At 40.8% G+C, this 286,618-nt stretch overlaps 16 protein-coding genes and 1 long non-coding RNA gene across 26 annotated transcripts; 7 read left to right on the top strand and 10 right to left on the bottom strand.

Annotated features, from left to right (window-relative positions):
• Positions 1–60,787: 60,787 nt before the first annotated feature.
• Positions 60,788–106,943, top strand: rapgef1b (Rap guanine nucleotide exchange factor (GEF) 1b). 8 transcript variants are annotated; one of them, XM_086152176.1, is made up of 27 exons: positions 60,788–61,091; positions 84,616–84,761; positions 85,434–85,612; positions 86,906–87,062; positions 87,142–87,230; positions 87,312–87,467; positions 88,603–88,653; positions 89,170–89,284; positions 89,424–89,610; positions 89,873–90,397; positions 91,834–92,036; positions 94,180–94,341; positions 97,520–97,666; positions 98,183–98,275; positions 99,191–99,276; positions 99,548–99,653; positions 100,335–100,410; positions 100,721–100,809; positions 102,027–102,115; positions 103,528–103,713; positions 104,166–104,250; positions 104,343–104,437; positions 104,540–104,618; positions 104,713–104,814; positions 104,890–104,987; positions 105,561–105,689; positions 105,914–106,943. In XM_086152176.1, the coding sequence occupies exons 1-27, from the start codon at positions 61,064–61,066 to the stop codon at positions 106,062–106,064; spliced, it is 3,609 nt and encodes a 1,202-aa protein (XP_086008302.1). In that variant the 5' UTR covers positions 60,788–61,063; the 3' UTR covers positions 106,065–106,943. The 8 variants fall into 8 exon arrangements, with proteins under 8 accessions (XP_086008302.1, XP_086008300.1, XP_086008299.1 ...); XM_086152174.1 differs by lacking the exon at positions 60,788–61,091 and adding an exon at positions 67,413–67,533 and having other exon boundaries at positions 89,427–89,610; XM_086152173.1 differs by lacking the exon at positions 60,788–61,091 and adding an exon at positions 67,413–67,533.
• A 312-nt stretch (positions 106,944–107,255) lies between these two features.
• On the bottom strand, positions 107,256–111,295 carry uck1 (uridine-cytidine kinase 1). The gene is made up of 7 exons (XM_086152181.1): positions 111,102–111,295; positions 110,537–110,696; positions 109,185–109,281; positions 108,950–109,092; positions 108,784–108,878; positions 108,640–108,688; positions 107,256–107,939 (listed from the first exon to the last, which is right to left on the bottom strand). The coding sequence occupies exons 1-7, from the start codon at positions 111,267–111,269 to the stop codon at positions 107,746–107,748; spliced, it is 906 nt and encodes a 301-aa protein (XP_086008307.1). The 5' UTR covers positions 111,270–111,295; the 3' UTR covers positions 107,256–107,745.
• A 239-nt stretch (positions 111,296–111,534) lies between these two features.
• dnlz (DNL-type zinc finger) lies at positions 111,535–113,626 on the bottom strand. Its single transcript, XM_086152182.1, has 3 exons — positions 112,705–113,626; positions 112,487–112,626; positions 111,535–111,748 (listed from the first exon to the last, which is right to left on the bottom strand). Exons 1-3 carry the CDS (start codon positions 113,125–113,127, stop codon positions 111,592–111,594), a joined length of 720 nt encoding a protein of 239 aa, XP_086008308.1. The 5' UTR covers positions 113,128–113,626; the 3' UTR covers positions 111,535–111,591.
• A 1,528-nt stretch (positions 113,627–115,154) lies between these two features.
• On the top strand, positions 115,155–121,153 carry bspry (B-box and SPRY domain containing). Its single transcript, XM_086153063.1, has 6 exons — positions 115,155–115,561; positions 116,027–116,125; positions 118,725–118,955; positions 119,043–119,068; positions 119,170–119,294; positions 119,547–121,153. Exons 1-6 carry the CDS (start codon positions 115,193–115,195, stop codon positions 120,080–120,082), a joined length of 1,386 nt encoding a protein of 461 aa, XP_086009189.1. The 5' UTR covers positions 115,155–115,192; the 3' UTR covers positions 120,083–121,153.
• A 374-nt stretch (positions 121,154–121,527) lies between these two features.
• Positions 121,528–135,199, bottom strand: coq4 (coenzyme Q4 homolog (S. cerevisiae)). 2 transcript variants are annotated; one of them, XM_086152172.1, is made up of 8 exons: positions 135,156–135,199; positions 130,060–130,324; positions 127,407–127,562; positions 124,980–125,076; positions 124,792–124,894; positions 124,577–124,706; positions 124,143–124,236; positions 121,528–122,590 (listed from the first exon to the last, which is right to left on the bottom strand). In XM_086152172.1, exons 2-8 carry the CDS (start codon positions 130,148–130,150, stop codon positions 122,422–122,424), a joined length of 840 nt encoding a protein of 279 aa, XP_086008298.1. In that variant the 5' UTR covers positions 130,151–130,324; positions 135,156–135,199; the 3' UTR covers positions 121,528–122,421. The 2 variants fall into 2 exon arrangements, with proteins under 2 accessions (XP_086008298.1, XP_086008297.1); XM_086152171.1 differs by lacking the exons at positions 130,060–130,324; positions 135,156–135,199 and adding an exon at positions 128,172–128,502 and having other exon boundaries at positions 121,535–122,590.
• On the top strand, positions 128,617–141,513 carry traf2b (Tnf receptor-associated factor 2b). The gene is made up of 11 exons (XM_086152169.1): positions 128,617–128,750; positions 132,170–132,372; positions 134,039–134,117; positions 134,289–134,387; positions 135,926–136,087; positions 136,175–136,249; positions 136,428–136,502; positions 138,477–138,701; positions 138,782–139,085; positions 139,313–139,461; positions 139,548–141,513. The coding sequence occupies exons 2-11, from the start codon at positions 132,197–132,199 to the stop codon at positions 139,764–139,766; spliced, it is 1,563 nt and encodes a 520-aa protein (XP_086008295.1). The 5' UTR covers positions 128,617–128,750; positions 132,170–132,196; the 3' UTR covers positions 139,767–141,513.
• Positions 141,514–143,301: 1,788 nt separating this feature from the next.
• eif5b (eukaryotic translation initiation factor 5B) lies at positions 143,302–155,004 on the top strand. Of its 2 annotated transcripts, none has more exons than XM_086152168.1 (26): positions 143,302–143,456; positions 144,867–144,977; positions 145,061–145,124; positions 145,545–145,670; positions 145,853–146,327; positions 146,508–146,650; positions 146,729–146,806; positions 146,877–147,027; positions 147,472–147,564; positions 147,746–147,829; positions 148,050–148,109; positions 148,183–148,469; positions 148,551–148,658; positions 148,731–148,841; positions 148,921–148,988; positions 149,077–149,218; positions 149,331–149,462; positions 149,533–149,715; positions 149,837–149,998; positions 151,088–151,219; positions 151,336–151,467; positions 151,556–151,632; positions 151,935–152,099; positions 152,672–152,810; positions 152,893–153,054; positions 154,161–155,004. In XM_086152168.1, exons 1-26 carry the CDS (start codon positions 143,422–143,424, stop codon positions 154,266–154,268), a joined length of 3,528 nt encoding a protein of 1,175 aa, XP_086008294.1. In that variant the 5' UTR covers positions 143,302–143,421; the 3' UTR covers positions 154,269–155,004. The 2 variants fall into 2 exon arrangements, with proteins under 2 accessions (XP_086008294.1, XP_086008293.1); XM_086152167.1 differs by having other exon boundaries at positions 148,047–148,109.
• A 1,976-nt stretch (positions 155,005–156,980) lies between these two features.
• Positions 156,981–167,236, top strand: LOC147231064 (melanophilin-like). The gene is made up of 16 exons (XM_086152166.1): positions 156,981–157,020; positions 157,353–157,425; positions 157,521–157,663; positions 159,024–159,245; positions 159,326–159,438; positions 159,719–159,763; positions 159,833–159,891; positions 159,999–160,088; positions 161,207–161,303; positions 161,392–161,585; positions 161,722–161,802; positions 161,953–162,153; positions 164,273–164,413; positions 164,850–164,906; positions 165,581–165,617; positions 165,758–167,236. Exons 3-16 carry the CDS (start codon positions 157,554–157,556, stop codon positions 165,796–165,798), a joined length of 1,488 nt encoding a protein of 495 aa, XP_086008292.1. The 5' UTR covers positions 156,981–157,020; positions 157,353–157,425; positions 157,521–157,553; the 3' UTR covers positions 165,799–167,236.
• Positions 167,237–167,360: 124 nt separating this feature from the next.
• On the bottom strand, positions 167,361–175,138 carry fbxw5 (F-box and WD repeat domain containing 5). The gene is made up of 10 exons (XM_086152165.1): positions 175,030–175,138; positions 171,859–172,054; positions 171,620–171,777; positions 171,111–171,294; positions 170,775–170,923; positions 170,202–170,534; positions 169,934–170,114; positions 169,698–169,845; positions 169,211–169,423; positions 167,361–168,529 (listed from the first exon to the last, which is right to left on the bottom strand). Exons 2-10 carry the CDS (start codon positions 172,043–172,045, stop codon positions 168,244–168,246), a joined length of 1,839 nt encoding a protein of 612 aa, XP_086008291.1. The 5' UTR covers positions 172,046–172,054; positions 175,030–175,138; the 3' UTR covers positions 167,361–168,243.
• Positions 175,139–175,836: 698 nt separating this feature from the next.
• Positions 175,837–176,959, top strand: LOC147231062 (uncharacterized). The gene is made up of 3 exons (XR_015106639.1): positions 175,837–175,930; positions 176,179–176,265; positions 176,343–176,959. It is a non-coding gene; the product is annotated as an uncharacterized LOC147231062 (long non-coding RNA).
• A 2,031-nt stretch (positions 176,960–178,990) lies between these two features.
• prdm12a (PR domain containing 12a) lies at positions 178,991–182,492 on the bottom strand. The gene is made up of 5 exons (XM_086153062.1): positions 182,104–182,492; positions 180,733–180,923; positions 180,499–180,654; positions 180,260–180,374; positions 178,991–180,164 (listed from the first exon to the last, which is right to left on the bottom strand). Exons 1-5 carry the CDS (start codon positions 182,375–182,377, stop codon positions 179,716–179,718), a joined length of 1,185 nt encoding a protein of 394 aa, XP_086009188.1. The 5' UTR covers positions 182,378–182,492; the 3' UTR covers positions 178,991–179,715.
• A 3,734-nt stretch (positions 182,493–186,226) lies between these two features.
• Positions 186,227–211,838, bottom strand: fubp3 (far upstream element (FUSE) binding protein 3). The gene is made up of 19 exons (XM_086152161.1): positions 211,711–211,838; positions 204,688–204,796; positions 202,552–202,582; positions 202,132–202,181; positions 201,932–202,003; positions 201,419–201,476; positions 201,015–201,177; positions 199,316–199,414; positions 199,021–199,125; positions 198,714–198,816; positions 198,189–198,289; positions 197,623–197,752; positions 191,017–191,177; positions 190,656–190,729; positions 190,474–190,550; positions 190,009–190,065; positions 189,776–189,826; positions 189,555–189,682; positions 186,227–188,150 (listed from the first exon to the last, which is right to left on the bottom strand). Exons 1-19 carry the CDS (start codon positions 211,804–211,806, stop codon positions 188,142–188,144), a joined length of 1,674 nt encoding a protein of 557 aa, XP_086008287.1. The 5' UTR covers positions 211,807–211,838; the 3' UTR covers positions 186,227–188,141.
• An 11,890-nt stretch (positions 211,839–223,728) lies between these two features.
• On the bottom strand, positions 223,729–251,498 carry ass1 (argininosuccinate synthase 1). The gene is made up of 15 exons (XM_086152164.1): positions 251,324–251,498; positions 247,957–248,093; positions 247,077–247,145; positions 245,990–246,178; positions 244,075–244,131; positions 243,919–243,993; positions 243,025–243,095; positions 242,895–242,925; positions 237,864–237,954; positions 233,254–233,338; positions 233,029–233,093; positions 230,285–230,416; positions 227,655–227,811; positions 224,226–224,291; positions 223,729–224,116 (listed from the first exon to the last, which is right to left on the bottom strand). The coding sequence occupies exons 2-15, from the start codon at positions 248,056–248,058 to the stop codon at positions 224,068–224,070; spliced, it is 1,239 nt and encodes a 412-aa protein (XP_086008290.1). The 5' UTR covers positions 248,059–248,093; positions 251,324–251,498; the 3' UTR covers positions 223,729–224,067.
• A 2,136-nt stretch (positions 251,499–253,634) lies between these two features.
• On the bottom strand, positions 253,635–262,559 carry surf4 (surfeit 4). The gene is made up of 6 exons (XM_086152163.1): positions 262,319–262,559; positions 259,768–259,954; positions 257,677–257,753; positions 257,541–257,584; positions 256,650–256,836; positions 253,635–256,175 (listed from the first exon to the last, which is right to left on the bottom strand). The coding sequence occupies exons 1-6, from the start codon at positions 262,364–262,366 to the stop codon at positions 255,909–255,911; spliced, it is 810 nt and encodes a 269-aa protein (XP_086008289.1). The 5' UTR covers positions 262,367–262,559; the 3' UTR covers positions 253,635–255,908.
• A 3,024-nt stretch (positions 262,560–265,583) lies between these two features.
• Positions 265,584–268,578, bottom strand: surf2 (surfeit 2). The gene is made up of 6 exons (XM_086153061.1): positions 268,398–268,578; positions 268,041–268,192; positions 267,853–267,956; positions 266,284–266,469; positions 266,073–266,197; positions 265,584–265,989 (listed from the first exon to the last, which is right to left on the bottom strand). Exons 1-6 carry the CDS (start codon positions 268,470–268,472, stop codon positions 265,906–265,908), a joined length of 726 nt encoding a protein of 241 aa, XP_086009187.1. The 5' UTR covers positions 268,473–268,578; the 3' UTR covers positions 265,584–265,905.
• A 1,279-nt stretch (positions 268,579–269,857) lies between these two features.
• On the top strand, positions 269,858–271,002 carry bbln (bublin coiled coil protein). Its single transcript, XM_086152160.1, has 2 exons — positions 269,858–270,080; positions 270,598–271,002. The coding sequence occupies exons 1-2, from the start codon at positions 270,002–270,004 to the stop codon at positions 270,855–270,857; spliced, it is 339 nt and encodes a 112-aa protein (XP_086008286.1). The 5' UTR covers positions 269,858–270,001; the 3' UTR covers positions 270,858–271,002.
• Positions 271,003–275,021: 4,019 nt separating this feature from the next.
• Positions 275,022–284,912, bottom strand: ciz1a (cdkn1a interacting zinc finger protein 1a). Its single transcript, XM_086152159.1, has 16 exons — positions 284,778–284,912; positions 284,079–284,335; positions 282,889–283,016; positions 282,547–282,773; positions 281,660–281,777; positions 281,351–281,438; positions 280,854–280,954; positions 280,456–280,523; positions 279,195–279,386; positions 278,713–278,843; positions 278,511–278,604; positions 277,236–277,349; positions 276,995–277,141; positions 276,386–276,464; positions 276,156–276,277; positions 275,022–276,013 (listed from the first exon to the last, which is right to left on the bottom strand). Exons 2-16 carry the CDS (start codon positions 284,243–284,245, stop codon positions 275,420–275,422), a joined length of 2,370 nt encoding a protein of 789 aa, XP_086008285.1. The 5' UTR covers positions 284,246–284,335; positions 284,778–284,912; the 3' UTR covers positions 275,022–275,419.
• Between the last annotated feature and the right edge of the window lie 1,706 nt (positions 284,913–286,618).

Below are 286,618 nucleotides of genomic sequence, written 5' to 3'. Positions count from 1 at the left end.
ATTGGTGAATGCACAACCCATTAATAATAAGGTTTTACACATGCAGACACACATTAACATACAGATAATCAGAAGCACGAATGAAAGGGGCTTTAGCAGATTAGTATTGCTTACATAGAGGGTCCGCTCATGTAGTTTCACATTGATGTACTCATGTCTTCTCCTTTTTTCGGCTTCTTTTTTGATTAGGGGTCGCTGCGGTGGATCGTCTGTTGCCTTACCATTTTCTATTTCTCGTACTCAAACAGGATTAATATATTGAACCGTCAGCTTCTATTGTATATCAATTCAAAATCAGATATCAATTTTAAAGGGCCAGATGTGAGGTTCATCCGCCAATCACCGGGACGTTCATTCAATTTGGTTAAGCATGCTGCAAGCTTCTTCTCACTCACATTGGTGAGATTAGTTTTTAAGTGAAGAGGTCGAGTTGCTTCTGTTCTTCGAAGTTCAATATCCATCCCTCGGACAGACCGGGTGTAAAATCATATTTTAAAACATCAGGCAGTTTGATTCTGTTTTTCCCAGGATCTCTCCTCTCCTCTCCTCTCCTCTCCTCTCCTCTCCTCTCCTCTCCTCTCCTCTCCTGACACACCTTTTGTCTCAGGTCAACTACCTTTGCAGCTGCAGCAGTAAACCCTTAATCAGAGTTTTTTTTTTTCGATACTATTGAACTCAGAAATCCCCTTGCGTCCAGTGGCGTTTGTTTTGATGCATTGATGCACTATTGATGGAAACAGGGCGGCCAACAGTGACAAATTAAAATGTCAGTTGTAGCAAAGGTGAGCCTTACCTCCCCTCGTAATGTCTTTAAGGCCGGGTGACAGGCCATCGACTGAATGATTCCTGATAAAATGCTGACACTTCGCTCAGACACACACACACACACCCACACACACACACACACACACACAACAAGGGCAATTGGTGGTGAGATGAAGATGAAGACAGAATTGGACAAAATATCTTACCAACATCATTCTGTTTTGTGATTATTTTGTCCATGATTTGGGAGGTTGTTTCCAAATTAACAAGACCTGGATGAAGGTGTCATTTTTTTTTGTTTCTCCAATCATTGATCATAATCACTATAATCATATTTACTGCATCTGCTGATATAAATTTGTTGAGATGAATTCAATTCTACTTTTTTACAGAGATTAGGTTAGATGGAGGAGGTTTATTCGCTGTGGCAACCCCTCAAGGGAGCAGCCATAAGAAAAGGAAGAAAGAAATTAAATTTGTCTAATTGGTTAAAAAAAAAAAGCAAAGAAATTACATTTTGCGTCACCAAAATGATCAATTCATTCATTGATAGTGAGATATATTTCCTGCTGCTTTAGTATAGAACAGTATTGTCATAGTTGAGGTCAAAAACAGTTTCATCATAAATTTCAGTCCAAGACTGCTTTTTACATTTCCACATAATTTGATTATCAAGTCCTGATGAGCAATTTAATTATATAAAAAGAGAAAATTTTCGAGGAATCAATCTATTAAGCGGCTATCTGCAATCCATGTGTAGGCTTCATGCATATATATTTCATAAAGTGTGTACGGAGGAGTGAGATGAAATGAAGACAGAGTGAGGGAGGACACCAGTGCTCGGCGTCTTGACAACATTTAGATATCATCAAGCTTGAGCGTGCGCACCCACCCGTCTGCCCACACATGACACAGAGTATATAACTATGATTTTTTTTTTTTTAAATGATCAGGCTTTGCAAGTCACCTCATCTCTCTCCTGAGTCTCTTTTGACTGTTTTGACAGTTGATCTGGATGCGATTGTACTTATAAATGTACCCCCTTGCACGTTAATCTGTCAATGTCATTCTCCTGATGTTCCAGCTGTTCCCTGGTTCTAATGTTCCTGCATTGTTGATGAGCGCATCTCTGACAGCCAACTGTCCAAGCAGGCCATGATGGCGGTGGTAGCCTGGCCTCAAGAGAACCCTCATCAGCCAACCGGGGTCAAGGACTGCCACTGATAGACAGCTCAGTTTATATTCGATCTGCATTAAGTCATTGTGTTACACCACACGTTTAGGGACATTTAGTTGCATGCATGAGTGCCTCAACCAGTAGAGTTTCTGGTTTCCTTGACCCAGTACCCCACTCCTTCAGTCTTTGTGCTCAGTCTCTGTTGCTGTATTAAACCTGCTAGCGAGCCATCCTCAAGTGACCTGCAGCAACTGCTTCTGCGAAATGAACGGACCAAGTCCTTGTCTCCTCGGCTCGGATTCAAATGAGCTGTGTTTTAATTTATGCATCAGCATGCAATTTAAAGACCCACCATTAGCATAGCATCTGTCGGCACAGTCCCATAAATCATGAGAAAAATTGCATCACTGTACATAAATTATAAATTTTTATCAGCCCCGCTGCAATTTAAGGATGAAATCAACATTGTATGAAAATGCTTTAAAAATGGTATTGTGGTGTGATCATATGTTGGTCAGCGATTCTGACCCCCCACAAGAGCGCACCACTTCTCCAAATGAATTACCGCATGGGGGCTGCACTTGACACGTATTGTGTCAATATAGTTCATGTAGGTCAAAAAATAATTTGATTTTGCACTGGAAGGTGATGTGGAAAGACTTACATCATGGCGATAGCAATACAAAAGGATACTACAAACGCATCCAAAGCCTCAGGGAGAAACCTGGAGAAGCCACTCCCACTCAAACTTCAAATCAGACATCATGACCATTTTTGACATCATTTTTCTTTTATGCTTCTCACTTGGACCTGATAGAGCCTTTGAAAAACATCAAAAGCTCTTCTCGCTTTATCTCCGCATTTTGTGATGTCTTTGCAAGCGACACAAACGCAATTGTTAGAGACACAAATTGAGAATATATATCACATTTACAGACGACCGTTTTGCTGGTTTGGAACCAAAATGCATTTGTTAAAAATGTTTTTTCCAGAAAAGAATCAGGGTGGGAAAAATACCATCTGCCTTTCACATGTAAAGCATTATTTGGCTGGAATCCAGCGGCTGCTTTTATATTTCATATCCACTTTCATATTAATTTCCCACCTGGCTAACATCAGCATGATGTTCGATTTTCTTTCTTTCACAGAGTTGAGGAAGACTAGCTGGAAGATAATATGTGAAGAGGACTGATGGAAACAGAAGGCAAGGTTAAGGTATGATTTCAGAGTTTGTCAATCTACTATTTAAGCAGTGCTATTGGAAAGTCATACATACATAAAGTATTCACTCCCCGTGGCACTGTAAATAATAATTTTCATTGACAGTTTCCTGAAATTCTTTGTTTGTACAGCTTTCATTGTTACAGTGAACTGTCACCATGGTCAACATACATAAATAACCCCACACACACACACACACACACACTTTACCTATTATAAAATGTAACCTTATGCTATTATATAATGTTATGTACTGGCGTTCGAGCTGATAATGTCACCTGGTTTTCGTTCAAAAAACCTGATCCCCTCAGTCTTAATTGCCCGCTAACGCTGAAAATGGATGGCTGTAGGCTCCTTTGTTCGCTGTGTTTCCTTTTTACATTACTTTTTACCAATTATAAAATGAAACCATATGCTATTAAATAATGTTATATACTGGTATTCAATCAGATGTCACCTGGTTTTGATTAAAAAAAATAGATCACCTCAGGCTTTATTGTTTGCTGTCATTGCAAATGAGTGTTTCTAGGCATCCCTGGTTTGCATAGAATTATTTAGTTAAATGCAGACCAAGACTTAATCTTGTAGCTGTAGTTCTTTACTGTGCAATTCTGCTTTTAAAACCTATTTTCAAATCATCTCAGTATATGAAACAAAACAAGTGTCATTGTTAGATAAACTTTCTTTCATGAGATTTCTTATTTCTCTGTCCAGTTCTGGATAGTAATCTGGGAATACTAAAATGTGATACTGGCCATATTCAGATGGAAGTAGAACAGCCGGACCAAAAAAAGCTAAGCTTTAACAAGGGATGTTCATGTATTCTTGTTCCTGAGGCCTGAATCTCATGCGTTGGTATTTTGTGGTATCTGGCACGAAACACTGCCTGTTAGTGAAGCACAAATTGCAGTTGTGTCCTCGGGCACCAAGGTTTATCAAAGGGTCGGACTGATTTAAACAGAATACCCCAATCGACGACGCTCCATCTGGGTCCCCTGTGTTTGGGATGTTTGCCCACTTAGGAATAATTTTGATATCATTAAAAACATTCCTGCAGAAATTCCTCTTTAGCAGAAGCAACACACTGATAGCAGTTGTTTCTTTTAAGAGAGGAATGAGATGGCAGCATGGGCACATAAAAAGTACTGAAACAATCATATCAATTGGTTACAGCTCCCTAAAAGGCTGTATAGGCAGTATCCCAGTGGAATATCCGTTCTGTTGTGGTTCCATAATGTACAGAAATGATTCACTTCTTGGCGTTCCATGAGTTTCATGCACGTGTTAATCTGGATGATGACAATCTGCAAAGTCTAGTGGTGCCGCCATATAGTGCAGAACATTTGTTTATGTCTGTTTCAACTGTGAAACATCTCTAAAGGCAAACACAAAGCACATTTAGACCGACATATTCAGTAGAACACCTGCCATTTCGAGCTGAGAAAAATCAATTGTTGGACACGGTCTCTAAGCCTTCCTTTGTGAATGTAGCCTGAAAGAATTACCGTTCCCCTGAGCCTTTCTGCTGTTGTAATAGATAGTGTCGAAATTGAATGAATCAGAGTATAATAAAATAGAAATTAAAAAAAAAAAAGCTTCATTTCGGTTGTTGGAAACAAAATTCTGCTCAGTAGTTGTTGCATTTAGATAAAATACAGTCATGCTCATTGAGAATTTAAAAGTAATGACGGAAGGATTGTTGCCCAACAAATCTAAATTTTTATATAAGCGAGTGTTGATGATTCAACCTGGAGATTTCACAGCCAAACCAGGCCGTGGGAGAGCTCCAATTCTGAATCACATAACACTGTCTATGAGAAAAAAAAAAAAATAGATTTTTGCCTCTCTTTATAGCTATATTTGCCAAAACAAAAGACCCAGCATTATTCTTCAAATGAAGGTACCACCGCACATTTAACAGTGTCTTTTACCTTTTATTTGTGGAAGTCGTAGCTTTGTCAGGAACATGGGTCACTTCTATTTCCTCTTCTGTTTGCCAGAGTCTGACCCTCCTCTGTCAGACAAATGGGTGCCAGCGTTTCCCAAAGATTGATTTACATTATGTCTCTTCTGGTTGGGATGTTTTTGTATCAGTATGAAATTTTCATAATTTCCAGCGTATTATTTTTTGTCACGTCTCTGTCCGCCAATCACTCTTTTTCACATACAAACACACACGCAGGCACACACACACACTCATTCTCATATTTTTTTTAATGAAATTAAATAGAGCTATAGATGGTGCAGGAACTTGAAAAAGTCACTGACTCGAAAAACTGCAGCGCACAGTGAGAGACGGTCTAAGATTATTGGATTATTTGCATTGTCTCCCATCAGCAGAATGACTTCATCACACATACATCAAAAAAGCAAAAAGATAATCTCTGTTCCCTCTCATCCAGCTCTGTCTTTCACAGCTGGTGCCCTCTGCGGGGCGCTGCGTTTCCCAGCCAGCCAAAACATCCCATTATTCAACAGGTTTTTTTTTTCTAATCTGCATCACCTCCCTCCAACCAACACAAAGGCCCCTAAATCTACAGTACACTTGTATAGTCAACTCAAATAATTTTATTTATACGTCTCATGACACTTTCAGTGTAGAGCAGGTCTGAATCATACTCTTTAAAATGATTTACAGAAACCCAACAATGGAGACAGGGATGGTGTAAGGGCTATGAAACAGGCACAAATGATTTTATTAAGTAGTGCAAAGAGTTACTTGGTAATCGCTGACCTAATACAATAATAGCTTTAATATTAATACAATGAATAATGGTGGCCCTCCGGCCAAAGATCAAGCCACACCTCTGGGAACCTGCAAAATTAGAGAGCCCAGGAAGATATATAATGCCATTTCGTCTCATTTTTACCAAATCCATGTAGTCAGTTCAGTAGAGTCTCTCCAGGATCCGTGTCAAAGGTAAAAGGTCCTAAACACAGTCAAAGACTATATTCTGCACATATACTGCTCCGTATATTTCACATTAATCTATGAATAGCTCAACTCGGGCGTGACGACTAATGAAAAATCTTGAGGCCAAAGCCTATTTTGGGAAACATTAGCCACATCTAAAGTGTTAACTGCAGGATAATGAATGATTCCAGTGCAGACCAGCCGAATGAATAAATAAAAATCCTGAAGGGGATGCTCAGTAACTCATGCAGCAGGCACATTTTCATCCATCCATCCATCCATCCATCCATCCATCCATCCATCCATCCATCCATTCCATCCATCATCTGCTGCTTTTCCTGCAGTCAGGGTTGTGGGAGATGCTGGAGCCTATCCCAGCTGTCATCCGACGAGAGGCGGGGTACACCCTGAACTGGTCGCCAGTCAACTGAAGGGCTTCATGTACTGACGCACAACCATTCACTCACTCATTCGAGGAAATTTTCCCAACCTTTTATAATTAACCTGCTTTTTTTGAGAAATTGGGACACTGGGGAGATCATGCAAACTCCTCACAGGAAGGTCCCGTTGTCAGAATCGAACCTGGGTTCTTGCCTATGAGGCCGAAACGCTAACCACTGTGCTACTGTGCTGCCCCAGCAACCTTTTCATACAGAAATAATGTTGTTTTCACATAAAGTTTAAACCTAAACTGAAGACAGGCCCACATTGGTACATCAGTTGGCTGTAAACTGAATGCATGCATTATTTTGGCTTCTGCAGAACTGTTATTACCATCTACACTGAGCTTTGTCTGTAGAGGATCCCGGGAAAGGGATTGATATTCAGTACTTTAAAATTGACTCAACAGACTTCAATATGAACTGCAAAGTAATCTTGTTGAAATGATGAAATAGCACTGCTAACATGATTACACGTCGGTGGGACATAATGTGTTAAAAAGCCCCGGTTCAACAACGTGTGATGGACGATGATCAGTGATGCTTCACAGCTTCGTTTGCTGAATTCGGGAGGCAGATCACAGTGAAGTCTGCTCTCTCTGGAACAGAAAATTATGAAAATGCACCCAATAAAAACTGAAAAACTCATTCTAGAAAATCTGGTGCCTCAAAATAATCACAGACTTGTCAGAGGGTATTTCATGAAAGACTATGTTCTGTTGGATGAACCATATCCATAACCTTCTCAGTGCACAGGAAGTGTAAAGAGAAGAGAAGGAGACAAACAGTTGTTATTTCCACTGTATGTTTTGTGTGTGGCAGAGATCTCCCATGTTTGGAAACCTGAGCTAAAAATAACTAGGTAGTCAAACAGCACTATGGGTAACTGGAAAAATGTGGTTTTATGAATTTGAGTTTCACTTTCCTTTAATGTGTAATCATTCTCACACACAAAAACAACTAAATCTTAAGGTTAGAAAATCATTTTGGTATGCAGGTTCAATTCCAGCAGGCGGCCTTTCTGTGTGTTCTCCCTGTGTTTGCATTACTTTTCCTCCCAGAGTCAAAAACATACAGGAAGTTTATTGTACCTTAATTGCCCAAAAGAAGGACTTGGTTGTATCTCTCTATGTATGGCATGGATCGACTCGATCCAGGGTGCACCGTGTCTCTCGCTCAATGATAGTCGTGGATTGCCACAACCATGAGTGCTGGATAAGTGGTAAAGAAAAGAATGAAAGAATGCATGAATGAATGAAACACTCTGGGAAGGATAACTAGCAGCAAGAGGCGCATTGTAACTTTATTGCAATGACATGAAGCGCAGTTTGCTGAAGTGGCTCAAACAATGCTGGTGGATCCCGGCCACGGATAGCTTCAATATAGATATAAAATTCTTTTATGTCTGGAGTCAATATTATTGTCTAATAATTTATTGATGTTAGGAAAGATAAGGAGTTTTACTGGAAAATTGATCAATTGATTTGGATGCATTGAAGCCTTGCTCTGGCAATATATTTATTATACACTACAAACCTAAACAGGTTGGATGCTTCAGGGATACTGGCTCCATTATTGTTACAGCCCTAAGTTATAGAGGTGTAAACAGTAAGCTATGTAGAACTACTCTCACAGACATTCACAGTAAATAATTTGCAGCCAAGCTGTCAGTCAGTGCTTAGTCAACGACCGGCTCCTCTCTGCCACCTCCCCATCTTATCACTGAAAGTTGTTCCTCTCTTATTTCCCTTCATCTCCATCATTTCTCTTCCGTTACCATCTTTCTGTCTCACTTTCCTGTCTGCCTCATCTTCATTATACTCCACTCTCCTCCCTGGCAGTGTCATCCGCTTCTTTTCGCTCTTATCCCGTTGTTACGTTACTATTGGCGGAGCGGCAGCCCATACCTCGTGGTCGTGGGGTTCCAGATGGTCTTGCTGGCAGCGGATTCAGAACTGACCCCCCCGGGCTGCTGATCCTGTCCCACCTCAAACCCCGGGGGTCCTGGAGGGACCAAGCATCGCAGGCACAATGAGGAGCAGAGGACAGGAAAGGGATCTGGAGATTTCGACCTCGAACAGTCCGAGGCTTTGAGACGGCCTGGACTTCTGAGTTGTTTGAAAGATAAACACACACACTTTGCTATCAAGAGCAAAAAAAATGAAGTGTAGGTTGGGGAAAAACAGACAGATCATAACGCAGACAGAAGTATGAAAGAGAATTCAAGACAATGAGGGAGGGCGAGTCAAAAAGGAAGGCTCAGTGAGGCATGGATGACAGCTTGTGATGCCACATTAGTCACTGTGCAAGAAGACAGAGGTGTCTACAAGGCCTCTTTAGAGCTGTCTCAAATAATGGCTGTGTGTATGTGTGTGTGTGTGTGTGCGTGTGCGTGTGTGTGTGTTCGAGGAGGTGCGCCATCCATAGCCTATGGCGTGTCCTGCCTGTGTTTAGACAGCAGCTACAGCAGTGTTGATAGAAACACACTGGGGAGGGAGGGAGGGAGAGCAGGGCAGTGCTAATTGGGACAGAAGATCGGGGTCAGGAAGAAAGAAGGAGAGGGAAGAGGAGCAGAGGAGAGACGGGGAGTCCTCGAGCCCTCCGGTGGCTCGCTCTGCTTAATGATGCGTCTCTCTCGTAATTAGCAGACAGTAATTAACGCTTGGATCACCTGGGTCTCCCTGGGTCACGTTCTCTCTCCTCGCCACTCCACATTCACGGCTCCCCGCAAAAACTCGCCAGCCCAATCCCAGCGGGCTGGGCTCCGCAGACCTCTCGACAGCCCCCGCGGACGAGACTTAGCTGATAAAAGCATTCCTTCCATATGGGACGCACATTTTACGGATTTATCCGTCGCACCGTCTGAACCCGTGTTATGTTTATTTTCACGTCTATGTCCATTTGTCATTGCTTTGTCGCGACGATTGATTGTGACCATGTGGGTATCTGCATGCAAAGTGAGTAAATGTGGGAGGCAGCCAGTGTTTTGTACACATGGTCTGTTGAGCTGTGCTGGAGAGGGGCTTCACCTCCAGGCTGGTTTAATTATTAAATCGTAGCGGTGGCTCAACATGCATATTTTAATGCAGCCCTTTTGTGGAAGCAAAAAGTGGCACATTACAAGTTACTCGTGACGGCAGAAACTTTCCGTTTTCGACTATATCCGGTAAAATGAAAAGGAACAAGTCAGATTACAATCACTCACCTGGTATAAATGAGCCAAAACACAATGTGCTCGACAGAAATAGACACTCACACACATTTGGTCGCACGCAAACACATGCAAGGAAAAATACACACAGATGGTGGCCCAAGACACAATATGCTTTTGCTGGCTTGCTCCACGACCGTTAATAAAACATGGAGCTGGTGAGACATTCATTTTAGACAAACCCGTTTTGGGAGCAAGGCTTTGTGGTTAATAATACAGATTTATTTTATCCATATCTCCTCCTTAATCTATTGCTTTGCTTTTGTGCCCTGGGATTGTGTCAAGTTGGGTTTTCCCCCCCGGGGGTTGGCGTGGCAACCACTATTGCAATGTTCACTTTCTTATTAATTGAATTTCAAAGTGACCTTGCATTGATATTGATCTGCATTTGATGAAACACACACCTACACCCATGCACACTCACACACACACACACATACACACGCACACGCACACATGCACATCCATCCTGCCATACGCATCCTTCACATGCTCAAGGTTAGCACAGTAGCAAAGTAAGCAGCAAGTCAGAGCGCTTCGTCGGGTAGAATATTTGTCAGAGTTCTGTGATGGCTGAAGTTTGGGAGTTGTGCTGAGCAGAGCAATAAAGGCGAGAGGAGAGACAAGCGGAGAAGAGGGCGGGGGAGGGTTGGGTGGGGAGTGCATGAAGGGGATGGGAGCAACAGTGATGGTGCGGCGGAGGTAAAGAGGATAAAGAGGGAAAAAAGAAAGCAAAGGGTGTTATTGTGTTACTAGATTCAAAGTAAAGAGGAAGCAAGCACAGGGTACTGCCAGGTGTGAGGGAGAGAAAGACTTCTCTGACCTATTTTACAGAGTTTTGATGTTCCTCAGGCCCACTTTAACCAGCGGCAGCTCCCTCTTCTGGCATAAAACCAGTAACACAACCGTCAAATAGCTATATTAAGTGTTTTCATTCCTCATTAAATGCAATGAAAGTCAGCTTTTTACAGATCGCGCCGTTCTAAACGCAGTCGTCCATCACATTCCCCCATTAACAACTGCTTTCGGACTGAATTTAAGTTCCCAGCACCACAACACATGAAAGCATTTGATTGCGGTAATGGCAGGAAATGGTCCAGAAATGCCCGATGTGGAAAATCAGGGGCCCAAGATCTTGATTTGATAGTTTATCGAGGAATAAAAATACTGATTTTATCATCTTCGGCATCTCAGTGATGTTTAATTTCATGCGAAAACATATGGGGGTGAGTGTGTTGCATGTTGCTTTCTCACACCCCCAAGTGTGAGAATGATCCAGCAATTATGTGTGTCCGTGTGTGGGGGTGTTTCCTTATTTGGGAGTGTGAGGGTGAGAAGAAACTAAAGAGACTTTGGAAACTGCAGTATTCAAAGGAATTTGGCTCATTTTCTTCTTTTTTTCCTTTTCTCAACCATTGATTTTTAGTCTCATATTTCCACTTGCTCTCAGTCCAACACTTATTTTTGTGTAAATCTGTCAGACTAATGTGTGAATATTTTACAAGTATATGAAGGAATACTCAGTAGCCTCTTTTTTTCATTTTTCTTTTTTTTTTTTTATTTCGCTTCAGGTTCAACTTGACAATCATCATAGCTATCAACCAGGTTGCAAGGGAGTCAGGGTAAACTCAGCGAATCGCAAATCTGAACTCTCCTCTCAATGTCATGTGACGAAACAGACGCATGTCAAAAAGTTCCCCTCTAACTTTTGACATTTGTCATACGTACTGACGCTGATTGTCTACTTAACTTGTACATGCAGGGGTTAATAGCAATTGATTGGTTGGTGTTAATCACCATGGTTTGTGATTACCTGGCAGGGTCATATTGATTACTCATTGATCCCTGCGTCGCCGCCACTTCGACCACTGTGTCTGTGAGCTCACTGTCATTTAGCGCTTTGCTGGTGCAATACTGTCGTTATGACACCCCAGGTGGTGGCGTAGCTCAACGACTCCCTTGTGGCAAATGTGGGCTGCATTACAGAAGCGTCAGCTAGTCAGCCAAAGTTTGATTTACTTGGAGGAAATTGGGGAAACAAAAAGACGGACGCAATATATATAGGCTACATCTTTTCCTGTGACCTTCTGACTGCCCTCTGCCGCTTTGCAGACGTCAAATTATTCTTTTGTCTAATTTTTCAGATTTATCAAGCCTGTTAGGCTAAGGAGAGGGCGGCATTGTTTAAATACAGAAGAGAGCTACGTTCATGTTTATTGTTATTTTTAAGAGTACATCACTTGTAATGTTGAGGTCTATGAATATTTAAAGATTTTTTTTTCTTTTTCCTCGTGGCCATATTATGTTGCTTATGACCAAAGTCATCCCTAAAAGCAAGCATTCATGTCCAATATTTTTGCTAGAAATGTTCACATTATTAAATATATCAATTTTGGAAAAGCTTTCAAGTTAATCCCATTATAACCATTATTATCGCAGATAGACAGTTTTTCATGGTGTAGTATTATCCTTTTAAATTATCATCATTACATTATGTGCTTAAACTAAAGACTTAATTGTAAGAATCTGTAATTTTCTCATGTAAATATCCATGAAAACTGTCTGCTCCTGATGTGATAACAATTGCCATTTAGTAATGAATTGAAACATGGAAAAATCCTTGCTTTTCATTTTAAAATGCCTTACTGATAAATTTTTTAAAAGTTGGTCTCAATGTTAGGAGAACTTATGTAGATTTGTCAGTCAGCTATCCCACATGTCCTCTTGTCCCCCTCAAAAACTTGAAAAATAAATGATTCAAAGCCCAGGAAGTCATAAACTTCACATTTTGGAATAAAGACTTTCTCCTGACGACCTTGTTTTTCTAATGGACTTCACCTTGTTCATGTCCGTACTTGTGTGTGTTTAACAAAAGCCATCCGTTAAAACCTTTGTCTGAAGTGTCTACTGTCTGCAGTGTAATAGAAAGCAAGCCTGTGTGTGTGTGTGCAAGTGCGTGCGTGCGCACGTCTGTATGAGTGTAACAGTACTACTGTATGGTTACTACTAATGGTTATGCATTGACAACTATGTATAGGTAATAGTTTTATTGGCCAAAGCTTATGAAATACGAATGACCATTTCTACGTCCTCCTCAGCGGGGCTTGATACTGTCCCAATTTCCCTGCTCTGCTCTGCTCTGATCAGGATATTCAGACCCATCCAGTGCTGGCACAGAGAGATTCTGCTGTAAATAGAAATCTTTTGGAAATATGTCCATTCACGTTTTTTTTTTGTTTTCTTTTTTTCTGTTATCGTATTTTCCAGACTTTAACACACCTGAATATAAGCTGTACCGGCTAAAGATAAACAAATAAATATATGTGTACATATTGTACTGTCCGCATGGACGTTCTCAACAATGAAGATTTGGTGGTTAACAAACTTTATCTTTATGAGCACAGTTAAACAACTGCGGCTTCACTTATCTCCCATCTACACGCTATTCCCATCCACCATGCCCCCTTGCCTCCTCGCAACCCCAAAACACCTTCACAGCCAGTAGGAAAACACAGAACTGAGAACGCACACAAAACCCCTCACAGGGGTCACAGAAAAAGTTCTTTAAATGAGTGGGAGGCTTTCTCCGTCTGGGAGGCTTTTTGACTGAGCGAGAGTGGCTTCACCTGCGGTCTCGGAACTGCCTGCTGATGAACAGTGGGTGAGTTTTGGGATGGAGAAGGCGGGGGAATGGAAGGGGGAACAGTCCCTGGGCCTGGGGGTTTGGCTGCTTTACTTCTCCGGGTAGGTGTTGAAGGTCCAGTGTTCCGATGTGGATGAGCGTCACCTCTGTACGGGTGTAATATAGTCCATAGCGACCAGAACATAATAGTTACCATTGTCTGAGCAAGGAAATGGACCCATGACATCCAGCACCACATTCTCCATGTTCTCCTGGACGCGCGACTGCTCTGGGGGACCTTCGTGTGATGTGCAGAGGTCACAGTGGTAGCAGAAGACTTCAGTATCTCAGCTGAGCAGACCCCAGTAGAAACTTTGCCAGATGTCACGCAGGATTTTTTGCAACCCCAAAGTATCCTGTCCCCATGGTTCCATTGGCTGCCCTTGACACTGTCCCTTTCAGTGCTCAGGGAACCCCCACCTGCCACCTCTCTTCCCCTGTAGCTGGCTCTTTCCAGGCCCTCTGGGGTATGTTTTACCCAGAGAGCCTCAAACTTTGTGAGTAGGCCTTTAGTTGCCGGTAAACATCCAGCAACCTGATTCCACTGTGGCCTCTGCCCTGACTCCACCCACTGTAGCACTGGTCTCAGGTCAGTATCCTGTCCCTGCTGTGCTCTCCAGTCTGGAGGCTCCAACTGCATCCCTGCAAGAACCACGTCAGGCCCTCTTGCTGTGGAGCCGGTGTCGACAAGGGCTGTGCATGGAGCCCCTGTCGGGTTGATGGGAGTATGGCAAAAATCCCCTACATGAGTCCAGGCCATCACCCTTGCAGACTCGGCTGCGTCATTCGCTTTTTGGGGGAATGGAGTTCCCAGAGCCTCCTGTAGAGTCCAGGGATGCGCAGCTCCCTGGGAGTTACGGGCTGGCAGAGCCGGTCTCGGGGCAGCTCATCCTGTACCTCAGCAGGCATGTTGGCATACGCTCTCCTCGCCAGGGTTTCAATGTCATAAGTCACACTCGGTGAGCCAAAACCAGCATCAGCAGCTAGCTTCTTTACCTCTTGTCTCAGGTGAGTATAATGCTCTGCAGCATGGTCAGATTTTACCTCACGCCCCGACGTACCCGCACAAACGTTATCCATCGCCTCCTCTTTGACTGACAGACGAGCATCGGTCTTTTTTCACTGCGCGGCCATACCGCCAGCTGAAGAAGAGTTAGCCGGTGCGGGTTCACTCTGGTAACCTGGTTTTACGTTTACATGGACGTGCTCAACAATGATGATTTGGGGGTTGGCAAACTTTATCTTTATTTGCACAATTAAACAACAGTGGCTTCACTTATCTTCCGTCTCTGCGCTCTCCCCATCCACCTAGTCCCCTTCCTCCTTCTCGACCTCAAAACACCTTCACTGCCAGCAGGAAAACACAGATCTCAGAACTTCCACTAATAGTACCGCAGTGGGCCGGTCGTTACAGTACATTGTCCACACTTGTATATAGGCCAGAGGTGTCCACGTTGTAACATGAGATATTTACACTGAAACATTTTTTTAACTTTTGATGAATGCATCTAGGAAACATCCACAAATATATACTGGAAATGTTTTTTTTTCCTATCAGTTCCTGTAACACGGCTGATGACAAAGATTGATAATAGGGAAAAGTCCATACATCCATCTATTTTCTAGCCCCACATTGTACTTCTCTAGCTGATTGCTATCTTCCTCTTCCTCCTGCGCACTGAAATAATTAAAGTCGTCTTCAATTTCAGTTGTTCAATTTCATGGTAATTTCATGGTAATTTCATTGGTCTGATTTGACATGGCTAATTGTTTTGGAAGCTTGTTGGCCCATAAAAATCCATGAATTAGCCACACCCTTGTTTAAGCTATAGTATTTGAAGTGTGTTAAAAAAGTACTGGCTTATAGTCTGGAAATTCAGGTATATTTTTCTTAAAGCAATGATTGTCTCATTAGAGAAATGTAATTCGAAAGCGAATATTACCGGTTTGATTCCTGGCTCCTCTTGGCGTGTCGAAGTGTTGTTGAGCAAGACACTGAAGCCCTAACTGCTCCCCTGGCGCTGGTGGACGGCAGCCTACTGCTCATGGTTCATCCATGATGGGTTAATTGCAGAGAATGAATTTCCCCACGAGGGATTAATAAAGGATAAATTATAATTATAGACATTTTAACCCATTCAGTCCAGGGTGTGTGAGAAGTCGGGCATATGTACTAAGTCACTTCAAAATAACTCCTATTGTAATAATATCTGGAGACGGTACCTCCGGGGGTCTCAGCTGTTATACCTGTGATGCATTATAGCTTGCTGGACACATTTTTTTATGTTATTTATTAGATTGAGCATAACTTCATCAACAGATTGTGTCTAAGGATGGAAATGAAATACTGAGAATAACGAAACATTGACAAAATTAATTATATTGTTTTTTTATGGCAGGTACAGAAATGTTAAGGGGCAAAAAAAATCAAAAGACTCAAGAAAAAGTATCATCTGGAAACAACAGCAGTTAAATGAAATTTCTCATTTAGTGTGTTCTGATTGACACTGATGAATTAAGCAAACAATGGTGATAAATACCCCTAACGTTTATGAAAGAATTTTGCTCAAAACCAGTTTAGGTTGAAGCCTAAAGGAAACATTTCAGGTTGGGGGCGGTCTGGCACAGGAGGTAGAGAAATTGTCTTTGGAACTGAACATTCCTGGTTTGATTCTCGGCTCCTCCTAGCGTGTTGAAGGGTTGTTGAGCAAGACACTAAACCCCTAACTGCTCCCCTGGCGCTGACAGACAGCAGCCTACTGCTCATGGTTCATCCATTATAGGTTAATTGCAGAGAACGAATTTCCCACAAGGAATTAACAAAGGATAAATTATTAAAAAAAGTATTGGACCAAATGGGTAGAACATCAACATCATCAACCTTTTTGTGAAAAAAATCAGTTACTCAGTTTCCATCTTCTTCATTTTTTTTTTTAGATATTCAATAATGTTTTGATTATTTACTATTGACAATGGTGACAATGATAATTTAGCACAAAAGACAAAATAGATCAGAATCTCCTGGCTTCAAAAGCTTACAGAAGTTGTGACATTAGCACAAAAGGATTATGTTTTGCTTTGCAAAACTGGAACATATTCTGAGAATCACAATCCGCTTTATTGACCAAGTATGTTCACATAAACTTGGACTTTGGCTCCGGTTGACGGATACATCTCATATGTACATGAAGATAAACTATATTATAAACAATACAAAATACAAAGTGCGGAAATAAGGTGTTGATCCAAAGGAGCAATGTAATCAAGTCACAAAGATGAGGTAATTAGATGAATAAAATAAAATAAAAATAATATATATATGTATGTGTGTGTGTATAATATATTTGTTTAATTGTTTTTTAAGTCTATTTTGTGCTTAATTGGTTTTGTTAGTTTGACACAGTAACACATGGCACATCTGCTTTTTAGAATTGAACAAGTGCTCTAACTGTTTTAAACACTATTTCCCCATAGGTGAGAAAAAGGCAAACAAGGTCATCAGACAATTAAGTTTCTTTGTTTTCTCCCTTTATTTTACGACTTCTAATGAATATTAATTCCACCCCCACAACCATAAGATTAGATTCCTTTCGTCCCAACAGAGAGGTCTCCCCTCCCTATCTAGTCTGTAACGCTAAGGGTGATGAAATCCGAAAGAAAGGCGTAAAGAAATAGAAGCCAGCCCATGAGAGACGTCTTACATGGAGTGATTCTCCATAGTGTTCAGTTTAACCCCCCCCATCCCTCTTCTTCAAGCCCTAATTACACAGTCACCCCCACACACATACACACACACACACAGGCATCATGCAACTCCCATAGTAGCAAAGTACCTGCTTCAAGCCTGATGGGCTCAATAGGATGAAACTGATGGGTCATAGGCACATACAACAGCTCTCATTAGCAGTCTCACACCGATAATGTGGAGATGAAAAGACGGTGCACCCCTGTGTGCGCTGCCCTGTTTTCTATGAGCTTACAATATGTATTACTGATCTACCCAAGCCAGGAGAGACACATGGCAGCACTTACACCATTGTTCTCAACTTGCTTTGTGGAGGCGAGAGAGGATTTTCCGTTCTACCAAGGGAGAATACTTTTGTTTTCTTCAGGCCTGTATGACTGATAAAAAGGATCGGTTGATGAATTATTCAATGTAAGCGATGACGAAATTTTTTTTTCCTCCAACCAATTTACATGTTTTTTCATGTTATCTTTTTATTCGACCTTTTCATCCGAATTGACCAGAATCACCAATTATGCTTGAGTCCTTTTGATTCTTTGCCGAAGACTCCGGTTTTAGATTAAATCAATATTAATTCCAGATTTAAGTTTTATTTTATGTAGTGAAGACTTTTAAGGTATATTTTGTGCAATTTGATTTATTTTATTTATACCATTATATTAATATATCAAGATATAACTCAAGACTTAAAACAAAAATATTTTTACTTCGCATTAGAATAGAATTGAATAGAAAAACTACAATTTAAGATACGAAATGTCCATCCATCATCTGCCACTTATCCTGCACTCAGGGTCAAGGGAGCCTATCTGAGGTGTCATAGGGCAGAAAGTGGGGTAACCGTGGACCACACATATATGGACAGATGGCAATTTTTCCAGATTAACCTGCAGAAATGTGCAGCAGAAAACCTGGAAACCAGATGCAGAAACTCCACACAGAAAGGTCCCCTTGTCGGAATCAAACCAGTGTCCTTGGTGCTGTGAGGCAGAAGCACTAACCTCCGCCACCCTGAAGTGTTTGTTCAGTAGGCCAATTCATAAAATGTATCAACTATATGAGATTTGTCATCCATCTGATCTGTTGGTCTTTTTTAAGGGATTTTTAAGGTGCGAAAGGCCATAATCGCGATACATGAAGTTACAATAACTTTTTACTTTGACTTTCAAATTCCAATCAGTTTATATCCAGGAGTCCAGGAGGAGATTTGAAGGAAAATACGTGTTGTGGCATTGTTTCGACTACATTTTTCACAAACAGAATGGCAAATTGCTCTTTGTTCATTCCATCTGAAAATGTATACAAATTATGATGGGATCCCCATCAGGTCCTGCAGGGACATTGCACTTCCAAGAAAAAAACTTTGGCTTTTAAACAAAAAACAATGTGATATTCCTGTCAGTGGTGCAGATGCCTGATAAAAGCTGTGGAGCTGAAATGAGCAATTATCCGTAATTACCTTTTAATCGCTTTGCCCATGAGTGGTAGAAGTTAAACACCGTTGTGGCACAGTTAAATGCCACTAATGCTTTTAGCATACAACACAAGATAATCTGCCCCATGTCTATCAACCAGAAAGAACAAAGAATGGGTCATACATGTAACTCTGAAAGCAAAAGAAATTTCTAGTGGAATAGTTCCAAGCAACAGGCAGGCTGAGCTCATCCATAATAAGATTTTTTTCTGGTGTCAGAGGCACGGCATTTGCAAATTTGAAAAAAAAAACTACTTTTATGATATAATGCAAATTTTTTAAATTATGTTAACTAATCTGAGTATTTGATTGGTTTGCTTAATTTTGAAATGGAACCTTTATTTGCAGAAGCACATGTGTTAAGTGGTGGATAATCATTGGCAATAGTGGATGGTATGCACCTTCCCGCCTGCTGGGAAGTGTTCTAAAGCAGTCTAAAAATAGTGAGAACAGCTGTTAATGGGCCCATTAATGGACTTACACCAGCTGAAAAAGTCGTGGCTGCAGACTGGATAACATCAAAAATGGATCTGCATTCCAGCAAAGGAGCTACAGGTGGTCATCTCCCCCTGTTCTAATGTCAGGCTAAAACATAAAAAAAAAAAAAAAATCTGCTTTTTTCTCCTATCTCAATTTTTCCCATTTTATATAATATTGCATTGACTGTATCAAAAAAAAAGCTTTTTAATCCTCTAATTAGGTCTAAATCTCAAAGCTAAATCTAAATTCTTTTTTATTCTCACTATTTACTGTTCTCATGCCATAAAGGCCACTCCAGTGCAAATATAGTTAATGAAGTTGTTATTGACACCTCCAAGCCTGATCCATGAAGAAATTGTTTTTTTTTGGTTTGCTTTTTTTTTCCTTTTGTTTGTTTGCTTGCCTTTATTTTTTCTTGAATGTCAGATGCCGGGTGATCCTAGGGCAGGACTAACGGCTCCACTTTGTGCTCATGCAGACATCCTACCCAGCAATATAAAGTCTCCCATGTACTCTTGACCACCTTTCTGTCATTCCTCATTTTTTTCTTCAGTTTGCTTTCTTTCCCACTGAGATTTTGCTGGGAAGTGCTAAAAGCCACTGTGGTGTTAGTAAGCTGCACATCCACTGTAGTACGGATTAACTTATCACACACTTCAGCTGGTACATATTGTGGTTGATTTGTTAAGAATATACATCAGAGAGAAAAACAAAAAACAAAAATAGTTGTCTTTTCAAATAATTTCAAGTCCTTTTGCAGTGCTTAACTAACTGGCACATATATAAAGCTGATCATGAACCACAGAGCGTCCGTCCCCTGATCTACCAACCGAGCCATAATAGCCCCAAGTAAGTAAGGATTAAAGAAAGTAGTGTCAGAACAAAGCAGCAAAAAAATTATGTGTGATTTTTTTTTTTTAATATAATAAAAACATTAATAAAAATTAAATTTATAGAATTATGTGTGTGTTTAAATCACTTTTTATCTAATATCATGTCCACTCAAGCCCTGATTCAAGTCTTGAGTCAAGTCTCAAGGAAATCAGAAAGTAAATAGCAAATCTGCTCACTTCCCATTTATGAGCTTTACCATTTCAATAATAACTTAAAAATAATGAAATTCTTTTTTTTCTCATTTTGGACATATTGAAAGCATAAAGGCTTTAAAGCCATAAAAATCAATTACCGGTATGTGTTAAAGTCTGGATAACTTTCTGAGGTGATCCTGATGTTGCCCCATCTCGTTTCATTCATGAAGAGTTGCGACCATTTGTTTTGTGTCAACATGTAGCTGCAGGTGTGATCATCAGAGTATGTCTGTCGAGACATAAATCCTTGACACATCAATTTCATATAGAATACTGCTTTTCAGCATCCCCTCCTATTACACACGAGAATCATCTGGTATCATTTAAATGTAAAAAACACAGATGGGCTTTGAGTTTGAAATACTAATATTTTGAACGCTTTAGTTCAGGTGTGTTAATACAATATTTCAAAGCTTTTGGTGAATAGGGGTAGAAGGCACTTGATCTTCCATTGTTCATATTAAATTTGTCAGATTCCAGCCCCCACCTTAAAACCTACTCTAACATTTACACAGGGGCTTATTGGATTTGAATATAAGCCCATGTGTAGCTATCCTTTCAGCTCAGGCCAGTCAGTTTGAGTCCTTTTGAACAGGCAGTAACACGAGGCAGCTATGACAGGCAGGACGACCCTTGATCACTGTTAATTATCTAAGTGGACGTGAGGCTCCCAAACCGGCAAAACCGTGCAGCTCGGGAGGGTGCATGCATATGTGCTTTCAAACCGGCGTCAGACACGTTGCGTGGGTGCACTGGTGTGTTTTTTCGTGTGTCTGTGTTCTGATCATCTTCTCTATTCGACATATTGCCCTTCAAGTGTATGTCATGCTCGCAGGAACACAACCGTGTTCTTCAGTGTCATCAGAAATCAAAGAAGCATTTGTCAAACTCGTCAAACACAAAAGAGCTCTTAAAAAACTCTTGAGTAACTCTGCTTTAATGAAGCCGAGGCCATATAAGATTTATGAGAGTTTTACAACCCAGCTACAATGGACTGTCATTACACTTGAATTTAAAATGGTTGCATCATCTCTTAGGAAATGATCTGTACTATCCGGAAAAAATGCACTGAACTCCCTTGTGATTAAAAATAAAGAACAAGAAGAGTGGGGTATCAGTTTTATATGTGCTCAGAACTATTACTACAACGTTAGATCTTGTGACATGAAAGCAAAAGAGCAAAAAAAGGAAATGTGACAGTTTTGCCAAAGTTATTTGTGTCAAATTTAAAAGTGTCTTCAAGCTATTTCCCATTTGCATAATGATTCAGTCTTGTCTGTCACTGCATAATGACAGTTCAGTCCACTGCCCACTAAAAGCCAGAGATTACATCATAAATGGTCAACATGTCCTTGGAAGTATTTAGTGGATTTATATACATCACTGATAGACACCAGATCTAATCTGACTGTCTCTCATGGGAAAAGTTCGGTTAATCACAAGAAGAGAGTTATAATCCCCTGCTTTTCACATAAAACCAGTAACCTGTGGGCGTCTTCATTTGTACTATAAAAATGCTGCCTTCTTTGTGCACAACTTTTCTTGATGTCTTCAATCAATGCCTTCATATTTGGTTACCTCAGCTGTTGCTTTATGTTTTCTGTGTCATATGACATTTGTTCTGCTGAGGAAACAATGCCAAGTTTTTATGTATGTAGGTCCCTGGTTTTAGTCCGACAGATGGCCTTTCTGTGTGAAGTTTGAAGGTTTCTAGGAGTCTTTTAGGTTTCCGATAGGGGGTTCGCCATGTTTTTTACATAGTCCAAAAACAGTCCAAAAAACATGCAGTCGGTCAGTTGCAGACCTTAACTTTACATGTTATCCTGCACTCAAGGGTTTACAGCTGGGGTAGGCTCCAACACCCCTGCAACCCAGAGGAAAAGTGCAATAGATAATAAATTGTGGGTGACTATAATTGTTGTTTTAATGAGCAAGCTAAATACTGTTGATTTAGTGAGTAAAAAATCTGAAATTCAAGACAAAAAAATACTGACGTGTCTCATATTTCCATATTGCATATTGCAATTTACTCACCATAAATGACCTTTTGGGCAGCCCAATATTGGAAAGCTGCTGATACAGAGGCAAAAGTCTCACATTTACATCAATGGCACCAAATTCCTCTGACAGTTATTCACCAAAGGACAAGTTAGATACTGGTGCCATAGTATTAGAGATTTGTATTTCCAAGATTCTACTTTCTTCCCTATTACAAGTACTTTGCTGTAACACCACATTATAAAACTCCACTCATCAGTCTTCAGATGCCGTCTTGACCAGTAATGAAGTGTTCACAGACGAGGCGAGGTATGCCCAAATAAAAATGGTCCAGCTGACCACCTCCACAACTGTTTTGTTGATGAGAAGAAAAGTGCGGCTGGGTTGGTTTAGGTTGTTGTCTTTGCACCAGCCCACCAGCTGCTGCTCTACCTTCTGTCTCTCTGTAGGCAAAATTGTTGTCATCCCTGATGAGGCCCATTACTGTTGTGTCATCTGCAAATTTCATAATCTGATCATTGGCAGTGGAAGTGGGAATAGGATGCAGCCATGTGTCATCGGGTTGAACAGCAGTGGACTCAGGATCAGCCCTGGGGGGGCTGGAGAGGCTAGGCGAAAAGCGATGACTAGAGGTATTTTGTCCCAACCACAATGACTGTGGTCTATGAGAAACTGCTCCCTCTATCTTTTCCTTATGCTGTATCTCCCTATACTCCTGTTTGTTCTCTTCAGTCCCCTCAGTGTCCAGCTTCCTCTTTGCAAACCGCTTTCTCTGTATGTACTCCTGCACTTCCTCATTCCACCAACAAGTCTCCTTATCTACTTTCCTTTGCAGACACCACACCTACTCTCCTACCTGTCTCCCTAATCACATTAGCTGTAGTTGTCCAGTCATCTGGACACTCCCTGATCACCCTGAACCTTTCTCAACTCCTCCCTGAAAACCAAACAACACTTCTCCCTTTTCAGCTTCCACCACTTTGTCCTCTGCTCTGTCTTTGTCCTCTTGATCTTCCTTGTCACCAGAGTCATCCTACAAACCACCATCCTATGCTGTCTGGCTACACTCTCACCTACAGGGGATACTCTGCAGCACTTCATCAAACTCATTCCAGAACTTCTCCTTCTCCCCTAACTCAATCCCACTTGCGTGCCATAGCCACTAACAATATTGAGCATCACAACTTCAGTTTCCAGTTTCAGACTCATAAGTCTATCTAACCTTCTTTTCACCCTTCAGAACATTCTGAACAAATTCTTCCTTCAAGATATCTCCTACTCCATTTCTCTTCCTGTCTGTACCATGATAGTAAAGTCTGCACCCAAGCTTCTGGCCTTACTACCTTTCCAACTGGTCTCCTGGACACACAGTATATCCACCTTCCTTCTCTGTATCATGTCGACCAACTTTCTACCTTTTCCTGTCATCGTCCCAATATTCAAAGTCCCTACTCTCTGTACCAGACTTTTGCCTTTTCTCTTCTCTCAATGGTTACGAACACACCCTCCTCCTCTCTTTCTTTGACCCACAGTAGCCTAATTTCCTCTGGTACCCTGTAGGTCATTGGTACCGATGGTGGACGTTGTTAACCCACGCCTCGACCAATCCTGTATGAGATTGTTAGGTTTGATGTTTAGTTTTGACAAGTTTTATGTCTGATGCTCTTCCTGATGCAACCATCTGCATTTATCTGGGCTTGGGCCCACACTGGCCCGTGTTGTCCTGAGGCTGCATTGTTATTCGCTAAAACTGAGTCTGCTTATTTTGTGAACCTGAAAATGAAGACGTGTTCACGATGTCAGAAGTGTCAGCACCTGCTCCATTTCATGCGCGGGAGTGGCCCGAGTGGCCAGGGTTCAGACTCTGCCTTGATTTTTCTTGTCTGTTTATGGATCCATTCTTGCAGACATATTCATGTTATTGAGACATACGTTCAATATTACAACTTTGTGAGGTAAATCTGTTTCTGTCCTCGTACCATTTATAGTGTAGCCCAGCTCATGCTTTTCCCACTTATCATTGACCATGCTGCTCAAGTGAAGGAAAAAGTGTTTAACAGCCTCCAAGTCTGTGTGCATTACTAAAATACAAGTTTCCAATTGAAATTCTAGATTGATGCATTTTTTATCAAATTACATGGATTGTTTTTAAGAATGTGGGCATACAAGTCTACTGCCAAGGGATCAACATTGTTTAACTCTTCACAACTGTGCCAGAAAAAACTCAAAAATGTCAAAATATTCCCAAGACACACGTCTGCACAGTTTTAGCCGAATCTGTGTCAGCTGTTTAATGCAAAAGACGTTAAAAAAAAGTGTTATTTGTCAGAAAATGAGATGTCTTGTAGATGGTGTCTTAAAATAACAGAGACCAAACAAGGTTTTCACAGAATAGAATAGAATATTCTAACGGCTAAATTAAAAAAAATATATCTTTCTTTTCAATGTTTTACAATATTATCTACTTGTCTTTGTTCAGAAAAATATATGATTTTCCAGCCTGTAATCAAATAGCAGCCTTTCAAAACTAGCAGTTTATTTGATCTGTGTCCAAAGCAAATGCGTCCATTAGCCACCAAGCTGTGCAATTAAGGTGGATCATATCTGAGGACCTTTGCATTTGTTTCTCTCAGACGCACTGAGAGGAACAGAGTAAACAAAGATACTCCGAGACAAATTACATTTCCACCAACGATGCCGAACGAGGTTCTGAATAAACTTTGGAAAAATAAAATTAAAGATGAACTCTCATTCAGTGTCCCTCCAACAGAAGAGTCATAACATTTGTTTATTTTCTGTAGAACAAAAAAAAAAACAAATCTGCGGGGAATTGTCCACCATGTTATTGTAAAATTCAATGATAAAACGGGACAGAAACGCATTTCACTTTCCGGTTCTGCCCCGGCTTGTCCACTCTCTCTGGGCAATGGCTGTTGCTTTTATCAAAAACAAAATGTCATAGTATGAGTATGTAATCTTACTACAGTGCGGATAATTGTTTGCGGGCTACATTGTGTATGGGAAGAAGGACAGCGCAAGTGAGAGATAGAAGGAAAGAGATGCAGGGGTAGCACAGAAAACAACACTATCAAAGGAGGGCTTCAAAGACTATCATCTACGTCTCCTGGGTAATTTGCGATCCTGCATTCTTTCGACTTCAAAGAGCCGCTGTGTGTTGGAATACTGCAAGTGGGAGAGTGGGGTGGGGAGAGTGGGGTGGGATGAGGATGGAGGAGGGGGCGAATCTGATTTCTCTAATAAATGCTGACACCAGGCCTGTTTGATATTAGATTCAGGGAACAGTTTGATTTGTTATCACCTTTGAAACTCTTCGGATGTCCTTCAGAGAAGCGGGCTGGCTACAACCACACCCCCAAGAGCCGGTAGAAAAGAGCAGAGACCGCTAGACTGGACAGACAATTGTCCAGCTATAAAGATGACCATTAAGGCGCTATTGATTAGGAGTCTCTCTGTCTGAGACTCTGTTTCTCTGTTGAGACCCATATACTATAAACAATTGAATGTAGTTGACAAAAGCATTTGAAGCAGCCAATTACTCATTTTAAGTCCGAATTAGTGTGGCTTGATACAGCAAGACTCTTTGTCACTTTAGTCATGGATGAAGACGTGGCTACAGACATACAGGAGGCGAGATCGGTGCACCTCAGTAGGTGTAAGACGCGACAATTTCTCAATAAACACATTGTGTGATATCATGCAAACAATCCAAAGGGATTTTGTAAGAAATCTCACAAATATGAAGTGTCATGTCATGTCAGATTTTAGCAGCAGTGGTCAGATTGAGTCACAAATGAGTGGAGCAAAGCTGAGGGGGATGGGTAGGGGTAGTAAGAGGAAACAAAATTTTAGAAATATCCCTTTTAGCAGATGTTAACCTGTGCCAAAGGTCACATGATGAGAGGTTTCAATTCCTGGAGTTGCATATCCATCTTCATGCATTAGCTTTAGTTTTTTTGTCATGCAAACTGTGCAGACAAGCTGTCAACTAATGATTTTCAAAACTTAGTTTTATCACTTACATTACATTACATTACATTACAGAGGCAGTACGTGAGTTCCCATTTTTTCTCACGAATTATATTGCTTGATGTTGTAATTTTGATTTTTGTCTGCCAATTCTTGTACTCTTTCACTTCAATCATAAATCTCCTCTACGGCCTGTCTCTCGGCCTCCTGAGCTGCAAGTCCAACCCCGGCATCTTTCTACCAATACATCCAATATCCGCCCTCTCTACATGTCGAACCTTCTGAGTTTGTCCTTTATGACTTTCTGATTAGCGCATTTTGAGGATAACTAGAAACTGAACTTCAACTTAAAACCCAAATTAGCTAATTTAAGACATTTTTTGAAATTTATAGATAGAGGGAGAAGTCATCTAAATTAGTTGCTTTTCATGTTCCCATGCCCTGAGGCATGCCCAGGCAGCTCAAACAAATAGATGTGAGTTTGAGAGCAGCTGGGCATCTTGTAGAAAATAGATTGAAAACGTTTTCACTCTTGGATTGGATTGCGAGGCAAACCTCCTGGATTCGCAAGATTATATGAGAATCATGACTCATTAGGTGAAGTGTGCGAAAATTCATGGTTTCCCCCACTGTCTCACATTGTGCACTCAATTACCTGGACGGACTGGGCTCTCCAGAAAAGTAAGGGTGAGCAATCAAGGAAGTGACACACAGCTCTGCCCATTTGCGACAAAAAGCCTTGCTGAGCAATGCGATTATTCCTGGACATATGATCATTTCCCCTGACCAGGGCTTTTTTTCTTTTTTTTTTTTTTTTAAATTTTATATCATTTGGCATGAAACTCCCTTAAAAACTTAATCCATTCATGGAAAAGAGAGGGTCACAGCCAAAGTATTTCAAAATGTAGATTACATTAGATTTGGTGATGTTGTCTGACAATTATGTTGTTACAGAGATCCCTTATTCACACGTTCTTTTTGTGAGAGTCATTGCAGAGCATCCTTGACTTCTCCACCCGAAAAGTCCGTCTATTTAAATCTAACGTCAAAGTACAGCCTGTGTCCCTACTGGGGAAGAGAGAGGGGGCTTTAACGTGGGCTGCTCCATCTGTCTGGAGTGCATGTGAAAACATTTTTTTTTACAAAAACGTCATTGGCATTTCTGGTATTGAAATAGGGAAAAGACAAATATAACTAAACATACATTTTTGTGGTATTGAGCATTTCCATAAACATGGATCCATTGGTTTGTGATTTGTGCCTGCGTTAGAGACATTTTTTTTTTGAGACAAAGTCATGTTGACAGAATGTTGTAGATTCTGTGTCACAACAACCTTACATGTCCCAAGGAGATCATGTACTTAATTCCCCATTAATGAAAGGTACAACTGAAAAGACAGCTATATAGGTTGGGATTGATTCACTATTTAAGACTGCATCAAGTGGCCAGTCTTTGATTTTTTTCATTCTTCTATCATTCTTCTTTCATTCTATTCTATTTTTTCAGTTATTAAAGTTCTTAAAACCTGTCCTGACACTGACAAGATGAAACATCACAAAAGACTTTTTTCCTGAGATGGGTTCACAAAAGAATGCTGTATTGGTTTATTTTTGGTGATCCTGTGGTTCAAACACTCTATATGCATGCAGCTGCTAATTGTATTGATCAAAACATTGAAAATTCCTTCACTCTTTCTCCCTCCTAATCACCGCCACACAACCAGCCGCACCTCGGTTCCAAACCAAACTGATTGAAAGAGAGCTGAGGTTTAAACCTGGCCCAACCTCGGATAATCATGGACATAGTCTATTCCAAGGCAAATTATAGCCATGGTGTTTTTCCTCAAATGAAAAAAAACACTGTTATGCGCCTCACAGCAATTTAACTATATCTCAAAGTTCTTTTAATCAAAACAGAAAAAGGAAAAAGAACTTACAAGAATAAATCACATAGATCAAGCATATGATACATCCAAAATAAATCAACTTCGTAGAGTTCATCTTTTCTTTTTACATTTATCATGTTTTCTTCCTGTATTTCTACACTTACATTTATATCTCTGCGTTCTTGCACAAAAAAATGCAGTGGAACATCAGAGTGTTGACAGATAACACCTGCAGGGTCACCTCCTTGCCCCACATCCACAGGACTGAATGACCCAAGGGAGACGGATTTGGGTATTTGATTATTATGCGAGGTGATTGATGTATCACACACTGCGGCGGTTTGTGTGCATATGAAAGCATGCGGTGGCCACTGATGTATTCATGCATGGGATTATGCAATGAATATGCAAAACTCCGGATGCACGCCCGAGTCTAATTGGCTACTGATGATGTCATCTCTAAGTCACAGGTGTTTGGTTCTGGCTGTCCAGGCAGGACACTTGAGGCTTTGTAAATTAGATTTAATCAGTACATCAGTGCACAGCCGAGAAAAACCTCATCGCGCCACCCCCTAAATCTTTTACCCCTCCTTATGTCCCCTGCCAAAGTCCCTCCCCTGCTTTTCCATCTCTCTCTGTATCTGCTCATTAGTGCTGGGTTTGAAACAAAGAGCCATCTGGGCACGGCTACCTGCCAGCTCAGGTGGGCCTTTACGCATAAGCTTCTCTTCAACATCTGCCTGCCAGGATCAAAGACTTTTCTGTTTACCCCCTTAATCCACCTCACCACAGCCAGTCTCTCTTTTTCTGTCTTCCCCTCCTTTACCATCTTCCTTTTTCCACTTTTGCTGCCAAAACTTCCCCTTCATTAGAAAAGAATCAGACTCTCCCATCATGTTTCTCTCCACCCCTTTGTCACATTGCTTGTTTTTGCCCTCGGGAAGTCATGTATTCTCCCAGACTGGTTTGTTTTCCGTTTTGAGCTCCTTTTTTTTTTTAGATAAGAGTTCCCCTGTATATTTAATGCAGGAGACATCATTTTAAAAATAAGTCCCTGCTTCGCATCTCAGCTGTCACAGGTTTGGTTACTTGGTGTAAATACTTACAGGAAATGCAAGTTCTTGTGAGTACTTACAGAAGAAGCTGCCCTTTTGCCACTAAAAAGTTGTACCGGCATCTTTTTTATGGATGTTTGCACCAGGTATCACAATGTTGAGTAGGATCAATAAACATACTGAACCACATGTGCTGTAAAAAAGGTGAGTCAGATTTACAGTTTGTAATCAGACACAGATGAGTCCCCAGTCCCTCAGTGAGGGCAGCTTATATCATCGTGAGTATTGATGTTTTTCACTGTGTGTGTGTGTGTGTGTGTGTGTGAGCGAGAAAGAGTTTCAGAGAAATGATGCTTTCGCTGCAGGTATCCCCTGCTGCAGTTATGAGACGGTGGATTCAGCTGGCCTGGACCTGTAGATACAGGGGATCAGGGAAACTTTTATCCTTTAAGCCAGGCGCTGCTGTTCAACACAGCTGACTGAAACATTTCCCCGAGATTTCCTGCACGCATTTCCACCCCTCTTCTCTCACAGCCTGAACGCGCGAGTGGAGAGGTCGCAAAGGCCTCATGTCTGAGCGGTCTGAGCATGTACAGTAAGATTTTTTTTTTTTTTTTTTTACGAGAAGAAACTTGGAAGCCACCTCAGGGGAATGCAGGTATTGCAGCCCTTTGCTCAGAACTAATAAAGATTGATTAGTCTTCCGTTCACGATCAATGTCGATGCTATTTTGGTTATTTTTGCCAGGATGTGTTGTGATCAATGACAAAGCTATTTTTCGTGTTGAGGGCAAAACCCACTCTACTTTCAGACTGGATCAAAGGCTTGGCTGATGGAGTGTTCAAGGCTGCGGAGGCATCGAGTCCTTGGATGAAATCTCTTCACTGGCTTCTCCTTGTCTGAGAATGATGATTGTCTGTTTGTTTTGGGAGACTTCGCTTCCATGCAAATCACCTGCAAGGACAATTACCTCACTTTCAAATTACACATTTCCACCATCCAATCTGCCACACGACGTGAGCATTTCCGGGATAACCGAACTGAAGTGTTACACGTTGCATCCTTTTGTCACTTTTTCTTTCTTTTCTCCCCTCTTCGTTGGCCATTTTCCTCAAGAATCATGTTCAGCCGGAGACAGCCAACTGGAGCGTAAAACAAGGCCGAGGTCTGCATGTAGCCACCGGCTGAGCTCACCTGCCGCTAAATTCACTCTGACAGGTGAGATCACAGCCTTGTGGCCAGGCACAGCGCCTGACAGCGAAGTGAGAGGCACGAGAGTGTAGCAGCGCTGCTCGGCGGGACCTACCACCGCACTGCAGCATGCTGAAACAAGGTGGTTATTAGTGAAGCATCTCAAGGGTTATTCTGAGCATTACTCGGAACTGAGAATGCTGCAAAGTTATGAGCCGCATGATCGCTGCAGTCACTTTTCAAAAGGCAATCATATTGTTTCGATAAAAGATAATGACTTTCATTTAAGTGAGCCGTCATAAAACAAGCGTGAACCATATACCGTAAAAAAGTCAATTAATATATTTGGCCATTCTGAGTGCGAATGTTTACCATTTATAGTGAAATTATTAAATAGACAAATTTACATTGTTGTTTCAACAGTTTTTCTAGAATTTGTAGATTAAAAACAAGCCATCACACATGAACTATGAGCTGTTTGGAGTGTTAAAATGATTTTGTCAGTTTAATTGGTACGGAAGAGGTGTTTAATCTTTCATGACCCAGGAGACACTGAGGCCTTCTGGCCTTAACAAGATAGGAATTAAGGATGCGCTAAAAATAGATTGGGTTTTCGGGTCACAGCCAACATTTGTTTGCCAGCAGGAGTGACCAAGTTTTTGGCACAAGCGTGGAGCGTGTTAGTGATTGTAAAACTGTGATAGTTTTATCATAAGGTAGAGTCCTCATATATGTTTTGTCCCGCTCTTCACAACCCCATTATGTACTTGTTCTACGTTTCAAACCCACCGCATGAAAAGAAAACACGCACGCCACCATGAGCATAAACGAACAAACCAAATAAAAAAAAAAACTCCTTTCCTAAACTCATCTCAGCATTGCTGTTGCAACTCAGCAAATGTAGTGGGCAGTTTTAATTTTCTGGCCCCCAGCCTCGGCCCAAGCCTCATGCATTTTTCATCACCACCATCCTGTTCCCACCCAGTGGCTGCGGCTGCACAATGCTATTGATTGGCGATTAAGCCATCAAACTGTTATAAAGGTTAATATTTTAAAGCTGTTACCGCCTTGTATGGTTTCAATGGGTTTTTAAGAGTTTCCGCTCCTATGCCAGGTCAGATTATGAATGTTTGATGTTGTGCAGACGGTTTCTTTCCTGTACAGCGTTCACTCCAGTTTTGAGTGCTTGAGTTCGATCAGCTGACTGGATAGAAGGTCGAGAGGGAACAGTGTCAGTCAGCATTGGATAGAGGGTGGGGTCATACTCTGCTAACCCACCATGTGGGATGTGTCTAGTTGTTGACCAATTTGCTTATGGTAATTGTAATAGATCTCTGGAGGCCACCGGGGCAATATTGAGGGTTCAGCATTAATTGTGACCACCGTCAAAAAAAATCTGCAGTCTCATCCTTTTCCACCGGTTGATAAGCACCTTGAATTATTTTTAGATGTTAATATGGAGGCAATTTCTGCTCCCTTTAGTTGAAGTCATTTAGAAAGACGTATTTGTTAATAATTCTGGTAAACCCACTAAAACACTTAAGCTTTTAAGATCATTGTTAGAAAAAAAAATGAATAAAATGTACCTCACTCAGACTACCCTGGTTTCTCCCTACTTAACAGACACTTACAATTTTATTCAACAAATAAATTACAGAACCCCATCCTTTTCATCCTTTGTCGATTGTTTATAAGAGGACTAAGCAATACATTGATATATAATAAACATTGTGCAACTCTAAAGTCATGAAGTTCTTTTAAAGATTGAGGGTTGTGATATAAAATTTTGCTGTTTGAATTGTCGATATATAGCAAATTGTATCTCAGACAGTTAAGATATCTTATACTATACTATACTATACTATATATATATATATATATATATATAGTAATTAATTTATTCATACATTCATTATCTATACGGCTTATGCTGCAGTCAGGGTTGAGGGTGAACTGAAGCCTGTGGAAAATATACACAAACATTAGATGAGTAGTTTTCTGGTACAGAGATGTTGACACCTATTACCAAAGGGAGGACTTTTAAAATGTAGAAAATTAATACACTGCACAAATGTGGTTAATTGTTTTTGCCACTCTCCTTCATTTTCATGATTGGTGAAATTAAGAATTTGGGGCAACTGTGTTTTAAACTTTATGCCAGCACATGTTATTTACAAGCAAACAACTTCTGGGTGTGTGACTGACCTAAGCGTCTCTAAGCGTCTAATTATTATTTATTTAGTTTTGAGAAGAATAACTGTAGGGATATACTGTATTAGGTCCGGAGTCTAAAAACTAAATTGTTTGTCCTTAGTTCCCTTATCCGGCCATTTTACATAAAATATAGATCAAACAATGACTCGATTTTTATTTTGTAACTTATTTGGGGTTTTTCTTCATTTAGTTCTGGGAGAAATAAATCCTATCTCACAGGAAGTTAACTGACAAAGCATGCAGAGCCAGTATGAACTAAAACAAGAGAAGATGTCTTTTTCTCCATATAATTGAATGGAAAAGGGGTCCGAAAAGTGGAATGTGTCAAAAGTTTTAGTCAAACTGGATTTGCACTTGTATGTGCCGGGATCGTGAGTTAAAAAATGTCAGGAAGCCACGGCCGTGGTCATTGATTAGGGTAAACGGCTGAACAGCTCTTCCATGTTGTGAAACCAAATTCCTTGGAAATTTATAAACATTGGTTTATATAAAGACAGTGAGCACTGCCTTCTGTTTTGACCCTGAGCCAAGGTTGTGCACTCAACAGCACAGATTTAATTTGTTACATGACTTGAACAAGTGCTTTCTGTCTGCGAGCCAAAATCTATGCTGTTGATATGCTCTTTCTCTACTTTTCAGTCATGGTCTTGTTCCGCTCGACAGTGCAGACAAGTGAGTCATATAATAAGAGTGATGCTTTCCATTAGTGCCACTCAGTTTGTACCGTTTAAGTCTTTATATTGCTCTCCTCCAGGGTAGAGCTGGATAACACGCCTGAGCGGCGTCCCAATCACTGTGATCACCTGTGACAAACCGCACCGAGGCCCAATCAATACACTACTCTCCCCAGGGCGGAGGAATTAATGTAACTCTAACGCCCAGCATCCCTGAGTGTGTTCTACCAACAGCATATCTTCAAATTAACACAATAAATGTTGAAAAAAAAAGTGCAAAAGACAAATTGTCTCTCTCTCCCAAGTTCTAATAAGTTGTGTGCGTGCATGTGCGTGCATGTGCGTGCGTGTGTGTGTGTGTATGTGTACATTAGACTACATAGATGTACATAGATTTCTTTCTCTCTGGTGGTTTAGGCATGTACAGAGGAGGGATAGTGCACACACTGGTAGAGGGATGCTGAGGCTGGAACTGCCAGGTAGGAGGCCTAGAGGAAGACAGTAGAGGAGATTTTTGGATGGAGTGATTGAGGGTCTGAAGTCAGATGGTGTGAGGGGAAGAGAGGGTTATGATGAAGGCAGATGATACACTGTGGCGACCCCTGAAGGGAACAGCTGGAAGGAGAAAAAGATACATATCTTTCTGTCTGTACCTAGATGGATGGACGGATGGATAGATAGATGGATGGATAGAAGTAGCGGGGGTTGGTAGTTAGAGAGGCTTTGCTTCTCATCCTCTAAATTAAAAACTCCTAACCGATACGAAGGAAAGATGTGAAGCCTGAAGAGGGTTTATCTGATATGTTCATCCCATTTAATGAGCGAGTTTACTCTTGTAAGTAAATTAGCAGATGGTACTATTGAATTTTAAAGAAAGGTTAGAGTTTTTCTTTCTTTCCTCTTTAGTAAAAGTAGGGTTTAGATGCACCGCCGCAAATACAGACACATTTATACAATATTCCCAAATGTCCAGCTGTTCAGTGTCTTCATTAATTTGTTTAAGGTGGTATTTTTCTTACTTTCTCTTTTTGTCTCAGGTCCTTTTTCTCTCCACCTTCTCTTCCTCAAACTCCCTCCTGCTTCATGCTAAACCTCCCGCTGCGGTCGCCTCAAAACATCATCCACCCACCTCAACTATCCCCATGTCTGCAAGAATCTGTCCCTCATTATCAGCCCTCACTGCACCCCAACCAACCTTCCCACCCAGCATGTCGCATAGCTTCAGTACAGTATTGTCTCATTATCTTCACAGACAGCAGAGAGGCAGGACGTTGTAAGACAACAGACACTCCCCTTTGGTTAGAGGGCTGGCAGCTTCTGACAGACTGACAGGTGACAGGCCAGAGGTTTTATCTCAATGCAGTTAAAGGCGATTCGAAATGCACATTTCTGCCTCTGCCATAATGCATGTGCATCATGGTTCAGAGGTGCTATGATCACCTTTGGTCAGCAACTTGTTGGTCGGATAGAAAAAGAAAAGCTTCTCGTTCTCTTGTTATTGTTCGTCATGAAGTATATGAAGCAGAAAAGTTAACCTATAGGTTAGAAAAGTAGGTTGTCATAAGACAGACGGTTGTGTCAATGCTCTTTGAAGAGCTTCATTAACCGCAGGTACAGAAATTTACAAAGTCATCTGTCCTTTCTTTTATTTATTTATCTATCTATGTTTTTTTAGTCATTCTAATTTCCTGGAGGCTCACTGATACTGAGGAACACTCCAGACGTCCAGGGGGAGTCAAGGTGTCAAATGCAGCCAGTGCATCACAAAAGACAGACAGACGGACAAGATTAAATGTGTTTGCTGATTTACTCATTTATATAATCAAGGAAGGGAATTATCTCTCTGTTTGTTTTGATGCATCCATGCATTCACAGATCATCACTGCTAAAAATTACTACTAATATCACCACTTTATCACCAAATACCTTATGAAGATATCCTCCACCATAGCCAGCTTAATAGTAATGAGGCTTTGCCTTCAAATAGATGTATCACTCAACATCGACACAAAGATAGTGGGTACGTGGCAAGTACTTTATGTGTGCAGTACCAGTTGTAAGTCATGTGATTGTTGTAAACAAGGAGTGACTGTTGTGCAATGTCTTTTTGGGGGGATTAAATAGTAATCACACACTGGCTGGACAATGATGGTCCTGTAGTGAACATTGATGACCTGAAGAAACTCTGTCATACTGTATGTTTCTTCTTTTCTGGAATATGATTAATTCAAAGCTGTTATATTGATGGAAACATTGCAAGGGTTATGGTTTATATATGTGTGTGTGTGTGTGTGTGTGTGTGTGTGTGTGTGTGTGTGTGTGTGTGTGTGTGTGTATACATATATACGTATACATACATATGTATGTGTGCATACATATATACATACATACAGTATATATGTGTGTGTGTGTGTGTATATATATGTCTATATATGAATAAATATATATATGTGTGTGTATGTGTGTGTGTGTGTGTGTGTGTATATATATGTATGTTTGTATCTTTGTTTTTGCATTGTGTTTAAGTGTAATTTTTTTGGGCTCTGACACAAAAGTTACAACAACACAACAGTTTGCCTTTATCGACAATATTTTCTTTGATTATATGATTTTAAAATCATTTGATGTTGGATTTTTTTTTAGTGAATCTACAGTTATCAGCATTCTCTTTTCTCAAGATGTGTTGTGTATTTGTATATTTTCATCTTCTCTCTGCCACTTGCAACCATTCCCCCAAGCAGTAATAAATGTTTTTAGTTATACAATAAATGGATAAATCAGTGTGTGGGTGCAGGTTCATGCACAACGTTTTGATACGCGTGGCTCTCTATTTCTTCCTCAACTCGTCTCTCCAAATTCTTATCTCTTCTCGTGGATCCTAAATGCGATATTTAAGGTGTAAGTGAATTTTGAGCCAGTATTTGTGTATTCAGATTGGAGGTAGATTGGCGGAGAAACAGGGCTGGCGAGGACGCAGCGCTGAGAAGAAGGAAGGAGGGGGTTGTCTGTCCTAGGAGACAGATGGCGCGGGGGGCTGGTCCATGATGGGCTGGTGCTGGAAGGGCTCCATGTGCTGTAGTGGATAACTGGGGCCCAGGGTGGAACGTAGGCGGCACTCTGATCCTCAGCGCCACAGTATTCCACAGGCACAGGAGTCCACTTCCCCCGCCCATCTGTTCCTTCCATCACAGCTATGGCAAGCTTTTCTGTACACACATGCACAAACACAAAAATATTCACAGGGGAACATACACACACGTCCACATACACACATACGTCAAAGACTGCCCCCTGGTAATCTGCAGCTTTGGGTTCAGTTACAGTGCATCGGCAGCTCTTCCCCCCCCCAACATTCCACCTCCCCATCTCACAAAATTAGCCTGCAGCTTTGACTGGTTCCCACCAGCTTCCGCTCCCATCTGACTGTATTTGTAACTGAAACGTTTAAGCTCTCATGCTTAACAGTTTGTATAATCCTACAGAACTCCCACATGTGCTTGTTAATGGGCACAACCTTCACGACAAAATAACCTTTGCATCAGGGACCCGAGTTCCTTATCACCTGAGAGAGGCGGGAGGGCAGGCTTGAGCAGGTAGACCTGCAGTTTGGGGAAAAACAAGCCGGGTGGAGGATGAACGTTTAGGTGCAAACAGCAGAGAAACACAAAACCATAAGGTCTGTAATATATGCCCAAGGACGATGTGTTTCTGTGACTGATGCATGTCACCAAAGCATTTTTTTTCTCAAATCATAAATGTTTTCATAATCAGTCTCATAATAAATGTGCTAACACATGTGTAGCACTTAGGGCGATAATGACTTCAATAGGTGACATCAGATTGACAGTCAAAATGAGTCAAGGTCAGATGGAGACTGATAACAAGCTGTTTCGCAACCTGTGATGATGTCGATGATCAAATGTTCCACAAAGTTTTTAAGCGTTTTTTTTTTTTTTTTGTATCATAGATGTCAAATGCCCCGTGATATTTTTAAGTAGAGCATAATCACGTCATCGTGCCCTTTTCCCTCATTGCGTATTGACCGGAGGGGGAAAACACACTGAGCAGGCTGTCGCAATATTGCAAAACACACAGATCGTGCTCAAGTTTACCATTTTAAAAGCGGGGAAGGGACAATGAAAGGAATCATGCACTAAAGCAGGAAAAGCAGATACATACCTGACGATGATACTTACTGGGAGTAAGAGACCTCTGTGGGCCTCCAAATCTCTACCTTCTTAGTCTATTTTTCCTTTCCTGTCTTTTAAATGAAAACACAAAATCTAAGTATCAAAATGAGTAGTTAACTATGACTTTATTTAGAAAAAAAAAGAAGCTTTCCACATATTTACTAAGAAATCTGACACCAGATCAAATATACAAATATTTTTTTTCTCTTGGAATGATTCCTGGTCATTCTTAGATAAACTGCTGACTTGTCAAACACCAGGTAACAATTTATATTTAATTTCTGTTTGAGATCATTTTTTGATTAAGTCATGGAAATTCCCATTAATTAACTGAATTTATCGATGGCATTTTAAAAAACATGCAATTTTTAAAAAAATCAAAATCAACAATAAATTAATTATCAATGGAAACAATATCACTCAAAACAACACACAAAATAAAATGTCATTATTTAACCTTATGCAGATATTTTACTCATCTGCTGTTTGCAAAGGACGCATTTCACATTGATTGGGCGTGAAAAAAATTCCCTTGAAATATTTCTTTATTTTCTTGGCAGACATTAAATTTTCTAAACTTCAGATGTGAACTGTGATACAGTCGACTTATTTTTTCTCACCAAAGTCTTTCTAACCTGACTTCCTTCGAGAAAGGTCACACTGAAACTCCAATTCTTTACATAATAGCAACAAAGTTTAACTCAAAAGCTTTAATTTCACCTTAGCCATAATTTTGTTATGTTTAGTGGTCTTGTACGCAACACATAGCAGGAAGTAATTAATTATTATACACATACTTAAATTAATGTTTCTGTCTTTTTACAAAAACATTTCCCAAAAAATTCCACTGAGTGCTGGCTTGACATGCTTTCACAACAGCCCTTCGCCAGCTGTCTAAATGCCAGTTAGGGAAACATTAGACCTTAAATATTAATGCCATAATATGGCATTGTTGGAATGCTTACTGAGCTGTGGGCTCCAGGCCTGCTGCGTTATTTGTCACACTCCAGAAAGCTCACAGCAGCCTGAAAAGAAACCTCAGTGAAAGGGCAACAGCTTACATGTTGTAAAGCAGTGCCTCTTTAGAAGAGAAAACGAACAAAAAAACATTACCTATGATGTAGAACACAACTGCTTTTTTATCTTTTATTAGAGTTTGAATAAACCTCTAATATTGTCTTTTGTCTTCTGCACAGTGTTTTCAGCATTATTTTACAAGCCATTTGTATTTTAAGCACTGTATTAAACTAAAACCCTAAATGTCATAATTCAGTCACATCAAACAGTTACATACTGCATTCAGCTCAAAAATAAAAACTACCCTCCCATCCACTCTCTTCAGTCTCTCTCTCTCTCCCTCTGTCAGAATCTTCCAGCAACAGATGGCCAATGGAGAAATCAACAACACATTTATTTTCTCTGTCCCTTATTTTAACAAAATTGTGTCATGATTGGACAGCTACCCGAACACACATATTTTAGTAGATATTAATACAGTTCAGGCAGAGATATTTTCACCTTACATTAATCCAATGAACTGAATTGTTGTGTTCCGTTGGGAGTGCAGGTTCTAGATTTAGGTTCTGTACAAACAAAAAACAAAATCTGCTGTGCTTAATCTCAAACAAAGCTACAGACACAGACAATACATTAGAGCGCTGCCAGGCTTTACACTGTGACCTCGGAGTCACCCTGCAAAGCTTAAGCTACAGGCTGGGGGTGACTTTTTAAACTTTGCAGGGAATGAGTGGATGAGAAAACAATTTAAAAAAAAAAGAAAATAGATCCAAGTGGAAAATCCAGCAAAATAATTACTTCGAGCAAGGGAGGATTTAAAAGCAATAAGGAATCTAAACAATGCAGATCTATCTATCTATCTATCTATCTATCTATCTATCTATCTATCTATCTATCTATCTATCTATCTATCTATCTATCTATCTATCTATCTATCTATCTATCTATCTATCTATCTATCTATCTATCTATCTATAAAGTATATAAATATGAATTTAAATGCTATTCAATATCATTGTGAGTTGATGTATTGTAGCTCTCTTAGTTATTTTCAAAGCTGTATCATATTTGACTCATGCCTTCTTTTCATTTTGCCTTTTTTCTTTAATTTTACTGCAGTATCCTGTGTTTTTGAGTAATGAGGGTTTTGTATGTAAAGAGTGTACATCTGAACCTCCCTTGATTTTATACAAACACCTTCCATAATGCAAGACTGCATAACCTTTTTATTTACAATAACATTTTTGACTTGGTTATTACAGCACATGCAAACTCAAGTGCACTGATATGGTGCAGGCCCAGTATCTCAAGAGCAAAAACTGGTTGTATGTGTGTAGTGTGGAAAGGTCAAGGAACCAGGGGGTAGGGAGGGGTTAGGAGAACCATGTGGTGAGAAGGGGTCAGTGATGTGTATTCCATTGATTTCAGGCTTCCTGACAAGTGTTCAGTGATTTCCTGTCCCCGGCAGAAATATTGTGCTTGTTAATCCATTTGAGTCTGAGCATCTAGGAAGCTCAGTAAAAGAGGGAGATTTTGTGTGATCGCCAGTGTGTGTATGTATGAATGAGTCAGTGTGGGTTTGCATCTGTATTTGTGAATCTGTGTGTGTGTGTGTGTGTGTGTGTGTATAATGCTTGGAAATAGTGAAGTGGAGGGGGGGGGGGGTCCAACGCAAACAGGATGCTAATGAGTCTGCAGCAATCAATGTGTGCTTAATCAGCTATTCAGCTCTCAGTGAACACGGGAAGTACAGAGGAGGGAGCAAGGAGAGAGTATTGGGAGGAGTTCATGAGAAAGTGCAGGCCCAACCTCTGACTCACTCCCTTTGTGGTGAATGATCCTCCTTGGTGAATACAGATATACCGTCCTTCAGACAGTAGGGCAGCCGGTATTTGGTTTAGCTTTTGAATGAGCAGACACGCAGAATCACACCCATATATTAAAGGAGTGGACCAGGCCTTTGGGGTGCTGAAGAGCTTAAATTGTGAAAGTCTTCTTGAGTCACCATGGGCAAATTCTTTGGTTGCAAGTCAACCTGTATAGACGACATTGTTTGGGCTTGGCTTTCCTATCATTCATGCATTTGTGTTATGTAATTTTTAATGTCTGTGTTTTCTTTTTTTTGGTATTTTCTGTGCGATAACTGACTTGCGATTACCGTTTCGATATGAGAGCCCCATGTAGATATTACAGACTTATTAGCTGTAACGTGTTACCATCGGCTGTTGTGAGTGTTTGGCCAAAACACTGAGTAGTTTTTGATATCCAGTTGTTTTTAAATAAAAATAGTGGATCCCAAAATACAACCCTCAAAATGAACTTAATCGTAAACCATTACCTATATTCAGATAACAAGTAGATTAAAATACAAAGCGGAGTAAAGTTGTGTAAAGGATGGTGGTGATATACATGAAATTATAAGTGATCACGTGTGATTTGTTCCCTAAATCTTGAAAAAAAAAGCAGGACAGATTTGGGATAAATCATGGCTTTCATTTAAATTACTGTGTATTGACCTCCATTTCTGGATATGCAAAGATATAATTGTATAGTGATTTCAGGGGAGGTGTTAGCTTTTTGCACCATTCAGCAGTTTTTCATATAAAGGGCTATGCTGTTCTGGCACTAACGCTTCAATGAATCTCTCTCAATGGATAAATAACATATAATTCTCTGGTTAACAAGTTTTCATCATTTAACCTCCTCCCATAGGGAATTTTCCAAGCTTTTTTCATTTATTTTTAACAACGTGTTGGTTTCAAGAGTTACACATTAATCCTGTTCTTTACCCACTCAGAAAAAGGCCACAACTCAATCAGTCTCCCGTCCTCAGGAACGGCGGCCCTTAAAAAATGACTCCATACCCTGAGTTGACAGCCCAAAGATGGGAAGAGGGGAATTAATCTCAGAAAAACGTAGAATAAAAAGTGGGTTGGGAAGGGTGCAGAAAAAGAAACTGTGTGTTCGGTGAATGCGGGGACCGCTGCGGGGCACACACAAATTGCACAAAAATTCTGCATCACACAGTATGTGTGTATGCACACATAAACACTGACACACTTCGGGTATGTGTGAAAATGAGGGGTGGGATGGAGAGGGAGCAGGGATCAATCCATATTACAGTGTAATCTGTATCGCCTTGGGCTGCTAGAGACGCATGGTTTTTCCGGACTTTATGAAGTGTTCTCAACATTCAGTCCAACTGGATGAGGCCCAGGAAAGTAAGGCCGCTATATTTAGTCTTTAATATTCCATAACAGGTGGGTCAGTGCTGTCATTTTGTCATCCCCGCCCCCGAACAGCACGGGTAAACTTGATAAAAGCAAGTAGTGGGTAATGAGACTGAAAGGGAAGAAGTTAAAAAAAAAAAAAAAAAACAAGTGTTCATTCCTGGCATCAGTCCAGCCTGTTTGTATTGGTTTTGCAAATTTTATTAGAGTTTGGAAGGAGTACAGCAACAGATAGAGAGACAGATTGGTGAGAGATAAAGCAAGAATTATAGATTGCAAGGCCCATGCCAGTATTTCAAGCCACAAGAGGATAGCATCTCTCTCTTCTTTTTTTTTTCGGGGGGGGGGGGGGGGGGGTAACAAATGACAAGTAAATCTAACAGATCACAGCATAGATTAAATAAAACATTAATTGCATTATTCAGGAGTGATTATAGACACTGCGTGTATGATCACTAAAAAATTGGCTGTCATTAGAACTAAACCTTAAATCAACCATAAGCAGATTATCTTCTATGGCGATACATCAGAATAGACCAAACAAGACTCGGTCAGACACCCAGAGCTGTATTGGATCAGACAATAAAAGGATCTTCTCCTTCTCCTCCTTCTTCTCCTTTCAGCTTTTCCCTTGAGGGGTTGCCACAACAAATCAACCTTCTCCATCCGACCCTATTCTCTGTAATGTTTCTCTCATACCAATTACCTTCATATCCTCTCTCACTACAGCCATACATCTTCTCTTTGGTCTTCTCTTTGACCAAACCATCTCAGTCTGGCTTCTATGACCTTCTCTCCAACACATCTAACATTGCGCTGTTCCTCTGATAGACTCATTCCTGATCCTATTCATCTTCATCACTCCCAAAAGGAACCTTAGCATCTTCAGCTCTGCCTCCTGTCTTTTCATCATTGTTACTGTTTGTAGGCCACACAGCATCGCTGGTATCACTACTGTCTTGTACCTGAAGTCCTTCAATTTCTTGATCTCCACTCGCTGTAGCCTCACCATTCCACCCAGGTTCCTCTCATTCACACAATATACTCTGTCTTGCTGCGACCAACCCTCATTCCTCACCCTTCCAGAGCATACCCCCACCTCTACAGATTTTTTTCAACCTGTTCTCTGCTCTCACTACAGATCACGATGTCATCTGCAAACATCATGGTTTTTGAAGATTCCTTTCTAACCTCATCTGTCAGCCTGCATCACCACCACAAACAAGAAGGGGCTCAGAGCTAATCCCTGAAGAAGTCCCACCTCCTCCTTGAACTTTCCCACCTCCCCCTTGAACTTCTCTGTTAACCCTACATCACACCTCTCCCAGCAAGCATACATGTCCTGCACCAGTCTAACATACTTCTCTGCTACTCCAGACTTCATCATACAATACCAAAGTTCCTCTCTTGGTACCCTGTCACATGCTTTTTCTAGGTCTACAAAATTCAATGCAGCTCCCTCTGGCCTTCTCTGTACTTCTCTGTAAGCATTCTCAAAGCAAATACTGCATCTCTAATACACGTTCTAGGCATGAAGTTATACTGCTATTCACAAATGCTGACTTCTGTTCTAAGTCTAGTTTCCACTACTTTTTCCCATAACTTCATTGTATGGCTCATCAAGTTTATCCCTCTATAGTTGCCACTGAATCTTCCTGAATAATCTACCCAGAAACTCCACCACTGCATCTCCTAAACATCTCCATACCTCCACAGGTATATCATCAGGACCAACTGCCTTTCCACTCTTCATCCTCTTCAGTGCTTTATTCACCTTACTTTTACTAATCTCGGCTACTTTGTGGTCTACAATAGTCACTTCTTCTATATCTTCACCTCTTGCCTCTCCTTCATTTTCCTCAATCATCAGCTCTTTAAAGCACTCTTTCCATCTTCCCATCACTCTTCTAGCATCTGTCAATACATTTCCCTCACTATCCTTAATCCCCCGGATCTGCTGCACATCCTTTCCATCTCCATCTCTCTGTTTCACCAACCTGTATAGATCATTCTCTCCCGCCTTACTTTCCAACCAAGCATACAAGTTATTATACGCCGTTTGTTGTACCTCATGTTGTATCTCCCTGTACTCCTGTCTGTTCTCTTCAGTCCTCTCAGTGTCCCACTTCCTCTTTGCTAAGCGCTTTCTCTGTATATACTCTTGCACTTCCTCATTCCACTGCCAAGTCTCCTTATCTGACATACAACACTCCTCCTTTTTCAGCTTCACCACTTTGCCCTCTGCTCTGCCTTTGTCCAGCTTCCTTGTCACCAGAGTTATCCTACAAACCACCATCTTGTGCTGTCCAACTCGACTCTCACCTACAACTACTACTACTACAACTGCAGTCACTACACTCTTTGGAGGTTACCTTATCTATACAAGATGTAGTCTACCTGCATGCTTCTACGGCCGCTCTTCTAAGTTACCCTATGTTCTGTTCTGGAGAAGTGTTCACTATAGCCATTTCCAACCTTTTCGCAATGTTAACCACCATCTGTCCCTCTCTGTTTCCATCCTGTATACCAAATCTGTCCATCACTCCATCATCCCCTCTATTGTCTGCACCAACATGTCCATTGAAGTCTGCACCAATTACCACTCCCTCCTCTCAGGGGATATTTTACATCACTTCATCTAACTCATTCCAGAACTTCTCCTTCTCCTCTAACTCACATCCCACTTGTGGGGGATAGCCACTAACAACATTGAGCATCACACCTTCAGTTTCCAGTTTCAGACTCATAAGTCTAACCTTCTTTTCACCTCCAGAACATTCCTAACAAACTCCTCCTTCAAGATAACTCCTACTCCATCTCTCTTCCTGTCAGTACCATTATAGTACAACTTAAAGTCTGCTCCCAAGCTTCTAGCCTTACTACCTTTCCACCTGGTCTCCTGGACACACAGTCCACCTCCCTTCTCTGCATCATGTCAAGGAACTTTCTACCTTTTCTTGTCATCACCCAAATTTCAAATCTCCTACTCTCAGTCCCAGACTCTTGCCTTTTCTCTTTTCTTTCTGTTTCCGAACTTGCCTTCTCTCCTCTCTCCTCTCCCGATTTCCACTGGTACCCGGTGGGTCATCGGGATCAATAGTGGTCGTTGTTAACCTGGGCCTCAACCGATCCGGTATGAGATCGATTTGGTTTGATTTGCATGTTTGGTCTTGGCAAAAGTTTTACGTTAGATGCCCTTCCTGACACAACCCTTTACATTTATCCGGGATTGGGACCGGCTCAAAGAGACACTGGCCTGTGCCATCCTGAGGCTGACTCAGGGAGACACCGGCCCGTGCTGCCCTGAGGCTGCATTAGATAATCGAAGGATAATCATATACTATGTTAGTTTAACCAGATATACAGAAGCTCTGGCTAACAGAGCCTCTCATGACAGCCTTGACAAACAAAGCTCCATGAAAGTGCTCAGACAGAAGATATTTACAATAATCGAGAAAATCGAGAAAAGATTGACCGCCATTTTACACCTTGCTGTTTCAAAATGCTTTACACTAGATTGCAGTCATGCACACTGGAACACACTGATGGTAGCAGAACTTGCATGCAAGGCACTAGCCAGGGTATTTGGAACAACTCGGGTTGTGTCTATTGTCCTAGGACACTTCGACATGCAGCCGAGCATTAAAAATTTTGGGCATTGAAAATTCCGACTGGGGGAGCCCCAGCTCAACAAACTGAGCCACCTTTCCAAAATATTTTTATCCGTTCCAATAAACCAAGCTGTGTTTGTCCAGTGCAGCAGCCACTGCTACTAAGTGATTAGTTGATATCACTGGCTAGCTCATGGTTAGGATAGCTCAGGTTAGCTCATGCAGTACAGGTCATATTAAACAAGGAATTGGATTTTTGACACACCAAGCAACCAATCTTGGTGGGCAAATAATATGGTTTTCGTAAATAAGAAATACACCATCACTAGCTCAAAAAACCAAATCAGTGATCTTACTGACAAGTTTACTGAACTAGGAGTATTCTTGCTGTGAGGGTGACAGTGCTAAACTTCCTCTCAATGTTAAGCCTAAAGGCGTGGGCGATCAGCATCTGATATCTGTGTCTGTTCCTCACAATGTGTGGGATGCTGGTTAGTTTTCCCTGCAGACTGTTACTCTGGCCATTGTTCTCAATGATCTTTCCTGTAGCAACATGTTATAACTTTTCCCTCCTCATGAGATAACCAGAGAGCCAGCACCCCCCTCTGTCCCGCTCTTCTCGGCACCTTTTCATTAGTTATTCTCTGAATTAAGAATATTCCTTGCATCTCACTGAGGTACCACATTTCTGCTACATCGATGGTATTTACTGCCGTCTTGCTCTCAGATCTCCAAGTCTAGATACATTTTGACAAATACAGGCTCATGTACATCCTCTCATAATCTACAGTCTTTACATGCTACATTTTCAAAGATAGAGGTCATCAGAACAGACCCTGAGTCTGTAACCAACTCTGTGATAGCAATAAAGTGCAGACTACTTTTCATATAAATGTATGGATACTTTACACAAATACAGTACAATACTGGTTAAAGTAAAGATCTAGTACGGTTACTGTCCTGTTTCATTGTGTCTCTTAATCTTTTGGGAAAAAAAAACATTGATGTGCCTGGCAGATATTATATCTGTGTCTGTAATTTGATTGGCTCAAATCTGATGTCCTGTCACTTGGCTTGTGCTGGAGAATATTTGATATCCTACATCATTACAAACCCCTCCATCTATCTATGTATCTATTCGGGTAAATGAGCAATGGCTCTCGTTTGAGCCGGAAAGCCGAGCTGTCATTAGTCTGTCTCCAAATACACCCACTAGCTCTAATGATGCAAAAACATGCCCGGCTATGCTTGAGCACGGACTGTTTGAAGACCATGAAAAAAATGTGTGCGTGTGTGTGTGGGGTTGAAGATAGATGGATGTAGCAATGTGCATGTCTGCAGGTGGAGGTTCCACCGCGTAGAGATGGGAAGGAAGATGGGATCTTTTTCGTGGGGTGGTGATCTCTCTCTCTCTCTGCCGCGCTTGCGTGTGCGTCTATGTTTCACTTTTATTTTCATTTTAAAGAGGAATAGGCTTTTAACATGCAACTCAGAATCTGTCTGTCTGTCAACCACTCTTTGATGTCCTGCTGCTTCTGTAGCCTTTGAGAGCGCTTGGGTATCATTAAGCACTTCCAATGAGTCCCACGTAGCAAGATGACTGGATGCCTAAAGTTTTTCATCATCAATAAAAAGAAGCTTGCCTCTCCCTTAACTGGAAACTTCAATCGGCTTTAATTTGTTTATTCGTCCATAAATAACCAGCCTGTGATTAGGCAAATAAAATTCGTTTAACATCATTAGAAAATCTATAACGGCTCTCTCCTTTTCCACAGCTGTGTCATCACAGCAACGCATTCAGGCCGTCATGATGCCCAGGTATCATCCATTGTGAGCGCTACGAGGCTAATATCTGGAGAATTAATATACGCCTGTCATTGGTGAAGGGGAGCACGGGCATTGCGGAGTACGCTGCTGAATTTGAACGAGGAAGAAGGCATTAAATATTCTTTTTGATTGCATATCCAACTGCATATTCTCACGGAGGGATCTTGCTTTTAACTGAATGTGCTGTACACAAGCACTTTGCAGTTTAACAAATATTTTTCCCCTGGCAATGTCTCAGCCCACCGGTGGTTTAGTACTTAATCCTTCCCAACAAATCCAACTACTAGATCCCACCCAGGGGTAGGCGGAGAGCTGCCATCTCTACAAAGGGAATTATTGACATTATTAAACTGTCTGTTTACTGTATAAAAAAGCATTTGGTGTCCTAAACAAATGTACGGTTTCAATTTCTATAGGCTCCCTGTAGGCTTTAACTTTGCGCATAATGATCAAAGTGACGCTGCTCGGGAGAGTTGGTGGGCAGGTTTTACTAATGTAACAGGGAATACTAAGGGGAATACTAATGTTAGTTGAGGCAACATCTTAGGCCTGCTTATAGCAATTTTACGACAGGTCTAGCCCTGAATGATGGGTCCTTTTGAAAAAGTCCATCTTCTTATCTCTGGCGCTGTTCTGGATGCTCATTAAGGCCAGAGATCAAAGAGTGGGGCATTCGGCCTGTGAGCTGGACACTGTGGGCTATTTCCATCTATTTATCACTCATACGGCTATTTCGACACCCACTGGAGAGGATCTGCATCTTGATTTCAGCACAGTTTTCATCGTGTCATTTTGGTGGCATCATCCCAAAAAATATATATATATTTTTGAAGGAACGAATTTCATCAGCTTTTTTTTTTTCAGCACAAACAACTGGAAATTGTATGCATTTGGATATTCATTCAAATGACACTTTCTTTTCCTTTTGTAGATGGATTTATTCAGCATTGTTCTATATGATATCCCCCAAGTGTCATGAACATTTCAGCTACTCGGTGAACTGAGAAATTGCCCCCAAAAAAGAAAAAGAAATTAACTTTAAAGTTTCAGTGTAAAACACTGTGCATCGATCTCACCAGGATGAAATACAAAAATTAAACAAAGTATATACCACTATTGATAGATAGTATCTCGCTTGATACTTGTACATGTAGAACAATAGAAATAGAAGATGAAGGTGAGGTGTGCATGCTAAAAGGTGTGCATGCTAAAATGTCAATACATCGTCAGTTTCTTAACTAAGCTTGTTGGAATTGGAGAATCTGCCTCTCACAGCTTTTTAGGAACGCCAAATATCTGTAGTTGTTATTTTCATTGTAACTCACTGACAGGAATATGAAATGTATAAAATCAGTTTCTTCAAAATTAAAAAAAAACTAAAATTACTTAAAGGTCCCCTGACCTTCAATAGTCCCGGTAGCATCCTTTTACTAGCCACTCAAAATTTTTCCCAGGCTTCTGAATTCCCCTTTTCGTGACAACTGTCCATTCTTTTTTTTTTTTGTTAAACTGTAATAGCTTTGTGGAACAATAGTTTCTAAAATGCCAAGTCAGGATTTGATCAGCAATCAGGATCACGATACACTTCATGAGTCAGACTGTTTTCATGTGTTTTTTTATCATCGTGAGACAAAACACACCTGTCAGCACGCCGCCTGTAACAGATATAAGGATTCATGCCAGTGAATGACCACAGAGAAGTTCATTTTTGTGGTGCACATACCGCACACCCAAATCAAACACTTCTTTAAAGACAAGTGAGGTGAAGATCTCTATCTATTAGTGCGACTGATTCTTTCCTGATGCAAAGACTCAAATGAAGATGCAGAATTTACAACTTGCTAAAAACACCTTAAAGCCCTCATTGCACTTAGCAATATTATATGAGACAGAATCAGAGAGATGTGAGACAAAGCACACAACATAAGTCCCAAGAAGGTCTGTCTGTCATGAATGAGCCATAAATGGCCATGTTTGACGGTGTCACTATGCAATGGCGTCTCTACACTTAACATATATTATACATGATGCACTTGCCCTCCACATGCATGTACAGCCTCACCACTCCAGCGGCGCCTTATTTACGCCATAAATTCACTGTCCATGTGCAGTGAACCGTCCCCTGTCCCCTGTTCCCATTCACAAGCTGTCTAAAAGCTTCCCTTTTCTGAAGGCCTGTCTTGCCCCTCTCGGCCTTCGCATTGTTCTCGGTCTTCAGTCCTGTCGACTCTGTGATGCATTTAAGAGACACATTTCGAGGGATTCTGGTGTATTTTGCCCATTAAGAGCCAAGATGTCTTTGGCCGGGTCAAGTTGATGGTCTGATTAGAATATTAAGATGAGGATTAAGTTTGAACTGAGAGTTTACTTATGAGTTTTTAATATATTTTTCTCTTCACACGGACTCATAATTATGACCGTCCTATCTTGAAAGTTAAATGCTTTTAGTCATGAAATGTTTCCCCTTTTGAGAAAGATTTCTATCAAAGTATTTGTAAATGAAAAATGTTCCTGTCTTGGCTCGTTACATAAATGCCTTCTAAAGAGTGAGAAACATATATATATAACTTCTTATATGGTGTTTCCTACTGGATATCTCTTTGCAGCAAATAAATAAAATATTATTTGCTGTTTAATTTAAGAAAGGAAACAAACTGTATACAGTACTGTCAAAGGTTTTTGACGTGGCTTAAGAGCCTTCAGAGGCGTGTGCTTGAAAATAAAATGACATGCCTCTCAGGCATTTTCAACGTGATGAAAATAAAACACTTTTGTGGTCAAAATGATTGTCACAACAACAAGCAATTAAGAAATTTTAACCTAAAAATGTAACTTGCCTCTGATGCGCTTTCCATAAATAGTATAAACAGGAATGCATAAAAAAACACATCTCTGACTTGCCTTTTAAGTGTTTTCATAGGTAATTAAAATGAAAATAGAAATGAACCTTGTAAAAATCTCACACCTTCCAGAGCTCCAGTAGATATAATTAATTGTATGGCACCATATTAATATATGTTTTTCTCCTAGTTGACACTTTGGTGTTCTACCACACCTTCGGCATGCCCAGACAATCACAGTCCAAAAGTCTAAATGAAAGTCTCTCGTTGAACTTATCATTAATATTATCTTGTTAGGGTCATGTATTTACCGTGTTTACCTGGTTTTAGAACCTCACCTTTTCAGTTCTGCCTCTGCATTGTATTTGGGCTCTTTTGGTAGAATCACTCTCAATCCCGCTTCTAATATGGGAGAGGGAGTGGGTGTTGAGAAAAAGAGAAGAGTGAAAGGATGAGGTGTGAGCATCTGAGCTTTCTTCAGAAGATCGAGATGTTTCAGTGCAGGATCTGTGGTTTTTTGTTGTTTTTTTTGCCAATTAAACATCCCTTAATATCCATCACAGTATTCACAGTTCAGGGGATCCAGGTCGCTCTCAGTGCGGTGCAGAAAAAAAAAACTGGGTTACTCTGTGTCCCTGGAAAAGTTAATAGCAACAATACCAAGCCCGTGGCTGCCGTTTGGAGCTCAACAGATGCAGCTTCCTTTGCAACGTAAGCTCCTGGAAAGGTGTCGGCACAGTTCTTTAAGGAAGAACTCCTGCTTCCTCTCTTCTCATCTGTCATCTTTTTTCATTTTTTCCTCAATATTTGGTTCTTGCTGAAACGTTAATGAGATGGGTTTTCTGTTTTCTGTTTTTTTTCTGATGACCACATCCTTCTTAAACACTGAATGCATCATTTATAGAGTTATTATGCAGTATGTTTGTGTAGCGAACCTGTGATTTTTGAATGTGTGCTTGCAAAATAAACACAGTATCTGCAAAACGGTAAAAAGAAAAAAATCACATTCTACTTTTTTTAGGAAGCCATTAAGACCTTACAATATTATATAAGCACAGTTTTGCTTATCCATCTTAATCTAATTAATCCAATTATTTTGAAAATATCAGACCTGAAAACTGGTCTTCATTTGTTGATGAAAACCAATGGATTTAAAAGACTTAAACATTTTCTCCTAAGTAGGAACATTGTTCCACCCCTAACTGCTTTCTTGTTGTCTTCAACTTCTCCACTGATGTATCTCTGATGACATAGAAATACTGCTCACATGAATCCGTGCTTGTTCACGCCATATAATAAATACTGAACGGCAACTTCTCTTAATTTGTAGTGCTCATGACAGGTATATCAACAACACTTGGTTCACGAGCCATTACTATTTTTTTCTTTGACAGCACTGCCTGCATGTTATTTTTGATATGTTACAGTTTATGTTGCACTTCATATACCATGTGGTTTGTTATCACTAGAATCCCTTATCAAACCATACAGCCCTGTTGGGGAATGCCAGATTGTCATCCTGTTACCTCTTCTTTCAACATTTCTGAAGTCTTTTTTCTTTATTTATTCTGTCATTCAGCCCACCAGTCCGCCCCACCCTACCACCATCTATATATGTGAACTTGTCGAGAGACAAAGAAGGGACGCAGACGATTTATTTTTTTCTCCTAACTTATAATTCCCTTTTGATCACAATAAGTCTTTCTCTAATGTTTGCAATGCATTAATGAATCATAGATACAGCATATAAATAGTTTTGTATTTGTATATTTTTCAATTAATGTAGGAGTGGTGTACTGGGCCTAGTAAATGAATATATCATTATAATCAATTAATTTTAAAAATAGTGTACATGACCTCTGTGAAATCGTTTCAAGTTCTGCAGCACTAACCTACGACTCCATATTCCATAGATGTTATCCATGTTTCTGCTGCTAAATGCTTTACTGTAGCCTGTATGCATTCTGCTGCTGTGTAGGTACTGTATACTGTGGGGTTGGGAGCAACAGCTGCCATTTATGATGATGGCAGTCATCGCAAGCCAAAACAGTAAAGTTGTGGGCCAAAAGCAACCATAAAAATGTCCATAAAATCCCCATTGAGCTGCAGAGAGATTTTGAATTGGGTAATAATTTTAGGAAGGTTTGTCCATACAATTACACTAATCCAGCACCACTTTAAGATCTACTCCAAATGATACAGAAATGACCAAGGCGGTCTCCCAGCATGTAGATATGATTCGGATATATCATACTGTTGACATACGTAAATGAGCTGTAATTGAGAATGAGAAAATATCAAGACTCAAGGTGCAGGACAGAAGAAAGTGACAAGGATACTCAGAAAAAAGGAATTGAAAAATAACAATATCAATAAGTGTGGCCACACAGCCGTCTTAGAATTACTACAAAGATGTTTTTGTCATGTGAGAAAAAAATTTAAAAAAGAATCACCACCACCACCACCACCCCTATTGTATCCACTTGGCAGTAATGGGTGACGGAGAGAAAGTGATGGAGCGCAGCTTCTGGAGCTGTAAATACAACGAGTTTGGCTCTTTAGCTTTGTGGTCAGAGCCTGTTTTTCACCCACTGGACCCTGGTCAGACACCCGCTGTGCTGCCTCCCTCCTTTCCTACATGTCAGATTACAAAGAAGAAATGGAGGTTAAACTGGATCAAGTGAGGTGAAACAAATGGCCAATACTTTCATCTCACAGCTGCAATGTCCTGGGTTTGATCCCCACTCCCATGTGTGGCTGTTTGTTTGCCCTCCGTTTATATGGGTTTCTTCTCGATAGCATATCCTCTTTCTACAGTCATACAGTCAGGTGGATTACACCTCCTAAATTTCCCTCAGGAACAAATGTGAGCGTGTGTGTGTGTTTATCTGTCAATCTGTGTTAGCTTTGTGATAGACTGGCAACATGTCCAAGGCTTTCCCTGCCTTCTGCAGTGTGTGGTGGTAAAGGATCCTTGCATCTCCATTATTACAATCCTGAACAGACATAAATGAGAAAAGACAGCGTTGCTTTGTCCAAAGAAATAATATTTGTCATTTGGTGAAATGTAAAAGGGTGTAGATTGCAATTGGTGATACAAGCAATAGGTAAGTGTGTATGTCTTGGTAAGTAGGGCAGGCAGTTCTACATTAATAATGGCCTGTCAAAATGTATTTTTTAGAGGCAGCGCAAGCGATTAGGCCTCACTGAAGCTGTGTCCCAATTGCAAGCTGTGTACCAATATAACATGTAAGGCCTTTCTCATCATTTCACATTTACTCAACCATTCATGAAATTAACACATATTTGCATAAGGAAATATGAATGAAATTAAACCTTTGCCAATTTCATAATGATAATATCATTACTCAATTGTTAATTTCAATTATACTGTGCATTATGTACCTTGAGAGCAGCTCAAATTAACTGGAAGAAAAAATAAAAAAGCACATACCAAGTAAGATAATTAGATATAAAAATGTTTTTATTAACATAAAGGTATATGTTCAGGCTTTATGCACACATCAAATGCTTGGTATTGAAATTGCTCAAATTTGACTTTTGTCATAATCATTGTCCATTTTCTCCTGTATGTAAACCACCTGCAAGAGCCATTGGACGTGTGAGTTCATTCTCTACAAGCTCATCGGCACTTTCACAGCAACAGTTTTTCCATTGCTGTGATATGAAAACTTGGGGAACATTTTGCATGAAAATTCCCCAGGAGAGGACATCCATGAGAGAAGGGTTGAACATTAGCATGAAGTTGGGATACAGCTGTCTCAGTGTGAAAGATTATGAAATATTCCTTCTTTCATGTTAATTTGAAATACAGTTCCCTGAAAATCATTCAGTAACACAAATCAAATTGCATATATACATATGCAATTTTATATATATATATGCATATATATATATATATATATATATGTTCATGCCCTTTTAAAGGCTATAGGTCCATCATTATTAATTGGTCAAAAATGTGAATCTGTAAAACAGAAACCCTCGTCCTTGTGTTATTAAATGCAAAACTCTGTTAGGCTGCTTCAGCTCCAGGCCTCACAACCCTAATTGAATTACTCACACCTTTTACTGCTGATCTGCTCAATGGCCCTTGTAATTTGAATCGTAGGAAAGCTGAGCCCTGTTGCTGGATGTCTTAGCCTAGCATTACAGTGAACTTGAACTACAATGAGCTTTGTTTCAACCACAGGGCAATCAGTCTCACTTGTTCTCATTTACTGTATGTATATTTTTTTATTCTTTTTTTTTTTTTTATCTTGACTACTTCTCATTCATTTAATACACATTTATTAACATCTTATATCGTAAAAAGCATTTAAGTGTACATTTACATTTCCAATATTTTTTCTAATATTCTTTTATTTTTTAATATGTAAGTAAGCAGAGGCGGCAGAGTGGTTCGAGCTTCTGCCTCACAGCGTGAAGGGCCCTGGTTGGTTCCCACAGGGGGCCTTTCTGTGTGGAGTTTGCATGTTCTCTCCTTGTCTGCGTTGGTTTTCTCTGGTTTCCTCCCACAGTCCAAAACTATGCAGAAGGTTAATTAGATAAAAATTGCCCATGGTTAAATGGTTGTTTGTCTCTATATGTGGCCTTGTGATTAACTGGCAGCCAGGGTGAACCCCGCCTCTCGTCCAATGACAGCTGGGATGGGCTCCAGCATCCCTGCAACCCAAAGTGCAGGATAAGCGGTAGTAAATGGATGGTTAGTAAGCACATTATCCTTGTTACCCCACAAAATCTTCAAATCTCTAAAGCAGATACATTTTTATATGATTTACAGGTAAATTAATAGATACCAGCTGTATGTTTGTAAAAACTCCTAAGGTGCAGATGCAGAATACAGTGGCGCAAAACAGTGTCTTAATTCAAAACTATTTCCCCTCGCCTACGTTTAAAAAAAATGCATCCTTACCAATATTAGGTCTAGCATTATCGGCCGTACATTTATTTCCCTTGTATTGTAAATGCTCAACTTTTCAATGTACGTCATATGTGTCAAAAGTGTACATACTTTACATACTTAATCATATTTTAACGAAAAGGTAAAAGTTCTGATTCCACTCCTTTCCCCAAGTAAAAGTAAAAATGTGCAGGTTTTGAATTATACTCACAGTGTAAAAGTTATTCCATCCATTTTACATAATAAGAATAGTCAAAAAAAAGTTCAAAAAAAAGTAATAAAGCCTCCCCCAATGCTTTTCAAAAATGCTAAATAGAGGACGTAAAATGTTTGAAGATCCCTTCAAAATCTTGAGAGTCATTACAATTCTTCTTACCTGCACGGCAGGAAAAAAGGGAATGATGAAAATTGACATTTTGCCCTCTAAGGTTGAGGATGCAAAGGAAGATGAAGCTTACACAGCCCAGGTTATCATCTGAAAGAAAGGTAAACAATTTTGTGTCGCAGCACTTCCGGGCTGGCCTATACTGTGTTTGCTCTTTCTGCTTTAACAGTCTCTGGCTGAGGGTGCCGGCAGGCTCAAGGGACTCTGGTATCTAATGGAGACTGAGGTGCAAGATGGGAGTGTACATCCTTGCTGTGCACCCCCTGTGGACAGCCTCATTTAACACTCTTCAGTCCCCTTTACTTTGACCGTATACTTAAATGTCAATCAAGAGCATTGGGAGGACTGGTACAGAGGAGTGGCAGCTCCCACAATTAGACTGGCTGACCTTGCCATTTGAAAGTGCCATGAAAGAAAAAAAACAACAATAGATTTACAGAGTGAGACCTTTACTGTCATGGTTTAAAGGATGGAAAGATTTTGAAAGGTTGCGCTTTCCGAAAGCCTGAGCCACTGCCCTGTAGTGCTGGAAAGAGCAGCCCAACAGTGCCTGTCTCAGCACATAAATAATTCCTATCAGTTAGAGTGTGTATGTATTTTCAAATGTGTGTAGTTGCATTATTTGTGCACTACATATACCCTGAACACGCTGGGTGCGTAGGGTGCGGACTTGTGTTGCATGTTCATCGGAAAGAGCGCGCGGCTCCCTTTGATTTTCAATGGTTTACTTCGACGACCTCCTGTCTAATTTTCCCGACCTTGTCAGCATGTGCCTTTTGTGATGGCAGTGACAGAGTGTTCTATTTTCATGGAGTATTGAGCAGGTTACGACCCAGACATCTTGCCCTCTTCGTCCATCAGCTCTCCTACTTCAATCTCTACTGACTCGCATTTACCCCCCCCCCACACACACACACACACACATTGATATCACTCGTTGTCCATTTCAATTGCAACATAAAAAAGCACAGTTGAAAAATCAGTCTTTTAACAAAGAGGCCAAAGATAAATGACCCTGGTTGTTGCGGAGGTATTTTTCTGTCCTTCTCACTGAAATGTATGCAGTCATTTAAGCCGTGCTGATCCCCTCAGTCTTTCCCCAACCCTCAGATGTGAGACAGACAGAAGGGCCCGACCGCTGCCCAAGGTTAACAGAGCCTTAAACTGTGTTTGAGCTCTGCATCACACGCCCACCACCACCGAGATCAAACACCGTTCGTCCGCCTGCTCTCACTGACAATTCTCAGCCAGCAAAACTGTCTCGCTTCCTCTCTCTTCAGCCTGTCTACTGTACTGAAACACACCCCGCCCACACTGGACCTGACCACCCTCTGGGTGCAATGTTGAAACTTCCTGCCGTGAAACACAATAAAACCCCCCACCTTCATCACCGGCCCGAATAATGAGCACCTAAGTTTGATGATCGACACTGTTTTACTGTTTCCATAATCTTTTCAATTAAGGAGAATCAGCATAATTTAGAGGCGAATGACTCTAAAACCATTAAGGCTCTTGGACACCCCGCCAACACCACAACCCCCCCACCCACCCTTAATGATGTCCTTTTGTCATATATCCCCTACGTTTAAAATTAAGTTTTAGGGATTCACAGTAAATCTCTTGGGGAAATATAGTGAAATGATTAACTGCCCCCCTTTTAATCATCCAAATTAGAAATAACCCAATAACACTCTTATTGAAATGTATTTAATAATAAAATGTCACAATTCTCGTAAAAATTACAACTTACTGGAAAGTGTCACAGAATGGAAGTGCAGGGGAATTGATATCCTCTAATACAGTTTTAGTTGTTTTATTTTTTCTGTTTATTTTATTTTACACATTTCCCACTAATGTTGAGTTACTTTGCTTTTAAAAGGTTTATGTGTTTTTCAAAAGATCATTTGGTTGACCTACTGCCCTTGTGTGTTATTTTGTATTTCTGGCTATGGCCACTAGGGGATTCAACATATCCTCGCAACAAATGCAAGCAAACTGTGTGTGTGTGTGTGTGTGTGTGTGTGTGTGTGTGTGTGTGTGTGTGTGTGTGTGTGTGTGTGTGTGTGTGTGTGTGTGTGTGTGTGTGTGAGCAACAGCATTGTTCATTCATGCTTGATATTGCAGAGAAAGCAGATGTCACTCATCCGCCAGTGTTAACCTGGGAAAGAGCCAATAAGATGTTTTCTTGAAATATTAATCTTAAATGATTCTGAAATTTGATCATTTATTGACAACTTAAAATATTAAGTAGCTCTTTTCTAATTTGAGACAGTCATTTGGGGAACTATTTAAGATGAATGGTTTTGACATCGTCTTTACAGAGTCCGACCAATTGCACTTTTTTAATGTTGTATCATTAGTTTGTACAGTGTGACAGAAACAGCATATATTTTCAAACATCAAATATAACTTTTTTTTACAAGTTATCATTTCCCAGACAATTTACACAGACCAATTTAAGGACCATCAACTTTATTCATATTTATCATTTTGAGCTCATTCAAATTGAAATTGGTTATTTCACTCTTGCAATTTTTTGTGCTGTATTGTGTCACTTCAATTATTTATTATTTCATTATGATAATGTTTCCTTTACATCGGAGAAGTCCTCTCATATTTCACCTCACCAGCAATCAGTCTTCCTGTTACCCTTTACTACCAACAATCCATTTCATGAGAACACTCGAAGCAGAAAAAGAATATGTAGTTCTTGAGCATCACCCTGTGGCAAAAAATGTAATAACAGCATTTTGTTTTAACCGGGGCTGATGGCACACAGATCAAAGAACACGCATGTTTTATACATGTGTTTTTCAGGAGACAAAAAATAACACAAATGATTTTGATTTGATTTTATGCATGTCATTTGATAAACTGAAATCAATCGGTAAATCTGTTCTGAGCATATTTCCGCTCTCTTCTCTTCTGGATATACAAGCCATTGTCTTTGATGACAAGAACTCGCATGCTTCCATGCAAGGCCAATACTCAGAAACCAAATTGAGTAAATGACCTTTACCTTAGACATTTGTTTGGCTGATTCAAGTAACACAACTGGCAGGCTGAATGTAGCCTGGCAAGAAATGCCAAGACACTCAGAGCAGACCTACTCTGATTCAGCCCAGAAGCCCATCCTGTCCTGACAAGTGTACCACTGCTCAGGAGATCATTGTCTTGCCCCTGTGACTTTATCATAGCCTCTGGGAAGGTATTCCACGCCTTCCTCTTTGCCACACAATCAGCATTGCAGCACACACACACAAAACACACACAAATACAATTCATACTTGTATGGGTGTGGTAGCTAGACTGCAAGCAAAAGCATAAGGCAGCAGGAAGAAAGACAGCCTGTGTAAATATAACCCCTTGAATCTCAAGGCCTTAGTTAGTTTGTTATCTGATTCAAAAGATGTTGAGGAGGAAAACAGCCGGCACAAGTGTAAATAAATGAATAAAACGTGTAATGAAACCAGTAAACCATGTGTATATTGTAGGAATGATTTGTTGTGTAAACAGTTAGAGGAAATTTGATTTGATTTCTTTAAATTCCAAAGATATGGCATTACTTTCCAGATTTGTCTTGATGAGGTCCTTATTGCTCTTCTAATAATGAGTAGAGAAGGTGGTAAAGTCACCAAAAATAGTGCTATTTACATTCAGTGGTCATATCATGCTGAAGTTATGTTCAACACATGTTATCAATACAATTGGAAATTAGCAGCTTCACAAAATATCAATAGAAAGCCCTTCATTAAACTACAGGAAGACACTGATATAATAGGATGAAGATGCTAAAATTATATTAGGAAGTCCTTGAACTAACTTTGTATACGTGTTCCATTTCGGACAGAAATGAACATCAAAATCTATATTTACCTGTCTATTTTTTGGTTTGTAAAGTATATAAAGTATATAAATTTGAAAAATGTCTTTTGTTGGTTGCCATTTTAATATCCATACAATCTATAAACTTCAAAACAATTTATAGATTTTGGTGTATTTCAGGATTCCTGCTGTGAATTAACATATCAAAACTATTCAGACCATCCTCATGTTATATATTAAAACATAAAGACTTTAACAGCCTGCATAAATTCTTATGCTTATAGATCTATGAATGCTGAATATAAGTCTATATAATCAACTGACAAAATATTGATATGATGACCAGTGGTTTCAGCTAAACACCTGCTGACATGTCTTAGCGTTTACTGGAGCGGTTGACTGACTTACTTAAAACCAATATAGAATTGAAAGAAACAAAGGGTATTTCAGACTTTAAGGGTCTGCCTGTCTGTGAGGTATTTCTTGATTAAACCTGCTTTATTCATCCAAACTCCAGTTCTAATCCCAGTTTATGGCAGGGAGGTCAATCGTTTCTGCTTCTGATGCCCAAAATAAAAGTGGCTTAACTTTTTGGACCTCAAATTCACTGGCAATGATTGAAGCAAATATGCACTGTACAAAGGGGCTTAAATATCAAAAAAAAACATTTTATTTAGATTTAGAATGAGCTCTTTTTCATATCATAATTATGTACCAATTGTCCAGGTTTCCTACTTGTTCAGAAGAGCCTTTCAAACTGTAAGAGATGTGTCCTACTTTCTCAAACTTTGATGAAGATTAATTTTTATTTTATTATAACATTTATTTAGTGGATACAACAATCAGTAACAGATTTGATTAAAAAAAAATAAAAAAATCATAAATAGTCAGACTAATAGCTCAATAGTTACTGACCTCTCGAAGTTTCAGAGAATTTCAGTGACCATCATTTATAAAAGCTACAATGCGTTGAAAAATTATGAAGAAAATGCTGGTAAATTATCTACAGAAGATAGGGATCGCGATATAGAAAAAGAGAATGTGTCCCATTTCAAAGCGATAATTTCATATTCAGTATTGGATGAGTTCAGTCGTTCAGAAGCTCATAGTTTATGGTGAGTCTTTGACTTCAACAATAAATGCTGGGGTTATTTGTTTATTTGTGTGTTATTATATATGACAATGATGATAAATGCAGGCTTTGTAACAGCCAAATAAAGTGAAATTAATTCATCAACTACTGCTAAGCTCAGACCCATTTGACTCAGTTCAGGAATCCTAATAAAGCTTTTGCCTTAATGAATAGCAGCGCATTGAAATTTAACAAATTTGACAAATCAAACTACCGTATCTGATGGGTTGAATACACAATATTATGATTCCACAAAGCAAAACATATAGTTAGAATACTTTAATCTATGTTCTGTGTACAATACTTGTACATTCACCACTTTAACAACTTGGATTTTGCACATATTTCTTCCAAAACAAATAACTTGTTCTTTACGGTATGATGCATTTATACATCTACTTGGATTCCACTAGAAGAGGGATTTCCTTTTTAATTCCATCTGCAGCCATTCTTCCACACGCACACGCACACGCTCATCTTGCCGTGGAAAAAGAAAAACAGCATGATTTATTGCAACTCTTAGGATTGAATCGAAACACGCCCATCCTCCTGGTGTAGTTAATTCCTACCGCCAGGGGGCGCCCTTGCACCGAAGAGGCCCTCTCTCTCTGTCCGAGACTAGTTCAACATATTAACGTGTGTACGGTGATCTAGGATCCAGTGAAAAAAAAAATCATCCAGCGACGGACCGAGAGATTCTGACCGTACCAATGTGTGTGGCCTATGAATATTTTAGATTAACCCTGCCGGAATCATCTCATGGACACAGCGGTTTATCAAAAATGAGGGGATAATCGGAAGAGACACGGCGAGGCTCGTCTGTAGCTAACGTTTTGTTGAACTGCGAGTGGGAGCACTGCTGCTGCTGCTGGCTGCGAAAATGTCGGGGAAAATAGAAAGCAAACAAGGTAAGTCTTGCCCGGCTAGACTCAACCACACTGCTCCACCTAGGGAAACTGTATAACGGTATTCCTCGTACGGGGCTCGGGTGGTTCAAATGTGGGTTCCGTGCAAAGACGGATATGCCGAGATGAGGCGTGAAAGACAGATAAATGTGGTGTGAGGCGCATTCGTTGTATATGATGGTTTAAACCGGGCCTAAAGGATTGTTCTTTTCAACCGCTTGCCCGGTTAAAATAAAGCGTCACCGCAATAGCTAGCGTTAGCTGGTACGCTAATATTAGTCTGCGGGGCAAATGTTTTTTCCCCTGCCGAATCAAGCTCAAGCCGACCTCAGATAAACGGGGGAATTTGTTTAACGTGACGTTTGGACATGTAGTGAGATGGATGTCGTAGACCGTTTCAGTTAGCTTTGAATAAGCCGCTTATTTAAATATGTATAAATATTTAATTCCAGAATCATGAACTTGAATTGTAACGCTTACGTTTCTTCGCCCCGGGTTTTCACTTTCTACACAGGCTGTCACGGCAGTAAATCTGTAATAGTGCGATTGTTTGAAAGCAAGCTTAAAAACAGACTTTCCATACGGGAATGCACACCACTAGACAGATAGGTATGCGCAGCTGTGATTTAACCTCGTTTGATGCCTTACAGATCGCTCGCTAACGTCGGAATAAGACTTAAACGGGTGCTAGCAGTCGCTAATCATTAGCAGGCTTTAGCTGTTTTAGCTAGTGAAAGCTAAGGAGGGGAACGCGTACGCCGGAGTTCCGCTGTGTTTACGCCCCGGGCTCGTGTCAAACGCCCGCGTGTTGATTCCAGTATTGTGCACGTGGCAAATTTGACCATAGGTGCGCGCGCGCGCATTTGTCTGTTTTCAACGTGCACGTCGTGCACGCATTTACAGGATACACAAAAGGAATGCAGCTACTTCGTCGAGTCTGCAAGGAAACCGGGGTGGTCTCGAGTATCGCTGCGCTTTTGGAAGGAAACTTTAAACCCAGCAGCCACTTTTGCATCTAACACCACCAGCTGTCTCCTTTGCCTTGTTGCACACAAAGTCCTGTTCTGTGGTGCCCTCAGTGGACACACACACACACACACACACACACACACATGCAGGACTCCCAGTTATAGGCGGGGAGGGAGTGTCATCAAACCCCAGCTCAGCCAATCTTAATAATTGTCTTGCAGAAAGATGGCTCTATGCAGTCAAGAGTTGAGTCGAAGCTGTTTGTATTTTTGCCAGAATCACTCACTCTGTTTCCATTCTATCATTCTTGCATCTGTTCTTGCATATGGACCTGCTTTGCTGGGCGTCATATTTGGTTTGAATTGGGTCACTTGTTTGGCCTCCCTTCCACACGTTCTCATCGATTGTGAACCGTCCCCAGCAGACATGCTGCTGGATGTCATTGAAATGTGATAGATTACGATAGATTTAGCCCTTTTTAATCAACGATTTGGGGGGAAGTTTCCACAGGATGGAGGAAGTAGGTTTTAAGTGGTCCGCTGTCAGTGTGAGTTTAGATTTTGTCAAGAGGGGACAGGGGTTAAGCCTTGACAGAAGGAGATTAATTCATTGATGCCACATGGAGTGGATAAAAAGTAGAAATAATTTGAGAGTGCAATAGTTCTCATGCCTGAAAATTTGTAATTGCTTGCAAGATGTACTGTACAAATTTTCACATAGTATGCAGACCTTTTGGGCATATCTGTGCATACATGCCAAAAAACACCAACAGCATTCTCACAAACAATGTTATCTTACTGTCCATGGTTGTACTATCTTGAGGAAGAGTTTCCTGAGCCCCTTGTCATGTGTAATTTTAGGCATTGCATCCTTGAGAATTACATTTTTCTGTTTGTTTCAACACTATCCCATGCTCTGTATGCACACCCACATGACTTCATCACTTAGGCAGCACAAGCTGCAATTCATAAACAGATCTGTGAGGAGGTTGCAAACTTCTCACTGCTTTCGTCCGAGGGAAGTAAGTGACTGTAGAAGACTGACAATGAATGTGTGTGATTGTCCATATACAAGTACAAAAATGGACAAAAGTAGTAAAAACCAGGTGAGCATTATTATTGAAAACTTGAAGAGTCTTTAAAAAGACTGTCCTTATTTGTTTTGCCTGACTACTCTTCTGTGGCTGAACATTTGAGAGAAACAGGGAAATTGGTGACCAATATATTTTTCTAAACATTTTGTTGTATATCTGGTTGTATCTAGTTTGATGTGTCTTTTTCAAGATGTGTAGTGTTCAGATTTTTTTTTAAATACAGTAGGCCTTTGCCATTGATGAGTTAGGCTGTTGATAAACCTAAATAGACATATATATATATATATATATATATATATATATATATATTAGTATTTGGTAGTGTCCTCAAAATTATACATTTTGATTTTTCCTTTAGGCCAGTACGTAGATATTCACATAACCAGATTTTTATTTCCAAATTTAATGGTACATCTGTCCAAAATCTTATTGGTTGAAATCAATCCCCAGAGCATATATTCAAATGAGCTCGTGCAATTCAAAAAACATACATGAATAGTGAAACCTTGACTTTCCATTTTGTCATTTGTGTATTTCATTTTTTTATGTCTTAATTGGCAAGAGCTCACATTGGTATAATAACTTTGGTGTTCTTTATTGTCTTCAGGTCTAACAATATCATGTACCTCAAATGAATCCAATGCTTAATTGACTTGTGTCCAAAGTATGATCAGAGGTGTTCCAATAATTGTAAATATTTCTCGACATAATTTTTCTTTTTCATTAAACCTTTGAATTGTTGCATTTTCAGTGACATTCGACTCAATCAAACTCAATAAATTACTTCCCTACATATTAATGATATTACATATTTCACATATGTCACATTGGAGAAATGAAAATTATAAGTGGTTTCACTTGAAAATATAAGTGTTAAGGGGTGCTTTGATGCAGACCTCCATGAATTAGACTGACACTAAGATAATTCAGTCAGCGCTTTGGCTAAACTTCTGATGGTCATCACATGAGGTATAATGTAGCCGGGCAGAATTGTGTGACAGTCTCACCATCAACATACATGCTTTCCTCAGTACCACACAGATGTCCTGGTAAAAATCTATTATTTTTGTTCCCCTGTCAATTTGAGGTCATGGCAAGCAGGCATGTCTGTCATAGCTCATCGTTTTGCCAACCATGGAAATGGTGTGAAGTGTCTACTAAACACATCGTGTTCAATAATTACACTTCTCAGTTGCATGATTTATATGACATTGCAATTCTTCAGTGGGCTTCTGAGTTTAAGCATTGGATTAAGTTCTCTGTTTTGCCTGTAGAAAATCAATAACCAGTTATTGGCTCAGTTATTGGGGTTCAATGTCTTGTAGCCACAAATATCTGTTCTGCCAGGGTGGTGCTGTAGTTGATTTTGTTTCATACAATGGTGCCTGTCATACCCTTACAATCCCTGTTCTAACTGCAGGACTGGGGACCCAAATTTGGAGCATTTTAACAAGATCACCATCACCATTACACTCTATTTTGGGAAAATGCAAAGTTTGATACATCAATATATGGCCATGAGTGGACTGCTCAAGGATGATTAAGACCAAATGTGTGTTAATTGCAGAGGCCCCAGTCAATGAAAACAATAGCTTATCAACTTGTGTTACTTTTAAAAACCATAGAATTTCTGCAGCCTTCAATTTGATTCAATTTCATTTCAAATAACAAATTTAAATTCCTGAGTCTTGTTTGAACCTCTGACATGTAGCTCCACCTCTGCTTCCTTTGACCCAGAAAAACCCTGTGTGGCTCAGTGAATAGACTTCATCATATTTCACAATGGCTTTCCCTCTGAGACATTAACTTGGAAAAGACTATACTTTGCTCAGAGACTAAGTGTGTATCCTTAATTAAATTATTAAAGTTTAATAATGTTTATTCTCGGATGAATGCTTACAATAATTCTGTCATGCCATCAAGTGATTCCATCCTTGTAATGTTCTAATAATCCTTTTGTGCAGTTATCTATGTCAAAACCTTAATCATAAGAAGTTGACATATTTTAGTAAAACTGTATTTGAGCAAGACATTTGTGTTGAATATCAAATTTGAGCTATATGTATTTTGAGTTTGGAAGCATCACCACATAGTCATTTTGTCTCTTTTTTTTTTCCAGTCTATAAAATCTATCTTTATCGGGGGGTAATGGAAGCTTTACCATGCTACTTAAATATTCTGCGCTGTTATTCTAAAACTAAAACCATGACCTGATGCATCTAGGCTGCCACACTGAATCTGGAGACTACATTTGGATGCCTTAAATTGCTCATTCATGAGTGGCAGTGGCTTAATTTAGCATCAGCACTGCTTAGTTTTATAATTTGATCTTATTATCACAAGACAGCCAACTTGGTAGTGAAAGACCTCATCAAAAGATGAGTTGTGACGATGCAAATTCTGGCAACTCAGTAGCGTTTATTCATGGAATCAGATCCCTATTCAATGGGAAATTTACAAGATCCAAGGTTTTTTTCAAGTTTTAAATTGCATTTTCATTATGTAAAATTTATGCCAAGTGCAGATGGCTTTTACAAAATCAGCCTTTTTGCATGCCCCTTAATTTCCAAATCTCTATAAGCAATAAGTAATGTGGGGTTTCCTCACTTGTTTACTTAGTTCAAATTCTATCAAAGGGAGTGAACATTTCATCATTTTAGTCAATGTTGTTATTTAAAGTAGTGTTTTTGTATTAAATATTCTTGTTTTCCTTGTAAACAAATATAGACTCAGTGACGTAGATGGAGATATTAAGGTCAAAAAGAAACGTAAGTTTTTATCATGTGTGACATCCAAAGGAAGAACATCTTATTTTTGAAGTCCTCCACCCCCTCCACGATAAAGTTTTTGAAGTTTATATCTTTCCAGATGGAGAATAGTAATATGAGAAAATACTTTTGGCATCCGTTCTGGAACCCAAGTGGTTAGAGCATCTCTGTATTTTATAATTAGAGTGTGGTCTGTTCTCTCACTGCGCTGTAATGTTAGTAGCCAAACAATGGGCTTTTTTTTAGCCCCCTGCACCTACCTGACATGTGAATAAATATGTTTGTTTTGTAAAATGGTTTGGCAGTAATGCAGAGTTTACTCTCAAGCAGTTCTAAAGTTAACATTGATGTGTAAATTATTTTGTTGACTCGGTTTTTGCTGAGTGCCAGGCTTCAGATGGAAATATCCTCTTGTGTTGTGCAGAAATAGCATGCATGCCATCGTCACCAAAAAGGTACGCCAAGTTAAAGTTGTTGTGTTTTCCAGAAGGGTTCCCTGGACAATTAGGAGTACACACATTTCTAATGTGTGTGATTTCACAAGGCAGGCTTTTAAACCTTGATGTGCTGCAATTTTGAGGTTTGATGGTAGCAAGCATTTCACCCTCCCTTTCCCACAGAATAAGAGACTTGCTGTTCACTTATAGATTTAGTTGTGTTGTAATTACTCCGTGTACGTGTGTGTGTGTATATGTGTGTGTGTCATTGTGTGCGCTGTGTATGGGAAACCAAAAAAGGAGGAGGGAATAGTGAAGAGGGAGAAAATAAGAGGGAGTAGAGAAGCACGGCATCGATTAGAATGAAGCTTCTACACTGAAAGAATCAAGCACAGAAATGGATGGATTGTTTTTTAAAGACTGGATCGAAATTATTGAAGACCAATGAATTGTTAAGTTTGAGAGGGCAATTAGGCCTTTGCTACATGAACATTTTCACGACTGAGTGGGAGCTATGGACGACAGTTGAAATTATTTTTGAAGTCTATCAGTTCTATGTGATATGATTCATTTTTTTCAAGCTGCATTATTACTTGTCTTTTCATTATGACACTTAATTTGATTTTGGAGCAGCTTGCTGACCTACCTTCTGTCGATCAAATAATTAATTGCCGCAGGTGCCCCGGTCAGTTATTCGCGATTGTTCAGAACAACTCGACTCCAGGGAACAATAGTTTGGACCTCCTCCAGGAACAATGATGGCAACGTGGACTGCTTCACTATGACTTTCTGCCCAGGATTATGTTTTTCAAGAAGTTTTAACAAGAAGAATAAACAATCACGTCGGGTAAAGCTGCAAGCACATTGCTTTTCAATTCCTCTTGCCTCTTCTCAGTGCTATTTGTGGGTCTTTCCTCTAAAGTTCTGTGTAACTTGGCTGAGTCAAGTGAGAATGATCATGAGGACAAGTTAGTTCATGACTAACTCTCAGCAGTGCTGTGACAATGCCAGGCTGACCCACAAGCCATCTGTATTGAAAAAGAATAACTACCAAAATCATCCCTGGACTGTAGCTGTGGGATCTCAGGCCTCTTGGATGGGCAATATAAGCTGGAGGAGTCAGGCCTCATCTGAGGACACAGATTCCTCACTCCCAGGGGATCTAGATGAGGATACAGGTAAAGACGATTATACAGTTCTAGACTTCAATATCAGTTTTACAGTTTGTTAAGAATGATTATAAAGTGTGTGGGCAGTGGACTTTAAAAAAAAAAAACATTTCTGCATTCTCTGTAATTCTGTGTAGTAAAAATGGCTTAAAATGAATATTTGATGAACTGTGAGGACCATGTTTGTTCTTAATTTTCATTTTTTAAACTAGTATAGCTTATTAAAGTTACCAGTTTCATCATCAGAACATTACTATATTGTTAAATACTTTTTTATTCGTGCTGCTTCTGAGAGTCAGATTTGAAGCTGTAATATAAAATAAGCTTGCTGGTACAATGAAATGCAGGGGACATTCCTTGCTGTTCTTTTTGTGTCGTGTGGCTTTATGGAAGGTGCTCATTTGGTCTGTTCCAATTTTGGGCGGACCCAGCTTCAGGAGGCTGCTCTGCAGGGCCACAGCCTTCTATCACAGCCTGCCTTTCTGCCTTTTCGAAGCTAAAGTCTCTAGAAAAAATTAAATCTAAATTTGACTTGTTGTATCCACTAGTGTGCCTACTTTCATTCAGGTTTATAAATAGAATAAATAGGTATTGGTGAAATCATGGACGCAAATTTTTTGTGTCTTGCTTTCGATCCTCATTATAGCTGATCCTCCTGGGTCCCTCCATGTTGCTGTAAGCTCAGTTTTAATACATTTAAGTAAGCCTCTACCTCTGGTGAGTGTGAGACCAGACCCACTCTGTTAAGTTGGTAGCACAGCGAGGCTCTATAATTGAGGCATTTTAGTCCATTCTTGTGTAATCACACATTAGAGGTGTTTTGTTTTCAAACACCGTCAGTGGTGCACACGGTCTAATATATCGCTGCCTTTAATTGCAAGAGGCAGCGTGTGGGTCTGTGTGTTTCCTCTGTCTGCTCTGACCAGTTGAGGTTCTTAAGCTTGGATGGAGAGCGCGAGTGAGCAATGTGCTTTAAAAAGAGACACCAACTAAATGATGGTTCAGATGACGAGGTCATAGATAATTCAAAGTGGGACTTGCTTGCAGACAAAGCTTTTAACCAAATAGTCTGTCGTTATCCTAATTGGTGTACTGTAGTGGGTTCGCTGTTTCCTATTTGTATAATTTATATATAAATCTAGTATGGAATGGACTCCAAACACCAGTCTGTAATGCAATTTTCTGCAATAAAACAGATGATTGATTATCCTTTTAAAATATGCAGATCCTCTAAGGATGCAGCTGTGTGCAGTAACTGTAATCTGTCAAGTCTGTCACCTCTGTGTTCTAAAACTAATATAGTAAAATGGTAAGTTGGTATTGAAGTGCTACTGGTTTTAATATGGCTTTGCCAGTTCTAAATCTTTCCTTTTGAATGGTTCGCTTTTGTTTTCAAGCTTTCACTCATTCATTTCACTCATTATTTTTTTCTGATCATTGGTGGATTTAAGGTAAGTATAATGTGTAATCTTTCATAGACAAAAGAAGTACCTCCACAACAAGCCTTAAGTAAGCTTCTCAAATACATCATTAAGTGTGTTGTTTACACACATAACCGATAAAAGTAGTGCATGTGGCTACAACTTGGGGTGGCGTGGTTCAGGTGGCTAGAGCCATTGTCTTGGAACCGAAATTTCCTGGTGTGATTCCCAGGCTCTTCGTAGCCTATCGAAGTGTTGCTTCACTGCCACATGGATCCTGCTCAGTGGCTGCCCGCTGCTCATGGTTCATCCACCAAGAGTTAAATACAGAGGACAAAACAATAATTTTTTGCTTTGTGTCTAATGGAATGTGACACAATTATGAATTTCTGTCCTGTCTTCTTCTGTCCAAAAATAAACAAATATCGTGGGCATTTGCATCTCTCAGAAGCAAATGCTATCTCAACATCAGAGAAAAATGCTGAAATACCATAGTACCGAGTACCATAAATTCCGGACGATAAGTCGCAACTTTTTTCACACGCTTTGAACACTACGGCTTAAACAACGATGCAGCTAATTTATGGATTTTTGGGGAGGGGGCGAACGAGCTTCACAACGCTAAAACATTTATCCTCATCACATTGGACCGATGTAATGACCGGGAAGTTCTGAGGCCGTTCAACTCCGACACCGAAGAGGACTTCGACGGTTTTAGTGCGCAGGAGGAAGCCCAAGATAGCGACCAACTAGCCAGTGCAGCTTATATTATGGTGCGCTCAATAGTCCGGAAATTACGGCAGTTTTAGTCACTGCAATCAACCATCCAAAAAAATACATTTAACTGTAACCTATGTGTTTTGTGAGAATCAAATAATCCAGACCTCAGAATGGCACGCAGGCTTCAGGGTGCTGGCAAGCAATGAAGGGGATGCCCCCCAGTTGCCGGCAGTCTAAATAAGAGTAGAAACTGTCTTTCATTTCTTGCGAAAAAGTCAATGTTGATTTCTAGTCAAATGTGGGCGTCCATCAGCAAGTATGTATGTCAGTACCTTGCTCTGACCTCATCATCATTTTATCATGCTCAAGTAAAATTTAACATTGTTTCCTGCAAACGCAGATTGTTTCTTAAAGTCATTCTGCCACACTGAATTGTGGATAAAACCACAAAACTCTTGTAGAGTGCCCTCAGCTTTAGAGGGCTGAAAATCCCATTCTGATGCTGTAACGAGGTATTGAAAATGAGGAGCATCCATATTTTTATTATTATTGTTGGGCTTTTTTGCAGCACTTATTCTGACTATTAAGCCCCCTGTCACGCTAAGTATTAAATAAGTATATTAAGTAGGTCACGTTAATCAAATGAATTGTTGAATAAAGGCCCACATTCTTCGCAACTATTGTATGAATAACTTTAATAGTTACTAAAATTGTGCTCTCAGCCTCAGGTTTGTTGACACCACCACCAAAAATAGTCTCAACGTAGATTTCCGAAAATAATGAATCAATCGGCCCTAAAGCAATTCAAGCAACCCCCACACCCCCATCTAAGAACAGTACTCATGTCCATCCCTACTCTGTAAAACAGCTCCTGTCTCTGTCCACTGCAGCAGTAGGTCCCGATGGGCTGCAAGCTTTTTGTGGGTACAAGTGATCTGCTCGTGACCCACATCGACAAAGTTACTTATCTGTTTCTTTCTGACCTGCTTAGTGGCTGAATCCTTACCTCGGGCATGTACAGCAGTTTTTATGATGCAGGAAACTACTGCCAACATCTCCTTTAAAAATTGTGCAATTGGAACTTTCATCTGACACACCCTGACTTCTAAGTGGTAGGTCACAAAAACAAATCCTTTAAGAGTCAACATGTATGTTTTCCATAGGTTTTTATTTATTTTGAGATTAAGTTGTTATACATGGGTACTTGATGATACTTTAATTCTGGCTTTACTGAAGTAATTTATAAAATATTCTGTTAGGTTAACTGTTAGTAGTTAGTGACTAAAGGCCATCTCTTGAGCAGGTTACAATTAGAGCTCCACTAGCCTCTGGCCATAAACAACTTCTGCTTTATTTGTGCTATTGCATACTTGAATCTATACACTGCATATCTTTTTAATAGTTGTGAATAGCTGTTACAGACAAACTACCTCCTGCAGCATTATTTGTGTCAGATAGCACATAATGATAAAGTATTTGTACACAGAATTCATTTGGGTCTTTTAATGGAAATAAATATTCTCATAAAACAATTTCTTTTAAGCAGGTATAAATGATCAAGTCTAAGATGAAGCCACAAAATATGCCTGCATGTTATTTCAGATGCCCCAGAAGTGTGATATACTGTGTAATATATAACATGAACTATCAAAATCATCTTACTATTTTGTTTTTTTAGATATCATTTGCATTGCTAGACCAGCCACAGCATCACTATGTGTGCAAAGCTGACTCTTGCTCTCTGTTATTGACACTTCCTGTGAAGTCATCTTCTAAAACTTGTACACTGTTGTTGACACTTCCTGTGAAGTCATCTTTTAAAAATTGTCCAAACATTTTAATGCAAAGCAAGTGGCTTCCCTCAATGCAGCTAAACTGCCAAAAGAGATGTTATTATAAAGCATCCGTCACTCAGTTTGTGTATGTGTGTGCTTGCAAGCGTGCATAATGTTGAGAGGATGACAAGTAGCTTGCTGTACAGACAAGATCAGCTTTGTGCTGCACTCGTAACGCGGAGAGTGGTACCACTCCTTCCTTCTTGAAGCCATTTACTCACAAGAGTGCTGTTGCTCATGCTTTGTGTGGCTGTATCTGTCTCTGGCTTGCACTCGGGCAACAAAGAGATTGGTTTTCTTGTCTGTATGTAGACTGATTCTCCTATCTCAAGTGTTTTATAGAGCCTTTTTTTGTCTCCCATGCCAAACAGCTGTTGTTCTGCGAGAAGTCCAAACTCATCTCAATGGATCACAGTGGTTTTTAACTGTGGCAGTTTGTGTTCCGGTGCTGCTTGATCTGAGAGATACTGACAAGCTGGATATTTATAGCACTTTCTGGTTCCTTTAGTCTCTTAGTTTCACCAAATGTTAAATGTGCCAGCCACTTGGCTCTCACTCTTCTGAAACATTCAGCTGAGTTATTGATCTTTATATAGAATAATGGAAAAAATCTGTGACTTGCAAGAGTTGGACGGCCACTTGGAAGGGCCATACTGCTTTAAGTACCGTAAGTCTTGTTTGGGTTGTGTGGAGCTACAAGCCTAATTTTCTTGTGCAAGTTTTTACTTTGGGAAGTAGGTGCACTGTGTTATTTGACCACGCCTGTCTAAGTGACCTGAGTTGTCGAGCTGCAGAAGCATATCCAAGTGTAGCTTCAATTGAGTTGTGAGGTTTGTCCAGAAAAGAGGGAGTGGCTCTCAGTGAGATAGACAAGCGACAGGAAGTGGTGCCAGTGGCCTTGGTGTCTGGGGGGGAAGGAACAGGAGGGGTACTCCGAATGATGTATTTGTGTTTCACGTGTTTGCCCTGTCTTTCGTAACAATGTGTCACTGCATAGCCGCATTCATTCTTCCTGTTAAACTGTCATGATGAAAATTATGGATTGTCCCCTATGTGGGTCCCTGTCAATAACCAAAAGTTGTTTTACAAATAATTGGACTACATAAATGAGTAAAGAATACAGCAGCAGTTCAGCTTCAGTCTCAAGCTGACGAAAGGATCGGTAAAAAAATCTCTATTCAGCTGAATTAATATTCAAAGTATATACACAAACTTAAGAAGAGAATGATTTTGCAAAGTACCACTCCATTTACTTCTGTGTTGATTCAATGTGCTGCTCATTTGTCTGCTCTTTGCTGGCCTGAGAAGATCATATCCAGTGAAAATATATCATTCACATGTCTTGTATTTTTGTGTTTTATGAATCTGCATATTTTTATGTATCATCAAGCCCTTTACAATTTTGAATATACTGCACATGTATGCACAGCTGTAATGCACTGGGGGTTTCAAAGTACATGCATACTCTTTTTGGATTTTACATCTTTATCATTAAATCATAAATATTCACTGTTGACACTTCCAGACTTCTGTTTTTAACTTAATCTTCGCATAACTGTGCCAAATGAAGATGTTGACTTGCTATTTCATAATCTGTTCATAAAAGAAACTGTTTCTTACAACCAATGTTCCAATTCTTGTCAATGCTGTTGAAAACCAGGCCCTCTGGCATCTTGTCTGTGCAGCTTTTGCTTGTGGTTGAATAGTTAGAGGAACTATTTGTGCACTCATTTTGGGAAGTGGCTGCTTTTGCATTGTGTGTTAGTGTGTTAGTTGCAGTAGGATAATTGAATGACCTAGACCTCAAGGCTCCCTCAATAGCTTTCAATATAGCTCCATTGACCTGCAATAGCGAGCAGTCCCTGCATCACCAAGCTCACTAGGTTAGGTTGTCTAGTAGCTACCATTAGACCTTTATCCATAATAACGACATCCCTGATGGCAGAGTGAGGATTACTTGAGTATTCATACGGTTGCAAAGTTCAGTGTTGAGTAATGACAAGCAGTTGTGAATTGAAAAAAAAAAAAAGAAAGCAATGTATTGCACCAAGTTTACTTGCAGTTTTCACACATACACAGTACACTTAAACAGAGGTGTGAAAGAGAAACACAGTGGGGCAGAGAGATAAAAGGTTATTGTACAAGTAGCTAAAGTCTGTGGGTTGGTGAAGTATTTCGCCCCCGCCACCCCAGTATTGCATTTAGATTAACGTTTATGAATCTTGCATGGTGCAAATTTAGATCAACAGCAAGGTCTTCACCATCATCACACACTAACTTGAAAAGCAGATGTGTGTAGGCAAACAGCCATAAATGCTATAAGTCAGACAGAATCACCCATAGTCAGGATGAAAGGGCAGAATATAGATGGGAGTAGACATGGGATCAACTCAGGAAAAAGTTGAGACTTGTGTTCATAAAACCACACAGTACACTAACCTGAAGATCTCACTCTCTTCTAAAACACTACATACCAACCTGTGACCTACATTACAATCTTACAAATAACCTGCTTCAACAGTTCAGGGAAAGAATCTTTTTTTGTTAAATGATGTAATATAATTTCTAATTACCTACTGAACAACAGTATGTGTGTTTGCCTGACCACTGCATGCAGCTGCTGATGTTTTTTCAGTCTGTGTTGTGCTCACCATTTTACTACTACATTTTACTAGTGCTAGAACACACCTCTTGGCCTTGAAATAACGCTGCTCTTAAAGAGAGGCAATATGAATGGATATCATTTATTAGGATCTGAAAACTTTGGAGGACACTTCACCTTGAGAAAATGTGCCAAAGCAGCATAGCAATTAAGAAGTCGAATGAGGCATGATGTTTGTAGAGCGGCATTGTATTCACGAAGTTTAAAATCATAGTTATCCATCTATTATCAATCCTGTGTGGGTGTGTGTGGGTGTGTGTGGGTATATGTGTGGGTGCATGTGCGTGTGCGTGTGTGTGTGGTATGGGGGGTGACAAAGTTGCCAAGGACACTTCTCTTTAACTGAGTGCAATTTCGTGACTCATCGGTGTAATGATGTCTACTTGAGAGAGCAGGATTTCCCCTGTATAGACAAGCTCTTACTCATCTTCCATGTAGTCAACTGTGACATTTCTGTTACATTTGAGCTCTGAGGGGGCAACAAGTCCAACAGAAATGGTAATTTTGTCTTTCAACTGTCCGTCCTTTCTCAGCCTGCTTTACTCAGACACTGAAGACCTATCAGACTGTACAGGTTTCGATCTAGTTTGCTGTTTGAAAATATGGATTTGTATTACATTTTTTTCCTGTGTTATGTAGCCTCTGTCTCTAAGCCATGATTGAACAAAGTGCTCTGTTCCTATGCAACGCAGCATGGAGAACACCACCGTCATCACATTGATATTTGGTCCTGACCTTTGATCCATGGGGTTCTGCTCTACAAATCAATTTTTCCCCTTACAAACAAAAAGGGCACGCAGCATTTTCTTGGTTATATATTGAACAGGCATTTTTGGAGAGCAAGTGTCTGGCTGAAAAACAGTTGGATATAAAAATTAGCAAGGCTTGAGCTGAGAATTATGTTGTCACTTCCGCAAAATATTGGTTTATTCCTACTCATTAATTTCACTGTCAGAAATTTCTGAAATTTGTCTGCAATCCCTATTGCAATTTACTAGACAATTTGGATTTTGTAATTTAAGAGAGTGATTTGTTGGCGAAATCTACCTTAATTTGGAATTGTCACATTAATATTAATTAATTCGTTGTTGGACTACATAGAACCCATCTTCTGTGACTCATTTACTATTTTTTTTTACAGAATACAATCAATTGGTCTGAGCACTACTACTCTACTGTAACACATTTGCTTAAATAATAAATATGATTAATCTTCTGTAGCTCATAGCTGAACTGCTTACTCAAACAGAACAGCTGGAAAACTGCAAAAAGACCGCACTGGTCTTCCTCCATTGCTTCTCAAATCAACCATTAACCAGGGCCAGATTTCATACGAGGGCATTCTTCGTTTCCTACCATATTTTGACTCTTGACTTACAACAAATCAAAAAGAGCTGCTTGTTGATAATCAGGGGCATAAGGAGGGTTCCTATTGAATACAGCTAGTATAGCTAGAAGTCAATCACTACAATAAAACAAATAAATGATTCACTAAGCACTTAACTATTTCCTATTGAATTTCTTTCTTTCCTTTACTGTTCCTCTGCTGTGCCTCAAACTTGCATTCCATGCTTGCTCTGCAGCCAGACTAGTCTGTGGAGGTATGATACTTGGCACTGTTTCTCTGTGGTTTCTGCTTTACAGTCCAGCACACAGTAATTCACTTCCTATGTGGTCCCATTTATAGACAAATAAGGTGTCATTGCATACAAAGGTTTTTTTTTTAATCAGTTCATGTTACAGTTTATCCAAAGTCGGATTTTCTTTTATTTTCAGAAATGTATTGACTGATATAGTTTTCCATGGTACTGTAAATTCAATAAAAAATATTTACAACAAAAGTTCGACTCTGATTTACGTACATATTAAATTAATTTTCATCTCTTTATAACAGGGCATGTATTAAATAAAATTGTTGATGTCTGAGATCAGTGTGTCAGTGTGCAGCCCAAATACTGACACATGTGTGACGTGTCTCAGTCCCCCTCTTTCAACCTGGCAGAACTTCTCAGCAATTGCAGGAAGAATGCAGACACATGCTCCAACGGGATTTATCCCATTAACTAATTTCCAAATGTTCACTGAATAAAATGCATTTGTATTTTAGTGAAGTATATTAACTTTATGCTGCTTTGGCCATGACCATCTCCGACTGTTCCTGGTGTCACAAGCAGGTCGGATTATTCTGAAGTATCTCTGAAATTGCAAGGGTGTTTTGTTTAGTTCAAAGCAAACAATGATTTCATCATTACGTGTCGAAGTCTCCTTGTCGTGGCAACTAGACTTGAATTTCTTCACTTGAAGACATTTCATCCCTCATCCTGTATGACGGAGAACCTCCACAGACATCATTACATGGTTGGCCAGGATATTGCATGAGCCAATTGTCGGCATGTCGTTAACATGTCATTGAGATAAATGCACTGTTATGTCTAATGCAGGCTCAGGGTAGAGTCACTTAATAGTGGTAAAGATAGCACTTACCGTTATTATGTTTAGTATTAATGATGGGATCACTCAATACGATCCCTTGATTATGTTAGCAAAATTATTATTAGTGTGTGTGTGTGTGGGGGGGGGGGGGGGTATACATTAATATGTAAATTAATTGTAAATAATCCAAGTTTCTTTTATCCAAGTTCATCCAAAAGGTTTTTTTGATAGTTCATCTTCTTTTTGCTTTCCCTTACAGTAAGTGTGATTTTCATGATGTCAGCAACTTCCTCAAGCTGTTGATGGTGTATGATATGGGCTGTCTGTCCATGACAGCCCTTGGAGCTCCTCCTAACTATAGACTTCTGCTGCTTGAGGCATTCCCACCATCATTCATTTTTCTCTCACATCAACTAACTTCATGTCCTCTTTGGTCTTCTTCTGAGCCTCCAGCCTGGCAGTTGTAACCTATGAATCCTTCTACTGATATGTTCGCTATCCCTCCTCTGTCCATGTCCAAACCATCTTAGTCTGTCCTCTCTGACTTTAGCTCCAAAACACCAAATATGTGCTGACCCTCTGATGGATACATTCCTGATCCTATCCATCCCTGTCACTCCCAAAGAGAACCTGGGACAAGCATAAGAAAAACAAGCTTGTGCCCCCTACGGACTACATTTTTACTGAGGTTTAGATGTCTGCCACTTTTTCCTTTGTTCTGTACAGTCCACACACTTTTTAGATGAGGTTTTTCTTGCATGCCATCCGTACTCCTCAACAGCTGGCAAACTGACCTCTGCGACTCTAGTTGCAGCCCCAACATGCCCATATAAGCACGGTGTTCTTGCATACACTTTCACTTCAGCCCAAAACTGGGAGAGTTGAACAGGAGGTGACAGCTGTGTGTGTAACCAAAAGGACAGCCGCCTGGAGCCATCTGCCCTGCTCTTATCCTCTTTTGAAGGTAGATAGTCAGTTAGGGGCCAGCCAACTGTCTTCTTTAGATCACACCTGTACAAGGAAGGAAGCAAATCAATATGTCAGCCTGTTTGATCTTGGTCAAGCTCATATGTTACCAGTTTTCAGTTTCATACAGAAATCACAACCAGGGATTGCATACTAAAAATATATGACAGTGTCTTAGGCTTTAAAAAACAGGCCTGAAATTAATTTGAAAGGCTCATTGGTCTTTTGTTATTTAATTAAATACCAAGATGTGTGGTTTTTGAGATACTTTATTGCTGGTTTTTCAAATATTGTGTAATTATATGCCGAATACATTTGAATCTTTACCATTGTCTGATAATTTTGTGTTGTTTTTGTTGTATGATTTTATGTAATATCTATTTTTAAAGATTTTTTTCCCCCATTCCAAGCTTCTTGGACCTGTTTCTTTACCTGTTTCAACACTCTTCGTTGCTCTGGACTGTTGACCCTAAGTATTTGAAATCCTCCAACTTCTTGATCTCCACTCTCTGTAGCACGCTTTCACCCGGGTTCCTCTTATTCACACGCATATATTCTCTCTTGCTGCCACTAACCTCCATTCTGCTCAAGATTTTCCTCAACCTGTTCCCTGCTCTCACTACAGATCACAATGTCATCTGCAAGCATTATGGTCCATGGAGATTCCTGTCTAACCTCATCTGTCAGCCTGTCCCATCACCACTGCAAACAAGAAGGGGTCAGAGCTGATCCCTGATGAAGTCCCACCTCCACCTTGATCTAACACCTACAGCACACATCACCACTATCTTGCAGCTAGCATACATGTCCTGCACCAATCTAACATACTTCTCTGCCACTCCAGACTTCCTCATACAATACCAGAGTTTCTCTCACCACTCTGTCATACTCTTTTTCTAGGTCTACAAAAACACAATGTGGCTCCGTCTAACCTTCTCTGTCTAACCTTCTCATCCATATTATGCTTTCTAGGCATGCAACCATACTACTACTCACAAGTGCTGACTTCTGCTCTGTCAAGTTTCCACCACTCTTTCCTATAACTTCATTATATGGCTCATCAACTTTATCCCTCTATATTGCTACCGCAATTCTGCACATCCCTCTTATCTTGAAAATGGGCACCATCACACTACTTCTACATTCCTCAGGCATCCCCTCACTCTCTAAGATCCTGTTTAATAATCTAGCCAGAAACTCTACCGATCCCTCTCTGAGGGACCTCCATATCTCGACAGGTATATCATGAGGACCAGTTGCCTTTCCACTCTTCATCCTCTTCAATGCCTTCCTCCCTTTACCATTGCTAATCTTTGCTACTTTTTGATCGACAATAGTCACCTCTTCTACCCTTGCCTCTCTTTCATTTTCCTCATTCATCAGCTCTTCAAAGTACTCTTTCCATCTTCCCACCATTCTTCTAGCATCTGTCAATACAATTCCCCCTTTATCCTTAATCACCCGGACCTGCTACACATCCTTTCCATCTCTATCTCCCTGTTTTGCAACCCTGTATAAATCATTCCCTCCCACTTTACTGTCCAACTGAGCATACAAGTCATTGTACTGCCTTTGTTTTGCCTTTGCTACCTCTATCTTTACCTTACGCTGTATCTCCCTGTACTTCCTCTTTGCTGACCGCTTTCTCTAAATATACTCCTGCATTTCCTCATTTCACCACCAAGTCTCCTTCAATACCTTCCTTCCACACGTCCCACCAAGTACTCTCGCACCCCTGATCAGTCATCTGAAAGCTCCCCCTGACCACCCAGAGCCTTTCTCAACTCCTCCCTGAAAACCATACAACACTCCTCCCTTTTCAGCTTCAACCACTGTGTCGTCTGCTGTCCCTTGTCACCAGGGTCATCTTACAAACCACCATCCTATGCTGTCTGGCTACATTCTCACCTACCAACACTTTGCAGTCACTGATCTCTTTCAGATTAGCTTGTCTATACAAGATGTAGTCTACCTGCATTCTCCTACCCCTGCTCTCATAAGTTACCCTATGTTCCTGTCTTTTCTGGAAAAAAGTGTTCACTACAGTCATTTCCATCCTTTTTGCCCATCACTTCTTCATCACCTCTATTGCCTGCACCAGCATATCCATTGAAGTTTCCATCAAGTACCACTTTCTCATCTCTGGGGATATTCTGCATCACCTCATCTAACTCATTCCAGAACGTCTCCCTCTCCTCTAACTCACATCCCACCTCCCGTGTGCCCTTCCTGACATAACCCTCTGCATTTATCCGGGCTTGGGACCGGCTCAGGGGGACACTGGCCTGTGCCCCCCCCAAAGCTGCATTCTTGTAGTATCCATTACAAAAAAAATGTCTTAAACCTGCCTCTGACATATTCATATTTGCTTTGATGCCAGACATGTTTGGCAAGCAGTGGCACTTGTCACATTCTTTGCATTCATCAACTTTAAGCCTAGTTGGTGTGGAAAGATGTTCAGGATATTGCTGGATTTTCCACCCTCACTTGAAACAAAACACCGCTGTCATCACACTTTTATTGTGACTCTTTGTTGACCATGGTATGGTCATTTATTTTGATGTCATTTTTCATGGTCCGCTGTCAGACGAACATGTCTACATCATCAGAAGGTGTGTCATTCAAATGCTTTGAACTATTGCGATTTAGTTGTTGAAGAAATTAAATGAACCTCATTTGCTTGACTTTTTTGAACTGATGAAGCATAACAGAAATACCTGTTGTGATTATGAACAGCCAAAATTTATGTGCTGTCATCAGCCTTGGCAGTGTATTATATTTTACAGTACAAATAAATCAAGTGAGTCACAGCTTCCTTCTTAATGAACTGTGACTTAAAAATCATTGTATATCCTTTACCAAATTACAAGCCTACAATTCAAGTGTATCTCTTTACTGTTGGAAAAACTCTATGTGATCCGCGTGGTTTGCTCTTTCACTTCTCTACTATCTCATCACCCAATTCTGTGTAAATCATGTCAAGAAATAGCTTTACCGTAAGATTGCCACATTCCGTGCATATCTGGTGTTTGTGCAGCCTATCAGATATATCATAGAATCACTCAGAATGGTTTTCACATGCCATCAGTATGTTGTATGACTTGGAAGATTTTTTGATACTTTCAGTTCTTTACAACATAATCAACTAATATCAGCAATAAAATATATTATGCTAATGGTAAACAATTATTTATCAAATTCTGCTGATTTCCTCCTAGATTTGTAAATTTAATACTACAAAGCAAACAACTACATAACAAGTTGTTCTCTGTCAAAATAAATCACTCCCCCTGTTAAGCATTTATATTTTCCCTCCATTTTCCATATCAGTACAGTTGTTACCTTCCACAATCTCACCTTAAAAAACTTTGCTGCATTCTCATGGTCAAAGTGGATTTGCAATAATATCACATAGCTGGCAGGTTTTCATATCTCTAAACAAACGTCATTTAAATATTTTCCGAGTGTTTCTCTGTTCTCTGCTTGCAGGCTTTAAATAAAATTCAAATACTGAATTAACATCGCCTTAGGGATTTTGATGGAAAATTTGTCAGGTGTGTTTTCCAGGAAGCAAGGAGGCACACAAGTTTTGAGACAAAAACACAGGCTCAACATTAGAATGGGGGGAGAAGTTTTAAGGCTCTGGTTTCTATCATTCTTTCTCAGTCTGTGACTTGTCAGACGCAGTCCAATAGACATTACCAACCAATGACCTCACCAAATCATAGCCAGGGACAGCAACAAGCAGCTGGAGCAAGAAGGAATGGCTGGACCGTCTTGAAGGAACAGTAGATGGTGGACACTTAAAGGCCAGCATGACTTTAACAGAACACTTAACAGTTTTCTCTCTCTCCCCCTGCTGGCTTGCTCGCCCTGCTCATTTCTCTCTCGATGATCTAATTTTCCTGCTTCCGCTCATCTTGAGCACATGGATGCAGTCAGGTTTGCTTCTGTAATAGAGGGAGTTATAAGCAAACTGCATGGTGAACTGTGAGGAGTGACAAGGTATTTTTGCATGATGAAGAGCTGAGTCATGAGCCTGAGATGATAATAATGATGATCATGTTCATGATGTCTGATGTCACTGTTTTCCAAAAGTGTGCTGTGTTGTAAATGAAACTGCACAAAGTAATTCTGGGCCTGTTCAAGCAGTGATTGAGAAAGAGGGTCCAGCAGATTGGGATGATAGCCAGTCTCTTTACTTAAACTTCTACCAAGCAGCCTCCAGGGTCAAACAGATGGGATTATCAAAGGCCCAATTTGGTTGCTATTGTACAATGAGAAGCACATGGTACACACTACACATCCCCATAACAAGGAGGCTTGTACTCTGCCCTGCAGCAATTCTGGCAAACAGGATATGTATAGCCTTAGGGCGTAAAATGCCGCTTACAATGTCAGTGCTGTTTACCCTGTGTTAAGGTGCATTGAAAGAGTGGTACATCAACCGTGGCTGCAAACCTTTGATGGTGCTGCTAAGATCATTGGTTGTCCATTTTCTGCAGTCTTCATTGTGTAGTTACTCATTCAAACTTTTGTCCACCATGTCTCCCAATTTACTAGCTTCCATACTTTAGCTTTTATCCATTGATGATGTGACTTGTACACCCAGAAAACCACCTACCAACCTCCACAAACAATAAGGAAAAAACAAGGACTTATTTGTCCGCAATACGGTCTCTGATCTTAAGTACTGTGGTTACTGCTGATTGTCGTGTTACTGATAGATTTGTCTTAAAATATTCAATGAAAATAATTTTACCCAACAGTTTGTCTGAATGTGAATTCTTTGGGCTGTTTGGATACTAGAAAGTCGGTCCAATGCAAATGGAGGTGGCACTCGTGGTGGGTGAGTGGGCCAGGAGTCATTTGACCAACTTGTAACAAGAATTATAATTCATAATAACTATCTTTACCGGTTTTAACATATAAGCTGGTTATAACTGAATCATACATAGTGCATTGTTGTGTTTTAAAGTTGCTGTGAAAATGGTATGAAAGTTAGTTTCAAATAGTCATAACCCAATAAGCAAAATGACCACTGCTTGAACTTTTTTTGTCAGCAAATATAACTGTAAATTGTGCAGCCACTAGGCAGCGGGCCACTGTCAACTATGGCCTTTTCTGAGCTACACAGTTGCAGAATTTCTTTGGTTCATATTTATTTATTTTGTTTTGTCCTTTGCAGATCTGTCACATTTTGCTGCATTGCATCATGCTGCAATGCTATTTATTTGACAAGACTTAGTTCAAATGAACAGGAGTGGAACATGTTTTTGCTGTAGTCCCCAAAGTAATTTTCTGCGCAAACAACCCCACAATGCAGTCTGGTTCTGCTACAGGACAGTTAATAAACAATAAGTGGGAAATGGTTCACAACTTACTGCAAAGAAAACAAAAAAAAATCAGATATGATTCAAAATTCTTATCAGAAAGGCTTAGAAGAAATTAAAGCCATTAGACATGAAACCGCTCTTGTCGTATACTTAAATATTTTATGACTTCGTCTGTATTATTCGTCTTACAAGCAGATCATAGGTCAAGTTAAGATAATCCTCAATATAAGATTATGAGATTGCCCACCCCTTTGTGAGATTACAGTCATGAGATGTTGTTTAATTCGCTATTTTTGCATGTCATATTTTTAAATTCCTGTGAAATGAAAATTGAGCCTTGGGGGCACGAGATGCATGCTTCATCACTCTAGGAAACCCCACTGGAAGCATTCTCATCAGCATTTTTAATGAGACATACAGTTGTCCTTGGATGCCACAGCAAACTTTGGCTTTTGCTTGTTGTAAAGGATGATGCGGATTAGGGATAGAGGGAAAGAACAGTAGGGTGGATATGTGCATGGCATGTGGACTGATGGTGCAAATGAAAGCGTGCCTGACCGGGAGTCTAGATGGAAGTGTTTTCCTGCTGTTGATTGCGATTCAGCATTCACTGATTTACGCTGATGGCCGTGGAATGCCTGCTGTCATTGAGCTAGGGGAGATTACAACAGACAGAGGTGTAATTTTGCTACTGATAAAACCCTTGCTTCCTGTTGGCTCACACTGCTCTATTAGGTTATCTCCTGATTCAGTTTGGTAAGAGGACAGGGAAAGGGAGACGCTGAATGAGCACTCACTTCTGGTATTTATGGAGAACTATTTGAATCATTTCTGGTAGTGATAGTTGATAGTTATCTGTTTATATTTCATTCAAATTTTTAGTGCTGGAAACACTTTGTTGTGGACATAAACGTACTTAGTTTACTCTTATTTTGATTTCAAGCCCTTGAATTTAATGTTGATGTGTATTTTGTCATGGCATGAGTTTTTGATTTTTATGAACATGGCAATGTCCAAGTAATCTGGAACAATCCAATATTGATTAAATTTGTGCCATACGAGATGCAGGACTCTGGATATTTTTTGCCATTTTCAAACAGATTTCAGCTCATCAGTTCAATAAGCAAAACATGTGATATACGTTTCTATTCTGAGGTAGTAAACATATTGTACCTGTTCCTAGATGCTGTCTCAATGGTCAGCCCAGGAAAATATGTTTTGTAATGCATATTCACTTAGAGAACAGATTCAACTTAAGTTTCACTTAAAACATTCCATGCCTTTGCGGATTATGTCGACTAATATAAACAGAAAATAGTAGAAATTAAGCTGATTGATTAAGCAACTGTTGAATTATTTCAAATGCCGATCCATGCTGATGGCATTTTGTTAATATTGTGTGTCCTTAGTTACCACAACTACTGTATTACATATATCCTTGTATTATTATGCATCTGGTGTAACATCAGAACTTTATAATATCCTCCATCCTTTCCTGTCTTTGTTTTTATGTGAGCACATCAGGACTACTTACGAGAGCTCCCTTGCCTACCTAGTACATTTGATACTGAGAACCAAAGTGAGGTGTTTTCTGTTCCTTAAGTATTAGTTTCGTTCTGATGCTTTGCTCACATATTTCATCGTAGTATGAATTGATATTTACCTTGTGATAATTGTCGTAGCTTGACACATTGTTCTTGTCTCACCCTTTTCCTTAGACTCGCAACGGTCCCACCTGTCCTCTTTCACCATGAAACTGATGGATAAGTTTCATTCTCCCAAGATAAAGAGAACACCATCCAAGAAGGGCAAGCAACTGCAGCCTGAGCCAGCAGCTAAGAGTACAGAGAAACCTGCAAACAAGGTAGGTGTGTGTGTGTGTGCGTGTGTGCGTGCGTGCGTGCATGCACGCAACTCCGTGCTGGACATCAAGGCCTTTGCTGGAAAAGGTGTATTTGTATTGTGGGAAACCATCCCTTTCCCATCTAATCCATGTGTTTGCTTGCCTATTTGTGACTCGATTGTTTTCCTGTCCGAAGTTTCATGTCGCCATATTCCATTGTGTCCGTGTATGTGTGTAAGTATTGCTTCTGGTTCCCACAGCTTCCCAGTCTCTGTGGCGGCTGGATGACTTTGGTACAACAGGTGTCTGAACCATAAAGAATTAATGGAACTAGGTTCTTTTCTTGAATGAATTCCTCACCCTCTTAGACTTTTGGTGGAAGGAGCACTTTCCCCAGCGGCCCTGCAGTAAAACACTACAGAAGCCAATAACTATTGCTGTTGTACCAAGATGACCTCAATTGATGGTTCTTTCAAAATCAAGCTGTTACAAACAGATCATGGAAAAAAAGACTATACACTATACTATTGAAATATAAATATTTAGTATCTTGTCATATTTCTTGATTCGGGGTTAATGGTGTCATTAACATGTTATATCAGTCATGATTACACGATCACGCCATGTGTCATAAAAATATATATTTTACCGTGCCTTGATTTTTTTATGTTTGTTTTTTTTTCTTTCTTTTAGAAGGTTAGTCGGCTGGAGGAGCATGAGAAGGAGGTCGTCAGTGCCCTTCGCTATTTCAAGACAATCGTGGACAAAATGGTTGTAGAGAAGAAAGTGCTAGAGATGCTTCCTGGCTCAGCCAGCAAGGTGCTTGAAGCAATTCTGCCTCTGGTTCAGGTAGAGGCCCGAATTCAGCACAGGTGAATAACTCTTTTGTCTTTTATCGCAAAAGCTTGCAGAAGTTGATAAGGACCATTCTAGGAAGAAATAAGTGTTTTGAAACTAGCACACCTCAAGGTGTGAACTGACAGCCAGTTTGAAAATCAATAGCCCCGTTTTAGTAATCTATAATTCCTTCATTAATGTAATTTTTGACATATTAGGCATACCATTCATGCAAGTAGTAGTACATGTAATGCGCAGTACCACTGGCTAAAAGGCTGGGTGGTCAAAAGTGTGTCATAGCAACCAACTTCCTTGACCCTCAGGCTACCTAAATGAGTTTGGCAAGAAAAAACAATCATTTTTTCATCAGAAATATTCTATATTCTATAACGAATACATATTTCACATACTGTGTGTATCACCAATCAAGACAATGCTTTTTGCGGAAGAAACCTTCCTCAAAGCTTTGTTTGAACTGTCAGGACATGTTAGTACCTCTCTCTGTCTTTGTTTGCCTTTCTCTATCAGTACAGATGAATGCATGGAGGTCAGAGGTGAAAGACTTTGTATTTCATCTTCCCATGTTTAGAAAAAAAAAATCATAGATGTTTGCTACTAGTTCTGACACAACTATTCCTAGTCATTTGAACTGAAGTGGATGTTCTCTCTAACCGCAGTATTTTCAGTCTGTATTGAAAGAATACCCAAAAATGGCAAGCTTCATTATTAAATACTTGTCCTACATAGCTTCATTGCAATACACAGGACGGTAGCTTACTTCATATCTTTTTTTCTGTCTTTCTTTTGTTTTGTTCTTTTTTGGGTCAAACCTCTTGAGTTATCAGCCATCCCTTAAAATTATTGCTTACACACCTGAATGCTGACACCCAATGGCTTTTACAGCACTGTGAATCAACTGCTGCATGTTGATACAGGCCTTTGCCACACCTTAGTTAAGAGCAAGCAGAGACAACCACCCACTTCCTAGAATGGTTATACATATCGTATGCTTACAAACACTGCCGCAGGCAAGTTTATTTCAAATCCCATATTTTTCGAGCTTTCCATTCCATAGTAAATGACCTGTAGTTGTGTCGTGCCTGAGACAACATAAATAGAAATCTCCCATTTTATTGTTTTATTACTATATATGACTTGGGTTTCCTTCTTTATGTGCTCATCCTGTTACTTTTTTTCCCCACACTTTTCCCCAAAATTTGTTTTAATCACTGTTTTCAGCTTACTCAGTCAGGCATACATCTTTTGTTATTTAGATTTTTTTATTTATTTTTCTATTTGCTCAACTATATCCTCACCCCTTTCAACAGCTCAGCACTGTCTTCCTGCCATAACCGTGTATACCAGAGTCTGGCCAACCTAATAAGATGGGCAGACCAGGTGATGTTGGATGGCATTGACTTGGATGACAAGGAAAACGTGGCATCTGTCACAAGTGTCATCAAAGCAGTCCTGGATGGAGTTAAGGTAATCTTTTTCTGACGGTGCATTTTATTCTGAGCAGAAGAGGTACTGAAACTGTTCATTTTTTTGTATTTATGAATAGGAGTTGGTGAAGCTAACCATCGAAAAACAGGAACAACCTTCACCCACCACCCCTAACAAACCAGCACCACCCGCTACCACTGCAGAAAGGTGAATATCTTTGCTCACTTGAATATAAACATGTTGTATCAGAGAGCTTCTTTCACTCAACATTTATTATCTGCGACACAGTGTGCCATCAGAGATTCCCCTAATTGATCGAGAGCCGGATCTCTTGAAGACAACCCCAGTGCCCAGTGCTCCTGCAGAGGCTGCCTCAGATATCCCAGATGAGGAAGTCGCCCCACCAAAACCCCCGCTTCCAGAAGCCAAGATGGCAGAGCTTAGGTGGGGAGACCGTTTATATTTCAATTAAAGCCCAATATTTTGGGGGGGATTCTCTGTATATATCCAGTGTTTTATTCCTCAATACAATTTAGACATTAAGGAGTTGGTATTATTAAAGACAGTTCAATGATGATTTGAAATATTGAATATCTGTTTTCATGAAGAAATGACTGGTCAGAAAGGAGAAGTTTTCCATTTGTTGATGGTGTCACTTTATTTTTAAAACATTCATTTTTTTCTTTTCAGTTTTTCACACAAGTAAATGATGAATTGCACAGTCCAACAAGAGATGGGAGGAAGTTTTGTATATACTTACTGCCAATCTGACTGGTTTCAGAAGCTGTTAATTTCCTGGAATTTAAGTGTGCAACCATCCCCGTCTTTTACAGTGAATGACCAAATCATTTTTTTTAAGTTATTTCATAACTAACTGTATTTATCAAGAGATGCTTAAAACATCTTTGACGCCACATCTAACCCCATCTAATAGCAAAATATCACACTTGGTGTCTCTGCTGTCTGAGAATATCATTATGGCTGCGGTGAAGTATTTGCCTAATTTGGATAATGGAAAGTTGGGAAAATAGTGTAAGATGTGTAACTGGGTGGTCAGATTTTGTCTCATCTTGGGCCTCTAGAACCTGTTCATCTCATTTTGATCACAAGTGTAAACATCTATTAGTGCCACTGCAACTTGTTATCCTGGTTCTTTTAAAAGGATAACAAACAATGGTAGGGTTTCCTTAACAAGATTGATTACCCGGAGTCAAATAGGCAATCCAACAGAATAGTGTCTGGAAGTTCTGAAACAGGTAAAAAATAAGTAAAAAAGAGAGAGTAAAAATGTTACCAATAAATATATCTACAGTGACTATGTGATCCTCAGACCAAAACCTCAGAATGTGTCTATTTAAAACAAATAAAAGGCAACAGTTGTTCCAGTGCTGTACATGTAAGGTGTACCTAGACAAGTGGTGAATGGGTTTCTTTCATTTTCATGGACTTTGTCTTTGCCCCACACACATCTTTAAAATAAGTGTGGGACATAATTTTCTATTCGTCTGTCTTTTTGGTACTCTTTTCTGTTTCTCACTATTTGTTTCATCCTTGATTTCCTTTTGGATTCTGGGTACAGAGCACAGTTGAGTGCTGACGCTGGCCAAAGGAGACCCTCTCAGAAGGAAAAGTATGTTAGACCATTGGACCATCTGTTCCCATTGTAACAGTCTACCCGAACGACCCCCTTCATTATGCTTCTTGATTGGATTGAATTTTTTTTTACTTGCATGATTTCTTTCCCTGGGCATTCCCTAAAGATTTGTTCATCCAATCAGAAGACCATCTAGTGCATGAGAGCGTCTGACTCACCTATGCAGTGTCTTTATTGCTGGTCTTCATATCATGGTGTTATGTTATGCACTTGTCGCCATTTAGACCCAGAATTAACTAATTGAGAGACATTTGGTTTGAAAAGCAGGAAAGCCTCATGTAATAGCTTAGAAAAAAGCTAACATGAAAAACCCTTGTATCTCATAACTCTCCCAGAGGGCTGGCAATGTATGTGTTTGCATATTCATACATGGTTCTGTGTGTGTTTGAAAGAGTATGTTTAGATTGATTGCCTGATGGTTTCTCTGACTTAGCTCTATTATCCCCCCAAAATAATGTGTGGTATCGTATTTCATTGTTTCTCTCTCATTAGCCCCCCACCTGCCCTCCCCCCTAAGAAGCGCCAATCAGCACCCTCCCCTACACGAGTAGCAGTAGTTGCTCCAATGAGCCGTGGCTCCAGCTTGCCATGCAGTGTTCACAGACAGGTACGTGCACCTCCTGTTTCCTACTCTTCCTATGTTATCATGGTATGATAACATAGATATGCCATTTCAACTTTATATGCAGTAAATGTTTGTTTAAAGCTTCTGGAAACAAAGTTCGAGTAAATCACCCTTTGTGTAGCAGCAGGACTACGAGCAGGAGTTCCTTCAGAGGCGTTTCTCGGGAGGCAGTCAGTCCTACGGGGGCGACTCTCCACGCCTGTCTCCTTGCAGCAGCATGGGGAAACTGAGCAAGTCTGATGAGCAGCTTTCCTCCATGGAACAAGACAGTGGTCAGTGCTCTCGTAACACCAGCTGCGAGACACTTGGTAAGAATACGAAACCGTACAGATTTGGTAATGCACGTGTTGATCCATGCAAGGCTGCGTCAAGTTAAAAAACAGATTACCTTGTGTATACTCACACTATATTGTTTTAATCCCATGCTCAAATACATCACCCTGCTACCCATTGTACAATCCATTCACAACAGTAAATGAACTATTTACGTTTCCACAAAGAGTACAAAATGTAATAATGGAGATATATATTTATATTTGTCATGAAATTCCATCTCTTTTGCATTTTCAGACAACACGGAGAACTATGACCCTGACTATGACTTTCTTCACCAAGACCTGTCTGTTGGGGACAACCTGCCACCAATACCAGTTGGGGGATGTCTGAGCCCCCTGCCCGAGTCTCACAGCGAGTCCTCCTCCCCAGTTCCTGGACAGCTACCCTCCCATCCCCGCTTCAGTGTACCCACTCCCCATCAGCCGCCAGAATATTGGACGCCGCAACCCAATCAAATGAACCCCTTACAATCCTGTCGCATCAGTGCTCCACCTGCGCTGCCCCAGAAGAAGCGACGGAGCACCCAGACGTCCCCGTTCCCCGATTGCGGGTCGAAAGTGTTGTACGAGCGCTATCCCTCCCAGTACGATAACCTGTCAGAAGAGGAACTGCATCCAACACCGCCATTCCCCCTTTTTACACCCATCTCACCTATGCCTCAGACAAACGGGGGGGTGTTTGTTAGCCAGTACATGGCCAGCGAACATGCAGATGTCCCTGCCAGCCCACCTCCACTGCCAGAAAAGAAAAGCAGACACAGTAAGTGAGAAGAAAAAAAAAGATGCATGGAGAAATACACTAGGAGAAAGATTGACTAGAACAAGGGCACAGAAGCAGGAAAGGGGACAAAGAGCCAAGTGAGGGGAAGAATCGAGGCAGGGAGAGGGTTCGTTAAGGAAGGGCAATGGGAGATTGGTTGCACGTCGTCACTGTTTCATAGAGGCATAGCTTATATCAAGGAAATATTCTACTGTGAATAGAGGCAGGAAGTGAATACCAGGATGTGCTACAATGGCTTCGACTCCAGGGGCACAGAGGGCAAGGATTGGTCATTTCCTGACACACCTACTACGTCACTTCCTCAGCATACTTCAATATTATGATGTCATTCTGTGCATCATTTTCCTCTCCGTTTGATTATCTGTATGAGTCATCCAGAATTAGCTACAAAACCTTTATAATGACAGGTGGAATTATTTTAAATGTGAAGTACCATCAACCAGGGCAGTTACTCGGAATCTATGGAATACATTATATTGTTGAACAGTCGGCTGCATCGGATCTTATGTTAAAATATCACACCGCGCCTCTAATAATGTACACATTTTCAAGAAACCGCACACTATCAACTTTTTATCTGGCATTCAACATCTTCACATTGGCCTTACATTGTACATTCAACCAAATATCAGCATTTACACAGCACAGCTGTCAATCAAGTTGCTTTTTGGAAATGAATGTACAAGAAACTAATCAGCTCACTGATAAACTGTATAAATTATTTAACAGCAAAACTGCCATATTTCACAATTGATATGTCAATACCAATATAGCTGTGAGAGGCCAACTGCTGTAGAAAGATCACCTGAGTGATATTAATTGTCCTGATTTTAATTTAAAAAGGAGAAGTTAATGTTTATATGGCTGAAATTGTAATCATTAACTTAGAGAGGATCCCAACACCTTTTGAGTTGTTGCTTTTTAATCCAATACATGATATAAATGAATTTTCAACAACTCAAAATAAGCTTCAAAGAGATTAGGCAATGTTTTGTTCTCAAATATATCATGCACAAAAGGATACCAAAACAGTTTTTGATCACACAGCTATATGTAATTTGTTCATGAAAAATTCTTCAGATTTTTTTTTGTTTCTTTGTTTTTTTATTTACGGTTTGTCTTTCCTCACTTCTCACTGTTCTTTAGCTTGTGTTATGTAAATGAGCACATCACCCTCAAATTATCGACATGCTCACTTGTTTGTCATGAATTCTCCAGGCAGCGCCCTACTTTATCATTGCTAATGCTATGTGCTTGGGAACTGATATCTAAATTCAATTCAAGTTCAGTTCAAATTATACAGCATTTATCTACACAACCAACTGGACTGTGGTTACACTTACGGTCAGACTACACGTGTGAAAACATCCCTGTTTTAGTAAACCTAATCCTTTTATTAATTTCTTCATTTACAGTTCTACAGTACATGCAGTTTGTGGAAGATTACTCAGAGCCACAGCCCTCTGTGTTCTACCAGATGCCACAGAGTGAGAGCATCTATGAGCAGCGCAACAAACGCTTTCAGGAGGTCTACGGTTTCAACGACTCGTTCAGCAGTACCGACTCTGTCCATGAGCCGGTGCAGCCCCCTGCTTTGCCTCCAAAGCAAAGACAACTGGTAAGAAATTCCTGCTTGTACGGAAGTACAAATACAAACTAACTATGCAATACTACGAGTATACGCTTGTTCTGAAGGACCCCTTCCCCATATTGACGGACACTAAATTGGGTCACATACGCACCATATCTGAATATTTCTGTCTTAGTCAATAAAACATTCTGCAGCATTTGAATTTTCTCACACTTGAATTCCCAAAGTAGAGCTACTGGACAAAGGATGTCTCATATTTTACTGTATAATTAATTTTCAGTGTTCATTCTCTGGAAGATTCATACTTTCACAAGAGTCATACTCTTGTGTCAGACAGATATTGGTTTTGCTTCCAAGCTATATGGACTGCAACAGGTCATCCTAAGTGGCCAGTCTCCTGGAATTAGATTTTGGGTGAATATAGAGAATGTTTTTTCAGAGAAATTTAATATAGACCCCTAATGATACACTCTTGCATGTTAGTTTTACTGTAAAAGTAAACATGTGGAGAAAAAATGGGGGAAAGAAACACATTAACTACTATGAACAATCCTGTCAAATATTAATAAAAGCCTGTTACAAGTGGGAGGGATTTGTAACTTAATTTATGTGGCCTATGGTTTCTATGTTTTGAATTTCTAATATTGTTTAGTTTATTGTACTCAAAGGCTAACGATATTTATATTTAACTCCTATGACAAAGGGTGTTGTGAGGACAACGTAACTGGCCACAGTTCTGTATCTCGTGACTAAAATCAACAACTTTCTATGGCGGACGAAGCTGTTCTTCCCAGATCTGCATTCTTTATGTAGGCTGAAAAGAAAATAGAAGGAAAGAATGCAGATTACATTCCAGTGGAAATCTTCATCCTTTCTCTCTTAAGCTTTTACTTATCTGGTTATCTGTCTCATCTACTCATTCCCTCCTCCTAAGGCTGCCTTTCTCACAATTTATTTAACCAAAGCAGACATCGGTGTGTACATGGAGGTGTTTTGTTATTAGTGCAAGATAACACTGGCCTTTATCAGCCCCATGCAGTGTATTTATCTTAATCTGAGCCTGGGCTAATTGAGATGACAGTTGGGGGAGTGGAAGGGGGTTTAGGTGAGTTGAAAGTTAATCAAATCATAATCCCTACCAGAGTTCACAAAATGGTTTATAACACAGAGAAAAAAAAATTCCCCTAATGTCTGCCGGACATGCTTGAAATTGACTGATTTATCTGTGGCTGACTATATTGAAGACATAACTATTGTGGGTGGTAAAACGATGACACACTTTTTCAGCGTGTAGCTAGATGTGTCAGGGTCAAGAAAGGAAAATGGACTTTGTGGTTCAGAAGCCAACCCGATTTGTCTTGGTCTGTATCCATTGCTATCTTCCTGCGACCTCAACAGGGTACTTGGAGCCCTTTGTACAGTCTTTCATTCTTTTACTCAAGCATATAGTCAAACTATATTCATCTCAGCTTCTACTACAACAACTAATCTGGCCTCATGTTCTGGACTTGATGCGCCTGTGGCCCAGTGGAATAAGCCTGTTTGCCTCCTCCATAAACCCATGTCCTAAGCTTATGCGCTTTAGCGAATTTACACAGCTTTGCAAAAAAAAGGGGAAAAGCAATTTCAGCTGCTATGTGGATATATAAATTTGTGGAAAAAAACAGAGCAGGTCATATTGGTCCTGTTTAGAAAGTGTAGTTGGCCTGGTTTTTCTAAATCCCTTAATGCTCACGGCATGAAAAGAAGGTTTACTGTGAGTGTCACGGTAGATGTGAATGTGAGTGACCTCTACAACTCACATGACTTTTCAGTAATTAGGGCTTTCTAGGAAGCCCTCTGAATTCATAATGATATTACTATACTTTTTTTTTATTTCACAAACTGAAACGATTATGTTCAGTCCGTTCTTGTGCATTTTTTGTCTGCGTCTAGGATGCTGGCGCTTCTTAGCTGAGCTACTAAAATCCTTCTTTAGCTGATTTTGTGACCCTGCTGCTCCACTTTGATTAAATCTGCTTTATTTCACTATTGCTTACTAGTTTAACCAACTGTCCCCTTTTTCTTCTTTCTCTCTCCTAACACCCTCTTACCGTTTCTGCCTTCCCTTAACCTCACCATTCTCCCTATCTTTCTTCTTCTATATGCTCTATCTTTCTGTCTATTTCAGGCGTCCCACTCTTCCTCCCCTTCTTCTTCCTCCTCCTCTTCTCTATCCTGCCACCTCCAGCCGTCTGTTGCGGCCATGGAGGAGGCAGGCTCTGGGCTGGGTCTCAGCATGTCCATCTCTAACTCCTACCTGATTGGGCAAGCATCCTTGACCACACCCACGGTGAGTCCCCACCCCACCCCTGATCCCATCCATCCATTTCGTGGGTGCTGTGTGGTCCTGGAGCAGGTCCCCAGGTGGCTCAACCTGTGTTATACCTATAAGTGGCAAAGTTTGTGGACCATTTGTGATGGGGTCATCCCTGGGGTTTGGTCATTCTGTCGCTGTTTGGTCTTTTTCATCAATTATGTTCTTTTCGTCATGATTATGTGCATGTTTTTTGTCTTTATTTATTCATCTGTTTATTTGTGATAAGTGAAAAGTAAGTCATAGTGTGTTGAATGTGGGCCTTCACAAAGTGTTGTGATTCTGTCCAGCGCTCTACCAGCCAAGATGTGTAATTGTGTGTTGAATAAGAGTATTTCTCTGCATGACAGATAATTCACTATTGTGGGAGGTACAGTATCTGTGTGTCTAGCACAAATTGATTTTATGATAAAAGTATCTGAACCAAATCTTACAAAAAAATGACAATCCTCTTGGATGAGTTTCTAAATGACGGAAGAGTACTTGTTGGTTTGTTTCCACACAATCTGGAAAATATATAAAAATGGTTACTAATATTGCTGTTATGCAAAACAGATTGAATGTGACAGAAAGTTGAAATATCCCCACAAATCTTATGTTGCCCTTGAAGGTATTTGCCTATTTACCTGTACTTATCAAATCTCACCCCAATGACTAACATCTGACAGGAAGAACTTTATGTTCCAATTCATATTAAAATTATAATTTTCATGGACAAGAACATTTTGAATAAGTTTGGAAAATTTAATTTTCTTCTCTGAAAAGGAAACCATGTACTTGCCTTTACACATGTTCTTTTTTGTACTTTTTCTGACAAATAATGTGAGAATATTTTAAAACTACTTTGACAGCAGGGTTAGGGTTAGTAGAATTCTCAAAATAAAATAGCGCCAGCAGAGATCAAATCTCTCAAAATATCCAGTAGTAGAAAAAGCAAACCGAAAATAAACGTGTTACGTGGAATGCTCCATAAATGTTTGGTTTAGGAATTGTAGCAGTGAAACAGTTGTGTATGGCTACACAGAGATGTAGTACCTGATCTGGTCCATTCAGTTTCGCAATAGTGATTAATTAGCACTCATCTGCAGATAAGCTACATTGCTCTGAGTGACAGTTACAAGAGGCAGCATGCAGCTGATAGCACTGAGCTCGAAGTGACTGGTTTGTGACAGTATTTTGGATGACGATACCTGTCTCAAGCTGGAGACAGCACAAAATTCGACAGTCTGCTTCTCCATAATTCATTATGCAGAAAAAACCCTGCCCATGATGACCCTGTGGCGTGTGAGGCATGCTGAAACATGGCGTTGATCTCCCTTAGGGTGTATCTCTATTGCGATTGGAATGCTGCTCCAGATGTACCTCATGGAAAACAAATTCCTTCTGCTTGCTACTCTTCCTTCCTCTCTTCTCCTTCATCCCCCAGCGTCACTCACTGTCTGCACTCTCTGCTTTCATCTACAAGTCCCTCTCTATGTCCTCCGTTGCTCAAATGCAGTACTCCCCAAATCTCAAATTAGTCTGTTTCACTGCAATGTTTGCATTCCTCTACTCCTTAGAGCATGGTGGCTTGGGAGGATCTCATGGGGGAGGGTGTAAGAAGTACCAGGAAAGCTGTTTTGCATATGTTGAGTGGACAGAGAAGATCAATTTAGTGGCTTATTTTAATGCCAGGGATTGCCTAATTTCATCTCAAGTTTGTGAGAAATAGGAATGAGCTGTCATCATTTCCAGCTGATAATGCTTGTCTTTGCATCTACATGTGCATTGTGTTTCTGTGTGCAAGCTGCTCTGTGCTGGTATGCTGAAACGGGGCTGGTATGTCCAACGTGTTAAAACAAGTTAGCACTACATCCCTTGCCCAAGGCATCTCCTCATAACCACACACACTCACACACACTTATTATAATGTTACCTCACTCCCTTCTGATGTATGCTTACTTTGTAACATAACTTCCCTGCAATGAACCACCCCTTCATGAGAATTTTTTTTTTTTTTATTTCATCGGAGTGTGTGACAGATGTGTCTTTATTTCTAAAGAAACATGATGCAGCCTATTAAGCAACAGCAGCCTCTGCTGACAGGTGTTTAAATTACAAGACCGTGGTAAATATAATGTTGAGCAGTTCATACACATCGTTGATTTCTGGATTTCAACTAAGTTCTCATACGGATTGGTTGCAGTAAAACTACAAACACCTCTGGATGTAGTTTGGTATGCTTTGGTTTTTATGGTTGAACGCATTTGCTTACAACAATCAGCATATTTAAAACAACAGTAGGAGGAAATTCTCTTGCTTGTGTCTCTTTGGTTAAAACTGTTTTTGGAAAAATGTGTTCGTTTCCTTCTAGTTCTATAAATCATTGTACACTTCTCAAAGTTGATCCAACTTTACCAGGCTGTATTCTTTTTTTGCATTATTCATCCCATTAAAGGGAAGCTATAGCTTCAGTTTCTTTTGTGAAGGTGCCAGCTAATTTTACTAGGTCGATGCATGGGGAGTGTACTGCATCGGTCTATATTCAGTAAGCTTTTTTACTTTTTGTAATTAAATCACATTGAAAATGTAATATAATATACATATAATTACATATTACATAAGTACATATAATTATGTACATTTGGGCATTTCTTTCTAAAAGTGTTATTGGGAAAAGCTTTAAGTAAGCTGGCCATTTGTTCCCTTAAAAAGAAAACACTTCCTAAAAATGTCAGAAGTAAATGAATATATAAAACAAAAAAAAAAATCATCTAAAATAATCGGGAAATTACCTCAACTTTTTAAAAAAAAAAACACATTGTAAATCTATAGTTTGTGTACAAAAGATAACTGATGCTCTTATTCTGAAAATAGCCCTCAGCTTTCAAATGCAAATCCTTGTGAATGCAATGAATCCATGAGTAATGTTTATGTTGCAGCTGGTTGCATTTTTGGGATATTTGTATTCTTGCACAGTGCATTTCATGTTCAGGCAAATCGCTGCCAGCGTTCAGATCTAATCAAGGTGACAAAAGAATGAGGTGAACACTTTTCCCCCTTTTTTTTTCTAACTGTTGAGCTTCTTTTCTATCTTCTTTGTCTTAACCTCTCTAATCGCTTAGCCCTGTCTTCTTTTTTTCCTTCCTGTTTTCATTCTTTCCATCGATCACAGAGCGCAGACCAGGTTGCCTTGACCAATGCCACCGTTCTGGATGGCAGTGGGGGCGGCCCCAACGGTTCCCTGACTGGTTCAGTGGGCTCTATGGCTGTCTGTCTTCCTTCTGAATCTTCTCTCACTGACTCTCTCCACACCTCAGCGGTGAGCTTACGAATGCACAGGATAGATGTGGAAGCCGTGGCTCTGTGTCGTTGCAGTTTGCAGACAATATGAACAGGCCTTCTTAAGACGGATAATAAACGAGATTACGGTACCCATTAAATTGGCAGACTGGTGGCTATTACAGCATTGAAGGTGTCACAACTAAGATGACTATATAGTGACTCATTTGCTTTACTACACGTTGTTCTTTTCACCGTCCAAAAACTGTCTGCTGTCTCATTGTTAGTCTAAATGGAATTCCTTTTAAGCATGTTGCACTGCATGTTCCTTTTGGCAGTAAATAGTCTCACCCTTGCAGATAATGCACTCCAGTGCCACCTGGTGGCCATTGTTATACTTGGTCAGGAAAAATGGCACTCGCCATGCAACACCAGACATCAGTTAGCTGCAATCTCTCTTTAAGACACAGTTTCACACTTGAAGTGTGTCCCACCCTTCGCAAACACCTCTCTGCTCCTTCATGCTTCGGTTTTTGTCCCTCCTCTTTTCCCATAGAGCGAGAGTGCAAATGACGAGGGTGGGGAGGGGGAGTACGTCAACTTGTACTCATCCAGCCAGGCCAATGGGGAGCTGCCTCTCTCCCTCAGAGTAAGTAGTTGAATCCATGGGTGAAAGGTCAATTCCGTTTACATGCCTTGTCCCTTCAGGTAATGAATCAATTCAAAATTACATTAATGATTCTAGATTAGACGGGGTTCCTCCTTGGCTTGCAGAGGTCATTCCCACAGCCCATGTTTTATACTTTGCATCTCTTATTGATTCATCTCTTGAAGTGATGGCATTGGAATGGAACATGAATGTAGACAAACCTGACAGAGCATGACTTCGGGTTCATGGTTTTGGGTGCAAGGGGGCCATGTGTAGTGGTTTGTCATAAAGAAGCCCATCTGAATGTCAGTGCAACTCCCTGGCTGTTGATTGCTTTCTCTCTGGCTGTGCTTCAACGGTAATGAACATTTAATCTTGTTCCGGTCTAACACCTGACACTGCTGCTTTAAAAGGATTCTATGTGGTTTACCAGTACCAATTTTTAATAATGTTTCTTATAACAGCTGATGTACACTGCATGTCTGACAGTGGGTGTGGTTGTAACTATTCCTTTGGGTCAGTGTGTGCATTTGGGATAAGCATGTAGTGGTGTGTTGTGGGTTTGTTGTTTTATCGAGTGATGGCAAAATAGTTGTGTCTGTGATTATGTCTTGCATTTGGTGGATTTTGGTGTGTGAGCTCTACCCTCTGGTGTTGTTTTGTTTGGGTTCCATATGTTACTCATTCTGAGAAAAACTGCGCATTTTACTCATCAGTTCTTTGAGCTTAATCTCACTAATAGAAATAACATCTTGTGTAAAAATGGAGTCATAGAGTCCATACAAATCATCCATCCATCATTTTCAGCAAATGTGTTGTATGATTTATTGCAACCCTCTCTCTTAGAACGGAACATTGTATATGTCATGTTTATTGTCACTTACACTTTATGATTATTGCCCCTTCCCCGATTAGGAAACAATGGCAGCAGATGATGTACTTCAAGACCCCGCCCCCCAGATACCGTCTACCAATAGTAAAGAGGCTATGGAAGTGGAACGGTAAGGATAAGTTGGCTTTACAGCCACATCAGTTCTCTCAGTTGTATTGGGAATCTTATCAAATGAGAAACCCCGATCTCAGCATTGCTGGAATTAAGTGTTCAGGTTTTCAAAAATAGCCTTCATGATTACATTATAATTCTAACCAATTGCTTATAACCCATTGTTTTCCATTTTGATAAGTATTACAGGTCTTTCACACACGGATGGTTATTTATGCTGATCTGTTTTCTATATTTCTCTGCTAATGACAGTTGTTTGTATTTCTTAGGAGGCAGAAGACGGCAGAGTCAGCTGGAAGTGATAAGGAAGATGTGGATGAGCTATCCCTCATAGACCACGAGGAGATCATGAACAGGATAACACTAAAACAAGAAGTAAGACAACTACAGATGAAATGTGCTGTCTTTAGAAAATCTGCTGTGACAGCACACAAAACCAAATTTATTCATCATAGCAGGTTAAAGGTCACTATGAGCGTAAAATCAAATCCGCACCAATTGTTACAATCGCTGCGCTCTGGAGTCACAATAAGTAGCTGAAAGTACACAGCCCCATATGATGAACAACCATTCTTCCTGTACCAACTCTTCCTTTGTCCTGAGAGGAGCAGTCTGACGGATGGATATGTAAAAATACTGCCATCTACCTTGCAAGGTTATGGTCAGTATGGCAGGAATGATTTACTAAAGAGATATGCAAAAGATGGAAGGAGGGGATTTATAGCTGCAATGGAATTTCAAACCGTTGCTGATGCACTGCTTTGCAGGGGTGCTGTTCTCAGATACAAGTTAGTTTTTCTTTGACATCCATGAGCTTGTGCAGAACAGGGAGAGGTAGTGGTAGGGGGAGCAGAAAACACGCCAGTGGTGGAAAAGTACAAACTACTGGACAGCATCATAACCATGTCAACTCTTGTTCTTTGTTTTTCTTCTTTTTGTTTGTTTTTCGTTTTTGGGTTGTAGTTTTTTTGTCTTATCCTGTATATTACTCTATATTCATATCTCTATTGCTTCACCAGCTGGTCAGTTTTTCAACATATTCTCTTCTTTACCCAGAATGACGATGGGCCTGATGTTCGTGCTGGATCCGGAGACATTTTATTGGTCCATGCCACAGAAACAGACCGCAAAGGTATCGTAGTGTGACTGTGTAATCTGTACACTAGCATGCTTCAGGGTGACTTTTCTGGCTATGCCATTCTAGTATCACATGGCAGTCATTTTAAATATATTTCTTTGTTTTTAGCAGGATTCTTTAGTTATTAATTTTCTAACCCGTTCTCACATGGGTGGTTGAATCCATTTTAGACAGCCTCTGTCTCACAAAGTTGTATACAATTTTGCAAGAACATGTTCTGACTTTATGATTAATAACTTTCACAATGGGGAAGTTATACATGCCTACAAATTTAAACATGTCTCTTTCTGTTTTTACTTGACAGATCTTGTTTTGTACTGTGAAGCCTTTCTGACAACATATAGGACTTTTATAACCCCTGAGGACCTCATTAAGAAGCTTCATTACAGATATCCTTTGCAAATCACTCCATTTGTCACTCTTTGACGAATAACTTTTGTTCTTTTGTCCACAGAACACTGTTTTAACACTTGTATTTTCAAATCCTTATTTACCTTTGGTATTCTTATTATTGTCTATTGGGTTTTGTCTTTTTATTTTAGGTTTCATAGATTGGGAGAAAAAAAAGATTGCCGGTTTTCCTGATGTCTTAATGACTACTGTGAAATCTAGTATATTAACTTCCTGTGCCTGTAGATAGCTGTGAAAATAAACAAACACTAACCTGGAAAGTATTATTTTCTACAGTTTGAACATTCTAGTCCCATCAATAGGACATCTTGGGTAGGTTTTTGAGCAATCCCTTCAGTTTCGTTTCCAGTTTTGCCTTGGCCTTTAAGATTAACTGACTTCGGCATATGACGTTCCTTACTGTGTTTGAGTTTAACTCTTTAGATCCTTGAATCTTTGAATAGAAAATTCAAGGTGTGTGTGATCTTGTAAAGCACACATTATGATTTCAATCGACCACATGTCTCACTTGTTAAAAGTAATTTAAATCTTTTTATTGTAACATAGTCCAAAACAAAAAAAGGGAAGCTTTTGTTAAATATTTGAAACTGGCACCATATTTTCTAGGCCTGATTAAATCATTGCTAACCATGGAACCAAACTGTGGCAGATTGGAATTCCCAAGGCATAAATCCATTTAACCATTTAATCCATGTAAAATATAACCAATTATTGGTGTTCAACCGCAGTGATGTCAAAGATATATCAGTCAGGAAACTGCACTGGAGAGCTTCTGGGGGAAACATCCAATGTTTTTGGGTTTCCGGTCTAGCCAGCAGACTTCCTTTTCCACATGCTGACTGGACAGCTTCAGAGCTAACAAAAAAGCAGATAAATGAAAAGGATGAAATGAAACTGGTTGCTAGATTGCACTTCAGCATAAAATGTGTTTTCTGTCTTTTGCTCTCCAAACAAACCACTTACTTGCATCAACCTAGCACTTAATCAGATATGTTTTTCATTGCTACTTGGACCTTGAAAGGGGTTTGTGGTTCTAGTCGTAATGTTAAAACCCTGGACTGTGGATATCTGTGCAATAAAGAACAATAAAATTAATTTTAATTGTGAAACGTAATGCATTTTGTATAATGCCCTTGTGATCATCAATAGGGATTTCTGTTCCTCTGCATTTTTATTATCCTTGACCACAAAGCACATATACCAGTTTCTGCCACAGTCCAGACATTTTCAAGAAGCGCGTCAGCAAGAACACTTTCTTTGTGCTGGTCCGCGTGGTGGATGAGCTGTGGTGAGTTCTCCTCTTACTAAAAAAGACCTTTTCAGTTTTGTGCGCCTCCTTGGGGAGAAGAGTAGTACTGGGTGTGGAATACTGATGACACTTTATCAAATGAGCTTCCATTAATACCCATCTATTTTTAATCAGATGTATCACAATGTAGCTCCCAGTTATGGAGGTAGGATCAGGGTCAAACACACCCAAATACCAACTTTTTGAATATACCTACTTTTAAACATAGCTTGTTTTTTTTTTTTTTTCAGCTGTCATGAATTGATTAAATGACACTTAAAAATATTTGTTTTTAGAACAGATCGTTTTTTTCTTGTCATCTTGAATAAAGATGTAACAAAGCAGCAATTCTTATTTCACGCAATCAATTTTAATTTTGACCGTATTAAATCTTTGCAGCCCATAAAAGCCCTACCCCAATGAGGTATTTCTTAGGCGTTTACTGGCCGAGGCACTGAGTGCGTTTGTGAGGAAACTTGTTTCATTTGATGTCTTGGAATTCCTATTATTTCATAACCTGTTAAAGGTACGGGTCGCATTATGAACGTAAATTGTCCTTGATTTGTCGGAATGTTTATTTGATAGATGGCATGTGACCAGTCCCATACCATTTATAGCGCTAAACTAATTAGGAGGTGAGCATGTAACTTCCTGCACACTCAGAGGACCAAACTTCCTGAAAAGTTGTCATGTTTTTGGAATCTTTGCTTTTTGCTCCAAATAATGTTTAAAAGGATCATGTAATTATGTTGTTATAATATACTTCATCTAGATAAAGTAGAGCAGGCAGATTTAAAAAAAGATAATGCACGGATAAAAGCAACCTGTAACAAGAGTCACAAGAAGAGACTGCTTTGCTGTTAAGCAGTCACAAGCTAAAATTGTTGCAAACCATTAAACCCAAGAGATTGAAACTCAAAATACCAGCGCAAGTCTCGGTCTATAGAAACATTTTCAAATTCCACTTTTTATCTTCAATCTTTTTTATCTTTTTTTTTTCTTGAATATTGCAGGTTGTTTAAAGTACTATTTTTTTAACTGAAAAATAAAAACAAAAAAAAATGATGTAACAAAGAATAACCTCTAACTAGAAATCTACAATTGTAAATCCAGTGCTCTGTCTTTGTTCTGACTGGGTTTCATAACATTTGGAAAAACTGAGTTGTTGTTTTTTTGGAGTATGATGCTTATTTTGGAGAGGAATTGTATTTATAACATTTGGAAAAACTGAGTTGTTGTATTTTTTTGGAGTATGATGCTTATTTTAGAGAGGAAGTGTATTTATAAATTCCCCTTTAACATCTAAATAAAAACCATTTGCTCTTGAATTTTAATGTTGATCCGTCACGACGAGTCAAATGACTGCTTCCCCTTTAATAAAAAAATCTAATAATTTTCCTCACTTATTCCAGCCTGGTGGAACTTACAGAGGACATCTTGAAGCAGCTGATGGACCTTGTTTTCACGCTGGTGTGCAACGGCGAGCTTAGCCTTGCCAGAGTTCTCCGAAAGAACATCCTGGATAAGGTGGAGCAGAAGAAGTTGCTGCGCTACACTAACTCCCTCAAGCCTCTTGCTGCCAGAGGGGTATCTGCAAGGTATAGGAGCCGGCGGGAGGTTGCACTTTCATAATGTTATTACGTATTATTATTGTAATAGTAATGCAGTTGGCTATTACAGTAAGATTTGTGGCATTTGTATTGAGATTTAATACAAAAAATAAATAAGGAGGTTGTCCTTCTTAGACTTATATTTCTCTTTTTTAAATACTGTTAGACTTTAACACTTGTGCAACCCTTAAAATATTATAACTGTACTATCCCTATCCTTGAAGGGATGTCTGTAAGTTGCTATAACATATTTGTACAGATTTACACACCTCTTTTTTAAAATGTTGATCTTTTAAACAAATTCTGCCCTGATCATCATAATCACCACAGATTTCTACACAACAAATGCGAGATATTTTTTCCCATTGGAAACAATTATGTGGCTCCATATTAAAACCCGAAGTGCTGAAAATCACCTGATGAGTTTTTTTTCCCAACAGGCCAGGAACTCTCCATGACTTTCGGAGCCATGAGATTGCTGATCAGCTGACACTTCTCGATGCAGAACTTTTCTACAAAATTGAGGTACACAAAATATCTCACATCCTTAAAGAAAAGAATGAAGGCAACATCTGAATGATTAAGTTTTATAAGAAAATTATTAACTATTCTTTCAGATTCCTGAAGTGCTGCTGTGGGCAAAAGAGCAGAATGAGGAAAAGAGCCCAAACCTGACCCAATTTACAGAGCACTTTAACAACATGAGCTACTGGTAAGAAAGAAAAAAAAAAGAACTGTCTCAATACCTTCTAGATTATGATCGACTACCATCTGCAGCTCTGTCTTCTCAACACACCTTTTATTTCTACTCTAGGGTACGCTCGCTGATAATTCAGCAGGAGAAAGCTCAAGACAGAGAGAAGCTGCTTCTCAAGTTCATCAAGATTATGAAGGTTTGGTATTGTAGTCTTAAAAATGCAACGCTCAGACACCATTGGGTTTTCTCGATGTCCAATGCCATAACACATGTACACATTCTTATTACAGCACTTAAGAAAGTTGAATAACTTCAACTCTTACCTGGCAATATTGTCTGCCCTGGACTCTGCCCCCATCCGGAGGTTGGAGTGGCAGAAACAGACCTCAGAGGTGAGGATCCTTCACACCATTATTGTGAGATTGAGATCAGGCTCTGCAAATCATCCTTACTCCTTCTGTTGCCAGGGATTGGAGGAATATTGCACATTGATTGACAGCTCCTCATCCTTCAGAGCCTACAGAGCTGCCTTGGCTGAAGTTGAGCCTCCCTGCATCCCTTATTTGTGAGTGAAAGATTAACATGGCCCTTGATTCTTCATTTCTTTTCTTTTTAGACCTTTTAGTAAGTGTTTGGTGTCTAAATCTAATATTGACTTTTTTTTTTGTGTTCTACTTATTTTTAATATCAACAGTTACATTATAACTACTAGATTTTTATTGTTGCCTTTTTTCTCCATGTCCAGTTTTGCCTGTATCATTTTTCAATTTCCTCTTTATTATTGCTTAGGTATTTTACTGCTTTTTTTAATTAGTCATTGCCTTTTGTGTGTGTATGCAACACATTGTGTTGCTCTGACATTCTTTAAAACCCCAATCTAAGCCATCGATGCAGTGTATGCAGTGTTTTCTGATCTAGACGAAAACGCCACACTGCAGTCAGTTATCTGGAGCTACAGCTCACTGAGTATTATGTTAGAGCAAAAACCCTGTAGAATAGCTCTTATTTTGTTTTAACAGTAACCTGGTTTGTTGCATTTGATGTGCCGTCATTAGACTTTCTGTTTTGTAGTAATGTCTGATGTGCCTTGATTTCACTCTTTATATTTTACACATGTCTGTCCTCATCATCCCTACAGGGGTCTCATTCTCCAGGACCTGACCTTTGTTCATTTAGGTAACCCCGACCTCATAGAAGGGAAGGTCAATTTTTCCAAACGCTGGCAACAGTTCAACATTCTAGATAGCATGCGGCGCTTCCAGCAAGTGTAAGTTCATTTGGTGAACCTGATGATAGAAAGATTCAAACAATCCCAAAAGATTACAAGGAGCAATTAAAGGAATCATTCACAGAAATAAGATCATCATTAACTTGCCTTGTTTTGTTTTTTCATTGAATGTTATCAGAGTAAATATTGCTGGGGTCCTCATAGGGGCTCCTCTCAAACACTGAAGTGGTGCATTGATGAGCCCTTCCATTCTTTTCTCTCAGGCATTATGACCTGAAGCGCAACGAAGACATCGTCTCTTTCTTCAATGACTTCAGCGACCACCTGGCAGAAGAAGCCCTGTGGGAGCTGTCACTGAAAATCAAGCCCAGAAACATCGCCAGGCGCAAGACAGACCGCGAGGAGAAGACCTAGGACCTGCGGGCCTCTGCCCTAAGGCTCCGAGACTGACCTCCAACTGTGCTTCATGACACTAACTCCACTTTATTACAGACAGAGAGAAAGATGATTGGAAGCTATATGCTGGAGCTAATGGGATACTTACTGCAAGGAGTGAAGAACAAACTATAGAAGCATGACTGAGGTTTACAAATTGCTCCGGTGCTCTGGGAGACTATAATTGGGATTACTCTGGCTCCAGCGCGGAGACGGGGAGAAATTAAGCAAAAACAGAGATGCGGGATGAATCCTGGTGCCAAGGATGAGTGAGGAATCACACAGAGTGGGCAGGGAGACGCTGGATGTAACCAAAGTCTGCTCCCTGGGATCTCTGTTTTAGAGTGGAGCTGATGCGTGTGCGTGTGCGTGTGGGTGTGCGTGTGTGCGTGCGTGCGTGCGTGTGCGTGAGATTGAGGTGAATGGTCCATTACTTTTCAAGTTGCTCCTTCCTCTTCCTAAATAAATGTGCCATTTGCTGGTCATCTTCTGCAAACCCCTCTCGCTGACTCACAAAGTCCCTGAAACGGTAGAACCTCAAGCACGACCTGCCAGAGACTGTTTCGTCATCGTGGAGGAACTGGACTGGAGAATCTACCTGTTGGCGGGGTCAGGTGAGATTTGAACTTGAAAAGGCGATGACCATTAGAGACTGGAACCTAATGAGTTTGTTTTTGAAATGTGTAAGAATCATGTGTGATTAAGAAATGTATTATATACACTGCTCCTTTTGTTCTTAAAAAGGATGTTTATGCTTATGAGAAGAGCTTAGCTTCTCCCAAGTGCCGTACATATGTGCACTAAAAAAGCAAAGCAAAAACATGAAAAAGAAATTACTAAAGATGCTGTGATCTATGTATGTAATCATCCTCATCATTGTGTGCCGTGTTCAAATGTACAAACCCCCATCAGGCGATCACAATCACATCCTCACAGTGTCAGTGTGTGAACGAGTGTGTGTGACTGAAGTCCTCAGTGACGTGTGTTTGTCATTTCAAAATGTGCTGTAGTAAATTCATTTTGATTCCTTTTTTGGGATAATGGTCAAAACCAACACATCACACTGTGTTCTCAAACTCCAATAAAACAAATAGCCCTCTTTCTATACACATGGTGTCAGTCAGTGGCTTAATCATCTTTCTCAAAATAAAACTAGAGAAGACACTTAAAAAATGTAATTTACATTTATTGTCGTACAGAATGTGAGAGGAAAACATTACAAAGTTAAGGCAAGTATTAGGATTTAAATAACTAAAAGGAAGCTCATAACATATTAGATGTACCACTAAAGCACAATCATCTAAATTGATTATAAGTTATTATATTTAAATAATGCAACTGCCGCAAGTGAATACTAATGTTACATATATTAATATCAGTAGAGATGCTGAAAAAGATGTCACACTGAAAACAAAAGTTGCCTTCCTCCCCCTACTGAACTCAGTAACATTAGATGACAACAACAAGCACTAGAAATGGAATCTGTCAGGATTATTGGTTGTTTACCAATAAGTGCAGTAAGATTATGAGGAGTCACCAGTACATGCTTTCACTGCGGGATTGTGCAGAGGATGAGACCAACTTCACAACTTACTGACTCACTCACAAATCAGCAGCCCCAACTTAAAAGCTCATTCACATTCCCAACGCGTGCACAGTCTTAGTGTGGCCGACTGCTGGGCTCCAGCAGAACCCGCTTTCCTGAGGTGGCAGATCCATTCTGTAGGTCAACCTGGTCAGAAATGGCCCGTTTCAAGCACTGCCCCTGGCCATTGATTGTTGATCCCCGCTGCCATTTGCAGATGTCACCGTTCAAAATGTCTTGGATGTGTTGCACGATGAGGTTGATAGCAACTGATGGGAGACAATTCACTATTTCAATGACTGAGCAAAAAGAAAACTCTTATAGTATACAGGACTGTCTCAGAAAATTAGAATATTGTGATAAAGTTCTTTATCTTCTTTAATGCAATCGAAAAAAACAAAAATTACTTTTTCATAATATTCTAATATTTTGAGATAGATTTTTGAGTTTTCTTAAGATGTAAGCCATATTCAGCAATATTAAAATAATAAAAGGCTTGCACTATTGCAGTTGATTTGTAATAAATCCAGAATGTATGACATTTTTGTTTTTGTAATTGCATTACAGAAGATAAAGAACTTTATCACAATATTCTAATTTTCTGAGACAGTCCTGTAGAGTAGATATAACCAGTCGAAAAACAAATCATAAACTCAGAAAGATATTGGACACACCTTCGTGTTTAGTTATAAATGATCAATAGGTTGACAATAAATTCTGACATTACTGTAAGTGGTTGGATATTGGTTATATACATAATGACAACACATCATTAGCGTTTGTCATTATTCTAAATCAAATGGTTGGGATTAGACGCTTTTAGATTGACAACTTGCATTCAACAAAAAATCAAAATGATGGGAAAGTAGATGTAACTGATCTGTAACATATAAAATAATGATTAGTAGTTTTCAAGTCATCTACTCAAAGAAATGCTATCAATTCACCTTTACCAAAACTTCAACTTACCCATATTATCAACTCCCCTTGGAATAATGACATCTGCATACTTCTTGGTCTAGAATTGAAAAATGAATACCATGAGAAGTAAAGTAATAGAAAGTAATAGAGCATGGTGAATATTAAACCACGCAAAGATTCCATCAAACTTACAGGCAAACAGAATTCCTCAAAAGCAGGCTTAACAAATGTCGTATACTGCGTAAGAATCTGTTCCAGATCCCTCCCTCTGTTCATGTCTCGCAGAACTACAAGAGAATCAGATATACTGTCCATTTGCTGGGACAACACCTGAAAGACTTTCAAGAGTCACCGATACCTCTGCGTGAGAGTCGAACATCTGAATCTGTGTCCACAAAAAGCTTCATGTGAAACATTTCCCGCACTTTCTGTGGATAGAAGACAAGAATCCCCTCGAAGAGAACCACATCAGCTGGGTAAACTGTGATCTTGTTCTGTAGCCTGGGAACACAATTCTCTCATTTCTCTTATACAAAGGTGCCACAAAGAATAGAGGGCCAAAGATTGTAACAACTTCAAATTGTCGTTCCTACCTGGAATGGGTGACAAAGTCATACGTTGGAACTTCGACCACCCTCCCCTCCACAATGTCCTTCAATGTTTTGTACATTAACTCATTATCAAAGGCTTCTGCAAGGGAAATGTTACAGTTTCAGTAAATAACATAAAAATGTTTAAAACTTGACGTGTGGATATTTGGACACCATATAGAAATACCCATCTAGTCTTGTGGAAATTTACTGTCGTTAAAGGTAGAATGTCTTTCAAAATACCATTTCCATTTGCATGTGCCACAGGGGTGTTTTATACATTTAGACATTAGAAAATGCTATATGGTTGATCATTTGTACTAATATCACTGTTGGGTTTTTTACAAAGAAGAAAATGATGGATATTATCATTCCAAAAACATTGCAAATCACACTAATTGTAACATGCTTCAAATACAGCAGAATTATTTTTGAATGAATAGAGGCTTATACTATAGAACTGATTAACTTACTAATTTGCACAAAATCTGTTGGTTAAAAAGTGTTAGACAACAACTTCCTTGATGGTGCCATAAAAAAAGACTTGTGTTCAACCAATGCCAAAGCCACCGATATATTGATTCTGGTGGTCATCAAATCTGACAGGATGGAAAACATTATTTGGTCTGTGAAAATGTCTAATTTGGTGCCAGACAATTTTCATAAAAATTTCATTGATTACTTTTTTGTCAAAACTGTTGACAACCAAGCTTATTTTCTGTTACTTGCTAGGCACATCTCATCATTTAGGCTTGTAACTTGTAACAACTAGACTTGCTTGATTTGTTTTGAAAACGTTTTTTGCTGAAGGCTTATTCGGTTCAAAATGATTGGGTGTAGACAAGGCTGTAAGGATAGATGGGTGTTAATCTGTCTTGGGACTGATCTCAGCACTAAATCATAGGTGGCTGAAAAAAATCAAGTGGTTGCCTCCCACATCTGTAGAGTGACAACCTAAACCATCTGTCCTGTCCGTTGCTGTCTTCTGAAAGCGAGCAATGTCCATCAAAAATGCAGACGTTACATAGCTGCAACACCCACCTACCCATAGTTCCATGTGACATAATCACCACTGACTAACACCTTATCCTCGCAAAACCCCCAATTCAGGTGACCCAACCGGTTCCTCATGACCCCCTTAACAGTTCATGTGCCCCACAGACAGAATTGAAGAGGTCCCTTCGGATGAGATTTGAAACATCTTTAAAAACAAGAGGTCAGTTATGTTGAGAAACTGGGTGACTGGGAACTTTCAGACACTGACTGGATAGAATTAACTAATCGCAGCTGCACTATACTATAACCAGAATGTGTCTGTTTGGGGAAACAATGTAATGCAAAAACCAGGGGCCTACCTGGATGGTCAAAGTTATACTGGCCCTTCAGTGCTTTAGTCTTCTGCTCCAGGGTCAGGACTTTATAGAAGCTATCTTGGCTGATAATAGCCACCTTCCTCTGGCGGTGGTCCACCTCATGTTGGCCCAAGAGCTCCATGATCTTTGCACAAACTGTTGACTGTAGCAAGAACCTCGCGTCACTCAAGTATTGGCATATAAAAGCTGACTATTGTTGTATTTTGGATACATTATAGAGCCAGTAATGTGGACTTGTGGGGCAGCATCCGGAGGGGAAAAACCCGGCGTTATGTTTATCAGCTGACCCTTCGTCGGCATCTGAGATGAGTTGACGACAAGCAGGTAGTGAGCGAAACGAAAGTAAAAACGCAAAAACGAGCGGGTAGTAGTTAGAATAATGAAAAAGGATAAATCATGTTTTAATTATTGGCTACCTCTCTTGAGGTTGACGCTAAGTAAACGAGAAGGCGTGTCAGTTGTTTGGTTGAAGACTAATGTTGATGCTGCTGGCATGCTAAGCTAACATCAGATGCGGATCATAAAACCAGGGGGAATAAATACTGACCTTGCCACTGGCGGTTCCCCCACTGACCCCTATGAGGAAAGGTCGGTGCCTTGGCCGCTCTGCATCGTTTTGGGTACCGAGAGCATTCATGGCAGTTAGAAATAGAGATTCAACTGCCGGATCCTTAGTTGCTTCTCTGTGGGATTTTGTTATCCGTAGTAACGTCATGTAGAAGATATCGCGAGAACTGGTGATCGTCCGTGACAAGACATTAATCCAACAGAGCACTGAGGTGAAATGTGCGAATTACATGGCAAAATATTCCATATCCTTTTTGGAATTTCTAGAATAACACAGAGTAAATATTTGCCAGGACCTACCTGCACATAGAATCGTTGCATTAAGAAAATATTAGCGTAATTTCGGTTCATACGCGTTGTTATTGAGCTACCTCATTTTCTGTTCAGGATGCATAACAAATGAAAGACACATGTACAAGATTCCTTTTAATATAAAATACAATATAAACGTTTTACAATGTAAGAGTGCATTACTGTTTTTCTGAATCATCTTTATTTGCTATTTCCTTGTCAGCACCAGACTGTGGCTTATGTTTGTTAAATTCATCTGCCAGTATTTCCAGAGAATCAGTTCCTTGAAGCCTTTTTACGGTCTCTCCTTTGGCAGCAAGTATTTCCTCTATGTTTCTGCAATGCCATACAAGCACAAGTCATTCAGAAATACAGAACACAAAACGTTTTTCCTAAATCAAACATGCCGACTTTCAAAGTACAGTCTGAAGTGATTGAATTAATTTGGCATAACGTAATAATCACAGATAACCTCATAGTCATCTTGTGGTAAGACCACGTCTACTGAAAAGACTGCACCATTTATCAAGTCCTTGGCCCTTAGATGCAAAGCTGGTTACCCTAAAGGAATGTCAATAAATGCAACCATGACATTTTTATAGTATTAGGGTAGTTTTCTCTATTACATCTCTGCACATATACTCCGCTATCATGACAACTGCTATAAAATATTGCACTTGGTCTTTGTTAAATTTACTATTTTAACCACGGTGTTTTGCTCAAGATAAACAAATCTGCATTAAGCTGTAAGATGTGACAGTGTAGCTGAAGAAGAAGAAAAAATGTCGCGATGAATCCAGTTCATTTGCATTCACTTTTTTAAACGTTTTCCGGGGCTGCTTCGGTGTGTTAAGACGCCCCTAAGCCGAAATATTTACACACCACTACTCGGGTACGTGCGAAAATTCAGAGATTCGACCATTTTGTTCCCTTTCTGCACAGGCACTGACAGAAGATTAAAAAAAAAGAAGTCAAGATGAAATATATTAATTAACTGAAATGAGGACAGGCGATGCCATGCAACGTCCTGATGGATATAATTGAGACGATGCTGCATGCAACCGTGAATCACACCTTTTCCCCTCCAGATCAGAGAACCAGCCGAGGTTATCAGCAATGATGTGGTGATTGTTACATCCGTGACATTTCACGATCACGACGCCTTTGTGGTACGCCTGCTTGGAAATCTTCTGCTTGGACCTGGTGGAGCAAACCTACGGTGACAGTACGAGCGAAACGTCACGGAGGGATAATGACTTAAGCGAAAAAACGCAGCACCAGCATGCGGATACCTTGCATGTGTAAATGAGATGGTAATGTGTCGACTGGATCTGTCCGATGGCGTCACTTCCGGTACTTTGAGTAGTCGACAGTCCTCTCTCACTGCTTAAACCGATTTTATTTCTGTCTGCGAAGCTGAAAGAACAGAAACCTGTGTGAGAGAGACTCCCTGTGGTGAAGGCGCACGTCGGTCTCGCAAGACTAGAGGATATCCTGGCGAGCGAGCAGCAAAGAAAACGCTGACGAAACCCCACGCAGACGACGAGCGTCGTCCTGGACAACTGTGACAAGTTGGCTACAGCCATGACCGACGTCCGCCTAAAGTTTAAAACTTCAACGAAAGGAACGAGGAAGCCGTGGTCTGACAGCTGATGCCGTCGCAGTTTGATGACGTCACGGGCGATCCTCCCCATTCGCCTGCTGCAGGTGTACATTTAAATGGGTTACGATAGGAAAGCCTCTTGCAATCTGATCTCACGGTAAAACAAATACTGACAACACACATGGAATACGGCAATATACATTGTACAATATATATTCTAGTAGCTGCAATGTGTTTCTGACGATCATTTAAAAAATCCCCCCGCATCATTGAAAAGTCCACACCATAAAAATGCATAGGTAAAATGTCAAGATGCTGACGTTTGAAGAGTCAAGATTCAAAATGTTTATTGTGTTGTTTGGAGTCTGGAGTCTGGAATGTTAAAATACACAGGTTTTAAACTGTATGGGCAAGATGTGCAAGTTAAAGCTGAGTGCAGCTTTTGGTGTGCAACTCACATAGTGCAGGTGCAGATTGTATGCAGATAGTTTAGCCTGCAACAAAAGGTCCTTGGTTCATTTTTAACAGGGGTCCTCCCCGTGTCTCTCAGGTTTCCTCCCACAGTCTAAATACCCGCAGGAGGTTCACTGAAGACCAAGCATGTGAATGTGAGTGAATAGTTGTGTGGCTCTACATGACGTGTGCATTTCGACCAATGATACCTGGGATAGGCTCCAGTCCTCCGACTCCCAGGGTTGGGGTGCATATGTCAGATTTCCAAGAAAATGATAGCTGAAAAAAATGATACCTATTCTGAACTAATTGCTAAATACCATAAGGTTTGCTTGGCCAATATCATGACTGAAGGTAAACAGGTCTCTTTGTTGTCCAACTCTAGGTGTTGCGTAGGTTTAAAAGTATTTGTTTCACTGACATTTATCTAATAAAGTGTCTACTGGATTAGAATAAACCCAACTTTATTGTCATTATATATGTACAAGTTAAGGGCAGCGAAATGCATTTTATCAGAAGTGCACTAAAAGCCGCAGGTGAAGATGTGAAACAAAAATGAACTGTATGTGCATGGCATATCATGTTTATAATTCACAAGTGATTTACAGGTACTGTGAACTTATACAGATGGAAATGTGATCAAATGGAGTTGACTATAGCCAGGAACTATGGAAATCATTCACAAATCGAGCTGTACAAATGAAAAGTGATGTTAGAGAAAAATATTTGAAATAGACATTAAATCGTACATCAATAAAAATTGGATAGTAGCTACTAAAGTAGCAATACTAAATTAGTGTAGTATTGTGTAATGGTGGTGTGTGTGCAGTACAGTCCAGTTGTATAGTAGTACTGGAGTACAATCTATTACAGAGATACCTAAACATGTCTGGCAATAACCTTGTCATGCCCTCTATCCCTGGACATCATGCTTACAACAACTTAACTAACAATACTAATAACTTACTTGTGTAGCTTCCCATTTAAAAAAAAAATGAGGACTTGATGTCACTTGGCACTCATGTCATGTCAATCAAATGCTTGATGCAACAACTTGTCAGCATTATGCATTCACATTTTCTCATGTGTGTTAAAGTCGTGTAACTCCTATATAGCAACAATTGGTCTATTGCCAGTAATGGGTTTTCCATCATAGAGAAATTGATAGGTTTTTTTCTGTCATATAAGATGGACATCAGTGCTGCTAAAGGGGGGAATGTTATGCTCACATAAAAACTGTAATTATTTTCTCATAATTACAGTTAGTTAGAGCTAATGGGACTACTTAAATGTTCTGTGCATGATACCTACTGTTTCAGGACAGAAAAAGCAAAGCAATGTTATGTCTCAACATAAAATTCTGTAAAAGCATTGTTAACTACACTTCATGTTTGTTGTTGAAGTGCAAAAATACAGCAAAGATGCTCTGCATCAAAATGAAGGAATGCTAATATCAAATTGACGGTAATATATCATTTTAATGGGATACAAGTAGGTTAAGGATCTGGATAGATAGAGATCTTTCACTGTTTTGTATGGGGGGAGAGTGTGTGAGAGAGAGAGAGAGAGAGAGAGAGAGAGAGAGAGAGTGTGTGTGTGTGTGTGTGTGTGTGTGTGTGTGTGTGTGTGTGACAGAGTCACTTCCGTGTTCTGCTCACCTGTTACACCTGCCTCCCATCTCACCAACGCGGCTGCGCCTCCCGCACCTGCCGCGGTTCCCAGCCATGGCAGCGCGGCTCGTTACCGGCCCGTCGGTCCCGGAGCCCCGAGAACACCGCCGTGCCCCGCAGCAACCCGCCGGGAGTTCAAGAGCCCCGGGCATGGATGGCGAGCCGGTGTTTTTCGTGTTTGGTGGCGCAGCGGTGAAGCAGCCGTCGAAGGACGCCTGTTGCGGCGGCGACGGTGGCGGCGGTGCGTCCCACCCCGAGTCCGAGATCCAAGTTCCGGACGCCGGCCGGTGCGCTGAGCACGGCGCGGTCCTGGACTGGTTCTGCGTCACCGAGCAGAGGCTGGTGTGCGCGCAGTGCGCTGGAACGGGGCCCTGCAGCGGCCACGTCGTGACCCCGCTGGCCGCCAGGGTCACCGCAGTCAGGGTGAGTGTGGTTATCTCTCACACACGCACACACTTTTCTTCATGCACTCGCACAGGTTTTTCAGTAAAACTGCCAACTTAATCCAGTTAAAATGTTTAAAGAACAGCTGTGTAGAAATACATCGAACCTTTTTTTTTTTACAAATTAAAGTTATTGTTTTTTCTTCGAGAATTTGCTGACATTAACATCAGTAATCTTCCTTTCCTGCCCCGTTGAGCTCTAATTCATCCCATATTTTCATTAAGTCGCACAAGACCAGGAAATTCTACTTTTTCTGGTATGACATGTTTTGCTGGTGTGTGTGCTTTGGAATGGTGTTGGGAAGACAGGATAGTCTTGTTGCTATTCAGCCCTTAATGGTGATCAGACATAAAGGCGTGTCTTTATATCAACCTCCTGGTGTGTGTTTGTGTGTGTGTGTGTGTGTGTGTGTGTGTGTGTGTGGCTGGTTTCTTTTCCCACCAGAATCAGTTGGTGGACGTGTGTGAGAAAATGCAGCTGCAGGCGCTGAGGATTGAAAGGTTTATCGAGCAGACACTGATGAGCAAAGAACGGAAGCTGCAGGTGAGTGACTCACCTTGACTTCTCGCCATACTACTGAGGCCGGGGTGTCCAAAAGACACACACACATTTTTAGTGAAATCTTTGATTTTGCATCTAAATCTGTCATAAACGCAAATTATGGTATTCAAATAAAAGGCAGGTGTTGCTAAAAAGTTGCCCTCATGTAGTGACGTTGGGTTTATTTTATGATATAATACCCACACATATACACACACACACACACGTGCACACACACTGCATCAGATATGAATCACATGGGCTTATGTAATACACTCTAACATCTGCATGCGGTTGTTTTCCAGTTAGCATCATCTGATGGTGAAGTTTTACGTTGGATAATTTCTGCTTCGAAATTTGTGTGCAACATCGATGAATTGGTTTGAATCCTCAAAAATGTGATTTTTGGTGCCTCATGTAGTAATGATAGTTTAAGGCAGGGGCGGGCAAACTACGGCCTGTGGGCCACATCCGGCCCGATTGGAATCAATGAATGTGTGAGCTCAAACAGGAGATTATTTCATTTTTGGAGCCACTTGAGAATTTTCCTAAGCTGAATAACACAGATTGGCTTTTTGATTTAGCCTTTAGTGTGGACATACTAACACACATGAGTGAGCTAGACGTGAAGCTACAAGGGAAAAACCTGTTTGTGCATGAAATGTAAGCAAAAGTAATAGCCTTCAAAACCAAGCTGGTTTTATTTTCAAAGCAAATGTCAGACAATGTTCAGACAAATGTCAGACGAGTCTGATATGTACTGTTAACAAATGTGTTGTTTCTTTTAAATGTACCGTATCTTGTACTGACCCGGCTCATCCATCAAATTTTAAAAGTCAATGCGGCCCCTGAGCCAAAAAGTTTGCCAACCCCTTGTGTGAGGGCAGAAGAGGGGTAATAAAGCAAATTATATAAGATCTATGATTTTGTATGTATGGAGGTGCTCTTTGCAAGGCATCCCCTCCAGTGGTTAATACAGCATGGTTATAGAACTCCTTGAAAACATCTAAGGGTTTAATGTGCCCCTGCCAAAATCATCTTATTAACTAGATGCCTTGCAGATAACTTTGTGTTGATCTATTGCTGCCTATTTGGTCAATAACCAAACATCAAATTCTTCCTATAGAGGTTATTGATAATGTGATACTGATAGATATTCACTAGAATGCATGCTTTTTCATTTCATAGAGCACATCCATGGCTAATGATGAGATGCCTGTGGAGTGTTGAGTTTGTGGTGAAATGAGAAAACAATAAAGAGTTAAAGGATGAACAAGAAATCAGGTTTTCCCATCCGTTAAGGATGAAAACTCTGCTTCGTACCGGTGCACAAACCTCAGACAAATCCTGGGTTGATGCAGGCGGCCTTTTGCCTTGACCAGATGGGATAAAAAGAGAGATAGGGAGCAAGAGGGGGGCATGAGGGCGAGGAGGGACAGACACAAATTGTCTATATCTACCAGTAATAGTAGGGACGGCAGTTACATGGTAATGGCTGGCTTGATACAATATTACCTTTAATATTCATAAAATTAACAATAATGCTGGACCAAGATGTGGATCAAGCCACACCCCCTGAGAACATGCTAAATATGAGTGCCAAGGGATTCAGGGGAAGATATGAGTCTTCTATCATGCTTTGATGAACGGATGTGAGTGCAGACGAGATGGGAAGAGTCTGGAAGGAGAGAGGTGTATCATGTTGATCTGTTAAGTAAGCCGGAACCTTTGTTTCCTGTCAGCTGATCCTATTTATTTCATGAAAGAATGTTTACTTTGCTGACAAGTCCCCTACCCCTTTTGCAAATACCTGTTTTTTTTCACGTGTTTTTTTTTTGCTTGTTTTGTCTTGTTTACAGTCTGTCCTCCCTTTGAAGATTATAATCGTTTCTTTAAGCAAAAAGATGGCTCTCCGCTTTAAAACTATTTGCGAGGCCAAGTTCATTTCACATGCCACTTTTGCATTTAGTCAACTTCACAAAAATAAGTAAATTAAATCAAACATAGAAGTATTAAACATGATGTAAATAGCAATAGGATAAGGTTTTCAACCTGTTGTCAAAATTAAGGTGCATCCCAAGTCTGTGTTTTTACGTGTATACACTCACAATCAACACACATGACTCACTTTTGTACACATACACACACACACACATATACACACACGGCTCAGATAAATAGACACAGTGAAAAAACTCAATATGGACACAGCGGATCGAATTTGCAAGAGTACGGCACAGTGAAAAACGTTGCCCAAATTTGTCGTTGTGTAGCCGTGTAGCTGTCGTTGAGCAAGTGGTGGGATCACAGGGGCTCATGGAGAGACAAGATATCATTCACCCTCTCAATTGGACAATTGTCAAATTGACAAAGTGTCTCCAGTTAATCTCATACATGTGTTCGTTCTGTGGAAGGAACCAAGAGAACATGGCGACACAGAATGGCCGCCCTGTCAGATTCTGTCTTACGAATGTTATATTTTACTACTTTCATCGAAATTACAGCTGATGTGATGAATGTTGTATTTCAGTGATATGGATTTTCAGAACTGTACCATCACCCTCACACGCCCGAAATCTGCCCGTCCCTTGTTCTCATGCAGACCACCGCGAGCAGGGTGAGAGAACAGGTTCTAGCTCAGGTGAGCGTGGCACGGGAAGCCCTGGAGGAGGAGGAGCAGCGTCTCTTGGAGGAGGTGCAGAGGGAGGAGGAGCGTGTGGAGCAGTGTCTCCTCACCCAGAGGGCTCACTGGAGTCAGGCCTTGAGAAACCTGTCACAGACGCGCAACTGCCTGGTGCACACACTGACACACACGCCTGACGCACAGCTGGTGGTGAGAGGCGGGGTCGTGGTTCATAGATTTGGGAGATCATCAGTTATATTATACTCACATATTATTAATTACGGTCTCTTCTTCTAGAAATGCACCCAGGAGATTGCTGAAAGGTAATCTTTCTCATTATTTTGCATTGATTTTGGAATTGTTTGCACTGGAAGGGCCCGAAAGGGATATTTCCCCTTTTCTTCTCCATTTGTGTTGGTCTCAGAATTGAGGAGGCGGAGGGCGTCGGAGCGCCGTACGACACCCACCAGCTCAGCCTGAAAGCAGACTGCAGCGAAAGCAAGCTCCTGAGAGGGATGTGGGCCACAGCGATTCTTCAGGGGCCACATGGTCAGGCTCAATTAACTGCTTTTACTAAAAGGGTATTTAATAATAATGACTGATTGTCCTTGATTAGAACAGCCATTCTGTCAGTGTAGATTCAACACTGATGCAAGATATGTGGCGTTACTTTGAGTCCAACACTTTGATATAAAGAGCAAAGATCTCAAGATATTGCAGATATTTCTCCCACTAATAATTGCTGTGGATGAAGAGCTTTCAGTGAGGAATTCTCATTATCACTGTCTACCTTCCCTCCAGCTTATGGTTCAACTAGTTTGAAGTTTGATGAGCGCACAGTCAGTCCCCTCCTGCAGCTGTCTGAGAACCACTGCACTTTGACCTTCCTACACAAGAAACCCTATGCAGCCCTGCCGGAAAACCCGGCGCGTTTCGACTGCTGGCCCAACGCCCTAGGGTCACTGTCCACCTCATCGGGAACCCACAGCTGGGTGGTCGACGTCGGTCAAAGCGCAGCCTTCAAGGTCGGGGTCTGTTACGCCAGCCTGCAACGCAAAGGCTCCGGGAATGAAGCTCGGCTTGGCTACAACTCAGAGTCGTGGGTTCTGTCGCACTACGACAACGACTACTCCTTCTGCCACGCGGGGAAGAAGCAGCCCCTGCAAGTTGTGAGTAGACCCCAGAGGATCGGCCTCCTCCTTGACTGGCCCAGCCAGACAGTGTTGTTTTACGAGCCGGAATCCAGTGCCATTTTATACTGTTTCAAGCACAACTTCAGTGCCCCGCTGTTGCCAGCATGTGCAGTGACTGACCGCAGTATAACAATACTGCACTGATGGACTGGCCCCACAGATCCGATCATGTAGAAATATCATGAAGGAAAATCATGAAGAGCGAGTTTAGTTCCTTCGATGCAGATTTGACTTGCGTAGACAACCAATACATTCATGAAGCCATTGTATCCATCAACTCTTTTAGGAATCCATGTTCTTAAACGTAGTATTTATATGTGGATCATATTTAGTCATGCTGATAGTTGATTTTTTAAATGTTTTTTTATTCCCTTCAATTAGACTATATCGTACCAAGCTCAAATTCTTTAAAATACTGGTGTTCTTTGTATTGTAACTGTTTTTGTTATTACCGGTGATCTTCGACCCCAGACCCTATAGTTAATATAAGCTGCTCTGGTTGATCCAAAGCAGTGCAAAGATATAATTCTAATTGTTAATGCAGACATTTTATACCCATATGCTAAAAGTAAACTTATCATTCCAGTGTTTTGTTTGTTGCTCTTCAACAAGACCTGTGAGTTCCTTTACAAGGTTATATTGTAATTATCACTCTGAGAATCCACAAGTTTGTCCTTTGCTGTCAACATAAGGTGGTCGGTGTGTCGCCGGTGTAATTTTTCCAAGCGGGGGTTGGTTTCCCGTGTTAAATGGCCCATGATAGTTTCTGATGAAACAGGGTTGGTGAACGTTTAAAGCGAGGCGCTGGTGAACTTTTCATGTCTCGGCTGTCTTTACTGACTTTGTCAAACACTGGTGAAACCCTGTTATCCCTGCAGATGATTGAGCGTGATAAGAGAGGCCAGTTAAAATCGTAAATGTTAGATTTCAGTTTAAATCCTTTTTTAAATCTTGAGTGTAGCACAAGTAAATTGAAGAACTGAATATTTGGATCATATTAATATGTCTAGTGAATTCTTATTATTAAGTAATTAATATGTCATGTTAGTTACAAAAAAAGGTCATAGCTCATTTTTATGGGATGTCTTCTTATAAAAATTGTCTGCAGTCAATTGCCAAGATAAGCCCATGATTAGCAGAGTTTACTAAAGTTAAGTAAAATGTAGAGAAAAAACTGGACCTATATTCTATTTATTCATCAATAATAAAAAAAAAATCTTACTTACGCTGATATTTTCTCTATATTTTTCTAAACAAGTTGTCTGCATACCCCGATGGCCAGTCAGTTCCATACAACACCACCAGGCGTCACTAATGTCCACATCTTCAATCTAACATTAGTTTCGTGAGAGATGACACGTTGCCTCTGGTGATGTTCAAGTTGGGTTCAATTAGGTGACAAGATCAGTCCAGGACCAGGGACAGCTAAAGAAAATGTTTGCAATTGTACAAAACCTAAATCTGCTGGACACTGAACTGTCAAGCCGGGGGTAAATTTTCCACCTCGTTATGACTGGCTTGGTTATATTATATTAATATAAAATTATAATATTATAATTATTAGTTTATGTTACAGTTCAATATCAAAGGATGAACCAAGAACTAAGAACTTTGCTGAGTATGTAATTCCACCTCAAGGCCACCACTCTTTACAACTTAATTTCAGGTGAAACATAGCCTCAGTTATTCGTAACGTTCTGCAGTAGGGGGATATTAACAGGTAAAAATTACGGAGCTGAAGTGTGAGAAATAACTACCGATAAACATACAACTTTAAAACTAGTTTGTTTTTCTCTAATCTTTATATTCTCATGTCACCTGACAAACTTAACGTCCTTTCTGTGGTCATTACAGTGAGCACAGTGGGGTTATGTACCAAGTAAAAAAACGAAACAAGAACAAATGACACCTGTTCCTTTCCCACATGCAAATCTCCCTCATCCACAGGGTGGAATTTTTCTGTTAAATAACAACACATTGCATATGGATCAGTTAACCACTTTAAATAAGATGGGTATAAAGACAGCGTCTGATCAGCGTTGGTGTTATCAAAAACATTCACAGGGTTTTTTTTTAGAAGATTTAATGTCTTTCTGGTGTTGAGTAAATACATTAAGACACATTTACAATTACAAGTGCACTTTGATGGGACAAATATCCTCCAAAGATCCAGATCAATTCACAGCAACACCTCAGTACGTGTCATGGGTACTGGTGAGACTGAGAGTGCATTTTCACAGGGACTAAATAGAAACCATTCAAAGGTAGGTGATTTAAAGGATGACACAACATGAAGAAATACACGGAAACTTTGACAAGTTTGACAAATGGAAAAATTTCCCAGCTTGGTTTAAACTGGTCAACATCCTGGTCACACTCTCATTAACCTTTCTGCTACAAAACCATTTCATATAAATAATATATATCTGTGGTTACGAGTCTTTGGGCCGATCATTGCAGGACCATTGCCTCAGAGGCTCCTCTTACTCAAGGCGGTGAGTGACTGGCGGGGGTTCGATGTCGAGCTCCTCTCTAAGATCTTCTACACTCTGTTCCCATCGTTTCTCATAGAAGAGGTTGAGGATGCAGCGAGCTCGCCAGCCGTTGCGGATGGACCACGGCCCCAAAGATGTGACCAGTGTATGTAGTCGGCTGGAAGACAGAAACAAAAAAGGGAAGTCTGAGTATGATGTAGCAGTATACACACTGACTTGCTGAGATCTACTTTAGTCTACAAACTCCCCCTAGTTTCCTGGTGACACACAAAAACTTAACATTGCAGCAAAGTGACACAGTGGTTTGCCCTTCCACCTCACAGTGAGCGGGACCTCTAGTTCGACTTCCTGTGTGGAGATTTCACGTTCTACCAATGTCTGGGTGGGGTTACTCCAGGTTCCTTTCACAGTCCAAAAACACGAACGTTAACTGGAGACCTCTAGCCCCTACACAGCCCTTACCTCACCTGAGGCCAAAGAGATAATATATGATTGAATTACTTTATCTGAATTAGTTGATTGAATTACTTTAATTATTTTTATTGTGTCCATCTCTTTTTTCATCTTGTTTGTACAGCACTTATAAATTACTATTTTAAAAGGATCTGAAAGCACAGGTGACTCTTAACAAACTTTCCTTTTAAGCATTTGTGAGCAGTTTCTCACAAACCCACACAAAGCACAGCAGAGACATGGAAAATGTCACTGTGGTTTTAAGATACCAAATCATCCCCAAATACTGAACAGTGAAAGACACAATGGATGCGTTAAAGCGAAATCATAAGGCAGCGTTTTCGCTCCCGCTGTGGTTTCCACTGTCTTGTCATTGAGCAGAACATATAGAGAAATATTCGAATCTTAAATGCTTTGAATCCCTTTTCATCATCCCGGACATTTTTATCTCACTTGGTGATACTACACAGCACAGCTGGAAAAACTGTCGGTTGCAACTTTTTACAGCTCACTCATTGTCTGGTGGAGTTTGGATCTCAAGTGACAACTGCTGATCAATGGGAACTTTTCAGTGAAAATCGCTATATGATATCTAGACCTGGAATCAAACCAGGAACACTTCTACTGTGAGGCTGGAGTCCCAACTACATGTGTTCTTCCCGCACCTTAAAGGGTTTTCCTCTGTATTTCCCCCATCAATCACGCAGACGATAGACGATAATTGAATGAATAGCAGAGATTCCTTTACCCCCTGAGAATAAAAATAAATAAATCATCAAGTGATTTAAGGAGATTGCATACTTGTATACTGAATATTGGTTCAGAATAAGCGCTATAATACTTGTGATGTCACAAGCATATAGGCATGCCTAAACTTTAATCACCGATAAGTGAACTGGAGGCCACACTCCCACATGGGACATTTATGTTTTCAAATACAGAACCAAAGGGTTATGATTAACTTTTTCCGACATCTTGCTGGAAAAAGACAACACACTGGTGAATTAAAATAGAAGCACATATTAACTCATCCGGTTTATTGTTCTGACACGGTAATGACATGAGTCACGCTATTAGCATTTTTCATGAAGAAGTATAGCCCAGCGTTAAAAGTGTGGTTCACAGAAGTTTGACTGAGTTGAATCGACTATAATTAAATTGATTTCACACTGCCTCAGAGCCTGGGAAACATCTTTGTTCGGGATCATGCTGCTGTAGTTGTAAGTGCACAGGGTGGAAAAACACTGACAGTTTACCTCCCATTGAGCCGGAGAGGTCCAAACAGCGCCCCAAGAGCACACATGGGAAGCCCAGTCTGAGCAGCCTCGAAGTATTTCACTGCCACTTCACCTGCCAGCACCAGGGAATTAAAAGAAAGACCATGAGGTCCGTAATGAAAGCAAAACTTTTGACCGAAAAATCGATCCACTAGTTCACAGTCAACAAAGTACCAGTATGCCATTTGGAAGCAAGAGCATCTGTAAATTAACATGCGGTTAAAATCAGGGCCACCTGATATATTTGATGACTTTTATGGAAGTGAATTTCTTGAAAACAATGAGCATTCCTTTCAAGAATATAAATATCCTGGATAAACCTTTAAGCTGTGCACAAATGAGACGGTCTCTTGAGAAGAAAACAATTGATTTGTGCCAAATGTGTGAAGAAGTGTGGCTTGTGTCAGACTCACCAAGCATGTTGGTGGGCATGCCCAGTATGGTGTGCATCAAGTCATGGACTTCTCTGTATCTCTGCATGACGTATGCTAGCTCCTCATCGTCCACAAACTTCACGTCTGCCCTCGAATCAGGGGTCACGTGCTAAGAAGGAATGTAGATATATGACCGGATACATGCGAGATTTCAAAGTGTTATATCGATTTTCTTCTTTTTAAAAAGTACTTACATTGTCCTCCAGAAAACGGAGGTATTCCCTCCCAAAAGAGCCATCAGGCAGTGAAGCCATCTTTTTCAGATCAAGTGTAGACAGTCGGATCCTGGGCCTCTCTCTGCAAAGACAAGTCAGTGACCAGCAGATGAAGACATTAAAACAAGTTTTCAAATAAGGAACTTCAGAAGGTCGCAGTGACTCACGTGAGAACAGCGTAGCCTTCAGGGTCATTCCTCATCTTGTTCCTGAGATTTACTAGAGCTTGATGTCCTGTTGTTTCTCCGAGTACAGCAACCATGTCTGTGATCAGAGTTTAAAGACATGGAAATTCCTTTATCCAAATACATTCCTTTTTTTCTACAGTTGTATTGTGTAACAGTATTGGGTTTTAATCCAAATGTACTGCAAACGGTTAAATGATCTCCATGTAACAAGCTATTAAAGCTTGCTACCTCCCACTATTGTTGTACAAGTCTCAGCTGACTCAGCTGTGATCGCAGCTCAAAACAGCATAATATTTAAAGTTTTTACCACATGTTCATTGTTCACTAGTCTGTTTGACATTTGTATAAATTATTTTAAGATTCCCATACATGATGTTTTTCTATCAGAAGTGATTTGCAGCTTCTTATTTCATCTTACTTGAAAAAAAATTTACTACTTTTCTTCAGCTTCTCAAAATGCAAACTTAAAAATGCCCATTACATTTCATGTCTGTCTCCTTCTCAAATGAAAAAGGGCTGCCCTGGAAAAAAGTACCTACAGCCTGAAAACAAGTTCTCATTTAACCAGGAGACAGTCAATGCAGAACTATCATGTTCCGGAAATTCTGGAACCAACCTTGACAAGTACTGAAAAATGAAACTGTTAACCACAAATGTTTTTTCTGTCAACATCTTACTCAAACAGGTTGCTAATGAGTTATTTTTTTGCCATTAAAAAAAGACCCATCTGCTTTTAGGATTTCGGTACGATATTTATGAGCAGAGGCAAAGGGTCACTTCTGTAATATGCCTTCAGAGATATTCTCCGGTATGATCATAATTTTGATGTATATAACTAAAAAACAGCAGCAAACTATTGAACTTTAAAATAGAATAATGCGTTTATCATCCTTCAATACCTTACTCCTGTCTTGCAATTTTTGTGACCAATTTTGTACAGATGGATGATTATAGATGGACATTTTTTTGACAGATGATTGGATCAAATTGGGATTAAATCAAGCACAGATATTTCCTGGGGGCTATTCTTGTCTCATGAAATATCTCAGCAATGAAAAAACTCAACATTGAAACCCCCTTCACTCCCCAAAGTTAATCTCTTCAATTTTGTTTTTAGATCATTCAATTTGTCAACATTTGGTTATGCTGTTGTAGTGGAGTACAGGGGGGGGGCAACATTGTGTTGGCCCTAGGCAACCATTGGATGGGGGCATTCAATCAGAGAAGGAAATGAGATGGTAATTTTAAAATTTCAGCAGAGAGAAATCAATATTTGGAGTCTCACCACACTACAGAGGCAGCTGTTAGCCCTTTATACCTTTAACACGATGTTCCCCGTCTGTCTAGAGAAAATGGTACTTCTCCCCACATGCATGTTCCACACTCATTCATGCATTTCCTTGAGCCATAACTTGTCTTTTCTACAGCTTTTCTGCTTGGAGATATTTAATGAAATATTTATGTGGGATGTTTCAAATGCTGCATATTTCATAGAGATTTCTGCCTATAGTTGCATTTTCAGTCGCAAACTTTTCAAAAGTAAAATCAATAGAAGCATATCTGGAGTCTTCTATGTCACAGGAGCGACTGATCACCCTGGCTTTTGATAAGTATTGAAAAAGAATTTCTCACAGCTGATGTAGAATGTGAAGTAGTGCAGGTGTTTTGTGACAGAAGGCATCATTTAGGGGAAAAGAATACATTGATTCTGTCAGGGTTCACACCTGATCCCAATTGTAATCGGCGCCAGCTGCAGCAGATGCCGCTAATTGAGATCCCTATAAAGGGCAGCGGCACGCTCTGCCTGCCGCCGGGGGATTGTGGCTCTCAGATCACCGCAGAGCCCTGGCATGACCGGACCCCAGGTGTAACCTCTGTGTCCCCCCCCCCCCCCCCCCCTCGTTATGACTGGACCCAGTCGGCCAGTGTAACCCCTGACCCCGTCTGCAACCTGTCCTGCCTGCCACCCCGTCTGCAACCCGTCCTGGTGAGACCCAGCCTCTGCAACCCGTCCCGTCTGCCATTTCAACGCAATAAAAGCGCTTTCAACCCATCCCTGCTCTGAAGGGTGGTTCCCTGCTCGAATCCGCCCCAGCGCCACGTGACAGATTCATACTAAAATTGAAATAAAGCATTTATTTCATGTTTCATCTGTGCTTATATTTTCAAAATGTTCTTTCTCATAATATTTCTCAGTATATAAGGCCTTATACTTGAGTCTTTGGGACATACAAACAAGACTTGTCCCAGGCATTGCCAGACCTCTGCACACCACTGTACTGTTGTTTTTATTTATGTTCCAGGAAAATAAACCTGGTATAATTCTCACTCTATTATTTTTTTAATGATTATTTCTAGTTGGCCTTTCATTGCTCTGCAACTGTCATGGTGGAGTTAATTTCTTACCATGTCTGTAGGGGTTCTGCAGGGCAGTGACACCAGAACCAACTGCCAACAAGGCTTTCTGGACACTGCTAGTGGGAATGTGTCCAGGATAAAGCTCTCCATAGTAGGTTTCTGTAAACTTATATCGGTTGTTCCTATGATGTTGGACACAAACAACTGTGGGGCAGAAAAATGACACATTTATAAAAAAGCTAATGCACTTGACTTATTTTGTTATTCATTTTGTTATTTTGTTTTTCATTCTCTGCAAGGGCGGGATGCAAATACAAGGCACTGTGTGTTCAAACCTGACAGGGGAATGTCATTGTGGAGTGTATTTTGATGTTGTGTTGCCATACAGTACTCATTTGGTAATTCTTTTGGTCACAGCAAGTGTGAAAATCTGTCTTTTTGTCTCAAAGGCGTTTGTGAAATATGAACGTTTAACCGTGACCACATTATGTCTGATCTTTTCGAGAACCAAACCAAACCGTGGCAGCTAACTGAAGTTAGCTCCACTATCGACACAGACACTATGTAGGGTAGCGCATTCAACAGCACAACACGGATGGCCACAATACATTGATTAAGTATTGATATTTTTCGAAATACAGTTACAATATTTGACGTTTCCCCAAAAATTTGTGGCCATTAGACGTTAGTTCGTAGCCCCTTTGACCTTCATTATCATATTTGTAATACACAAACAATGGAGAAAAATATATAGTTTCCTTTTCAGCTATTATTTTCTTTAAAAATAACGACCGTACGAGAATAAGCTCATACCTTTGGACTTGAAATTGCCGTACCCGTACTTTGTCAGTCGCCAAGGTTTACTTAACTGTAGCATTGCTAAGACATTTGCGCATGCGCCGGCCACCACCGGCTTTCTACGCCGACTCGCAGGGTCGCCGTACCTGTTTTGCTCTATTTTGAAAGCAAATGTCGTAGAGTTAGATTCATTATAAACACGACGCGCTGAACGGCCCTCCCCGCCATGACATTTGCGAAAAATACACAACTTTTTTTTTAAAGTGTTAATAAAGGCACCGAAGTCAGTTGGGAGTTCAGCGAATACAATGTCCAACGGCCAAATAGCTACCACCGGTGCTACCATGCGTTGCTAGCTGTCGTACGTTACGGAACTTGTCGATACTAGCGAAGCTAGGTGTGCTAGCGCTAGCGGGTTTGTTTTTAGCAGGAAATAATGGCGGCGCTGTTGGTGGTGTAAGTGACAAGTCTACCCCACTAGCGCCGCTTGGTTCGTCATCTTTCGTGACGCGGTGGGGTGTGGCGACAACCACGTAGAAGTTCGGGTCTAGTTCTCCCAGTCTACTACTTGGAACTCGACTTTCTGCCAAAAAGGTGAGTCGCTATCGAGTGGAGGACACGGGCTGGTTCAGCAAGGACGGTGGAGATGTTCACTGTGTCGGATACACCGCGGCAGGACAGATCTCGGCTTTCCTAACAAACTAAACCTATAATTTCTGTGTTGTTTGGGGATTTCAAGGTCGATAGTGCAGTTCGTGGCGTTGTCCTTGTCTTAAAAGTAACTTTGAACCCACCCGGTTACGTTCACACAAAAGTCTTGTTTATGAATGTGTCTGATGTGATGGCTGGTGTGTGTTTTACCATACAGTTGCATGAATTGTGTACAGGAGGTATTTTCACTCCATTTGTCATTTGCCTCTCTTGGTTTCCACAGTAATGGATTGTGTGTATTCATGAACTTTACTATGTTCTCGTCGGGACTGTGATACTTTATGCGAAGCTACGTCTCTTGTTTGTTTTTTAGACCGGTTTTGACATACAATGGTTGCAAAAGCGACAGGGAGCACAGGGTTGTGATTGTACAACACCCAGAAAAATATTAAGCAGGGATGATTATGTGAACTTGACTTGTCTGATATAATTTGTAATCACAGATTATATTTTCTCTCAGAGACAAAAACATTTCAGGATTGCCATGAAGAGGAGAAGTGAAGGATGTCATGAACTAGGGTTTTTCTTGTGTTGAGCAATACAGTGGCTTCAAATTAAGTAATAGCATTAGAATTAAGATGTTAAAGAAATCCCAAATAAGGATTTACATGAATGAAGGATTAAAATTTTGAGCACAGAACAATAAAAGTTAAAAGTCCATTATTATATTCTGGGCTTGTATTTCAACAGTTAGAAATTTGCAGATGTAGTTAGTAATGCTTGAAGCGGTTCAATAACAGTAATAATGTTTAATAAAAATATTCCTCAGAGTATTTGACAAATATGTTTTTCAAAACTTGAACTAATTTGGATATTACTATCGGGCTGAAATTCTGCATTGGCCACATTTAACTGAGCTATTAATATTTTGATCACAAGGCTTTCTATAGAACTAAATCTGAGATGCTTAGAGTGAATATGAAGGGGGCTGTGATAAGTATTGGATGATAACTGCTTCTAAAGAATTTGTATGCATTTGGTTGCTTTTTTTTCTTACGTAGAAACCAGATTTGATCTTATAGCAGCCGTCCCACAGTTTACATTTCTCATTTTCTCTCTGTTATTCTGCCTGGGTTCTCCCAATGTTCTCCCGCCTGGGTTGTCTCCTTGTTCACCTGTCTGGGTTCTCTCTTCATGTTCTATTCATGTCCTCTTGCCTAGGTTCTCTCTGTGTTCTTGTTCTCCTGCCTACCTTCTCTCCACGTTTTCTTGATTGGGTCTTCTCCACATTCTTCCATCTTTGTTCTCCTGGTTTCCCTGCCTGTGTTTTCTCTCTTCTCCATGTTCTCCTGCGTGGGTTCTCTGTGTTGTGTCCATATTCTCCTGTGTGGGTTCTCTCTTTTATTGTTCCTTCCATGGCTTCCTGTATGGGTTTTCTGGGTTCTTTCCTTTGTTCTTCATGTCCTCTCGTATGGGTCCTCTCGATGCTCTCCTGCCTGGCAACCACATCTTAAAACCTACCAATGAGAAGAAATGCAAAAACCAGGGATTTGAACACCCAGCCCTTTCACTGAATTAGATTCCTACATCAAAATCATGTGAAGAATCCAGTGTATGTGTAAGCGGTTCAGCTCACAGAGAAGCAACTCACCAAAAACAGACAGTTTTCGAGCCAGCTAACTCTTGGTGGACCAAAAGTTTTCTCACATTACTAAAGTTTTGTCACTGATGTAGTTCAGCATTGTGAAATCTTCACAAGAAGGTGGGTTAAAAAAAATCATTGCTTTGTGTCAGCATAATTATAGATAATGTCCCTTGCAGACATGCCGTTGTCAATTACTGGGTGAAGTCGCCCACAGCGTTAGGATTTAATTCAAAAAGAATAAACTTTTCATTGATGTGCAACCATGAAAGATGCATTTTTAATTTACTGACATGCAAATATGCAGTCTTGAGTAATTTGTTGGTTAGTTCCATCATACACTGAACCGCGACTTAACTGGTTAAATAGTTTAGATGTGTTGCATAGTTATAATTGTACTTTATTTGACAGTTTAGTACTGTGGTATTACCTATAACCTAATGTTAGTTGAACAAATACTCAGAGGGATCATTTGTGGCCAACCAGGGAGACATCATTGTGGCAGAATGAATCATTGCCCAAGAGTCCCTTGAATTTCGGCTGTAATTACGAGCCAGGATTTTTTTTTCCACTTTCATGAGCTTTGTTAGTGTGCTTGACTGAGAGTAGGTGACTTTCAAACAGTGGCAGAAGGTGTTATTGAAGTTTTTTGCCAGAATACTAGTATTGGTAGAAAAGGAGTTCATTTGCACAACAGTTCTGTTCCTATTTGGTCTGACAGGGTGTACTGAAACGTAGATGTATCATTCAAACATGTGAATCATGATATGAATGTTTTCACAAAAAACAATAAGCACTTGTCACATGACATTTTCATAATTTCCCATGACATATGTCATCACGTTTTGACAGAGAGTCCATGCTCCCTAAATGCTAAACATTTTCTCAAGTTTTCTTCTGATAATGAATAAATATAGTATTAACTGGGCATTATTTGCAGGAAGTTGATAGTACGACGTATCCTTTTCCTTCTTGTCAGGACTAATCCTGCCTGTTGAACTAGTCTGTGTTTGCCGCTTTGTATCTGTCGACCATGACAAAATTATGTAATGTTTTTGCAACGTCATTAAAATGGAATATCCCATAAATGTCATTGCTTTAATGCTAGTTATCTCTATGTGGCAGCACAAGAGGTATCAAGATTTGTCCATCATTATTAAAGTGTGTCCTCAGATGCGTTTAATGTATCATGTAGACCACAGACCTCTCATGATACAGAGCAACATTTGGATGATCAGGTGGTTTTTGAAAGCTGTTTATTCTGGCATACTCCTCAAGAAATACATGCAGGTGGATTTAGCAATTGAGCATAAGACTTGAGCAGTTCTGCCTTTAATAACAGGCTTTCAAAAGTCTGGTTTCCCATCTCTAGTGTTATTATGTGGCCTGGACTTTGTTTTGTTTCATCTGCCAAACTTGCTTCATGTTTGTGAGATTCCTCCCTTTTTGGTTTGGCAAAGTAAAATGCACAATAGTCCCAGGTGAAGCATTGCACTCTGTTTTTTCTTGTCCGTTTTCGAACTGTGATGTTCCTCACCTTTCAGATTAAGGTTGTACTGAGAGATGATAATATTCTTCCCTCGCGTCCACACCCTTTTACCATGATTTTGAGTTTTATGCAAAATACTTGGGTTGGTGATGGACTGGGTTGGTTTGGGTTGTGCTGTCCCCGCAAATGTTTTGATGTTTACAGCTTCTATGTTTGGTTTTCATCTTCAAGGTCTTGCACCAAGGTTGATGGAGAAGAATGGCCCGAATCTCGTTGGATTGCCCCAACTCCTTACCAGGGATCCCTCTCAGTGTGTTGTCAGTGCCCATGGAGAATAAATACAAATGTCAGCAGTGTCTCCAGGTCCTGAGGAAGCCTGTCCAGGCTCAGTGCGGTCACCGGTTCTGTGTTCATTGCTTCAAGCTGCTCACCAGGTAGACAGAAGGTTTTCAGACCACCCACAACCATGTGACTTGCAACCCCCTTACTCTAATGCTTACCCTCTAACTGAACATGCTTCAGCACATCCTGTGTCATTGTCGCAGGGGATTTTTTTTTTTTACTCAAGACTAATTACATTACACCAATTCGTCCATCACATGACTGAATTCTTTCACTGAAGTCACTGTATCACAAGGATCTGGCCATGCTGATTCATTTTGAAGGTGTTCTTCTTTTTCTGCTTCTTCCAATTTCAACCCGTCACTCACATGCATCATGAATTACTCAAAGGTGTTTGTTGTAATTTTGTAATAGGGGACACCTGTCCCATTTCATTTTGTAATTCAGTAAATCGCCTAAACTGATTCTGATTCTAAATGGGACACCATGAGTCACTGGTGCATTGAGAAGCAGGTCTGCAAACCATCCATTCAAACCAAAAGTGATGTACAGCCAGTGGCCCGAGGAGTGTCATATGGATTGTTCACTCTGTTAGACCGATGAACTACCTATTAAGTATTCTTCAAATTAACACCAAAGCACCTGAAGCAGTACCTTCTTTCTTTCCAATATGGCGTTGATTAAAATTGCACATGGAGCACTGAAAAGTGACCAAGATGCTTTGCAGTGTAGATACATTTATTGTAAATATAAACACTACCACGTGTCAGTTAACCTTCTTAATCACCATGCATAGTAATACCCAATAAAAAAAATAAATTAGTCAATTCTAACAACTGAAGTAATTTCATGGTTTATGCTAAAACGCTCAGTTGAAATTTTAATGGAAGACAATTTTTGCAGTGCTGCTCCATCAAGACACCAAGGATAATGTGCATATTAACTGTTGAGACACTTAAGGTCTGAATGCATGGTAATGCCAAGTCTTGCCATACTGCAGAGGGAACTCTGATACATTTTGGCTATTTAAATCTCAATTCTTCTTGTCATACGTTTGTTTAGAGTTTGGACTTAAAGAAAAAACTTTTTGCTTCATGAAAGACCCCTACGGTGCCTTCATCTTCAGTTTATCGTTTCACTTGACTACATAGTTTTTAAGTAACTGGTTATATAAAGTGTCACTCCAGCAGGAGGGACAAACTTGTTTTCAAATTTACAAATAGCACCTTTGACTGTTCACTAGTGTATCACTTTTTGTTAAATTACATTTTCATCCGTTTAATCAAAAACAGAGACAGAATTTAATACATTTAAAATAACAACCGCAAATGCAACCGCAATATCAATATGTTGAGCAAAAGCCTGTAAGTCAGTCTGTGTATAGTATTTTTCCAGCACTCATAAAGTAACGTATCTCCTTTCATATGAAACATCATGATTGTCATGACATCTAACGTCTACAAAGAAATGACGTGTGCTTCCTTTATGATGACCATTTACCCACTGTGTGTGTGTGTGTGTGTGTGTGTGTGTGTGTGTGTGTGTGTGTGTGTGTGTGTGTGTGTGTGTGTGTGTGTGTGTGTGTGTGTGTGTGTGTGTGTGTGTGTGTGTGTGTGGATGTGGGTGTGTGTGGGTGGGTGTGGGTGTGTGTGTGTGTGTCACACACATTTTTCTAAGTCCGGTAACAGATCTGCAGATAAATTGATCAAAGGCCAGAAATTTCGAACTGTAAAGTGATAAAGCTGTTTTATTTGCCAGTTCAGGGCCAAAGCCTTGTGAAGCCTGCCACCAAGAGGAAATATACGAGGAGCCAATCTCTATTCTAAATAGTAACGAGGTCAGTTATAAATTGAGAAGTATGCAACAAAATTTGTTTTTGTATGTGAGCCTCCTTCCTTGTGATCTGATCATCATCTTGCCCAAACAGCACACAATGCACCTACTGATTGTACCAACTGTTGTGATGAGTGAATCACAGAAATATTTTTTGTGCTTTCCCTTCTGACAGGCATTTCCAGACAATGCAGCTGGGCGTGAAATAGCAAGCCTGCCTGCAAAGTGTTTGAACCAGGGCTGTGGTTGGACAGGCTCTATAAAAGAATATGAGGTGGCGTATTATCTTCTGTCAGTGGGAATGTGCTTGTGCTTTTTGTTTGCAGTTCTCTATCTCTGAATCATATAATTCCAAAACCAGTAATGTGTTAATATTTAATTTGCCTTGACTTGGAAAACCCTCTGCTGTTATAATACTGGTGCTGCATAGCTGCAGGAAAAACAGGAAGTGACTTGGGAAAGTCCCCCTCCTACGTTGCAGGTTTGAGGGCAGCTGATCTGGAAAGTACCCGAACATAAAAGGCCATTTCACTTGAGATTAGCTGGTCTGTTGAAAGAACATTACTTGATAATGAAACCGACAGATGAACTAGTTGACAGTGGACCTACTTTATTTGAAATGACACTGAAGAATGAAGTGAAACTGATTTAAATAATGAACTGTGAACATGGACTGTGGTTTACGTAAATCCTTGGTCTTAATCCCTTTTAATTTAGTGTTGTTTTTTTTTTCTCAATACAATGGCTGTTGTGTGTTCTAGAGAGGGATATTTCTGTACTTGGAAAGTAATTTTTTATTATGGAGGGTGTCTTCTTCTGTTGTGTTTCTGGCATGTTTGTGCTCTTAAAAAAATTAACGTGACAGTAGTTTCTTGCAGGTTTGTGCTCTTAAGAAAATGAACACAACAAAAGATCTAGATAAGGATAACCTTTGGCAGGAAAACTTAAAGATGGTGTGAAACAGGTTTTAAATGAGGACATGCTGAAGATAGCTTCACCTTTATGAAGAGAGAGAGCAGCCAGGAGAAACAGGCGAACCTACCTCGAGTTCTTGCGCTGTTGCTCCAGTGTGGTATATGTAGTTTCTGCGAAAGAAATATGAATTCACTCAGCTCCGCCTCACACTCAGCTCCACCCCCTGGAACTGTTGGCTTTATTGTGAAATATCAGCCAGTTTACTGATTGTCTTTTCTGTGATTTACCACACTTGAACTATTATTTGGGGGGTTTATTGTGCTTTCATTTAACATATCATGCAGCAGTTCCCACTTGTTTTGGTCTGATTTACATTTGTCCATTTGTTCATACATTTGTTTGTGTACACAGGGATGTACACTTGTTCACATATCCGTGTTTCTCTTTGATAAACCAACAAGTGCATGTGTCTGAAACACAGCGGAATACGATACTCCTGAAGATCTAGTCTAACCTGAAATAATCTTAGAAAATGACCTTTGGAACACAGTGCTAACCTTGTTGATATATATGTAAAGAAATAAAATTAAAAAGAATTTTACTTTTTATGACCTTTTATGTAATATCAATGGATATAAACTGGTTTCTCCATTTTTCTGTTAACACACTTTGTTAAATGTGTATGGGTGACGCACATTGAGTCACTCAGGTGTCATTTGAAAAATGAAAAAAAAAATTCTTTGATATGATGTCCTTGTCTAAATAATAGAATGTCAAACAAAAACGTTATGTGACACATTATCTTCTCAGAATGTACTTGCAGATGTTGCTGTGCATGAGAAAGAGCAAGGTGCGGCTAATCATCACAAATTTTTGGATTTGTCTTTTCGATTCCAGACTCAACACGAGGGTCGCTGCGAATTTGAGCTCATCCAGTGTGAAGCCTGTCAGGCCACCATCCTTCGCTCAGAGAAGGACAAACACAATGAGAGGCACTGTGAAGCAAGAACGCTCAATTGTAAATACTGCAAAGTCAGTTTTAACTTCAAAGAGATCAAGGTGACGCCAGATTAGTGATCATTTTAGTCATTGCCTGGTCTGAGGTATACAGACAAACAATTTTGACCCATTTTTTGCACATTTCAGGCTCATGATGAGGTCTGCCCAAAGTTTCCCTTACAATGCAAAGACTGTGGCAAAAAGAAGATCTTACGAGAGAAGGTCTGAGTTTACGCAATCATGCAGTGACATCAAAGATAAATCCACTTCAGTATTTAAGGCGATTAGACTTCAAGTTTCTATCCAACCCTTTTTGTGTTTAGTTTTACTTTCACCTCTACTTTGACACACCGTCCTGGCATTCAAGTAATTCTGTCTCAATTTCTGTCTTCTCTTTCAGTTTCCTGACCATATCAGGTCTTGTGCAAAGTCAAAAAGTGCCTGTCCATTCAGTGAAGTGGGCTGTAAATTTATGGTAAGTACATCAACAAAATCACAAGTGATCTTTACCGTCGCCACTAAAGCAGGTCAGCACACAACTATTTTCCTTTTTTGGATGTAAGAGGAATTTAGGTAATTGATTAGGAGACCTGCTTGAAGTTAGGTAATGTAGATAGCCTTCACATAAAGACAGGCATTAAGTGCGTGAGCCTGACCTCCGGGTCTGAAACTTGGAATTATACATAGCAACCTGTAAAGATAATATAGTCCTTAATGATCCTACCACAAGGAAATTCAATTGTTATAGCAGCATTACAGGGTAAAAAAGTGTGTAAATAGTAATAATAGAAAGAATATGCAACTAAAGAGTAAAGGTATAAATAAACAAAGACTGTGCAATTTATACAATAGAATAAAAAATATGACAATAAATAAAAGAAATGCCTTGTGCAGGGAATGGTTATAGAAAAAAAATGGTGTACAGTAGGAGACAGTGGGTAGTAAAAAGGAAATTATCAGAGGTAAGGTGTCCTGAAGAATGTTAAAAATATAAATATAAATATTACACAGATAAGAGTAGTAAGTAGAGATGAAGGACATGTGGAAGAGTTCCTTCTTACAGCGTGGATTCAGGTGTCTGTTGCTGAAGGAGCTGCTTAAAGCCCCCAACAGTGTTGTGCAGAGGCACCCCTGTCTCCTCAGAGGATGGAGATGACTTTGGCTCTTCTTAATCAGGATATCTATTTATTTGGATGACTCCAGTGTGTTAGTGAGGTTAACAACCACGATCTCCATGTCCAGAACCCGGATTTTCACCAGTGCAACTTGGGATGCTCTCCTCCAGTTGTCAGTCACCATTCCCTTTGCGTTACTGGTGTTGCACTGCAGGTAGTTCAGATCACACCAGGCAACAAAGCTGGTGATTATGTGCCTGTACTCCTGATAGCTCCCCTGCAACACACATCCAACAATGGCCACCTAATTTCTGGAGGTGGCATCCATCCCTTTTGTATCTGTAGTCTGATATGTGGAGGGTGAAGAGGAACGGAGGATAACACTGTACCCTGCAGAGCCCCCGTGCTGCATATTACCAGATCAGATGGCTACCTGATAGACTCAGAACTTTTTAGAGGCATTTTTTTCCACTTACTGTGGAGTTGCTGACATTCAGCAGGCTTTGGTTTTGAGAGCTTTACTATTCAAAGCACAGGGTTACATTCAGACAAACACACACACACCAATGATTTCCATGCAAGGCACTAACCAGGCCATTGGGAACAAGTGGAGGGTCAGTGTCTTGCCAAATGACGCTTCAGCATGTAGACAGGGTGAGCCGTGAATTGAACCACCAACCCTCACATTGGTGGGATGCTCTACCAATAGAGCCACATCCACCCTTTTTAATCTAGCTCACCTCATATCTTAGCTTACAGCAAACTACAGAGCAGAAATAGTAACATTTTTGAAAGTCAAATTGAAAGATCCAAACCTGGTTGACTTCACTGGGCAAAGACAGTTCTACTGGCCATAAATTAAAATCAAATAACTCAATTAGAACTCAAGCAGCAATGTCTCTTAAAGAGCGGTGCCACCCTCACATACTATGAATTCAAACACATATACTTGAATGATAAATGAATGAACATTGTGAGGAAAATGAACAAGTGAGGGCATTGGAGATGCAACTGATGCCACTCTCCTCTGTGCACCAATAAAAATTTTGCATTATTTGAAAAATATTCCACTGACTGTTGAGCTGTCATGCTGCCAAGTCACTGTACCCACACCCACACCCAGAGGAATGTTTATCAGTTGTTGTCACTTTGATATATTGGGAAATACTTTGTCTATGTGCTTCAGTTGCCACATTGTTGATATGTGACTATACATTTCTGTCATGTAAATAAAGAAAGCTGTGCTTTTTTTTTTAAATTTGCGGTCTGAAAATTAAAGTTTTGGCCCCTTAGGTTTCTCTTACCACATATACATGTCATCTATTCCCTCGTAGATGGAGAACGGGAAACTCAGCGACCATGAGCACAGCAGCACCATGGAGCACTTGCGTCTGCTGCTGGCCATGGTGCAGTCAATAGCTCGCACAAGTGCAGAGGCACCTGGTCCCAGTGAGTGGCAAGAAGACTCTGGTCTGGGCCTCTATCGGGCTCCTGAGGAGGGAGTACCAGAGGGGGCCGGAGCTTCAGCCTCCACTCAGTCTATGGATCTGGACAAAAAGGTTGGCATCTAGAATTTGGTGCTCTGCAGAACGGTAGTAGAAGGTTTTGCATGTGAAAGTTACTTTTACTATGTTGACAGGTTACTGCCTTAGAGAACATTGTATGCGTCCTGAACCGGGAGGTGGAGCGCAGTTCTGTCACGCTGGAGGCGTTTTCCCACCAACATTGTTTAGACCGAGAGAAGATTGAAAGCCTGTCCAACAGAGTGCAACAGTTGGAAAGGATACTGTCAGTGAGAGATCAGCAACTAAACCAGTCAGAGCAAGTGGTCCAAGAGCTTCAGTTTTGCACCTATGATGGAATTTTTGTCTGGAAAATATCTGACTTCTCACGCCGCAGACAAGATGCTGTGGCAGGTAGGGCGCCTGCCATGTTTTCACCAGGTAAGATTACAGACCAACTATTCATTAGTACCACATATTTCATAGCTCCTTTCTTTGTTTCAGGACTCTGTCCAAACTAGAGGGTTCTTTTGTAGGGTGTGTCATGTGATGATGTATGACTTGGTCATCAGACAAAAAAAACTCCATTCTGCTACGCCCTAGTTGGATATGTGAAATACAAAATTTGCGTGATTTTGCTCAGCTTATATCTTATTTCTTCTGTCTAGCTTTTTACTCGAGCAAATATGGCTACAAGATGTGTCTGAGGCTGTACTTGAATGGTGATGGAGCAGGACGAGGAACGCACCTCTCCCTGTTCTTTGTGGTCATGAGGGGCAGATTCGACGCTCTGCTCAAATGGCCATTTAGCCAAAAGGTCAGAAAAAAAGTCACCATTTTCTGTCTGAAGTTACAGCAAACAAGTGTCTGAAGACAGGCCCTCCTCCGCTTCTCTCTCCTCAGGTCACCCTGATGCTCTTGGATCAGAACAACAGGGAGCACATCATCGATGCCTTCCGCCCAGACATCTCCTCCACTTCCTTCCAGCGCCCCACCAGTGAGATGAATATAGCAAGCGGCTGCCCGCTTTTCTGTCCACTGGCTAAACTGGCAGGCAAGAGCCCCTACCTACGAGATGACACCATTTTCATCAAGGCTATCGTAGACCTCACAGGCTTATAGGTGTGAACTGTGGAAGTTGCACCAAAAAGTGAAAATCAATTATTTCATAAAGTGTTAACAATGAACCCTTTATGACCTATTATATAATATGAGTGACATAACTTTATTATAAGATAACTATGTTATTATTATATTGGAATATTTATATGGAATACATCGGACGGACAGAGACGTAGAGTTTTGATTCGTCCTGTGTGTTTTCTCTTGTCTATGTAAAAAAATACATAATGAAGATATGAGACATTAGCTCAGGCACAAACAACTATAAAAGATGTGAGGTGTCATTTATAGCAAAATATACAACCATTTAAAATCATTTATATATATCCCTATATAATTCCTGCTTGATTAACATTTATCATAGTTAATCTATATTTAGCTCCCCATATTATATACAGCACGTTAAATCGGTTTCCTTTCAACTAATATTTCCTTGTTATATTTTTAGAATAAACATGAGCAGTATGTTTATATACTCATGCTGTTTCTAAACAAGTACGTCACAAATTATTACTTAAAATTAAGTATTACACCTGACCTCGAGTGCAGGACAAGTGGTTTATGCCCAAATCTTTGACTGATACAAGTAAGAATCAAGGTTAAATGCCTGACTTGCCCGGGGCTTTCAGGAAATCCTTACTCTTATTTAATATCTATACTATTCGTCTAAATTACAAATATCACATCTTCAGGTAAATTTCCCACGACTGAAACAAGCCTTTACCTCCATTCCTTCTGGCCCTGTGGTGGGGGGGGGAGTAGGTGCTGGTTTCTACAACAATAAGAGATGTATTTGTCCATCCAGACCCCTGTAATGACTAAAACCATAACTTTGAATGTGCTGACTAGATACCATGGGAAAAGTACTTTTTTATCAATAATATTTTACTTTTCTATCTCTACGCTTTTGCAAGGGGTGGCATGGCTTAGGAGGTTTGAGTGGTTATCCTCGTAGCCTTAGTTCAATTCCTATACTACTATAAGCCTCCTGAAGTGTTGGTTAGCAAGATACTGAACCCCTAAACTGCTCCCCGCGCGCTATTAAGTTCTCTCTCTTGCTCACGGTTCATCCATGATGGGTTAAATGCAGTGGTCAAGTTTCCCTTTAGATTCATCTTTATGTTACAATTCCTGAATGTGAGTGCTAAAATGGGATGTTAGACCCTAGCTATGGGGCAAAGTCTAGCTTTAAGCTAATAATTTGTGGATTAGCTTTTTTAAAATATTTATATATGATAAAAAATGCGAATAAAGACTGTCACAGACAAAAACATACAAGATGTGAAGAACAAGGGGTAGATAAAAAAAAAACAAATGGCTTTCAAAAAATATTTTGTATAAGACTGAATATAGTTTGCAACATTGTCCTGCCAATGAATAAATGGGGGTTGAAATGAATGCCTACATAGGACGTGCCGAAAATAAGGTCCAAAAACAGACAATCTTGGCATTCATGCTTAATTCAAAAGATGCCTAATTCTCCCCAATGAATCTTTCTCTGTAACGATTGCCTGAGAAGTCAATGGTGACTTCAGGGAAGCAAAATCAGTGGGAGGAGTTTAAAAAGTCAAACTAATCAAAAATAAAAATTGTTTTCCTTTTGTTTTTAAATGAAAATGAGTCATTGTACTCCTTTAACATTGTACCAACGAATTGGCCACCCTCTCCTTTGACAGATGTCTACAGTTGTGATTGGGCTTTAAAATGTATGTAAATGTCAAATTAAATATAGTTTGATTAAAAAAACATGTTTGGTATCAGAGTCTTTCTTCTAATGATCAGTACATATCAATAATACCAATGTGGTTTTGTGTGCTTTTAAATAGTAGAGGGAGGCGTTTATCAAATCGGCTCATATGCTACTACAATGGCGCCCTCTTGTGTATAATCTGTCATTTCATTTTTGCTAAACAATTTGTCGCACGTTGCTAAATTAATAAAACGAAAGCAACCAGTTCCCATTGGTACAAGTTGACAAGCCAGAGAGGCCAGACTGAAATGGTTGTACAGAAGAGACATAGTAGCGGAAGAAGGATGCTAAGGTTGGAAATACCAGGCATGAGGCCCAGAGGACGACCGCAGAGGAGATTTAAAGATGGGGGGGAAAGAGGACCGGAAGTTAGTTGGTGTGAGAGAAGAGGCTGAGATGGAGGAAGCTGATTCACTTTGGCATTCCTCAAGGGAAAGCTCTCCTTATAAATAAAGAGTTCCAATATTTAGAGCTGAAAAAGTTGATCAGACATGTTACTTAATAACATCATTTATTCTTGACTACTTCGCTAACATTTGCACTTTTCATCTAGTTTTATTGTATTGTGCATAGTCTTGTGCATAAAGTCAATGCAATTTGGAACTGAAAACCAGAGCCTGATTCCTTGTAAGTGTGAACAAGAACTACTTTATCAATAAAGCTGATTCCGACATTCAATACATCATATTTTGACTCTGTGGTTGAAATTCAGTGGCAGAAAGGATGAGCAAGACAAGTTTTAAATCTATTCACTGTTTGATTAGAGATATACCATGTGCAATTTAAAAAGTGAGCCTGATATTATCTACATTACCTGGGACGCTTCAATGTTGTAGATGCAGGAGCTTTTAAGACTACATTGAGGCACGGATAAAAACGAAATCTCATGAAATCATAACCTTTGGCACAATATCCTGGCAATTTTTATAAAAAAAAGATCCCTGTCAGACTGTAATTATCCTGGCTAATTATCAAAGTAATATTTAATCCACATAAGCATTTGCATCAATGCTATGGAACAATAGACCAAATTGAGCTTCACTTTACTCTAGTAGTAATTGTTTCATAGCTTGTATTTTTTAGAATTAGTTAATATGGAAAATTGGGTTAGACATTTACATTGTCAACATGCTAACGAATTGTACAGCACGACTACTATTACCGCTAATCGATATTAACATTAGTATCGTTTGAACATTACTTTAAGTAGTATTAAGATGTTTATATCGCTCTTAAACTGATAAACAAATTGAAAATCAGGTTCAAAATTAATTGAAATTCGTGCCTTTTCCTTATTGCTATGTGAAACAACTTGGAATAAATGCTCCTTCAAGGTTGCATCGTAAATATACTTTTAACTTTCAAGCCATTTTCGTGTCAGTTCAGTTTTAAGTTGGATATGAACGGTTTTGGATCAACGAGCTTCTCACGGCGCATGTGCGCCGCACGGTTACGTCAGAGATGAGAGGAAAAACAGACGATATGTCACTTCGATTATCCTTCAAAAGTTGACTTAACTTATCCATTCAGTGGTCGTATCAGACTGTTAGAACTCAAATATTAATCTTGAGAAATCTTTCCCACTTTGAATTAATCAAAATTAACCGTTTGTTTGTTTTTGGAAGCGTCATATTACTTGAAAAGGAGAAAATGGCACATTTTAGAACAGAAGAATTTCAGACAGAAACTTGAGAACATTGTCCGTGTTGACCTGATATAATTGAATTGAAATAATAGAAATATTTTTATATCGAATACCGAATTGTGGGGGGAAAAATAAGTGAATTCTGCTCACACGGAAAGGGCAGGAAGATCAGCGAAGTGAGTACTTGTCTCTCAACCACTGCCGAGACGATCTTTGAGGAATGTGAGCAGTGTCTTCTGCTGGTGGAGCGCAGTAGCAGAATGGGAAAGAAACAGAAGAAATCCGGGGAAGACAGGTAGAAATAACACCACCCGGCACCTCGTAGTTGCCGAACGCACTCATACTGGATTGTTCTGCGCTATCCCGACTAGTTAAAAACAATAAACCGGCCCAGCAGCTCCACTAGTTCCCTAGTTAGCTTAGCGGCTAGCTGATGCTAACCACGCTTCGGCGGACGTCAGAGCGGCGCAGGTGATATTTTCTCCCCGGCAAGGTTTAACAGCTGCCCCGTGCCGAGGAGGTGAACCGACGTGGGCTCATCCTGGTCCAACCGGCCCTTTCGAAGTCCGGTGTGGCCGTGTGTCCCTGTGTTGGCCGCGGTAGCCCGGCTAGCTGAAGTTGCTGTCTAGTGTCAACGTGATGCTGCTTTGTAAAACGAAGGGGGTGAGGGGCGCGGAGGCTGTGAGGGGAAGTCGAAGGTCGAGGGACGCATTCACCGTTTTTCGAGGTCGATGTTGCGATCATGTGGAAAAGAAAAGTGCGAAAAAAAAGATTATTGGCTTAAAAACACGTCAGAGACACCGCGAGGCATGACGTAACGCTGCGTAGCCGGTTAGCTTGTCACCTGGCGCACCGTTACACCTGGATCAAACTCCGGCTGCTGTCTTCAGAAAACTTTTCAATAATCCGGCCATCAGTACAGATACTTTCTTAGGTCCATCATCCTCTTGTTGCAATGGTCGATCTTCAGGAGTCTGAAACTACTTATCAACTGTTGCTGTAGTTTTGAAGCAGCTGCTCAGATTACAGCCTCTTATATCAACACCAGTCTCCATGGAAAATGAAAAACTAGACCCCAAACCTCACAAGGTTGATTTTCTTCAAGTTCTGACCTGTAAGCGTAAACTGATCGAAATGACGGCCGGCCAGTGTGTAAGCTGTCCAGATTCTGTATTTTCTGTAAAAACAAACTGCTGCATGAAGAAATTACAATGAACAAACGAAATATGTCACAGACAAACTTTTTCAGCTGATCACACTATCATTTCAAACCCTTCGTTGACTTAAATATATGTTTCGATACAGAAAATCATTCCCTTCTGGGACTCGAACGTTTTTACTTCTGCACTCTGTGTTCTCTTGTCAAGTCGGAGATCAGAAGAAAGAAGTTCTGCAAATAACTCAGTATCATACATTTTTGATTAAAAATAATATGCTTTATGTACTAATTTTCACTTTATACCCTTATAATTGTGTCACGCTTCGTGCGTGATGTCACACTCAGTGTTTGAGTAATTTCTCTGCTGATGCGGTGAGCCTTTGTCATTTGAGCTAAGCCTCTCAGGTCAGAGCTCGCCCGCAGCCAGGCGGCCCAACAGAAAATAAAAGGCAGAAAGTGGAGAGTCAGCAGCACTGAGACTGGTGGTTCAGTGCGCTGTGCACCAGCTGATGGACGTGGGACATACAATCTTGTTTTATTGCTCAGTGCCAAAGATGACGATGTTGAAGCTCTGGCAGCGGAAATCGAAGGATCGGGAGCTTCCAAGGAGCCAAAGGGGAAGAAGAAGAAGAAAGGAGCCAAGAAGGATGACTTTGAGTAAGATGCCATCTTTTATTTATGAGTTTAGTTTCATGTTTTTATTCCTTATATTCGTTCACTCACATTGGCTTCCATTACAGTGAGGATGACATCCTGAAGGAGTTGGAGGAGTTGAGCCTGGAGACGCAGGGAGGCAAGGCCAAGGTAGACCGCATATCCCAGGCCTGTTGACCAATTCCCTCGTAAAATCAATGCAAAATACTCAACCATTGGAAACAGACACGTTGCACTATTAGTGCTATTGTTATTAGTGAAACGGCAACAACCTTGTAAAGGTTTAATTATCGCTAATGTTGGTTCCTGAGAGTCTTTGCTGCTGGTGTGGTGTTAAAGAATCTTCTCCAGAGGTCTCTGCAAAAATCTTTGTCATCGCTCCACATTAGCAACACCAATGGCATGCTTCTATAGTGAGTGTCGTTCTGCTGTGAATGCTGGAGACACCAGACATGCTGGAGACTCCAGACACACTGCAAACACCACAAAAAAGCAATAAAAGTATGTAGTAAAAAAAAAAATGGCGGAAACTATATGCTTAACGCTCCTCTGAACCCGGCGTCTCCTCAGAAATCAGATGCCATTGAGGAGGAGGAGGAGGAGAAAGCAGAGCCACCCAAAGCCGAGAAGAAGAAGACCAGGAAGGGGAAGAAGGGGGATGAACCAGAGGACGAAGTTCCAGGAAATGATAAGGAGGTGTGGAGGATGAGGATTGTTTGGTTAACAAGTAATTGCTGTCATATCACTTGATGTTTTGAACCCGATTAATTTATATAACTTTGTATTCAGAGGTCAGTTTTACCTCCTTTTCCCGTCAGCATCCAAACGTTTCGTGACCAACGTCCAGATAATGTGAAGTCTGTTCTTTCCGCCCGCAGACTCCACCTCCACCTACCATGTCCGAGTCTGATGAGGAGAGTGGCTATGTCAAGGCCAAAGGAGGCAAGAAGAGTGGCAAAAAACCCACCTCTGATGAAGGAGAGGACAAGGTTGTGAAGAAGGCAGAGAAACAGGAAGAGATGGAGGAGGACGATGACGATGAGGAGGAGGATGAGCTCCTCCTGAGGAAAGAGAAAAAGAAGAAGAGCAAAGGAAAGGCAAAAAGCGATGACGAAGAGGACCCCGATGAGGAGGGCGGGGGATTCAAGATCAAGACGGCGGCGCAGAAGAAGGCGGAGAAGAAAGAGAGAGAGAGGAAAAAGAAGGAGGAGGACAGGTTGAAGCAGAAGAAGATGAAAGAGAAAGATGGCGTCGCAGAGACCAAGAAAGAACCGGAGAAGATGGCCGAGGCCACGGCGACCCCAGCCATGCCGGCACCTGAGGAGCAGGATGCTGCGGAGCCTGCTGCTGAAGGTGAGACTCCTTGTCTGGGATTGGAATGAGTCTTAACAAAGTTAGAGATTAAAACATCTCCAACTAGGTCAACCTGGCTCCAGACCAGTCCAGATGCATTTAAACTAGAACTTACTCCAGATTGCTTTGTCTCATTTGTGACCTGAGTGATAGAATGCTGTTTCTCCTTCTGTTGTGAAGATGAGGGCGAGGGCGACAAGAAGAAAAAGGACAAGAAGAAGAAGAAGGATGACAAGGAGAAGGAGAAGGAGAAGGAGAAGAAGAAGGGGCCCAGTAAAGCGACGGTGAAGGCTATGCAAGAGGCTCTTGCTCGGATGAAGGAGGTGAGAGGGCTAGAGGGCTGATTGTAGGTGTGGCGTCAGGTCTGGAGCTTTGGGCTCAGGATCTCTGTCTGGTTGCAGGAAGAGGAGCGGGCAAAAAGGGAAGAGGAGGAGCGGCTGCGGAGGCTGGAGGAACTTGAACAGCAGAGGCTGGAGCAGGTGAGACCCAAACTGACATCATGTCTGTGGAGGCCTTAGTCTCAGTCTCACTGTGAGCTATGCCCTGCAGGAGCGTCTGGAGCAAGAGCGGAAGGAGAAGAAGAAGCAGAAGGAGAAGGAGAGAAAGGAGCGTCTGAAGAAGGAAGGAAAGCTGCTGACCAAGGCCCAGAGGGAAGCGCGAGCTCGAGCAGAGGCCACGCTGAAGATGTTGCAGGCCCAGGGTAAACCATCACCCATCACTATGTTCCACCTGCGCAAACACACACACAGACACACAAATGTCTGAGATGATAGTTTTACACAAGTCTTTTCAAAATGTTTTCAAAAGTCTTAAGGGGTAAGCCCAGCTTTGCATTCCAAAATACCCTTCGACTGAGTCAGGTGCAGGAGTCAGGTGCTGGCGGAAGTGGCAAACTAATGAAAACATAATACATTTCATTTTAAGCAACTGTTTTCTTTCTCTGCGGCCTGATACCAAATGGTGCATGGACGTCTTTCACCGGAATCAGCCAGGATTGCATTGTCCTGACAGTAGTAGCTGGTTGCCGGCCTGAAATAGGCTTCTAAATGATCATCGGTCATGGTGGAGATCTCAGACTGACTTGAGCACCAACATGTCACTGACCGCACTCCTACCATTAAAGAGCCACCATGTGTTGATACAGGTGTCGAAGTGCCATCCAAAGACTCGTTGCCGAAGAAGAAGCCGGTTTATGACAACAGGAGAAAGAAAAAGCAAAATGTCCAAACTTCTGAAGGTGAGTTTCGTTCTGAGACTTCTTCTTCTTTCGGCTTTTCCCTTCAGGGGTCGCCACAGCTTCGTTCTGAGACTGAAACACTAAAATATATTTGACTCACCGAAAAAAATCCTCATGGTTCTAGAAATTGTTTTAAACTTATTTTCTTCCTTGGTTAACATTTATCCCTTCTCCGTTGTAGAAACATCAGAGGTTGCATCACCTACCTCTGAGACTCCCGAACCCGTTGCTGTGGAAATGGAGGCAGAGGTGGCTGTAGAGCCAGGTGTGTGTGTGTGTGTGTGTGTGTGTGTGTGTGTGTGTGTGTGTGTGTGTGTGTGTGTGTGTGTGTGTGTGTGTGTGTGTGTGTGTGTGTGTGTGTGTGTGTGTGTGTGTGTGTGTGTGTGTGTGTGTGTGTGTGTGTGTGTGTGTGTGTGAGTGTGAGTGAGAGAGAGAGATAAAAAGACACTGGCAGGTTCTCACTTGTACTGTGTCTGTTTCAGCAGAGGTAAAGCCAGATGTTGCCGTGGACGACTGGGAGGCCATTGCTAGTGATGAGGAGAAAGGTGAGCGAGGGAGATGATGTCAGGTAGGATTAGAGAAGCAGGTTATCATGTGTCCACCTCTCCGCTCCATCAGAGATGAAGAAGGTTCACATCGAGGTAAAGGAGGAGGCAACCAGCCCGCAGCAGCCCGCTGACAGCGATGAGGATGAGGAGGAGGAGGATGAAGATGATGAAGAGGAGGAGGACGATGAGGAGGAGGAAGAGAGCGAGGAGGAGGAGGAGGAGAAGGAGGTGAAGGAAACCGCCGACCACGGGAAGAGGAAAGTGGAGAGCGAGGAGGAGAGCAGCGAGAGTGAGGAGGAGGACGACAGCAGGTCGAAGGATGAGCGACTTTACGACCGCGCCAGGAGGAGGATCGAGGTGAGGGAAGAGAAGGAAGAGGGAGCGGTCCCTGTAGAATCATTACCAGCTTTGAAAGTGGTATTGTGTGTCTCAACAAAGAAACGGAGAGCAGACAACATGAAGAACATAGACCTCAACAGGCTCCGAGCTCCGGTGGTGTGTGTACTCGGACACGTGGACACTGGCAAGACCAAGATCCTGGACAAGGTGAGGGACCGACTGTTCACCAGGTGAGTCACAAGGTTCAACTACTAATCCCCGTCTGCGTGACCCATGCAGCTGCGGCACACCAACGTCCAGGACGGCGAGGCCGGAGGAATCACTCAGCAGATAGGAGCCACCAATGTTCCAAAGGAGACAATCGTTGAGCAGACAAAGATGGTGAAAAATGTATGCGAACGCATGCATAAAGAACAAACACACGCGCTCACACACACACACTCTGAGTTTCGATTCATTGTTTGTGCAGTTTGACAGAGAAGGCATCAAGATTCCTGGAATGCTGATCATCGATACGCCCGGACACGAGTCCTTCAGGTAATCCCTTCGCTGTCCCGTCATCTGAACGTACCCATAGTGAGTGATCGTATCCATGGTAACCCGTGTCTGCGTCCGCGTGGTACAGTAACCTGAGGAACCTGGGCAGCTCGCTGTGTGACATCGCCATCCTGGTGGTTGATATCATGCATGGCCTGGAGCCGCAGACGCTGGAGTCTATCAACCTGCTGAGGGAGAAGAAGTGTCCCTTCATCGTGGCTCTCAATAAGGTTGTGGTTCGGTTGTGCTCAAGAACGTTAGAACAGGGTAGCCCTATGTTCGTGGCAGAGCCTCATTCAGGTCTAACTGTTGGTCCTTCCATTCTACATTTTGAAAAATCAGATTGACCGTCTGTACGATTGGAAGAGGAGTCCGGAGTCGGATGTGGTGGCGACGCTGAAGAAGCAGAAGAAAAACACCAAGGATGAGTTTGATGAGCGAGCCAAGGCTATCATTGTAGAATTCGCTCAGCTGGTAAGGAACGCGGCATTGTCAATGGCAGGGCCAGTTGATTGACAGCTTTGAATAACGCATGTCTCCTCAGGGTCTGAACGCCGCCTTGTCCTACGAGAACAAGGACCCGCGCACTTTCGTGTCCCTTGTCCCCACGTCCGCCCACAGTGGCGATGGGATGGGGAATCTGATTGCGCTGCTGATCGAGCTCACGCAGACTATGTTGGCACGCCGCCTGGCACACTGCGACCAGCTGCGTGCCCAGGTCATGGAGGTAAAGCTCCCCGTCATAACTTCACGCAGGCGTCAGGATGCACAGAGCAGGGCAGAGGGTGATGATGTGGTTTTTCTTTTTTTTTTTTTTTTTTTTTTTTTTTTTTGTTTTACGTTGTCAGGTCAAAACGCTTCCCGGGCTGGGAACGACCATCGATGTGATTCTCATCAACGGGCGCCTGCGGGAGGGTGAGACTATCATTGTGCCCGGCGTGGAGGGACCGATTGTCACTCAGATCAGAGGCCTGCTGCTGCCCCCGCCACTCAAGGAACTACGTGTCAAGGTGACCATTTACCTCCTTAAGTGATGGACTTTTACGGGATAGAGTGAAACCCACCGTTTGATTTGAGCAAGACACACGATACACACAAGTGCTGGTAAAAATATTATTATTCAATATATCCATGTACAGTGGAACCTTGACTTGCAAGTTTTCCTAAATGAGTTGTCGCTCTGAATTTTTGTTTCGCTTTGTGATACAAGCTGAAATCTGAGTTAGAAGCGGGATTAGCGATTGACACCAACGTGGCCACCGTGATGTGGCGCTTAGCAACACTCAGACACGCCGCCCACTACAAAGTAGCCCAGAGAAAATCATAGAAAAACATTAGCTGATTATCAACTTGTCCATGAAGGGATGGGTTGCATGTCGGTGAGATACTGTGATGGAGAGCATCATCTGAGAAGGCAGGAGACATTTACAGGGCATCACGGCATCACCAACTGATGATGAGGTGTTTCAGAGCCTGTTGGGGATGGTTTGATAATTTAAAAAAAAGGAGCAGCATTCACTATGTCATAAAATGAAGTTTAGCTGTAAACTTTCTTTCTCTCTAGCTTTCTAATTTAAAAAGACGTAACAAAACCATGGGTCTGGAACAGAGTGATAACGTTTAATTCATTTTATTCGGGAAATTTAATTTGATATGCATGCAAACTGAGAAATGAGCTCGGTCACAGTTTGAATTGAACTCCTAAGTCAAGGTATTACTGTGTATCATTATATATGTACAAAGAAGAGGTAATGTCACACATGAAACTGATCAATTGATCAAAAATGGCTGCCCGCAATGCTTCCAACTAACAGTATATCTGTATAAACAGACATAATCTCACGTGTGTTTCACAATGGGACATTTTCCAAAGTGTTAGATTTTGGTTAGTTATAATATTATATCATGACAGAGCCAGGATAATGTCCTTGTCAGTTCAATATCAGGGCATTTGAAGTTTTTCATGATAGAAAAGCTACTGGTTTCACTTTTACAAGTCAAATTTTTAATGCAAAACTGCGCTGTTCTAAAAATTGGACATTTTTTTGTCAATTTGTTAGATTTTTACCAATTTTGTGTGGTTGTGTGTGTGTGTGTAGAGCCAGTACGAGAAGCACAAGGAAGTGTCGACGTCTCAGGGTGTGAAGATTCTGGCTAAAGACCTAGAAAAGGCACTTGCAGGGCTCCCCCTACTGGTGGCTGAGAGAGACGACGAGATCCCCGTCCTGAGGGTAACCCAAATACACTTTTTGCTGTCCATGGATACCCCTTGACGGCTGGGAAATTGTGTTTCTGCATCTGTCTCCGCTCATCTGGATCCCAACCTGTGTCTCTGCCTGCCTTTCAGGATGACCTGGACCGGGAGCTCAAACAGACTCTGAGCTCAATCAAGATGGAGGAGAAGGGCGTCTACGTACAAGCATCCACGCTGGGATCCCTGGAGGCCCTGCTTTTGTTCCTCAGGACCTCTAAAGTCCCAGTAAGACCTCTCTTTCAATCTGTCCTGCCTGTGGCCGGCTTCCCCGCCCGTCCCCAACCTGTTAAACCTCTGACCTCTTTGTCTGCAGTATGCTGGAATTAACATCGGTCCAGTTCATAAGAAGGACGTGATGAAGGCATCAACCATGTTGGAGCACGATCCACAGTATGTCCACAGAGTCTTTTTTTCAATCAATATCCTCAAAACAACATAGAAAGATGTCATTCGTCATCATCCGTGAAAGGACCTTAGTCACCATTAGAGGCTCATCAGTTTTGTGTCATTTGAAATCCATCCCACACTGGATTGATGCTCTCTTAAAAGAAGTTATGATAGAAAACTCAAGTTAAAAATGCTTGAAGTTAACTGCGCAAACTTTTGGTTGAAAAGAAAAAGGACTGAAAAACCCCACATTCAGCCAGATGAACTCCAAACGCTATTTGTTTTCTCGTCACTGCTTGTATCAGGTATGCCGTGATCCTTGCCTTCGATGTGAAAGTGGAGCGAGAGATCCAGGAGATGGCTGACAGCCTTGGAGTCCGCGTCTTCTCCGCCAACATAATCTACCATCTGTTTGACGCCTTCACCAAGTACAGGGAGGACTATAAGAAGAGCAAGCAGGAGGAGTTCAAGTAAGCATCCCCTTTTTACCACAAACACCAGGCATTCGTTAAATTTTATATATCATCTGGTTCCACCGGATTCATTGGTATCTTGTTCCAAGATCTGAAATACGTGCCATATGCGGTCGCAGCCAAAAGCAGACCCCCGTTCCACTATCTTTGCAGTGCCAACCTTCACAGTGCAGGTTGTCGGAAAGGAAAACACAGAAGCATCCACTGGATTTTCAAAATAAAACAAGATGCTAGGAGTTTCCTTAGAAGTAGAAAATCGTCGATTCTTTTCTACCTGCAACCCCCAATAACAGTGACCGAGACTGGGGTCCCCCAAAATCACCTAAAACCTAAGAAAACGTGCACTCAGGACTCAGACACTAAAATGCATTAACAAACATGGGAATAACAACAGCACAAATATATGTATATATAAATTTATACATACCTACAGTATCTCACCACTCCCAACATGTGGAATGGAGCACAGTATGTCAATTAAGTTATTAAAAAATAAAGTTAGTCGGCTAATCCTGCAGTATGAGATGGCTCGTGTGTTTTAACCGTGTGTGTGTCTCTTTGTCCCTCAGACACGTGGCTGTGTTCCCGGTGAAGCTCCGAGTTCTTCCTCAGTTCATCTTCAATTCCAGAGACCCCATAGTGATCGGTGTGTCGGTGGAGGCCGGCGTCCTGCGCCAGGGCACGCCACTCTGTGTCCCCAGCAAGGGGGTAAGACAGCTACCTACTCGGTGTATGTGTGTGCGCGCGCGCGTGTGCTTTTATTGACATCGTCCATGTGTGCGTTCTTCAGTTCGTAGACATCGGTGTGGTTACCAGCATCGAGATGAACCACAAGTCAGTGGACAGCGCCAAGAAGGGCCAGGAGATCTGTGTCAAGATCGAGCCGATCCCGGGAGAGTCACCCAAGATGTACGGACGCCACTTTGAGGCCACAGACTTGATCGTCAGCAAGGTTGGTTGATCCTGCAAAGGATAGGAGTGTCTGGGGTAAACACAAAGAGGCTGAAACTTACCATTTATTTAGAACAAGTTCCTCAAGGGGAGAACTTTATAGAATTTTGGAAATGACAAAAAAGATGTAAATCCAGCTGTTAAAAGATAAGGGACTTGAAGAGCAGAAAAAAGCATTGGTTAAAGCAAAACAGACACAGTGGAACCTTGACTCACAACTGCATCAATGTATGAGTATAGACTTCGAGTTTTCGCTCAGACAATTTCTTACTGTTCGGTGATTCGAGCCGAGATCTGACTTAGGAACGAGCAGGAGTGTTTGAACCTAAAGTGGTTGCGGCTGTCCAAGAAGTGGGGAGAAGTTGTCAGTAAGATATTGTGAGACGGCAGGAGACATTTATGGGGATCTTGGTGCAGAAACATCAACAGATTAGGCATCGGAAGAGTCATTCAATCGATCGGCTTGATTATTCTTTAAAGAGGAGCGACATTCACTCCATCACCAAATGATGTTTAGCCATAAAGCGTAGCAAAGTTGTCAAGTTGCATTAAGCAACATGTTGTAGCATTAAGTGTGTAGCTAGCAAGTTAAGTGAAGCAATAGAGCACCAAATGGAAATCTATCCCAACCTCCTCCGCCAATCTTTATCCAATCTTCAATTTTAATACATTTCATAAAACCAGATTATTTTTTACATTCTTTTTTATTTTGTATTTTTGTTTTTTTATATTATTTGTTATTTAAAAAGTACATTTTTCTTATTTATAAACACGTGGCTAAAACAGGGGACATTGCAATTTATTTTAATGGGGAAATTGATTTTCATATGCAAGCATATTGACAAGCTCGGCCACAGAACCAATTCAACTTCTAAGTCACGGTATTACTGTGTGTGTGGGCGTGCGTGCGTGCGTGCGTGCGTGCGTGTATGTGTGTGGGCGTGCGTGCATGAAAATAATACTGGCTCCTCAATGTTCAGTATTCCAACGCGAGAGATGCACCTTCGTTTCATTGTATTGCACTTAACAACAACAGTAAAGCTTTTCTATTCCCATTCTGTCCTGTAGTTTCCATACCCTCACGTGTCTTGCCGTTGCATGTTTTAGATCACACGGGCCTCCATCGACGCGCTCAAGAACTGGTTCCGGGATGAGATGCAGAGGCCGGACTGGCAGCTCATCGTGGAGCTGAAAAAGACCTTCGAGATCATCTGAGAGGACGAGACTTCGGACGGCAACGGGACGAGACGCGTCTCCGTATTCCAACGTGCCTGTTTCCTCTGGTTTGTGCTGCTGCTTTGCCACCCCCCCTTCCCCCACCCACACCACCTCCCCCACAGAGCTGACCCGGGTGCGTCGTGGGATTGTTCCGAGCAGCAGCAGTTTTGGATGGTGGGGGCCCCGGATGTATAAACCAACCTTGATACAGGAAGAGCACCAGTTGTTGATGCGAATTGTCCCATTGGCCAGACTGGAATTCTGGTGGTCATGTGACGCCCCCCCTGCCCCAACAAGACTTTTCCCCCATGGACTTGCTTTAAGTGGTTGTAAACCGCGGATACTGCTTTTCCAGTCATGCCTCCCCCACAAATCAGCCCTTTAGCTAGCATTCTCTCCCGATCACTTGGGTCCGATAACATTTTGGAATTTTAGAATCGCCACTAGATTTAATTCGTTGTCCCCGGTCCACTTTGCTCAGCAGGCCCGTCAACCCCGACCTTGACGACCTTCACACGCAGCTTTACCGGGAATGAAGGGGGTCCCTACTTCTTACCCTGTATCCAGGTTCCATGATGTATCTGTGGTGGTGTCGCGCGGTGGCTCTGCAATTTGTCTGCCAGGTTGACATGCATCGCCAGGGGCGGCGGAGGGGTGGAGGCCGACCGGACTCCGCGTGTGAAACTGTTTTTGCTGCAAATAACGATGTAATAAATTCCCATGATTCCACAGAGACCTGCGATCGAGTTTTAATAGGCTCAGATATGAGTTCTGAAGCTGCTGCCGATGAAAGACAGAAAAAAAATAATTTCAACTTACATTTTTTGATGTCATTAAAATGTAAAAATCAAAAACTGAAGAGTGAGTGTTTTTAAACTACAATTTTGACTGAATAGGTTTTAATAAATCAAGGACCTGGAGGTTCTGGGGATGAATGGCCAAATCTGTTCTTTCTCTGTCTCTATGACTCTGACTACCAATGCATCAGACTTTTAAAAAAGATGTGGAAATGACAGACTGGCGCAGTAGTCAAAGAAGTTCGGCCTGGCTCAATTCCGACAAGGGGACCTTTCTGTGGAGTTTGCATGTTCTCCCCATGTCTGCGTGGGTTTTCTCCGGGTTCCCCCGCAGTCCAAAAACATGCAGGTTGATTGGGGGGGCCGCCCGATGACAGCTGGGATCAGCTCCAGTAGCCCCTGTGATCCTGAGTGCAAGGTAAGTGGTAGAAGATGGATCGATGGAAAACGATCACCTCACTAGTTTTTAAAAGTTTCTACTCAAAGCCTAGTTTCAGACTGGCTGCATCCGATGGGGTCACTCACAATTTTTTTTCTCACCATGCAATGTTTTCAGTGGGTATTTGCAGAGCCCCTGCTATTTCAGTCCCTCGCTTTTCCTTCTCCACTCACTCATGATATGTTGGAGAGTTGACATCATACAAGCTGGACTGTTCTACCCACAGCTCCACCATCTGATCCTCTTTCTGGATGGCACATATTTATCAGGATGTCCTTTGCCGTTCCCATTCATCCATACCACCAAAAAATACCGTCTCTGGTGCCAATAGGTGATTGTTTGTCTATCAGGTTTCCTCTTTCTGGTTTTGACAGGCTCGTCTGTTTGTTGTCGATTGTGCAATGTCACAGTAAAGACTGGAAGACTTGTGATTATTTCGAAGACGTTTCTAAAACAGCTCAGATTACCACCTTATACTTGACAACTTAGATGACGGAAGCATGCCGGGACTCCACTAAGACTCCCAAAATGTCCTTCCGACTTTCAGTTTTTAGTCTGCGACTGTGAAAACTTTTGGTGTAAGTTTTTACATGTAAGTTGGAAGGAAAACTAAAAATGTCAATTCTGTGAAAAGTCTGAAGAAAATCATTTGTTCCCTTTTAAATTAATGTAGGATTTGAGTGTTGCCCCTGTTCCCTTTCAAATCGATTTGTCATTTGTTTCTTATAAACACCATTTTTATCCCAGTTCTCCATGAATCAACTCGTCAGAAAGGCAAAGTAATCCTGGAGATCCTCCCCGCTGAGCCGGAGGTTCGAGAGATACGGTGGTGAATTAGGATTTCTTCAAAGTTGAGCGGTTAGCGCTTTGGCCTCACTTCAGCCATTTCTGTTTGGAGTCTCCAAGGTCTCCCCGTGTCTGCGTGGGGTTCCTCTGGATTCTCCGTGTTCCTCCCACAGTCCAAAAAACATTCAGGAGGCTCATTGGAGACTCTAAGTGTGCAGACGTATGAATTGTGAATTGTTATATGTCTCCATATGTGGCCCGATCACAGTTGAGATAGGCTCCAGCAAACTTTTTTTGCAGGATAAATGGTATGGATGATGAATGAATGAATCAATCAAAAAAATATGCACAAATAACATTTTAAATCAATAATATTCTAGCTGTAGCAATGAAGGCTGACTAAGAATCATAATGAAGTCTGACATTTGAAGTTGACACTACAAGCCATCAATCATACCCAATCAACAATGTTTGTTTATCAGATGGATTCTGTCATTGAATTAAAAACCTATTACTCATTAACTTTTATTCATCATGGGACCGAAAAACAAAGTGTCCGTTGTGACTACGTGCATTCTTGTGTGTGTGTGTGTGTGTGTGTGTGTGTGTGTGTGTGTGTGTGTGTGTGTGTGTCCACAATGATGTCGGGAGGATTCTGCTCATGTGATCAGCTGATCGCTCACTTCAGTTCAGACAGTCTGCAATTCAACAGCGAAGGACTTGATCGGTGAGTTTAAACCTATTAATTCATTTTTATTTTAACTGTTTAACAAGTGTCAAGAAGATTGGGCACTGATAATGAGTAGTGTCCCACCTCATTGTGCTCCTAATCCAATTTTGCCTTTCGGATCAGATCTTATTAAAGATTAATGTTAGTGGGTCAAGTTGTCTACTGCTCCTTTATTTTGATGTCAAGATAAGCAGTTATCTCTTGATAGACTTTCCCTGAAATCCATCTCTATTTCAAATATTCTGGGAGAAGTGCACTGGCAAATGGGATTGCAGCGAAGCAAAGTCAGTTTTTATTTAGATTTTAAATCGACCTGTATAATCTGATAGGCAGTGGTTCATCGGATAGGAACCAAATCATCCGTCTCTTCAAAACTCTCTGGACAAGAACCAACTCGGATAGGTAAGGCTTTTTCCTTTCTATTTATATGAATGATTTTATAACATCATTTTGAAATAATTAGAACCTGGTTTTGTACCTGCTGCCTCACCTGACAGACAGCACCTCCCGGGACAGCGGGTGTCATCGTCATGGACCGGAAACTGGATTTGTCCCGTCTGACGGACGACGAGGCCAAACACGTTTGGGAGGTGATCCAGAGAGACTTTAACTTGAGGAAGATCGAAGAGGAGCGGCTCGGGTAAAGTCACCTTTCCTTCAGACTGTTTGTTTTCCCATGTGGAATCCGGCATAGCTCCAGAATGAAAACTGTCTCCTTCACGCAATCATTGCTGATGTCTGATTTAATATTGAAAACCATCAAGTCCTGGTGGTTCACCTCAAGTCATGTGATCTTCGTTTTAGTCCTGTGCTTTCGATTGAAGTGTAGTTCTATGCATTATTTATTTAAATTTATCTGATTTCAATGATTTAAAGCGGAACTCAATGTTAGATCATGTGTCTTCCATGAAGGAGTTGAGGTGTGACCCCGGGGTCGGATCCCGTGTTTTCCGGTCGGACGTTTGTTGCTGCTGCATCATGTACATCTCGGGTTTGGCATCGGGAGCTGACCTGATACTTAAGGAATGCGAGCGTGAAAGCTGCCGTTGTTGCAGTCGATCACGACAGAGTCACACGGAGAAAACAACATAAGCCGTGAGGCTGCGACAAAGACGCTCAGTGTCTCCATGGTGAAGTCCAACATCAGCCGCAGGGGGGAAGCTATGTCCAAGTTTCCAGTGAAAACATTAGATGCTATATTACCCTGAGGACTGTTACTTGTGCAGATGATCATCTGCCACACATCAGCTGTAATCCGATTGCAACACTAGACAATGTGATTATCATGGGAAACCTATACAACTCCAGTGGTATGGACCCGTTTGCGACATTCCCAGAAGTCACACCAACAACGACTGATGCGGTAATCGGATTTGATATTTATTTATATCTGATTGGATTTAAAAAAGAAAAAGGATGATCTCTGCCCGGTCGGTCAGCGACTTGCAGCTGCGCATTAAAATATTTGGTGTTCTGGCCGTCCGAGCAGCAGATGTTCCTCATCGTGCAAACCAAGGATGTTTACTACATGGAAGCTGGACAGCTGGACATCAATCAGGTGGTAAAGTTAGTCAGATTGTGTTTCTATGGCACCAAATCACAGCCCAGTTTTCTGATCAAACAAGATGATCAGCAGAAACCTCACATTCCCTCAAATGAGCAAGCCCTTAAAGACAGCGGTGAGAAGACACTGCCTCTTAACCTTCGCTGAAACCTAGTGCTCAATGAAAGCAGCCTTCTGCCAAAACCGGTTAGGGTAGAAAGAGTGAACGATAGAAAGCAAGACTGTGATAGAGACAGGAGGGTATGAGGGAAGGAAAGGACAAATGATCTTAAGGAGACTCGGAGAAGATATGAGGTTACTATCATGCATTGATGAAGGGACAAGGAGGAGTGAGAGAGGCGCATTGTGGGATGTCCCTCAGCAGCGTAAACTGAGATGAAAATGAGATGAATTCAAAACATCAGGTTGCTGACTGCGTGTGCTTGATCCATCTCAGCGACCTGAAGACCAAGATCGAAAAGGAGGATTCCAAACGGGAATTGCTCGGCAGTCAGAGCAACCTGGCCGACTCGCTGTGCATCCGTTGCCTGCAGCCCTTCAAGTTCTTGGTCAACAGCAAGCGCCAGTGTCTGGACTGCAACATGTACATCTGCAAGTCCTGCAGTCGTTACAACAAGAAGGAGCGTGGCTGGGTGTGCAACAACTGCTGCATGGTCAGGTGAGCTGACTGAGCCAAGGGAGCTAGGTGGAGGACAGCTGGTGGAAGATATTGAGGGTCTGCGTTTGCAATCCCTGCAGGGTTGTCAAGATCGGGACGGCGGGTTGGTACCACGACCACGTTCGCAACCGCTTCAAACGCTTTGGCAGTGCCAAGGTGATGAGATCACTCTACAAGAGACTGAATGTGGATGGTGAGTTGTGAGAACAAACTCCTCAACCATGAGAAATGGCATGAAATTAGCGAGTGAATATTTTTATTTATTTTTTTAATTTTTAGGAAAAGCATTTTGTTGAACTCCAAAGTCTATTTGTTTGGTTTAACTGAGGAACAAATAAGACAACACTTTGTTGATCCACATGGGAAATTTGGGATAATGGACAGTAGTTTTGGAGGCCCATGTGGTCGGAGGTGAGGCATGAAGATGATAAAAGCATACATGCAAATGAAAGTCTTTTCCTCTGATATTCCAGGCAGTCGAGACGACGACACACAGAGCATGCCGGACGTCCGCGGCCGTGAGTAAAACCATCGCAAGCCATTGAATTTGACCATTCAATTACCATCCTAAGCCTCTTATTTTGCAGATATGTACAACGGCTATGAAGACGACCATGTAGACTTTGAGGCACAGAGACTCAAAGCGGTAAGATAAATCCCAGAGTAAATTGTTATTTCACAAAATGATAGTAATTGGTAATAATAATGAAAAATAACGCAGTGGCGCTGTCACCGAGAGACTTTATCTTACAGATGAGAAAGAACAAGCGTCTGCTGTCGGTTCATCCCCTCGATTTTGACGCAGAGGATTATTTACCGTACTCACGGCGACCGTCAGTTCAGGTAAAGCACAAATGTTGTTTGACAGGATTATAATATTGTGTCAATATTTTTCGGGGGGCAAAAATTCAAATTTTCTCCCAGTGCCTCTCAAAACCTTTGGATATTTTTTTTTTGCAGATAAGTTAAAAAGGCTTATTTGATTATCCCATATTTGGTGCAGAAGAGAGGAAAACCAAAGCTCTATTTTGTCGTCTTTAGTTTTCATCTGTGTTTTAAATTTAATCTTTCAGTCTTGTGTCCAATTTTCTTTTAGTCCCCCAACTTTAATTACTTAATCTCATCCTATTTTCTGTCTGTCAGGGACTTAAAGTCAACTGAAGGGGACCCCTGGAGGGGCAGCGTCCCAGTTTGTAGTGTGAAACAGGGTTTTGGTTCTCGGCCGGGGGGAAAGCAGGAACAGAGGAGACCCAGTTATTTTCGCAAGCTTTTAAGTTTTTTTTAGAGTCAGCTTGTGTAGTTTTTTTAAGCTTCAGCTTGTAATCTAATAGAAATTACAAGTTCATCCGGTGATGTGTTGGTGCTGAAAATGTCTGCCGTGATGCAAACTTTCCTTCCTTTAACTTTCACAGGGGATTTGCAGAAATGCATTATCACCCTGCGGATCTTGTTCTATTTCTTAAATTCCAGGATCTATCTAATTGGTTTGTGTTTTCCAACTTTTTGATTAAGATTTAACTTTATTGTCATTACACATGTACAAGTAGCAGGCAAGGAAACACAGTTTGGCATCTTACCAGAAGTGCAAAAAAGCACCTGGTGCATTCATACTAAATAAATGAATAGTTTATTTACAGATTGATTACTATGAATATATAAGACAGATAGATATGTGCATAAAAATAGTAATAGACATGAATTATGCCCATCATTTACAAATAGAAATGTACAGATGATAAGTTAATAGTACAATAGAAATGGACATTAAATGGTGCAAAAATAAATATGGGCCGTCGCCGCCTAGGATTACTAAACTAATGTAATATAATTAATAGCCAACTCCCTGGAAGTTGGCTGTTCTGGATGCCTGTTTGAGACATAATACACACCCAGTGTACAACTGAGACGAATGTGTGTGTGTGTGTGTGTGTGTGTGTGTGTGTGTGTGTGTGTGGGTGCAGGTTCTGGTGGACCCTTACCGCAATGAAATGGAGTTCGATATGTACAACCAGCGGGTGAACCGCAGAATGAGCCTGGATCGCTACGCCATGAGAGCTGGTGAGCGCGCATGCACACACACACACACACACACACACACACACACACACGCACAGTGAGCTCATGTGGATGTTTCCCACAATGCCAGACGATTATGGTGACAGCAGGATGGTCCGGACACGCTCGTTGTCCAAGATCAGCCCGTCAGTGGCTCGCCAGCAGTACGTGGACACGTCAGATGAAGAGGAGTTCCAACGTTTCGCCCCCGTGTTCCCCCCAACGCACCCTCGCCGCCGCAACAGCCGAGCATCGTCCCAGGAGAACCTCTGCCAACCCCCACCTGTGAGAACACAGAGCACATCCACCACTTTGACCTCAAGGAGTCTGTGTGTGTGTGTTTTTGTATATGTGTGTGTGTGTGTGTGTGTGTGTGTGTGTGCCTCCCATTATGCATCCGTTTTTTTTTTAATTTTCCCAGATAAACCAACTGAACAAACGCATGTCAGCCATTGAGAGTCTGCTGAGCCGCCTGGAGGAGAAAATGACGCCTGTGGACGAGGTGAGACAGGAAGTAGACCCTCTGAATACAAAAAAAAAAAAAAAATCCCGTCAAAACTCAATATAATTATTCAGAATTATTATGGTCAATTATTTATCGAGCAGCTAAATGAATGTAGAAGTTGATAATGGTGACTGGTTTTAATTTCAGGGTCAGACAGAGGAGGAGAAGCTGCGGAGGAAGCTGAGCGAACTGGCCGGGAACCTGAGCGAGAAAGGCGGGTCGTCAGATGACGAGGCGGAGAAAAAGACATCGGCGCGCAGGAAGCAAGCAGGATCCCGGGGCGGCGCATCCCTGAGGGACAAAGAGCTGAGCTCGTCCAGCGACGAGACGCCGAGGGGAGGACCAAAGGTAAGATTCACGCCGGACGACTTGACCTTGAAGCTTTTATTCTGAAAGTTCAGGTTGTTTGTTGTGGCTCTGCCTCCCGAAGGGGTTAGGGATCTCCTTGCAGGATCAAATTCCTCTTGAAAGGCTCTTGTCAAAACAACATGGAAGAAAGCCTGATCAGATTGTTGATAGATTCAATTTCCAAAGTTGTCGGTCACAGGCTCATTAACTACCGGCTGTTTTTGACTGCCAAAACAGTGAAACACCTCCTGGATTTATCCATTATTATCACGCAATATAACGAGGAGCAATGAAAGGAAATCAGATGACTTGATTGACAGGTGAAGGGAGAACGAGGAGGAAGGCCATCAATGTCGTAAATTTTATAATCTGCCGAGAACACGAACACATGTTGTTCTAGATCAGGGGTGGGCAAACGTTTTGACTCAGGGGCCGCATTGACTTTAAAATGTGACAGACAGGCCGGGTCACCACGAGTTACAATACATATAAAAATAACGCATTTGTTAACAGCACATGTCAGAATCGTCTGACATTTGCTTTGAAAATAAAACCAGCTTGATTTTGAGGGCTCTGACGTTTACTTGCATTTCATGCACAAACCGCTTTTTCCCTTGTAGCTTTGGGTCCAGCTCATTCGTGTATGTCAGTATGTTCACAGTAAAGGCTAAATTTGTGTTATTCAGCAAAGGAAAATTCTAAAGTAGCTCCAAAAATCAAGTATGAATTCTGTGCCAATCTTTGGCGGGCCGCATTAACAAGACCAACGGGCCGGATGTGGCCCGCGGGCCGTAGTTTGCCCACCCCTCTTCTAGATGTTCTAGAGTTGAATAGTTCACAGTCAGCTCTGATTCGGGTTTGGCTGAAGCCTCGTGAGTCCATGTGGGTTTTCCGTGTTTTCCTCGCAGGCCTTGAGCGGGGCTCTGGGGCCGGAAAGCTTTGTCGGTGTTATTTAAAAACAAGTGTGTTCAAAAACCCAAATTTTCTAAACAGGAAGGGGGAGGGAGCCTAAGGGCCAACCTGCCGCTGCTCCACTCCGCCCACAGCTTCCTGTTTGCAAATGAAATGAAATTGGTGATTGGTCTAAATCAGACTGTTGCCTCACGCGGACAAAACACTTACATAAATGACAACAAATGGCAAATTCTTTCACACAGAGAGAAATTCACAACACTTCTAGAGTAAATAAGCCGTCCTATCCTTAGAATATTACAAATTCTTGCGGACAGGCATCTTTGCATCGTGTCTGAGCGACTCTTGATGTGATTTTTTTTGTAAGGTTTCTTATTGTATTTTCATATTTTCATACTGTTTTTACCTTATAGTTTTCTGATGACAATTTGAATTCCTCCCAGGGATTAATAAAATCATCCCTCTATCTATCAATCAGATAGACTGCGTTTGTTTTTCCGTCGTCTCTACAAAGTCAAAATCAGCTTTATTGTCAATTTCTCCACATGTACTAGACATACAGAGGAATTCAAGAAGACGTTTCTCACAATCCCACAGTGACATAAAATTGAAAAAAAAATAAAATAACAGAAAGCAAGAATGTGAATAGATTATTTATCGCAGCTTCTCCAAAGCTCTGCGCTCAGAAGGTGGGAAAACAGGGACGGGTAGTTGATTTATGAGCCAGGGCGGGTTTTCCCCAAAGAGTCCTCGCTTTATTTAGTCCAGAGAAAAGCGGATGATAAACAAAGTTTGTTTCTTTTATTGTATCTGGAGGGTTGTGAGATGGAGAATCCTTCTGGACAACCAGCCGCACATGACAGCTATATATACTGAACAACAGGTGTCTTCTTCTGGGGTTCCAGCCAACCATCTGCTTCCTTTCTGAAGATGAGAACAGGCTGGGATTGTCGTCAAAATGTTCCCCTATTTCAGTCAGTTAATGATTTTACCTAAAAGGCTGCAAATGCAAGGAATTTTCAAAATGCTCAGATGTTTTTTATCCTCGAGTTGGTAAATTAGGTTGTTTTCTGATTGGCCTGGATGAGCGGTCAAAGTGAGGGTGAAGATCTCTAGGATCATTATGATGGAACAGTCAGCATTGGAGTGTGTGTGTGTGTGTGTGTGTCCGCGTCTGTGACGGAGGTGTGTGTGATTGCCCGTCCAGGTGTTTCCCGGACACGACCTGGAGACGAAGCTGCGGCGACTTGAGCAAAGCGCCAGGTCCCGCCTGGGGGACTCGGACTTGTCCGAGTTGGAGGACGTGGTGGCACTGACTGCCGCCAGGGTGCAGAGCACAGAGAGCGAGGTGAGCGGGGCCATAAACCACAGCCAATCACAATTTGCTCTTTGCTTGTCAAATTATCTTGAATTATTATAATGGTTAGTTTGAGAGTTTATTTAACTTAGTTTAGAATCATTACACTTCCACTCCACTGTTTTAAGAAAACAAAAATTATAATTATAAATAATCTCATTATTTTCTTATTAAATATGAATTAATTCAGCATGCTTTGATTTTTTTTCTGTTATTTTAGTGAATCATTTTTTTTTACATTTTTCTTTGAAATCCTAAGATTTACTTCACATTTATCAAATGTACAGATATTTCAAATGCTCAGTGATACATTGTAATTCATATCTGGATATTAAAAAGCAACGATTCAGACCTTCTGACCTCAGGATGGCACTGCAGCTTCAGCACCAATGCAGTTTAAGCCAATTTGCCTTCTTTCCCCCTACAGGTGTCAGACATAGAGAGTAAACTTGCAGCCTTGAGCACCGGCGGATCTAAGAAGAAGGTAAGAACCCCTCAACAGCCTGGACAGCCTATTTGTTAGGGTTAAAGAAATAACATGGAAATCTAGAAAGGTCCAAATTACATGTGTTTGCTATCTTAAACAAGACGTGGGAGGATTTTAAGTACCAAGGGTCTGCAGTCCTGAGAGGGTGGAGAAGAGATGGAGGAAGGTGTGCAAGCAGGTTGGTGCAGGTGGAGGAAAGTCTCAGGGGTGATAAGAGAGTGTGAAAGGAAAGGTAGAAAAGACAGAGGGGACAGCAGTCATGTTGTCTGGTTTGGGGACACTCTCTGGGAGCTGAGATGAAGATGTGGAGGTTCTCTTTGGATGTGACGGGGATGGAGAGGATCAAGAACGAGTCCATCGGAGGGACAGCGCATGTGAGATGTTCTGGAGATAAAAGTCCGACTGAGATTGTTTGGACATGGACAGAGGAGAGGGTGAAGATCTGCGTAGAAGGATGCTGAGGGTGAAATTGCCAGCTAGGCAGTCAAGAGGAGAGTTATGATAGAGGACAAGAAGTTAGAAGAGGACGCAGAGGTAATTTGCTAAATGGAGACAAATGTTTGTCTGTGGGCCTTGAAGGAAGAAGCCCAAACGAGAAGAGAAAAGTGATACGTTGAGTTAGTGAGTCGGTAAGATGCTGTTTCATTCATTATGTCTGTGATTTCTTTCAGATTTCTGGATCTCAGAGGAAAAAATCTATTTTAGAAAGTAAGAAACACCATGTTTTCACTTATATGCCATTAAATATTTCTTTCAAAATGTATAATTTAAGTAGTTATTGTACCGATTGAGTTTAAATACCAAAATCAATCACTGTGAGGATGATTTTTGTCATCTTTTTCCTGCAGAAGCAGCAAACGGATCTGGGTGGAAAGCCAACATGTTCTGATGACGGAGATAAGACAGAGCGTGTTGCTGAGGAGGGTTTCACTTGAACACATTCAACTCAAGTAAACGCAAAGTTTAAACACATAAATTATACATACAGTAGAGGCATAAGTCATAAGCTTGCATTGATTATTTGAGTACAATTGGTGTCAAAACTTTCCTGAATATCTTTCAGTAACATATTCTGATAATCAAAGTTATTTTAGACTAATCAAATCAAATCTCCAATTGGTTTTCTCTTTCAGAATTTGTTGAAACCTGCTATTCTTTCCCCTTTCACTTTACATTTTTCTAAAAATCGAAAAACAAAATCCGTATGTTAAATTAAATCTATATTTTCTTTTCTGCTTGTGAGATAAGAAATTCTGAAAAAATAGAAAAAAAATGCAAGTGACGTTTCATAGCATGAAATATAAAAATAATAACCAAATGTCGGAAGACAAATACGTTTCAAGCAAACTTTGTTCATGTTGAATCAATTTTCAAGTTCTATTTTGAGCACACTCACAATAGAAGTTAATGATAATCAATACTTTGATCAGTCGAGCACACTAAACTTCATGAGACACTTTTTCTTGTTTATGTTGGCTGAGCGTACCGATTATTCGCATGGTACGTCTGAAACACTTTTTAGAGATTAGATCGATACAAATTTTTATTGATTATTTACCTTCTAATCAACAAAACTCATGTGGCGGCCTAATATTTGAGGGAACTACTGATGGGACATCAGTTTTGTTTTACACTGGAACAACTCACCTGTAGATCTGCAGTGAGCGGCACTTTTTTTTTTACAGAACAAAGTAAAAGCAGATTAAGTGGAAATACTGTATTACTGCTGTCTGTCCTGGGCCAGTAGGACATATCAAGGAATATTACAGAAAAATATTTTTGCAGAATTTTTGCTGCGGTAAAGTCAACATGAAGTGTTAGAACTTGGTCTTTCCAACAATGGTAAGAAATCCCTTATTTACAATCACATAGCTATATTGTGATCTGTTTGAATTTGAGTCCTAATTTTTAAGCAAATTAATCAAGAAGTTACTTAGATACTTATAATTTCATTTTGGCTTGAAGTAAGCATGTGTGGTTGTGCTCGAGTTTCCATGTAATATTCGATGGCGCCACTGGGTTGTGATAGTGACTCAACATGCCATCCAGTTAACCCTCAGTTATAATTTTATCTGACTTACTTTTAACTTCTTAATGACCTGCGACATCACACATCCCGTCATGTACAAGTATTCAATCATGGACACGTCTGTCATGTCATGTGATGTCTTTCCAGCCAATGTCTGTTGAGTTTCTCAATCTGCCCGTACTTAAATATTAAATCAAGTCAAATTGAAAGTGGGTTTGTTTTCTCCTGAACGACACTTGAGATTTGTATTCTGGTCTATTAGACATGTGAGTGGGTGTTATTTTCCAAACATATGGTCGTTGGTATTTAAACAAGTAAACAAACTAGACACTCTAACCTTGATCTGACAATGACTGCAGTGAATAGATTAAAAGTTTAGACATCAAGAGGGAACGTAAACAGGATTCAAGTAATGAAGAAAATGAAAATTACATTATTTTTATTAAAAAAACAAACATCCAGGTGACATTTCCTCTGAAGACTTAAAACCAAATTATAGGGTATAGCTTTATGCTACCAATGCATCAGGGGTTTGAGTACATTTTTATATACTATTGTCCAAAACAGCTATGCAAACACAATAATTTTTTGACAGTCATGCTTAACGCTAGCTGTTCTTTCTTCAATCGTTCCATTGACCTAAAGCTAACAGAATTACCAAACATTTGGGGGAGGGGGGCAAAAATAAACCAACCCATGTGAGGAGTTTAAAAACCAAGCCAAGCTAAAAATTGCTTCCCTTTTGGTCTCAAATGGGTTCAGATTTCCTTTTTTTCTGCAAGAAATTATTTGGAACAATTTAATTTTATAGACACTGGTGGCAAAAAATCCATGACTGAGGAACAAAAAAAGGAAGTACCGGTTTCTTCCTCCGATAAGCAGGACGTGACAATTGTGTTCACAGGGTCCGGCCGCTGCTGAGCTCACAGCTCAGGTTCAGAGCACGACTTTTAGCTTCAAGGTGCTGCTTGCACACATTACAGACACACAAACAACAGTGTGTAAGGAGGGTATGTGCGGATGTCTGTTCGATGCATTCAGGTGTCTACACTCTGGGTGTTCATGTGGTGAAGTCTTTTTGTTCTTTGCTGGCATGACGGAGCCTCCTTATGTCAAGCCCAAGTCCTCTCGTGTTCCATCTGTTGTTAGCTGACGACACACAAGCGCTGCTGCGGGTCACGACAATGAAAGCTTAAAACAAAAAAAAGTCACTGTAACCAACGTTCCATGTACCAACGGAGTGTTTGTAGTCACATGACACTGAGGTAAACATCCTCTCCATCTTTAAGTGCCTTACAACCTGACTCAAGGTTTGCCATTGACATTGCTGGACGGGGAGGAGTTCTTGTTGCGGCTCAGCCAGGACGACAGGAGGCTCCGGGGCCGCGATGGACGCGTGGAGGTCTGCGCCAGGCGCACCATTCGCAGCGAGCGCCACACCTTGATGGTAGAGTCATCACTGGCGGACAACAGCAACTCTTGGTCTGCAGGGCTGAACGCAACAGAGTTCACCACGTCCTCGTGTGCCAGGCGTGCCAGACAGATGTTGTAGTGACGATCCCAAATGTAGCCATGCTTGTCCTCTGCACCACTGTGGGATGGAGGGAAACAGGGGGCTTAGTGACATCTTTGCACCCGATTTATGCATTCTTAATTTAATTTAATGTACAGTTGTAATCAGGTTGAAAAGGTTAGTTAATTCCTTTTTATATTTTCACCCTCTTCTCAAGTTTTAGCCACCTGTCTGTCAGCCAGCAGGTACTAGAAAAGAAAAACTACCCCGTGGGGGTGCAGGGTGGGGCTTTTGGTGCAGAAAGAGGACAACTCCATTTCTGCACTTCTACGCCAGACAACAAGTGCAAGATATCCTGGGTTCCAGGGCACACATGTGGTCTGCTGGACACACATCAGGAGCAACTTGGGTTTCCAGAAATCAATTCCAATTCACACTGATAACAGTAATAATACTAATAAATATGAGCAGATTACTTGAACATTTGCTATATACTCCAATTGTCTTGTAAAAGACATCTTATGATGTCTTATCATCTTTGTTACTAATTACATTAGTTTCTTATCAGTGAGTTGGTTGGTTTTACAGCTTGCCTTTGGCTTATTTTTTTCCTTTACTCTCACATGACTCCCCCTTTATTGAGGAATTGTTTTGGAATATTGCAACAAAGAGAGAATGCACTTGCTGAATCTTGGCTGAGCTGAGGTTTACGCAAAACGGAAAATCAGGGTTGTGTAAGAAGCTGCATCCGGAACTAACCTGGCCACAAAATCTCTGCTGACATCCAGAAAGATGAAGAAACACTCGTCGTTTGGTGTAAAAGCCCGGTGAGCACGAAGACTTCGCCTCTCCTCCCTCAAACTCTTCAGGTCGATGACATGCAGGTCGATCTCCTCCGCGATGGGAGGTGGTGACATTGGATCGGAGATGACGCACCCAGCTGGCCAAGCCCGGCTGTTCACGTACAGGTACCTGAGCAGGGAGAGAGAAAAGCAGACATTATGCAGGCCAAACTTTTTTCTGGCTCGGCATACGTTTCTTTATGGATTCTGGACTCCTCGGGAAAATGGGAAAATAAAGTCCTCCATAGTCCATAATACTTGCCTTTAACAAATACTAACTCTATCGGACTGAAAACGAAATCTAAAATCTCCTTCATGGGACACCTGTACGATTTCTCTAACACAAGCTTGTACACACCATTGCTCATGGTTACCCATGGCTCTAGTTGTCAGTAGATGCTCACCTATGGTCTGGAGAAAGGCCCATCCCGATGATGTGGCCGTGGATGTCAATGACGTGGTCAAGTGAATCGAAGAACTCCTCCGAAGTCCGCTCCTCCCCGAGAACGGGACCGCAGGTGGTCATCTGGTCCGGCTTGATTCTTTTAATGCCTGGCGAAAAATTACGTCTTCCAGCACTGCATCCAAATAAACAAACCAGATTTTGGAGCTGGAGTGTATTTCTCTGGAGCACCCATACCTATCTGGTGAGGTGAGTAGGTAAGGCTGCCGGTGGTGAAGAGTAAGTAAGTCTTGTCCTCTCCCTCAGGCTCCGAGGGTTCGACAAGGCTGGAGTCAGGGGCCTTAGTGTGAGCTCTGCCCATCATCTTGGCAACGTGGGTCTCGATCGCAAGCTCCTGGGGCCCGACGTTGTTCCGACTCTAACAGAGAAGAGAAGCAAAAATCAAGCTGCAGAATATAAAAGTAAATCTTTTCATCTGACTCTTAACCTACTTCAGTTAGCTCACCTGTTTAACCTGCTCCAGGCCCGAGATGGTGGGCTGAGGAGAGCGGGGGCCAGGGAGGCCGGAGCATCGCATTTCTCTCGGACACAGCCCATCCTGTTCTTCCTCATCATCTTCCTCACTGCCAGAGGTTCCCAAGTCAAAGAGGAGAGGCTGATGCTGCTGCTGCTGCTGCTGCCCTTTCCGTCTCTGAGCCTGAGCGTCGTAGTCCAGCAGCAAATCAGGGTTGTCGTGGCGCCGGCAGTGGGCCACCATCACTGTGCGTATAGTGCTGGCATTGATGTTCTGGATCTTGAATAGGCGTTTTACTACATTTACGTTCTCCGACTCAATATCCTGCCAGAGAAAAGAAGATGAAACGTAGTGAGGCTTCAAAAAATCCCTGAAAGACTGTGTTTCTACAACTACAAGATTTGTATGAAAAATCTTGATATAACAGACCAGTTTGGGAGAATTTAAAAGGTATAACATGCTAATATAATATTCTTGTGTAACATCTTTTAGTTTCTGATAGATAATCCATGACTTTGAATACTCTAAGAAGTGCCACCACCACCTGACTTGGACGGGACTCACCTGAAAGGCTTTGTTTAGCCAGAGAACGGAGCATGAAGTCAGGTTCCCAATCCAGTGCAGGTTTCCAGATATAAGGTGTGTCTCGTTCAACCAGCACCCAAATACGTCGTAGGGCTTGTTCCTCACCCGCGATAGCAGGGAGTAATTTTCTGTTAGGGTAACGCACTATTAGGATACATCAAAATAAATACCCAAAAAATTCATGGTTTTTAAAGGTGACCAGAGAGAATCTTTTGTCAATATGTAACACATATATGTATGTCATGTAGTGCAACTATAACTAAGTGCATGGGAGGAGGAAAAACAATGATATCAATCTCTTGAGCTGCTAACTACCTAGACTGAGGACGGCGATTTCTCCGGATGACGAGTTGTGCGGGCCAAGGTAGACGCCGGACACCAGCAGCAGAGTGTCATCGGCATTGAACTGGGAGAACTGGGTGTAGCCCCAGTTAAACTGACGCATGCTGCAACTGTGCACCAGCGAGATATTTCCATCGGGCCGCTCTGTGTCCCACAGCTGCATTTGACAAACCACAAGAAATTATATGGATGTTAGCAGTGAGCAGAGCAAGCAATAGAGTGAGCGAGCATACACGCACGCACGCGCGCACGCACGAACACACACACACAGGCTATTGCAAAACTCTAAACAGGCTACATTTTGAACTGTAAACTGCATAAATTTGATGATGATGTGGGTTTCAATTTATCATTGAATCTTAACTTGGGCTCGATTGGGCATTTAAATGTGTCACAAGGAGGGTGTTGCAAAAATAAAATCACAGTGCAGACTGCAGTACACAAGAAATAGAAAGTAAGATGAAAGTGACCCAAGTAATGACCTTAACAGTGCAGTCTTTGGAGCTGGAAGAGAACCGATGACCCTTGTGTGAGAAAGCCAGGTGGAGGACTTGGTCATTGTGCTCTCTCAACGTCTGAACCTCCACACAGGGGATACAGTCAAACAGACGTTTGAATTCCCGATACCACGACACAGCCGCTGCAAACAGGTAGAGATTTGGTTATTTACAGACAGTAAGTGCTGTTCTGCTAAGTTAGAAATGTGATTATAAACACACACCAGGGTGTCTGGGCACGTTGCGGGGAATTCGGTAGTAGCTGTAGAACAGCTCCCTCCATAGGAACTCATCTCTGGAAACAGCCAGCCACTGCCGGCAAGTCAGACCAGCTCTCAGCACGGCATTATGGGGCAGACGCAGGAAGATCTCTAACACCAGGCTGTCCGGCAGAACAGGGCCACAGTCCATTCTAACATCCTGCGTAAAACAAACACATCACAAGTACATGAGTCACACAAATATCTGTGTTTGTACCTTCTGACAAGAGGCTTGAGGTTGTTTCAGAGAGTAAGACTGGTTGAACAAAGAGTTAAAAATGAAGTTAGGACAGTGCTGGAGTCATGATCATTAGGAGAGAATCAGGCCTAATGGTGGCAGCGATTCAACTCTGTATGCCAACTTTCCAATAAATATCACAGACAAAAGGAGAAAAAACAATTTCTTTCAAAACTGCCTGAATGAAATGTACCATCAGCTGTCCGCCTGGTCAAACCTCATTCTGCTATATAATTAGAAACGTTCAAAATAATGATCGGCCCATGGTTTTGAGGCAGCACTATTCCAGTTTAAATCGAAAGTCATAAATATTCAGCATATTTGGTAACTCTATCATCTCCATGACAAAGAAGCTGAGAACAAAGTTATGAGTCAAATTCGTATTTTATAAATACTGGATATATTAATAACCTGACAGGGTGTGTAAAAACATGATTTGGGAAGAGGTGTGCTTTAGATTAATAATGCACATTGATGTAACCATTCTCAATTTACAGACACGAGTTTTTAAGTGAAATCAAATACTCCCCAACCCCAAACCCGAAGCCCCCCCACCCAACCACACACACACGCACGCACGCACGCACGCACACACACACACACACACACACACGCGTGCACACACGCGCGCACACACACACACACACACAAAAACCAAAAAGATGCAACATGCAATGCTGGTTCTCACATAGCATATTCATATTTTCTCACATAATGCACCCACACATGAAGAATTTACCATCTAAAGGTTAAATTCATTGCAATTGTCGGCAACTCACATGCTGAAGTTTTCTCTTAGTTTTTCGCTTATGTATTGCGGACCAGGATAAACTTGTCATTTTTCCCCGGGATACATGTGAAACTCCAGAATTGTAGGAGGACGGATTGTAATCCTCTTTCTGATTCTTCCATCTGACTAACTCACAAGATTTCAGACCGAAATGTCAAACATAGCCTTGTTACACAAAACCAGTAGATACACTTTCATTCACTGTGATTAGATCCCCTATCTCTCTGAAAATGGCCTCTAGTAAAATGAGCAGTGAACATATGCATTGTTTCACCAACAGCTTTAAACACCATTTCCAAATAAGAGCTGAATTGGGTTCTAATGAGGGTAAGAGTTACCTCACGTGTTCTTCAACCCACGCTTGAGTGACTTGAAAATTTACTTTTAATGGCAAAAGACTTCACATTGAAGCCTATATGCTCAACATCAGTTGTTGCCATGTTTCCCTTTTTACTTTCAAACACAAACAAAATCCACAGTTGTGCAACTCTTGTCCCTGACAGACTGGTTCACAATTGAGATCAAACCTAAATGGGTCAGCAACCCCTTTTTAAAAGACAGTTCTCACGAACATGAGCGTTATGAGCCAAAACTAAAAAAAAGAACCCCATCTGTGGCTTAATGATTTACTGCACTTAGTTACTGATGTTGATATTCATCCTTTTCTTCTCTATTACTGACATCATTCTGTCTTTACTGGCTAGCCCGCAAAAAAGAGGCATGTGTTTCCCTGCATAACATGTGCCTCTCTGACGCAGCTTTCACTTTCAAACAGCACAATGTTAGCCCTCAGCACCGAGTGTATGTGAGAGACAGAACTTTCCAAGAACCCTTTCTCTATGGTCACAGGATTAAGTCATGAACCCACTATACACTTGTAAGGGGATCAGGCCATGACGTTATGTAGCTTCAAAATCTGACAACTCCATTACTGAATGCACTTAACATTTTTTTTTTATTAATTTAGGGAAGCTACGTAATGAACAGTTTTGTAATAATCATATTGGATTATTTGGATTTTGTTCCTTGTTTGATTTGCAATTGCTAATTCAGTCAGTTTATCTAATATCCCTAAAGTAAAAAAAAAAGGTAATTTTTGCATTGCAAGTTACTTGAAACTTGCATGATGTAACCAAAACCTGCAGAAAAAAAACATAAATTATTTTAAATGACCTAAAGTGCTAAAAGATATTCCTTAGCTAAATTCTACATTAACAAAAACAACCAAGAGTAATTTGATAACAACAAAACACTGTAATTGTGATATCTATTTTAATCATAAGTGCTTCCTTTTAACTTAAGATCCATCCAAGCTGTTGGCATTTTCTTTCACGTATCTTTCACGACTTGGGGACTATAATTAAACCTGATCCCACCTTCTCTGCTGAGAATAATTTGAGCCTGACAGCTGGAGGTGTGTTTGCTGTCCCACTTAAACATGTCCATCTTGGCCTGAGCCCAGCGTGTCAGCTGGCCCAAATCCTCAGCTTCGATAAACTTGATAATAACAATATATTTTAGGATTAGATTCTTCTCAGTAGCTGATTCACTGCTGGAAAATCCCACGACGCCGTGGCAGTTTCTTAAAAACATACTCAAAGAAGAGTCATAGAGCTATGATTGACCCTCTAAAGACGCTTTATAAGCCAAGTTAAGAAGTGTAAACAATTACAGGGAATATTAAGAGGGTCCTTGCTAAACCCCAGACGCCCAGTGAAGATGACCTAACATGGAAATGTTAGAAGCTGAGGCAAAAACCGATGACAAGTCACTGTCTCCTTGGAAGCGAGTGACTATCAGACCGAGCATCTAACTAGTCTTGGCAGAGTTACTGGCAACAATTTGTAAAAAGAAGATATTTTATATATGTGTTTATTTAGAGGAAAGAAAAACAGGCGAGGCTTACAGCTAATCTATCGGGCTAATGTCAAGCTAGCTTACTGGTCGCTTTGCGAGCTAGCTGTTAGCTGATAATTTTGTTCAAATGTTACGTGGTGACGTTTCGTTTTGACAACAAGCAAGAGTTTTCATAAATCTACGTTGTGCCCTCACAAGACAGGTTACTGCGTATGCTTTGTTAAATTATGTCAAAGAGCCGGCGACTGACCTGCTGGATCAAAGTATGCCGTAGAGAAATTCAAGCTGCTAGCTTATCGCTGACAATCCATGGCGATGACGGGCCGCCGGCTGGCTGCAAGAAAATAACAACAATCCCTTGGAAGAGGAACCCCGAAAAGACTATTTTAATCGAACACAGATGCATCGATGCAAAAGTAAAGCCCATCTGCTCAGTTGTAGGGCTATGCGAAAATAAATCAATGTGTGTTGATAAATGTTAAAACCACTTCTCAGAGAAAACAAAAACAACACAAATCATCAGAGGGCTGCAGCACAAGAGATTAAAGTATGAATAGGGATCATTATACAAACAGATGCAACTGACACCAACTGATCATTATAATAACACAAAGCTAGTTTGCAGTGCAAACTAGCTTCACACCATTATAATGGTGCATTTATATTGCGCATACATAAACAATGTCATAGACAACTTAATCAAAAATTATCAACAATAAGTGAGGCCTCACCTCAGTACTCTGCACCTGTTTCATAAATTAATTAGTGATACCTTCCTTTATTACTCAACAAAAGAAGTCCACTATCTAAATAGACATATGCAGTAGTTTCATCAGATACGTTATGGGTAAAAAACAAAATTAATAGTTTTATCAAATGCTTTAACATGCACAGCAAATCTCCAATAATGTCCTTTGTCAGGACTTTTTTCCATGTTCATTAAGACATCATGTGATGGAAAAACTGAGTGAACACCTGACACTAACACTACTCCTCCCAGTTTACTGACACCACAGTGTGCCGCGCCTGGGAAATGTTGTGTCATTTACTTGAGTCACAATCCTTGTGTTTGTGTAGGAGCAGCTGAACCCGGACCTGAAGTCTCGGAAAATATTATTTAGGCAGAAAGATGCTTTGATACCTTCTGAATGGTAAGGATTCTGTTGTTTGGGGGGAACAAGTTTGTTTTCCGTTTGTTTTGCATGACATTGCACATTCTCAGGGCAGATTCTCACACAGGTAATCCCTGTGTAATGTAATTAGTTACACAATTGGTTATTCTGTTGTACAAAAAAGTGTAATGGGCTAACAGTAATATGTCGATTGTCACACACAGTCCGCAGCATGTTATCATCTCATAACTGATTCTGCTGACGGATGAATTCCTGTTTTTCTGCAGCACTGCGCCGTGTAACTGGCTGGATCAGCTCTTGCTGTTGCTCGGCGAAGGACAGGCCAACTGCAGGATGACTGCAGAGGTGTAAAGGTGCTTCTCATTGTGTGTCTCCCGTTATCAAATATAGTGTTCACCATGGTAACTGTGTCCTACTCCTTATTGTGCAGAGCAGCAGGTGTGGACAGTGCCGTGTGATGGAACACCAAGCAGTCCAAAACCCTCATGACCCCTGCCGGCAGCCGCTCTGTGCTTGTTTCAATGACGACTTATCTGGAAAACTCTCTCTTGAGGTGTTGGATAACGTCCGATTCCAGACAGGGGCAGCAGCGGCTTTAAACACGTCTTGCATTTATTGCAGACGGTGTTTAAAACACAATGTGCTCAGAGACCCGAAATAAAACGGTTCTCTCCGAGCAATTCCTTTTCTGCATCATGCCGTCTCCTTTGCGGCTCCTAACATTGAGATTTTGGCGCGATCCTGTGGTAGATAATCGTACTGCATCACACGATGACGTCCAAAGCAAACCACAAGTGGATTTATCGAAAAAAAAATTTTTTTAATCGTATCGAATGTTTTTACGCATATTTATTAGTGTAAAATAACTATCAATGATCTGCCATAACAGGGATCATTATTTGATCATCTCTTTTGAATAAATACAACACAGAGCATTGACAGGTATAACCTTTAAAACGGGAATTTTATTAATTATATTCTCAGTTAAACCTTAAATTTAAAAAAAAAATTACATTTCTGTTTTGCATTTCATTTAGGTCTGTGAGATTCAAAGGGTAATGCAGACTTCAAACAGATAAAACTAAAGCAAATGCTGAAAAATAAAAAAAAGGTCAATCAATTAATTAATAAGTGCTAAATAAATGTAATTGAAATTATTTTAATAATCGGAAAATGTTAAAGTTGAATTCCAAAAATGCATTAAAAAAGCTCATAGGGAAAATCAGACGATGATATTTGTCTATGAAACACAATAAAATAGATTTAGATATTGCTATGACAAAATGATTATCAAAATGTCTTTTGATAGAGAATAGACCATAAATTAAATAAAAGTGCATCAGATAAAGAAAATAAAATTATAGATAAATAAAAGAAATATAATCTATATTTCATTATATTAAATTAATTCTAAAATAGGATAAATTTAATATATATATCATGGTGTCATCTCCTCCCATCTCTCCACTTCTTATTTGATCTACTTAATTATCGTTATTAGTAATAGTAGTTGCGGTCTTTTTATTTATAGGGAATCTTACTGGTCATGACTGACACCCATGACATTATTTAATGATCAGCTGCATCAAAAAAAAAAAAAAAGTGAGGATATTGAGCTGGGCTAATTAACCTGCAACCCAAACTGGTTGCTCAATGTTCAAGTTGATTAATAAAATCATAGTCATCCCGATAAAATCACTGTCCTCTAAAATGTCCAGTCACAATTTATTGCCATCAACCAAAATCCTTCTTCGCAAAAAGCGAAATCTTCTCTTCTTCGACCCCCACTGTCAAGTGAAAAAGGGAAAAGCAGGATATCAAATATAAATATATAGACTATCATGGTATATAATTTCCCCCTGCTATTTATTCCTGTTCCCTTTGTCCAAACCGGACTGACTTCACTCATCCAGCAGGCCTTATCACCCACATCCTTCCCAGTAACCACAATCATTAGACTTGATAACTGGCTTGTAATGGAGATAATTTACTGTCATCCCTTCTTTATAATCTTGAGGTAAATTATGTCTCATCATTTTAGTAATTAATTGTTGATTTATCATATAATTTATAAATTTTGGGGGGGAATGAAGATTCATTTTATATTGTTACGTCTTGCTGTTCACAGATCATCTCTAAGCAATTTTCAAGTCAAGACAGTCATCGTACATCACGGTGCATTTTCACTGTAAACTGAATTTTAATCATTTTTTATGTGTGTTTTCACTCCATTTTTGAAGAATATTTGTCCACCAAAACAGGCATGTAAATGTGATTTGTTGTTTCTCCATTATTTCAAGTGATAATAATTGTTCATCTGCCTCCGGTTTAGCTATATTTCATAAGCCGTCTAATCTGGCACGCAAATATTAAATATGAAAAAGGTTTCTTGTCATTCTTTGGTGTGATTTGTTCTAAACAATGTTTTTCGTTTCTGTTTTTCTTTTAGCCACCTTTTTTATATCATTTCTGACTTGCCAATTACATGATCTCTCAACATATTTTTGAGTTTTCTACATAATGAAAATATTTTGTGCTTTTCTCTCTAGGGGAGCCTTTATAAATAATTTATCTCTTTCTTTTCATATTACATCTTCGCAACCATTCACATCTTTTCTAATACAGTTCTATTATTGAATGAGCAGACAGACATCTCAATTGCAAAGTCATGTTACAATTAATTCTGTCTTTATTCAGACAAAACCTGCTGTCCAAGTGCAACTGAACTCCTTCAAAATTTCCCTGCAAGCTGTAAGCCTTCCATCACTTCTAATAACAGATCCTCACCCAAGCGTCTTGAAAACCATTTCATTTTTTTTCCCAGACAAACCCTTTCACTGTTTATAATGTCTTTCCGGTCATCTCATGATGTAATCATGACCCACGCTCCCAAAGCAGCTGTCACTCAACAGGCTCATCCTGCAGAGGGAATGTGTATCCAATGATCAGCAGGTTAGGTTTTAACCGTATATTTAGCATATTTTTGACATTGTAGATCACACGTCGAAGACTAAAAAATTGGCATATGAGAATAAGGATTTCTGCAAGACCCACTGGGCAAATTTCACTGTCTGCAGGTATTACTTACAACAACAACAACAACAACAACAACAACAACAACAACAACAATAATAATAATAACAATACAATAGTTGTCCATGGGTGCATAACCAATTTAAAACACAACAACGCTCGGAAAACAATTGTATGTACTTCTAATTGCAGCACAAAGATCACACCCGAAGTGAGTTTATATCATATCATTTATTTAGAATAGAGGAACCACAAATGTATTTACACTCACATGTACAGTAGGATACAATACCACCCCCCTTCTTCTTATTCTTCTTTTCCTTCTCTAGGAGATCACACAATTCAGAGTCTTTACAAGTTTAAAGTGACATATCATTTTACAAAGTGGAAAAAAGAGGCCAGTGGTCACCCACACGCACACACATACACACGCTCCGGTTTCCGTGTGTGTGTTTGTGTGTGTGAGAGAGAGAGAGCGAGTGAGCGCTGGTGAGATGGAAAACAGGGGCCTACGAATGCAATATGTATATTTTTATATATATTTCTTTTGGATGACAGGTGATGGAGGTGAACATCTGCGCTGAAGATGACGGTTGGGGAGAAGAAGGGAACCTCCGGGATCACGCGATTAACAGAGAAAGTTTGTATGTGTGTGTGTGTGTGTGTGTGTGTGTCAGATATCCACGCGGTGATTTTCCGCCTTCCGTGGTTTGTCTCCTCCACCCCTGCGGTCTAAAGTGCATTGTTGCTTTTTGCACGTCCGTCCACGATCATAGCACCATGGTGGGGATGTGGTGCACCAGGGGCATCTGGTGCTGGTGGCCGATGGCGCTCATCTGAGCGGGAGGCGGGGAAACTTGCGGGGGCCCCCCGTCGGTAGCGGCCGCCACCGGCTTGTGCCGTGCGCTTTTCTGGTGCGCCCTGAGGCCCGCCAGCTGCGAGTACGCGCTCTGGCAGACGTGGCACTTGTAGGGCCGCTCGCCGGTGTGCAGCCGGACGTGGTTGCGCAGCGTGGAGGACTGGCTGAAGCGGCGGTTGCAGAAGCGGCAGACGAAGGGCTTGTCCAGCGTGTGGATGCGCATGTGGGAGCGCAGGTTGCTGCGGGAGTTGAAGCCGCGGTGGCAGATGACGCATCGCATCCGGCCGGAGGTGGTGGTGGTGGAGGAGGAGGAGGGCGAGCAAGAGGAGGACGAGGCCCCGTCACAAGACTGGGGGTCATCTGGGAGAGGGAACGGGAGCAGCGGGGTGAGCGTCTCCTTCTCCGAAGGGGAATCAAAATGAGTGATAAAAGCTCGATCTGCGAGGCGATCTCACCGTTCCTGTTCTTCTTCTGGTGCTCCTCGTCCGTGCCCGGGACGCCGGGGATCCCCAGGAAGGTGTTGTGGGTGTTTCCGTACCAGACGAGGAGCTCCTGGTCCGGCGGGATGGTCTGACGGGAGAGGTTCACACGGTCACTTCCTGGCTCCACCGATAGGGGGCGCTGTTTCCCCCGTGAGGCCTCCACGGAGAAGGAAGGCCGCGCTCTGCGGGGAGCGCAGTCCCGCATTCCTCACCTCCACCGCCTTGTAGAAGATGCTGCTTCCGATCTGCACCACCTCCAAGTTCTGCTCCTGCTCGTTGCGGGCGCACTTGATGTAAGTCATCCAGCTGCGCTGGTCCTCCTGGCTGGCGTCGATGAAGTAGCGCACCGTGCCGTCCTCGTTGAACACCTACGCGCACGGATCAGCGTCAGAGAAGAACAAGACCTCCTCATCTGGGACCTCCCGAACACCTCCCGAACACCTTACCTCCCACATCAGGTTGTTGTTCTTCAGCAGGTCCACGTGTTCCGGGGACAGGACCTTCCCGGTGAAGGGGCCCATCTCGGTGCCCGCTTTGATCCAGGTCTTGGAGAAGATGCCCAGGCCCTCACCGGGGATGGAGCTCTGGGCGATGATCACCTCGCTGGGCAGCACCAGACTGGACAACTTCTGCACCTCTAAGGAATTAAAAAAAAAAAAAAAAAAAAAGGATGCTTAATTTAGATTTTTTTTTTCAATTTAGAAAACACAAAATGTGATTTTAAGGCCAATGTCACAGGTGGGTGCATGAGGGGGTGGGGAGGCGGGGGGTGATGTCGAAAAAAAGGCCTGAAAGCAGCAAATGGACTGGATCTTATTTCAGTCACGAAATATTAAGCCCCCCCAACCACCTCCTTTAATTCGATTATCCGGTTGAATTGAACGTTTTGGTTGCGCGTAGCAACACCAGCCCTCGCTCCCTCTATCGGAAGGCCATTTTCATCCAGAAAGGAGGGATGAGGAGAAGGGGAAAAGAGAAGGAAAAAAAAAATCTTGCTTTTCTCTAATGTCCAAATCAAAGTTTTTGTTATTGCGGGTGGAGGTTAAGTGGCGCCTCCGTTGCGCGGCGGCCAACGATTGGTCACGCATCAGATGTGACATTCAGGGACGTTTACTGGGAGAGAAACGACTAATTCCAAATTCATTATCCTCTTTTAAGAACTTTGTAGCAATGAATTCGGGCTGAATGCTGTTGAAAAAAAAGACTAGAGAATTTCTTGCCACGAAAAAAAATATAAAAATAAAAATGGAAAGGCGATTAGATGGTTGACATGCAATGAATAGCATTAGATTTAGCCTTCACGGCGCATTATGCGAGGAACAGCAAATCTTTTAAAGGAGGAGAGAAAGAGAAAAGCTCCGGAGCCCCATAGCTGCCAGGGGAGGAAAAGAGACTGTCCGGAGATTGATGAATGTGGGATAAAAAAAAGGGGGTGGATTTATCAAAAGAAAGAAAAGAAAACTTTCTCCCCGCGGAGGTTTAAAGTGGAAACTTTCCCAGGTCGAGCGCAAAGTTAACCAAAAGGATTTAATACCCCCACCCAACCCAGCTATCCGCCCCCGACCCGAGCCCCATCCCCGGCCTGGATGCAGCGCGCCGGGCGCGGAGGAGAGGCTGAAACACGCTCCGTGCATGGAGAGAAAAAAAAAAAGAGAGAGAAAAAAAGGAGTGGAAAATAAAGAGGATTGTTGTTAAAAATGCGGGAAAACAGCTGTTAGAAAGAAAGCGAGAGTTTATTCAGCTTTATCAAACTCTCCAAGGAGGAGGTGGAGGGGGGGACCCCCCTCCACCTGCGGGGCCCGGGCAGGTGAGCCTACCTCCGGCGAAGGACTGCGCCAGCACCTCGGCGGTGAAGGCGGTTCTGGGGCCGCCGCTGGGCCGCTCCTCCGCCAGGTGCTCGCCCAGCACGTTCCTCCACCTGCCGTACAGGAAGCTGTGCAGGATGTCCGAGGTGATCACGTCGGACAGCGAGCGGCTCGGACACTTAAATCCGGACTTGAGGGCCAGCGCGTCGGCGGGCAGCACGGAGCCCATGGCGCGGGAGGGGGTGAAAATAATTAGATTGAAAAAAAAGAAGAAGCGGAAGCTCATGCATGCAAACACACACCCCTTTCCCTCTCTCCCTCTCTCTCTGTCTCTCTCTCTCTCTCACACACTCACGCACACACGCACACACAACAAGAGGCGCAGCTCCGTTCCCGATCCGTCCTCCTGCACGTCTGTGCGTAAAAAGCTGCCCCGTCTGGCTGAGGGTCTCCTTATATAAGTGGCTGTGTGACCCCCCGGCTAATAACTTATTAATGGCACACCCCTCGCGGTGAGACAGGCCCCGCCGCCCCGCCGCCGCCGCCCCACCGCCGCCGCCGCACCGGCGACCGACAAAGAAGACGGCAAAGGAAAGCAAAACTTTTATCACGTCTTTCAAATTTTTTTTTTTTTATTGTATTTAAAAAAAGAAGAAGAAATTATAAGCCGGAAGAGGACGTGTTTGAATGGACTATTTTCTCACCTTTTCTATATATATATGTAAACATGTTTTTTTTTAATTTATTTTTCAATTTTTTGTTTACAAATATGCGCAATCGGATGACACTCAGAAGTGGGTCATTGGGTCCCGCGCCTGCTTGTTCACGGCCATTTCGTATTCATGCGCTGGTAATATTACTATTATTATTATTATTCCCTTATTGTTGTGTGTGCGTGTGTTTGTGAAGAGGAGGAGGAGGATGAACGGTGGTGATGGTGGTGGTGGGGTTCAGCGCGGGAATAACAAGAATAGAAACACGCTTGACGTGTTTTTCTCCTTTCTTTTCTTTCTTTTCTCCGCTTTTCTTTTCTCTTTTTGCATCATTGTTCACATGCAAAAAATGCAAAGCTGCTTTGACGTGGTTCACTTTTCTCTCTCTCTCTCTTGTTGAGGTAAGCAGTTTAATATTCATGGATGTTCTGCACCCCCCACCCCCACCTCCTCTGGTATTGTGACAACGTTTAGATGAGTATATACGACCCCCCCATCCCTCCTCCTCCTCTGTAGTCACAGTCCTCTGTTTCTTCCTCTGTGGGCTATTTTTCGGGCTTGATGGACTGCGGCTAAATGGGCAGTTTTCCTCCTTTTCCAGCAGAGAGGACATCTTTATTCCATCCCTGGCTCGCAGGTTTCCCATTCAGCTCCCCTCCCAGTAATGTCAGGGCCCTGAAAAGTGCTGCAAATCAATCTTTCATGGTGTTTTGAGGGCAATTTGACATCCATGCACTCCTCTTTTCACTGCAACTACTACACGGGGGGATTGCAAGTTTTCCCCCTCTCTCTCTCCGCTGCAGGAATATGGCACATGTAACGGGAGAGGGGATATGGCACCGAAATACAATAGCTGGATTTTTTTCTTCTTCTCTTCTTTCTTTCTTTCTTGCTTTCTTTCCTTTCCTCTGTTTTTTGGGGAGCTGCAGATAGTGAAAAGGCAAGGTGAGTGACAGGGCACGAAAAAAGATTACTGTGAAACAGCTGCTTTTTATGAGCGGGCCCCTCCCACGTTTGTCCCCCCCCCACCACCACCAACACCACCTTTTTTCCCAGATGAAATTTCTGCGCTCTTTCAATGGGATTCTTTCTCATCTCGGATTGATTTACATTTATAGCATTCATCACACAAATCCGCGGTAAATGGCGGGACAGGGGGCGGGCCCGCTCTTTATTAAAGAGGAATTAAATGAATTGAATTGGGGTAACGCATGGATTTGATTTGCTTATTTATGCATTAACCTATGGCATTATTCGGAGCTGGTAAAGCCCCCGGGCATGTCAGCAATGGCAAATCATCCCCGCTTAGCCGTTCCATTGTAAAACCATTTAAGCCATTATTCTGTCCATTTAAAGCTTATCAATTTCGTGTGGATGATTGACAATTATTGCACAAAAAAAAGAGCGCGGGCGATTGTTGCATTTCAAAGAGAAGCGGTGGGAAACCTATCAAAGCGGAGCGGGGAGGAGAGGGGGGACGCGCGGCGGCGCGCCGGCCGCCGAGACGCGGTTCCCGGCTGGGGACGGAGCGGCGAGGGGGGTTCCCCGGCTGCATCTTCGGAGACTGAAAGAAAGGTGGGGGTCCCTGTTTTTTTTTTTTTTTTTTTTTTGTTATATGCAAGTTGACAGACTTTGCTGCAGGGGAAACACACACACGCGCGCGCACTCGTGCACGCATTCTCGCGTCTCCTGGGACCCTCAAGTCGGGTCATTAAATCGAGATTAAAGTGCCACAATGTGTTGGATACTGACGATCGGATTAACTGTTGCAAAAGGTGAGAAAATGTGCGCGCACACACACACAGATCTCTTTTCTCCTTCTTATGGGACAGGAGTGAGCATGAGGACAAGGAGGGGGGAGTAAGCAGGAGTCCGGACACCTGCCTCGCAGGAGGGTGTGTGTGTGTGTGTGTGTAAGAAAAATCTATTTAAAACGTGTTACACTCGGAAAGCAATAATCCGTTTGCTGCTACTGCTGCAACCAGACAAACTCCATCTGCAGATGGGATTTTATTTTATTTAAAAAAAAGAATTCATGCTCTTGCGCGCAAAAAATAAATTTGAAATGAGAACAAATAATTTTAAACTCTTGCTATATCGACTTATGGTTCCCGAATTCATTTCAAAGTCGAAAATCAAAACTGTGCAGCATCTTTAAATACGTATTTCTAAGGGCTCTATTAAAACATTTTGTGATATCTTTTAAAGTTTCATTGTTCTTTTCCTTATCAAAAATGCCTCCTTAATCCAATTAAGTGGATTTTATAATTCATTCAATCGTATGGTTCATTTGAATTAAATTGATTTAATCCTGTCAATTACACTGTTATAGTAATGTCATTTCGTAGATATTCAAAAGGAAATTCCTTATTGTCAATGAAATAAAATAACAGAAAACTCAAGTGTGATTTTATAAATCAATTTCTTGACAATTTACTTTTTTCCCCAGGAAGTTTAAATTTTAAACTTCTTACATGGCCAGTTGGGAAGAGGCAATTTCTGAAAATGCAATATATCGAAGCTATTTATATTTATACGAACTTGACATTTGTCCCCAAATTGTTAAAATGTGCAAAATAACCGCTGCTATGGGGTAAAATTAAAGTCCATTGCTCCCTTTCATTTTGAGCCTCTGCTGTTGTTTTCCCAAATATCCGGGGTGTCAAGTGCTGCAAGGTGAAGTTTAAGGGCCCCAAAAAGGTGCGAAGGTGAAGGACTGTGAGTGTGTTAATATTGATGGTGTGTCTCCACATCAGTCTGGGAATGATTCTGGAATGGCTAAATTATTAAAACGGTAACAACAGAGCACCGGGCCAGAAGTGTTGGCAGCGACGGCACCTCAGCAAAAAAGGAAGAGGATCAAAATCAAGGACTGGGATTTGGAAACAGCTGCGCGGCCTCAATGCAGGGGCCAGTGAGGGGCTGCGGGGGCCACCGCGGCAGGAGCCTCCCTGCTGGGAGAAAAGATGTGCAGCGACAAAGATGGAGAGGAGGGGGCATCTTGACCGGACAGAGGCCTAAAGGGAGATGCTGCCGCCCGTTGCTATGAGGACCAGAAATATTACTCCGGTCAGTTACTGACCAAATTTGCAACGTCGAGGTTTAAAACGTGTTCTGAGAAGATGCAAGAAGTGACAACAGAAGATTTTTTCCGGCAGGAACCACAGATACTGCTCGTGTTTTTATAGTCGCCTTATGAGTTAATACCAGATTAAAAAGTGTAGAGAAGTTGGTTAAGAGGAAAGCTCAGGCTCAGATGGGAAGTAGGAAAATATTGAGAATAAGTCAAGTTTTAACCATGATTTGAGATAGCAAAATTAATTTTAAATATTAAGAAAACTCACAGTCCCAGTCAGATAATACTTACATTAAAGGTGAATTAATAAAAAGGGCCAAAATAAAATGAAACAAAAAAAACTGTGTGCAATTTGAAATAGTTCTTCCTACCTTTATTGTGAGAATGGTTGGAATAAATGTTGCTCACTGAATTACAGGATAAAGTTTGCTGTAATTTACACATAAAAGGTATTTCAACATGAAGGAGAAAGACAGATTTAACAGTGAGAATTAACAAAGATCGCCGGGTTCAACCACAAGAGAGGCTTGCGGAAAATTTATTTCAAATTGAGAAGTGGCAGTCGACTATAGAAAATAGATTCTGCGCTAATAAAAACACAGTTGGCCTAGATTCTCTATAGATTGCGTTAGTGTATAAACAACAGCTCTTAGAAGGATTCCCCCCTCCCCCCCCAAAAAAACAAAAAAAAAACATGAAACTAAGAACGTTGAACACTTAAATACAGCAAAAAGACATCCAAATCAATCAGCAACCCCCAACCCCTCAAAGAAAAAACAACCCAAAACAAACAAAATGACAGCTTAACAGTAGACAATAAAGGTAGTCTGGATGTTTTTAATACATTGTTAACTGTACACAAAAAAGGGGGGGGGAAGAAACACCATAATTAGACATTTTGAAATTATATCCCTTTCATTAAGAAATGACGTTGATACAAGAATCACTCTTCCATAATGATGCATCGTTTATATTAGATCACACAAAGAAATAAAAAATTAAAAAGTTATTAGCATTGGACTGAGTCCAACGCCCCTGCCGGGGGCCGCACTGAGGGACCCGGCAGGGGCGCGAGCGAACTGGGAGGTACCAAATAAGACAGTTTTTGATCAGAATACTTAAAACATAAAAAAATACTACACTCAATTATTACACAGGTAGAATAAACAGAGGCTTAGCAGTCTTGAATAATTCAGGTACAGAACATAGACAAGAAAATCTACCACTTTGTTTTGTTTTTTCTCTTCATAACAAGATGCAACATCGAATTTCAAAAATCACATTCACAATCTTTGAACATCTCAGTAAGAAAAACAGAACAGGAAAAAAAAAAGAGGGACACTTTTCCCGCAGTGATGATCAGGAAAAATAATTTTTCTAAGTATATATATTTATATGAAACATATATATTTTAAATTAACAGTCAAATATGAGCATATATACAGTTTTACAAGGTAGCAAAGGCAAAAAAGCTATTTGCAACATCCCCCTAAATCAGATCATTGTAATAAATTATCCATGACATTTCCATTTGAAAAAAGAAAAACATCTTAAAACTACAAGTTAAAAGTCTTTCAAAATATTAGAGAACCCATCTTTGTTTCAAAAGTGAAATAAGATATTGCACCTTTTTTCTTTTCTTTTTAACCAGAGTACAATAAAATGACAATGAAAAACAGCATACAATGCACAACAGGAATTAAATTAGAACTATTGCCACTGGCTGACATTAATCCATTTTTTCTTTAAACCTTGTAACAAAAAAACAAAATTTCTGTAACAAAACATCACAGTTTCATTTCACTGAATTATGTAAAAGAAAACATTTTTTAAACACGCTCTTTTAAACATCGTATGACGTGACAAATGGTATTCAAGACTGCTAAGCACAGAATCATGATTTCATTTTAACAAAACTAGAAAATAAGAGAAATAGATCATATTGCCTTTTGAAATGTTACAACTCTTGGGTTCATTTTGGCGGTACAATCTGAGTCAAGACAGGAAAATATAGAAAAAAAAACAAAAACCGCTTGCTCAAGTCCAAAAAGGGATCCCATATACTGTCTATTCAAAATAACAGTGTACATAAGCATTTAGTAACAAATAAATGTTGATTTTTTTAGAAATATATTTATCATATAAGTCATTCTACAGCTAGTGTTTCTCACTAAGAAAAAAAGTCTTCAAGGCGTTGCAAATCTAGAGCCCTCGGTTAAAAAAGGGCTGCTTCCATCCTCAGTGATTCAAGTGTTTCTCCTCTAATGATCCTGTGGAACAGAACCCATGTGTTAGTCATGGAATGCGGCATTTTTAGACGCCACACGTCAGAATTCTGGTACCTCTTTTGCATTTGGATATTTTTGTCAAAACACAACGGACAGTGAGCACTATTTCGCCTGCATGCAAAAAGGGATGATTTTATAAAATCAACTCCTCTGCATCATTTAAAGCTGGCAGCAAGTAAGATATGCTGAGCTCTCTCCCCATCAGTTTCACAGTGAGAGTTAGGATAAAATGAATATCTGTCTGTGTAGAGGAAAAATCCGAAGTAATTCTCTTTATACATTACATTTTAATGATGAAGTATGAATAAAAGATTAATTAAAACAGTTATTTTTCCCTGTTCGAACCAAAGTCTAAATATATAAACTACAAGGGTACATTTAAAAGACTAAAAGACTTTGTAATATATATTTTAATTGCCAACGGCTGCATTTATAAATACGCTGATTGTTTTCCTGATGTAACTGATTATTGACAGTAAGACGTTGGAGGATGTGGAACATTCAGCTTGTGCAGGACACGAAGGGGACAGCGTCTGCTCTGCACAATGAAGCATTTAGTACCAAACTGCTGCAGAGACTTTTAAAAACGGGCAGGATCTGCCACAGACGACAGTCTTTGTCTCCCAAATAGGATAGCGAATCCTCAAAAAGCCCGCTGTGGGTCAAGATCGACTTTTTGAATCTTCAATGTGTAACACAGACTGCTGATGTCTAACACTTATTTAAACTTCTTTCAAACCTTTGTCAAGAGGAGCACTGTCCTCAAGGCCTCGTCGTCCTCCGTCATGATCAATTAGTCAAAAGACTGAGATTCTCTTTCAAATGTTCCCGACTGCTGTCTTACGCCATTAAGTGCAAACTCGTGGCTTTATCTCGGTTAAAACACCTTCATGAGTGATGACACTTTCACAGGGTTTGTGGGAAATGTATTATTAGTTAGGTTTGAATTAAAAACATTTGCTGTGTAACTACGGCTGACAGGAGGCTATTGACGGCATAAAGGGCCTGACGAATCTTAAAGTGAAGACACCGAGGTCCTGCCGCAGAGACAGCAGAATCAATGGTTGACCTGCATTTAGACTCAGCATAGGCATCTTTGGGAGTCAAATGCAAAACCAAATTTGGACCAGGAGATATTTGTCCAAAACTATTTGAATGATAGGATGTGTCTAAATCAATGAAAAGTATTAAACTGCAAAATTGTGAATATCTTCAACTAGATTTGTAAAATCCTTTTCTGAGTAAAACTGAACATGCCACTCAAGAAGCAAAAGGAATGGCAGAGAACATATTTTAGTTGTGATTTCATGAGATTTGCATGGTTGGGAACACACCACTTTTATGATTAGACATTTTGAGCAAAGTGACCCCCAACTACTTCCTCACCTGAAGGCCTGGGGCTTGCGCCTGCTGCGCACCCTGGTTGAAGTAGGCCATGGGCTGCCTGTAGAAGTCAACCCAGGCGTTGAAGTCGGGATTAGATGTCTGCTGAGATCCAGGACCGGAGGTCTGGCCTGGGGAGGAGGAAATACACCGGTTAGGGATGAAATATCCAGACACATGTGCTTCTGTTGTGCTAGTAATAAAATGCTTCCACATGTTCTCACCCCAAGCTTTGCTATACTCGGGAGCAGCACTCTGGGCTTGGCTCTGCTGACCTGCACCAAACAACAATAGCTTGAAACAACAGCATCCATCACTCTTGCTTTATTCTCACTTAATTTTCATTGAAGCCTGACAGAATTTCATTTTGAAAACAACGAGGGGACTTTCATAGCTAAGATTTGTTGCCTGTAAAAATCGGAACCTGAAATTTAGCCAAAAACTAAGTGAAACTTGCCAAGCTTTTTATAATACTGCTCCCAATCCATCTGGCTTGTCTGGGATCCATTGTGACCTGAAAGCAGATAACACAACCAGTTACTGACAGTGGGCTTTTCACCCTCGGCCCTCATCTGCAAATCTTTGTCCTTATGATTCCCATCAGTGCATTTAAAACCTGTCTGTGCAGGAAGGAGGTGGTTTGCCACAGGAAACAAGGCAGTTTCATCTCAGCCTGCTGGAGAATTTCATAATCTGTGGTACTATGAAACTTGATAAAACTAGCTGGGTTCTGTCCTCTAACCAAAATGCTCTTGGCAGGAAAACTACTATTTTTCCCGCGACCTGATATGTCATAGCAATAATAAATTTGAGGGAACGTCCGGACTATTTGGGTTTTCACACTTAGATCTAGTCAAGTAACATAAGTAACATTATTACCTGGGAAAATAAAAGCTTTGGAGAGGGACTTGCATTTACTCACTATGGTCCTGCTGGCCTTGAGGTTGCCATATTTGAAAAGTTGTACCCCATCCTCCAGTCATGAACGTCTGAGGGCCACTTTATGCCAAAAGAAACCAATGTTAGTTCGACAGTTTTAAATGATCAGATTCTTGTGATACTAGCATGTCATGGTGCATGAAAAATGATGAAATTGGACTTCACTGTTGAGGAGGTGTGGTTGGTCCTTGGTTGTAGGAATTCATACTGAAGCTGCTGTTTCCCCCCATTCCCGGACCCTGCAGCAGAGAAAGGAAAAGGTGGTGAGTAAGAGACCAGACTTGTGTTTAAAGGAAGCCAAGGCAAGGTCAGAGGGCAAGACCGAGCGCTGATGCACTCCATTAAGTCCATTTGATGGATTCTTCATGTTTAACCCCTGGTGACATCCTTCTGGCCACCGCCACCACAGCAACACAGCTAACCCCGGCAGATCACGGCAGTGACATGTGCGCTCATGAATATCGGGCCAGACAATAGTTTTTGTGGGGGACCGTTGGGGGAGACGGGGTTGAGCCAGACCACCTACCCCAATTCTCTCATCGATCAGCTGGCGGGCCTTTTCCAACTGCTGAGGGGTGCCTCGAATGGAGAAGATGCGTATGTTGGGGTCAGTGTTGGGCGGTGGGTTTCTCTGCAGCTCCACGTGGGCACGAGACTGCTCTTTGATGTTCTTGATGGTTTCTCCACCTTAGGAAAGTATCCAGTGGACAAGTTGTGAGTTTGCAATGCCTGAGATATTTTAAAGGTTCTAATGACCATCGGACAAGCACTACAAAACCCTTCATCCACACCTTTCTGCTATCACAACCAAACAGCCTTGGTGGGATGTTCGCTTTGTATACCACAGATACGTAGCATCTCAATTAATGTACAAAACATGTGTTTCATGTTTACTTTTCTGTTATGGGTAAAGGTCATAAGGACTATGACAGTGGTCAAGTCTAACTGCTGACAGCAATTTGACCCCACTGCATATTGTTTTGCTAGACCTAATTTGATCTCACCTAAACTGTGGCATTGGCAACATCAGGCCTAATTTTTGAGCCTCACTTTTGTTTTAAAAGGCTGTAGGATGTGACAATCCACCTCTTAAAAAAATGCAGAGATTGTGTTTCATAACTAGTTGCATAAAAATGCAAACCAAATTTTGGCATCTCATTTGCCCTCAGAAAACTACTCAACTTTCTGAAACCAATAATCTGATAATCATATCAATTTAAGAGGTTAAATGTATGCATGGTTCCAACTTCTCAACATTTTTTTTCTATCAGTATTCATTGAATATGCTTAGGAGAGAATGCAAAAAGAGTATAATCTGAGTGACAGCACTGACCTCCTGCATGAGAAAATGTTTTTCCCCTTTAGTCGTTGTATGCTCTATTGTGGGCCAAGGAAAATAGGAGAAACTTCTCTTCTGAGGCTTATGTTGAGTCACTTGACTGAACATGTGATAATGCTACCACCTTGTGAAGACTGGCATCACTTATCTAGCACTCTGTGCTAACATCCATGCAAATCAGGAAACAAAAGGGGACATCTCCTGCACCCCCCCCCCTCCCCGGCATCAGATGCCAGCTTCCCGACGTGTGGGGAGAGCAATTACACCAGCAGAGAGAAATGAAACATAGCTGGCAGGAGAAAAGGGCCAAAAATGAAGCGTATCCTCCTTCTGGGATATCGTTTGTCTCTTTTACCCTTTTCATTCTTGACTCTGTGTTGTCCTCCTGTGATGAGAGGAGGGAGTGAAAGGGCTGGGGGGGGGCCAACAACTGCCACCCCTCCCTTGCCCCTGCACATCTGAATCACTCTAAACGAAAAAGGCTGAGGGTGCTTCCCGGGGGGACACCGGGGCCGTCCCAACATCAATTACACATTTGTTCACTTGTGGCTGACACTCTGATGACCCTGGCTGACCCCTGAATGAAAACGCTCATCAAAAACCTCTCCTCCTCCTGTTGCCCATTCCGTACTGCCAACAGACTGCACATGGGCCATTAACCCATTGTCAACCAAATGAAACTTCTGCCTTAATGAAGCCATTATGAGCTCTTCTAGTCAGACAGCAGAGACCAATGAAGACCCTGACTATTCATTTCATGGACTGGGCTGTAGTGAGGACAGATAATACGGGTCTTATTAATGGGACTGGTTTAGTGAGCTGGAGAAAAGAAGGCGATACAATAGTGCAACTGGTGACTGCATTCAGGGTAACGTCAAGGGACTGGTTAGTTGCTGGTGTGGAAAAGAACCTCAGGCCTCGTGAGGAAGAAATTTCAACCAAATACATTAAATGAAAGCTGCAAAGCTATCACAGGTTTAGATAAAAAAATAGCAGGTTCACACATGTTCGTATGAAAGCACAAGCAAAATTTTGGTGAAGCCTACATTATCCCAAAAAGAGGGAGTCTAATATTTTTCTGATAAACGGTCACTACAGGAGGTGAAACTTTCAAAATGATGATCATATTGTAGAACAAAAGCTAAAGCATGACTTAAATAAAAACTGAAATAGATGGGAATTTTTCAAATTTTTATAGCTACAAAGGTTGACTGCTTTTCAAATGAGTATTTGTGGCATTGTCATTGTCAACCATAATGCCCTTTCAGGACAGCTCACATCTAATTTTTTTTTCATTGTAATTTTTTCACATGACTTATGTGGAAGAGAGAAAAATCATTCCATTGTTAACTTTCCACAAAATGGGCCAATCATACATCTACAAAAAAAAAAAAAACATCTAAATCAAATAAATGCCATCCAAAGGACTATATTGTGTATCAAAAAAAAATGTTAGTCAGTTTGATTGAGATGTTATTCAAATCGTATTCAATAATACTTTCTTTCATAAATTTCATCGAGATTAATATCAAATGTAAGTTGTATTTATTCATAACTGTACTCGCAGCATTTTCAACTACTGATCATGTTGGATTAAAAGGTAATTCATAGATATTGTCTGCCAAATCTCACACACACACACACACACACACACACACACACACACACACACACACACACACACACACACACACACACACACACACACACACACACACACACACACACACACACACACACACACACACACACACACACACACACACACACACACACACACACACACACACACACACACACACACACACACACACACACACACACACACACACACACACAGAATCAACCTTCTCCATCTAACCCTATTCTCTGTATCCTCCTCTCTCACACCAATGACCTTCATATCACCTCTCACTACATCCATAAACATTGTCTTAAGTCTTCCTCTAGACCTCCTACCTGGCAGCTCCAGCATCCGTCTGCCAATATATTCACTATCCCTCCACTGTACATGACCACACCATCTAAGTCTGGCTTCTCTGACCTTGTCTCCAAAAACATTTAATGTGACATTCCTCTGATAGATTCATTCTTGATCCTATCCTATTCCTGATCACTCCCAAAGCATCTTCTACTCTACGACTTCTAGCTCTGCCTCCTGTCTTTTCGGCACTATAACTGTTTCTAGGCCATGCAGCATTGCTGGTCTACTACTGTACTACACCTTTCCTTTCATTCTGGCTGATAGTTTCCTGTCCATTTTATTCTCCAACCTGCTTAAACCCATCTCCTCACCTCTTTTCCACACTCTCCGCTGCTCTGGAATGTTGACCCCAAGTACCTGAAATTCTCTAACTTCTTTATCTTCACTCCTTGTAGCCTCACTGTTCCACCCAGGTTCCTCTCAGTCCCACACATATACTGACTTGCTGCGACTAACCTTCATTCCTCTCCTTTCCAGAGCAAACCTCCACCTCTCTAGATTTTCCTCTACCTATTTTCTGCTCTCACTACAGATCACAATGTAATCTGCAAACATCATGGTCCATGGAGATTTCTGTCCAGCCTCATCTGTCTGCCTGTCCATCACCATTGCAAACAAGAAGGGGCTCAGGGCTGATCCCTCATGAAGTTCCACCTCCACCTTGAACTTCTGTTACGCACGCACGCACACGCAAATATTTGGACAGTGACACAAGTTGTGTTATTTAGCTGTTTACGAAAACAAATTTAGGATACAATTATATAATCAATATGGGCGTAAAGTGCAGACTCACGGGTGTAATTTGAGAGTATTCACATCCAAATTGGAGCAAGGGTTTAGGAATTACAGCTCTTTAATATATAGCCGCCTCTTTTTCAAGGCACCAAAAGTAATTGGACAATTGGACAATTCAGAAGGCTGCAAAAAAATATAACAAGGCTGCATGAGGTATTCCCTCAGTAACCTGTTATCAATTAAGCAGTTACAAGGTCTGGAGTTCGTTACAGGTGTGGCATTTGCATTTGGAGGCTGGTGCTGTGAACACAACAGAAGACAACAGTGGTGGATGATTGCAGTTTTTCGTCACAATGGAAAGGACCATGGTGAAGAAAAACCCCTTCACAACATCCAGTCAAGTGAAGAAAATTCTCCAGGGAGTAGGTGTATCAGTATCTAAGTTTACCATGAATAGAAGACTTCATGAGAGTAAATATAAGGATTCATCCCAAGGAGAAAACCAATAATCAGCTTCAAAAATAGAAAGGCCAGAATTGACTTTGCCAAAAAAAACACCTGAAGAAGCTGGCCGAGTTCTGGAACAGCATTCTTTCGACTGATGAGACTAAGATCGACCTGTATCACAATGATGGGAAGAAGAAAATTTGAAGAAGAATTGGAATACCTCATGATCTAAAAGCACACCACATCTTCTGTAAAACATGGAGGCAGTATGATGGCATGAGCATGCATGGCTTCCAATGGCACTGGATCACTTGTGTTTATTGATGATGTGACAAAAGACAGAAGTCGCTAGATGAATTTAGAAGTGTATAAATGCAGCCAAAGTTGATTGGACGCCGCTTCTCAGTACAGATGGACAATGCTCCAAAACATACAGCAAAAGCAACCCAAGAGTTTTTTTTAAAGCAAGGAAATGGCCATTCTGCAATGGCCAAGTCAATAACAAGATCTCAACCCAATCAAGCATGCATTTCACTTGCACAAGACAAAAGTTAAGGCAGAAAAACCCACAAACAAGCAACAACTGAAGACAGCTGCAGCAAAGGTCTGGTAAAGCATTACAAAAGAGGATACCCAGCGTTTGGTGATGTCCATGGCTTCCAGACATCAGGCGGTTATTGCCTGCAAAGGATTCTCAACAAAATATTGAAAAGTAACATTTTCCTTAGGGCTATGCTTATGTGTCAAATTACTTTTGAGCCTCATGAAAAGAGTGTTTGAAAAAAATAGCAACAATTTCTACATGTTTAATCATATATTTTCAACCCCTTGAATTAAAGCTTAAAGTCTGCTATCCCGTTGTGGTGGTTACACACACACAGAGACAGACAGACAGACAGTCCACAGAGACAACAACTACATAGCTGATAAAAATATTCTGTACTCGTGAAACTGGAGCTTTTTGATAGTCCAAGTCCAGATCATGCTCTTGTGACGTGAAAAGCATTTTGCCGGCAAATGCAATAAGTACAGTGCTGAGCTGGAAGTTGCTTAGATAAGCAGGGGCTCAGTTGGCAAATTCTCAGGTTTTACACGTCCCTGATAGTTTCCTGGGACATTTCACCATAATAGGTCAGAGTACAAGTGCACTCAAAATGAAAGGAAGACTTATCTTACAGCACAGTGGAGATCTATTTGTGGTGGACTAGTCACACAATGTCTAGCTGACCACCAAATGAAAAAAAAATATTCTAAGGACAATTAGCTGCCCCAATTTGTGCCAAGGAAACCAAAAATAACTGATTGTCTGGTAATAATTGTCTATGTCTGAAAGCTTATCTTATTTGCACATATTTCACTATACCTACTCATGAACATAGTGTCCACACTTACTGTCACACTATTTCTAGAGCATGAAACAAGCTAATATGAGCCAAAGAAACTATCTGCAGGGGAACGCTGGAAACAAGTGAACCACAAGTTTAGATTTGTCAAAAATCCCATGTGTAATTGTTGTATGCTTGTTAGAGCTCAGGCAATGAATTTAAGCCTGTAATAAACATGTGAGCAGGTTGGTGGGTGGCTTGATCCATCAAGACATGCTGAGAGACGGTGTGTGTGAGTGTGTGTAGGGGGTCAAAATGAAGGGGCAATGGGCTGCATATGGCATCGTAAAGATATTAATCACCGCACCCTTTAAGGGCTGGCTGACAGCACCCAGACCCACCGCCATCTCGACCATATTGACGCACTTCATATGCTAATGCACCGAGAGGGGGGGGCGCAACGCCCAGGTTTATTTGTTTCCCTTGCCCCACTACATTCACAAAAGCCACTTGACATTTCTATTGCCATGTTTTTATCTTAGGTAAAGAGGCCCCCTTTGGCCCCCCCCTCCCACACATGGCGCGCACGCGCGCACACACGCGCGCACACACACACACACACACACACACACACACACACACACACACACACACACACACACACACACACACACACACACACACACACACACACACACACACACACACACACACACACACACACACACACACACACTCCTTCCAATGCAATGGTCAATGACTTTTAAATAGCTGGCAATAGAGTGGGCATGAATAGCCAATAAGCTAATTCCTCCTATTCATTCCCTCGCTGCACTCTATTGCGCTGAAAGACCCTCATTAGATGCCAGGCAGCCTTCCACATGATTGAGGGCTGTTATTATACACCTTTAACAATTAATGTCACATTACACACATTATCCCCATCATTAAGCCCTTAGTGAAGCCAATGAATGCCACTTGTGCTGTATACATGAGGCCTGGAGGAAGAATAGAGGGTGGTCACTCACCCTTCATCAGTTTCGTGCAGGGGCAGAACAGCAAATAGTGTTCGGTTATTTGAAAAGTAAAAAAGGCAATCTGTTGAGTTGGATATAATCTTAAATGGTTCATACTGATGAACATTCCTTACAGAACTCATGCTTTGCAGCAACGTCAATGTACAAGCCAGAAACAAAAGTCATACATAGAGAACCTGATGAGAGTTCACTGAGCTGCTTAACTTGACAACAAGAATCTAAAAAAAAACCCCCCATACATGAAAAAAGGAAACAAATCCCTTACCTTTGCCAATCACTAGGCCACATTTATCAGCAGGGACAGCATACGTCACTTCTTGTAGTCCTGCAGGCCCACCCATTGTACAGTCGCCACGCCCTCGACGTCCCATTACGCCACCAAACCCATCACGCTCCTGGTGTCAAAATAGTCAAGACAAAAAAAGTATCTATTAAATGTACTTTAATAAGTTTGAGTACATTTACAAAAAGTAGTTAAACGCTACGAAATGTACTTATAGACACACGCATATATGTGTATACACATAAGCGCTACCAAATGCACTTTTATGTATATATACACACAGAAACGTGTATTTACACACATATGCGTGAGCGAATGAATTTGCATGCACGCATAAACAGGGCATGTTTATAAACACCTTGAAGATCAACAAGGTCTCTTCATGTTAATTGCGCTAACCCCCTCTATTCTGAGCCTAAAATGACTACAAAAGTCAGATTTTCACATGGAGACCCTGATTTTCCAAAATCATGGTGTCCTTAAATACTTTATAACTGCCATTCATTAAGTCTTAAAATTATATAGCAGATATACCAAGAAGTATATACCTGAGCAGTTTGAACCAGTTCATTGATGAGGTGGATTGCATGATGGCAGTTGTCAGGCTGGCCCATCACCTGGGCAACGCGGTCAGGACTGACTCCATCGTCTGCATAAAAAAAAAAAAAAAAGGTTCTTCATGGATACAAATGCTGGTGATGCTTTCAGAACTTAAGTTGAATACAGGTTTGGATTTCAATAAGAAAACTAATGAAATTCTGGATCACTTGACACCTCACACCAATGAAAATACAATATATAATAATACTATAAAATATAATAAAACAATATAATACGAATATCTTTTATTTTGCTTATTTATAATCATTTTCTCCTCTTTATTTCAATTTATTTATGTGCCATGGCAGCATTTCCCAAGAGATTGATAAAAGCATTTTGATCCAGGACTTCCAACAATATTAGGAAGACTGTGTGTGTGTGAATTATGGTGGTGGTATTATCCAATACCAATACATTTTTTTTAAATTAGTTTTCTGATTTAAATGTATTTGACAAGATATTTCACATCTTACCTTGTTTGAACTGGATCCTCACCCCGGCATCATTTTGAATCTTCTTGATCATCTCCCCATTCCTACCAATGATGATGCCGACTGCGAATCTGGGAACGACCACCTGACGGCACACACACATGCACGCACGCACACACAACCACAACATTTCAGTGGGTGAATCCGTTTTTATATGTTGATTTGTTCCTATCAGGTGAAATGCCTTGGATCAATACTTTGTACAAAGTGCAATATGGATTTATTTGAGAGATCAGCCAAGTTGAAAAGATCACTGATCAAAGATCAGACTGAATAAACAAGTGCTTACATCCAGACTGCTTCCACCCATTTTGGATCCAAATTCTGCTCGACCAGCCCTGAAATCTCCTTGGTCCTTGTCTCGGATGAGTTTCACCACAAGTTCACGGGCTTGCTGAAAGACAGATTGAAAAATAAGCAAAAATTTGGGTTGGGGTGTGGAGGAATACACCAACATTTCAGAATAAGAGATGAAAACATAGCCCCCCCCCCAAAAAAAGGGTTAAAACTGAAATTATTTGAGCATAACACTGAAAAATGGAGTGCTAAATAGAGAGATGATATTAGGATCCCATGAAACTGACCTGCACCTTGTGGGGATCCCCAGTGATTCTGAGGGGCTTGTCTGCACCAGTGGGCATGGGGTCATCCTGAATCATTATCATCTGCACCCCTGTTCTCTCCTGAAGCCATACAATCACACACAAGTAGAAACACAGACCAAAGCATTACCAAAGCGGGAAATTGAACCACAACTCAAAAATCTTTTTGAGATAAATAAGCTTGCAACCAACCAAAATAAAAAAAAAAAAACGGAATGGATAACAATAGTTCAAGTTACTGCTGATACTACTGTAAGACTGCAAAGTGATCTGGACTTAACAGTAAATGGCATTCTTATAGAATATTTCAAGAACAGATGCCAAAAAAGCAAAAAAAACAAAACCTTGGTATGAACAGGATAAAAAGAATCTAAAAATGAAAAAATAGCAAATAAAATCTCAATATAGTAAAATATACTGTTATTACTCATTTACATATCACACATTGAGTTGAAAAAGCTCCACCTTCCAAATATTTCATTTAATCTATAGAAAACAGAATATTGTCAATAGGCATGTTCCTTCAATTGCCTCTCATTTGACAGGGCATTACATTTCTTACTCTTTAGGTGATGCTGTGGCAATGTTGGAATATTATGAATGCTCCACTGATAAGATCTAAATAACTTTTATTATTTGCAAGTCCATGGGTAAGATCCTGGTCGGCCATTTGCTACCATATAGCAATCTTTAGGTTTCCAACCTCAAATGCAGACATGATGCACTTATGGCAAAAAGCTATTTCATCATTGATCTCACTAAACCGCACAACATTTGATCCTCCATTGTAAACAGAAGCACCTGTGTGTATTTATGCATGAGCTGCACCGGTCTTCGCATAGGTGCTACAAAGATTGAGGAATAAACTGTGCATGATTGTCTACAAAGAAATAAGGAAGAGGACATTTGGTCTTTATTTCTCTGTTGCGATAAGAGAGCTGATAATATCAGAGCTGATTGACAACGACTTTGCCCTAGAGATCAATAACGCAAGGTTTCAGGAGCCATCCCAAACAAGTGGTGGTGTCAGGGCAAAAACATTTGAAATGATCAGTCTTCTGAATACAAATAATCACAGAGAAACATGAGGAACTATATCTGACATCTAGTTCATAAAAAAAGTTAAGCAATGCATACTCCAAATTAATGGCTAATTAGGTTTGCACATACAAGAACTGTGGCTTTCGATTTTACCTTGCACTGACAAGGACCGGACAACACAATGTAAACAGAAAACAAAAATACAATGTGCAAACTACTTAAAGTAAAATCCCAGATGAGTAGAGTGGTCAGTGAGTGAGTGTGAAGAAAAAGATAAAATCTGGATAAATATGTCTGTATATTTATATCACGTATATTAGTTAACATAGGAATATGATCAGATATAGATATCATTAGTGTATGACATGATATGTTAGGTATTGTGGAGAATGATTGCTTGTGGGGAAAAAAGCTGTTCCTTCGTCACAACCGCTCATCGGATTCACCAAATTTTGAACCTTGTGCAAAGATTTACATGATTAAAATAGGTATAATTTGATCCAGTGAGAAGTGCACTTTACTATAGTTACTGGTTGCTCTAATCATATGTTCCAATTCCAAAGTCACTGGGTTGTTAGGTTGTTAAAAAGGCATAATTATTTTTCAAGCTCTATACGGTCACTGTGATAAACTACCAGACCTGTAGTTGTTTGATGGTTTCTCCTCCCTTGCCAATAACCAGGCCGACTTTGTTGGCGGGGATAAGGATCTGCTGGATGGCGCCATTGCCGTCCATCTCACAATGGAAGCCTGGACCATACCGACACTGCTCCACAATCTCACTCAACAGCCTCTTGGCCTGCCTGGGGGGGGGATGGAGCAAGTACCAAGATGGGAATTTGTCACCAGTTACAGATCCCCCACAAAAAAATTTGCTGTGCCACATTTTTCTTTGTCAGATGAGAAAGGGGTGTTAAAAGGATTCAGTGACTGATTAAGAGGAGACATTAAAGAGATTTGGGTTCGTGCCCTCTGTGTCACAACAATGGGCACACTTTCCTGCTCTGTCAAGTTTTCAGTAAATCTGTCAGATCTGAGACTTACTCAATATTCTCAGGGCTCCCGGTCAGTGTGCAGGGCCTGTCTAACATGCCTCCACTGTCTGTAACAAAAATAAAAAATAAATAAAAATGAAATGCATCAAGTATTTATATTGCTAATTGAAAAGCAGATAAAGAAATAGTAAAAGTTTTAAAATAATCCCACTATTCCTTGATTTTTCCCCATCTTATATATGCTATTTTACCATTGAAAAGTAGAAAATAGTGACATTGGTTAGTTCTGACACATAATCTGGCTGCAAGTGGTCAAAGCATATAAAAGAGCCCCCCACTCCCCAACATGGGGATTTCTTGGTTATTTTCGCATATATCAAAGGGTAATTTGCAGATTTCTGGTTAACTGTCTTGCCAATTTAGCTTCAAGATGAAGCAAACAAATTTGATGAGGATAAAAGAAATTATAAATGACTAATAAATCACCAGTTTTTAACATATCCATGATAAAGCAGAGGCGCTTTAAAGACATTACTCTAATGTGAACAGAGCTCAGACTTACCAGAGGCTATTTGGATCTTACAACCAGATTCCAACTGAATTCTTGAAATCTGCTCTCCCCCTTTTCCAATGACTGAGAAATGGAGAGAAAACCATAGCTTTAACCTTTTTTGTATGCAGTGGAAAAAAAAATAGAATGTGTCAATACTGATGATTACACAGAGGTTCGTACTGTCTGTAATAAACTCAAAGCCCACTTACTGAATCCCACCATCTTATCAGGCACTTTAAAGTCTTCTGTCGTGAGAGCCCTGCAAAAGACTACATGATCAATAACGCTGGATGACCAGAGAATACAGATGCAAAACTCATCTAAAACCAAAGTGCTATTGGAAACTTGTGTATTTAAAAACAGTTGAGCAAATTCTATAATTAAAACAAGGAAGTGAACATAATGCACAAAATTGCTGGTGTGCATTTTGTGTCCTTTTCACATAAGATATATTGCTGTCTTAAGATTTGGAACTGTTACCTTGACAATGTGAAAGCATAAAAAAAAATAAGCGAGGAAAATATTAAGTACATGCCATTTACAATCTAGTAAACGAACAAAATACATAAAAAATAGAAAGACATCCAGTGGGATGATGAGAACCACAAATTTTAATGCAATTTGCTCACCTCTGATGAACCATTGCACCAAGGTGGTTCCCTATTGAAACAATGAGAAGCAAAACAAGCCAATTAGTATTTAGGAAAATGATGACAAATAGCTTATCTGTTTAATTACTGACAATGCCATAACTGAAAATGAATGAATGGGACTGCTGCAGATGGACATGGTCATGCAAGTCTGACCCACAGTGGGGTGGCAAGCATGTCTCGAAGTGAATGAGCCTTTCAATCAAAGCTTTTCAGAGAGAAAGACAGAAGCTGACTGCCGGTCCTGATGTGAATTTTGACAGGTAGCACCTTAGAAGGGTCTTGCAGGGTCACTGGAGGATGTGCTTCCATGGACATAAGCACCTGAGTTGATATCTAGCAGGTTCACTCAATTTTATGGTTGTTTGAACTGATTTCACTTGTGCTGCGAACTGTAGCAGGGTTAATGTTTCAGAATGGAGCAGCTATGAATATAAAGAAGGCGGTGTAGTAAATCCATGCAAGGACAAGACTAAGATAAGATGTGAATGCCTAGGGTGTATTTTTACATTTCATTTGACAATTAATTCTGTGGATACTGCAGTGCTCAGTTATTGTCCCTCATTGTGGTAGCCAAGCTTGAGTGAGAAAATATGAAGACACATTGTTATAAAAAAAATAAAATAAATGAGTAAAACACACCTAAATCACCATTCCGCATTTTCTATCCATCCATGCATTCAGGGTTGAACTCTTCATATAAACAACAATGACAAGATAAGAAGAGTACATGATAAAGGGCTAGTGTTTCCACTCCAGGGATGTGAAACGTGGCGATGTAGTTTGGGGGAGAGGAGGGCAGTTTAAGAGTACTGTGGAATGTTACTAACTTTATTTGTCACACAAATGTCTAAAATAAACCCTGGCACCAACATCGGGTTCGTTTTTCCCCATTCATGGAGCTGTATCAGTTATGCCGCCCCAGATAAAAAAGATAAATAAGGGAAGCTTCAATTTAAAGTGCCAGACAAGACAAGAAATGGGGGGAGGGGGGGGGTGTTGAACAATGTTCTGACTAGTGAAGAGGACAGGGGAGGTTATGTCACAATTACACAATATGTTGAAGTGACATCTAAATATAGCATTATCTCTGGAAGTTATTCCTTTATAAAAACAAATGTTGCCTTATTGAAGTGACATTGTACACTAAGCCACAAATACTAATGAGCCTCAAAATATCCAAACATAGTCAGCTAACATAATTTCCAATTAAAAGAAGGAAAGGATCAGATGTTAGGAGTTAACGCATCTCCGTTTTTTTTTTTTTTTTTTTTTTAAGATAGTGCTTTGCTACAGAGCCGAATTGCGATACACAACTTTTCAAATCATATCCAAACCACTATCATTTTATGACATTAAAATCTTCTTTGTAAAGGGTAATAATGAGGCATTATGAACTTCAAAATTGGATGAAATGACCAAATAATGGAAAACAACTGCATTATATTTGGGATACTTATCATATGATTTTAAAAAGGGGGTTTCCCTTTAGTCAGCATAAATAATTTTTTCCTACTCAATTGTCAGTTATATTGTAAAAAAAAAATGTTACAATGCCAACATTTTGTCATGTTGGTCTGATCTTGTCTTATTTGATAACAGACAAGCTTAAAGGAAGGAGGAAAAAGAGAGAAAATGGGAAGAGCTGGTTTACAAGTAGTAATTAATACACATTTGTCAAACAGGTTAAGACAGTTATTTCAATATTCTGTACAACTAACAGCTAACTGTGGCTGTCAAAACATTTACAAGTGAAAATGTCTGGACTGCTTTTAAAATTCAGTGCCAAGTGGTTAGAGCAAACTAACATGTAATGAAGAGACCTGGTAATATTTCAAAATGAATGATGATGTGGCAAACAGCTGTCTGGCTGTCAAGCTGAAAGTGATAAGCAGGCCAAAGGAAAATCTGGGATACACACATGGAAGTTGACATACATTTGAGAGCATTTCCATGACACTGAAGGAGTAGTAATTTAGAGCTTATATAAAACAGGATGTTTTGAAAAGGATGTTGACATTCATTTTATTCAGGATAAAAACGAGTATGTGCCTGAGTGTTTGTGGGTATTGATAGAGGAACATCTTTGGAGAAAATGACGTGTCGAAAACTTACCTCCATTGTCTAAAGATCGTTTTTGGCCCCCAAAGCTGTATATGAAGGGGTCTATGAGTGGAGAATTGTTCATGTTGGGCATCTGGTCTCCTCCCATCTTGGCAGCCATCTGCAAACAAAATCACAACATATCATTGAATCCTTGTGGGTATATGACCCCTCTTATGACATTATGTGACAAGTATGAGAATTTGTCAGTTGATATTGATAGCTGGAAAAATGTTATTTTTCAAGGGAAAAATATTAAAAAAAATATGAATTTCTCATTGTAATAAGGTTATATCATCCCAGGTGAAATCCGTCAAATGCCATGTTGTTTGATTACATTGACACTGGTACAAAAGTGGCAAAAGCAGATCACACAGTTTAAAGCCGGATAGTAGGTTATTTTTGGAATTAAAGACAATTGAATAAGTTAAAAAACCTGATAAGTCATATAGTCCATTATCTTAGTTGAAAATAGAGCCAAAATGATAATCCTACAGTCACATTAGCCTAAAAAAAAATCTCAGTTTTGACTGCAAGCTGCTATTTTCACCTACAAATAGACACCAGAGTCACTACTTTAAACCTATACCGGGAGGTGAAACTGCTCTTGGAAAGAAGCAGAGCTTAGATGCCTGAACTGTTTCCTATATATCCATTTCTGATGAGTGGGAGTTTTTGTCAAATGTTCTACAGACTGAAGCTGTGTACATGAGTCATAGTCATCTGCTACATTTTATGGGGCTAAAATATATCACACTCAACAGTGCTTTTTTCTTTTTCTCTCATTGAATATCATAATGAGAAGTAAGATTTGAGACCAGTAATTCATTTATAAAAAAGGCAACTAAAAAGACTGGCATTAATAGCAAATCGCCAGACTAAAAATGAAAGTGTTTTTTTTTTATTTGTTTAGAAAAATCCTTGAGAAATGAGTTTTCCCCTCGTATACATATACATTCCTTAGCTTTTTAGTGCAGACAGATTTATTCAATTTTGAGAATTGAGTGCCGCAGACAGGATGGTTTTGAACCTCTGCATCAGCTGCACATAGACACTTACATGTAGTTGAAGCAGATGTTGTGGGTAATTATATTTCAGTTTTTGTATCCTGTTCGATCACAAATACACCTCCCAAACAATAGTAGATGCTAAAAACCTAAAATCCTGCTGTGATTATGTATTTCTGCCAGTGGGTTATTTGGAAGCTAAACATAAAAAAAAAAAAAAAAAAAGAAGAAGAAAAAAAGAAAAAAGAATGATACATGAACTTACTGGGGTGGACCAGATAATGTTTGAGTAGGTGCACATCAAGTAGTTTCAATGTAATGTAGATGTTTAAGTCATCCTTTACACAACTATGAGCTAGCACCAATTACAAACTCACTGCCTTCACTGAAAAATTACAGGTCAGTACAATAAATTCTAGTGACCGGTAAAGTGTGTGATGTTAATCCTGTTTGGCGAAACAGAAAGATTTCATTCAATGCCAAGTAAATGGGATATCACCTCAAGATAGCACTTGAGAACATGTTTTCATATCCAAAAATACAAAAATGAAACTGAAGAAGGAATTCTTAATCGAAGAGTTTAATTTCTATCTCAAAAAAGACAACATCAATTGATGCTTACTTCGTTAAATGGCCAGTAGTCACACTCATTATGACCTTAGACAAATCATTACAACTGAAACGCTCCCCAAACTAAAGCTACCCCCCCCCCCCCTTAGAACCATGAATCACTTTTGGTTAAAAACAAAGGTCCTGCAATTTGTATAATCCTGCTGTCTTAGTCATAATTAAAATTTTTCACTTAACACACAAGAGGTTACACAAGACTTAAGTGTAATCTGAGGGGCTAAATGTAGGCTGTGTATGACTGCATTTTTCTGTGATGTTAGAGCTTAACCTACATAAGCACAATTTCTATTGGTCCATTCTGAATTTAATTTCTGATTTGATACTTCTGACTCTGGTGGTCTCTCAAGGATATACTACCAACTGGAAAGAAAGTCTTTTTTCCCCCTTGAATGTCAAAGATTCACCAACTTTCACTGTACCATTTTTTGGCTTCTGGTAGTATAGGAGTAAATTGTTGAGCTCATTCCCCTGCTGCCCTCTCAGAACCACCTGTTTACGGTAATAAGCGGTGTAGTGGTTGTACATTAAGTCCAGTTCTGCATGAATGTCAGTATATCGAACTGTCACCCACTATAAACATGTGCTTTTCTAATGAATAAAATAAAGATTGCTGTGTCATTTAATAAGATAAAATATTGTATATAATAATGCTGTCATGCTTTACTATGTGTCCCAGAGGCCTATGGTAAACAGGCACAGAGTCCGTTGAACTGAGACTTCACCAATTTTGTGGTTTCAATTCTGTAGTATAAGGACATTCATAATCCGAAGAAGAGTTTGTATTTTATTCCCCTCCCCCCCAATTCTGTAAAAAGTTCTACATTTTGATGTAAAAAAGATGGCTATTTCAAATGCGGTTAACAACACAAAACATTTGTGTCAAACCTTAGCTCACCCGCCAATTATTACATGGGAAAAAAAAAAACACAATATAAGTAGAGGCTAACTCCAATGAAAAATTAGCAAAATACTGAGCTGACGTACACAGACCTCTATACTGTATTACTGGCCTCCTCTTACAGACATCAATATATAATTCTCCTATAGTGACGGAATGTGTCCTACTACATTTAACTGCAAAATTGAGCTCCCTACATTGCATCGCAGCATACCTAACTACCAAACTAGGTCTACTTATAAAAAACAAATAAATAAGTCACATGTCGATTTTAAGTAGATGTTCATATTCTGTAGAGATGGACGTTTAAATCTTCAATTACAAAGCCAGAGAGTGCCAACAGAATTTTCCACTCTCTGTATAGCATTTCAGAAGATTACACAAAATTGGTATCTTTGACTGACTGGAACTTTTTTTTTTCATAATATGAAAATATAGTGACGGCAATTAGAGTCTTCCATCACCTTCAGGGACAATTATCTACTTTAGAGCCCAAAGAGAGGAGTGCAATGGAAATAGAAGGGCAGGAGAAGAGGCAGGTGTGGAATGACTGTTTGCGACAACATTTATATAGCCAGATGTAACTGGCAATGTCCCATGTCATTGAGGAGAAACACAGGTAAATGTGAAAAATCTGTGTAAATGCGGCAATTAGTCTTCCATTACCTTCAGGGACAATTATCTACTTTAGACTCCAAAGAGAGGGGTGCAATGGAAATAGAAGGGCAGGAGAAGAGGCAGGTTTGGAATGACTGTTTGCAACAAAATTTATGTAGCCAGATGTAACGGGCAGTATCCCATGTCATTGAGGAGAAACACAGGTAAATGTGAAAAGTCTGAAAATACATTGTACTTTTTTTTGATTGTGGGTGGTAGCAGAGCGGTATCAAACAAAACAACTGTATATTTTATCGGATCCGATTACAAATCATGCACCAGTGACTGAAGGGGTACTTAACTGTTTTCCACTGCTATGATATACACAAAGGTATGATGTGAGTATACTATGCCTTCTGTGATTAGAGCCTAAATAAAAACTGATCAGATGATTTTATAGATACCAATATCCTAAATGAAAAATGTAAAAATCAGTTTGTTATCCACTCATTCACCGCCTGTAGTAAATAATGTTTTGCTGAATATATGTTGAGACTAGTCGTGCACATCAGCATCAAGATTAACTTATTTTTCAGGAGTTTGTCATAATCTTTTCAATTTTAATAGAAGACTGCTTGATAAACAATACATACACTTATAGTATGTGCTAGGCTTCTTCAGTTTGTAATAAACATTATACTTTCACCAGAATCATAGAGACAAAGACATTTGTGACTAAAAAAGAAGCATTGCTTTGTCTGGGATTTTCTTTTACTCTCCCAGCCAATGTAATGTTTCTTTTTTAACACCCTTCATACTAGGACTAGTTTTGCATTTGCATAAATTAAAGGAGTTAGCCGATTGTTCAGCTCATTAGTGGACTAGGACTAACACAATTTTAGTGCAATCTTACATGACCAGAGATTAGATGCCTGTCATCTAAAGAAATACATAAAGCAAGGTGGATCATACCGAACAGACAGGGGCAAGAATAAACGCGTGCAGAAACTTGCATGAATTCGGCATGTAAGTTGTGCATCATGGATGAGGGTAAGCACCTTTTACAAATGGTTCGATTACTGCAAAAGAGGTTATTGCACAGAATCTGTGAAACTACTCTGAATATTTAACTTCACGAGACATTTATCATCAGCCAACTGAACATGCTGAAGCAAGCATGAGAGCAGGGCCACAGTAGCTGATATCAAGTTACAAATTCTGGCCTTCACTATTTGTGTAAGGTTTGTAGCTTGATGATTTTTATAATACATAATTAATTGAAATAAATGACAGAAGGTTCTTAGTCTTTATTACCTTTCTATTCTCATGACAGCCTAGCATTTAAGCTAAAGTGGGATAGATTAAGTGCAACTCATTAGCAAATTGGTTTTATTTAAAGCCAGGAGGACATATTATAGGTACAGGTTGAGAAAATTGATACATTCTTCATTAAACATTTCCAAATTAAAGCGTTCATTCGGTTTCAGATTGAAACTTGTATTTATATACTAATTTGTAGGGACACACAGACTCAGTTTCAGAGATCAAGAACCTGTTCTACAGTTGAATTTACAAACAAGGAAAGCATTTTATTTAGTACTAATAGAATCTAGCATACATATAATTAAAGTGAGTCTCAAAGCATTTACTGTAGTATCAGCAAGGCAAATCTTAGCAAAAAGAAATCAGCTCTACTAACACAATAAGTACTGCAAGAGGCTTAATGCTACGTCAATACCTTGACCCAGAAAGCTAGCATGGATGCACATTATTTTCATATGAAAACAATGAAAATAAGCTGTGGTCTCCATAAATAAGGTCTCCATTCTGATCAATCCCAGAATGATAGGATATACAGCCATAGGTCCAGTGAAGCTCCATATGTAGTATGCTGCATGTAAGGTAAGGTACATACTGTCCCTCCAACAGTAGAACATTGCCTCAATGTTTACTGAAGCCTATAAATCAGTCATTATGGGCTGGATTGGATTCTGATACAGATTTGCAGTAATTGTAATTTTAGTGCTTTAGTCCTTCACTTTTAAAATCATAGAATTCTATTCTATGCCAAGCGAAATTAATTGATAGGGGAAGTGAAATGACAATTCACCTGTGATGTATCCTATTTGTAGCTTCATATAGTATTCAACAACAGAAACAATATAGTTTTGTTTTTCACTTGTTTGCTGATTGTCCTGTTGAAGCTTTAAAGGTGAACATTTAATGTCTATGCCAAAGCCAGTTTCAGAAAACAGCTATCCAGAAAAATTTAGATAAATTTGATGAAAATGAAATTAACCACAAACCAAAAAAAGTTTTAACAATAGAACCTGGAAAAAGTTTGCATATGGCTAACTACTAGTTAAGTCTTCAAGTTGCTTCACACATTACAGTTATTACAGGCTCTTTAGACAAAAATGCTACTCTCACAAAAGGAGATAGGATTTACTTGATTTAACTACTGGCTCTTTTCCATCAGAAGCTTTGCTGGAAAAAAAGGTGTGTTCACCTAGGAAGGGCTCTGTCGATTGAGAATGTTGGCACTGGGAAAAAAAGGGTCTCACTAAATCACTTTGTATAATATATCAATTTGCAGGGGACTGAAATGTATAGTACTTTGAGTTGCAGGGTGCTTGACATGAATCATACTTTGAAGGGATATTGGGTTTATTTACCAATTCTTGTATTTCTTTGGATGCATTTTAATGTACAGAAAACTCCACTGACTGAATTGTACAGTACAGTTGAGCACGGCAAGGTATGATAGGGATTTGGGAAACTGTGCCTTACTTGATAGCCATTTGGAATACAACAAACCTGCCCGCACAGATACTAGAAATAGGATTGAATCCAAATTAGGGCATTGAACTTTTAGGGGTATAGCAATTACATAGTCTGTGATTAAATAGCTTAGTGTCGTAAACTGACAGCCCTTTAACAAACTTAGATGCAGGAAAACTGCAGTGACCATGTCTGCCTGTACCTGACATGCCCATGTCAGTAAAAGAGGTGACAAGCAGTGTGCAGGCAGTATCAAATATTGTTTTTTCCTGTTCTTTTCCAGGCTTCAAATGGAAAAATCCAAGTATGCTCAACAGGAGGAGCGGAGGGGGCTTATTTGAACAGATGACGTTACAGTACATGGCCTAACTCCAACGCTGCCTAGTAGGACATACACTACCACACTCGCTGGCTAGCCAATACTAGCTCTATTAGCTTACACGCTTTGGTATCATGAATAATTACAATACACGCTTTACTTGCAAGTTCGTGCTTGTGTTGGGGAACGGGTAAATAAAGGGCTTCGAACGTCAGTTGAGGAAGTGGTTACTAAACAATTGTGCCTCGGTGTGTCTAAGTGGGGCAGCAGGCAGCTTTACAGGGGCTAACTTAAAAACTAGCACGCTAACTTTCTGACAGCGTGTCAGGACAATCCGGCTGCTCGGGCTAAACGTACAAATGGAAAACGTCAGTTTTTTTGCTCCACTTCGAACAGGCTAAAGGGTGGCGAAGTTGTGCCAGCGAGTCAGCAAATGAAGCTAACTACAACTTCTGTGACTTCACAACAGGTTGCAGTGTGTCGACTCGCACTAACTAAAGTTAGACGAACTTCAATAATGTAAGAGGCTTTTGCGAATTGCCTCAGAGTTTAGTTCCCCGGTCGTGTCGAATGTTTTGACACTCATAGTTAACATGTATCGCTCCTCTGCAAACTCTAATCTGTCGGCTCAGCTATGCTGGCTCGGCTATTTAACGTTAGCTTGCTAGCTTGCTGTGTGCATGAGGACTGTTTGTGGTAGGGGGTCCGAGGTGCCCCGACCAAACTCTTGCCCCGTTCCGAATGCAAACACGCTTCGGTGATCCCCAAACGACCTCCGTCGTCCTCGTCGGACAATAGTTTACCTGTCGGACCCGGCGTATCGTGTCTGCGAAGTCATCTTTCGTTCCGGGCTGAGCCACCGAGGCCTGTCCCTGAACTAGCTCCGCCATCATCATCATCCGCCTCGGCAGCTGAGAGCCACACTTCAAAAAAAAAAGCGAGAGAGAGAGAGAGAGAGAGAGAGAGAGAGAGAGAGAGAGAGAGAACAGCACACGTGCCAAACCGAAGCTGCGAGAGCCAGATGATCTCGCGAGTTGATCAAAGATCACGTTATACGGCGTGAAAAACACACGAGCGCCCGGAAATGTGTTTTCATAATAAACACACCATGTCGAGAGGGTGAACTGCTGACGGGGATGGAAGGTGCAAGGAATCACAACAAAAAAGTACACAGTACAGATCGTGTTCGATTCATGAGTCAATGCGAAAATTGATATCCAAGCGCTTTAACTCCCATGATTGTGTGAGTGTGCATGTGTTTGTTTTGGAAGGGTTATGATATTTAGGACTGCAACTCTTTAAGGGGGCCAAGGGTCAAGTTGCATGTAAATTAAAATACAGATACTGAACCAACAATAGTGAATTAATAAATCTGAAAATTGAAATCCATTTATGTGCATGTGTGTGTGACTGACCAGTAGAGCAAAAATACAGATTCTGAACAAAAAGAGTCAATGAATAAATGTGAAAATTGATATCCATTTGTGTGTGTGAGTGTGTGTTTGTGTGTGTGTTTGTGTGTGTGTGTGTGTGTGTGTGTGTGTGTGTGTGTGTGTGTGTGTGTGTGTGTGTGTGTGTGTGTGTGTGTGTGTGTGTGTGTGGGTCTTGGACGGTGCTATGATATGTTTGAGGAACTTTAACGCCTATGTTTTGGGCCAAGTGTCAAATATAAAAATACATATACTGAACATAAGCAGTTAATAAACAAATGGGAAAACGGATATCACTATGCATGTTTGTGTTTAGGTCAAGGAGAGAGTGATATTTTTTAAGGACTCTGACAACTCCGATTTGATTTGGGCCAAGGGTCAAGATGCAAATAAGTTAAAAAATATATATACTGAACATAAACAGTTAATGAATAAATGCGAAAACGGATATCACTATGTATGTGTGTGTGTGTTTGTGTGTGGTTGAAGGAGGGCATTGTGAGATTTTTTAGGGACTCTGACTCAATTTGATTTGGGCCGAAGGTCAAAATGCAAATAAGTCACAAAAATAGACTGAACATAAACAGTGAATGAGTTCTATTTGTGTGTGTTTGCATATGTAAGTTTGCATGTCTAGGAGAGTATTATATGTTTGAGAAACTAACTCTTATGATTTGGGCCAAATGTCAAGTATAAAATGACAGATACTGAACAAAAACAGTTAATGAATAAATGTGAAAATAAATATCAGTCAATGTGTGTGTGTGTGTGTGTGTGTGTGTGTGTCCTGTCTCCTCAGGAGAGTGTTAAGATAATTTTGAGGAAGTCTTAACTCCTATGTTTTGGGCCAAGGGTCTAGTTGCTGAAAAATAAAAATACAGGCACAGAACATAAGCAGTTAATGAATAAATGTGAAAACGGATATCCTTTTGTGCTTATCTGTGTGTGTGTCCAGGAGAGGGCTGTGATATTTTGAGGAACTGTGACTCCAGTGTTTTGGGTACAAGGGTCAAGTTGCAATTACTTAGTAGAAGTAAAGAATCATGGCAGAAATACACATTCTGAACATAAACAGTTAATACATATGAAAATTGATATCTGCATATATATGTATGTGTGTTTGTGTGTGTATCATCAATTTTTCATGCTGGCATACTGCGCATAGTTCTCACATCAGTCTCAACACACTGAAAAACTAATTGTGGACCAAAAAATGTGTGAATTTTTACCCTTTCTCTTTCCCCATGGTTACACATGTGGTAACATCTATTGTCACACATCTGGAAAATGCCAGCAGACAGACAGACAGACTGACAGACGAAAATAAAATGGCTGAAAATTTCCAAACTGTTTATGCAAAACACTTCCTGCTCCATCAATTGTATCCAAACCTCACAACCTAATTTTTAACATTTTTACCTTTATGGATTGGAACGAATGTGTGGTCCTGAGGAGACAGCAAAGTGACAAAATGAGGTTATTTCAGACATAGGATGTGCGATGAAGCCTCTTGTGTTGCATTTCGGTGATGTAGTGTGAAGTATCAGTGATATTCGAGTCTAAAAAAGGGGCATAAACCTTATCGGAATAATGGGAAATGTACTTGCTCAAACCTTAAAGTACAATTACTGGATGGCCTTGCTTCTTGACACTTAAATAACTGCTTCCCTTTATGGTTTCCAACATGCAACAAAATGTGCAGCTGCTTGAATGATTGTCCTCAAATTTCAGTAGATTGGCATTCCAAGGCTGCGTGCTCCAGACATCCGTACAGATATCAATTTCCCTTCCTCGCTCGCCCCTGGGCATGTTATCAGCTCTAAAAAAGAAGCAGGGAAATTAAATGTGAACTGCTAGGCTGTTCCCAGACCAGCACCTCTCAATGAAGACCCCCCCAATTTAGCATGACTGAAGTATGATCCAAGGTCTGCGCTAACATATTGCTACCATGTGCTGTCCAATGTGTTCAAAGCTGGAGGTGGCTGGGAAAAGATTTGAGGGCTCTGGTATCAAAGGGGGAGTCATGGAGGTGTTCGTCATACACGGCCAGTGTGTGCATACATGTTTATTAAAGTATTCAGCCCCCTTCTGGTCACACAGAATAGAAAGTGAGGGCAGTTAAGCAGGTGTGGGTTTCTGGAATTCTGCCAAACAACACTGTATTAGTGTGTGTGTGTGTTTGTGTGTGTGTGTGTGTCTGCTGTTACGAGGGAGACTGATCGAGTATCATACATTCAACTTCCTCTATCATTGTCTCACTGAGAATCTACGCTCCTGTTCCCAGGGTTCACTTTGGTGGAATCAGCAGATCCAGTATGTTCAGACAACAGGAGAATTGTAATTCAATACCATCACAATATATTTTATGAAAGGATGATGATGTCAATCTTCTTTCTTACATTTCCTTCTCATAAGCTTAACTCAAGGGTTCAAAATTTGATACATTAATTTTTTTAATTCTTTTAATGCAGAGTGTGAATCTAAAGATGAGCTGGTCGTTTTCCGGAGATTTCATATAGATTGATAAGTAATTTCTTTTGAGTTGTTCATGAAAAATGGTCAATTTTTCAATTGGGTGGGATATCTCTATAAGTACCAAGGTAATTGTTAGTTAATTTTTCAGGGATCAGTTCTGGACAATTACCAGGAAAGGTTCTGTCAATTTTTAGTTATGTTGAAAAATACATTATTTTTTGGTAATCGATGTAAATTGCATTAGTTTTCACTAATCATGAATTTAATTTTTTCAGTTTTTTTGGTACATTTTATTTTCATATGTGAAAGTTAGGAAAAGGCATCTCTTACAATACTTTTTTGCTCAGAAATTGTGGATCATCTATTACAATATTATAATTTTTTTTCTTTTTTAAATCCAGACGGGTTGAGGTTCACAGCATGTCATCTCAGCACACTGAGAGTATTGTATATTGTCCTTTTTTTTTTGATTGTCTGATATTGACATCTTCTTGGACCCTGATGCATTGTTACACCAATGCACAAGAGGGAAACACTGACATCACAAACTTTTGTGTAATAGATTATTTTCCTTCGCGTGAAATAAATGCAAAAAAATCCAACATTTCTGTGGTCAGGCAAGTTAAATACTTGGCCCAGCTGGATGACCGAGCCTTTCAGAAAAAGGAACATCAATACTGGCACACTTATTCTTTTTAACTACTAGCCTTCCACCACCTCCTTTTCCCTCCTCAATCTCAAAAGATCAGGCCATATGAAACCGTAATTGCTTAATAATTGCCACAGTCCTGCAATGGGCGTACATTTCTAAAGGCAGGATGCAAGAAACGGATAGTGTTTCACCCGGAGACCGCTGATGTGTCCCAGCAGAGTTCCCTTTCAGAAACACATTGTCTGCAGAGGGAATTAGAGCTGGTGGCTCTTTTCTGATTTGAAAGGCTAGTGCGGAAAATTAACAGTTCCATTTGACACATTGTTTCTGAAATGGTAACACATAAATGGAAAAAAATAAAACAAAAAGAAATTCTGCTCTTTTTTGGTTGCTTTTTTTCTGAGTTAAATTATTTTCTGACATGGATTCTTTTGCAGGATTGATACTTTAAATATTAATAGAGGAACTTGTTACTTTGATAGCTTGGCCTTTTATGTGCATCTAACTTGAATTACATTGCAGTTAAGCGCCTGTTGTGGTTTCATTATTTGAAAAAAACTCCTTTATCTAATTATCCTGTTGGAAAGAAAAGTTGTACTTGAAATACATGGGTGTTACCCTACAGCTCTGGGTTTCGCACCACGTAATCACATTTTCACACAAAATGCTTCTTTAATACACTTGAATTATTGTACAGAAAATATAATGTGGCAAAACACATTGCTTGAAAAGAGCTGGTATTGACACTAGAATACTGTACAAAAACATGGAATAAAAATATCTTTGAAATGAAACGGCAAAACATTAATACCAGAGCATGAGAATTGCTTGATAATTGAGTATCAATATGGTTTACAACCAAGGTTACAAGCTGTCATTAATCCTTTACTTACACAGGCAGCCCCGCTGAGACACGGGTGTCATCGTGAAAGCAGAATTGGTAAGCACAGCAATAACAGCATTTCAAAAAGTCATGAACCCATTGAGATACTCTATCAACTATGTGCTTTAAATGTTACATGTATATGTGAAATACTACAATTAATTCAAATTTTTAAAATGTCCAAATTTAAAGCAAAAATATCAGTGGCAAGAGAATCAACACTGAATACTGAATAAAGACAGGAGTGGAAATTAGAACATGCGTGAGAGCATTAGCTGCGGACGTTGTGAAGGATCAACAACAACAATCGCTGACAAGTGTCGTCCATTCATTGGAGAGAAGATTGACAGCTGCAAAAGATAAACAGAGCAGTTTTGTCCAAGAAATAGGGAACACACATCTACCTACTTGTTTTCACCTCTTTTCTATTTTACTTTGCAGCGTCCTCTTTCTTCTCCTCCTCCTCCCCCTCCTCCTCCTCTTTCTCCTCCTCCTCCTTCACCACAAGCCACTTTGCTTTGATCCAGCGCTGTATCTGTATTTTAAATGACTCAATTACACGGGACCCTGCGGTGAAAATTACGGATGTTTTCCACTATTTCTCACCACTGGGACACCATGAACCCTCCCAGGCAGCAGTAACCCCCTCCTCGGCTTTCCTCCATCCCTTGCTCCTGTCCTCTCCCTCTCTCCCCACCTGTCTTATTTTCCTCCCCTCACACAGTCGCCCATTTTTCTTGATAAATGTTCACTTTGAGGTGCATATCTGCGACTGAGAGGAAATAATAGCTAAATGGTCTTGTTTGTGAGCTCTTTGAACAGTGAGCGGACAAAGGATGTTTTGCAGGTAATTCTTCTGCTGTCATCACACAACAGGGCGGCGGCGGAGTTTAAGGACAACACGTGGCGCCGCTCCAATCCAAACATCAGGCATGACAGAAATAAAAGCATATCAGGAGACTGAGTTGCATTCAGCCAAAGCAAAACAGCATCGAGATTCTTTTCAGTACTTTAAATTCACATCTTAAGGTCGATCTGATGCATTTTTAGAACCCAGAATATATCTTGTATCTACTTCCCGGATAAAAAAAAAACCCTAACCTGATGCCGTGCTTGCTCAAAATCACTGAAGTGCAAATAGGCAATCAAATGCTCAACCAGAGCTGGGTTGGCTGTTGACGATCTACCTGAGAGCCCCAAAATTAGAACATTTGGTAATTTATGAATGCATTAAAGAAAACAGGGCTCCAGGGGTCATCCTGGGAACAAAACCTACATACGAGGAATAATGAATATTGTTTATAAAGAACTTTAGCTGCACGTGAATATAATGCAAACAGTTTACTCGTCTCAAAATGCATCAATCTTTTCCTGGCTAAAGTTTTTTTTCCCAATAGTCAATAGAAAGACTTTTAAAGATCTAATATATAATGTTTTGGTTACTTACATGTAAATTACTGTAGCAATAGGATGAGCAAGCGAGAAGGCTGGTAAGTATAATTTTTAGGAGGCCTTTGCAATCTGGTGTGGAGAAGTTCAGTTAAACACCCAAGACAAACAGCTTGCATATACCCTGTAGTATAATTCAGGCGCCATCTGAAGAAAAAAAAAAACCCACTGCATTATCATCCATCATAACACACACTATAACAACCAAATAACCAGTGCCATTAAACATTTAGGTCATCCGAGGGATTCAATGAGAGTGGGGCAAAGAAAAGCTACTGGGACAGCCACCTTGAGCCTGATAGGCCCCTCGTCCATTCACCGTCTCGTGGAGCAACAGATCGAAGAGCATAAAGGCTGTATGCCCACAAACAAACCCCTATCGGGAGACCCCCGGGGGGTGGGGGGTGCCAGAGCCTGTTGCAAAATAAAAGAGGCAAATCTATTGATTCGAGATCAACATGCTGCATTACTGCCGCCGGCCGGGGAATACAGAAAGCGGGGTGTGGTGGTGGTGGTGGTGCGGGGGGGTTGAAAGGTGATGCTACAGGAGGATTTTATTCAGACTCAGTATTCAGTATTATCATTTTCCTGTCAGGTGCACAGACGCATTTGGAGTTATCTGGGTGTTTTTAACTAGAGCTGGAAAAGGCTGGAAAGATCATTGGGGATGCTGGAGTTCAACGTCAAGCCAAACCTCCATGTAAGGAGAGAAAATGACATGCACTATACTAAGTTGCTATGTCGCTTTTTTTATCTTTTGGGATCCATTCACAGTATATCAAATATCCTTGCGGCCAAAAATCAAATATGAATCCATATAAAGGATTAATTTCATGTTTCCCAACCATTTTCAGGAATAGCAAAATTTTCAATAACGTCACAGCCTTTTCACAAGAATTCATATCCAATCAATCTGATGGATGAAATATTTTTAGGCACTTTTTAAGTAATTCTGATCTTTTTACTTTCTTCATCTCTTGTTTAAAATACCATTATCAATGAAATTATTTTTATGTGTTTATCATGTAATCATCATGTAATCACACACACACACACACACACACACACACACACACACACATACACACACACACACACACAATTATTTAGCCCTCATGGATCTGGATTACTGCATGCAGCGAGGCATACTGCAGTTTATTTACATTGGAAGTCTGATTACAGGAGAGAAAACACAATTTCCTCATCAAACTCTGCCAAAAAAGCAAACAAGCAATTTTATCAGATAATGCGCAATCTATTTAGATAATGCTTCTGTTAAAGCTAGAGAAAAATAGCAACCGACCAATTCAAAAATACCAAAGATTTTATAATAACAAAACTAAATCCAGTTCTGAGAAAGGTTATTGATTCCCACTGGTCCCAATGAGCCCACCGACTCAGGTCTAGTCAATGTTCTTAAGCAGTTTAGCAACATCTTATTGTAACAGGAGACAGGAAAGTCCTCACACTCATTAACCCTTTTAGATGTGCAACATTGAGTAGCAGGCAAAATATTTCTATTTTTCCATCAATATTTCATCACAAGCTCAGGCCAAACAAAGCCAGGGGCTCTGACCATAATGGCTCCATCTGTCTGGAGATAGAAAGGACATCACCGTATGGTTGTCCTTTGACACCAGAAAATAGGCTTCGACATCAAGGGAAAACACTGCAAGCCTGCGCACGTGCACACACACACACACACACACACACACACACACACATAAACGCACTCGCACCCACACGCACGCACACACACGCGCGCGCACACACACACACGCGCGCGCACACACATACACACACACACACACACACACACACACACACACACACACTCTCTCTCTCTCTCTCTCTCTTTGTCCCTCACATACACACACACATTCATGGTTAGTGAGCCTGGAAGGCAGAGTGTATCCTACTATGTTTTGATGGTTCCTCACAGATGGTCTCTTGATGTTCTTGTCAGAGATCAGGTTTCCCCAAAGCATGAATGAAGTGAATATGTCTGGTTGCTGGAGAACATCAGAGGGATTTGTAGCTGATAACTGATCACGGCAATTCAGGATTTTTACATAAATCATCACCAAAAACTGCGGTAGACTTCAACTTGCCTCTTGGCTGACTGGGTATTTGACTTCTTGAGCCACACCTGCACTCCTGTTTGGAAAATATCACCTGCTGCTTCTGGGCTGTGTCATATTATTTAGCAGCATTCAGATGCTATCCTACCCCATAAATTACTAATTGTTTCTGTGCTGTGAGAAAGTGACCTCACCGTCTTCAGACCCATTAGCTCTTTGTTGAGACCACCGGGGACCAGTCCATTTACTCCTCATCTGTTAAGCAAAGCAGTAGTAAGTGAAATGTTCAAAAACTGAAATGGCAGTGACGGTTTGTCTGGATAAAAGCGTAGTGCGTGTGTTTTCTTTAAGATGTGTAATATGTGATAAGCATAATGGCCCTGAATAACAGTAAATCAAAGAATGTGGAGAAAAAAGATGGGCATTTTCTGGTGCTTCCAGGTGATCCTGCAAAAATATGAATATTGTATGTTGCAATTCGGCGTCTGACCTCTTCCGACACGCCGAAGGCAGGTGAAGGGAGGACTGGAGTCAGTCGGATGGACGTGACAATAGAAGCCCCGTACGACTTCCTGGGCTTGAGTTACACAAACACCACGGTGAAGGAAAGCTACTTCAGCCTCTAATTGGTGGTAATTAACCCCCTGTGGTCGTTGTTCCTGCTTCATTGAGTCCAAAGAAGAAAAGGTCAATGAACATGGGCGCTCAGACAGGTAGATGGAGAGTAGATTGAATGACAAAAAAAATATATTCAGATGGGTAAGGGACAGTGGATGCACTCAGGTAAAATCCTCTATATCTCCTGTGGAAAGTTTCTGGCTGAGAGACGCACATTTACAATGGTTACTCTTTTTAAATTCATAAAACTCTCCTAAGACAGCATTATATTCAAATAGATAATTATCACTTTACCACATATATTTTGGGTTGCTCTTTAGGATATAGAAAAATTAGCTCAAAGTAATCATCTGTAAATTAGGGTGCATGCATATGTCTGTGCACGCACCAGATTCAGTAACTTCGGTAACTGTCGAGGAGAGCTGTGTCAGTGATGCATGTGAAAAGTTATTTAGACATAATAGAATATTGACAGAAGGTGAAGGGTAAAAAAAATCAAACCCAGACAAAACGGGGTAATTAGTTGCGTTTTAATATCAGGTGTCTTCACTCTTGTTCCCACCAACCCGAAAACATCCACTCCCTCTCTCTTGTTTCCACTGGCAGCCCTCTGCACCTCATCGCGAGAGGTCACGGACCCTGATTCTGAACAATAACCTCCTTTGTACATGTGCTTTTGTAGACTGACAAGGACTTGAAGGTTAGCCGACCTGAGCTCCCGAGCAGCACCGGCCGCGCAGAGCGTCCATTAAGGCTCGGCCCTGCGCCGCCGCCAACTTTCATGTTGCGCTATTGTTCCATGGATCTCCCCTGAGAGGCAGACAGAGTGGGTAATGAGGGGTAATTGGTCCGGGGTCAAGGATGATTAATTCCCTTGGTCAGGTGTCAGTCAGGTTTTTTTTTCCATACCTGGTTGACTGTGCAGACAGGTAAGCGGGAGGAGGAGGTTCTGATGAAATATGAGCCACAGCAGATGAGTGTGTGTGAATGAGTGTGTATCCAGGCGCGCAGTCGCACAGCCGGGATTATCGGCTTGAGTCCACAACACTTACGTAAAGCCGGGCCGAGAAAGAGTGATCGTAAGAGACTGATGTCACATTTGGGAAAATTTCTCAGGATCATATCTTTCAAGAAAGAGTTGAAAGGTCACCCAGATCCTCCCCTTCCAACCACTGACGCCAGATTGAGATTGATAGCTGTCCCCAACCCTCCTCGCACCCCTTCAGCTTGACTGACTAATCTGAATACCTCTCCATACATCCCTTCATTCTAACTGGGCAATTTTGGACTCTGATTATCCTGCAACCTGTGTGTGCACGACAGTAAATGCAGGGGCTGGCTGGTAATTGACCAGGCAAAGACCGAGACGCCTGCCGCGTAATTGAGCGGGGGCTGAGAGGCTCTTGCAGGACTGAAAGGGTCCGAGGAACCTTCATTGCCCATTAGCCCCAACGGGGGGTCTACCGCGCCTTTGGACTTCACCATGAGGTCCACACCCTACCCTGCACATCAATGCAGGTCTGACATCTTTCAGAGGAGACAAGGGAGAGGTAGACACAGAACAGCTGCTCTGTCCTGCAGACAGAGCAGGGGGGCAGGCGATATGATTCCGACAAAACCAGAACTCGATGGGACCACTGCGATAAATTCCTCAGATTCTGCTGCAGGTTGAAAATCATTAAGGCGCATGAGATTGAGGAAACTGCATCGCTGATGTTCTGTAGGATGTGTTTTAGGGAAATTAATAGCTGTACATTTCATCTTCTAATGGGTCCAGTGTTAAAATGGCCTCCTGTTATTCTATTCCCCGCACAGGAACTGATGGGTTCTCACAGAAGCACATTAAACCCCAATTTAGTTACTGCCATGGCTGAAAGAGCCCTAATGATTGCATGGTTTGATACAAATATACAAAAAGTAATTCCAGTGAATGGATATGTGAAGCCGCATATTTGAAAAAGTAAAACGTTGATCGCTCTGATGGTTTTTCTGCCCTGGGAAAAATAAATAAATAAAAATCAATATTTAGACAGTAGATCTTAACTGTGAGAAGGAGTGTTCTCACATATACATAGTAAATATGACAATAAAAAGGAATAAATCAAAGATAAAGTCTGCTCACAAACAGTCCTTGCTGTGACACCAGCGGGGTATTAACTTAAGTGAAACATAAGGAGGTTTGCTCTACGTGCTAAGTTATACTGACAGACAGAAAATAGTTAGTGTTGCCTAAACCTCACAGAATACCTATCCTGTCTTAGCAGAATATAAAAATAGGGAGTATAACTCATCGGATTAATACAGAAAGGAACTGAGATTTAGTAGATGACTGGAGCAGTAGCCCCTGAGCATGCTTTATACCAACCATTCAGTCGTGTTTTTAATTTTCTTTCTTTTTTTGTCAACATTTGATGCATGCCTGTTAGCGATCTGCAGTTTAAAAGGTCCATGACATAATTTATTACTGTAAAACCTTGTCAGGCAGAGGGAAGTTTTTAAAACATACCCCAGACATTAATTTCAAAGACTTGATGGTTATCTTAGTGCCAGTGATAGCTACTTCAATAACCAATAAATGTTTAATCAGAACAACATCGAAACTGAAATGAAACGGTCGATTCATGGCGATAGATAAATTAAATTATTCATAGGAGGCGAAAATTTGTCACACACAATATTCATTGTCTCTGAATGGCTTCCCCCTCTCTTTGGCTCTGAGGTTCCTGACCTCATGCAGTGCGGGCAGATACACATATACATGCGTTGAATTGGTTTCGCTTCCATTTGACTTGGGCCATTTAAGCTCAGAAATGGCCCCATTGCTTCTGCTCCGGTGGCTACCAGGGAGCCGTCATATTGACTTTTGCCTGTGTAAGTCTCCTGCAAGGTTCTATCTGCATATGGTTGATGATACACTGTTTCTGGCGGTGATACTTTATGCTTTGGAGGCTTAAATGTGCAGGCTTTTACATTTAGGCCGGCTGCCAAAAAGAGAAATCTCAGTAACACACTCAAGTGCTAATGCTTTTCAATTTACTTAAGGGGGCGGGGGTGGGAGGGGGGTAAATAGCAAAACAAAACAATTGATTTTACAAATGATTGCCTGTTCTAGTGTTTAAGTTATTGTATGTACATACTGAGGCCAAGAATTGCATATTGAGGAGGAAAAATACTTTGAATTTGTCTCTTCGCTGAACACTTTTTAACCAATGAAGGATGAGAATGACACAGTATTTAAAAAGCATCTATTCAGCTTTTATTTTCAATTATTTGAAGAGGTGAGAAAAATAATCAGTAAAAATAATAAAAAATAGATTTAGCTCACCATGCTTTGCACAATTTTTTTTCCTGATCTTTAGCGTGAGTATTGATGAAATATTGATAATGACTAGCCACACTTCACCGGGGATGGGCAGGATGAATGCCAGTAAGTGAAGTACTTATAAAACAATGTCATGAATGAATTCTATGTCATACACTACCCTGAAAAAAAAAAAAATCACAAATTCCACAAACTATTAGTAGAATTCAAGTCCTGCCCCTGCAGTTTTCACCCCTGGATTCACAACATTTTAGTTGATGGTGCCGGAAAGACCCTGCAAACGACTATGCTCCCTCAGCCTGTAGTGGAGGACAAAGAAAGGAGAACGAGATATTCTGTAAATGCTCCGTCATTTTTGGAGAAATGAAGGTAATCAATGATTTTGGTGATGGCCTGAGAGGTTCTGACCTGACAGCGTTGATCTTGATGAATCCAGAGGCGTCACATGGGTCATAGTCTCCTTGAACATCCATGCTGTGGGGTAAACAAGACAAGAAAAAAGAGGCATCGGAGTATGACTTGATAAAAGGAGGATAATAAGTGAGCTGTAACAGAAAACATTCGAGTCTAGAGTAATTTATGACTACAGTCATGTAAATTAAAGGCATTTTCATTTTTGTAACCCCCTCCGTGCCGTGCCTCAGATTGCTTTTTGCAGTATTGAGCTGAAACTGTGCTCTCTTCTTTCTATTTTCATGTGTCAGAAATAAAACAATAAACTTGCAGGGAGCGCCTGTATGTCAATCACCAATTAAGGGGAGTTAATATTTATGGCTAATAAAATATACCAATAATATGGAAATTGATCTCTATGAATATATCAGTTATATAAAAAAATTATGAGTATGAAAAGTACAATGCAATTGTGGGTCATTCAACATTTCTCCCATAACATTCCCTCACTTTCAGCCTAATCGTGAATTCAAACCATAGTTCCAGAATACAGGTCTGGACCCAAAATAATGACAATGAAAAGTCAACTAATCCTGATTAATCTACATGTAACAATGAATCATAATCCCTGAGCAAGAGGAAGAACTGAGAACAGTCCTCAAAGTTTAGTTTGGAAGAAAGCGGCCCAAAAAAGCACTGATGAAAGGAGGGGTAAAGGTTAGAGGATCCTCAGGTGTAATTGCGATGTTTGGTATCAATGAAGTAAACACGAGGGGAATGGAGCCTCATCAACCACTGGGATAACTGGATCATTGATAAACCGCTCTTTGGAAATAATGCTTTGGTCGATATTCCCCCAAAAGCTCTTCTTTACCATTTGAAGTTTGCAGTTTGTCTGGAATAACGGAGTAAGTATTGGAAAATGAAAACACACTCACGTACACAAAAAAAAACCATAAATGATGCACGGAAACCATTGAAAAAAACCATCATATCAGCTGTGATCTAAGTGTAGAAATGACTTTGTAATCTATTTTTTTCAGTTTATCCACTGTTTCTATAAAGAAGTAGTTAATCTATAACTTGTGTCAGTATGTATTCTGTGCTGTTTAGGCAGTACATTGTATAGTAATCTTGATCTGAGAGTGTGCAAGTGTCTCACAAAGACTCCGTGTGCAGTGTAATTACAGCAGTTTCTACCTGCAGTGCTTAATACACTTCCTCACCGAGTCCTCTCCTCCTTTCGCCAACCCCAACTCTCAATGTACTGCGTGCACTCATTCTTCAAAAGCACTTAGCAAAAGAGGAAATTGCCAACAAATGATAGGATAAACACTATAAAAAGAAAAGACCGACAACTAAATAATCAACTCTCAATGCAAGACTCCCTACCCGGCACCTGAACACCATTATGAGTGAGTGGTTTCAAAGAATATGGCAGTTGTGTGTGTGTGTGAGTGAGAGAGAGTAAGCGTATGATATTTTGTGTATTAGAAACCCTGCAGTCTAATTGAGAGCAGAGCTCGCGGACGGCGAGGGTGACATTTCTGTCTCAGATGGGTGCGGTGACGGGCTGTATTACCACTGTGTTAATGATGCAGTTTACTGTTGCCTGTGGAGAGCCAACAGGATGTTGGCGGGGGTTTTAGGTCTAATCTGGTCTACGTGTATGTCGGTGTGTGTGCTTGTGTGTGTGATGGTAGCAGTCCGTCATGGAATAGCAAATGAGTGTGTGTGTGACACTGTTGTTTCCAGGTGTATCACTGCATGTTGGATTCTGTGCATATAATGGAGTGGGACTAACCTCCAATAATCAATAAAAACAAATCAAAAATGCTGTGGATTATCCCACATACACTAGGGGCTCCCACAGCAGGAATTCAGGCCAACATCAGATTCAGGGGGGTTGTAAGACGATTTTCAGAAATCTAATAGAATCAATGAGTTGTTACAGAAGAAAAAAAATGAAGAAAGCAACATAGCATAACCCCCCAACACACAAACACAATCGCAAGTTTTCCTTTCAGATAGCTCACTCAGTTGTTTTTGAAAAAATGGAAAATAATATTGGTAAGGTAGATGACCACTTTCAATGTACTCCAGAAGACCTTTGTCCTACTTCTAATGATCTCAGACGCATAAACTATTCTTTGTGCTGGGACTGTATAAATACCTGAGCAGCAAATCCACAATAAGAGGAGTTACTATTTGTTTTTGGATGCTAGATTTGGGGATAGAAATTTGTTTTGTTTTTTTCCCCAAGAGACCTCAACACAATCTGTCAAACACAATATTTAACACACATTACAATATTCATTGAAATTTGTTGAGCAGGTCTCCAGTATCAAAAAGGGTCACATCAGTATTTGAATGTACTTATGGCCACATGGTCAAGTAAGTTTCAGATATTTGCCATCATTTGGAAACGGTAAGCATCCGCTCATGTCGATAGTCTTGATGGGCTGCATGTGAATCTGTGTATCACCGTGGGCGACTGCCTCAGTGACAGATGTGTTCTGGGTTCTGTTTGGGATGTTTGTAATGAGCTGCTTCACGAGGAACCTCTGGGCCCATCTGTTGGCAGCCCAAGGATGTTGTGATGGTGAAACACGACGCCTCTGTCACACTGATGTGTCCTCCTGCCACGGCGACAGGGTCTAATTCGGTGTAGTATAGAGGTAAGCGCGCAAGCTTTCCTTTGAGAGTTTCCTAGCAACTGACAATATAAATTACAACTCATGCAACATTGAGGGATTACTTGGAAACGGAGTCTGAATGTAGCTCATGATCAGAATCGCCTTTAAAAAAGTATAATCTCTTTCTTTCCCTCCTGGGACAAAATATACACTCAAGAGCAAATTTTTCCCACTATGGGTTTTGGTGTGTCCAAGCTGAATGAGCAACTATGTTTTCACATTTTGCTCTTGCTGACCTGCTTAACAAGCGTGACACCCTGGCACTTTTCTGTTAAAAGCCCAGTGAAATCACTTCTCTCCTCTGGCTCAGAAAGCTATTAGCTCCCTGACTCTAGGGTACAACTGGAGTGTGTGTTACTGAAGTGGAGATGGAGAGGCATATGGACGGGTTTTACTTTGGTCAGTGCTGAGCCTGCCCAGAGGGTATCTGGGGTCAGTGGCCTGAACAAACCCACTGTTACCACAGCTCAGAGGCCACGGGGTGGGGGGGTGGTGGTTGGGGGGCAGTGGGCCTAGCCCCCCAGGAACTTAGCTTGACACTTCTCTGATGTCTTTGTAATGGGTTGGTATAGTATGTTGATGTGGAAGTCAATAGAGAACTTGGTCAAACTGACCCAACAACAGGGCAACTCGTGGATGTGTGGAACAGATGAACAAACACAGCTGTCAGAAAAGAACAAGCTTTGATGCGACCACAAAAGGTCACCTGTGTGTGACGAAAATCTTTTTTTTTCTTCCCCCTGCTTACCTGACCAGCTCCTCATTGTACAGGGACTTGGGGGATTCACGTCCCATGATGTAGACCTGACCCTTGAGGATAGACAGCTGAACTTTTCCCTCGATGTTCTCCTGGGACTTGGTTATGCAGTGCCGCACAAACTCAAACTCAGGACTGAACCAGAAGCCTACGAGGAGAAAGGAAACAGAAGCCAACTAAAACTGTAAAACGTGCATTATTTTCAGATATAGAAATGATAACTTGCAGAGCATTCATTGAACCACAAGCAAAAACCTGGGTTTGGTCACATAATAAACATGCTTGTGTTCCATGTACAAAAATACATATAAACACTCAGCTTTGGTTTCTTTTGTCAAAATATTCTTTTATTTACATCACGCAGTGTGCTCCATGCATCTAATGCATGGATAACGACAGCTGAGAGCAGATTCTTGAAAAGAAAGAAAGAAAATTAACTCTCTTAATTCCCACTAGGCTGATCAGGCCCACTGGTATCTTGCAGACAGATGGGTGGGGGTTGAATCTGCATATGTGTGGAGGTCAGGCACCAATCAGCAGGAGTTCTACTCTCATCAGAACCTGACCTCCACCTCCATGTGTATCCACATTCAAAGACAAAATCCTCCCCTGTTTTCATTGCTGCTTAGTTAGCAAGACGTGCTGGAAACGAGTACTTTATTGATTCCTATTATGTCTGCACTCACAGTATGTGTTTAGTTTCACGTACAAATGTAAATTGTGCTGATATGAGTCATTTTTAATTATGCCTTTATCAATAATACGGTTTGTTTACATTCAAAGTATGCTAAAACACAGACGAGGAGATGGTCCTTGATTCTTTGGCAATGCACGTCCTGATTTCTGCACACTCTCCTCTAAAATAATGCCGTATTTAGGCAGGTGGATTGTTACAATAAGATACTCTGCCATTACTACCACTTGTCTGCAATCTATCCGCTGGGTTATTAATGATTTAAATCCACAGTGGGTTTAATCTCCCTCTTTCTGAAGGTAACACCTTGGTGTGTGGGTGTGTGTGTATGTTTGCTTCATGTCTCAGGAGAGACATGAAGTAGTGGCCTAGTAGTCAGTCTAATGGCACTGATCCTATTATGTGGGTGAAGGTGCAGAGGACTGGAGACTGAGCAAGAGAGAGGATTAAGACACCTGAGCCAAGAAAAGCTCTCTTTCTCCCTCTATCTCTCACTCACTTACACACTCGACATTTGCACTGGAGTGCTTTAGTAGGAGGGATATTTGCCCGTCCTGATAAAAAAACAAGCACCAGTCTGGCTCAAACAATGTATTTATCTTTAACTGTAGTACTTGTAGAAGATAATATTTAATGCAAACATGCTATACTGCAATTGAGTACCTGGAGTTACACTGTGTAGAAAGAGGAGTTTGTTGTTTTAAAGATTTCTTATCCTATAGGACTGGTAAGCCAATGTCATGCCTCTGCAGCTGTCCAGCGTCATGCATGTAGACTGTACTGCAGGGTTCTCTATACCCATCACCAATGCAATCTTGGTGTGTCTGTTCAGGGGGGATGGATCGCAGGTGGATTTCTGGCGGCTCATCCTGGATCTAAATACAATATCTCGTGCACACTGTTATTTTTGGCGTTGCTGCTCAAGGTTCCTGTGTGAGACAGAATAAGTCATACATGGGAGTGCACTTATTCTCTGTTATTGTCTGTTCTGCATGTGGAAATGGCTTTTTCCTGGTCTCAGTCATTTCAGGATGCAGGAAAGACCGTTACCTTTGCAGAATACGCTAAAAACCAATTTTGAGCATTTTCATGATACTTAAATCAATCAAAACTGTATTTAAATTACCGGTATATCACGGCACTTATTGAGAAAAAGGTTGGATTTAATGTGGCTCAAATGTACTGTAGATTGGGTAGAAAGAACAAGCACAGCTTTTTTCAGGCTTATGTAAACTCTACTTCAAATGTATACATCTTCTTCTTCCTCCCCTTTAGGCTCTTCCCTTCAGGGGTCGCCACAGCAAATCAACCTTCTCCATCTAACCCTATTCTCTGTACCCTCCTCTCTCACTCCAACTACCTTCATATCTTCTCTCACTACATCCATAAATCTTCTCTTTGGTCTTCCTTCAAACCTCCTGCCTGGCAGCTCCAATTCCAGCATTCACTTACCAATATATTCACTTTTTTACTTCAAATGTATACATATGTATCAAATAGGCTGGCCAGTCAGATAATATGATGCTTTTGAAAATAATAACTTAATTTATGAGAAATACATAGAAGCATGGACTACTAAAGTCATATTATTCCAGTGTATGCTGAGACTGATAGTCATCCCTGCAGATTCTCTTGTAGAGAATCAGCCGGTGCATCTTCCTTTTGAAGAGGAGGAGTAGAGTAGAGGGGGACTTCATTCAGCTATGTTTCATATCATAAAACACTAACAATGGTCTTTACAGGAAGTCAGGGACATCCTGTGAGCAACAGCTGAGTATTTGAAGTTGAAAAAAAAAAAGCTTGATCATTCACAATAAGATGAGGTAGAATCATTTTCCAGGATCATTGACACTCAGAAAATGTATCAGTGTAATTTATTGTGCATTAATTCATGTGAAAGGGAACGTTAGGGCAGTAAGTGACTTACCATTGTATACAAGTTCGGCAAACTTGACGCTCAGTCCTTGTTTGATCCGGCGCACCTCTTTGTCCATGGTGAAGGTCTCAATATCTAAGTGGGCCTTCAGCAGGATTGTGCCTCCGGGTGTTTCATATATGCCTAATGGGCAAATAAAAAAATATCAGTCAATCACAGCAAAATTAACTCACAATAAATTACTTCATATATTATTTTCTCAATATTGCTTTAACAAGCATCATCCTCACGGCCGTGGTCACCTTCATCACTTTTGCCAATGGGTTTTCATTGGAAAGGCGCTGCTCATCTGAGCTCACTGCGAGCCGTCACCTCTATTAGTCATCAGCTGTCTGACAGACAGGCCTCGCAAAACATGGATGAGTCTGTTCTGTGTAAATGACAGGGTAGGAGGCCCCTGCCAGCCTGCAGCCTGGACCAGGGCTCTGCCTACCCTGCAATTTACCCCCTCTGGACAGGGAGGGACAGGCGCGGAGAGGAAAGATGAGGTAGGTGACAGGAGAAATGAAGCTGTCAATCAAATGTCAACTTAAACATAAAAGAAGAGTGGGGGGAAATTCTGCAAGATGGATTTGACGGCAGAAATAAGAGCTTCATTGGAAACATTTAAGAGTCTTAGCCTGGAAATGTTGCACAGCTCCTCAGTTTATACGGAAATTCTCATCACTTTTTTTATTTAATTAGAGCTGTGGATTATAAAATCCTGGTGGTCGTCATCCAGGTTTCTCTAGTTGTGAACTGTTCACAAGTCTGAGAAACTAAACATGAACACAATCTAATCTCTCTATCTAGTCTAAGCTGTTCAGCTCCAAAATGCTGAAACAACGCTATGGATCTGAAAAAGGAGACGCGCTTGGTTTGTGCCGGTGGCCTAAAATGGAGCTTAGTGATGCTGCTAATTGTCCAAAGCCTCTAAAGGTTGCCACCTGAGCTAGAATGGCTTGTGGCTTTCTGATGATCCAGGGCCGCAGAGGGCACGTAAGGACATTTCCGTTGGCTCTATCAGATAAATGCATTAAAAATGCCCTCCGAGCCAACCTGGCTTAATTGTTCCAAAAGAGTGCTAGCTTAACAGAGAGAGGAAAACAATGACAGGATATCTGTGTAAGCCCTAACTGTGGCAGTTGAGTTAAGCTTAAAGGGGAAAAAAACACCCCCAGTGGTTTTTGAGGTTTTAATCTGAAAACTGTAGGTATGCTAACCAAGCTGCATCCCTGCAGGGGATCCGGGCTGATCCCCTCAGACGCTGTGGGCTAACTTATTATACTGGTTGGGACCAGTATAATAAGGAAGGATTGGAATAAACATGGGTGGATAAAAATGGGCTGAGGCGTTGAGTGGAGGCTGGGAGGTATAAGTAAAGTGACTGTCATCATCTTTAGAGAAATTTCATTTTCACTATATTTTCAATAAATCAAAAAGTGATTTCTTGATGATTTTGGGGTCATTTCTTTATGCATTGTTGCTTTTAAGTCAAATCATTTGAAGAAAAAAATGATTAACATGTTATGTATCTGATTTGGCATGTAAATGTCAGTATCAAAGAAAATCCCCAACAATGACTCCTGATTAGATGTTACAATTTTGCATCACATGCTGAGATATTGCATAAAACATACGATGTATATTGATAAATCACACCTAACCTTTTATTGAAAGACTGTGAGGTAACTGAAAATAAGTTTAAACCTGCAAAAATGATTTATCCCCATCTTGAAAGATATAGGCATTACATATATTCCATATATGCCAGGTGCAGATCAGCCCATGCTGTCAACGGTGCACAGGTCAGAGGTCTGACAGCGCTTTGACGAGCCGGACATATTAGTCTGGCAAACAAGACGTGGAACTGTGCGCGATGCAGCGGCAACATTTTTTGACAAACCTTTTCAAAAATCGCTCTGCCTCTCTGACCCTGTACAAATAAACATGACCCAGAGGAAACAAGAGTGACACGTCCTCTTTCCATCCTCCCCATCATCTATTGTGATAACACGACTGCCATTCTGTGACCATGGCGGCCGCGGGATGGTACTTATTCAACCACTCAGGATGCCTCGTGCTCCACCTCTTACTATTGCTTCACTGGAGGAAAAAGCTTTGATCTTTTGTCTCGACGAGTAGAGAGAAAAGTGGGCTTCCCATTTTCCAATTTCTACCTGCCAAGTCAAGTCACAGCCGCAGTCTGGCCAGTCAATTTCCCAATCATGGCACATAGTGTCGTGGGGGGGGGGGGGAGAATGTCTCTGTGTGTGCGTGCACGTGTGTGCGTGTGAACAGCGCAGAAGTTATATATTTGTGACGTGACAAAATAAGAGCCAAAACAGAGATGCCTCCAAAACTCTGTTCTGGGTGGTGCAGATAGTGTGTGTGTGAGTGTGTGTGTGTGAGTGTGCTCTTAGAGAAGTGTTCTCTTCTGTTATGGATGTAACTTATAATTCCAGCTAAATCATCAAAACCATCTTTTGTGTTTCCATCAGATGGAATGAAACAGCAAGCTTGTCACTTAAAGTGCTTGTGTAAAATAAGGCCAAATTACATAAACACTCTGGATATTGAAAGGAATGTGTGTGAATAGGAAGGAAAAAAATAAAATAAAAATCGAGGAATATTTCACAGTGAGAGCGAGTCCTTACACCTGCTAAGTGTGTTAGTGTTTGTTGGTTGTCAGAAACCCTGTCAAATCGCAGGGAAGAAAAGGAATAGATGGAAAAAGTATATTTTTAATCCCTTACCGCGGGACTTCATCCCAATGAAACGGTTCTCCACAATGTCAATACGTCCCACTCCGTGCTTTCCTCTGAGAGATCAATAGGTAGTTAGACACCTTTCAGTGGGCAAATGATCACACAGTTAAATTGTCTTGGCCCATGATGAGATATCAATTTCACTCTTGAGTGAAAAAACATATTTAACTTTAAGAATATGCTAGAAAAGAAGAAACAAAGATAAAAACGTACCCGATCTCATTGAGGTAGACCAAGATCTCCAGTGGTGTATCCTTAATTATGGCCTGCTTCTCGTTAATCACCCTGACAGGAACTCCTGAAGGAAGAAAGAGTAAATGTCTTAACTAACAATGAAAGATGCTATCGGTTTATGTGGGACATATTGCGGGTACAAAAAATAAAAATAACACATATAGTATATTTTAATCTAAAAATTCACAAATCAAAAATATAAATTATTGTCACACTTCTTTTAGGGATTTTTCAACATTTTTATTTATAACCTTTATTTAGACATGAGGACTGTATTGGGATTAAAAACCTCTTTTTCAAGTGTATTCTGGCTGAAACAGGAAGCAGCAGAGTCACAGCAAAGATACAGACAGTCGACAGCTAAAGATAGTTTGAAATTATCAAATAATTCCTGGATCACCATCATCACAAAACCCCATAATTCCAGGTGTACATCTACCATAAATGCCCGAGACAAGGCGTGCATGCACAGAACACTACCAGCATCTAAGACCTTCAAACACCCAGCATCTTTTTAGACTGATAAGAAAAGGCAGGACTTAATCTCAAAGCGAATGTGAACTTATCAGTATATTATATTATATTATATTATATTATATTATATTATATTATATTATATTATACATTATATTATACAACTTTAGTAAAAACTGCAACTGTATGAATATTTGTAGAAATAGGATTGCGCTATGCAAACAAATGCATAGCCCACAAAGAACAATTGCAAAACATTTTTTTATCACAGTATAGTTTGGGGAAAGGGAGTGTCTTTATTAATTTTTTAAAGCTAATTTCAAATGACTGCATTGTCAAAAAGCAGTAAAGAGTTGATAAAATCAACTGACAAGCCGTCATTATCCCAGCCACCAAAATCAATAATCGTCAGCCAAAACTGCAAAACCATTACAAAAGGAGGCAGTGAGAAGGGCTAATAAATTCAAAGGCTCTGCTCATTTGAAAGCTGTGAAATCGTGGGCAGGCCTTTACCTAATTCAATTACACACGCAGCTTTGTTACCCAAACTCCCTTTAGTGCTGAGATTTTTTTTGCGTCAGTGAGTGTTTGTGCACTCAACGCGCATGCGCATAGTGGACAAAACCACTTGCGGATTCATCACCACTCGCCTAATCGTCATGTGTCCCGACATACAAACACACACATGGACTGTTTTCATTTTTTCCTCTTCAGAAAGACACCCACGTTCACTTCACACGCTTCCTCTCAAAAGTCACTTAAACCAAGTGCGCATCCATCATTGTCAGGGACCTGCTCATTCACGGTCTACAATGAGCAACACGGGCCAAAGGTGGAGATGAGGAAACAAACGGGGACATGTGGGGAGGAGTGTGTTTCCTTGAGTAGAGTAAAACAGTCTGAGAACCTCACTAGGATCAGGGGAACTTAGGGTTGAAAAAAAAAGTGCTAATACTCCATCACCATCCAGCGTTTACAAAGCTGCGATGGGAGTGACACGTGAAATATTTGTGGACAAGGGCTTTGTTGACTATCACGGGAATCTTCGAGGCTCCCATGGAAGAAGAAAAAAGCACCTAGTATGCAGCACGAACGTGAATTATTAAAATGCTGCCCCTCCCGAATACCTAATAATTAGATTAAAAGTTCAAATAAATTAAAAGTGTCTGAACGTGGGAGTGGAGGGGCTGGCCTTTCGTCCCCGCGCTCTCCTTTTCTCACTCTCTCCATCATGAGGGGTCTTTTTCTCCCCGTGATCCTTTTCTTCAGTTTTTTTGCAGCCTAACAGTGCAGACAATGGCAGCGCAGACACAGTTGTACGAAAAATTACTGCTTTACATTTTTCCTCTCTGTCTCTTTTTCCTCTCCATTTCTTTGGCTTGAAAGGAGGGAGGGATGATTTTCTTTTGCTTTTTTTTTGCTTGAAAAAAAGGGTGAGGAATGGAGAATGAGGTGTTTGACGGGGGGAAAAGGTTGCTGTCGTTAAATATTCTTTTTTAATCAGTGAGAAAACTTTGGTGAGAATGGCAGGGATGAAAAGGTGGGAGGGGGAATGAAATGAAACATTCTTGTGCTGATCTTGTGCTCAGAGGGAGGAGTAGGCTCGGGCCTTTGTGTGGACAACTAAAACAGCTTTTGTCATAGGGCGCTCAATAAAGGCACAGAGAATTTGTGTGAAAACGCAGCGCAGGCCGGCAAAGGACCCGCGAAACCAGTCTGAGCTTTACTACTCCATCAGCAGTTTAAAAATGCATAGCTCATCTCCGGCTGAAGTGATACCAACCCACTTGATTTATTGCTAAACTTAAGTTTCAAGGAAAGTGATGCAGAGAGATTTGGACTTGTTGCCAACGTCTTCGTGGCTGTCTTTTTGTGAGCTGTATCACAAAAATTCACGCCAAACCCTGCTGAATTTCACTTTTACAGCTCATAAAGCTGTCTCTGGAGACCATGTAATGAGGGGAGCTAGTGTCTCTCAGCCCATTGATGTTCATGCTCTTCAGCCCCTACTTGTGACCGTGGATGAAAGCACATCTGTGCCATTTGCCCCAGGGCAGGATGTTTCTTGCCATTTTATCTTTGCGCAAACATGTGACACTTTCTACTATGCAGCCTGACCCTTGCAGCAATATATCTAATGAGCGTCGCTCTAGCCCTACGGGGTTCCATGTATTAGATGGGCTTAATGCTTCCGGTCCGTGTGTGTGCCCCGAGGCCAAACATGGCAGGTTTGAACCAAGCAATGCAGTGACATACTGGGGATGAAGCTGGGTGGCCGGGAATGGTAATAAAGAGCAGGGAGTCCTGTGGTGATATACGCTGATGTAAAGTAACAAGAGCAGTGGACCGGACTAGACACTAAATGAGGACATCAACCCTAACAGATGTGTTTAAGAAGCTCTAGAGTGATAATCAGTAATGACTTTGAAACCTCCAAAAGACCACTATTAAGCTATTATCACCCACACAAGTGTTAAACGAAAGGGTGGTAGCATGTTCTGCAGTACTACAACAAAAGATGTTACATTTTGATTTTTTTTCTTGATTAAGGAATGAAGTGCTTGGAAGAGAGACTAAAAATTAAGGATAGGAAAATGTGGAATGAGCGGATTCAGAAATCTCACTCCTTTTCCCATCCAGGACCTACTTGACAAACTGATTGACTTTATCTTTCACAGCAAGAGGTTTTATTTTTAAGCCTTTGGGTTACAACAAGACAAAAATGTTGTCAAGCTCATGTGGACCACTACCAGTTATAAGAAGCCCAGCATGCATTTAACATTCAAACATCACTCTGTGTTCCTGGGCCCTTCCTTACAATTTTTCCCACCATTTCCACACTGCGCGAGTGTTGACTTACAATGACGACAGACTGAGACGGAAAGGTCGGTGTCTGGAAAATTCATGGGGGAAAAACTGAACCTTCCGCGCCACCATGCTAACTATAGGAATCGTGTGTAACGTGGACACCTCAGTCTGACATCATATAGGGAATAATTGAAATTGAAATTAGGCCTTCAAAATGAATCTTTTAATTCATTTGCACTGCTAATTTGATGACACGTTTTACCCAATCAATTCCACTTACTAGCTCAAACTGAATGGGTGCTCAAGCACTATACTGCTGACAGACCGAACTCCCTCAAGATGGACAACTCTAAACAACATACTGGTTTCCAATTGGTAAGTTTGGGTTAAGAAAAAAACAACAAAAAGAACAGGTATCAGTTGTCACTGTCTGCAGGATTTGTTTTTTTTTCCACTGAAGGGGTTCTAGCTTTAAGTGCCTCATCAATGCCAGACGTATTAGTCAGGGATTCCTCTGCACTGACTTCGGCCATCCGGACACCCAACTTGGATGAACCCTCACACATCGCGATAAAAAAAAAAAAAAAAAACAGTCTGTTTTAGCAGCTGATTAACAGACAGCCACATAAATATGAATTTTTATCGGATTAAAGAAAAAGGGAGAAAAAATGTGGTTGGAAAATATGCCACGGTTGGTATGTTTTATTTTAAATTTTGCAATCTGGACACCATATCTGTTCTTTCATTTAAACAAACAAACATGTTCGTGTACACAACCATGTTAAGGCTACACACACGCACACACACACACACACACACACACACATATATCATGGCCTTCTGTCATGAGCCGTTTTCGCACCCAGAAAATAAAAAGAATGAATAATGAAAGGGTATTAATCGTGAATTAATTGGTCAGTTGGAAGGAGAGCAAGAACTGTGTTCTGAAACAGACAAACTTTGGTTTGGTCAGAATAACTTCTGATGAGTGAAATTGCGGTACTAGTGAAGTCGTAGATGTTGTTTATGCCTTCTACAAGATTGGTTTAATGCGTTTTAAAGAAAAATTAATTCTACATTCTCATGTGAAATAATAAGAAATAGGTTTTTAGACTATGCAAGGACATAACAATTGGACTAATTCACAAATAGAGTGTATAGTACTGTGGAGTACCCCATTTTCCCCTCCTTGAACCTGAAAATTAATTAGACAATTTAATTTTGATGATCTTGTCCGTCCTGCCTCATTACCTTAATTGCATTGGAGTCTTTCGCAAGGTGATTCAACAGGTGACGGGTGCACATACCGTTTCTGAATTCTATCTCCAGTTCCTCAGCCTTGGTGGGAGAGTCTTCTGGGTTGGTGGTCATCAAGTACAGGTCAGCTGGTGCGTGATTCTGGAAAACAAATATCACACACACTATTGAGGCTGCTAAATAGCTGGGACCCTTCTGAGACCTCGCATAAGAACGGTAAGTGAAGACTTTTGTGTGAAGTGATTCAGACTACTTCAGATGTGGCAGGTAGAAGAAAAGAAAGGGTGATGCATGAAAGAGGAAAAACCTGAAATGCAATCAGGAGTGAAGATGGAAAGAAAAAGAAAATCAATGTTCCATTTTTCTCCTCTATTTGGTTTCATTTTCCCTGAATGGCCCTTCACCACAGGGGGAGTTGGGGGAAGTGGGATGCAGCAGGAGGAGAATGGGAAAGGGCAAAAAGGAAGAAATGACTCACATCCGCCTGAACAGTGAAAACTTGACAAGTCAAAACACACCTGATACTATGACAGGACCTATTTGAGCAACAACAAGTTCTCGAAAATGTTTCTGCTTGTCTGTAAAAGTCTGATCTGCCAACTCCACCATGAGTCTCGGGCTCTTCCCAGCTGGTTTCCCCACTCTGAACCATTACACTCTCAAATCAATAATTCAGCAAAATGGGCACGACACAAGTCACTGCTTCCGCTGAAGTTGTCCAGGGTGAAAGACATTTGTCTTGTTTGTATTTTCTAGGTGATAGGAATGATTTCTGTAAGTCATGGCTGGAGCCTAAAAGAGTGTCCGCCCAGCGGCGCGTCTCTCCAACAATTACACAGCATTAAGAATAGACGATGGCCAATGTCTCCTGAGCTGAAGCAAATTGCAGGGGGACTATGCAAAATAACTACTGGGTGCATTTAAATGGAAAGCTTTACCAGACACTAAATCATCATACAATAACTAATCGGCATCCGCTCGCTGCCTGTCACTGAGGAGAAAACGAGCGGCGCAATCACTTTCCTTCCTTTTAACTAAACACCAAAATTGACCGAGAAGGCGTCCGTCTCCCTCTCCTTTATTTTCTGCCTCAGTGCCCTGAAAGATGCCAAATGAGAGCGAACAGGAGAGGGGCAAAATGACTTCCCTAAAAAGCCTTTTGATGCATATTCTTTAAAAGGGGGCTGGGGGAGATGGACTGAATTTTAAATACGCACAACGCGAAACCTTTTTATTCCTTTGGGGTGTCATAGTAGATGGACTGCTCTGCAAGCCTCGAAGGAAATACAGAAAAGCACAGAGTTGTACATGATGAATCTAGGACACTGGCACAGTTTCAAAATGTCTTAGTGATTTATAAAAATAACAACTGTAGATTTAATTCCTTAATTGATAATAAACTGAAGTCTGACACAACCTGTGACTTGGAGCTGTGCTACGCCATGCACAGTAATAGGAGAGATCCAACTCTCAAAAGGCTGTTAGACGGGAAGAAGAGGGGAAAGTAAGGGAATATGCTTGTTTTCAATGTGTGAAAGATCAATGCATTTCAATTCAAACCCCCTGCAGGTGGACCTGTCCCACAGCCATGGCCCTCAGAGCGAGGAAAAGGTAGAGATAGAGAAGGTGGGGGTACGGCGGGTATTGGTGGGAAATGGGGCGTGAAGCGCACCATCATGTAACACTGAGCAGCTCCTTTGACAGTCTTTGCCTCTGCCATATTGTTGTGCTAAACGTGGCCCATGCAGCAAAGGAGAAGGCTGACGCATGAACTTAAAGCAAGTAAATTTCTTGCTTTCCACATATTAGTTGCCTCATTGGATTTCAATCGACGCCAACAGGGCCAAAAGAAGCGAGGTGGCGGGGGTTAGGGGGGAGAAGACGACGGGGAAAAAAAACATCTTTGGAGCAATGGGTTGGAATTGACGCTAAAATCACCACGTTTCAACTCTGTCCTTCTCTTTAGAATGCAAACATAGCAAATTGGGACAAGAATAAAACAATATACAGGTAATATGCTGGACAGACATTTATTTTTAACTCTCAGGACATTCTGGTTAAGATTTGGCTCTCGGTAAAACAGACCCCTGACAACAAACAACTCTTACATGGAGACGCTGCTGGGTACGCTCTGGGCACATACACATTTTCCCCAATAAACTTCCATTAAATTTTAAATGCATTTTAGGAACTTTCCACATCCATAATGTTCTCTGCAATGCCTGTGTCCACGCTAAAATAAAAGGCAAATTCCACATGAAATTTACCATAACATTTTTTAACTTGGATCAAAGTTTGTGGTTCCACAAGAAGAATGGACTTGGTGCCTGATTCTGTTCAAATTCAAATGCATGTTTGATAAATTGCAAAAATAGTTTTATACGCATCGTATTCTTACCTTTCACATCCCTAAAAAAACAAACAGTTTAATACTTGATAGGTGAAAACCAACTAAAAGCCTGTAGGCTGAGCTTTAGAGCGCACTGTCTGTATTTCATGTTGAACGTCAGACATGTGAATGAAAGGGTGAATGCTTTAATGTCAGTATATGACGTGCAAATGCAAGGCTGAATGGTTAGATATCTCTAAATGTGACTGTGATGGACTGGCGAGAATGTATAACATAAATGACATGTTGAATACTCAAAATGAGATGAAGACAAAGGATTAAAGTGCTGCAGGTTTTTTTTTCACGTGACTGAAAGTCATGCTGCTGATATGGCTGTGAAAGAAATTCTGCAGTATTTCTGCAAATCAAATCTCTTGACACCCACTAATGGGGAAAGGTGGCTCAAATATATGTAGGTATTATTGAGGTAAATCTCCATGACTACAAAATGCTCTTGTTTAAGACTTCTTCCCATAAGTGTATAAGACTTATGTGCGGTTAGATCGGATAGATCAAGCTTACTACAACAGGTTAGACCAAACACACCTGAGGGAAGCTAATGACAAATGTTGACCTCTTTGCTTAAAAGCACACACACACACACATGCCCGCACGCACACACGCACGCACGCACACACACACACACACACACACACACACACACACACACACACACACACACCTCCAAGCTGACTTCCTACCCCTGCAGGCACTCCCCTGTCCATCCATCTTTCTGGCTTGCCCACTGACCGTTTTCATTTGCAAACATGTTTTCATTTCCTCTAAATGAACAAGGGCCTGAAGATACGCTCCTTGACTTGTGGTTGACACAATCAGTGGCCCATATATTCCCTGATCAAAGAAGTAAGTGAGCCAGGGGAAGCTCACTTACAGAGGCTATAATTAAGACTAAGCCGCTGTTTTAATGACTCAGGACAAGTGTAAGGCTGCCTTAGGGTTGGGAGTACAGGTAAGACACCCAACAACAAGCATTACAATAATCATTTTGATGAAATGCCACCACATAATGATTGCTGCTAAAATAAAATCAGCATATTTTTGCATTAACTCCAGCAATCTTAGAAGATAAAAGGTTTACACGGATTAATGAACATGACAAAGTTCTAGTTGAAACTGCCCTGGGATAATAGTTGAATGCTACTAGATGATGACAGGTAGACTAAATAAAACAGTCTCTAGGTTACTTTGTCCAATGGGCAGGATGGTTGCAGGCTACCAGGAGGATACAGTGTTAATCACAGTGTAACCGGAGCTCTTATCTACAGGCGAACATGTGATCGACCATTTGAACATTTCCTGGTCTGTTGTGCGCAGAGGGGGAGCCATTGTAGAGCAGGTGGGGAGAGATGAGGGGGGTAAAAAGTCGAGGTCCGCCCCCGGCCTAAAGGGCTGTAACTGGAGGAGAGAGAGGGACGATGCACTGCGAAGCAATTCTTTGAATAAGATGACCTGCTTCAGATGACCAGCTAAATTGATCCGACTTCATTGGTAATGTTTGAGCATTTTGGGTAAAAGAGTTATTTTTGGTTGCGTGGCTACGGCAAATTCACATTAAGTCACACTTAAGACCAAATGTTTACTCTAGACTCTTTATTGTTAGTTTACGGTGTCGTCTCAAATGACCCCCCAATTAACAAACATACTTGGAAAGGATCCAGTCGTCCTGGATAATGAATTCAAATCCTTTTACCACTGGGGACCCCTGCACCATAAATATTTCATTGTATTTAATGCCATTAATCGATTCAATATTGGAGTAAATGGCCCGACACAAAACGCCCTGAATGAAATCAGTGACACAATACTGTCATCATATATTGCTATGCTGTTGAGATGGTTTGTCTCATTCTTTTCAAAACTTTTCTCAACAGTGCGACCACTAAAGGGGCTGCAGAGGGGTGGGAAAGGGACAGAGACAGAGAGATAGAGGTCTGAGTTACAGTGGCCCTGCATCTCCACTCCAGCAGTGCGGGACCCCTCGCCTCCCTGTGACAACCCCGTCCATTGGGGACTCATCTGTCTGGTGTGCTGTCTTTGTACTTTACTGTTACTGGTGACATTTTGGTGTCACGGTGTCACGATGAAATGGCTCCCCTCCCACGTCGCAGCCCGCGGCAGCGCAACCAGTGGAACAATGAGGACTCGAGGAGTTGGGGCTGGAACTCAGGAGGCCCCAGCTGGGTGCAATGCCCTAACCCTTCCCCCTCCCTAGCTCCCATGAAATCGGGAATTAGTCGAAGCGTTGCTGACGACAAGTCAGTGTCTGTGTGTCCCAGGCTCTTCCCAGGGCCCGGCGAGGACCCGGGGTGAGGAGAGACACAGAAACAGACTTAGGAACCATGAGATGGGAGTTTTCAGGGTCACAGGGGGCAACCTGTATGTACTGCTCTGACCTCTGATCCCAGCAGAACTCAAACTGTGCCTCATCACTGACTCATGCACTTTGGGAGAGGGAATCGTGTCTGCGGTGGCACCGCTACGTGTCAGAAGATGTGATTATGAGCTCACTGCTGTTTTAAATCTATGGTCATATCAAATTAATCATTTGTAAAAAATACAACATTGTTATGACAAAAGAGGAATATTCTGTGAAACTAATTACAATCCCTACAAATCTATCAGTGCACAGAGCTTAACAATTTGTGTACAAGTGGCTAGGATCCGGTCTTACCTTGGGATTTTCCAGAATGCCAGACTCATAACTATGCAGAAAAGGAAAGAGGAATTATTCCCAGTGCTCAACTGCACAATCTGACAATATACATCACATATAGCGTTACAAAACTGAACGAGAGAACAACCTGATATGCATGAGGTTGGCGTCCATGCTCCAGGGTGCCCGAGGAGTGGCAGACACGGGGATGCTGTGTTTCTACAATATGACAAAAGAAGTGCAGTGGTTATCATACATTCTGTTTTCCTGCAAAGGTAACTGCAAATGAAGGATAGAGAACATCCTGGAATTATGGCAACACTTTCTGAATGCATACGACCAAATAAACCGTTCCCAGAGGTTGGTTTACGACATGCTGTGTAACTATAAACCATCAGCTTCTGCATGGTGGCCTGGTCTTAAAGATTTCCAAAATGAGGAAGAAGGAAAAAAACAACAAATAGGAACCTTTGCTGTGTTCACCGTTTGAAAATTGGGATAGTATGGAAACCTCACTCCCCACCTCCCTATCCCTTAATCCAGACAGCCAGATGCTGAGTTACTCAAACATCATGAGCGCTCTCTATTGGAACAAACTAGTCATAACCCCAATTCATGTATGGCTGTGCTCAAGAACGTGTGGTCCCTGAGGTACATTTCTGGAATCAACTGTTAATTACAAGTTTGTATTTGAAGTTGAATTAACGGAAACAGCACTGATTAAAAGCGCAATATATTCTGTTTTTATTCCTTGTTAGCTTTTACATTCAGGACAGGCATTTTTTTCTCTATAGAATTTGCATGATTACATTTTTCAGACAATAAGACATGATAGTGAGTTTGCTTGAATCTGTGCAAAACCCAAGTTGCAATGGTGGAGGGCCAAATTGTTCATTATGTCTCATTAAAAGAAGGAATAAATAGGATGGATGGTTGTAATTTGTATCAGAAAATTGAAATATGAAAGAGTGAAAACATTACTCATGCATGTTGATTAGGAACAGAAAAGCCTCAGAACTGAAGCGTGTGAAACTTACACTACCTTTGCATATTCCATCAGATCTGGTCTCCCTCGGAAGCGGGTGTAGAACTCAGGGATCCTCCAGGGAGCGATAATCTGAACAGATCATGAGGCAGAGAGAGTTTGAACTGGAGGTTCTCAACGGACCAACATCTGTAAAAACATCAGTAAACTCACCTTCACCTCCGGGTAGAGGGCGTAGTACGTGAGCTCAAAACGAATCTGGTCATTGCCCTGAAAAACACAAAAGAGGTAATAATTCATGGTTGCCGGGGGGGCAATGTCATCTTTACATAGGGTCCGAAATAAAGGAACTATTGAGCACTAAAGCTTTATTCACTTGACCAAACATGGATTCTTTATTTGTACTGTAAATGCATTGTTCTTGATAGTTACAAATCAAAAATCAAAGTTTTGGATGTGATCAAAATAAATGAATTTTGGAAATATGATTTTTTTTTGCATGTTACTTTAAAATAGGTCTTGATAACTAATGAGAAATACGACAGCCTCAATCGACTATTTGCCAACTTTGAACTAAAATTCACAATGAAGTTGGTATTTCCAAGCTGTCAAATATTTCTGTGGATGGTGTTCTCTTCTTCCTCTCCAGGAATATAAAAGCACATGAGCAGCATGCATTGTCCCAGTTACAAAAGTAAAAACATTCTACACTACGGGCAACTCTCCAGGTCACATGTTCATGTCACTCATAATAGGACTTCCCAATCTGGACTCTCGATTGCGTGACATGATGTCTGTCTCCATCTTCAGGTAGAAAGTGGACATTGCATTGATAGTCAGAGGGATCAATAATTACAGGGCAGTCCTGACACGACCAACAAAAATATATTTTTTTCCTGAAATGCGTGACATTAATACACATTATTTACGGAGGAAGAATATTGAAACAAAACAAGTAGTCAGGGGAATTAAATGCATGAATTCCTACAGTTCAGTCAACAAACAATGAAAAAAATTCAAGGAAATAATTTGAGGTCTGGGGAAAGCTGTAGTTTTGGTCAAACATGCTTATTGTAGGTAATTGTTCACAGTGCAGGTGAAAATGAATTTACCAAAATAAACTTGTTTGAACCTAGAAGACAAACATTGATCAGTCTATTTACTGCAATCTTGTTTTCTAAGCAGTGGATAAAAACAAACAAAAAAGTGACGTTTTTGTCGGAGAAAGTGAAAACAGCTCCAGGGAGGTTAGCCATGTGTAATATTGCTGCACTTTGGATGAAAATGGTTAATATTCAACTGTACGACCAAATCGCTGACGTTCTGCAGACCACACTGCGGTCAGTGGACAAGAGCACTGACAGGATGTTTGAGAGATTTTAAGAATTGAGTGGCACCTTTTTGCTCATGCAGGGAGTTCATCTGTGGAGCCAGACTCCGTAAATAACTGATCTGCTTATCTAAACAAGATACAACAGTGCTAAAGAAAGAAGAAAGATGAATATTGCAGAGAACTGGTGCCACACACTGCTTGTAAATCTGCTTTATACTTTATATTTCCACAAGTTAACTATTTAAAAACGTTGTCAAAATCTGAAATGCCTGCTTGGGTTTGTTTTTCTGCATAGAACTTTCGACTTATCTTAAAAGAAAACGTGGCAGTATTTCAATTCATTATCTTTTTTTGTGCTTTTTGGTAAACTACTCATTTTTGTAATGGCTACTTATGAAGAATGTGTATTATTTTCTCAAACACGATGGAAAAGAGTTTTTTTCCTGTGCAGCTTGAAGTGTGAAAGATTTACACTGGAATGGGAGTAGGTTAGTCAAGGTAATACTACATTGTGAACACATATATAAAGAACTATTTTCTGTCCATTTTAAAGTTTATACAAAAAAATATTCAGACTGTGGAAAAATTACTCTTTTTAAATTAAAATGATGATTTTTAAAACACATTTTGCGACTTTTGAATACCACGAGTAAAACTACAGCTAGTTCCTCTTTATTTCACTGAACATAGATTTCTCTATAACTGACATTCTTGGAAAGCAGCAGCTCACCCCAGGAAGACCTTGAGGTATAAATGGCTTGACAGATCAAGGGGAAACTTTTCATGTGTCTTTACCTTTCCTGTGGCGCCATGGGACACAAACTGTGCACCCTCTCTGCGTGCAATCTCCACCTGGCGGCGAGCAATGCAGGGCCGAGCGATGGAGGTGCCCAGCAGGTACCGGTCCTCATAGACAGCGCTGGCTTGAACAGAGGGCCAAATGTACTCACTCACAAACTCTGACCGGAGGTCTTCAATGAAAACCTGCACAAAAACAAAGGGGAGGAAACAGAATAAGGCTATACTCATAGTTAAGTCATTTCATGGTACCTCAAACTTAGAAGAGACCACTTCCCTGCTGACTGATTGGTAGCATGACACAACTATATAAAGCCAATCTACTTAAATCAGAGAGAACTACAATAGAGAAGAACTACAGTAAGGCTGTGATTTATCTTATTCTGGAGACTTCAAGCTGGCAGAATAATACTTAAGGCATAGGAATGTTCAAAAATGGCTTGGCACAACACTGACATTTCTGATCATAGATTGTTAGTTTATAAAAGGCAGTGCAATAATGCAGTCCATAACATACAGGTCCAATCCAATGAACAAAAGGTAATGTATAAACAAAAATATTTACAAAAAAATGACATTTTATTGCATCAATTTGCAATGTGGCCTTCATTTTCTGTCCATAAATATTCGCCAGTAGATCATAGACACATACAGAGACAACCATTCACCCTCGCATTCGCACGTCATATACAGACATTAAAGCATTCACCCTCTCATTCACACGTCGGGGCAATTTAGGGTCTGCAATGAACCTTGTGCATGTTTTTGGACTGTGGGAGGAACCTTGAGAACCCCGGAGGGACCCCGTGGAGACACAGGGAGAACATGGAGGCTCTGCACTGAAAGGCCACCTGTCAGAAATCCTATCAAGAACCTTCTTGCTGTGATGCAAAAATGCTAACCACAGCACCACTATGCTGTCTTACTTTATAATTATATTTAGTTATTGATCTATTAATTACCTAATCTCTTGATTAGAGGACAGCTATGACTTTAGACATCATACTCAAACACTCTTGGATAAAAGACACCTGAAATCTGCTTGTGTAAATAATGGCTGTCTCATATGTTGTTAGTCTGTCACCTTTTTAGCACCAAGGGCTTCTGCCTTCTTCCGGGCAGTCTCAAAATCTTCCTCCTGCCCGATATTTGCCTGCAAAGACACAAGGGGAAGAGAGGTTACAGAGAACATATCTGACGCAGATGTTTTACTATCCTTGCTTTGAGGGTCCCTCTGCAATCATGCCTTTTTTGAAATAAATCACATTCACACTGATTAAGACAAACTTCTTTTGCAGCTTAATATTATTGATCAGAAAATCTAATGGTGACATCTGTTTCTACAGCTTTTGAAAAATAAGTATTCTATTTCATTAATGTCTTATTGTGCATCATATAACTTTTCATATGTGTATGACAGTTATTTCAACAGTGCAGTGAAAGACACAACTGTTAATTTGTGTAATGATCCACCTAACAGGCAATTCCTTGATACTCTGTTTGGGTGCCGTACTCTTAATTAATGACGTATTAATGCAAAACAGCCTCTCTGCTACCCTACAACCCCACACGGTCAAAGGCTGAAAGTTTGACGGCTGCAGCTTTCCTGCCGTGACGGCCTGTGATAAACCAACACCCGTCTACAGTCAAACATTGAATGCATAGCTAAAAGTACAAAAAAAACGCCTGTTTAGCAGTTCAAGTCCGTCACAGACCAAGAAGTAAATCCGGCTAGATTTGCAGTTGCAGCGTGAAGCCAAATCCTGTCGCTGGGGTTAAAACCTACAGAGGCCATAACAATACCCTACCAACAATAAATGAATGGTGCCTATATGCCTCTATGATGTACCGCGTCTGGAAAACTTTTCGCGGACTTCTGGGATATGCTCAATGTAAATGAAACCAACTAGTCAGCAACTTGGGAGAGTGGCATTGCAGCACATACACCAGTAGGCGAAGCTCACCAAGTAGGCGATGACATCGTAGCCCTTTTCCCGGAGCCACACAAGAATACAGGACGTATCCAGTCCACCGCTGTAGGCCAAAACCACTGTACCTAGAGACATGGTGAAAGATGCTCCGTCCAAAAGGTGGAGAAAATCTGCAGAGAGGCAGCAGAGAGGGGACTTAGACTTCTGAGGCGGTCAAGCAGAAACAACATCTGCAATCATTGTCTAGTCAGAGATAGACAACGTCCAACATTAGACCTGATGGCAAAACATGGAAGTCATTATTTAGTAAGAGGGGGCCCGTGAAAGGGGACCTATGTAGTTTGCTAACTTCAAAAGGCCGAATGATACACTAAGCGTAGAGATATAGAACTTTTCTTTGGGAAATGTCTTCTACCCAGAAGTTTAAAAAAAGCGGTTCCCCTGGTCTCTGGATGAACCATGGGGGCATTTAAAAAAAGGGTCCAGATCTAACATAGGTTGGCAAGATAAACTAATACAAACTCTAAATGCAAATGCTATGATATGTCATAATTAGGGGATGACCATTCGACATCACTATACACATTTTTATTGAACCGCAACAACCAATGTTTTTGTCTTCTTGGTTCTCATTTCCATGAGATGGTAAAATTGAATTTTCCCCACATGTAACTTAATTTAGAGATAGTATTGCACTGTCTGGCTATTCAAAATATCAGTCAGCTGGTTTGTAATAGAGCTGTATTCCAAGCAACTGTATGTTCAAATAAATGCAATAAATTGTGTCATTTTTGACAACATTATAAGACAATGTACCTGCTTCATACTTCAGGTAAAGTCCTTCAACAAGCAAAGTATTTACAAAAGGTGTGACTATTCAGACATTGAAATTTGAACAAAAATCTTATAAAATAGCTGACTGAGGGGTTTTGCGGGTTTGTCAGCAGTGTGGTTCAATAATTGAGTCTAGTCAGCAATTGTTCGTGTTGGTGAAGCTCTGGATGGGGATCATCATGCCTGCAGTCAAAGGGAGAGAGGACCCATGGAAAGTTCAGACATTTACTTTGCAGGGGGCTGTTGTTTTTAGCTATAATTATTTCATCTTTACTTTGTTGAGTTTTCCACATTTGGGATTGTACAAAAAGAGCAATCAAGCAGCAAAGGGATTTAGTGTTTTTGGAGGATTTCATAGGGGAGTCTTGTTTGTGGATTATTTTCAGAGCTGAATTTTGCAGCATTAAAAAGATGAGAAATGAAACCATTTTTACATAAACACATGCTCACAGTTTCACCTGAATATTATTTCCAGGAAACACATTAGACTATCAAATTTTATTTTGATAGTCTCATGATAGTCTAATGATAGTCTAATGATAGTCTAATGATAGTCTAATGATAGTCTAATGATAGTCTAATGATAGTCTAAATTATAATTATATGTCTGACCAAAATTAGGTCATATCATGCTGCATGGCTCAGATAATAGAAATAAATAAACAAATAATACATAGACAATAAAAATATGAATGTAAAATGACTTTTAGTTTTTAAAAAACAAACACAAAAACATTTTAAACTCTAAAATGGCTTTAAAATGGGCAAGAGACATTCTGAGGTACAATAGATTTACGATGGATCAACCTGTATTACGGAATTGTGAAACATCAACTTGTTTCATTCATTTTTGTGGACGATCTCACCCACTTCCCTTTATTTTTTTTCGTTTTGATTATGACAACTTGGGGCAATTTATTTGAGGACCGGTTCTTGTGAAAAGTCAGAAAGGGCAATCACAGGTTGCATAATACATCCGTGTAAATGTACAATTACACAAAGAGGCAGGGTTGCTTCTTACTCCAAAGCAATTGTGCAATTATTTTTATTTTAATAATTCAAAATTGTAAATGGTCAAATCCTGTCTGTGGTCCTCTTACTACTATAACTAACAGGCACCCTACTAAAAGCTAAGTTAAACTACTGTTCTTTTCTTCAACTTCTTTTATGGGCCATGGAGCCCCTTTATCCCACCGCAGTGATGGTTCACCCATGGGGCCCCTGAGATTCCTCCCAATTATATTTAGCAGGTTGCTCTGCCAGTATAAGAAAAAAATGTTTTGATCTTTCGCCAAGTCTATCTGTTAGCACAAGTTGCTGAGCCAATAGATTAGTCACAGTTACATCATTCTTGAGGAGGAACTTACATATTGAAAGCAAATGAAAGAAAAAAGTGAGAGAGCGAATCATCTGTGCTGAGAAAAATAAAAACAGAAAAAAACAGATTTATAGTGAAGATAACTTGTTTTCCCCAAGAACTACCCCCTGAAGTTATTCAAGATTCAAAGCATTTATAGTCACATGTACAGTGTAGAAATAAGTTATGAATGCTGGGGAAGATTTAATAATATAAATTCATGATTTCACAGAATTTCCATCAACAGTCTGGACATTTGCTCTATTTAAATCACTTTTCCCCTTTTTCGTAGCTTAAAGCTGAATAAACAGCATTTGAGATAAACTTTTGACGGCCTTCAAACACAAGTACACATTTGCACACAAATTCGCTCCTAGTTGTGGATATGAAGGTAGTTGGTGTGAGAGAGGAGGATACAGAGACTAGGGTTGAATGGAGAAGATTGATTTGCTGTGGCAACCCCTGAAGAGAAAAGCCGAGAGGAGGAGGAGGAGAAGACATGGTACCTACAGAAGTAGCAGAAGGCGTGCAGTAGATGTGTGCATGCATTACACATTCACGTTCATTACACTAGGTTGACCTTAGCTTCCTCTGACCCGTCACTGCCTGGAGCATGCTACACCTGTCTCCTCCCTCTGCCCATCTATACTGCCAGTTTAATTCCAGTATATCATCACCCTCTTAAAATAATCGCCCAAATCTTTTTTTTTTTTCAGATTTTTCAGGAAACACAAAAAACTGTTTAATAGAGGATATAGGCAATTTTGCCAGAGGTGGTCAGCATCATGAGGAGATGATTTAGGCAAAAAACAAACATTGTTGTAAAAAATGACTTAGGCGATTATTTTAAGAGGGGGACGATATGTAGGTTAGATTTAACATGGACAAGAAAAAATAAATACATATAGTTACAAAAGGTTTATTGGTTGGTACAGTTGTGACCCCCCTCCCCCTCCCACCCCGGTAAACGCCACTGTCCCCGTGAGACCCAGACATGCCCCATTCTTGAATCCCTGTTCAACCCGTTAAAACTTTTGTTTTTGAATATGACTTTATTTTACTGAAATGAAACATTTAGAGCACTTTCGACGGAGGAAAACACAGGGGTTCGACGCCGGGAGGGGTAAAATGACGGCCCCCGCATAGACCCATCAAATACCGCGGCAGAAACGTCGGAAACGAGAACGGTAAACGGGAGGTCATACTTACGGGAACTCGGTTTTTAAATCCTGTAAGCAGGATGTGAGAGTTGGAGTGAGACAGAGAGATGAGGAAGAATAAAAAGAAGAAGAAGACGATGAGGTGGAGATTGAACGAGAGAGAGAGAGAGAGAGGGAGTGAAGAGGCGATGCGCCGCCCGGCGTGACGATGTGGCTTCTCGTCCGGCGGGGACTCGAGCGCGGGCAATAAAGGTGATCGTGGAGACTCGTCGCCGGCTCCTGACTGGTCGAAACGCATGACGTCATACACACGACAACAACAACGTCGGCCGAATGACGCGAGGCGTTCATGTGCCTCTTGACAATGTATGTTTTTAATGTACTCAGCCCGAATTGGTGAAAACACCACGCTGTGTATCTTTAATGTATTTTACTTGTATCTTATTCTACATTTTTATAAAGGTTAAAATATATATGCATGATGTAATACATGGACAAAAAAATAATGGAATAAATTACTATTAATTTTTTGACATTTCATCTCCTATTTGAATCTACAATAACCATTGCTCTCCATGAGATTCTGGAATGTCAGTGTGGATTTTGTCCCTATTCATCCATAAGAAGGACCTCACATGTTTGGCGTTTTCATATAAAGTCAGAGAAGTCAAACACAGAGGTCATGCACAGAGGAGGTATAGTGAATATATTGGTAGAAGGATGCTGGGGTTGGAACTGCCAGACAGGATGTCTTGTAAGACCAAAGAGAAGCGTTATGGATAAAGTGAAAGAGGACATGAAGTTAGTTGGTGTGAGAGAAGAGGATACAGAGAATAAGGAAAGATGGAGGAGGTTGATAGGCTCTGAGGGGAGTAGCCGAAAGGAAAAGAAGATGAACAGAATCTAAGGAGGTCAGGAAGTGATGTCAAAAGTCAAGGCTTCACTCGCCACCCCAGTTTTAGTATACACCAGAATTGATGCTTTTGGGATTTGTTATTGGTGTGGAGTATAGTCAGTCTTCCATACCAAAATCATCTGGCCATGCCCTAATACACGCTTTGTGCCCTTGGACACATTCATGCTGGGTTAGAGAATCTCCCTACTCCACACCCCCACCCTGAAACTATTCTCACAAATTGCAGCTACAGAATTATTCACAAAGACAAGATATGATGATGCAGTCAAAATTCCCTTCATGTGAACAAAGGGCCCCATCGCCCGAGGCCTGAAAAACAACCCCACTCCTTTATCCCTCCTCCACCGGATTTTACAGTCACAAAGGTAACATTCTCCTGTCACCCACTGCTCCTCCATGTCACGATTCTTCACTTTGCTGGATGTATTTCCTCTTCCCCGAAGAGCAGTGATGTTAGGTTAGTGCCCAGCTACACTGTGATTGGAAACCCAGTTCACAAAGCTCTCCGCACACACTTTTTTGTTAACTGCCAGAAGATGTCTTCAATTCTGTGCCTCAGCTCTTCTGATTTTACTTGGTCTTCCATTTCCTGTTTGTGACACTTCCAGTTCCACATTTTTAAAAATACTCAGGTTGACCATCTTGGGGAAGAATTGTATGAATATAACTTATTTCAAAAGTGGTATCCCATAAGGGAACTGCGGTCAAATTTACTGAGCTTATCAGGCAAACTAGTTATGCAGAGAATAGCATGCTGGATTATACACCTGCTTATAATTCTCAAAAATATATATTATATATCATCAATATCTGTTTTTTCTATGCAGTAAACTTCGGATATATTCTGGCTTGAAAACAGAATGCGTTATATATGCAGGGTACTTGGGGTTAGTCATTTAAAAATACTGCATATTGAGGGTAGTCATAATCTTAAAAACAGGGCCTGTGACACATTTGTATCCCCCATCCCACTTTGGATATTAGAAAACATTAACCTTTGCTTCGAAAATTGCACCATGTAATCAAAGGTATTTATAAAATGAAGTTCACATTTGGTAACAACACATGGCTTGGGCTATTATTCTATTTGCTGTTCATGGAATGAACAAAAAAAAAAACAGTTTTTCTCAACTTGATATCACTACAGGCTGTGATCTGTTTTGATCAAAAACACTGATTAACTCTTAGAAACATAGGAAACCACATATCTTCTGATACTTCCCTATAAAAGATATATTAGGTGGCAGGAATTCTGTTTCATTGGATTATAAAGGAGTAGTAAATGTGTTTCATCACTGAATTTAAAAACTATGTTACAGTGAAGGTTAAATATCTGACAGAAGGGGAAGTCTGTCAGGAGAGATAATTTTTTGATATCTGGCCATTTCACATATAGTCCATAATGGTGAGTGTTACTGCTATATAAAGATATAAACTCACTAAACAGAAATGAGCCCAGTTTTTATTTTCACGTCATGTTTGATAAAATAAATGATTGAGATTTATTTTTTTCCTTTATCCAGCAGTTATTGATGTAATCCACATGAGACATGGTTGCTCTGACAAATGTGGCAATGACACAAATATCTCCAGATAACTCCAAGTATTTACATCAAAAGTCTGCAGCTTAAGTGCCGAAGAGCATTCGGCACATTAGTCCAGTAAAGATCAGGATTTGTCCTTTACTTTAAAACTAAATAAAAACAAAGCCTTGATTCACTGCCCATGTTTCTTTTTTTTCAAAGCCATACAAGCTAATATCCTATGAGGCGGTGAATTCAGGTTTTGAATTTTTATTTTTTGCCATGAATTTCCAAAATGAAAAGAAAAAGCTCAAAAATACAATATAAACTTCTGTAAATCAATACACTGATTTTTTTTTTTTAATTTTCTTACACAAGGCAAAAAAAAACAACACTAAGTGAAGACGAAGTCTGGGCGGCTAGTGGCTCTGCTTCGTCTTCTTTACCTTTCTAGATCGCAGAACAAGGTGATTCACAAATGCCTCCACTCCCATGACATCCCATCATACACAGTTCGCTGGTTAGGCATTTGCCAAAGACGTACAGAACAAAGTGCCTAATGAGTCCTGTAGCTAACAACTGTGCTGCAATTCCGATAAAGCACAAAAATTCCACCACTTGAGAATACGACGCACACCCCACCCTTCACCTCAACCACATACGTGGATACACCCAGGAACTAGCAACCTGTTAAGATGAGTTGACATTTATTTAGATGAGCTTGAAGGTGTTCAGGTGCATATAAAGGCTGGAACGAAACAAAAAAAAAAAAAAGTGGGGGGGGAGGAATTGAAACCTGGAGAATCAAGGCGAGCTTCTGTTGAACGAGAGCCTCAGTCAGGGTTGGAAATTAACTTGTCCAACTTCTTTAGTCATAGTTGTGGTTTCTACCAGCCATGAGTTATATTTCCACATAAAAACATTGAGAAATCATGTTTCAGTTAATGTCACCATTTATGTATCAGTGCAGCTCAATTGGGGAAATCTAAGATAGGAGATGGAAAGGCAAATATAAATTATGTTGATGCTGAACAAATATCAGTGCAGTTTTTATCCCGCCCCCGCCACAGTCAATGTCAGACAGTCCTGTGTTTTGGGTTCAGTAAGTTGTCTCTGAAATATTTAATTTTAAACATTTCCAAACCATTCTATTGGCTTTTGACAGACGATAAACTTGAGCCGAGCTAAGGATGGAGTGTAGCCAACTTGCTGCAGTGGAACTCATATTTTGAAATCTAGTTGTGGTGTGACATTGGCTAAATTTTGCAAGTTTGCTTCCCCATAGCGTAATGCACCAGCCACTGCACATATAGAAAGCCCTTTACAGGGCTAGCGACTCAACTACCCACAAGCCCTATGGGCAAAGGCAGGAGAGGAGGCAATCATGCTAGTGGAGAGGCATGCTCAGTCATTCACATGTGCAGCAGAATAACCTCACTGCTTTTACCTCAGAAAAGTAATGCATCGGCATGGATGTGTTTAGGTAAAACAAGCAGACTGACAAAAGTTGTGGAATGTCACAAAGCTTTGTAATAAAACCACATTACTGTTTTCTCACTGCATTGGCTGATGGTTTGAAGTACATTACTCATATTTGGCACATGAAAATTTCCAACCCTGTTAAAAAAAATTACATTAACATTTAATAAAAAAAATATCAATGAGGCAATCCAAAATAAAAAAAAAAAATAAGAGCATCCATGCTGGAGCCAGAGATACTGCACTTTCTCCACTTTACCAGGTTTATTCAGAAGATATTAAAGTTGAACTATGACAACATAGATTAACATCAGCTTAACATTATACTCCATTCGATCATCCTCTGCATGAAAAAAAGTACAATTACCCTTTCACTTTTTGTACCTTGCACTTTGAAATACATGGGCCGTTTTATTCTTGCTGTCAACAAAAAAAAAAAAAAAAAAAAAATCACACAAGAATATATGAGAGAAAATCTGGCATTGTTGTATTTAACTTAAAATAAACAGCAGTCAGGAGGAAAAAGGAAAAACATGTCCATGTTCCTTGATAGGTAAGGTGGCGTGGAAGGATTTGGCTTTAAAATAGAAAATCTAGAGAGAGAAAAAAAGGAGGTGTATCCAGGTGGGCTGAACTGAAGAGGAGGGTCTTTTGTGTCCCAGTCGGTGGGGGAAGTTAGTGGTGCTGTGCAATCCTCTTATCCTGACCACTGTTGCCTACCATTCCTTTTTCTTTTCGTCCATGGACACGCCGCCGGGCCCGAGGGCCACCACTAGCAGCAGGCCGCCGATGACCGAGGTGGTCTGAAAGAAGTCGTACTTGAGGAAGTCGTGCATAGGCTTGTAAGCTGGGATGGTCCAGAAAGCGTTGAAGTAGAAATTGATGACGAGGAGCCACAGGACCAGGGTCAATGCTGCCAGCTTGGTTTTAAAGCCAATGGCCACCAGGATAATGAGAGCTGTCCCCACCATGTTCTGCAGGATCTGAGAATGTTGAGATCATTTAATAGTTCTGTCAAAGTATTGGATATTAGATAATCAAAAAATAGGCATGGCAGTATTTTACTAGGGAAATTACAACTATGATCATGATAGGGCAGAAAATGAAAAGTGCTTTCTCCATCCCAACTCTGCATTTTTCTAGTTTTAACTAAAATTCTAAAATTGAATCCTAAAATTTCATTTTTGGCTACTGCATATGCGAGAACTTTAAACCCAACAGCCACTATTCACAAGACCCCAAAGCAAGATTAAATTACGATAGCAGCCCACTAATACAAATAAGAGCTGGTAGGTAACATTTAGATATTAATGATTTAATAAGTATAATATAATATCGGCTTCACCTTCAACGACAAACCCCTCGTATTCAGACTGGATCAATAGAAATGTGGTGGCACGGCACCTCAATGAAAGAGAATCCCTCTGAATGATCGGAATGTCAGAGGGAGTACTTACTGAGAAGAAGCTGGAGTCAAAGTGCAGCAGAGTCATGAACATGAGCACCAGCAGGACACGGCCACCCAGCTGCATGTACTGCTTTGGTGAACTCTCGCCCATTGATGGGACCCCGGCAAACATGCTTTTTCCTTCCGAACGGGACTCAGCTAGCAAAAGAAGCAGACCACCGCCGAGAGCAAGGTTCCTGGGAGAGAAGAGTGGGAAGTTTATTTTAAGACAGAGCATGTCAAACCATGACCTACCCCAGCAGAAAAATGTCTGCAAAAACAATGCCCAGTGCAATCAGGGGTGTTGAGGCCATATAATGAGATAAAATTTAAACAGGCTCACTAAATCTATGTAAACAGGATTGAGGGGAAAAAAAACTGTATGAAAAAGAATGACATCTTTGCCCATGTCTCATTTAGACTGTGTCTTAAATTAAAAGTCCACAGTAACAACAGTCATTTATGTAATCAGCATAATACCGGATTTCTAATTCCTGCCACACCAAAGAGAAATAAACACTGATGATATGTGATTAAAAAAACAGAGATAAAAACAATCAATTACACCATAGGTGTCAAACTCTGGCCCGCGGGCCAGTTATATATTGCATAGTATTAAGCTATGCTTGTTCCATATTTCATTTTCAAGCAAAACTTGTTTGGGTTCATTGTTATAACTGAAGGAAGACTTTTTTCAATAAATGTGAATGTTGGCTTGCGACTATGTCCCAGTTTTGAATTTTGGCCCACTGTGTATTTGACTTTGACACCCCTGAATTACACTGTAATTTCCACGAACGATAGTTAATAAACAATAAATCATTGTCAAACAAATAATTTGATTACTAGGGTTAAGGTGCTCTGAAGGGTTCAACATAAAATTAGATTTTGTGACACCTACCTCATCAAAAATTTAAGGTCCCATAAAATGCTGTATGCGACAGTCTGGTGGAGAAAAATATATAAATCTAGGTTAGATACAAAGGCATGCCCTGACATATATCACAAAAAGTCTTTTACAATGTCACTGTCCTTACCTGTAGCGCTATGATGCCAAATAGTCCGAAGCAGGCATACTGCACAAAATTCCTACTGAGGATGAGGACACAACCACCTGTTAGGGGATACAGTGAGGCAACATATGACCATTTAATAGTTTTGTACATATTATGATGAAACCTCCAGGGTTGTGAAGGCTTCTAATGTAGCAATAGCTGTAGCTTCGCATTCCTTATGGCAGGCTGAATCATTTTGTAACATTTAGATGATTTAAATGTCTATTTGATTTCGTGAAATCATTCTGTGTGCGCCACATGGGTGATGGCCAACAGCCACCAAGGGAAACCCGGGGAACCGGTCTAAAAAAAATGTACGTTACTGCCAAAGCGGCTTCTGCGTGCCTGAACAGAAATGGTGTCACTCCCAGGACAACAATAACAGCACCGGTCTAAAATGGTTTGGCTGGAGTCTGAGATTGTCAATGAATTTACAAGCAAAAATCAGACATTAAACCAATTTTTGAATACAGGCAAAGAGAAAATCCTTCTTTTAAAAATAATATTCAAGGAGGAAATATGGGTAAGCATATGGGCACAGGGTGATAAAAATTAATACTTCAACAAATGCAACAAATAATTAATAAATTAATTAATTAAAAAAAAACTGTATATGACTGAGACTAGTATCAGGTGTGACCTCTTAACTGCTAATGAGTAGTCATCATAATTTATTACATCAGTATGCGGTACTAATGAATCAAATTATTACCTATGCACTCAAAAACACCTTTGCGTCTCTATTTTGCACTATTGTGATGCCACTGGGTGATTAAAACCTTCAAATAAATCAGACGGGCCTGCCAGCACCAACAGCATCAGCTAGAATATGTTCTCCAGGTACACTTAAACTTGTCCTTGGGGACAGGGGGACGACGACTCAAGATTAGCCAGCAAAGTATTTTGGAAAAAAACATCATGAGGCCACATAAAAAACAAATGAATAAAAAATATTCCCCTGAGGACTATTCCTGAGATGCCATGCTTATGAGAATGGGACAGACAGACTAACAAGCTGAAAACATGACGCCAATGGCCAACGCCATTAAGATATCATGTGTGATTATGCCCCAAACACTGACGTGCAGATTTAAGAGAAGCTAAATATGAGGGACAACTAAAACCAAACAGTCTGTTTCAAGGGCAGGGAAGCTTCAGGTTTGGACTGGGCGTCAACACAGATCTCACATCCAACAGACATTTTGCTCCAAAGGTCAAGGAGCTTGGAGCACCTGTTGTGGCGCTAACACTCACAAACATTTGGATCAAGAGTTTGCAAACCTTTTAATTACACAAGGTGCCAGATATTTGGAACCCATACAGTAGGTTTAGAATTTAAATTAAATTTACTTTGAGTTTAAACTTGTTTCACATTTGTAAATCTTTTGATAAGATTTAGCAGTTTATTGTCATATGTACAGAGTGGAAAAATGTTTACCTGTACAATGAAATTCTTACTTTGCTGTCCGCACTGCATTTGGATTTGTATTGGCAATAAATGGGTAATGTAAACATTATTATAAAAATGGACAGTGTTGGCACTGCAACTTTGAGTGCAGCTTAGTGTGCAACTCACAAAGTGAAAATCACACAAAAATATTTGAGAGAAAATCTGGCATTGTTGTATTTAACTTAAAATAAACAGCAGTCTTTGCACGACTGCAAAGTGCAATGCTGAGTACAGTTCAAATGGCAGAAAAATAAATGAAAAAATTAAGATTTTTGGTAAGAATAAGACACTTTTAAACTTCAGCTCAAACTTATTGTTTCCTGCTGGCTCTTCTACACTCACCCGTTGGGTTTATATCTACGCGCTGATTTCTATCAAGGGCTTTTTCCCATTGAAATCCTGCAAGATACTTTGTAAAACATTTTGATGCTGGTAAAAACCTTGCAGTAGACTGTTAATATAAAGTATCAAATAGAAAACATGAAAAATTATATTTCGTAGTTTAGAAATACCTCATTTCTACATATGATCTTAACCAACTTCCCAGGTCAGAAAAGTGCCTATGACAGTGACATCCGAGCTGCATCGAGAACTTGAACACGCACCGCCTCCAATTCACTCACCCAGCTGTCCTATAAGATTAAGTAGCACAAAGCACGTAGCCAGGAAGTAGCCGCAGCTCCATGTAGCCTCGATGTAGTCTCTCTGCTCGTACCACTGAAACCACATGCGGATGCCGTCCTCCAGGAAGGTGCTAATGAGACACAGACGTGCCAAATGGGGCAGGTACTGTTTGGTCACCCGCAGGAACTGGATAACGGACAAAAAAGGGGAATGGATGAGCGGGAGAAAATGGAAAAAGAACATTTGAACAATTGTGAAAAACAGTCACAGCATAGATGTGGTTCATGATGTCAAATAGAAATACATTACATATTCCTAAAAAGAAACTCTAAGAATCATTTGAAAGACTTAAAAATAAATAAATAAATAAAATTGATTACCAGCGAGATAAACACAGAAATAAAATTATTAAAAGAAGTCAACAAAGCTAAAAAGTTTTAAAATGTATTTAAACCTTTGTAACATCTTGCCGCTGAATAACGTGGTTCCACAATCTTTAGTTATGAGCCTGCTTCTAAGGGAGTCCATTTTTACAGCTTTGTCTTAGAGCAAAATGTTCACCGTCTCAGGATGATTTCCACTTTTCTCCCTTCTTATCCTCCAAAAAACTTACAATAATAACTGATATGATAGCCACTCCTCTGATAGTTAATTTGATAGTTTACTGCGAAACAAACAAACAAAAAAATCCTTAGTAGCTGCATCTGAAAGAGATTGTTTTAAAATATTTCCTCTGTCATCATCCATATTTTTGGCCACAAAATAAAAAACAAAATAATCTCACTGTATGTTACACCCTTTTCTTTTCCGAAATCAGGAGTGTAACACTCGCTAACACATTTCTAGACAGTCACTTATAGATTGATAGGTTTATAGTAAGCCAAATTGTGTTTGACTCTGATATACACAAATTTGTTTGCGTTTCTCTAAAACTGTTAAATAGTGAATTATTAAAACAAAGTTCTTGAAAAATATAGAGGATGTTGAAAAACAGACCATCACAGAAGTGGGATAAAGCTCCCACATGACCAACAAAAATATCCTGATGCGTTTCCCTCAAATCGAACATTGTAAATGTTTAAAAAAATATGGCAATACAACAGTCAAAGTCCTGAATTACACTGCGATCTGCGATTTTCAATATATGAATTGACTCTTTATTGCAGCACAAACCACACATTTCCGAAGAGGTTTATGGTACGCGTCAATATTTCAACGTCAACAGACTGAGGCAGTTCTTTTTGACTATCGTGATTCATGAACAGATCTTTCATTACTACAGCCGTGGAGCAGGGCCCGGCCCCCCTGGCCCCAGGCCCGCCTACTGAGCAGTCCACATCAGCACTGTCAGACCATTCTAGCCTATCACCGTCAAACAACTCCCTCTATGTCTCCTGCCTGAGATATGAATGGACAAACCTAGAGCCAATCCAGATAAGACCGAGGGAGCGCCATCAGCCTTGACAGAGACCTAACTCTGGGGCAATGATGGCCCAAGACCTTTTTGTAGGAGGGAGTTCCATGTCCCTAAGGGAGCTTCTGCAAGGATATTTCTATCACATGTAACTTTTAGAACAAGTGTGCCGTATAAATGTGAATGAATGCCCATTTTCTGACACGTGGGTTCATTTCAGCAGGCCATCAAACACAAAAGCCTGGCTCCACCACTTCATTTTGGACTTTCAATGGATAAGCAGACGTGCCTCATTTTTCCTACAATTTACACGGCCGTGAATCAATCATCTAATGCAGCAGCGGATGAGCCATACTAAAACTAATTCAGAGCCACATTACCCTCATAGAAAATAATGAAAAAAAAACAAAAACTACTTTGGTGATATATCGGTGTATGCTCCAACAGGGGACACAAACATATGAAATATGATCTGGACACCTCGGCCCAATTCTGTTGGCACCGATGTCATGCCAGGAGTAAAGTTGAAAGACCAACAGAGACATAAACAACAATACGAATGCATTCATACAAAGTGGATGGTACAGTGGGCCACACGTTAAAGGGAAGGGGGGGCTAAGGGGGGCAACTTGTAGATATCAGTCTAAAATTTACACCGAGTTTGAACTAAAACGCCCTGGCAAATCACTGTGATCACAAAATCCAATTGCAAAACTGTGATTTCACAAGCGCTGGCCTTGCTAACACACCGGATGGCTAACACGGCAGGCTAACACCTATTAGCTCCAATAACGACGGAGGTGCTCAGCTTTAAACCTACAGGCTACGGTCGTGGCAAGACCCCAAAACGTCAGCGCCACTTCATCGCCAATTCGAGAATTCTATTAAATTCCACCGGAGGGGAGCCGCGGTACGGCTTGCCATGTCAGTCATTTGTCATGCAAATGAAGTCGTGGGTAAATTAGCCGCGCTGACGTAAGCTAGCGGCTAAAGCCGGGGTAAGTGCGCCGAGACCCCGGCGCGTCAGATAGAAACTCCTCGCTGACACAAACGCCACTTCCAATTCCCATACGTATTAGCATGCTAGTAAGCTAACGCGACTAGCATCAACCGCCGTGCTAAAAACCCCAAGTTACCTGATCTGCCACGTCTTCGGCCGTGTTCATGAGATCCTCCTGCCCCATGTTTGTGTGGTATTAAGATCTTTTACCAAAGCAAGGCTCGGCGCGGTTCGGGGCGTGCTGGACTTCTTTTTTTGTTTCCTCTGGCTTTTCGCACAAATTGTCCCTGCCCTCCGTTAACGTTATTTACTTGAAGATCCGCTGATCGCCTGGAAGCTGAGAAAGGCCGCCTCCGCCCCACAATGCTCTGCGATTTGACGAGGGAGTCCGATCCCCCCCCCCTACATGGAACTGCAACCGCTGTATGCCACGTATGCTGGTCGTCCAGGGGCTTCACACACACTCCTGTCTTCACACCCGCACCAGACACAACCCCTAAAACAAAGTGCAAGGGATCAGGTGAAACTAGCAATAATTACAGATTACAAAGAGTATTGTGTTTATCATCAGGTGTTCTTTGTGTGTGTGTGTGTGTGTGTGTGTGTCTTCACTATTAAGAAATAAAAATGCATTATCCTAAAATGAGGGTTTCGACAATCATGATCCTCAATTGTAGCTTGGATTGATCATCACAAATGAAGACACAGACACCCTCTCTCTCTGTCACACACACACGCACACAGATGAACAACTTTGAACGTAAAACAAAGTGTAAGCAACAGTTTACAAAGACAACGTTGTGTCCGTGGAGTTCCTATCTCCCTATTGTAACCTTTTATTGTACAAAATTTATTCGCGTCCAGTATAGTTTTCCCCCCTCAAACGGCTCCATCAGAGGGACAGCACATGTTAGATGTTTTGGAGATCGTTTCAGACACGTACAGAGGAGGGATAGGGAATATTTTGCTAGAGGGATGCTGAGGTTGGAACTGCCAGGCCAGGGATTTATGGATGGAGCGAAAGAGGACAGGAAGTCAGTTGGTATGAAAGAAGAGGATGCACAGTAAGTGGTCAGACGGGGGAAGATAATTGGTTGTGGTGAAGGGAGCAGCTGAATTGAAATAAAGAAGCAAGAAAAGTTTTAGGGATGCCCAAGAGCATAGGGTCTCATCCAGGAGGTCCTTCACACTTCTTTGTGATGCTGTCGATGCTGAGCCAGGAGCTCCTCTGGGCCCCATTGGTAATTGGAAAAAGGAGGCAAGGTCGAGTGCCAATAGCTGGGACATTTGGCCCCAAGCTCGGATTTTTGTTTCATGAAGCAGATGTTGGCGATGACCCTGAGATTGTTCTGGGCCAGATGTGGGCACTGCAAGCTGGAAGTATGTTTTACTTTTTCAATCTTTGTCCCACCTTTCACTTCATGCCAAATGCGGAGGGGATAAATACAGTGAATGCTTTTAAACTATACTGACCTATTGCATTATCCCCAATGGGCATTTTGGTTTGCAGAAAGACAATCAAAACTATACAAATTGATAAAATATATAAAGTCTTGTGTAGGAGGTAGAAAAATAGGGGAGGGGTTGATAAAGGGCTACCACCTGCCGAAAGAAAAGATAAGAAAAAAAGATGTTGGGATTGACCTTCGGTCAAAGGACACAGTTAGACTCCTGATTAAAGTGCAAATTGTGATTATTGTGAAGCTGCGCAACCTGGAAAGACAACGCTGAGCAAGGTTTTTTTTCGTAGCTGGAACAACTGGCAGTGCAAGTATCTGTCACATTCATGTCACAAATGTTCTAATGGCAAGGTAAGTCAGTAATAGAATGCAAGAGTGTGAGTGGCCATAACCCGTGGAGTTATAAACACTCATGACCTGGGAAAGTGTAGAAAAACAGCTTTTTTTCAGGGACACATATACAAATTAAAAACTAAATAGAGCAACAATGGTCATTCTCACAAACCTGCAGCCACCATTCTTGGGGTCAATGAATGAGCAGCAACTTTAAGATTAATAGCATATCTCTGTTTTCTAATCACTGCAGTGCGTTAAATCCATCTGTTTTCATCCCTTGTCACTCTCATTGAGGAAATCTTGAGGCAAGGTAGTGGTGGCGATCCCCGGGAACCACGGTGGGCCATCCTCGTCCTCTCAGTCCAATAGAATGGTAACAGAAAATTGTCTAACACGCATGACCTGTGTTGTCCCCCCCCCAACTTGCTGGTTACTTTTGATTACACTCTCCCCTCCAATGGCTCTTGATGTAATTCATTCATTGGTTCACTGTCCTGCAGTCAGGGTCATGGTGGAGGGCTGAGGTGTTAGTGCCTCTCCCAGTTGTCATTGGGCAAGAAGCAGTGTTCACCCTGGACAAGTTAACAGTCAATCAGCCTACAATCAGTCAATTCCCCCTGTGGGAATTGTACCAGGGACCTTATTGCTGTCAAATGGAGGCACTCACTGCTGTACCCCCTTGCCTCACCCCCTTGGTATTACTATTTAAATATGAATATTTCAAGCTACTACATATGTACTCCTCACTGTTCAGAGTGAATGCATTTTTAAATTTTTGAAAAAAAAAAGGGAAAAGAAGACAACAGTGGGTGCTAAGCCCAGTGGGGTTCAGCTATATCAGAGTCCATCCAACAACTATAACTAATATTTAGAGTGTACCTCTAGGTTTTCTGAAAATGGTTTGGGATGAGTGTTCATGTGCGGCACAGGATATACTCATGCAACCTATTTTTCCTCTGTGGGCGACAGAGTCTGTTATCATTCAGGAAATATCTTGTCAGAACATTTTTTTTGATTGTCTCTAAAGATGTGAGTAGCATTTATGCTCTGTGATGCCCTCGAATTATCAATATTTGGACACTAAAACATGGTTTACATCATGTTACTCTACAATTTCCTTCGGGATTAATAAAGTTGTTCTCATCTCATCTCATCTCATCTCATCAGAGTGTTGGCTTGAGAGAGGCAACAGCCAAATCCCTCTGTCAAGCAAAACAGGCTCAGCCTCCCCTTTGTGCTATGTTGATTAAAAAACAGTTTGTTTTACAAGGATCAGTTGAGTAGTCCTTGGCAAACCTCCAGTGTTAAAGCACATACAGCGCTTAATTCCATACAGCGTAATCACCAACAGCCACATGAAGCTGTTCAGTATGCTGATTTTGTGGTGCATCTCTACTTGCCGCTTTGATAACAATGTACATAGTTTAATGGTGAAGTCACCCACTGCTTTACTCAATAAAAGTGGTTAGTTATTTTTTTTAATCAATCTTGTTGATGGATTTTCTCATGCAAAAAAAACAAGATACGAACATTTTTACGTTTGTGACCATAAAATGATTTTAAAAGGTTTTATGGCGGCATATTGAAAACATCTACTTTTCAAAGGCTGATCAACATATGTGATTTTTATTTTTCTATCACATTAAAAAGGGACACTGATGAAAAAAAAATAGACTTTCCATATTCAGACGGGAATATGTTGCGTAAACAGCGCTCTTGGTTGAAAAGACATAAGGATGCAATAATAACACAGCTTCATTAAAACGTTGACGTCAGGGTGAACACGAGGCCGTTCATATAAAAGGGTATGAAATATGGAGGTTTTAGGGGTATTTTTATAACATCGCCGGGTTGGCAAATTGGTCTGTTGTCTAACAAAAGTCCTAAAAAATGTCCTTTCATGAAAATACACAGTAGGCAGCTGTGTTTACTTTCCTCTTTGCACTTTCCCATTTTTCTTATTGCGCCAATTGTTTTTTCTGAATTTCTTCTGGAAGCCGCCACCCTGCACCTGAAAGATATAAATGTGGTTGATTTATGGCTTAATAAAAAAAACAAGCATTGAAACACGTCCATGCACAGACGTTCTGAGACCTTTTTTCGTTTCTGCGCCACCTGCGTGTCCACCTCCATTTCATCTTCCTCATCAGTCTGAAAGTCATCTCCATCCTTAGACTCCTTGGATTCCTCTGCCGTTGTTTTCAAAGAGAACATTGATGCTGTGGAGAAAGTAACGCAGTGTGTCAGCAAAGTTAAGTTTATTTTTGTATAAATATGCCTTGAGGTTGCTGGAATGGAGACGGACAGGGGTAAAGGTCACTCATGCTGTCCTCTGAATCGCTGTGACCCTCGTCGCTGGATGAAGGCTCCCACATGTTGCTGCCATGTTTAGATTTTTTTCCCCGCTCCACCTGGTCCTCTATATCTTTGGGTCTTCTCTGTCGGAGTCTGGCTGGAACATACTCAATCCCCTGTTTCTCACATTCCTCATCTAAGGCATGGAAAAAGACAATGTGAGATACAGGTCAACCACTTGCAAACCCTAAGGGGATTTAAATCATTTTAATATATTTTGAAAGAGTTAAGTATCAGCGGTTGTTGAATTTCTTACTCTGCTTGACTGGGAGCCACATTATTTAAATCTCTCTATTTGTAAATAAATCATGTAACTTGTCCCCTTCATGAACATTAAGTTGAAAAGTATGGTCTGGTCCCAAATGAGCATTTAATTTATGGCTTATTAAGAAACGGCTTTGTTGTTTGAACGTGAAACTAAAAACAACCAAGACCACCAACCCTCGGTAACTCACTGAGCTCTCTTCCAGTTCCTAATACTCATTCTGATATTTGTCATCTAGTAAAAGTAATTTGAGGTCTTGCAATATAGCGAATACTCTCAACGTACATAATACTTTCACACTTGCCAGTTTCAAAGCACTTTGCACTTGATTGCACGCGCGCGCACACACACACACACACACACACACACACACACACACACACACACACACACACACATACAAATAGTGGCAGAGCTCAGCGCAAGCTGCGACCCGACCCCCCAGGACCAACTTGGGGCTCAGGGTCTTGCCCAAGGCCACTTTGGCATGGAGACAGGAGGGGGTTGGAATCAAACCTCCAACCTGCTGATTGGACAGACCTCCGCTCTACCAACTAAATCTGAGTGCTCTAAACAAAAGCATAACATTGTGCATAATGTAGTAGTGAAAAACGATCAACAGCGCAGGCCTGATGACATATTTGGTAAAATCTATGGACGCTCAGATAGATGCAAGTTAATTTAATAAGTTATATACATTAATGTACCATCATCCTTTCAGCTGCTCCCTTCAGGGAATGCCACAGCAGATCATCCTCCTCCATCTAACCCGGCTCTCTGCATCTTCTTCTCTCACACCAGTTAACTACCTGCCCTCCTCTGTGATCATCCAAACCATCTCAATCTGACTTTATCTCCAGAGCCATCAGAGGGACAGCACGTGCTGTCCCTCTGATGGACTCATTCTGAATCCTCTCCATTCTTTTCAATGCCAAAGCGAACCTCAATATTTTCATCTCTGTTCCAGCACGGCCTCCTTTTTTTCCTTTGTGTCTGTGAGCCAAGATAACATTGCTGGTCTCACTGGCGTCTTTTACACTTTCAATCTGGTTGATCCTCTTTAATCGCACAGTATCCCCTGTCACTATTCTCCCCGTTCCAACCTGCCTTCATGTCAATGAAGCTCACTTTTCGCAAAACAGTGTCGTGTTTTAATAAATGTGAGAATTATAGCATTTAATTGCCGTTGTGGTAATTCGGTGATGCTTTTGCATTCTGTAAAACGTGCAGAATGTGTCGGGTGTGAACACTGACATTTAGAGAGGGCCTTTTGGAAACGTTTCCCCTGGACGTGCCTCAGAACATGATCTGGCTGTCGGTTGAGGTGCCTGAGGGTCAGCTTGCAGAACACTTTGTTGCTGCAGACAAGATATGCAAACCGTCAGGAAAAGTCCTTACTTTACCACTCCCATGCATGTTAGCGACTGGATGGTAATCCTCACGGCTGTTTGGTGCTCGGGACGATGTGCTTTTCATACTGGCTGACGTTGACCTGCGCCTCGGCGAACAGCTTCTTGTATTTTTTTCCTTGAGTGAATGACTGCAGCGCCGCTAGGTTGCACGGAAACTCATGGCCGTTCAGGGAGCATTTGATCTGAAACACGGTGACAAGAAGCGTAGTTACTACACATGAACTACTTGGTTTAGGCACAGGGGTTGTCAAGAAGTCAGCGTTTAGACAGCAAGTTAGTCGGCGGTTCGGGGCTAGTGAGTACAGCTAGCAACACAGCTAGCAAACAAAGCTAGCATCACACAGGAGAAGAGTATTTCTGTTGGATAAAACCTTTATCAAATAGCACCTTTTTGTTGTCTGTCGGTTGAAAAAAGGGGTGGTTGAGAAGAAACGTTCCGATGTCCTCCGGTAACTCGTCCATAGTTGAAAAATCAACCTCCAAAACAGAGATCTTGATATATTAGCAATGTATGAACAGCTCTTGACAGGAGACCCACGTGGGTCCTGCGCTTCTTCTGTTCATTGATCTCACAGTGCAACCCTGTGGCCTCAATGAGGAACTGCAGAAAAGATAAACACTTGGTATTAAAACATTTTATTTCAGCAAGATACAGCTGAAATAGCGATAGTGATGTGACCTTTAAATGCAGCAACATCTTTACTTTTAGTTTTTTTCATTCTGCACATTGTGTTCTTCACTGTTTATAATGTTTTGTCAATTTTTTTGTTTCCCTCATGTCAGTCCAAGGTGTAACTGTAAACTGCTGCCAAATTACTTGTATGTGTGAAGATACTCGTCGAAATCTTCAGTTCAGAACTGAAGAAGCCTCTCGGATGAGGGGTGAAACGTCTTCAAGTGAAGAAATTCAAGTCCAGTTGCCAAAACAAGAAGATTCATAATGACCTGGATGACTGAGAACCTCAACAGACATGTGTGAAGATACCTGGTTAATATAGCTGATTTTATTTCTGATTCAGACTCAGATTTGTGTGGTTATTTTAATTGTCTAGCCCAGAAGAAAAAAAAACGTGAACATAACAGTTTTTTTTTAATTTCATTTGTGATGTCAAAGTTTTAAATGGAACTCAAAATTAATTAAAAAACTGCAGCCTTAACAATATCACTTTTGCTAGTTTGGGGTCTAAGGTTTAATTTGTAAGATCATTCTTGTTTTTCTTTCTAAAGCGTGAGTCTGGATTTTATTTCCCACATTCATAAGCACTATGTTTTCAATGTTCTAGCCCGGATACAGAGCTGGATAAGGATCAATGTTCTTTTCCTTTAGGAGGTAGTAAGATATTTCTGTATATTGACTGATTAAATACATGAAATGCAGCCCATGAAACCAAAATTTGCAGCTCCAGTCAGCTGATTTAACAGCATGTGACAGCTCAGTAACAAAGATCTGCAGCAATACTGATACCTCACTTTGTACCCTTTTTCATAAATCCAGTTGCCAAGTAAATAATAGTTATGACAGTTTTCAAATGAAAATTCTATAGTTAGAAAATATTGAAAAGTTACCAAAATTGAAAAATGGCTTAATACGTGGATAAATAAATCAATGAATAAAATCCTTCCTTTTTGTTCGGGGACCAAGTGAGTCGTCTGTCTTCAGATGTACAAGATCTTTTCCGGGTTGTTAGCCCCGCCCATAATTTTCCCACAATGCATTCGCCAAGTCACAGCTACTAGGTATAAACAGTCTGGCAAAACAAGCGGAAATATTCCGACTTATTGTCAGAAAGTTCCTTCTGTTCCCAGGAAAGCGAGAGAAGAGCGTTGTAGAGAAAATATATGTTATTATTTACGAATATTCGTCGTTGTCTGCGCCGCTTCATTTGAAAGAGGACCCTGCTAATACCTGCCAGTTAGCTAGCTAGCTCACAAGCTAACTATTATTGCAACAAAGTGACGCTTAATCCATAGCTGGGTTCTAAAAAAGCAAAATGTCCGGGCCGAACGGAGATCCTGACATCTCGATCGACGATGGAATCATCGAAGACGAAGATGATTTCGGAGAAGAAGGTCAGGAAGTGTATTCTTTCATTTCCTATACACATTTAAGTCAGTTTAAATATTGACTCATTGACTATCCCTAATGCCACAGTACACAAAGTTAAGGTTACATATTTACACTTCCATCGTGGCAGTATATGTGTTATTCGTGTGTTCAAGTACACTAACATGGCACTTTTATTTTTCACAATTTTATGTGTACATTTAGGCTGCTTTTTTGACACTTTCAATCATGAATATACTTGTGAGAGATGCTTTCACACATCATCTTACTTGTATGTGCTGGTAAGAGCCAAAGTATCGCACTGTCCTTAGTTGTAACTAATGTAATGTTATGGAACGCTCCCTCATATATTATGATACAAGGAAAATTGAATTATAAACCAATGAAGAGCTGTTGCTGTCAATTGATCGATAACATCCAAACATCTGGAAGCTTGGAATGCATCAGAATCTAAAGACAGAATGTTAACAATGTTTGATGTTCTAATAGAATGTTAACAATGTTTGATGTTCTAATCCACAGAATATGTAGCCATCAACTCCATGCTAGATCAGATCAACTCGTACCTTGATGACCTGGAGGAGAAAAATGACGCACTAAATGGAAAACTGCACGAACTAATGGAGTCTAATCGGCAAGCCCGGCTAGAGTTCAGGGCCCAGCTACTTGGCTCTCATCCTGAGGAGGAGCTTGGTCCTAAAGCTGTGGACTCCTCTCCTGGCACAGATGATCGTCTGAATGAAGACACTGGGGGCTCACAGACAAGTGATAACAGCAGTTAGATGGAGACTGATCCTGCAGAATACGGGAGAAAAAGTCAATGTCTTTCTTGTTTGTACTCTTGCTGGCAGATGTGTGTTGCACAGTATTTCACATCTCTGCTTAAGCACTGAGTCTACATTCTTTTTCCTTCCTAATTGTGGTTGTCGTATGTGTTTTGGGTACCTGCAGCAGTCAAACATGTGACAGTCATGTGACCTCTGTTTCCATTTAAGAACGTGTTTCCTGCATAGTAGGTCCATGTAAACAAATGCTGCATTCAGTGGCAGTATGAACTTAGATTTTGGGTTTAAAAACATCGTACAGAGATATGACAATAAAATAAAGAAAATCCTGAGAAATTCCTTGGAAACTTAAATGTATATACATATATGTATCTGTAAAGGAAAAAGCGGAAAGAACCCTAAATCTCTACATACTACTGTTTTTTGCCACAGAGGAGGCTCATTGAGCCATCTGGGGGGCACAAACTGCACCTTACCGCATGTTTTACTCAGAATTGTTTTAAGTGCGTTGCTTTGAAAACATGTTCCAGCTTCAAGACTTGAATTCTCAACTGAATATGCAACCGCCTCATATTATACTTCACATAAGTAGAAGAAAATAACCAGAAATAATTAGGAAAAACGTCATATTTAAGTATTTTTTAAAGACAATTAGTTTTAATCAGTGATAATGTCCGACTTTACTTGAATGGCTGCTAGTCTTCTGGATGCAGCTCAACGTTCAGTAACTCATACTCATAGATACGATTGAAACTGTTCCTTATTAATGTGGAGACATACCATTTATCTGTGTTTCTAACATGCTATATCATACCTCATCATACTGAAGAACTGTTTTGGAGAAAATCCTCATCATTTCAAAATGACCTGAAACTTTATTTTGGATTTAAGCTTTATCTTGGATTGTATTTGATGTGATCATCTCTGTAATAATTCAAGATTGTGTAAAGATCATGTTTTTTCCCAAATAACAATAAACATATCATGACTCTTGGACCTGCAGCAATAATAAATCTGCTTAGTGTCATCCTATTAAGGATTAGCAATGCTATCCAAAAAGTGACTTGACATGAAATGTGTGGGAATTGTCAGACATTTTAATATAAATTAAAATGACCAAGGAACAGATAACAATCATCCAAAAATACATTAAACTTCCAGCATTTAAAAAACATCACTTGTCTTGATCTCGGGGTGTCAGTAGCTGAATAAAAATACAATAACATACAGCTTTGTTTGAAATCATCCTTTACAAGTCCTCTACTCAGCTAGCTGTGTGTCAGAGCTCAAATGTACAGATCAGAGTCCGAGTCCTGGCCCTTTGAACGGAAAGGAATGAGATGCTAATCCACTAATCCTCAACTTCAAGCTTTGCTACATGTAAGCTTTTTTTCCTTCTCTAAATATCCCTTTTCCACAGGGGATGAAATGTTTCCAGAACAGAAAACTGGTCATGAAAAAGGAAGCCATACTTCCTTCATTTTTCTCAAGGTGGCTTACTACTGCTGAAACAGAAAATAAACCAAAAGTCAACTGTATGTTAATGCTACAAAAAAGTGAATATTTCTTACGAATTCACATGAGATTCCATCTATCCAGTGTATGGTGTGCTCATTGTAAGGAGAAAAACATAGCATGTTTGTTCTTGTGAAAAGCAACTATTTTTAAATGTGATGAATGTCCATAGATGTGTGACCAAAATCTGAGCCGCCATAGAAGATATTTCCACCTCGTGAATGAGTGATTAAAAAGCAAAAGCAGAAGTTTAAAAAGCATATAAATTCTAAAACACAAAATGAGAACATTTAGGGATGGGCAACATATCAAGATATTTTTTCTGGGGAGTCATATTATCTTGTTAAAGGCTCCTATTTCATTTATTATCAAAAATTTGATTTTTGATTTTTATTCATCACACCAGGAAATTCACCTGTTCCAAGTCATTGCAAAAGGCTGAGAAAGATGAATGTAACTTTTTAAAAATATCCATTATGATCACTGAAGTACCTTAGAAAGTAAGAAATTCTACTTCTTTTAATTTTGTTATTTCTGAGATTTTGGAATAAGTTAGATAATTCATTTCAGCAAAAGGGAGTTAAACTTCTAATTATGGTGTATCTGGCATATTATTTTTCATACCACATAAGATATTGTGGTATATATATAAATCATTGTGAAGCTCCATATGTTTAAGATAAGTGTGAGACCGGCTATAATTTATATCCAGGGGCTTTGTGACAAAGTTTTTTATTTTTATGGACAGATGTTATATGAGGTTTTTACACATTTTGTCAAAGAAGTAACAGTAAAAAAAATTTATCTGCTATACGTTGTCATCTTTCTTGGAAAAACCACCAAGTCACTGGCAGTAAAAGAGAAGGCCGCAGCTACTAAAAAGTTTTTCGATGCCAATGTGAAATACTTAAAAAAACAAAACAAAACAAAAAAAAAACAACAAAATGTCAAGATAACAATTGACTTGAACATCTTCCAACAGTCCAAAAGTTATGATCAGGTTGGAGGTTTTAGCGGTGCTCAACACTTAAGCCAAGGTACTTTACATGGACAAAAAAAAGAAGTTGTCACCTGCTGTAACGCCCAATGCAGTTACATTCTCTTCAACGCACTACAACAACATGTGCTATGCAGTTAGCCAGGTGGAAAAAGTACCATGAGCAGAATCTTAGTTTACATCGTATTGACAATCTCCGAGACGAGGGAGGGATTGGTGCAGAGAACGATTGGTGCTAATCAACGCCAGCAGAAGAATGGGAAGTGCGGGGAATGTACCAGGCACCATTAGAAAGCCTGAACATGTTACAGAAACTCATTGCAAATGTTTAAGAGAAAGAAGGAAAATAAAATTGAGGGAAACTGGTGACCTAAAAGGTATTTTCCATGTCACACTGCACCTGCAAAATATCATACATTTCAAATTCTAATTCAAACTTCAGCTTTAAAAGAGCCCATCTGCTGATTCTTTTATTTTTGAAATGTGGAGGTGTCAAAAAAGTGTTGAAAATGTGACCTTCAGTCACTCCTCCAGCCCCAGCCTCCGCGAGATGCTCCCATCGGACTTATGAGCTGGCAGGAATTCGATGTGGTTGCAAAAAGTCTCACCGGCGGTAAGAATTAGGAAACTGCCCCCCCAACCATTCATAAAGTGAAAAGCAGGAGTGTGAATAAATGAAAATTTACTCCCGGCATTAGTGCATCTCTCACGCAAACTACAAACACACTCACACACGCCACAGATTTTCAAACAAGTCGCTTTTTCGTAGACGTGTGGGTTTTATTTCTTGGGGACTTGTCAGGACATTTGTGTGTCTTGCCTGATGTCGTGGCCAGTCCCCCCCAAGCTACTTAATATGTCAAAAGTGACCATCAACAAATGCAGCTATTTTTTCCTGGTCCTCTTGTTTTGGGAGTCCCAAGTGTTGACAAAACACCTTTTCCTGACAACTGTGGTATGCCATGCACCGTGCGAGCGGTGGTAGCGGCTTCAGAGCTCTGAGGTGGTCTGTTTCCCTCCAGAGCTGCTGCAGATACAAACACCTGCGTGGACGTTTCACAGCTGAAGCGAGGGGGATAAAATACTGTCTTTTAAGTCTCACACAGAAAACATTGACTCCTGCATCCTCAGTTACTACCAACTATCTGAACATCTAAGAGCTATTTTCCTTAAACACATCACCCAGGGATGGACACTAAGCTGGGTTCAGAAAGAGGTTGAAATCGGTCTGGGCTCATTCTTGCAGTGTGAGTGTGTGTGTGTGTGTGTGTGTGTGTGTGAGTTATAAAATTTGGAATTCAGTGACAAAACTGTGAATGCACTTCCACCATGGTGAATTGTTTTGTTGAGCGTTGGCTGAGAGGAAGAGATGCTGTAACAGTAGTGTCTGTTAGAGGGTCAGACAGAAGGGGGGGTCTGTGTTTGTGATATGATTCAAGGTGAAGGGACAGAATGTTTACTTGTTTTGTTAAATAAGTGGTTTTGACAATTACAATTCAACTACTAGTAATATTTTATCAGCATTTTTTGGCTAAGGACCAGAGCTCAGCGGTTACTATTTACAAGCATCGAAATCTGACTGCATGTATTTGGGACAAAGAGAGACCCTACTTACAACACTGTAAAATTTTAAAGTGAGATTAATTTTTTTTTTCTTATTTCACAACACTATTACAGAAGTGTTTAACAGTGTTGGAATATGACATCCTCAACGCGTGTTAGATTTTATGGAGTGTCTATCATTTTTGTGAGATAATTGCATCTTGACATTTTGGGCAATTTGAAGGTGGGACTTGTTGACAATATAAGGGGCTTATTCATTATTGGAGAAAACGTTTGCTAACAATTGTGTCTATTTATAATAGCACCTCACACATTCCACCCTGGTTTACCATCAGGCCTCCTCTTTGTATGTGTGCAATGGATTCATACTTTTCAAAAAAGGAAAGAGTGGGAGCTGCTGACTTCTGGGCCCATGAACCCCATCGTTACATACGGATGTATAGTCATCAAGGGTTTCAATTGCACTGCACATCTCATTCTCCTCTCAACGTCTGCTTACCCTCCCTGACCTGCGTCTGGCTGGGGTTTTTGCCTTGTCTGTGCCATTCTTCTTTTCAGGTAAAGCTTCTTCTTCCTTTTCTGGAAGAGCCGCGTCTTCCTTTGCTGGAAGAGCCACATCTTCCTTTGCTGGAAGAGCCGCGTCTTCCTTTTCCTCTTCTTCAACAGTATTCCCAGCAGCAGCTGCTGCTGGTTTATCCACGCCAACCTCCTCAGAACATTCAGGCTCTGCAGAGGCCTTGGATGTGGGCTCTTCCTTGTTGCTTTGGAGGCTATTTTCTTGGTCCGTGCTGCCAGTCCCAGCGGCTGAGGTGGCGGTGATCACATCGGCCGTGGTCTGGTCAGGTTCTCCTTTCTCCTGTACCTGGTTTTCTGTCTGCACACTCAGCCTGGCGAGTGTAATAGTCGGCTGCATGGAGCTGAGGTTCATACCTACATCATCTCTATGGCTGGAGAGGGAATTTTCATCCAAACAGTCTGTCGAGGGTTCTATTATTGGCCTGAGGTTGTCCTCTGCCGGGGAAGATTCTGTGGAACATTCAGCAGCTTCACCCTTTTGCCTAAGCAATGATCTATGCCTCTGAGAAAAGAAAAACACAACAAGACATTGGCTTATCAACCTGTAAACACTTCAAGGATAACAGATGGTTGAAGAACTGATAAGACTAAACACTCATGTTGGTCATCAACTTTAACAACATCATAAGCTTCTCCAAAGTCACCTTGAGGCTCTCAAAATGCTTCAGGGATTTACAGTGGGTGTGTAGAGCAGAGGACTGAAAATGGTAGAATTTGTTGCAGAGTCTGCAGATAAAACCGGCTACAGGAACAAAGAAGCTAGGGCCTGGAGGAAAGAAAGCAGAGGTTTACTCATGCAGATGTGACAAAACCAGGTGTTGAGTGTACATAACATCACTTTAAAGCAGCAGCCAGGCTGTCAACGGACTCTCACCGTAGACCGTGTCAGGGTTGTACTGCTCATCGCTGGCCATGGTGTTCAGGGTCACCTCTCTGAGGGGAGTCCAGCCATCCTGTAACCACATATATGAATTCCAAGTGAAAAAATACACCAACTGTGGAGGTGAGCTGATTTGATTATACCCATTACCCATGTTTGGACTTTTATTATTAGTTGAGATATCGACATGAGAAATATGTGGTTTCATTTATCTGATGTCTGGGTGCATCTCAATTCTTAATACCATCCAAATGAGCTGTGTGTTTTTCTACACTGCGGCAACTGTTTCAAACCTCTATTGTAGGGTCATTATGGAAAAGTAATAAGAAAGAAGTGCCTTTGAGGGACGTAAAGGGTAAATTGGGGCTACAACACGGGTGAAATAGTCACCCGAAATGTGAAATACTCTACATTTTTTTTATCCCTTTATGTCTTCACTGACTTAACCAGCTGCAAATATTGTTAAAGGTTTATTAATGTTAGAATTCTGAATATTAAGAATGTCAAGGTGGGGCTTTGGAGAGGTAAAATTCCATAATTCCTCCAAAATATATTTGGACCTGACTAACTATGTCGTTGTTTGAAAGTAATGATAAATGTTACCTGTTTCTCAGAAGAGTGTCTATCTCCTTCACTTATCCGCCTGAACTCAGACTCCACCTCACTGCACTCTTCTTCTTCCACCAAAAATCCATCTGTATCCATGTTTGACAGCTTGGAGAAGACCTCTGGCCCCTCCATCTCTTGCAGCTGATGCACATCAACATGCAGGACGATATACGACATCATAATCTTTGGTAAAATAAAGACTTTAAAGCTGAGCCAATTGAGAATGAAACAATACCTTTTCCACTTGCTGTTGGTGCTCTGGAGACTGCAAATGCTCCATAAAAATCTGTGAGGTCCTGAAGTTTTTTTTGCAGACTGTGCATGAGGTGAGAGCAGTTCTACTAGCAAGCTGTAGAGAGATAGAGAGAACAAAACAACTGATGGGACTGAGAAAAGTGGCCTTTGAAATACTTAACTGAAATACATAAGTACAATGAGAAGCTACATGGTTAGGGTGGACAGGGTGCCAAGAGAGGAGCTCTGGTATTGTATGAGGAAGTCTGGAGTGGCAGAGAAGTATGTTAGACTGGTGCAGGACATGTATGCTAGCTGTGAGACACTGGTACGGTGTGCTGTAAGGGTAACAGAGAAGTTCAAGGTGGAGGTGGGACTCCATCAGGGATCAGCTCTGAGCCCTTTCTTGTTTGCAATGGTGATGAATAGGCTGACAGATGAGGTTAGACAGGAATCCCCATGGACCATGATGTTTGCGGATGACATTGTGATCTGTAGTGAGAGCAGACAACAGGTAGAGGAAAATCTAGAGAGGTGGAGATATGCTCTGGAAAGGAGAGGAATGAAAGTTAGTCGCAGCAAGACAGAATATATGTGTGTGAATGAGGGGAACTCCGGTGGAACGGTGAGGCTACAGGGAGTGGAGATCAAGAAGCTGGAGGATTTCAGGTACTTAGGGTCAACAGTCCAGAGCAACTGAGAGTGTGGAAAAGAGGTGAAGAGACGGGTCCAAGCAGGTTGGAATGGGTGGAGAAAAGTGTCATGGGTACTATGTGATAGGAGACTTTCAGCCAGAAAAAAAGGAAAGGTGTACAAGACAGTGGTGAGACCAGCGATGATGTATGGACTAGAAACTGTTACAATGACCAAAAGACAGCAGGGAGTTGCAGAGATGAAGATGTTGAGGTTCTCTTTGGGAGTGACCAGGATGGAGAGGATCAGGAATGAGTCTATCAGAGGGACGGCACATGTTCGATGTTTTGGAGAGAAGGTCAGAGAAGCCAGACTGAGATGGTTCGGTCATGTACAGAGAAGGGATAGTGAATATATTGGTAGACGGATGCTGGGATTGGAGCTGCCAGGCAAGAGGTCTCGAGGAAGACCAAAGAGAAGATTTATGGACGTAGTGAGAGAGGATATGAAGGTAGTTGGTGTGAGAGAGGAGGATACAGAGAATAGGGTTAGATGGAGAAAGTTGACTTGCTGTGGCAACCCCTGACGGGAAAAGCTGAAAGAAGAAGAAGAATGAGAAGCTACATGGTTAGCAGCTGATCACCTTGTGCTCTTCTGTGCGTCGGTGGTCCATGATACTGCTGGTGAAGTGGCTTTGACAGGTGGCACACCAATGCTGCATGTCTGCTTTTTTCTCCCTTAAAGTAAAAACAATGAACGGTAAATATGTGACATTTCTAACCTCGTTTGCAGAGCAACAGCTAAACACAAGCAGGATGGACTGGCTATTTTGTTTATGAACTCACTCGTCCTTGTTGGAGCCCTGTAGAGACTCCTGCACTCGTGGCAGCAGGGTGACCAGGCAGGCATTGCTCATGTGTTGAATTTCCATCATTTTTTGTTGGTGGGAAATACTATTCATGTGACTCCTAAAGTTCTATTTGTCAGAAAAGAAAGAAAAAACACCATTAGGAGTGAGCCAAGAGATCAGAATCGCTACATTGTGGATTCACTGTAACTTTGCATAGACTTGCATAACAAGACTTTGCACTTGAAGTCTGGTTATGGCTCGAGCTTGTTTGTATTCTGCAATCTGATCAAAATCACCAAGGACAGTGCTAAGTCCAGGATGCAGCAATGGTGGAAACATAATGTTGAAGGGAGAACTTGCTATCCCTCAAAGCAAATGGCTTTCAAAACAATGAAAAGCGGGGCTAGGCGAATACCACATGTCTGGCCAGTACACGAACATGTGCCTGACTACCTACCCGTTGCAAATTCTACCTACTTGTTGGCTGTGGCAGGTGATGCTGCAGAGATAGCAGTAGAACTTGTTGGCACCCTCTGCAACATCTTCCACCTCCTGGTTGTCCAAAGAAGTCACAGCATCTTCTCTTTCCTGTGGCACCTCGTCCAAGTTCACATGCTGGCTGTCTTCACTTGTCCTTCCCGATGGTGACAGGGCAGAGTGGCTGTTCACCTGCAGAGGTGTTGTCGAACAGGCCTAAATTAAATATTGTGCTGATTTGGTAGACTCTGAAGGCAAACAAACTATAGGGATTGTCAGTCACTGCTGATTCCCATCCACAATACTTAAGCACCCATCTTTAAGTGTATTCTGGTCACTGTTTAAGATTACTCATTCACACGCATAACACAAACAAGGAGATTGTTAGTGCCTGACCTATCTGTGTAACACAATACTGAAAAGAATGGATTTATTGCTTATCTGGTTAATAAAGAACTGTAATTGAGGTACATTTTATCATTACTCATTTACACTCTAATAGATGTTCGTGAGTTGATTTACAAATAACAGATGGTATAAAATTGGCATTTTATTATGCCATACTGACTGCAAAATCCAGAACTTGATTTCACTGACATCTCATCATGGCAGACATGGTAAAAATTTGAGGTTACTTGAGGTTCAAGTAATGTCAGTGCTGTACTGCTCTGAAACCTGGGATTTACATTTGCCGTGTCAACCATTCGAAAACTGGTCTTGGTGAGATTGTGTGGGTGGAGTTTGCAGCATTGAGATAACAGTGCAAACAGCTACAAAGGAATTTCCAGTTTCTCAGTGTTTCCGATTTTTGCATTGGATTTAGTGTTTCCAAATATTGATGCCTCTCTCCGACTTGATAGCTTCGTTGGCATATTTGCAGAAATTCCTCTTCACCCTCAGATGTCTGTATCCTCCCAGTTTTTGCAACAAGATGATAACAAAATGCCACCAAAACACCCACTCTATCACTCTGCATTCTCCAGACAATGACTTGCTTCTGTTACAAATTGGCCGTGCGCGCACGCACGCACGCACGCACGCACGCACGCACGCACACACACGGCTGGCAGGATAATTTCACTATGTTCAATTCAACTGTCGCAGTAATTTGCACTCTTGGATACAGCTCCTGCATGATGTAGCAACTGTCAGTTCTGGACTTCAGAGCATGTCCAAGAGTGCAATTTTGCATGCACTGTTCATTATACTTCGTGTCTGGCTGGCTCCTTTTGTGTTGTGGAGAATAAAAAGAACCTCTCACCTCTGCTGCATTGCTCTCCTCCATCTCAACAGCATCAGAGACCACAGTAGCCTCTGCCTCCATGCAACCTTGGGAAACCACAGAATAGCCAGCACGCACATCAGATCTGCAACCATTATTCTAGTAACTGACTACTATACATTGCTTGGTGACTGTTTTCAGTTCTCAAGTCTTTCCTGAAGGGAAAGTGTGAACATTAACTTATCCTGGCTCCTCATGTGGGAATATTTTCTTTTCTTTGCATCTTTGTGTCAGTTAACTGAAATAGATTCGAGTTTGTCAAATTAGGCTTTGAGAATTGATGATAGTATGTGTCAATGAGAATGTCCACCTAAAACGTTCCAAAACTTGAGATCATCAGCTGTACAAACTGGTGACATAATTGAAGTGTAATGTACCTTCAGACTGGCTGTTGTTATACTCTGAAGAAAAAGCATTCCCGTCTGAATCTGCAACAGTGGCGCTGCCATCTTGTCTGTCCTCGCTGGATTCCGCTGACCTGAGTGAGACACAAAACAGGAGGAAAGGGTAAAATGCTGACAAAGGGTAATTGAAGAATAACTCAAATGTCTTATCCAAAATGAATCTTCACTGATTTTGAAAATTGCCCAATCAAGTGGTTAGGAGCCAAAGTGAAAGTGTTTCTTTCTTTTTTCATTCGCATGTGAGATGGGAGTGATCTTGAGGGAGGGCTAGCTCAGTTTAAGTCAAAACATGCCCCCTAAATATTTGCACCTTTCTAGAATAGAAAGGCAGCGTAATGACAAGATTGGCTTTATTCTGATTCAATTACTTAAGAATTTGACATGAAAATACAATCAAGAGGGCTACATAACAGGACCGAACACCTGCCTGGCAGTTGGCAGGACAACCTTCCTAAGATTGATTTCCATACCCTTCTGTTCTTTTCCTTTTCAGCACAGGCTCCTCAAGGTGCTCCTCAGATGGTTGTGAGGGTCCACCCCCCCCTCCCAGAGCATCATCTTTGGGTGAAACAAGGACAAATAAAAATAAATATTTATGTGAACGATATTAAATAAATGCAGTAAAATTATACAAAATATTTTTAGCATTAGTTTTACAGATTTCTGTGCACTTCTGCATTTTACAGAGATGTTAAAATTGATATAGTCACCATTTAACTTGAGTTGAGTTTAAACAGAGCAATAAACACAAATCAGATAAGACTGATTTACAGGGCTACCTGTTTCAATTTTATCATTAACTTCACTGCTACTGCTGGTTGCTGCCTGGTCGTCGCTGCTCCCTGCTGCCATCTGTTCGCTGTCCCTCTTCCTGTCAGGCTGGCGAGATACAGCATCCTGCAAAACAGAGTACCAAGCTCCATTGCTAAACGTACACCTGAAATTCAGGTGAGTACCAATAGAAAAATTCCGTTACTATAGTTGTAGTTTATCCTTTCTTAATCCCTGTGAGTAAATTTGTTCTCTGCAATTAACCTATCATGGATGAACCATGAGCAGTAGGGTGCCGTCCACCAGCACCAGGGGAGCAATTAGGGGTTCAGCGTCTTGCTCAACAACACTTCGACAGACAAGAAGGAGCCGGGCATCGAACCAGGAATGTTCAGTTCCACTGTTTGGTACGATACCGTACTGTACCATAATGGTATAAATACTATAAAAGTATTGGCATGGCGCAAGAGGTTGAGCAATTGTCTTTGGAACCGAACATTCCTGGTTAGATTCCCGGCTCCCTTTAGTGTGTCAAAGTGTTTTGAGCATGACACTGACCAGCAATGGTGGACTACAGCCTACTGCTTGTACATTGGTGAGAAAGGCCCCCAATTTGATAAGGCCTCTGCACTCATGTTTTGTCTATGGAGCTAAAGCGGTCATGTACGAAATACTTCACAGGCATAAGAGGCATAGTGCTGCATATGCATGAAATTTCCATCAACACCATGAAAGCAGGAGCTAAATATATCAACTTCACAATGTGACTCTTGTCAAGCACAGTGGTCTGAGTCTCAAATTACAAAAAAAAAAAAAAAAAACTAAACAAACATTGAAAGTGGGCCATCTGAAAACCCAAAAGTCACTGTAATTAATAAAAAACTGTTGTAACTACTGTTGTTGTGATGGAAGAGGAGGAGGAGGAAGATGCAGCCGTGGTGGTTGCGGCACTGTTATTGTAGAAGCGGGCGTGTGGGTGGAAGGGACGAGCAGCTGGGAACCCCATAATTGGGGACTTGATTGCCATGCCCATGGGAACTGGCCCGAGCAAAGACGATCTGTTTGCAGCTGTGAAGAACTGGCGAAACTGCTGTCCAACCATCCCAAACCCACGCATGTTACCTGGAAAGAAACGTAAAAAAATAGCAAAAGTATGCAAAATACATGTCAACAAAAAGAAACAAATAACGATTGTTTGTTGTATCAGGCAGTCAGGGATTTTTCTTTTAATCATTACCCTGCATCTGCTGCATTAGTATTGCTCCTTGCAGCATGGGATTGGGGCTGATGAGGGTAGTCTGGGTCGCCTGGCATAGATTGACCATCCTGGGAGGAGGGGCAGTCTGAGGGGGTACTGGAATAGCTCTGGAAAATAACAGCAGGCGACGATGCAACCAAAACAGAAATGCAAATCAAACAAACGCATTTACGGCAGCAGCTAAACCCCATTACAGCTGAAGCCACAAATCCAAGAGACTTGAGTGATAACGTAGCTGCAGTACGGATTTTCCAATATAGAATTACCAAATTGTTTGCTGTAAATCTTTGCTGTTTAGATGGACAGTGGAACAATTAGAATGATATAATAAAAAAACAAAAAAAAAACAAAACAGCAATATCAATTTACCAAAATGATTTTAGAATTGGAAAAAAAGAAAGACAGAATAACAAGAAAATAGATTTAGGATTGTTGAAAAGAAAACAACAAAGTGTCATGTCCAAATGGAATCACTGATCGTCAATGCCTTTCAAATGCATTTGAGGAGGCTAAAGAAACAAGCTTAATAAATGTATTTCTTGAACAATGTTTTTCCGAAGAAATTAAGTCAATGCAAATTAAATGGCTTTACCTGACATTGATAGTTGTATTAAATTGTTCCATCCAAACACAAGTTGTCTTAAGGCCCATCGTATTTAAACATTTGTTTGATTTGGAATTTAAATAAAGTTCTATAACAGAAAATATCTCCATTGACTCCCTATCTTCGTTCCTGCACTTAGTCACGTAGAAGCATTAAACGATCTCGCATATCTAAACTGAAATATAAATGATGAATCGAGTCGATGGACGAATTAAAAGCACTTTGATCTGCAGAGCAATAGAATAATAAACGATCACAGGGCAAGAACGTCGATAACAGATACCCAATCCTGTTTGACACATGAAAACACGCCGTGACTCCCAGTAAGCCGACCCAGTGGTGCTCAATGAGGCAGCTAGCAAATACAAACATCGCTTTAAGAAAAAAATGAGCAAATTCGCATTCCCACATGGCTTTAACGGACATAACTCGGCTTCATAGGACTCATGGGCGGCTCAATTGCACACTGAAAGTAGCGGGGATATCAACAATCGTCTGTCGCGGCTCACCGCGTATGTGGCTCCGAGGCCTTGACAAAGCCCCGGTCTCGAGTTAAAGGGCTTACCGCGGGGTCTGGTGGTGGTGATGGGTGACATGGTGCCCCGGAGGAGGCTGGGGTGGGGGTGGAGGCGGAGGCTGCTGTTGGAAAAGTTGTTGTAGCTGCCGCAGGTGCTGTTGAAACTGCTGCTGCTGTTGCTGCTGCTGCTGCTGATGGATGTGCGGATTGAACATCACGGGCTTCCCGTTGCACGGTTGCGTCCCGGCGTGTTGACAAGAACGGCAGGCGTGGGGTACTTATTTAAAAACAAGTGCGACCCCCCCCTTAAATCGTGGAGTAGGAGAAGAGAATCATATTGTGAGCTCAGTTGTCGAGCCGGAATTACTAATTCAATGACAGCACGCTACTCTTGAGACAACAGGTCCCTCTCATATTTCGTGATGACAAGATGCTAATACTAGCAAGTAAGCTAACAATAACGTATGCCAAGTTTACTTTCTTTGATCGGTTAGCTAACATTACGCGGAGGGAATATCGTCAACCACTTATATTCGGGCGTTAAGTCTATGTTATTCAAATTAAGAAAGTAGTACAAATGTATTTATACGTTAACTGGCAGCACCTGCCGTGAAATAAACAAAGCTACATTAGCTACTGCTCATTGACTTCGTACCCAACAAGTTAGCTTAGCAACCGTCAATTGTCTGACTCAGAAAGCTTTGTCTGTCGACGTTCAACATTCGACTTGCGGACGATACTACTTACTTCACAAACGGAATAATGCGACAACGTTCGTTTATCCAATAATAACCGTAGCACAGGATATTCGAAATGATCCCAGCCCCGTGAAACTTGGAGGAGTAAGAGCCCCACACCAGCTTCTCTGCTGTAGTTAAATAACTAGATCCTGACGCCCTCTAGTGGACGCCCACGGAACTGAACACGTCTGCATCATGAGCGTGGCCTCAGGTTGGAATACGTTCAAAGAAATCGACACAAGATGTCGTCTTTTTGATCCTCTTGATTTTATCCCTTGAAAATTTAATTTGCATAATTTTTCATTTCAAAATTGAGCAGAGTTCACATTGAATATATTGTGAATTTCGAAATAAAATGCTTTCACCCAAAACCGATGCAGCCTTGGTTGTCCTTTTCATTAGAATGTACAACGTACACACGAACTTGTCTTGGCATACAAGTACTCTGTAACAGTAATTTTAAAAATCAGAAAAATAAATTATAAGAAAAAGAAAATGTTAACTTAGCAATAAAACAATAGTTGTGCATGAGAATATACTGTATACAATTTAAATTGGATGCATGCACAGTGAGAAAAGCAATATGCCATCACAACTTACCTGGCAGTTATATCTGGAAAAATCCCCACAGTCCCTTCAAACTGAAGAAGCCCCTTGGATGAAAAGTGAAATGTCTTCAAGGGAAGAAATTCAAGTCCAGATGCCACGAAAAGATTTCGACAAGAATTAACTATAACCTGGATCACTGAGAACCTGGTGCAGGAGGTATTGAGTTAGTCTGGGGAGGAGGTGACCGCAGGGCTTTTTCCTTGGTAGTCAGCGATGATTCTGAGAATACTCCAGAAAGCAGCGGGATCATTTGGGACTGAATCATGCTCCCGTCTGGCTCTATAGTCATCCTTGGCAGATTTAACAGCCTTCTTTTGGTCCATTTGCCAAACTAGTTTTGGTGTTTGTTCTTTCTTGTCTCTCTGACAGTATAAGAGCAAGAGTACTTGTCGTTTGTTCTTCTTTTTTCTGTCGGCTTGTCCTTTCAGGGGTCACCACAGCGAATCAGCCTTCTCCATCTAACTCTATTGTCTTTATCCTCCTCTCTCACGCCAACTAACTTCATATCCTCTCTCACTACATCCATAAGTCTTCTCTTTGGTCTTCCTCTAGACCTCCAGTTTCAGCATCCGTCTACCAATATATTCACTATCCCTCCTCTGCACATGACCGAACCATCTCAGACTGGCTTCTCCGATCTTCTCTCCAAAACATCTAGCATGTGTTGTCTCTCTGATGGACTCACTTTCAAAAGAAAACCTCAGCATCTTCATCTCTGCGACCTCCAGCTCTGCCTCCTGTCTTTTTGTCATGAGTGTATATTCATCTCTCTTCAAAATTCCAACAATGGGAGTTGCCCATTTGTAGTGCAAGACTTAATATTTCAAAAATAGTTGTATGTGGTAAAAGCAAAATTTATCCCAATGTGTGTGAGTTTTAACACCCTTTGTATAGAAGATTGCAACATTAGAAAGAAAAGGTGAGTGAGCAAGAGCGCCCCCTGTCCCCGTCCATGAGGCTGACAGGTTCAGCACCATGGATAGATCTCCCATTACAGCAAACAACAAAAGAAAATGCTCAGCCAATATATTTTTATTGAGAGCTAAGAGCATGTAATGAACCATTTAAGAGTCCTTGTGTGCCACTCGTTTCTTTAAATAACACATGTCTGTAAATCCGCCACAGCGTCATCTGTGGCTTTGACATCGAAAGTATCGAGAGCCGTAGAATCGTCTTGCTCAAAGTATATATATAGGATATTTCATACTAGAGCCCATCTGGTCAATAAAAACACATCCT

This window comes from Fistularia commersonii, chromosome 9 (genome assembly GCF_037954325.1).
Source record: "Fistularia commersonii isolate RoL2024-O1a breed Wild chromosome 9, RoL_Fcom_v1.0, whole genome shotgun sequence".
Classification (NCBI taxonomy): Eukaryota; Metazoa; Chordata; class Actinopteri; order Syngnathiformes; family Fistulariidae; genus Fistularia; species Fistularia commersonii.
This window is presented reverse-complemented; position numbering and strand designations above follow the sequence as displayed.

Excerpts from the sequence above, each read along its gene's own strand:
- rapgef1b (XM_086152173.1), top strand. The coding sequence starts at position 67,452 with ATGGGCAATATAAGCTGGAGGAGTCAGGCCTCATCTGAGGACACAGAT. Across the intron at positions 87,063-87,141 it reads CAGTCCTGGATGGAGTTAAG|GAGTTGGTGAAGCTAACCAT; the intron begins GTAATCTTTTTC and ends ATTTATGAATAG. Across the intron at positions 104,251-104,342 it reads AACTTTTCTACAAAATTGAG|ATTCCTGAAGTGCTGCTGTG; the intron begins GTACACAAAATA and ends CTATTCTTTCAG.
- uck1 (XM_086152181.1), bottom strand. The coding sequence starts at position 111,269 with ATGACGTTACTACGGATAACAAAATCCCACAGAGAAGCAACTAAGGAT. Across the intron at positions 110,697-111,101 it reads GGGGAACCGCCAGTGGCAAG|TCAACAGTTTGTGCAAAGAT; the intron begins GTCAGTATTTAT and ends TTCTTGCTACAG. Across the intron at positions 107,940-108,639 it reads AAGGGGAGTTGATAATATGG|TTGCTATCAACCTCATCGTG; the intron begins GTAAGTTGAAGT and ends GTCTCCCATCAG.
- dnlz (XM_086152182.1), bottom strand. The coding sequence starts at position 113,127 with ATGTACACCTGCAGCAGGCGAATGGGGAGGATCGCCCGTGACGTCATC. Across the intron at positions 112,627-112,704 it reads ATCTCATTTACACATGCAAG|GTTTGCTCCACCAGGTCCAA; the intron begins GTATCCGCATGC and ends CTGTCACCGTAG. Across the intron at positions 111,749-112,486 it reads TCTGATCTGGAGGGGAAAAG|AAACATAGAGGAAATACTTG; the intron begins GTGTGATTCACG and ends ATGGCATTGCAG.
- bspry (XM_086153063.1), top strand. The coding sequence starts at position 115,193 with ATGGCAGCGCGGCTCGTTACCGGCCCGTCGGTCCCGGAGCCCCGAGAA. Across the intron at positions 115,562-116,026 it reads CCAGGGTCACCGCAGTCAGG|AATCAGTTGGTGGACGTGTG; the intron begins GTGAGTGTGGTT and ends TTTTCCCACCAG. Across the intron at positions 119,295-119,546 it reads GATTCTTCAGGGGCCACATG|CTTATGGTTCAACTAGTTTG; the intron begins GTCAGGCTCAAT and ends CCTTCCCTCCAG.
- coq4 (XM_086152171.1), bottom strand. The coding sequence starts at position 128,502 with ATGGTAGCACCGGTGGTAGCTATTTGGCCGTTGGACATTGTATTCGCT. Across the intron at positions 127,563-128,171 it reads CGGCAATTTCAAGTCCAAAG|TTGTTTGTGTCCAACATCAT; the intron begins GTATGAGCTTAT and ends TCTGCCCCACAG. Across the intron at positions 124,707-124,791 it reads TCCGTTTTCTGGAGGACAAT|CACGTGACCCCTGATTCGAG; the intron begins GTAAGTACTTTT and ends ATTCCTTCTTAG.
- traf2b (XM_086152169.1), top strand. The coding sequence starts at position 132,197 with ATGGCCCGAATCTCGTTGGATTGCCCCAACTCCTTACCAGGGATCCCT. Across the intron at positions 132,373-134,038 it reads TGCTTCAAGCTGCTCACCAG|TTCAGGGCCAAAGCCTTGTG; the intron begins GTAGACAGAAGG and ends TTTATTTGCCAG. Across the intron at positions 138,702-138,781 it reads CTATGGATCTGGACAAAAAG|GTTACTGCCTTAGAGAACAT; the intron begins GTTGGCATCTAG and ends CTATGTTGACAG.
- eif5b (XM_086152167.1), top strand. The coding sequence starts at position 143,422 with ATGGGAAAGAAACAGAAGAAATCCGGGGAAGACAG. Across the intron at positions 148,470-148,550 it reads GCGCCAGGAGGAGGATCGAG|AAACGGAGAGCAGACAACAT; the intron begins GTGAGGGAAGAG and ends GTCTCAACAAAG. Across the intron at positions 148,842-148,920 it reads AGACAAAGATGGTGAAAAAT|TTTGACAGAGAAGGCATCAA; the intron begins GTATGCGAACGC and ends TTGTTTGTGCAG.
- LOC147231064 (XM_086152166.1), top strand. The coding sequence starts at position 157,554 with ATGGACCGGAAACTGGATTTGTCCCGTCTGACGGACGACGAGGCCAAA. Across the intron at positions 159,246-159,325 it reads AACAACTGCTGCATGGTCAG|GGTTGTCAAGATCGGGACGG; the intron begins GTGAGCTGACTG and ends CAATCCCTGCAG. Across the intron at positions 161,304-161,391 it reads TCGCTACGCCATGAGAGCTG|ACGATTATGGTGACAGCAGG; the intron begins GTGAGCGCGCAT and ends CCACAATGCCAG.
- fbxw5 (XM_086152165.1), bottom strand. The coding sequence starts at position 172,045 with ATGGACTGTGGCCCTGTTCTGCCGGACAGCCTGGTGTTAGAGATCTTC. Across the intron at positions 171,295-171,619 it reads CCAAAGACTGCACTGTTAAG|CTGTGGGACACAGAGCGGCC; the intron begins GTCATTACTTGG and ends TGTCAAATGCAG. Across the intron at positions 169,424-169,697 it reads GGCCTTTCTCCAGACCATAG|GTACCTGTACGTGAACAGCC; the intron begins GTGAGCATCTAC and ends CTCCCTGCTCAG.
- prdm12a (XM_086153062.1), bottom strand. The coding sequence starts at position 182,377 with ATGAGCTTCCGCTTCTTCTTTTTTTTCAATCTAATTATTTTCACCCCC. Across the intron at positions 180,924-182,103 it reads GGCGCAGTCCTTCGCCGGAG|AGGTGCAGAAGTTGTCCAGT; the intron begins GTAGGCTCACCT and ends TTAATTCCTTAG. Across the intron at positions 180,655-180,732 it reads ACAACAACCTGATGTGGGAG|GTGTTCAACGAGGACGGCAC; the intron begins GTAAGGTGTTCG and ends CCGTGCGCGTAG.
- fubp3 (XM_086152161.1), bottom strand. The coding sequence starts at position 211,806 with ATGATGATGATGGCGGAGCTAGTTCAGGGACAGGCCTCGGTGGCTCAG. Across the intron at positions 201,178-201,418 it reads GGGAGCCCTGAGAATATTGA|GCAGGCCAAGAGGCTGTTGA; the intron begins GTAAGTCTCAGA and ends TCCCCCCCCCAG. Across the intron at positions 198,290-198,713 it reads GAGGATCCAGTTCAAACAAG|ACGATGGAGTCAGTCCTGAC; the intron begins GTAAGATGTGAA and ends TTTTTTATGCAG.
- ass1 (XM_086152164.1), bottom strand. The coding sequence starts at position 248,058 with ATGTCTCTAGGTACAGTGGTTTTGGCCTACAGCGGTGGACTGGATACG. Across the intron at positions 243,994-244,074 it reads CCCTCTACCCGGAGGTGAAG|ATTATCGCTCCCTGGAGGAT; the intron begins GTGAGTTTACTG and ends TGATCTGTTCAG. Across the intron at positions 237,955-242,894 it reads GCATTCTGGAAAATCCCAAG|AATCACGCACCAGCTGACCT; the intron begins GTAAGACCGGAT and ends TTTGTTTTCCAG.
- surf4 (XM_086152163.1), bottom strand. The coding sequence starts at position 262,366 with ATGGGGCAGGAGGATCTCATGAACACGGCCGAAGACGTGGCAGATCAG. Across the intron at positions 257,585-257,676 it reads TTGGCATCATAGCGCTACAG|ACTGTCGCATACAGCATTTT; the intron begins GTAAGGACAGTG and ends TTTCTCCACCAG. Across the intron at positions 256,837-257,540 it reads GACCTTAAATTTTTGATGAG|GAACCTTGCTCTCGGCGGTG; the intron begins GTAGGTGTCACA and ends CTTCTCTCCCAG.
- surf2 (XM_086153061.1), bottom strand. The coding sequence starts at position 268,472 with ATGGACGAGTTACCGGAGGACATCGGAACGTTTCTTCTCAACCACCCC. Across the intron at positions 266,470-267,852 it reads CCAAAAGGCCCTCTCTAAAT|ATGAGGAATGTGAGAAACAG; the intron begins GTCAGTGTTCAC and ends TCCATGCCTTAG. Across the intron at positions 265,990-266,072 it reads TGGCGCAGAAACGAAAAAAG|GTGCAGGGTGGCGGCTTCCA; the intron begins GTCTCAGAACGT and ends TATATCTTTCAG.
- bbln (XM_086152160.1), top strand. The coding sequence starts at position 270,002 with ATGTCCGGGCCGAACGGAGATCCTGACATCTCGATCGACGATGGAATC. Across the intron at positions 270,081-270,597 it reads AGATGATTTCGGAGAAGAAG|AATATGTAGCCATCAACTCC; the intron begins GTCAGGAAGTGT and ends TCTAATCCACAG.
- ciz1a (XM_086152159.1), bottom strand. The coding sequence starts at position 284,245 with ATGTTCAATCCGCACATCCATCAGCAGCAGCAGCAGCAACAGCAGCAG. Across the intron at positions 282,774-282,888 it reads ACTAATGCAGCAGATGCAGG|GTAACATGCGTGGGTTTGGG; the intron begins GTAATGATTAAA and ends GTTTCTTTCCAG. Across the intron at positions 278,605-278,712 it reads CAGGGCTCCAACAAGGACGA|GGAGAAAAAAGCAGACATGC; the intron begins GTGAGTTCATAA and ends TTTTACTTTAAG.